Below are 288358 nucleotides of genomic sequence, written 5' to 3'. Positions count from 1 at the left end.
AAACTTACATGAAAAGCATTGTGTATTTTCCAATGAGCAGGAAGCTCAAGTCGATAAGAAACTTCATTTATTTTCTCAATCACTTTGAAGGGTCCAAAGTATCTACTGGAGAGCCTTGGAAAAGATGAATTTTGACCGGAACCTTGTTTGAGCCTGCTTTTATCAAACTTTAGCAAGGCATATTGACCTTTTTCAAAAGCCAAAGATCTTCTTCGTTTATCTGCTTGCTTCTTTTGTCGCTCTTGGGCAACTTTGATAGTGGCTCGAACTTGATCCATTGGTGTTTTTAAATCTGAAGCAAACTCATCAGCAGCAAAAATCTTATCTTTAGTGCGAATAATTGGAGGAGGAATCACTTTACCCTATACTATTTCATTTCGAGCTTTCCCTGTGGATGAGTGCACTGTATTGTTGTAAGCAAACTCCAATAATGGAAGATATTTCTTCCATTGTGACTTATGTTCACTAACATAAGCTTTCAACATATCCAAAAGAGTGAGATTCATCACCTCTATTTGGCCATCAGTTTGAGGATGAAAAGCTGAAGAGAACTATAAAGTGGTTTCCAAATTCTCAAATAAAGCACGCCAAAAGTTACTTGTGAATTTGGAGTCTCTATTTGAAATGATCTCAGAAGGCATACCATGTAATCTGAAGATATGTTGAATGAAAAGTCTTGCAGCTTGTGCGGATTTCAATATTTTATGACATGGAATAAAATGTGATTGCTTGCTGAATCGATCAATTATGACGCAAATCATATCATGACCTTGAGGTGTTCTTGGAATACTTGAGATGAAATCCATTGTGATAGATTCCCATGGATCTTTGGGCACTGGAAGAGGTTACAACAGTCCTAGAGTCTTCTGCCTATCATACTTGGATTTTTGGCATACTTGACAAGCCTCAATGAAGTTATGTGTATCTCTTCGTAATGTTGGACAATAAAAGTAGCACTCAATTGCACTTAGAGTGGCTTCCCTCCCTCTATGCCCTGCATAAGGGGTTTCATGACTTTCTTTAAGCACATTTTGTTGAACAGGAAGAGTGACACAAAGGCGATTGCTCATGAGAAGGTAACCCTGTCTTTGATGGAATAATCTGGATGAGAACCTCCTTGCTGTGAATTTGACCAAATTGAAGCAAAATCAGTATCTTCATCATAAGTATTCAAAATCAGGATGAGAACCATCTTTTGTACATGGCCGTGTAGAGTCCACCACTTGCATAGGAGGAAATATGCATGCCTCATAAAATGAATTACATTATGCCTCATGCTTTCCTTGCAAGAGTCCCCAGAAGTTCTCCCTCATCCTTGAGAGGCTCTTTCTAGAATATTTGGTGCTCTTCATCGTTCTTCGGAGCTTGCCTTCTCTTCCACTATTCCTACTTGAGTAGAATGAGCTTCTTCATTCACTTTCTAACTAGGGCTTCCTTGGTTCTCCTCTGCATCGCATGGGCTACATGGTGATATCTTATGGAACATTACCCGCTCTTAGAAAATTGCAAGTTTTGTGACACTGGCAGTTCTAAGTTGATGAAGGTTTGGTGATTGAAAAAAAAGGAGGTCGTGCAAATTGATGATGATGGGCTCTTGTGGAGATTGGTTTTGGGGGGGTTGATTAGTAAGTTGAGATGGTGGGGGTCAAGAATGTATTGCGTGGATGATGGGGCCTTGTGTGGATTTTTGTTGGTTGAGTGGATGGTGGGGCCTCTGATGTTGGCGGTTTGCAGCATCTAATCATTACCTGAAAAGAGAAGAAATGTGCTACCTAGAGGGAGTGTCTACCTTAGTGGTGCATTGCATTGGTGCTAGTGGAATTGGGAGCTAGGTCGTTTAACCAACTTGGGTGTTGTCCCACACTTCAGGACCCAGTTTGTGCATAAGGAAGGTGTGGTGCGTGTAGCTTAGGGTGACAGGTAGTGTTACCTCCCTAGGGCTGTCATGCCCTTGATGTGCCCTAAGCATGAAGTGGGGAATCAAAATGAGGCTAGGGAGTTAGGGACGGAGCTAGACGACCGAAGCCACTGATTGAAGCCACCGGATGCACCTAGCTTGAGAACCCCTAGGTGCAGTGACTGTGGCCTATGTGGGGTGAGCTGCTGTTCATTGTGATTTTTTCTCTTTTCATCCTTGCTTTCTTCTTTATTTATTTATTTCTCTTTCTCGTTCATTTTCTTTTCTTTTCTTCTTTTTTTTTTCTTTTTGATTACATAGGCAGACGAGAGCTAAGCTTCGTCATCCGAGTGGGGTGGAGAAGGGGGCCTAAGAGACTTATTTAGGAATTGCCAACTCTGCAAGTATCCTTTGAGGTTTAGGTGGACTTGCAGAGTGGTGGTAGAGAGAAATGGATGATTGAAATGTGTAAAGTGGCTATCATTCATATCTTCTAGAAGGGATTAAAAAAATGCAGCATGCATTATCAGTCAAGCCATGGTGCAGCTATCTATGGCATTGGGATCAAAGTAGAGGGGTGGAATATTGCATTCTTGTGGAGTGGGATTTTGCCTAAGTAGTATTCTAAGTAGCCTAAGGTAATTACAGGTAGTAATGAATGCAGGATCGAGGCATGAGGAGAATTTATCTAGAAAACAAACTATAGAGTCATACAGATTTTTTGGAGTGAAGATAAGGGCCTCTTTAGGCTTAGTACAATTCGCGTTGTAGATTACAAGAAAGTTGTACTAGCTGTGGACTTTGGAGTCAAAATACACTCCCATTCTTTGGGGGTGTGGCATGAATGTCAGGTTGTTGCATTCGAATGGGAGGGTGTTGCAGAAAGTCACCCAAGTGTCCATATTTACATCATAGAGATGCCTTCTCCATGTAGGCTGGCACTCATAGCCCAGCACTGATCTTGGGACCTCAAAAACCTTGTTTTTCCAAAATTCCACATCCTCTGTGCCCGAGAGGGTGGGGTTTTGTTCTCTCTCAGCCAACCATTTTCCCCCAAACCTACTTCCAATGTTGATCACTTATTCCACCACCTTGATCACAGAACCCTGCGCAAATTGGCAGGGAATTGGAAGTTCAGATCAAAGGGGTTTCTGGAAGTTTCCTTTTGTTCCCAGATTACCAAATCAGTGTGGAGGCTCACTGGGAAACTGTCTTGGCTCGGTGGAATAGGCGGGGGTGGCACTTGTATAGGTCTGGCATTCAATCTTCTCCTTGCTTACTTCACCATTTGTTTTCTTCTTTCCTTAAGTGCAGCCCTTCTTTCTTCAGATGTGTTCGGTCTTCTGGTCATGGTGGGGAAGGAGGCTGTGGGGTAGCTCTTCTTCATGGGGCCCCATCTCAAAGCTTGGGCCAGCCTCATCTCCTTATTGGGTTTTCTATTGGACCCCTTCCACAAAACCTACTGCATCTACTTCCTATGGGGTCAAGCTTGCCAATAGTAGATATCCTTGTTGCTCTTCTAGGGTCACAAGCTGATTCCCATAGGTTGCCGTGGCATCTGTAGACCCAGTCTCAAGGCCCTGCGTGCAATCTGCAACTTTTTCTTGATGGATTCAATGGCCTCCCTTTCCTCCGTGTAGGTTTCAAAGCCCACTTGGGTGGCCTCTACTTGGCTTTCGGCTAGTACTTTATCCTTTTTAACCTGAGCCAGATGGTGCGCCAAGGCTTTGACTCTTCTTTCATTATGAGTTGCCCACTCGTGTGCTCTCTTCATCATCTCCTTGAGGCTTTTCCCCTGCCTCTGAGTCAACGCTATTAGCCTATGTTCTTGATCTTCCATTTCTCTTTTCAATCTCTATTGCTCTTGTTGCTGAGGCTGTCTCCTATGTCAATTTCTCCACTTCTTTTTCGTATCTGCGTGTTCTTTCCTCCTTCAGCGCCTCTAATTCCTCTATGGCTTTACTGCTCTTCTCCATCTATGCTTCCAAGTCCTCATAAAACCCCGTGATCTCTTTGTTGTGTCTCCGCAGGCACTCTACGGCTTTAATCTCTTCGTCCAATCTTGCCTGCCATTTGGCTTTTGCTTCTTCTTTAGCCTGTAGCTGTTCTTTGAGCTCTCACTAATCTCCCTTTGGGCCATGGCTATTTGGTGGATTTTCTCCAACTAAAATGCAATCATGGCCTCTTTTTTTGCTTCTAGCTCTACCATTGCCATTTTTTTCTCTTCCTTTTCTCTAGTTGAGAGATAGGCTCCTTGACATATTCACCATGCTCCATAGATGGCATCTTTGTTGCGGGGATGGAGGTTGTAGAGGTTGCCACCTTTTGTTTCTTTGGGTCTAGACTCATTGGCATCTGCTTGCTGCTGGTCTTTTGGTTGTCGCCAGAGGGGTCCCTTCTCCTACTCCTTGGCTCATTTCCTTATTCACAAAGTATTGGACCTACGCCATTAGGTTTCTAGCATCCACCTGGGTCGTAGAGCTAGGTGTGGATATGGTGGTGGTAGTGGCGGGTGTAAGGAGAGTAGGAATGGGGTTGATTGGGGCCTCATTGGGGCCTTGCCCTTGCCTTCTTGCACTGCAGGTGGTATGAGTTTTGACACATGGGAACTTGAGCCCAGCCCTTCATCTCTAAGTGGGCTCATGGTCATCTTGCCTGGACTGTTGCTCAATGGATCTGTACATTGCAAGGGCTATATCTTCCCCCTCCTTTCTTTTCAGCTCCATCTCCTCTTCTTTTGCCTTTCTCTTTCTTTCCTCTTAGCTTCTTGGAATCCCTGCGAGCCTTTTGTAAGTTTGCTTTTTCTTTTTTCCTCCTCTTCTCTTCTTGCTTTTCTTGTGCAATTTTGTTCATTGCCTTCTTAGCCTCTCCAAGGCTAGACTGCTCTTCATGTTCCCTGTCCTCTTCATCCTCACTCATTGTCCTTTCACTAGATTGTGCCTCTTGTTCTTGGTGAGATGGCAACCTGCTCGGCATTTCATCAACTCCTCCTTCTCCTTGCCCTTGTCCCAAGGCTTCTCTAATGATGGCGGTAAGGACCCCACTGAATCCAATGGTTGAGGCCTTTGAAGATGAAGCTTTCCTTGCTGAGACTCCAAGTTTGGTATCTTGTGTGTGACTAACAGGATCTTAGTTGTGTCCAACTGTACATGATGAAGCTTTCCTTGTTGAGACTTCAAGCTCAGTATGTTGTGTGTGACTGACAATATCTTAGTTGTGTCCAACTGTACATGTGTGGGACATTTAATTAGTTGGGTTAGTTGTTGTGACCTAAGCAAAGTTAGTCATGGTTAGTGAAACCTAGTGAATGACTTACTCTTTAGTAACTGGAGGAAAAACAATGGTATAATGGAAGAAGAATGAGAGTATGACTGTGCTCTCTATTGCTCTTCTTTATTTGTGTCTCATTTTTTTGAACATGGTATTAGAGCCATGAGACATGGAATTCTTGTGAGCTTGGCTATTGTGAACTGCAATTGAAGAAGAAAGTGCTAGCAGCCATAGCTCAAGAAAAAATGAGCATTAGAGAATGTTGAGTTCTATGCTTATGGAGCTTATTGAGGCTGCTTACCTGGGTGAAATGCCACATGGAAGAGCTCAGTTTGGATGAGCATTGACAAAAAGAAGACATTAGGAAGGAGTTACTTTTATCTCTTGAATTTAGCATGAACTGGTAAGAGGATGTGCCTACACTCAACAAGCAAGAATGGGCAGCCTTGATGCTGACTATATATAGTTTATGTGTGGCATATCAAGTGCCAATTGAAAAATTTAATAAAATCACTATGCTATAGAAAAAAAAAACGAAATTAGTGGGCAATGTGATGGCAGAAATTTTGTGACTATTTTCTCATGCAATATTCACTTGTCTTTTTAGCATACAATGCTTCACAAAGGTCATGCTAAATGCCTTGGATGCTCACTAATGGACTTGAGACTCTAAGTCATACATTTGGGCATGACAATGATGCAATGGACTGTGGATCTGGATGAATTTCAATCATTGTTGTCCTGGAAATAATGATAGCTCATATTTGAAACTGTGCAACTCATTAAAGCTTGCTAATATCCAGAGATACTCTTGCCACATAAAGTGTGGATGTTAAGTAACATGTTATGAGCATTGGAACTTCAACCCTAGAGCTCTAATGCTTGCTTGGAAGCTCAGTTATGAACTATGGGATAATTGTGTAGAATAGAAATCAGATCTACTGTTGATACTGACAGGGCAACATGTATTTGGACATACCTAAAGCATTGAACGTATATGACATGCATTCTTGGCTCCATTGAAGCATACATAAATCTTGGAAGACATATGCATTAAATTTCATGCCTTTGAATTGAGATTTTGTAATCCAAATATTCAGATTTGGAAGTTCATAATAGGCTAGTTACAAATTGTAAATGCACTCTGTGACATTGGCTCTTGAAGATAGTATCTATGGATGTCGGCATGGTCATGTATTGACCCCTACACATAGTAGTACATGTATGAAGTGATTTAAGGACCTTTTGAGCTAGAATAAACCTTAGTTGAGCTGTGTATTGGCTAATTGCAACTTGCAAGTAGGACATTTGACACTTGTACTTGCTGTAAACATGAATTGACATGAACTGAATTGTGCCCATATGATTATGTATGGTCTCTAGTATGTAACAATAGATGACTTGGATGTTTTGGAGCATGTATGACATGTATACATCTCTATTTTGGCTGTGAAAGATCCACTGGTCATTTACAACTTGCAAATTTTAGACTGCATGTATATCTACTGGCAGTGAGGTTGAACATCATAGAATTTATAGCAGCTACATGATCTATGTATTGATTGATGTACCTACATCCTATGTCACATGTTTATGAATTGAAATACATTGATTTGAATAGAGGGTTGTTGAAAAGATTGTCATTGAATCGGAAGGCTAAAATTGATCAGTTAAGAGACCTTGGTTTGCAGGAAGTCATGCTGTTTTTTGCAACATGGCAAATGTAGACATAACGTATAACATAACCCTGATAGTGGGTGAGAAACTCGACAGCAATAACTATGCCATATGGAAGTTCCGCATGGAGTACTTACTGATAGGAAAAGGATATTGGGATTTGGTAACGGGTGTTGAAGGTGAACCCGAGCTCCTAGAGAGGAATCATACAGCTGATCAAATGGCACACTGAGCTTGGATGGAAAGAGCTCAAAGGGTGTTACACTGGTTATCTTTGTGTCTCTCAAATGCAATAGTGATGTAGATAATGAACTGCAAGTCACCAACTAATGCTTAGAACATTTTGGTGCACTATTATGGTACGACAACTAGTGCTCGTAATATACACTTGAAGCATAAATTCAATAATATGGACAGAAAGGGTAGGTCTATTCAGACTATGTCACTGAAATCAAGACCATTGCAAACTAGTTAGTGTCCATTGGCACATAGATGGAGGATGAAGACATGGTTGCAGTTGCATTAAATGGCTTGGGGCGGCCTGAATATAAATCCTTTGATACTTCCATATTAGTGCGGGTTGAAATGCCCGATTTTAATGAGCTTGTGGCATGGCTCATTAAAATTTATGAGGAAGTCAAACTGGGAATGGCTAATGGTTCTAGCAACTCTAAGAGTAAGGATGTTGTCTTTTACTTGAATCAATGCGAATGTGGTAGCCATGGTAGGGGATTTGCTTGTGGCGGCAGAGGAGCACCACAGAATGTGTCTTATGGTAGTAATGCCTAAGAAGGTGCAAATGCACGAGGAGGTGGCAATTTTAGAGCCAGGGGGAGCTCTAGCTCTAGAGGTAGAGGTTCCTGGCAGCCACAATGTTCTCTAACAATCCTAACAAGGATAAGGATTGTCATTATTGTGGCAAGTACATCTTCTAGGTTGAAGATATGCCAAAATTTAAACTGGTTGAAAGCCATCGTCTCCATCGAGATGCCATATTTCACATGTTCTTCTTCTGAGAAAGGAAAATTTCTAGTATTTTCTTGGCATGCCATGATGGTTTCCTGTCATGAAGCCATATTCACCATTAGTACTTTTCAAAAGAATTACTCACAAAAGGAAAGACTCCATGCTTGCTGGCTTGAGATGCTTAAGCACATTAGTAGACTTTTCCTTCAAGTAGTCCCTTCATTCCAATATTTTATGACATTTTTCCTCAATTCACAAATTAAATTTTCATCTATTTTGGACATTGATTGAGGCTTTTTAGTTTTCCTTACACATTTTATTCACATTACCTATTTGATTTCACCTTATCCCCTCCCCCCTTGAGAATGAGAAGGATCCTTCCTAGGATTAGAGGTTAAAGGGTTAAGGACATTCAATGCCTATGCATAGTGCTTCATGCCCACATGAGCCAAGCATAGAAGTTTGGATTATATTCCATTTTAGCATAGTGATCCATGTCAATAGGTTAAATGCCTATGTGAGTGATGTAGGTAAGGACATCCATTAGGAAGTAACTAGAATTGATTCGGCTAGCAATGTGTAACTCGTCCTCACTTAGAATATGATCTAAAGACGAATGGGTCAAGAGGTGCTCTTCTAGGTGTCTGTTACGAATTGTTGTTAAAACCCTATAGGAGGTTGGAGCTACATAACATGGGGGATTCACTAGTAGTAATAAGGAGACGTCACCTGCGTGCAAGAAATATATGAAAATACCCCTTATCTACCCCCTATTTATGGGGCCTTACCTTATAAAATGTACCTTCCTTCCCTTAAATAACCCCCTCCCTTACACTCACGTGGTACCATATGGTAAACCCTAGTGGATCCCCCAGGCTACATAAGTAGGGTCATACTTTGAGGTTTTGATAGCACGTCTCTGTTCATAGCATTAGTCATGGTTTGATAGCCCTCAAATTCCCATTGAAGTCGAAGAGCATACCATTTCCTCAAGAAAGAAGAGTCGTTGTCAGCAAGCTACTTCAATTCTTTGATTTCTTGGTCGGTGGCATAGGCAATGCGCTTGTCATATGATGTGATGAGGCATTCTCTACTTGCTTGCGGGAAATCTTGGTGGCAATTAACTCCTCAGTTACTTCGGTAGCCTTAACGAATAAAAATTTGGATTCTTCCCATGAGCAAGGTAGCGTACGCACCTCCATTGCTAAAGGCTCTTCCAAAAGGTCTAACTCCAAGTGGTCATAGCTTTTAGCAAGTGACTAGAAGGTGGCACCTAAGTGTCTGAGGCAAGCAACCAAGTCATCCCCCGTGTTCTCAGAAAAGTCCATGGCCAAGGTTCTAGTTGATTGTTGCGGCTACTAAACTAGAGAGTTCAGCATAGCTGATTGTTGCGGCTCTAGTTGTTTCTGAGGTTGTGGCTTGGCCTCTTGTTCAATAGGCTAGGCTACGGCTGCTAATGGTGCTTTTGAGGTTTGAGGGGGACTAGTAGGCCCAAGATGAGACACTTTGTTAGTAGTGGGCCACAATTTTTACCTATAGATTGTTTTAGATTCTACAGGGTCAGGCTTCGGAGGTTCTATATGGATTTTGCAGCCTGAGTCTCTTGTGGCATGAGTGCCTGATCTATCATGATGTTTTGTGTGGTCAAGCTTAAGGGCAGCGTTTGAGTAGGGCCTTTGGCCATTTTGGCTTTAGGTACCCAGATCCAGGTGTCACTTGCATAGTAGCCTTGCGCTTCCAAGAAGGTCTTGGGGACATAACTGTATGTTGATGTCTATAGTTTCATCTTGGCCTCCTAGGTTTCGAGTGTGGGGCCTTAGTCTTGGGGGTCGTGGGTGTCTGCCCCTAGGTGGAAGGCCTTGATGTTTAGGTATCCATTGAAACCTTGGTTCAAGGGTCTTAGTTTTGGCTTTAGAGGATTGTAGGTCTTTGGGTGGCAAGTCACAACCCCCCTCTTTAGACTTGACAATGGGTTTCTCTATCGATGACTACGCAGATCTAGGATAGTTTTCCCATGGACCACTAAAACATGCTACCAATGTTAGGTAGGCACGTGACACATGGTATGAGAGCATAATTGAAATTAAAAATATCTATGGTTTTTAAGACCAACTGTTCTAAGTAATAATCAGCTTGCTAATTGTTAAGGGATAAACTTTGGTAGAATAATGAAGCTTGGAACCAGTTCCTTGTTTTTCGAGCAATGTATACATCTGCACGCTGAACTCCACGGATGACAAGTGGAGAAGAGAAATGATGAGGATACTCGATCGCCTATATGATCCATTCCTTGTGAATCGCAAAAGAAGATGGTTTTGGGATGAACATTATTGTTATATCGAGGACAATCAATTCTTCAACATGCAGACTAATCTAAAATGCCTTGAATGGATGGAAAATTTAAAAGTAGTTGAGGCCTTTATCTTTCATCCTTCCAGAGGGAATCCACTTACGATTACCAGTAGTCGACAGATATGTCTAGACCATTATGTCTATGACAAGGTATTGAAGGTAATCCCAGCTGATAGGATTATAATCCAAGGATGTCGCAAGTATCGAAATTCCATATCCATGGTTTTCCAAATCTGCCATTTCCACAGTATAGGTTTCTAGACATCGACAGCAATTGGCCTACTTTTTTCTACATGAATGTGACTGATATCCATCCCTGAAAAAGAAAGATATAACGATATCATGTTTTGGAAATTGTACATAGCATCTAGCCTATCCTATCGATGCTGATGTATCTCCACTTGTAAACATCTACCATTTGCAAATATCCCTTGTAAAAGTTATAGCATATGGCTACTGATAATAAAATATAATAATGACTAGATTTTGTAAAAATATTGTGCTCTTTGGCTCATCATTGTTTTACAAAACTAGTAAGATATGTTAATGTGAAAATGAAGATGAAAAGTTTTAGCACTAAAGTAATTTGTGAAACTTATGCAGGAGAAGAAGTATCTCCTTAAGCACATTAAGCGACCAGAATTTGATGGCAAGGGCAAAGGTGTTGAAGCCGATGCAGAGATTTGGATTGAGACCATGGAGGATTACTTTACTACTGCGGGAACTACCCCTACTAACTAGGCTACGATCGCCAAGTTGAAATTGACCGGTGAGGCATGCCTCTGGTGGAAATAGTGGTGTAAAGACTAGGGACTTGCTGAGACAACTATTACTTGGGAAAAGCTGAAACAAGCTGTGTGTGGTTGATATTTTCCACTAGCTTATTGCACACTAAAAATGAACGAGTTGTTTAACTTAAGATAGTTGGGAATGGAGGCATATTACTCAAAGTTTATCTCACTGCTTAAATATGCACCTTCCATGACTATTGCTCAACATGTGTCTAATTTTTGTCATGGATTGAATGCTCCTGTGAACACACACCTTGAATCTATGTGCTCAACTGATCTACAAGATGCTTTGATTCATGCAACACCTCTTGTTCAGGAGATTCAGTCATATCCAATGAATAATAGGCTCTAGAATCAAAACAAAGGACTCCACAGGGCTATGCTAAGCGGGCCCAAGGTCAGCATCCACCTGGTCAAGGAAAGAGGGCCAAAACAAATGCGGTCACGAACTTCCTACCTTTGGGAAGTAATTCAAGAGTACCTAGGTGTTTCCACTATAATGGGCCAGGAGGCCACTTTAAAAAGCAGTACCCAAAGCCTAGCCAAATTCCTCGTCAAGGATAGTACGAAGGTCAAAACCAATTGCAAAAGGAAAAGCATTTGATGTAATTCTTAAAGAGCTTGAAGAAGAGGGAAACCCAACATTGGAAGTTGATATGGAGAGGGCATCAATTCAGCCACCCTCCATAAGAAATGCCCAAATCGCTAGTTTTTGATGATTCAAACACTAGCAGAATATCAGGGTAAGTCCTTTAAAATTCTGATTGACTATGGAAGCATACACTCATTCATGTCACCAAAGTGTGCCAAGAAATTAGGTATAGACACAATACCTACATCTAGGTCGCTTGTGGAACTTGCCAATGGAAAAGAAATCATGTCTACTAAGCAAACTTGCAAAGTGACATTTAGTCTGGGAATCAATCTCTCTAAAATGGGATCTAGAATCATGAATTTAGGGGTCTACAAATGTCTATTGGGTATGGAGTAGCTAATCCCCAATGACACAAAAATTCAGTGCAAGATAGGTTAGGTGACCTAAGGTGAGGTAGAAAAAACCAAGGTTCAACTAGCCAAATCATCTTGCATAATAAGGTTGAGCAAAATAATCAAGATGAGGGAGAGCCATATTGGCTAAAGGAATATGATGACATCTTCCCATAAAAGCTAATCGAATTACCACCTCGAAGAAGTCGATGAGATCGGACTTGAACTAGGAGCCACTTCAATAGCTAAGAGTTCATATAAAATGTCTATCCCTGAAGCAATTGAGCTTCAAGAGAAACTCAAGATCAAGGATACATCAGACCCAATAATTTGACATGGGGAGATCCAGTACTATTTCAAAAGAAAAAGGATAGAACTCTCCACCTTTGCATTGATTGCGGAGGTTTAAACCAGGTAACAATCAAGAATAAGTATCCAATCCCAAGAATAGACGAGCTACTTGATAGGTTGCAAGGGGCAAAAATATTTTCCAAGATTGATCCCCAATCTGGTTATTACCAAATAAGGATAAAGGAAGAAGATATCCCCAAAATTTCCTTCAATACCAGATATAGTCATTTTGAATTTCTTGTAATGTCTTTTGGTCTAACTAATGCCCTCGTTACATTTAATAGATTAATGTGGGACATTTTCAACCTTATCTTGATGAGTTTGTCCTAGTCTTCTTTGATGACATCCTAACATACTCCAAGAGAGACCAAGACCATGAGCTGCAATTGCACATTGTGCTGGAGACAATGAGGACGCATAAGCTCTATGCAAAGAAAATGAAGCATGCCTTTTTCAAACGACAAATGGAATATCTTGAATTCATAGTATCTGCTGAGGGAATCTTTGTAGACCCAGCCAAAGTTAGAGATGTTCAAGAGTGGCAACCTCCAACAACAATTAAGGAAGTGAGAAGTTTCTTAGGACTGACTGGATGGTATAGAATTTTCATAAAAAATTACACCCTTATAGTTGCACCTCTCACTGATGCAAAAAAAGCAAATTGCTATTGTGTGGACGCCCATTGAGTAAGCTAGTTTTGAGTAGCTCAAGGAAAGTTTGGTAACAACACCCATTTTAAAGCTACTTGAACTAAGTCGAGAGTTTGAAGTTGTAACAGACACAAGTTCTCTTGCACTAGGTTGTGTGCTTATGCAACAAGGTCATCTGATAGCCTATTCCTCAAGAAAACTAAAAATCCATGAGAGGAATTACGCCACCCATGATCTCAACCTGTTAGCTATGATCCATGCTCCCAAATTGTGGTGACACTATATGCTTGGAATCAAGTTTACTTTGGTCACTGACCACAAAAGTCTCAAATGGATATTTACTCAACCAGACCTCAACACGAGGTAGCGTCGATGGATTGAAGTCTTGCAAGAATTTTATTTTAAAATCAAGTTCACACCTGGAAAAGAGAATGTGATTGTTGATGCATTAAGTCGTAAATATTTTTTGAATGCACTTATCATGGAAGAGCCAGCTAAAGGATAGACTTTAGCTACCATGATATCAATGTCTAGCAATCCAATCATTGAGCTAGCCAAAGAAGAGGCAAACAAGGATCCTAAGTATCAACTAATGCTTAGAGAAATGCTAGTTAAGGACACTGATCCTAAGCTCAGAGTCAAATACCAAAATTTCATTGTGGATGATGGATTTGTTTATTTCAGGACAAGGCTCTACATTCCCCTCAATCAAATGATGAAAATGGGAAGCCCATGACTCCCCATTCTTAGGACACCCTGACTATGCAAAAACTCTTAATATAGTTAGGAAAAGTTACTTCTGGGAAAGATTGAAGCATGATGTACTCAAATATGTTATTGAATGCCTAAGTTGCCAGTGGATGAAAGTTCAACATGCGAGACAAGCTTCAGCCACTTGACATTCTACAGATGAAATGGGACTTTATCAGTATGGATTTTGTAGTTGGCTTACCTTGTGTTCAAGGAGGGTATAATTCAATCATGGTGATTGTGGATATGGTGACTAAGGTCACTCATCTTATCCCAGTCAAGATCAACTACAAATATTGTAGGACTATTTGTGAAAGAAATCTTTAGGCTTCATGGATTGCCTAAATGGATCGTTAATGATTACGACTCTCTATAAATGTCACATTTTTGGAGAAGCCTATTTGAAGCAATTGAAACCCATTACCATAGTTTACCATCCCCAAACTAATGGCCAAACAAAGCGGGCTAATTAGGTAATTGAGGATATACTGAGAGCTTATTGTTCCAGAGAACCGACAAGGTGGATATAATATTTTTCCTTAGTAGAATTTTCCTACAATGCATCATATCACCAGAGTATTCAAATGACTCCATTTCAAGTATTTTATGGGAAAGATTGTTTGACACCACTCAATTTCTATGATCTAACCCTAAAGGTTGAGGCTTCTAAGAAAATGCTAGAAGGCATGGATTATCATGTCAAAACTATTGGACAAGACGTCCAAACTGCCAAACACTGCCAAAAAGCTTATGTTGATGTTCAAAAAGCTGAGTCCAAGGTATTGTGGACCATACAAGGTTCTCAAATGCCCAGGAGCTAATGCCTACAAACTGCAACTTCCTAATCATGTGAAAGTCACAATGTATTTCATGTTAGTCTTCTGAAAGCTTATGTGGCCAATCAAGATCATATTCTTGATGACCAGCAAATTGTAATGCCTACTCAAGGAGCCCTTGAACTCCAGCTTGATAAGATTCTAAAAGTAATGCATAAGCATCAAAGTAGTGCATAGCATCAGCATGGTGCATAGGAGACATTTGAGAGCACATAGACTCTCCAAAGTCAATCATAGAAGAAGGGCCAACATCCTCGACACATGTCAGACAGGGTCTCAAGATAGTAGGTGGCCTCACTAATGCAAAAATAAAACTGGGTAGGTTTTATTCATGCTAACCTTTGGGCCTCAATTAGTGATCTATACTTGATTATTGTAACGTGCCTAACTGTCCAAGCACATTTCTGAGTGGTCCATCAAGAAATGAGTCTAAGCGTCGCTACATGGCACTCCCATGGAATGTTCTAAGGTTTGTTGCCTAGGGTTTCCCGAGTCTGCCTCTCGCAACAGAACGTTCACGACACCCACTAGGATCTTGGGTTCCTAGTGGCAAGGTCTCCTAACAACATTCTAACGTCGAATCCTGGACATCCTGCTTTACGTAGAGATACCCAAGATGAAGCATATCCATGCCACACTTGGTTCAAAGAGAATGGGAAACGAGACTGATGCGCTGCTCAACATCTTTGCCCATAGGGCACGGTCCCCTAAAATGGCATGAATCGGGTTCTAACCTAATTTTATCTAAAATTGGTATGATTGTAGGACCTTATGAGAAGCCTCCCAATTCTCTGGGACCACCCTTTTGTAGGACCCCGTTGGGGGTTCCCCCCACCTGGTTCCCTCAATAGGTGTTCTTTAGTTATCTAATTAGGTCATGCCACATTTACGTGTGACATTTAAAATCAGCTTCCTTAATTAAGCCTTTTCAGGGAATAGGGTTTATTCATGTAACTTACAACACAGACATGAAAATAGCTCAAACAGGTTCCTTGGAAGCAAACATTATATTAGCTTCTTAATTGAGATACAAATCTTATCCAAAAAGGATGGATCCCACAATCCATGAGGATGCATCTTATTTCCTCCAAGTTTCCACCCTTGTACTAGTAGCAGGGCCTCGAGAATCTATCTCGAGTCACGTAGATTGTTTGACTAGGACCCGGAGGCAGGGAATTTACAGCCAGAGTCCCCCTTGGCATCCAAGAATCCTCCTATGTACAAACTAATCTACGAAGGGACCTCTTGTGGCAGGTTCAGTCCACGTTCCAGTCACGGTTATTTGGAACCCGCATCCCTTGGCTAGGGTTGGTGGGCAGTTGGGGGTAGCTTGGCATACCCTCCATGAATTCAATCTGATTCATTAAATTTCTTTTGTGAGATTGGGTCATAAATTCCTTTCACAGACAACAATTCTATATTTACAAGAACAAACAACAATGAAAGCGAATGTTGATATAATAAAGCATAAGTCACCTTAGTCTAGAGTAGGCTAGGGCTAAGTATAAAAGGAGAAGATGTAACTTGTGAGGGATCTTTTTGCCATTTTTCAACAATACATGTTTTGAGGCTCCTTCCTCCCACCAACTAAGAGGGTGCATGATCTTAGCCACCAAGATATGGGGTGCATACTATGTCCCACCTTGACATAAGGTGAATATTCATGTTGCAACTTACATATTTGATTCTCAGCCTTCCATGGAATTATTGTCAAGATTGTGGGAGAGAAGGAAGGAGTCTCAATTGTAGATTTCTTGCTTGCACAATGGGGGAATACACACAAAGGTGGAGGCTGAAAATAGTTTTCCTCTTCTTAGTTATGTAAGCCAAAAAGAACTCACATACAAAGAAATAGAAGAACCCTATATATGGGTCTCAAACCAAACTCAACTAACTAAGGTTGCATACTAACTGAACCACAAACTAGAGTAGATAAGGATAGCTGTCATCTAGCTATTATTCATGGGCGGTGTACCAACCGCATCTATAGCTAACAAGTCGGTGACATAAATGCACAACGGTCACCCTGGCATATCACAAGTGGAGCTCGATATCTCAACACTCCCCCTCGAGCTCAATCCCAATTCCTGCACACCAAGTAGGTCTCTGAACTTGTGCAGCTTCTCTGCGTCCAATGCCTTTGTGAATATGTCAGATACCTGATCCTCTATGCTGACATAAACTAGATCAATAAGACCTACTAAAACCCTCTCCCGCACATAGTGATAATGCACCTCAATGTGCTTTGTTCTAGCATGATAGACTGGGTTATTTGCCAAGTCTATACTGCTCATGTTGTCACAGTAAATGACAATTGGTCCATTTGTAGGTTGATGCATATCATAAAGTAGCTTATGCAACCAAGCTACCTCGCATGCAGCCATTGCTGCACCCTTGTAATCAGTCTCTGTGGTCGACAAGGCAGCTGTAGGCTGTTTCTTACTACTCCAAGTGATTGCAGCACTCCCAAAACAAAATACATATCCATTGGTAGATCATCTATCAGAAATACTACCAGCCCAGTCAGCATCAGTGTATTCATACAACTGTATTTGAACCCTAGTCTCATAAAATAGTCCATACTGTAATGTGGACTTCACATATCTGAGTATGCATCTAGCCGCATCCAAATGCGGTTTCCTTGGAGCCTGCATAAACTAACTTACCAATCCAGCATCATAGCTCAAATCTGGAGTGGTAATAGTCATATAAATCAAACTTCCTACTATGCATCTGTACATAGTAGGGTCTTTGAGAAGCTCACCTGCATCTGCACTCAGCTTCACATTTTGCTCCAAAGGAACGGAAATAGGCTTACAGCCTATCATCCCATATTTGGATAGCATGTCCAATCCATACTGCCTCTGCAAGAGCCATATCCCACTTGGTGATCTTATCATCTCAATGCCCAAGAAATAACGCAGCTCTCCGAAATCCTTCATCTCAAACTTCTGTTTCAATAGCATTTTCACATGAAGGATATCTTCATCACTATCACCTGTGATAATCAAATCATCAACATAAATGACAAGCAACATAATATCTTTCTCTGTTTTTCTCACATAAAGTGAGAAATCTGCCTTGGAAATTTGAAAGCCAATAGTGACAAGATACTGTCCTATCTTGTCAGACCATGCTCTAGATGCTTGCTTCAAGCCATACAAGGCTTTCTTCAACCTGCAAACAAACACAGGATGAACAGTATGCACATAACCTGGTGGTTGCTCCATATAGACCTCTTCTTGCAAATCACCATGCAAGAAGGCATTCTTTACATCCATCTGATGTTAAGACCATCCCTTTGATGCATCCATAGCAATGACTGCTCTTACGGTTGCCATCCTTGCAACCGGACTGAATGTTTTTTCATAATCAATGCCATATGTTTGTGCATACCCCTTGACTACTAATCTTGCTTTGTATCTGTTCACAGAACCATCTGCATTGTGCTTCACCTTATAAACCCACTTACAACCAATTGCATTATTATCTTTAGGCAAAGGTACCAATTCCCATGTAGCATTTTCTTCCAAGGCATCCATTTCTTCATCCATGGCTTTCTCCCATTTTTCTTTTCCCATGGCTTACTCAAAAGAAGTGGGTTCTGGTTCCTGTATCACTTTGACTATATAGGCATAGTGAATGGCTGTAAATACATCATATTTCAGCCTATCCACAGGATACCTAGCTCTGGTAGATATGCACAAAGTAGGCTCACTTTGAGATGCTCTCAAAACATCCTTGGTCTTCCTTACTCCTGGTGTAACAACAGATGGAATACCCAACTCATCATCAATGCTCTGTTCTGAGCCACTGGATTCACCATCCACATAAGAGTGACCTGCATTCACATCAAACATGGGCTGATCTACCTTCTCTTTTCCTTTTCGTGATACCTGCATATCCATATCTACATTGCTTTGAGAAGATTCTCTTGATCTCAATCTGCCTGTCTATGGCGAAGAATGTGAACCACTGCTAGAGGACACTCCAGGTCCACTAATATCTTGTGACTGCTGCTGTGAATTCTATGCAGCATTACCATTTTGTGCATCTACATCATCAATCACATTTAGTGGTTTATACTAGCTACTCATCTCATAAAAAACAACATCTCTGCTCACTGTAAACTAATGAGTAGAAGGGTTATAGCATCTATACCCTTTCTACTGTAGAGAGTAACCAATAAAGATGCACTTCTCAGCTTTTGGATCCAACTTGGATCTCAAATCATCTGGTACATGAACATAGGCAATGCAACCAAAAATCTTCAAATGAGAAATATCTTATTTCCTACCAGTATACCTCTCCTCTAGAGTCATGCCATGTATTGCTGCAGTGGGAGTCCTGTTCATTATGTAGATTGCTGTAGCAACTGCCTCAGCCCAGTAAAAATCTAGTAGGTCTTTTTCATTGAGCATGGCACGAGATACCTCTCCAATATGCCTGTTTTTTCTTTCTGCAATTCCATTTTACTGTGGGGTATGACTACATGAATATTGCTGCTCTATGCCATGCTCCTGCAAGAACCTTGCAAACTCATTTGAGAGGTACTCTCCCCCTCCATCTGACCTTAGGCATTTCATTTGCAGGCCTGTTTCTTTTTCAACCATAGCTTTAAGAGTTTTGAAATGCCCAAAGACTTCACTTTTCTTTTTCATAAAATACACCCAAACTTTTTTGCTATAGTCATCAATAAAAGTGACAAAATAATGACAGCCTCCAATAGATGAAACTTTAGTAGTCCACACATCAGAGTGGATTAATTCCAATGGCTTCTTACTCTCTTGAACATGTCTAGGAAATGGTTTCCTTGCCTGTTTTCCAAATTGAGAGGCTTCACATACTTTATGCATTTCTGCAACCTTGAATTTAGGCAATCCTGCAACAATATTTTGGGCATGTATTGATTTATGTCGCTGTACATTAACATGACCAATGCGTTTATGCCAGATATCAATATCTGCAACTATGCCGGTCCCATGTGCAAACATTGCTGCACTCAATTCAGGCATGTCTGCATCCAGCGTAAACATTCTGCCCTTCTTCTTTCCTTTTGCTATCAAGCGACCTTTATTTTTCATATCCTCAACAAAGCATCCATGAGGATTAAATCTGACCTGCAAGCCGTACTCAACCATTTGACCAACATAAACCAGATTCTTGGTGATATTCAGGACATGAAATACATCTGACATGTATTTTTTTTTCCCATCCTGCATAGACAAAGGAATTTTTCCAATCTGCACAATAGGATGTGCAGTATCATAACCAATCTCCACAAATCCTAGTTTTTCCATTTTCCTTGCATCCTGCATCCATTCTGCATGACCTGTCATGTGGTTTGATGCACCTGAGTCAACATACCACACATCGTTGCTTTCTTCTGCACTTGTCACAAAATTGGTCATGTGCTCCACCATAAACAAATGCTTATTTCTGTCACTACCCTGTCTACTAGAAGATGCATAATTCCCTTGTTGTAATTTTCCATTCATGATGTCATTTTTCTTTTTATAGCAGTCTTTAGCCATATGACCCATTTTACCACAGTACTTTATTAAACATTGCTGTTTGCATTTTGGCCTCTTTGCCATCCACCATGACCTCTTTGGCTCCCCCTGCCTCTAGAGTTACCACGTCCTTCTCCATAGGACCGGTTTTCTTGAGTTTGCTGCATATTCTGATTTCTACCACGGCTTCCAGATCGGCCTCCTCTACCTCTGCCTCTACCTCTTCTAGCATTTGAGTAGAAGACAGTTTCTTTTGAAGTTCCTCCTGAAGAAGATGCACCACCATTTCTCTGCTCCTCAGAAATTAGAAGAGCAATCAACTCCTCAAAATTAGGAAATCTTTCACGGACGGAAATGGATGTTCGGAACTGTGCATAATCCTTTCCTAGACCGGTCATTCAAGGTCACAGAAACTAAATCATCATCTTCCACTTGGCGACCCAATGGAAGCAAGTGCATCTGCAATCTTCTTCACCTTCATGTGGTAGTCATTGATGCTCATACTTTCTCTTTGCACATTGTGCAACTCTTTCTTGAGCTGCATTTTCTTGGCTTGTGTATTTATGCTATATAGTTTTGACAAAGTATCCCATGCATTCTTTGGTGTACTTGCATCCTGAATATGCACAATCATAGAGTGTGAAATACTGATAGACAGCCAGTACATAACTTTTCTAGCTCTCTCATGCCATCCTTTAAATGCTTGCATTTGTTGTTGATTGGGAACATTAGGAAGAACTGGTTCTTCTTCATTTCCTGCAAAACAAATTCCCAATATCCTTTTTCCATAAGGAAATTCGTCATTCTAAACTTCCATGCTTGGAAGTTGTTCTTGTCAAGCTTTTCAGTGACAATTTGTGAAAGAGAATCAGACACTATTACAGAACACTGCAAAAAATTTTGTCACTGTAAAAAACACAACTTCAGCCTCACAAGGGCAAATCTGCAAAACTGACAAAAGTGGTATTTGACCATACAGTCACTTCCTAGTGACGATTTTGCATCAACAGGCAACAAGGATGATTCTGTAACTCCCAATGTCTCTGCACATGGGCATACAATGAAATTTCTATGGTAACTTTTCACCGACTTGTAGAACGGTGGTCGCACAGCATAAAGTAGGGCCTTTTCCTGAGTGCATGCATAAAACTTCCGCCTCAAAAACAGGCCCCGAAATGGCCTCAAATCAAAAAAATAGAGCAACCTAGGGCTAAAGCCTTGTCCCGCAGCATATACTGCCCTCTTGCTACACCGCGAGGGGCATCTCAATCTGAGACAATGCACTCTTGCACTTTTCGGATGTGCTACCTGCAGAGACTTGCTCCCAAAACAGAAAAATGAAAGCAACACTGGTCCTCTTACCAGAACACCGCAAACTTGGCTTGCTTTCCTGAGCTCCTTACCATGAACAAGGCTTTGATACCATGTCAAGATTGTGGGAGAGAAGGAAGGATTCTCACTTGTAGCTTTCTTGCTTGCACAATGGGGGAATACACACAAAGGTGGAGGCTGAAAACAGTTTTCCTCTTCTTAGTTGCGTAAGCCAAAAAGAACTCACGTACAAAGAAATAGAAGAACCCTATATATGGGTCTCAAACCAAACTCAACTAACTAAGGTGGCATACTAACTGAACCACGAACTAGAGTAGATAAGGATAGCTGTCATCTAGCTATTATTCATGGGCGGTGTACCAACCGCATCTACAGCTAACAAGTCGGTGACATAAATGCACAACATCACCCTGGCATATCACGAGTGGAGCTCGATATCTCAACAATTATTACTTCAAGCTTAGCTACCTTGGCTATGGCTATTTTACAAACATGGTGTATTCCTTGTATTTCTTGAAAGAATGGTATATTTCTTGAATTTCCAATTAATTGATTTGCTATGAGAATTGGTTTATTACATTGGTATCAGAGCATGGACTTTGATCCATGGGAAGAGTCATTTTCATGGAGAATTTAGTCATAGGGACAAGAACCAGTTAATTGGAGCACCAAGATTTGGTCACAAGGTTGACTAGTCAGAGATCTCTGCAACAAGTTGGGGACTAATTTTGGAGATTTCTTCAAGAAGATCTTGAGACAAATGGAGGTTCTTGGCCGAAATAGCAGGATGTGGTCAAATGGAGGTCCATTTTGAGGGTTTTTGAATCCTAGTTGGAGTCTAAGTGGGGTTACAGAGATTAAACTGAGATTACTTTTTAAGGACACTTTCTCTCTCTTCTTCCTCTCAAGATTTTCTCCAAGAATCCATGGATTCAACTGCTGCAATCTTCTTCCAATGGCCGTTTCCCACTGAGGAGACATCAAAGCTTGATTCTTGATGCCATGAGCTTCAACTAGAGTAGCCTATCACTTGGCCTTGGTGAACTGGAGTTTCCAGGACAGAAGGATCAGTTGGCACAATTTGCATTGAATTCCCAGCCTTCTTCTTCATGATTTCAACCATGTCTAGCTGAAGCCAAGCCAATGCATACCAAGATTAAGCAATCTTTACTGGAGGTCTTCAGCAAGCATACATGGTTTCTTTACAATCCTTGATCATCCTTGATCATTCTTGAGCTTTCAAAACCTTGGCTATGGAAGATTCATGACAGTAGTGACTTTTTTTGAAATTTCTTCAAAGATCAAAGGGCTTTTTTTCTAACAAGTATCCTGGAGCTTCTTCAACACTCAAGGGACCAACATTGATGCATTCTTGGACTTGAAGCTTCAAAGAATGGTGGCTATGGAGTCAAAACAGTGCATCAAGCTTTAAGAATCCAATTTTTGGATTATTTCTTTCAATTTCATGGGGCTTTTACTCTAAACCACTCCTTCTACTTCAACCATTGAAGATATTGAAGAATCCAAGCAATGTATTCAAGATTGAAGCTCAATCTTCTCTTGGATTGCAACTATGACAAGGATTGAAGAAATTTACTGAAAATCTTTATCAAATAGGCTTCAAATTTTAGGGATTATCATCTATGCTATTCAATGGAGCTACAGCCACCGTTGGAGTGGGCACAAGTAAGCTTTGGCATGAAAGGTTTGGACACATTGGATTTGCAGTATTGAAGGAGATGCACAAGTAAGATATGGTTGCTCACCTACTTGCAATGACTGAATTGAAGAAACCATGTGAAGCTTGTATGATGGTCAAGCAACAAAGAAAGGCATTTCCACAAGAAAGCAAGAATAAAGCACAAGCTTCTCTAGAGTTGGTGCATGCTGACTTGTACGGAAAGATACCTGCACAAGCCTTGGGGGGATCTTCTTATTTTATGTTGATTGTTGACGACTACAATAGGAAGATTTGGGTGTACTTCCTTGGTGATAAGGCTCAAGCTTTTGGTAAGTTTAAAGAATGGCTAACACTTGTTGAGAATGAAATAGGGAAAAGTATGAAGAAATTTAGAACAGATGGTGGTTGTGAGTTCAACTCAAAGGAGTTTGAAGACTTTTGCAAGAGCAAAGGGATCAAGCATCAATTGACGACACCTCACACACCTTAGCAAAACGGTGTTGTGGAACGTAGGAATCACACCATTGTGGAGATGGCAAGATGCATGCTAAAGGGAAAGGGATTGCCTAACCATTTTTGGGATGAAGTTTTTAATACTGTAGTCTACATTTTAAATTGGAGCTACACAAAGGCTCTCAAGGGAAAAATACCTCATGAGGCTTACATTGGTAAGAAACCATCCGTCTCACACTTCAAATTTTTTGAATGTGAATGTTATGCACATATTCCAGATGAGAAGAGAAACAAGTTACAACCAAAAAATAGAAAATGTATCTTCTTGGGTTATAGTGATGAGTAGAAGGCTCATAGATTATATGACCAAGAGGCAAAGAAGATCATCGTGAGCCGTGATGTAGTGTTCAAGGAGCAGCTACATACAGTGGAGGAGGACAAGGCAAGTTCTTCAACTTTATCATCAAGCAAAGAAGTAGTCCACTATGAGCCTGTCCCTAGAGCTATCCCTATCCTTAAGGAGGAGGAAGCATCATCTTCAGATGATGAGGAAAAAGTTCACCAACCTGACATTACCCCACCCGAAATCCATTGCCGCATTGGATGAAGTAGCTCTATGACCACAATAATCCTATGCCCACATCAGTTGAGGAGAAAGCAGACGGACCAAGGAGGTCTCAAAGAATAGAGAAGCAAAGGAGGGCTTCTGCTCACATAGTCAATATGGCCTTGATGGCTAAGATTATGAGAGAAGTAAAGGAGCCAACTGACTTAGAAGAAGCACTTGCAAATCCAGCATGGAAGTCAGCTATGCAAGCCAAGTATGATAGCATAATGAAGAATGACACTTGGGAGCTAGTGGATCGGCCAACAAAGTAGAAGGTTATAAGCACCAAGTGGATCTGGAAGGTAAAGTACAAGGCTGATGGTACCTTAGAAAAGTACAAAGCTAGATTGGTTGCATAGGGTTTTTCACAGGTTGAAGGGTTTGATTTTCAAGAGTCATTTGCCCCAACTGCTAGAATGATCACTATTTGCACAGTACTTGTAGTGGTTGCCCACAAGCAGTGGCCAGTTTACCAAATAAATGTTAAGTGAGAGTTCTTAAATGGTGACCTTAAGGAGGAGGTGTATGTGGCTCAGCCACCACTGGGGTTTGAGGCCCCCCATTCTGAGAACAAAGTGTGTAAGTTGAAGACTGGGGTTTGAGGCCCCCCATTCTGAGAACAAAGTGTGTAAGTTGAAGAAGGCATTGTATGGGCCGAAACAAGCCCCCAGAGTATGGTACCAGTGCATAGATAAGATCTTTTTAAGCTTAAACTTCAAAAGATGTGCCTCAAATGCTAACTTGTATGTTTACAGGGATGGTGAAAAGTCTGTAGTGATTGTCCTATATGTGGATGACCTTCTTATTACAGGTGACTATGAAGATATAGTCAACCAAACTCGAAAGGCTTTGAGTTTTGAGTTTGAAATGACAAGCTTGGGCTTGCTGCACTATTGTTTGGGAATTGAAGTCTGGCAAGAGCCAAGAAAGATCTTTATCTCTCAGAAGAAGTATGCATGGGAGATCTTGAAGGCATTTGGCATGACCGAGTGCAAGGAGATAGCTACACCTATGGAGGTGAATGCAAAGTTATCCATTGAGGATACATCAGCATTGGCAAACATTGGGAGGTACAAGAGGATGGTCGGCAGTCTGATCTACTTGTATAATACCAGACCAGATATTAGTTTTGTTGTTGGTGTTTTGAGCAGGTTCTCAAAACAAACCTCATGACAGTCATTGGAAGGCTAGGATGCGAGTGCTCAGATACTTGAAGGAAACTCTTGACTATGGTATCACATACAGTTCCAAAATTTCTCTTGTGGGGAATTGTGATTCAGATTGGGCAGGAGACAGTGATTCCAAGAAGTCAGTTTTTTGTTATTGTTTCTTTTTGGGTTTAGGAATTTTCTCTTAGATTAGTAAGAACGAGCCAACATTGGCATTGTCTTCTATCAAAGCAGAGTACAAGGCAACTTGTTTTGCTGCATGTAAAGCAGTATGGTTGAGAAGGATCCTATGGCATATGGGAATACAAGATGAAGAACCAACTATGCTGAGATGTGACAATCAGAGTTGCATCGCCATTGCCAAAAATCCAGTGTTTCATGCACGCACCAAACATATAGAGATCCAGTATCACTATGTGCATGATTTGATGGTGGAGGATGGGATAGTGGAACTAGTTTACTATCTAGGTTTACTGTCCAACAGAGGAGAATGGATCAGATATCTTTACCAAAGCATTTACAAAGGATCTGCTTCAAGTTCATCTTCAGAGACTTGGCGTTGGGCTGAGGAGATAGTTCACCTATGGGTGGACATTGAGGGGGGGGGTGTTAGATATGCTCAATGCCCCAGCCTCATAAGGTGCCACCAATGATCAATGGTGCTCAAAGTTGTAAGGCCCCCATTATGAGGAGAAGCCAAATGTGATCCTGGACATTGGTTGAGTCCTGACTTGTATATCAGATGAGGTCTATGTGAGCGGATGGAAAAAAGGTGACCATTGTGGGTCTAATCTTTGGGTTGGATTGAGTAGTTAAGCTGGTAGCAACTTGAGGCACATTGCATCGAGTTGTGGGGTAAGGGAGTTAAAAGAGACCCCTATTTTGGGGTCCAAAGTGGCCCCTGGCTGAGGGGTCCCAGGGGGGCCAGCGGCCCCCTGGCGGGGGTTTGAGGGTAGCGCCCCCTACCTAACAGTAGAGGGAATATTCCTTGGCTGACTAGTGGAGGCTCATATGGTAGGTCGGTCATGCCGACCTAACTGCCTTCACGGCCTATAAAAGCTAAACCTCTTCACATCCATCAATCATCTATCTTTCACCTAGTTAGAGTTGTTCCAGCTCGCCTTAAGCTCTTCACCTATCTTTTGTCTAGATCGCCATCTAAGCTTCAATGTGAAAGCGCACAGGTGGATAGAGCCATCTCTATATCAGTTGTTTGGAGCTAAAGAAATCTTCTAATTCTCCTCTTATCTATTGTGTACTCTCTATCTCTATCTCTTTCTTAGATTTTTTTCATTGTGCCGTGTAATTTTTACATTGTGAACCTTTACATTCTTAGGGAATTGAAGTTTGTAAGCATTGGGCCCTAGGCACTTGAGGATCATGTAGGGTTTGGAATACCTTGGACTCAGTTTCTTTAATTCTCCCAATGATAAGGAACTCTTCTTGGGTCGTTATACCCGAATAAAAACCATATCCCCTTCTTCGAAGAGTCGCTCTTGTCTATTTAGATATGCATAGACTTTCTGCCTATCCTTGGTGGCTCTAATGTCTTGTCTGATGGCCTTGACCTACTCATCTATCTCCTCAAGCATTTTCTTGGAAGCTTCTACCCTCAATATAGGATCTAAAAATTTCAATGGAGTACGGCAATCATGCCCATACAATGCTTGAAAAGGTGACATTTGAATGCTTTGTTGGTAGGAAGCATTATAGGTGAACTCTACCAATGGTAGATATTGGATCCATTTCCTGGGTTCACGGCATCAATATGCCCTAAGAATGTCTTTAATGACTTGGTTGTCTCTCCATTTGACCATCAATTTGAGGGTGATAGACTGTACTAAAAAAGAGTTGAGTCCCAATGGCCTCAAATATCCCTCTCTAGAATTGAGATGTGAAGAGGGAATCACGATCATTAATGATCCTTCTAGGCAACCCATGGAATCTAAATATCTCCTTGATGAATAGTCTTGGAAATATCTTAAGCTTTATAGTTTGTCTTGACTACTCAAATGAGGTGTGCAACCTTAGTGAGCATGTCTACTATAATCATAATTGAATTGTACCCCCCTTGAACTGAAGGTAACCCAACAACAAATTCCATACTGATAAATTCCCACTTCATTTGGGGGATGTCAAGAGGTTGCAACTTCCTAGGCATATTAACATGTTCTGCCTTAATGCGCTGGCAAGACAAACATTCCATGACATATTTGAGCATGTCTCCCTTAAGTCTTTCCCAAGAGTAGCTCTTCCTAACCATGTTGAGGGACTTGACATATCCAGGATGGCCTGAAAAGGGGGAGTCATGTGCTTCCCAGAGTATTCTCTGTTTGAGTTTCTTGCTTGAGGGTATGCATAACCTTGTCCTAAAATAGACAAGTCCTCATTGACATAAAATTCTTGATACTTGACCTTAAGTTTAGGGTCTTGGTCCTTTTTCAAAACCTCCTTCATCATCTTCAGATATTTTGGGTCATGGCTAGCTTCCTCCTTTTCTAATTCAAGGATAGGGTTACTAGGCATTGACACCATGGCTGCCAATGATTCTACCATCAAGGGTTCATCCATAATAAGAGAGTTGAGGAACGCTTTGCGACTTAAGGCATCGTCAAGTACAAACTCTTTGCTAGGTCGATACATGATCTCAAATTCATATTCTTGCAGAACCTCAATTCAACGATGTTGCCTCATATTGAGGTCAGTCTAGGTGAAGATCCATTTAAGGCTCTTATGGTTTGTGACCAAAGAGAACTTATTACCAAGAAAATAGTGTCACCAAAGTTTGAGAGCATGAATAACTGCTAATAGCTCCAGGTCATGGGTAGCATAATTCCTTTCATGGGTTTTTAGCTTCCTCAAGGAATAGGCTATAGGATGACCTTCTTGCATTAGTATATAGCCTAGTGCAAGTGAACTAGCATCCGTAACAACTTCAAATTCCTTGCTCAAGTCGAGGAGTTTCAAAATTGGTGTTGTCACTAAGCTATACTTAAGTTGATCAAAACTTGATTGTTCAATGGGCGTCCACATTATGGCAACCTACTTTTTCAGAAAATTTGTGAGGGGTGATGTAATTAAGGCATAGTCTTTAATGAAGATCCTATACCAACCTGCTAATCCAAGAAAGCTATGCACTTCTTTAATAGTAGTTGGTGGAGGCCACTATTGCACTTTCTTAACCTTTGTAGGATCTACAAAGATTCCTTCATTTGACACAATAAATCCAAGATATTCGATCTGCATTTTGAGAAAGGCACACTTTTTCTTCTTAGCATAGAGCTTATGAGTCCTCATGGTCTCAAGGATAATGCGAACTTGGGATTCGTGATCCTTCTCTTCCATGGAATAAACCAAGGTATCATCAAAGAAGAAAAGCACAAAACCATCAAGGTATGGTCTAAAAACGTCCTGCATTAGCCTGTTAAAGGTAGCAAGGGAATTAGTCAATCCAGAAGACATTACTATGAATTTGAAATGACCATATATTGTGTTGAATGCCATTTTAGGAATATTCTCTTTTTTGACACGGATCTGATAGTATCCTGATCTCAAACTGATCTTGGAGAAGATTTTTTCTCCCTGCAATCGATCAAGTAACTTGTCTATCCTTGGAATAGAATATTTAATTTTGATGGTTACTTGGTTGAGCCCTCTATAATCGATGCAATGGCGAAGTGTACCATCCTTCTTCTTTTGGAACAAGACTGGAGCCCCCTAAGGAGAACTGCTGGGGCATATGTATCCTTGCTCCAGTAGTTGTTTCTTTAACTCAATAGCTTCAAGAATGGACATCTTGTAGGGCCTTTTTGTCAGTGGTGCAACTCCTGGTATTAGCTTAATCTCATGATCCACTTCCCTAGGTGGTGGTAATTCAATCAATTCTTCAGGGAACACATCCACATACTTTTTTAACCATGATGGTTCTTCATTGGTGTCCTCTACATGTTCCAGTTTGTTTAGCTTGATTAGGTAGATGGGTAATTCTTTCCTTATTCCTTGAGTTATTTGCATTACCTTAGCTAGCTGGATCTTTGGTTTACCTACTTCTCCTTGAGTTATAACTAGCTCACCCTTGGGGTTTCGATAGGAGACTTGACCCTTTCCATAATGGATGTGAGCATCATTGGGGGTTAGCCAATACATCCCGAGTAGGCACTCATGGACTCCTAAATTCATTACCTGAACTTAACATAAATGGTCTCATTTTGAGTAGGAATTCCACCTTAGTAGTTTGTCTAGTGCAAGTGATTTCTTGCCCATTTGCTAGTTCGACAAGCAAAGTGGGTGCAGCTATAGTGGATATTCCTAACCTTCTTGCACAAGTTGGGGAAATAAAAGAGTGAGTGCAGCTACAGTGGATATTCCTAACCTTCTTGCACAAGTTGGGGAAATAAAAGAGCGAGTGCTGCCACAATCAATTAGGGTTTTGAATTTCTTACCTTGGTAATCTAATGGTGTTTGGATCATCGAAAATTGATGGTTCAGCCCCTTTTTATGGAGAGCGGCATGAATGGATGCCCTCTCAATCTCAGCTTCCATGGACAGGTCTTCTTCTTTGTTGATTTCTTTAGTGGAGAATTTTCCTTGGTGATGCTCACCGCCAAGTTTGGGGCGTTCCCTTTTGAAGTGCCTAGGTTCATTATAGTGAAAATATTGCATGCTTTGATCACTTCTTTGAGTGGGGACAAAGTCACTGATTACATTTGCCCTTGGCTTCTTCCGTTGGCCTTGAATCTGTCCTTGTGCCCTTTTGAATTGAGCTTTCAACATTCTTGGATTCTGGTCTTTGTAAGACCATGGTCTACTATTTCTGGCTGAACTTATTGCGCAATAGGTCCCACTCTTATCAATACATCTTGCAAGTATAGAGGACGCATTGATTCCAACCAAATGTTCATTGGTGGGTTCAGCCCATCACAAAACTTTGAGACCAGTTGGGAAGTACTCATTGTCGGGGCATATTTCAACAAGGAGACAAATCTTGAGTAGCATGCCTCCATAGATAGGCCCAACTGTTTCAACTTGAAGAACTCATTCATCTTTTAAGCTCTATATGTAGGTGGCATGTACCTTCCATGCACTGCTGCCTTCAGTTTATCCCAAGTTATTGTGCTTTTAGTGACTACTTAGTCTTTACACCATTGCTTCCACCAAAGCCTGCCACATTGGTAAGCTTGAGCCTGGCAATCATAGCCTGGTTTATAGGTGATGTTCTGGCTACACTGAGGTAATCCTCCAGAGATTCAATCCATACTTCAACGTCAGCTTCAATAGTCTTCCCTTTTCCGTCAAACTCTGATGGTTTAATTTGTTTGAGAATAAACTTCTTGTCTTGTGCCTCTGCTGGGCTTAGTGCGGAAACAAAACTCTGGTTCTGCACTTGGGGTTGTATCTAGTTTTCAATTAAAACCTTTGCATTAAGATTACATTTACACAACTCTTCACAATTTATTTCAATGCGCAGATTATTTTTTCATCAATACTATGTGGCAAATCAAACAAACATAAAATTCTTATTTATCCATAAAAAAGAATAAGCCTCAAGTATAATTATTCAAAAATAGATAGAGATTGGATGTGATGATTTTCTTTTCAAAAGATACATCAACGCCAGGTTAATAATTCCCTATTGGATTCGGCTACATGGACAGAATAGTAATATGGATTGGGAGAATGGATTCTCAAGAAGCTGTAAATCATGGAAAGTTTGGGAAGTCCTCATTTTTTATAGCCATGACGTTTGTTTCGTCCCATTACTTTAGTTTTGTAAGGTGGCAAGACTTTGACCACCTTATCATAGATATAGCGATTTTGTTCTACATGCTGGCATCCGATGTGTTGGATCGAATTTACATGAGCCTCATGGAAGATGAATAACTTGATGAGCTTCTAGTCCTCCAACCATTTTAGCCTCTTCCGGTTGTTTTGAAGATAGGTGAATTGGTTTGACATCTATGTAGCAGTATCTTGCACTCCAAGCCCAACGCCTTTCCACATACAACAGTGAAGCGTTGTAGATTCGATCCAGAATCCCCATCATGTTGGATTGTCTATGATAACTTAAAGAGTTCATTGCTATCCTAAACATGATATGAAATATGAGGAACCTGCTCCATGCCTCATAAGTCTGGAAGTGGAAACAATCCACAAATGAGTAACAATATATATATATATATATATATATATATATATTCTAGTGAAAACATCACTTTACTCTTCTTGATTTATTCCTATATTGGTTGTTTTATTCCTTGGTTGGCTCTAATACACTGTATCATGCCCGTCTAATGATGTCCAAGCACGTTTTTGAGCGGTCCATCAAGAAACGAGTCTAAGCGTCACTGCCCATCGACACTCCCATGGAATGTTCCGAGGTTTGTCACTTAGGGTTTCTCGAGTCTACCTCGCAACAGAACGTTCGCGACGGCAAAACCCACTAGGATCGACCTGAAATCTAGGTTCCTAGTGGCCAAGGTGTTCTAACATCATTCTAGCATTGGATCCTGGACATCCTACTTTATGTAGAGATACCCAAGCCAAAGCAGATCCATGCCGCGCTCAACCTCTCTACCCATAGGGCATAGTCCTATTCTGGTCCCCTAAGACGGAATGAATCGGGTTCTAACCTAATTTTATCTAAAGCTTGTACGATTGTAGAACCTTGTGAGAAGTCCCCCTAGTCCTTTGGGACCACCCTTTCGTAGGATGAACCCATCGGGGGTTTCGCCCACCTGCTTCCCTCAATAGGCATTCTTTAGTTATCTAATTAGGTCCTACCACATTTATGTGTGACATTTAAAATCAACGTTCTTAATTAAGCCTTTTTAGGAAACATGGTTTGTTCACGTAACTTACAGAACTGATATGAAAACAACTCAAACGGGTTCCTTGGAAGCAAAATTTATATTAGCTTCTTAATTGAGATACAAATCTTGTCCAAAAAGGAAGGATCCTGCAATCCATGAGGATGCGTCTTATTTCCTCCAAGTTTTCACCCTTGTACTAGTAACAAGGCCTCGAGAATCTATTTTGAGTAATGTAAATTGTTTGAGTAGGACCCAGAGGCAAAGAATTTACAGCCATAGCCCCCCCTTGGCATCCGAGCGTCCTCCTATGTACAAAGTAACAATTATTTGGAAACCCCTTGGCTAGGGTTGGTGGCCAATTGGGGGTAACTTGGCATGCCCTCCATGAATTCAACCTGGTTTATTAAATTTATTTTGTGAGCTTGGGTCATATATTCCTTTCACAGACAGTGATTCTATATTTACAAGCACAAACAACAATGAAGATGAGTGCTCATCAAGACATCTACTAAGGTGGAGTTCCCATTTTTGAACACCTAGTGTTGCCCTTCTTTTCTTGCATGGGTGTCAATTCCCATTATCTTTTGAGGGATAGAGAATACCCTCTTTCTGACCTCACTCCTATGTAATAGGGGTGAGCAATTATGTTATAGTTTTGGATGGTAGCTTCCCTAACTTACTAACCTTTGGTTCTTGTCTTAAGGTCTAGGTCTAAGACTTCAATTGGCCAGTTGGTAACCATTTTCCCACCTCAGAGTTTTTCAAGGTTCTAAGTTTACCCTAGGGTTTCCTTCCCTCGGGATAGCGGGAACTTTTGTTCATTCCTCTCACAAGTCAAGCATAAACTAAGCCCATTTATCATCCTTAAATAGTTGTGAGCATTGAATGTAACGTGGCAAATAGTCGTTCTTCTTGTGGATACGACATTTGAGTTTTCTTGTGTTAACTTTGAGATGTATCATATTTTCAAAATGATATACCCAAGAGTGTTTTGGACCCATCGCGACTGGTTATTGGGATAGAGATCAAAGAGCATGTTGACTCTAAGTCAAAATGTGGTCATAAGGACAAATTGACCTATTTGCGATTAAAATCCTAGTTGAATAAGCTCACTTATCATGTATGATTTCATTTACCAAACTGGCCCTTGCAAATTAAGCTTAGCAATTCACATGTGCATCTTAAATCTACCTTTTAAGATGCATCCCTATTATGTGGTGCAACTGAAACTATCCATGATGCCATGCAAATCTAGATGCATGTCTTTTCCTGAGTTGATGATACGATGCGGGATTCGTATTCATGAGAATTACTTCTTGTGCATTTATGCAATTCATAAGGTGTGACCTAACTATTTAAGTGCGAGTGTGCATGAGTTTATTGTAAATGCGAGCTAATTCACTCCAATGGTCTATAGGATGCAATTGAACTACACATAATATTTATGTACACTGGCAATCTACGATGCATTTGGGAAATATCAAACCTAATACTTGGTTCAAGTACTACAACAACCCATAGATGCTTGATCTATTCACAAAAATTCATGGTTATTAAACCTTTTCAACTACCTTTTGAGTTATGCAAGCTAAACGATGCGAAGTATGACTTCTTTCTAATGATGTCCATTCTTAAATGTTTGATTTCAAGTACTAGACATGGTAGCAGTACTTGGTTTTGGATTGTCAAATTAGTGTTTATGCCCCATAACCCATTCCTATTGATGGTGGCATCTTTGCCCGAGCCGATCCTCCTTCCGTAGTTGTAGATTTTCCAGTTACTTGGGAGAGTTTATGCTTTGGGGCCATTTCAGAGCTTGGAATGCATCCTTCACTCCTCTTGGAGAACTCCTAGATGCTAGAGTTCCCTACATTAGAAGTGTCTTGAATTTCACGATCTCCTTGTCAACTAGAGGCAATAGATGGAGAGATCTCAAGAAGTGTCAATGGAGAGAGTGCTCGAGGCTTCGTCCACATAAGGATTTTTCCTTGGGCCTCTTCTCTCCCTCTCTCTTCCTCTCCTACTCTGGTTCCCGTTCCCTCTCTCTCTCTCTCTCTCTCTCTCTCTCTCTCTCTCTCTCTCTCTCTCTCTCTCTCTCTCTCTCTCTCCCCTCCCTTGTCAACGCGTAGTTCAACTCCCCCTCCCTTCACCAATCGATGGCATTGACATGGGGTGGGGATGTAATAATAAAATAAGTTTTATTTTTTAAAAAATGGTTAAAAAGGGGGGGGGGGAAAGTTTGGCGATGGTAGACAATGTCAGAATGTTACACTTATTCATCTTTTAGCCTTATAATTTAAGAAAGATCAGTACCTAATTTACAACCACAAGCAGCTTACTTCAAATGCATTATACACATACTTTCCATTAATTTATTTCCAAGACAAATCCTTTTTTAGAACAATAGTATCAGGGCTAAACTTGGCATAAGTGGCAATACTTCCAAAACTCTTCTCAGGTTACTCTTTCCCCTAGGATCTAGCTTAGGATAAACTTAAACAAGAATTTGTTTTTCCTAGACTTCTATTTTTGAGAGCAACTCCCATGATTTTCTTTTTCTTTTTCTTAATGGAGTTTTGTGGGTCCTTGTCTAGTGATAATTCACTAGCTCTAAAATTCTTGGATATTTTTATTACAGAAAGTATTTTAACAATTTCTTCTCAAGACTTTTTTCATAGAATTAGCATTTGTATTTATCGATCATAGGTTTTATCTGTTCAATACAAATCAAGGTTTTAACTTATTAGAATATGTATATTATTGCAAAATTCTTAATCCCTAAATCTAGTTCTTGGAAAAATCCTATTTTGATGCAAAAAAATCATAAATTCTTTTTGAAAGTGCAGTATTTTCCTTGCATCCTATTCCTAGTACATCTCGTGTAAACCCCAATTATTCCTTAAAATTTGCAGTTAAGAATTTCTCTAGGAGTTTCTATACATGACATTTTTTAAAAAGTCCTATTTTTATAGATGTAGTTTTCATTACTAGCTCGTGAGATGATGATCTATTTGTAGTCTTTAATATTTAAAATAATAATCAAATATGGCACCTGGGGATTTATGACGATTGCTTGGTTGATGTTGGTATTTGTAACTTTGTTTATAATCCCAATACTTGCCATTGTGTTTGTAGTGGTCACACCCACAACATTATTAGCAGCTCCCACTTTTGCAACCTTCATAATTTTCTTCTTCGAGGCCATGGTCTTTGATCACAAGATTGTAGAGAAGACTTTGACAATAGAGCTTCTTGTCATCATGATGGGATTGATGGAGATAGTGATTATTAGGAATTGAGAGAACAATCAAGTAGAGTCTTGATTCTATAGGGAAGTGAAGGTAGAAAAGATGGGATTCGATTTTGAGAGTCGACGAAGTATCCTCCTTGTCTTCGCAATAAGAATTTCCTCTCCTACGCTCCTCTTGCTTGTCTCCCTCTTGCTCTTCTCTCTTGGTTTGAGAAGAGTCTCTTATCTTGGTTCAAGTTAATGAACTCAACGCTCCTCATGCCCCATATTTATAGTTAAATTGAAGGGGGACGTCTCATGGGTTGTGTCCAAGAAGAGGAGTTCTTTTATAGAGGGTATCTTTCCAATCCAGTTATCTAGAAGCTTTCAATATGCAATAATCTGATGCTAGCGGTCTGATCTTTGAGGCCCAAAGGGGTTGCCAGAGATGCCATGATTCATTCACATGGTATCGGGTGATCTTGCTTCAATCTGGACCTCTTATCAAACTAAGAAAAGGGGGAGATTGATGGAGTTTTATGCTGATATTCAGGAGGAGAATTCAAGTTTTTTTTCCTATTTCCAATTTTTATCCACTTGGGAGGAGAGAAGAAGATGGCACCATTGATGGTGAAAAGGAGGGGAGGGGGCCGCACATCAAGTCGACATCTTCTTCTCCTTCTTAAGCTTTTCTTTTTAAAGCTTAAGGCTTTTTTTTTTCTTCCTTAGTCTCCACAAGTCAAGTCTTGACTTACTCAAGTTTTAAACATGTTTGGTAAATTTGGGACTTATGGGCCATAACCACCATGCATATGATAATTTTTGTGTAGAGATGTTCACAGCCTTATCAGTCTCAGAAGGTGCCGCGGTACGAGATATAGATTATTTTATTTGTGATTCCACTTTTTGATAGTCAGAACTCTCAAATCTTAATTATGAGAAGTCTGGAAAGTCAAAACATCATAGCATTTATTTAGTCAAGACACCATGTATAAAGAGAGCACATGGTAATGTAAAGGCTCCATTGAGTGATTCAGTGGTGTGCAGGACTAGTAGGTCTGATATCCTATAAAAAGATCTAGTTCTAAAGGTTATGAAGCTCACCATTATGCTTATATGGTAAAGGTAGTTTAGGATGTTGAGCCCTCTTGTTTTGAGGCTATGGTTGGTCATGCTCATTGGGATGCAGTAATGGATGAGGAGATGGTCGTGAAAGGGAAGTGGAACCTAGGAGGAAGAAGCTTGGCAGTGAGAGTTATGGTGGATGGAGAGCAAGAACCAAGAGAGAGAGAGACTCAAAAGTGGGAACTCCAACAACCAAAATGTGTGGCCAGGACTTCCTTTATTCAAACTCTCACTAAAAGAATAAAGAATAAGTGATTGTGACGGGCGCTCGCCACTTGCAGTGTGAAATGGCAGGTACTATTAGTGTAGTAATACACGGGCGGCTAGGCGGAGGCACCTTTACCCCCAACAACCTCCCACTTAAAGGCAAATCTACCCCAGTGAGAGAGAGAAAATGAAAAGACAGGACAACATGTACACATGTACAACAGGATGAGGAAAAAGATGTCATCTCATCCAATGCCCATCAATCTCATAAGAAAGGTAAAGCACTCAATAGTGAGGCTCTTTGTGAGCAAGTCTACAGGATTCTGATTAGTCAAAATCTTGACAAGGTCAACAGACCTGTCCTCAACAACCTCATGAATAAAGTGATACCTCACCTCAATATGTTTCTTCTTTGCATGGAAGACTGGATTCTTGGCCAACTGAATGGCACTCATAGAATCCGAGTGCACTGTCGACATAGCATCTGTCATACCAAAGTCTGCAATCAAACAGCCTAACTAGATAGCCTCCTTGAAAGCCTCTGTGGCTACAATATACTCGGCCTCTGTAGTAGAAAGGGCCATACACTTCTGCACCCTGGGAGTTAAGTTTGGCGAGCATGGCTTGGTTAGCAGGTGCAGTTCCTACTACCTCAAAATAGTCCTCCATGGACTCAATCTAGATCTCGACGTCAGCTTGAACCGTCCTTCCCTTGCCATCAAACTCGGGTGGCTTAATTTATTTGAGAAGAAACTTCTTCTCTTGCATGTCAGCATTCGTGGGTGCAGAAGCTACTTGACAATCAAACCACACCACTTAGGTTATTTTAGGATATGTCTATGAACCAAACATACAATCATGTATCATTATGAAGTTTTGCTCTGATATCAACTGTAACGCGCCCGCTCCTCAAATCGCGGGACACGTATTAGCATCCCATCGAGAGATCAATCTAGAAGACGCCGCCCGGCACTCCCAAGGAATTGACATGGGGTTTGCCAACTAGGGTCTCTGGAGTCTGCCTTGCAACGGAACTTATCCGGCCGTTCCCACTAGGATTGACCTGAAGTTTAGGTTCCTAGCAGTCAAGTCTTCCTAATAGCCTTCTAGCATCGGCCGACAGCCACTCCACTTTGTGTGGATACAATTGGACCCAAGCAAACTCATACTGCACTTAGTTCAAAGAGAATGGGAAATGAGAGGGAGGCATCACTCGACCTCTCTACCCATAGGGCATAGTCCCATTCCGGTCCCCTAAAACGGTATGAATCAGGGTTTCAACTTACAAGTTCTAAGGTCCTTGTCTAATTAACGTTCACATCAAATAAATTCCATTGAGGAAATCTCTCGACTAACTGAGACCACCCTTCCATAGGATAGACCCATTGGTCACATCCACCATGCTTCCCTCAGGGGTTATTTTAGTTATCTAATTACCTAACCACATTATCTTTGACACATAAAAGCAGCTTCCTTAATTAACCCGTTAATCACAGGTTCCTTTACGTAATTTAGGGCACTGACACGAAAACAATATAAAACAAGATCAAACGCGGTAGTATGTACTGTACGCAGTTGCGCGATCAGAAAACGCCCCCCCCCGCCCCCCCCCCCCCCCCCCCCATGGATGAGATTTATGGCTGAAAAGAAGCCATAGCAATGACATCACAGGGTTGATCCACTATTTCTTCGCTCCGTATCGCCATCCTTCACACGCAAAATGGTGGACTGTAGAGAGAGAGAGAAAATCAGTCTTTCTCTCTCCTCTAAGGGCAGATTCGTGCGGTGAAGAAGAAGAAGAAGAATGGATGACGGATGCTTGTCCAATGAAGACGGGATTGCTCCGTGGTTCAAGAGGAATGAAGATTGCAGATTGTGGGTCGTCATGAGCATTAATGGCGGCTGGAAATCAGTCCCGCAATGAGGCATAAAAACCCGCAACCCGAAAATACAATTGGTAATGCGTCTTTATAAGAAATTTGATTCTTTATGCTATTTCATACATGAGACATCGTTCATATGGGCTATAAATTGATAATAATGTTGTTTGCAATGTCTTCCAACTGTTTGAAATCAGAAAACCAGAGAATCATGAGCCGTATGGCCGAAACAATAAAATAAAACATGCAAAACACGTGAAATAGGGGGAAATTGGGTGTTGTTGATATATAAATGGAAAGTATAATAAGACACACCAACTAAATTTGTGTTTTTGTTGCAAATGAACCTAAGGGCCACAGCCCACAACTCATTTTGGATTTTTAGTTATTTAATATTGCGGAAAAAATACAAGAAAAATAGGGAAAATGGAAAAAAATAAGGAAAAAATAGGTTTTGAGTGTGCGAAAAATACTAAAAAATAAGATTCATGTTTGTGTATGTATGGGGGGTCTGAAATATGAGGTTTAGCCTCAGTTCAGCCCTACCTTTATGTTTTAGTGAGTTTTTATTGCTTTTCATACAACAAAAAACATGGAAAAATATTACCCTAAACCTATGCATCATGCACAATCTAAACGGCGAGGGGGTAGAGAGAATGAGAGTGGTGTTTAAATGCTGAGAGAAAGAAAAGGCTGATTTTTTTCATCTATGCATATCAATATATAGATCGATCGTTAATTTAAAATAAGGATCTAGTAGCACGGGGTCTCCTCGGTGCTAGGTTCGTGCAACGTAGCAATTATGCGTTAGAGAAATTCATTGAAAGAATGCTTTTGCACTAAGCACAATGCTGATTTTTCTTTGTTTGAGCATATGGACATTCACAATTTGCATGAAGCATAAAATGATAAAAGGTATCAAACAATACCTCCTGGATGCATAGCACCGGTATTCTCTAGATCGTGACCAACGTTGAGTGAGTAAGGTTGTCCCAAGCTGTAGGCTAGGCGTTGGGTCTAAGGGGAAAGTAAAGTGAGGTATGGTACATCTTGGAACGAAATAATTGGTACCTTGAGAGGACTATGTGCGAAGTGTTATATATGTTTAGCAACGCATCGAGGGGCCAATCCCCAAGATGTAGGAGAGTCGCAGTGAGGTAGTGGCAGTCAGCCATGGGAGGACATCCTATGTTTGTACTTCGTGCCATTTGGCAATGTACTGAGACTCCCTCTAAGGAGTGTTAATTGGGTTAGAGTTGGACTACGAGACATGATACAAACACAAGATGTTTAGGAAGGCAATGTATGTGTCATCAACGCTCCTGGCCGCGAGGCCGTGGGGTTGTTGAGCGCATGATAGAGGTCTGGCTAGTGCATGAGCCAGTGCCGGCCCATTTTAGGTCCCATCAGGGAGGATGTTGCTTCCTGCGCAAGCTGGAGGAGGGGGCGCATTCAGTGACGAAGGGGAGAGCTTGCTGCCTATACCCCTTATAATGGGGAAGGGAGGGAGGTAGGGGGGGGGGGGAGAGGGTGCTCTCCGCCATCTAGGGGGCTACATGCCCCCCTTCTCTCACTACTCACACACTCTCTCTCTCCCCCCGCTATGCACATGGCAGGGGAAGAGAGAGGGAGGGTAATTTTTTTTTTAGAAAAATTAAAAATTTCTTTTGGGGAGGGGGGGTTCTTATGGGAACATTACATCCTCTCCCCCTTAGAGGAATCAAGATGTCCTCATCTCGAGAAGAAACTGGGGGAGACAAGCACTAATAGGGCTTATGACCTGTGGGTTAAGACCCACCATGCATCCGCTACGCTACTCTTAACGTTTCAAGTAGTGCACTCATATTATTTGAATTGAACATAGGTACAAGAGTAGGATTTATTTTTAATTGTGTTACATATCGATTAAGCTTCTAGGAATTTTAGTCCTTATAAGGTTTAGTGGGATCTAGATCTTTGTGCTCATCTGATCCGCCTATATATCCGTGGACTTCACCTATGTAGCTTCGTTTTCTTGGAGGCTCAATGTCTTCTGGACTTAGATCAGGGCAGTCTACTTGAATGTGTCGTAGCTCATTACAATGGAAGCATTGACGGTAGGGACATCTCCTACGGATGTGCCCTATCTCTCCGCACGTATGGCATCTCTTATCCTGATCTCCATAGTCATCTTTGCTACAATTGCCCAATTTAAGTTCTTGGGTGATTGGATTCACTCGGAGTAATGCGTCTTGCAAGTCCGTTGGGTGCATTGATTCCAATCGAGTGTTTATGGGTGGATTCAACCCAACACAAAATTTTGACACCTGTTGTGTCATATCCATTGGGGGTGCATACTTTAGGAGTGAAGCGAACTTCGAATAATATGCTTCAAGGGATAATCCTAGCTACTTCAAGTCATAGAATTCATTCATCTTTTGTGTGCAGTAGGCAGCTGGTAGATACCTCCCTCACACAGCTTCCTTTAGCTTATCCCAAGTGATTGTCCTCTCCAAGATCACTTAGTCTCTACACCACTATTTCCACCAAAGTATCGCTTTGCTTGTAAGCTTAAGTTTAGCGAGCATGGCCTTCCTAGCCTAAAATAGATAGGTCATTGTAATCCATGCAATACATGGTTTCCTTTGCACATACATCATATCCTATCAAACTAACCAAGATACCAAGGATAGCATACAATAAGATGGCTAGCCCCATGCTACTCATGCCACGTAGCTCAAGGGTTGATCTTGGGCTCTTTGTAAATCCATTAGCCCAAGCCTTTCTATCGATATAACCTTGATATGGCCTATCCTTCCTTGGGTACCATTCGCTAGGTGAATGACATCATTGCACTCTCATGTCCCACATTTATTGTCATCCAAATGAACCGGTCGTTCAAGCGGCTTAAAGGCTCCTTGGACAGAAAGAATCACAACTTGGTGCACATTCGAACCTTCCCTATTTGGGTTTTGGCATAAGTTAGTGTTACATCCAAAACTAGGTAGGGTTTCAATCTGAGGCCATGACTATATCCTAGAGCGGTCCATATTATCAGATGTATCATTATGGTCTTTTATCACACCTATGTGGGAATCGATCACGATATATCCGCATGGTGTTATTGACCTTTTATCTAATGTAGCAGCCACATTTTGAGAGATCCTGGGTTTCAAAACCCATCTCACATCCCTTCTTACATTCTTAGGCTGCCTCGACTGCCCACATTGGTCCAATGGACTCACTATGGATTTATCACTATTACCCTCCCTCTCTCTCCCCCTGCCATGTGCATGGTGGGGAGAGAGAGAGTGTGTGTGTATGTGTGAGTAGTGAGAGAAGGGGGGCATGTAGCCCCCTAGATGGCAGAGAGCACCGTGTCCCCCCCCATACCTCCCTCCCTCCCCCATTATAAGGGGCATAGGCAGCAAGCTCTCCCCCTTTTGGACTGCAGCACGACCCCCCCTTTGTTGAATGCGCCCCCTCCTCTAGCTTGCACAGGTAGCGGCACCCTCCCATGCTTTCCCACGGAGAGAGAGAGAGAGAGAGAGAGAGAGAGAGAGAGAGAGAGAGAGAGAGAGAGAGAGAGAGAGAGAGAGAGAGAGAGAAGGAGAAGGAGAAGGAGAAGAAGAGGAAGAGAGAGGAGAAGAAGAAGGAGAAGAGGGAGAGAGAGGAGAAGAAGAAGGAGAAGAGGGAGAGAGAGGAGAAGAGGAAGAAGGAGAAGAGGGAGAGAGAGAATGAGAAGAAGGAGAAGAAGAGGGAGAGAGGAGGAGAAGAAGAGAGAGAGAGGAGAAGAAGAAGAAGGAGAAGAGGGAGAGAGAGAAGGAGAAGAAGAGGGAGAGAGAGGAGAAGAAGAAGGAGGAGGAGAAGAAGAAGAGGAAGAGGGGAGATTGGGGGGGTGCCCCCTTTGAAGGGCACCCCTTCATACTTCAAGTGGCCACCCTTCCAAGTTTTGACTGATTTTTTGGCCCTTTGCGTGTCTGGCCTCCGAATTTAGTTCTGAAAATTTCTGTGAGCTCGTCTTGGCATCCCGCACTGACTAGCAGCTCCACGGACTGACACAAGCACATGAAAAAATTACTAAAAATTCGGAAGTGTCGCACGGGCACCTTCAAAGTACTTGACGCTTAAAATCGTCCTAGGTCGAGCCGCCGCTTTCATGGTTGAGTATTTTTCCCCGCAATTCCACATTTTTTTGCTAATTTTGAGCACATTTCGGGGCCTAAAATCCAGCTTTCATTGGCGACCACGGGATAGGGCGACTCAACCCGTCGAATCCACGAACAAATCTGCACAAAGCAACCAAGGAAAGCATCAAGATGATACAAAAAGATACATAATATAACACAACACACTGCTCACCCTACCCCTGACAAAACCCAAGGCATGAAATCCACGAGGAGTAGGCCTAGCATAATCTGCTAGAAAGCCTGAAGCTAGTCACTAACCGACTGCTCCAATACGACTAGACTAAAAAGAACTATCATAGAGGTTGCCCTAAGTGGTGGTCTGAACTACCTACCTAACTAAGGACAACACAACTAGGAGCTCCTACTAGGCGAGGACTCCTATAGCCTAATCAAGAAGTATTTTCTTTTAGCACATTTCAGCTTTTAGGTTTTTATTTTTCCATACTCGGGTGTGTAAAAAGGAGGGAGTGAGCGTAGTGACCCAAGGAGAACAGGGCATCGGTCTCAGGTCCTATCTTGGTACCCAAGAACATTCCAAGCCCTCGCAAGGCGACACTTAATCCTTTTCTGACGCTCACTTTTATTTTCACTCCAACCTTCCTTAATTTCTTTTTTCTGGCAAGATGTCACCCCAAGGAAGGGCAAGGCATCGGCCCCGGGTCTGATTCGTCCCTAGGAACCTACTAGGCCTTCGCAAGGTGATGATCAACTGCTTCTAAGATTTTTCATTTTCTTTTCTATTTATAGGGGTTAGAACCCCTTTTTACACACCTCTGTATTTATATTTTCTCTTTAGGTATTCAGGGTTTTCCTTCTTCTTATCATTATCAGTTTTCTTCTGCAGGCTTCCCTAACAGCCTCACAACTAAGCAAGAACTCCTAGAACAGCTGCCTAGCAGGCTAGCAGAACAGGGTCACTAGAACTGCCTTCTAAAAAATGTCTTAAATGCCTGACAATGCCTTTACAGGAGGCAATGACTACTCAGACCTCCCATAGACATACCTAACCTAAATCTAGGACTTCATGCCTTGGACGCCGGTCCCCAATAAAACAAAATCCCCTACAAGTACATAGACACATATATCATAAAGAACACAGTACTCAGAAAGGAAAGATATCACTTGGATAGGGCCACGAGAAGCTTCCGTGCAACAAAGGCTCCTTCTAAGCTCTTCTTTGAACCTGGCTAGAACAGGACTAAAACAAAAACCATTAACTGCACTCGTACTAAACAGGCAACTGGCTCTCTTGGCCTAATGAAATAAATCATTTCTCTACAAAAATTGATCGACCCTCTTGGCCTAACGAGATAAAAAAAATAGCACCTACACATCCCTCCCTGAAATAGTGCAGATATACAATAATACGCTCCCTTCCAAGGAGGAAAACAGGCTCATAGCCCTAAGCTAAATGCATAAGATTATGACCCATCCCTCCTGCATACATAGCAAGAGGCGTACGCATAACATGTTGTCTAATCAGCCTATGGGTCCAGGATAACAATGGTAGATGGGTCTCGGCTACTCTTTGCATCACCCATATCAACCATTGTCTGCCATATATTGCATGCTCTGATAACATACCCCACAAGAAATCGGGTCCTGTTTCATCATTGATAACAATATCCAAACTAGGACCACAATTGAAGAAGAGATCTTCCTCATAAGCAAGATTTGCTAGTGAATCCGTAAACTGATTCCAGTAACGTGGAATTAGCTGAAAAGACACTCTCTCAAACTCTTCAAGTAGGGTCATCGCAATCTGATGATACATACAGAGAATGGGATTCCGCACTGTGTATGTCCCATCTAGCTAGTTCAGGATCAACTAGGAATCCCCTTTTACTAACAACCGACGAATACCACCTTGTTTGGCAATATGCAGTCCCATAATTAAGGCTTTATACTCCGCCATATTGTTAGTGAATCCTACCCCGAGATAAGCAGCTAACTTCATCGTAACCCTACGTCGGGGATCTCGGATTACTACTCCAACCTTCCCTTTTTTATTAGGGCCCCTGGACGCTCCGTCAAAATATAATGTATACGTCCACAATGGGTTTACACAGCCTACCATCGCGGACTCCTCTATTCGTAATTATGGTAATCAAAGTTTAGCATGTTGAGAGGATGAACTGACGGCTCCATCCCACCTTCTTCATTAAACTCAATAGGGATACTCGTCAACAGTCGCAAGCAGTGATGGCAGAAGACTTTAATCTCCCACACAAAGGTTCCGTCTTCTTGCTCAATCACTTTATATCCTTTGCTCCACCAGATAATTTTCCCCTGATGGTATCTCTGCTCTAAATATGGGTGCTCCAAATAAGGGATTAACCGACCCATCAACCATCTTTTAAGCTCTTTTGCATGTCTCAAATCATCCCCAGCATGGACCTGCAATGCATCTTTGTATTAGCATACTTAGAAATAATAAGGTTTAATCTTATTAAGATTAAGCTTATTTTTAAACTCTACTCCATGTAGATCAGCTAATAGAGCTGTAGACCTATTTTTACCAAGCCGCACAATCTTGTAGGGTCCATCCCATTTAGGTTCCAGCTTCCCTGGAAACAACTCCCTACGCACATCATAATAGAGGAATAATTTCCCTTTTTTAAAGGTATATTTCTTCACTCTAAGGTCATGCAACTGCTTCATTCGACGCTTGGCTATCTCCTAGTGTAATAAGCTTTGCAACTTTAGCTCATCGAGGTGGGCTATGGTCGTGAAACGTTCACAAAGGGAATCCTTATCTCCCAAGGAATGGTTAATTGCAAACCATATGGTTGGCAACTCAATCTCAAGGGGTAACACACACTCTTCCCCATAAACCAATTTAAATGGAGTATGGCCGGTAGCTCGCTTGAACGTTGTATTATACACCCATACTACCACATACAACTTCCTGTCCCAGTCTCGTTTCTTCTCAGAGACTATCTTAGACAGGATCCCCACAAGCTGCTTATTAGTACTTTCCACCTGCCCATTTGCTTGCAGATTATAATGAGTCATTTTATTGTGTTTGATTTGCCAAGCTTCAGTCAAGCTTTTTTTATCACCTTATTCAAAAAATGGATTCCACGGTCCGACACTAATTCTTTCGGTGGACCAAAACGACAGATAATCTGATCTAACAGGAAACTTGCAGTCTCTTTTGCATTGTCCTGACTCGTCGCCCGCGCTTCTGACCATTTTGTAAAATAATCAGTGGCTACTATAATATACCTCTTTTGGGTAGTGGACGACAGGGTGATAGGACCCACAAAATCAATGCTCCACTTCTCAAATGGAAGGATAGCCATAGTAGGCATAAGTGGACGTTTCCTATTCTCTCTACTATCATGTCTTTGACAGGTATCACATCTCTTTACAAACTCAAAAGAATCTTGGAAGATGGACGGCCATCAATATCTAGCTTGTAAAGCTTTCTGCGCCGTCAACCATCCTGCGAAGTGCCCTCCACATGCAGAGTCATGACACTCCTCCAAGATAAAAGGAACCTCATCAGGCATCACACATCGGTGATAGATATCATCAACACCTTGCCGATATAGTGTCCCTGCGATTAAGGAAAACTTCAATGCATGTTGTTTGATTTTCCTCTTTTCAGACTTTGATAAACCAGCTCTCGTCTCTCCTGTTGATAGATAATGCGTAATAGCAGCATATCAAGATGGGATGGAAGCTGTATCAATTTTAAACATGTCCTCAATATCACTTCCTTTAGACAAAATCTCATTCGGTTCCCCGAAATCCACAAGGCATTCCACAATACCCTGCAACCTCGGTGGCTTACTCTTAATCTCATAATCGAACTCCTGCAAAGTGATTAACCACTTTGCCAAACGATCAAGCGGTTGCAGCTTGTTCATAAGCAATCTAAGCCCTTCCACCTTTGTATAGAACACTACCTTTTCATAGAGGATGTAGTGCCTGAATTTCTTAGTCCCAAAGACCATCGCAAGACACAACTTCTCCATGTAGATATAATTGATCTTTGAGATGCCCAATTTTCGGCTAGCAAAAGCTATCGGGTGATACCACTTTTCCTCCCAAATTTGGGCTAAACAACTGATACTATGCATGGTGGCTACTAAAAATATATATAACACCTCACCTCTTTTAGGTGCTTTTAAAATGGGTGCTCTTACTAGCTCATGTTTCACATCCTCAAAAGCTACCTTACACGGGTCGCTCCATTCAAATGAACAGCTAAAGGATAATAAATTCGTTAATGGCAACGTTCTTTCTGCCAAGGCATTTATAAACCTCCGATAGTACCCTATCGATGACAGAAAGCTATGAACCTCTTTCGGAGTGCGTGGTGGACTCATAACAACTATAACCTTGATCTTTTCAGGGTCAGTTGCTATTCCTACTGAACTGACCACATGGCCTAGCAATAGTCCATAAGGCACTCCAAAGACACACTTCCGTGGGTTAAGAGCGATACAAAATTGTCTGCAACGCTCAAAGCACTTTCTTAAAATAATCAACATCCTTTCCCTTACAGTGGCTGCCCCCAAGTCATCAATAAATACTTTCAACTCATCTGGGAAGATGTCACCAAAGGTCTTGTCTACTGTTCATTGCCAGGATCCAGGTGCATTGCATAAATCAAAGGCCATCACATGGTACGCAAAAGTACCAAAGACAGTAATAAAAGTTGTTTTCAACTTGTCCTCTTCTGCAATTGCCATCTGGTTATATCCTGCAAAGCAATCCATGAATGAATATATCTCCCTACCCACTAGTTGATCCAAAATTTGGTCAATAAATGGCAATAGGTAGTAATCCTTAACTGTCTGCTTATTCAACTCTCTAAAATCTACACATAAGCGGATCTGGTTATTTTTCTTCTTCTTGATAACAACACGTGAACACCATTCTATGTGTTGTACAGGGAAGATTAAACCAGCTTTCCTTAACTTCTGTAACTCCTCAAATAGACCGTCCCTCGATTCAAAAGGCATACGCCTTACCTTCTGACGCACAGGACGACTGCCTTCTTTTACAAAAATAGTATGAACAGCTAGGCTGGGAGGAATGCCTCTTAGCTCATCATAACTCCAAGCAAAGATATCATGGAATTCTTGAATCAAGGACACATAGTCCTCTCTTTCTGCTGAACTGAGCATGGAACCTAATTTAATTGGCCGTGAATCATTCGGCATGCCAAGGTCTAACTCAATCACATCCGCGTCTCTTATCCTATCTTGCGGCTCTATCGGCTCATTTAGAGTTATTTGATAGATATTCTCTGTAGTGGACCCCTCTTTAGATTCATCACTAGATGATGTCTCACTACTAGATGGATCGTCTGTTGTTTCTAGTTCAGTAGACGATAAAGGAGCTCTCTCACTTTGAGGAGACTCAAGATAAGCATCAACTATTACTCGATTAGCACCTCTACCTAGAACCACTCGACCGGCAGGTATATCGACTTGATAGTCTGTTCATAAGATCCAAGGCCTACCTAGAAAAACCCGATAGCTAGGACGTCTTGCAAATCTTATCACCCTAAAGTCCAAGAAACATTCTACACTTGCAACTCTAACATGGACCTTAGTAACGCAACCTTCTGGTTGTCTTAGACTATTATCAGCCATTCTCAGAAGGGTGGAGCTATCTTTCTGGATGCCTAGACCCAACCTCTCCATCAACTCTAAACTCATGATGTTGACGGAGGATCCAGTGTCTACAATGGCATGTTCCACTAATATTCCATCCACATAAGCTGGAACCCTAGGGCAGTTCTTTTCAGCATGGTCAAACCAATCTTCCCCTACTCATGCAATGCCCAAAGATTCTACAATATACTCGATACACAAGATCTTCTTAAATTCCTTATGTACTCCTGGAGATAATTTGATCAATTGCAAGAGGTTCACATCTGGTTTAACTTCGCAAAGAGAACTCATTAAATCAAAGTCATGATAAGTAGCCAAAGCTCTCTTTTCTCGCCAAACCATCCTCTCTTTTGGTCTTGGGACCAGTTTTGGTGCTTCTTTCTTAGCTCTTGCCTTCTTTCTTGGCACTTCCTCATCCTTCTTAGGTTCACCTTTCCTATCAACCGGCCTTAGCGGTCCCCCTTCTATGCTAGAATTCTCGACTTGCGTCCCCTTATCTCCTTGTTTAGGGTTTGCCTCAACTGGTTTTTCCTTATCTTTATCAACCTCTTTAGCCTTTTGGCCTCTTGTCACGGCTCTTAAGTTAGAGGTTTTAGCATCATTGACTCGTACAGCCTCAATAAGGCTGACTCCGTTGCCTTGTGGCAACTCTTCTATAGTTGTTTTTCCCCTCTGCAATATTTGCCTAGGTGCATCATTTTGCTACAAGTTATTTCCTTGCGCTCTATGATTCACTGGGCCCGGTTGTTTACTCCCTTGTTGGAGAGACTAATCTTACTCCAACAGGTAGTAGCTAAATGGCTTGACTTCCCACAAATGTCACATTTCACATTTGGATAGTTTCTGGGGAAATGCTGTCCACCACACCATTTACAACTGAATCTAGAGGGTCCACCCTCTTCAGGGCGTCGACTCCCTATCAGATTTTGTTGCTTCTTCAAGAAATTAACGTCGACAGCTATTTGTCGATATTGTTCGAAAATCATATCAGTATAATGCTTCATCATGTCCTTAACTTCACCAAGGACATTAGATGCACTCAACTCATAGCCTCGATCGTTAACTCGTCGTTCCATTGGCCTAACAATCTGATTTGGCATTGGCTGTTGACCCATAGGAACAACATTCGAAGTTGAAACTTGGCCTCCAATATTTGGTGGAGCCAACTGACTTGCCATAGGCATAGTCACACTGGGAGGAGCCGGCAATAAAGGTACATTCTGAACCACACTCCCTCTCCCAATAGGGTTAGTCATAGGCATCCCTTGACTTCCATTTGTCAATGTTGGATTGCCACTAGGTAGTAAACCCCCATTAACATTCATTCGAGAGGAGTAGGCCGTTTGTAATCGTGCTTCTACTCCCTCTGCCCGCGTAATAGCGGTATCTATATCTGCCAAGGCCACACTGCTCAATTGTACTTGGATATTAAAATCCAACCCATGCAAAAAGTATTGCAATTGGGCAGCTGGTGGAATGGGAATGTAAGTTTGCAACTTATAGAATACTTCCTTCAACTTCTTGGCATATGCTTTCGCATTCTCATGAGGATCTTGACGTGTTACAATCAAGACCCGCAACCAATATTGGCCACCTCTTTCAAGGGCATATTCCGCTCGGAAAGCTACATAGAATTGATCAATGGTGGTTATGGTTCCAGACTCTATGCTGTGATACCATACCGCAGCCCTTCCTTTTAACGTCATATTAAAGAACATCATGAGATGTCCCTCGTCTTGGATGCGATACAATCTTTGAAATTCACAAATGTGAAATTCTGCATCCTCTTCCGCTAACCCATTAAAAATGGGCAAGGGCACTCCTAAGGCTGGTAAATCCGGCGTCCTTGCACGAATCGCAATAGGCTGTGCCATGGTGACAATTGGATTAGCAGTAGGAGCTTGAAGTGACGGATTCACACCCCCACTTGAAGTGGGTAGACTTGGTGGAGGAGAGGAAGATCTTACGCTTCCTCCTGCACCTAACAGACTATGTAGAGCAGTTGGGTTACTAAGACCACTGCTTCATATACGTACTGGACTACTCCTTTGAGGAGAATAACGGCTTACAATCTCTAACCGCCGTCTAGCCCTCTCAGCACGTTCTGCTTTCTGGATTTCAGCTTGACGGTCCTTGTCAGAGGACATAAACCAACTTTCTTTTGGTCCCTAAAAACCCTAAATCTAAAAACCACCACTTATAGGCGGCTCTCGACAGACGCACCACTGATGGGACCTAAAATGGGCCGGCACTGGCTCATGCACTAGCCGGACCTCTATCATGTGCTCAACAACCCCACAGCCTCATGGCCAGGAGCATTGATGACACATACATTGCCTTCCTAAACATCTTGCGTTTGTATCACGTCTCGTAGTCCAATTCTAACCCAATTAACACTCCTCACAGGGAGTCCCAGCACATTGCCAAATGGCACAAAGTACAAACATAGGAGGTCCTCCCATGGCTAACTGCCGCTACCTCACTGCGACTCTCCTACATCTTGGGGATTGGCCCCTCGATGCGTCACTAAACATATATAACACTTCGCACATAGTCCTCTCAAGGTACCAATTATTTCGTTCCAGGATGTACCATACCTCACTTTACTTTCCCCTTAGACCCAACGCCTAGCCTACAGCTTGGGACAACCTTACTCATTCAATGTTGGTCACGATCTAGAGAATACAGGTGCTATGCATCCAGGAGGTATTGTCTGATACCTTTTATCATTTTATGCTTCATGCAAATTGTGAATGTCCATGTGCTCAAACAAAGAAAAATCAGCATTGTGCTTAGTGCAAAAACATTCTTTCAATGAATTTCTCTGACGCATAATTGCTACATTGCACGAACCTAGCACCGAGGAGACCCCGTGCTACTAGATCCTTATTTTAAATTAACGATCGATCTATATGATATGCATAGATGAAAACAATCAGCATTTTCTTTCTCTCGGCACTTAAACACCACTCTCATTCTCTCTACCCCCTCGCCGTTTAGATTGTGCATGATGCATAGGTTTAGGGTAATATTTTTCCATGTTTTTTATTGTATGAAAAGCAACAAAAACTCACTAAAACATAAAGGTAGGGCTGAACTAAGTCTAAACCTCATACTTCAGACTCCCCATACATACACAAACATGAATCTTATTTTTTAGTATTTTTTGCACACTCAAAATCTATTTTTCTCTTATTTTTTCCCATTTTTTCTATTTTTCTTGTATTTTTTTCGTAATATTAAATAACTAAAAATGAAAAATGAGTTGTGGGCTGTGGCCCTTAGGTTCATTTGTAGCAAAAACACAAATTTAGTTGGTGTGTCTTATTATATTTTCCATTTATATATCAACAACACCCAATTTTCCCCTATTTCGCGTGTTTTACATGTTTTATTTTATTGTTCTCGGCCATACAGCTCATGATTTTCTGGTTTTGTGATTTCAAACAGTTGGAAGACATTGCAAACAACATTATTATCAATTTATAGCCCATATGAACGATGTCTCATGTATCAAATAGCATAAAGAATCAAATTTTCTTATAAAAACGCATTACCAATTGTATTTTTGGGTTGCGGGTTTTTATGCCTCATTGTGGGACTGATTTCCAGCCGCCATTAATGCTCATGACGACCCACAATCTGCAATCTTCATTCCTCTTGAACCACGGAGCAATCTGATCTTCATAGGACAAGCATCCATCATCCATTCTTCTTCTTCTTCTTCACCGCACAAATCTGCCCTTAGAGGAGAGAGAGGGAGGAGAGAGAAAGAATGATTTTCTCTCTCTCTCTACAGTCCACTATTTTGTGCGCAAAGGACGGCAATACAGAGCGAAGAAATAGTGCATCAGCCCTATGATGTCATTGCTATGGCTTCTTTTCAGCCACCATAAATCTCATCCATTGGGAGGGGGGAGGGGGCATTTTCTGATCGCGCGGCTGCCTGCAGTACATACCACTGCCTATTTTTGTGAGATTGGGGGGTGCCCCCTTTGAAGGGCACCCCTTCATACCTCAAGTGGCCACCCTTCCAAGTTTTGACCGGTTTTTGGCCCTTTGCGCGTCCGGCCTCTGAATGTAGTTCTGAAAATTTCTGTGAGCTCGTCTTGGCATCCCGCACTGACTAGCAGCTCCATGGGCTGACACAGGCACACGAAAAAATTACTAAAAATTTGGAAGTGTCGCACGGACGCCTTCAAATAACTTGACGCTTAAAATCGTCCAAGATCGAGCCGCCGCTTTCGTGGTTGAGTATTTTTCCCCGCAATTCCACATTTTTCTGCTAATTTTGAGCACGTTTCGGGGCCTAAAATCCAGCTTTCACTCCTATTATTTCCTGAGAGAGAGAGAGAGAGAGAGAGAGAGAGAGAGAGAGAGAGAGAGAGAGAGAGAGAGAGAGAGAGAGAGAGAGAGAGAGAGAGAGAGAGAGAGAGAGAGAGAGAGAGAGAGAGAGAGAGAGAGAGAGAGAGAGAGAGAGAGAGAGAGAGAGAGAGAAGAGAAGGAGAAGAGAAGGAGAAGAAGGATAAGAAGAGGGAGAGAGAGGAGAAGAAGAAGAAGGAGAAGAGGGAGAGAGAGAAGGAGAAGAAGAGGGAGAGAGGAGGAGAAGAAGAAGAAGGAGAAGAAGAGAGAGAGAGGAGAAGAAGAAGAAGGAGAAGAGGGAGAGAGAGAAGGAGAAGAAGAGGGAGAGAGACGAGAAGAAGAAGAAGAAGAGGAAGGGAGAGAAAGAAGGATAAGAAGAGAAGAAGAGAAGAAGAGAGAGAGAGAAGAAGAGAAGAAGGAGGAGAAGAAGAAGAGGAAGAGGGAGAGAGAGGAGAAGAAGAAGGAGAAGAGGGAGAGAGAGAAGGAGAGGAAGAGGAAGAGAGAAGAGAAGAAGAAGAGGAAGGGAGAGAAAGAAGGAAAAAAAATTGGGGAGAGGGTGAAAGAAGAAGAAAAGTTATGCGTGTTGAAGTCACATTGTTTGGCCTTAGATTCCTTGTGAACCCGCGTACCACTTCCTTCTACCAAGGAAAGAGCAGTTGATTTACCTCAAGGGTTGCAAGACTGCAAATGCACAAGGATGGCACCCAAGAGACGAGTTACAAGGAGCACAAGTGCTGAAGTTGCAAATGGAGCTAGGAACATATCCAATGCAAGTGGAGACATGAATATCACCAACCCTCCAGCAACTATAGCTCATATCCAGGTTGTACCAAGATTTAGATTCTTCTCACACATCTTGAATTCTTAAATAGAGGTAGAATTGCATGTATTTTCCATTAAAGGGCTTAGGATGGGTTGATCTTCTACCCTAAATAGGTAGCCATGATTAATAAAGGTCAAGGTGAAATCACTTAGTTCATTTAAAGGATCTAGAAGGAATTTGTTAAATGGACCTTGCGAAGCCCTAACCCAAGGGGAAGAGTGAAATTTAGGGTGGTTGATTTATGCTAAGCATGTTGCTTGGAACTATTGAGCTGGTTCTAACAAAGGTTGATATTGTTAAAGATGGATTGTTGACCCAAGTTATGCTTGGTTATTTAAAAAGGGTATCTCCAAGTGAATGTCGACTGGTTCTGTTGGTAAGAGGAGAGAATCTTACTAAGGATAGGTGGATCATAAGCAAGGTGATTGCTTGATGTGGTTTTGGATACTAATCCAAGTTGTTTGTGATTGATGATTGCATGGACGGGTCTGAGATGACTGATTGCCATGGAAACAAAAGGGATGTTTTCCCTAGTAAATGTTATTAAGCTGGTTGCTTCAACTGTGGTTGATTTCCTAAAGGGATAATTAAGGAAGGATGGCGCTAGCTACCCCCCGCGAACTGCCAAACCCTAACCAAGGGGGTTATGAATCCGCGCCGGGAATGTGGACCGAACCCGCCGCGAGAGGTCTCTCTGTGGAAATTACTTGGCATAGGAGGACGCTTGGGTGCCACGGGGGGCTCTGGCCATAAATCCCAATGTCTCCGGACCCTACACAAGTGTTCTACGTGACTCGAGATGAGATCTCGAGGCCTTGATACTACTTACAAGGCAGAATCTTGGTAGGATAAACCTTTGGGTTTTTATTTTCAAGGTATGAAAGGATTTTTTTGCGGAGGCAGAAAGGAACACTTAATTCTCCTGTATGGGTAGGAGAAAAACATTAATTTGAAGATAAGTTAAGGAAATGTTTGATCTTGTTTTATCTTGTTTTTGTGTCAGTGCCCTAAATTACGTAAAGGAACCTATGATTAACGGGTGAAATAAGGAAGTTGCTTTTATGTGCCAAACATAATGTGGTTAGGTAATTAGATAACTAAAACAACCCCTGAGAGAAGCGTGGTGGATGTGACCAATGGGTCTATTCTATGGAAGGGTGGTCTCGGTTAGCAGAGAGCTTTCCTCAATGGAATTTATTTGATGCGAACGTTAGGTAGACAAGGACATTAGAACTTGTAAGTTGAAACCCTGATTCATACCGTTTTAGGGGACCGGAATGGGACTATGCCGTATGGGCAGAGAGGTCGAGTGATGCCTCCCTCTCTTTTCCCATTCTCTTTGAACCAAGTGTGGTATGAGTCTGCTTGGGTCCAGTTGTATCTACGCAAAGTGGAGCGGCTGTCAACCGACGCTAGAAGGCTGTTAGGAAGACTCGACTGCTAGGAACTCGGACTTCAGGTCGATCCTAGTGGGAACGGCCAGATAAGTTCCGTTGCAAGGCAGACTCGAGAGACCCTAGTTGGCAAAACCCGTGTCAATTCCTTGGGAGTGCCGGGCGGCATCTTCTAGATTGATCTCTCAATGGGCTGCTAAGACGTGTCCCGTGATTTGCGGAGCGGGCACGCTACAGTTCTTATTGATGGGAACAATATCTACTCAAAAGCATGACTCATTTAAAGATGGCAAAGGTCTCTTTAGATCCTTTCCACTGGCAAAACTAGAACCACCCATAGGATACTTATCCACACTCATATGCCCAATGGCTCTATCAATGTTACTGTCACAACTACCTCTCATGGGAGCATTGCAAGCCTTGATGGGACTTATTGGGCTTGGAATCTTTTTATCCCCAGGGGGTATATTATCCCTACTACTATTGCCATTTTCCGCTTGGAGATTTTGGCTACCAAGGTTCCCCTCATAGGATGCCTTGGTATCAACAAGTGAGATGTCTTTTTGTAGCAATGGCTGGAAGCTAGGATGCACTTGTACTAAGTGGGAAAAACTCCAAAAATTTTCCCAACATCTCTGAATATGTCTCTGATAATCAATGGCATGCATCTTTGCTTATCTTAATGACTTAGGATTCTGCATTCCCACTTTGATTTGCATGTTAAACTCTAAGCCACTTAAAAAGAGCTCACATAGCACATCACCTGGTAATGCAGTAGCTCTTCTTGGCCCCAAAGCCTAAGAATATCATCAAAGGCTCTAGTGTGTTCTTTAATAGAAGGATAGGACTCTTGCTTTATCTGCATCAGCTGCCCTAAAACTTGGGTCATAGGCACCTCCTTCTCATATTCATGTAAAATCGATCACTCAACTCCTCAAAGGATTTAATAGACCCCCTTGGGAGGCTCCAGTACCATTTTCTAGCCTCTCCCTTTAGGGTACTTGAGAATACGAGCATTCGGTGAATATCATCATACCCACTTGCAAAGCAAATTAGGCTATATTGTCATAAATGCACCATCGGATCCTCATTAACCAGCCCATGAAATAGTGGGAGATCCCTATAAGGAGGTGGACATTTAGTCCTTTCCTTGGGGATCAGCACTAGGCATTAAAATTCTCATATTCCTCTTGACCTAGTACCAACGTGTTAGGGTCTTTAATTTCTTACACTTCCACCTTTATTGGTGTTGAAAAGTCATTGGCTCCATGAACTTCCCTTTCTGCTAACTCATAAAGTGGTTTAGGGAGGCCAACACTATGCAATATGGAATCTATCCCATCATCTGCTAGTGGTGTTTTAGTGAGCCTATTCTCATCTGCCCCCACTTTGCTCGAACTTAGGATAGATCCTAATAAAGTCTTCTGTGCTAACAATGGTGTTCCACACACATAGACATCATAAAATGCTTTATGGATCTTAGCAATCACACTATGATACCCAACTACATCGGACACTAGCATCGGATGTTTCTTGAGATCATAGTCAGTCAGTCCTCGTGTGTGCATATTGACCATCATTGTCACAATCTTTTCTTCTATGACATTATCATCATGAATGATCATAGATGATTGTGCCATCTTAGGATTACTTTCACTTTCTTGTTTCTCTAATCTCCATGGACTGTTAATCTTAGAGGTGGCTCCATGGATATTTTCCCATAGTGACCCAAACTTAAGCATGGTGTCACTTTCAGGGCAAAGGCTACAATAGTCAATCACATGACGCGTCCAAGATCCCACTAGACCATTCAAGATAGACAAAGTATCTTTTGGGTTCTAGGGATTTCTTGGATTAAACATCATAATGATGACCAAAGTTTTAACTAATCTAACTTGACATGCTCTCAATTAAAGCATAAGGCTAACAGGTCCCGTATATGACCAAGATTTGGAGACCGCCACTTCTAGGCAGCTCTCGGCAAACACACCACTGATGGGACCTAAAATGGGCCTGCACTAGCTATGGCACTAGCCGGGACCTCATGCACACCACCGATAACCCCACCACATGGCCTCGTAGCCAAGAGTGTCTAAGACTCACTCTACACTAAATGCTAATGTCGATTCTGCATTTATATTAAGTCATAGTCCAACATTTACCATCCCTTCTCCTCAGAGGGAGATCCCATAACATATAGACATAGTACCTCATAGCACAACCATAAGGAAGCACCTCTCGGTTGACTATCACTGCTCCACTGTGACTCTCCTACACCTCGGGGATTAGCCCCAAGATGCGTCACTTCCACATAAAGTACACACGATACAAGCTCCACTCTTTCATTTTTAACGTATTCCAGGAGATACCACGTGTCCATACCAAAAAATTCCCAAGAAAACAATTGACTAGCCTATAGCAACTTAGGTTATCTCACACACTCAAGCATAGGTCATCATAACGGAAAACAGGTGCTATGCATCCAATTCTTCATATTCCAATACCATGGATGATATATATATACAAAAATGGATGATCCTAATGTGCTCAAATATAATGTTCAATCAGAAATGTGCCGTGCACAACCAGGCTTTCCAATGCTTATTTACTAACTCCTTGTGGCGATGTAAGGATAGAACCACTGAGACAACACTTATGCTACTATCTTCTTAATTAAAATACGATGAATCCTATATCATGATATTCATAAGCAAAATCAGCGATAACCAGCACCCAAAACGCATCATTCAAACACCCCACCCCCTACTTTTAAGTAGTGCTTTCGTTGTATAGGTGTAGGGGTTCATTTTGTCATGTTTTAATGTAGGAAAAGCGATAAATCACAAATTTTAACAAAGAGATAGAGAAAACTGAGGCTAAACCTCATGCTCCACCACTACCATACATTTACAAACTCGCTATATTTTCCTTATTTTTATGAAGGGTATTTCTATTTTCCCCTATTTTTTCTTAATTTTTAAGCATTTATTTGACAATAACCACTATTATCTTCTGATTTTCCTTATACGAATCATTTTAACATACTAAAATTCTTTTTTTTTTCCATATTGCCCCATAGGAACACATTTCACCCACCCGAAACGACAAAAACATCATTTTACCCTTAAAAACCGCATTTCGGGTTTTGCGAGATTTAAATAGTGCATGTAAATCATTATGAAATCAGAAATTTTTGATAGGCAACAATTAAACATGATGCAACCAGCACTCAAACAATTTTTCACTACATAAGATTATCATTTTCATCATAAAATATAAAAAAAGCTTCATTTTTTTCATTAAAAAATAGTCATACCATGTTTCTACGAACCCGAGATGTATTAAATGATTGTGTGACTAGCGGATGGAGCCTCCATTGTTGTTAATTCCATGTTGCACATCAATCTTCAGCATCTCCATTAATCTCCATCATCATTGCTTCAATCTTCTTCTTAATTCTTCCTTCAAGGTAATGTGCATGAATAGCCCATAAAGGAGAGAGAGAGGGAGGAGAGAGAAAAACTAGTTTCTAATCTCAGCAACTGGGTAGCCATTGGCCCATTTAATTTAAATGTTGGCCCTCTTTGGCTTTGGCATGTCTGGCCTCTCCCATTCTCGCGTCCGGCATCTAATTTTAGATCTGTAAATTTTTGCTTGACCATCTTGAGGTCCCCTACTATCGAGCATCTCCCAAAGTCCCATTCGACATCTTGGGAAATTACGGAAATTCCCCAACTATCGCTCGGTGGGTCTTTAAAGCACTTTTGGAACCCATCGACTACTTACTGCTTAAAATTGACTCGATTGCATATGCGACCTTCGACAAACTCTATTTATCCCTTGAAATTTAGATTTTTTGGAAAATTTTAAGCAATTCTCGGAGTCAAAAATCATCTCTCGGATGCCACTTTTTAATAGCATGCAATATTGCCAACATCTCTTGCTCATGAACATGTAATTGATGCTTCTTGTCATCAAGCTTTTGGCTCTTATAAGTTATGTCTCTATGGTCCTCTTCCACTTCCACTAGCATCCGCACATATGATAAACTCCTTAGAGAAATCCGGGCATACAAGGATAGGTGCTGAAATTAAGAGAGATTTCAACTTATTGAAACTTTGATCGGTGATGGAGTCCCAAAAGAAAGCCTCCTTTTTGAGTCTATCCGTCAATGGAGCTGCCACATGAGTATAATTCTTGATGAACTTCCTATAAAAGGATGATAACCCAAGGAATCCTCTCAAAGAGGTTGCATTTCTAGGGGTAGGCTGCTATTCTTTAACACATTTCACCTTGTTGCTAATGCCTTACTCTCCCACAATATGACCTAAGTATTTAACTTCATCTTCCATGAAAGAACACTTTGTCATCTAAGATGGGAACCACTATCTAACACAAAATACTTGTAGAATTGTTAGTAATATAACTTTGATAAAAACTTGAGTCCAAATCACCCCTAATGCATTTCTATATGCTACAATGGCTTTTTCTTCTTATTGCATCCTATAAGCAAAGAAAAGATACTCATACACAATTTTCTCCATGATTTTGGCAAAAGCATGTAATTAAAAAAATTAGTACAATCCAATGGAATATTGAAGATGGGCTTCTAAGTGGGATCTTTTTTATTGTGTGTGACTAAGAGCACGCGAGAGGCAAACAATGATTGACTTTGTTGAATTAAACCCATTTGCAGCAATTCTTTGACTTGTTGATCCACTTCTTCTCTTTCAAACTTGAACAAGAGATAGGGAGGTTTGTTGATGGGCTTTGTGTTGGGCAATAAATCAATAGGATGGTCAACCTCTTGCTTTGGAGGTAAAGATGATAGTGGCTGAAATAAATCCTTGTATTCCTCCAATAGCTCTTCCAATATTGGATCCCCTTTCTTTGTAGAAGAAGATGGCTGATTTGATGATTGCTCTTCATCTACTTTTGCAAGGCAAAGAGTGAAGATACATGACTTGGCATTCGTTTCCTTTCGCAATTTCTTCATGGAGATAAGTTCTATATGTTTGTGGTCTATTCCTTTCAATTCTATGTGTTTTCCTTTTTCCAATTAAATTCCATTTACATTCGCTCCAAGTCTGAAGTGAATTTTCCAAATGTCTTCTGTCAATTACATCCAATAACAATGTCAATAGACCCCATATTCAAAGTGATTAAGTCCACTTGTATTGTGCAAGAGTGAGAGCGGAATTTTGGTGCCAGAAAGTGCTTAAAAATAGCTAAAAATTATGAATATCAAGGGAAAAATATTCAATGTCAAAGGCGGCGGCTCGATCTAGGACGATTTTAAGCGTCAAAGTGCTTTAAAGGCGCCCGAGCGACACTTGTTGATTTTTCATAATTTTTCAGACAGTCGTGCGGGTTGACACGAGCTGCTGGCCAATGCGAGATGCTAAGCCGGATGCCCAGGATTTTTCAGAGCTCGATTCCGAGTCCGTACAAGGAAATGGCCAAGAAACCGGTCAAGATACGAAGAGGTGGACAAAATTTGGCCAAAATGGGCAAGTGACCCTTGGGAGCCCAATTTTAAATGTAGCATGAAAGTTTGATGTATGAGATGGGGAAAAAACGTGGAGAGAAGGCGTGGACAGGAGGCGCCGAAATTTGCGCTTGATGTTGATGGAGGCTCCCTCCTGCCTGCAAACAACCCATGCCAATCATCATTGCCCCTCATTCCCTCCTGGATGCCAATCATTTCGCCGCCCTTCGCCCGTCAAATGATTCCCTCTTTGAAGATCTCTGATTTCAGTCTTTCTCTCTCCTCCCTCTCTCTCTTCTAAAGGCAAGTTTATGTGGGAAGAAGAAGGAAGAAGAAAGAATGATGGAGGCTTGTCCGGCATGGATCGGATTGCTCCACGGGCTGGAAATGGTGATTTGTGATTGTGCTGGACATGAAGTGCTGCTGATTTTCAGATTTGCAGCCATGGACATGAAACCCGAAACACGCAAATAAGTGGTAATTCAAAATTTTCAAAGGAAATTTGAGATTTTATGGCTTTTGATTGATAAAATGTTGTTCATGTGGGCTAAAAATTGTTTATGTTGTTGTTTTCCATGAGTTCTTGCTGATCATAATCAGAAAATTAAAAAAATATGCATCTTGTGGCTTAAAATAATACACTAAAACACGTAAAATATGGAAAATCAAGGGAAAATGATGGTTTTGGGCATAAAAATGGAAAAATGAATAGGAACACCAACTAAACTTTCATTTTTGCTGCAAGAAGGAACTAAGGGCCATAGCCCATAACCTATTCTGAATTTTTAGTAATAAAGTAATGCAGAAAATAAGGGAAAATACAAGGAAAATAGAGAAAAATCACTAAAAATAGGGGAAAATGCATTTTGGGTGCGAAAAATTAATGAAAATTAAGAGCAATGTTTGTGAATGTTTGTGGGGACTGAAGCATGAGGATTTGCCTCAGTTCAACCCCACCTTCTTGTTCTAGTGTGTTTTTCCCGCTTTTTATACATAAAATGATGGCAAAATGCCCTATAAATCTATACAACAAGGCAACATTTGATCGATGGGAGGGTAGAGTGGTTAAAGTGTGTCTAAATGTGGAGTAAAATGATGAAAAGATTGCTGCATTTTATTTGCATGCCATATAGGTTGGTGAATAATTATAAAATAAGGGCCTAGTAGTACGAGGGTTCCCTGGGTGCTACGTTTGTGCAACGCCGCATAAGAACGGTAGTTGGAAGTCATTAAAAGGATGTTTTCCACATGTGCACAATATTGATTTCATAATTGTTTGAGCACTCGGCATCCATACTATGCATAAATCATGGAAATATTTAAAGGTATCAGAAATCCTGGATGCACAGCAATTGTTTTCATTAGGATATTGACCCACGTTGAGTGAGAGACAGGGCACCCTAAGCCATAGGCTATAGTCGTGGGGTCTAGGGAAAAGAGAAGTAAGGACAATGGTACATTCCTGTATAAGATTAAATGGTACCTTGAGTGGACTTTTGTGCGAAATGTTTATATGTTGAGCGACACATCGAGGGGCCAATCCCTAAGGTGTAGGAGAGTCGCAGAGGGTTGACGGCATTAAGCCGTAGGAGGAACCCCATGTGTATGTGGTTCGAGCCTTTTGGCTATGTGAAAGGGACTCCCTCTGAGGAGTAATATTGGGTTAGGATCAGTTGGACTAAAACGCATTACAAACGCAATGTTTAGGAAGGTAGAGATTTTGATAGACGCTCATGCCGCGAGGCTGAGGGGTTGTCTTGTGCGTAGTGACGAGGCCCGGCTAGTGCATGAGCCAGTGCCGGCCTGATTTTAGGTCCATCAAAGAGGATGATAGCTAAATTAAAGTACATGGACACACTTATTTACTAGACTCATATGCACCATTGGCAATGTATCGCAAGAAAGAATCCATATCAATGGATAGCAACTTCAGTCCCTTCAAAGATTTGGTGTTGACGAAGCTATGAGTGATGCCCATATCCACTAAAATATGTGCAACCTTGCCATTAATGAAACCTTTGAGTCTAAGTGTACTTTCCCCTTTGCAACCAGTCTATGCATGATGTGAGATGGTATACAAGGAAGCATGAGAATCATGAGTGCCACCTAGATCAAATGGAAATCCACCCATGGGATCTTAGAATCCTTTGTTAGTGGCATACTCTTCTTCATGAATCTCTTCAACCATTGGGTATGCATCAACATGCAGTAAATTTTCCTCTTGATCTTCTTCTTCTTCAACTTCCACATCTTTAGCGATCACCATATTGATTTTTGAGTTCTTAGCTTTACACTTCATCTTATGATATTATGATCACTTCCACATCTTGAGTGATCACCATATTGATTTTTGAGTTCTTAGCTTTACACTTTATCTTATGATATTGTGACCACTTCTCCCCACATTTGAAGCATAACCCTTTTGCATGCATTTCTCTAAGCTTATCCTGAGGAAGGAAGTTGCTATTAGAATTGTTTTGGGATAGTTTAGGAGCATTTTCAGCTCTTGAAAAAGTACTTCTTGTCTCAACCACATTTTTGTAAAGTTTTTCATTGTTTCTATGCATAATTTCCACCTTGTTTAGAGGCATAAACAGTGGAAAAGTTGGCATTTTGTTGTTATAACTATTTTGACTATTATAACCCATGTTTTCTTGCTTAAAAGAGTCTCTTGATTGACTGCCATATTTTTAGGTTCATTGGAAATATTATTGCCCATACTCCTTTGCTAGAAATCTCGTGCATCTCTCTTGTACTTCAAGGAGTATCCTTCAGCCAATTGTATAGCCTCATGTAATGTTTTTGGTTGTTGAGCTCCTCCCTCCGATGATAGGGCAGGGTCAAGACCAAAAATGTATTTATTTAGCTTAGCAAAATTTGAAATGCCTTCAACATGCATGGAGAGATTCAAGTAGGTGTTGGAATAGTCTCTAACAGACATTCCTCTTTGAGCACATGCATACCATCTTCTTTGGAGCCTTTATTTTTCCAAAGGAGAAACAAAGACATTAATCATTACTTGTTTGAATTCCTCCCAAGTGACAAAATTTTGCCCAATCTTGTGCATGTAATGCCACCAAGTATGGGTGTAACCTTCAAGATAAAGTGCCGTGAAATAAATCTTGGCTTCTTCACTTCTAGGATAAAGGGTGAAGTACAATTCAAGCTTATTAATACACTCCTCTTATTCCAAAGGTGAAGCATTATCCCCTTTGAAATTAATGATATTGATATTTTCCTTATATTTTTTTTCATTGTAAGATGTGTAGAAAATGTTAGATCTAAAGCATGGCTATGGAGGTTGAGAGGAAGAGTGAGCTCATGAGGTAACAAACATCAAGACCAAATGTCACACAAGTGAATTAGGTTCCAATATGGAAGCTTGGACTCATAAACACAATCTTGTGCAATGGACTAACAATAACACAGACACTTTGTTGGAAGTACAAAAGTACTATGACATTGCATTCAAAAAGAGAGCAAGTACAATGCTTTATAGGAATAGAGTAGGCTTCACTTTCTGCCACTGTGAATATGGGATTTTGCATCTTGAGTCCACATTGCTCCATACAAAGAGGCTAAGCTAAGTGTGATTGCCAACATCTCAACACCCCTCCTCAATCACAACCAGAGAATTACAGAGCGTGTAGAGGCTTTAGTGAACAACCACTCGAAAAGTGTGGGCACACCACAAACATGGTAAACACCAGAGGCTATCACAGAAAAGGCTAAGTGTGGGTTACCAAAGACATGGTGGACATCCACAGGCTGTAAGAGGGGCCTCATAAAGTGAACAGAGGATGTAGTACAAGGTTTACATGACGAGTTGACAAGCTTATGTTAGAAGCATTAGGGCTAGGAAATACAAGGCTAAAAAATTCTATCAGAATAGAAGGATTGATGAGGCTTGCCCTTCTCCTGGTGGTCTACTTCTTCTTCTTCTTCTTCTTTTGCTTCATGGTATTCTTCTTCTTTAATAGCAACTAGATAGGCCTTTTGGGACCTCTTCCTAGCATGACAGAATTTCTTTGTGTGCTCGATCCTTTTGCAAAAGTCACATACCAGTTGATCTTTCTTGCCCTTGTACCTAGTACCTACATATAACATTTGTTCATCTTTAGAGTTTCTTGGTTCTTCTTTGGATTTTACCTTCTTTTCTTCTTCTAGTATAGAGGCCTTAATGTCAACCAATTTAGGACTCGGCATGTTGATCAATGTAGACACATTATTATAGTTAGGAGGTAGGCTTTTTAACAACACACCAATACTAATATCTTCATCCATCTTGAGATCAATTCCTACAAGCTAAGTTAAGAGACTTTCCATGTAGTTTAAGTGAGTTGCAAGAGATGTGTTTGATTTCATATCTAGCTTGAAAAATTCAATCAGTAATCTATACTTAGATGACTTTGGTTGTGCACCAAAAAAAGTATCTAATCTCTTCCATGTATCATTAGAGGTTTCATAAGTATCCACATGGTAGATGTAGATGGCATCCAATTCCAGCTTAATGATGGCATGTGATTTGCCATCATTATTTTTCCAAGTAATTACAAGGTTTGCATCCCAAGGCTTCTTCTCCTTGCCATTGGTAATGGCCCAAAGACCCTTCTTCATCAGAATGAGCTTGATGTTGATTTACTGCCAAGTGTGAAACCTAACCCCTTTGAAACAAATAGTTTGCAGAGTCTTTCCCCATGCTAGAGCAGAAAATTAGCACAAAAAAACTCACATTTGAGTAGCGTAAGATTTAATTGTGTCAACAGACACAAGGAATGTAGTGTCCAATAACACTTGATAAGTATTAATAGATACTATACTTTCAGGAACTTGAGTTTGATGCTTTGATGCTTGGATTTCTCCCCTCCTTGTGCTAATTTGATGGAAAATGCTTGCTAGAAATAGCTTCAAAATTTCTTCACTTGATTGAGGTTGATTTTTAACCAAGTTGACTTGGAGTGTGTTGAAAAACACAAGCAATGGTAGCATAAAATTTCACTATGCTTGATGCTTGTACTTCAATGAAAGCTTCAAGTCTTAAAAATCTTTCCAATGCTTACTTATTGGATACTAAAATCTTGCTAAAATTCTTAGTGGATCAAAGTGGCAGAGGTTTGGTTTAAGTGGCAAGAGAGAGAAAATGAAGGAAAAAATGAGCTTGAAGGTAAGTGGCTATGGCTGCCAGTTACGATTTCAAGATAATAACCTAATATTTTGGTTGTAGCAGCTCACCCAGTGGACCATTTGAGTTGAAATTTTATCACAAGGTAGCTCGTATGATAAAATTCAAAAGCCCTATGGTAGCCCTTGACATTATGAGACGTGATGATGGCACCATTAGGTTGAATAGCAATAGGCTGGCTATGGCTTCCTACAGCACCACCTTTGAGTAATCTTCTAATATCTCTCTGCTGGAGTGGAATTTTCTCAAGCCCTCTTAGCTAAAGTAAGTCACCTATATGAAAAAAAAATGCCCTATGATAACTTGTGGAATAATGCTACAGTAGGGAAAGAGAATAGGTCCAATTTACCGTAGCAAAATTTGCATGAGATCTGTGTTTTTCAACAATGTTGAGCTATATGTTGCACAATGTCAAGAAATTTTGGGCTCAAAAGATGCCCCTTGACCCAAAGAAAAACTTTTGAGAGGAAATATTGAAGATATATGGCTTGGTTGAAGAGATATGGATGCTCCAACATAGGTAGGTAGGTGTTGTCTATGGGGCAGCTAAGAGAGGTAGAGTGAAGATGGAGGTGGAAGATAAAGGGTTTATGTCAAGCTGAGCTAACCAAGGATTGAGAGAAGTTGAAGGAGTGATTTGTAGAGTTGAGACATGCCTCAGTGGGCTCTGATACCATGTAGAAAATATCTGATCTAGAGCATGGCTATGGAGGCTAAAAGAGGAAGAGTGAGCTCATGAGGTAACATACATCAAGACCAAATGTCACACAAGTGAATTAGGTTCCAAGATGGAAGATTGGACTTATAAACACAATCTTGTGTATTGGATTGAAAATGATAGAAACACTTTGTTGGAAGTACAAAAGTACTATGGCATTGCATTAAAAAAGAGAGCAAGTACAATGCTTTATAGGACTAGACTAGGCTACACTTTCCACCACTCTGCATATGGGATGGTTGCCCATAAGAATTTTGCCTCCATGAATCTTTGTTCCATGAGTTTTTTCTAAAACTAGGTGGCCCAAAACCATGAGATGAGGATTGACCATTTGAAACATGCTCTTGGTTTGGGATGGCATGGACTGATCTTCACTCCATCATACCTTCCACCTTCATGAACTTGATTGTTGATTGCATTTTCTTTTTGTACATGTGAGGGCTAATGATAAAAAGTCTTGTAGAAGGGGTCACATCCATGATAATTATTATCCCATCAATTGTTGTCTTGTTTCCCTTCATGTTTATGAGTATCTTTTAGGCTGCTAAACTGGGGCCTTAGGGGTATGAATGCCATGGATTTGTGAAGGGTGATGGTTACCCCTCACTCTAGATGGTTCTCCCCTTTCAAAAGTGTGCATAGCTGGTTGAGAAATCTCTTTGTTTGGATGGGAAGGATTACCAACAAAGAGAATTACATGTGGATCTTCAATAGTTTGAGGTTCCCTTTGTGGCTTCCTCCCAATTTCCTTTATGGTTGAGATGAGTTCTTGGAATAAAGATTTGTTGCTTTGCTACAAATCAGAGATTCCCTTATTTACTTGTGCCATCTCTTGCAACAAACCTTGATTCATATGTGTTAAGCCTTCATTCAAAGTCTTCAAATCCTTAGAAAGGCCTTCATTGACATGTCTTAACTCTTTTGATAGTAAAAGGTAATCATTCACTACATGCACTTCATGTATGTCATGTCATCTCCTTGGTGTGTGTTGTAAGTAATCCCAATGCTTAAATATTCATCTAGTTGTTCAACATTATGGGCTTCATTTGTGTAATTTTGATCCTCTTGAAAGTCCCTAATACCATATTTCAATGCTTCAATAATGGGGTCTTTCTTCTTATTCTTGGCCATTAGGAGACAGTGATGTAATAATAGGTAGTTTGTCAATTAATCCTTGTTTCTCTCACAAAATAGCACTAATCCCAATGCTTAATAGATATATGGGAATCTTATTATATGGAGATATATTAGATTTCAAAATATATGGACTTGGGTTGGATACTTTGGGTGGAACAATGTCAAACAATGTCCCCTTGTATGTTGTCTGGGTGCTATCTCACTATACCAAGTGTTAGAAAATTAGCAATAACTTGAGCTACCAATATCGGATCACCAAATTTTTTTTTTCAAATTGGAGCTTAGGATCCCCTCTTAAAATGGAGCTATCAAGTTTTTAATTCGGATTAAGATAGAATTTTTCGTAATTGAATATTCAAGTCTAAACATGAGTTTCTTGCACCTTGTCCACCACTTGTAAGTACCTTTTTTTACCTTGTGGGAGTACCCTAAGTGGAAGAAACCCTTGTAAACCACTGTAGCAACCAAGAGAGGGTTATGGGGCACGTGTAGGGCTCAAGGATAACCTGTAGATTGGTATGTACATGCTGTATGACTTGTTAAAACTATGTCCACCACCACCTGTAGGTATCCTGAAAATAGGAGATGCCCTGCACCTCTTCCAATCTTGTTCTAATGGAACCTTCAACCACCTATGGTACCTTGAATAGGACTGATCACTATTGTACTATTTCCAAATTTTGATCATGGGGAATGTACCTACACCTAAATTGAAAAATTGCATGGGCTCCGAGACAGGAGGGGTGTGCAAAGTTCCACCTCAAGCCTCGGGTTGTGCACCCCTTCAGGGTCATAATCGGGAAGGGAGGGTCGCCTCTCTTTTGTCTTCTTGACTTTCTTAGCATTCACTTTTCCTCATGGGAATAAATATGGAAAGTACATTCTTCAATGAAATGCAAGTGGGTATTGTGAAATGACTAGATTGAAAGGGATATGGATAGAGCATTACCCTTTTGTAGTGACTCACTACTTTTACAACATTTCCACTTATCATTTTCATCATTATTTCAGTCCTATAGCATCCATGTTTAATCATCCAAAAAAAATCCAAGTTAAGTAGGCAATGAGTAGCATTTATGCAATCAATTTAGCATCAACATTTGAATGGGCAGGAAAGAAATTCATTAAGCAATCATAATCAGTCCTAGACTGAATTCTACATGCCCTTCAATGGGAATTAAGAGGTTCTATTACACTCAATCTCTCCTATGAACAATAGGACTACTTCAACAATTGGATGAAAAGAGAGATTAAGCTAAAATCAATAGAATTACCTCTTTAATGGTGATGAAGAGTAGTAGATGAATCCAACCAATCAATATTTATCATAAACCACCATCAATGGACCAAGATTGAAGATCATAAGGCCAGCTTCAACAAAGCTTTGTCCAAAAGGAATGATCATATATAATTTCTAGCTCCCAATCATTAAGATTACTCCAATGCAATCAAGAGAATCCACTGATTTGATAGGAGTCTACAATGGCTTGTTGGAGAATATCCTTTGAGCTTTGAAGAGTGTAAATTCTTGTTAGAATCAAAGATTCCAAGAATTTTTAGAGATTGCCATGTACAAGAGGCTGAAAATGCCTTCAATCTTGAAGAAACTCTTCAATGTAAGCCAATCTTTATAGAATACCTTCAATTAGACCTTCCCGGGGTCGTAGAGAACAAAAGCCCCATGAATTGAAGCCGCAAGGAAGTAAAATTTGATGAAGATTGATGGTTGCCTTGTTTTTCCCCAATATGAGATGAGGAAAATGCTTCAATCTTGCTTGGAAGCTCCAATGTTTGCCCAATCTTAGTTGTTGTAGATGCTTGATTTCCACTTCTTGAAGCTAAAAGATATGAAGATTGACTCAAAACTTGAAGGAATCATTGAAATCTTCATGCTGTCCATTTTTAGCCATAGCTAGGGTTGTGAAGGAAGCTTCAAGGGGGACTGAAGGAAAGTGAAATATCAGGTAAGAGATGACTACTACTTCAGTTTAGGACTGCATTTGATCATGCAAGAGAGGGCATAGCTTTAGGATGAGGTTGTGAACTTATTCAAGTGGACAACATGCTGAAAATTGACACAAACTGTCAAGCTCTTCTCATGCGTCACATGATGATAATCTTGATGAAGAACCATCAAATAGGTAGTCCATAGGTTGCCTAGGGTATCAAGAATCATCTCCAGTAGGTGGCTTGAAGAGAAATGATGATGGCAGAGAGAAATGAGAAGAGATATCCATGGCAATTTTCAGCAAGAAGCTTGAAAAGAGGAAAGAGAAGCTTGCTCCAAAAAGTAACCACGGTTTAAACTCTCTATTCAATGTTTAGGCTTCAATTAAGTCCATGATCCTTCAAAATGGTCCCAAATTGACCAAAAATCACCAAAATGACCATGAATCCACCATTATTTCTTCAAACGTTCTTCAAGACTATCAAATTTAGTCACGGCTTACTATAGAGACCTTAACTAGTCATGGTTTAACTGAGTCAAATCCTGTGACTAATTCTTGTCCTCCAATTACTTTGTGCCTAAATTGTAACCAAATTTACCATGAAAATGACCTTCCCATTGGATCAAAGATGTGCTCTGATACCAAAGTAAAGAAGCTAATTCCCATAGGAAGCCATTAAATTGAAAATACAAGAAATAGACTAGAATGCCAAGAAACCATAGCCAAGGTGACTAGGCATGAAATTATATTACCAATGTTGGCTGAGAATCAAATGATGGGTGGCTACAGCATGGTATGCACCCCAAGCTATGGTGGCAAAGAGTATTCACCCTCTTAGATGGTGGGAGGTTGAGACCTCAAATATATAATGTTGTAAAATGGAAAAAAGATCCTAGGCTAGTTATAACTTAGCCTTTTATAATTATCCCTAGTAGGCTAAATATTGGCTAAGGCATTTAGGCACTTTTACTCTATTACACCCACTATCTCACTGTGCTCTATAGTACATCTAAGTGCCTTGAATGTGGCTCAATATACAAAGTTGAGTAACTCCCACTGAAGCAAAAGTTGAATGCCAAATGAGCAAGCAAAGCTCAAAACATCATGTGAATGACATCCAAATATCCGAGATCCATAGAGCATACATATGAAAGGATAAAACCTAATATGTATTTTGCAAGCCCATAATGGCAAGGATGAAAGCAATGGATGTACAAAACCAAGGTTTCAAAGTATCAAATGTAGCTCAAAAGGGAGCCTCAAATATCACCGTAGACATATCCAAGCCCATACATAAGTGCCAAGGATGAAAAAAAACGAGAAACATATAAGCCTTCAATGCATAAAGCTTTCAAGTGAAATACTTGATGTCCATTATATATATAGCAAAGAGCCCTACTTCAAACTGGGCAAAGAAAGCTCAAATGTATCCAAAAAGCATCTCAAGACACGTACCAAGAATCCCCAAGTGTTAAGGTAACATTCATGCATCAATACCAAGCCTTGAAAGCATTAAATGATGAGGCATATGTTTTTGCAAGATAAATGACATTCAACTCTATTATTATAGGAATGAAAAGTGACACAATTGGCATTGAGTTACTATTCATTTTTTCTACCATTGTTGAGTTGAATGTGGCACAAGGGGAGCTCTAAGTGGTCACAAGGAAGCCCTGAAACAAGCCTCAAGTGATGGGAAGAAGTCGAGAGAAGATAGAGTTCAATGCATACCTTGAATGTTGAAGTTATGGTCTGCCCATGATTGTGAATTGTTGTAGGTATTCAAATGGAAACTATTGGGTTGAGCTTGAGCTTTTAGGGAATATGGCTTTGATATCAATTAAAGGGAGTGAGCCCAGAGTGAAAGCATGCAACCAGAAGCAAGAGCTATGGTGGAAGGAGTAAGATCAAGAGAGAAAGAGACACAAGATGTGGAAACTCCAATAGTCACAATGTGTGACTAGATGTTTCTTTGTTCAAATATCACTGAAAGAATAAAGAATGAAGTGAGAGTGATGGGTTCTCATCACCTGCAATGTACAGGTGTGCGAGTATTGTCAATGTAGTAATACATAGGTGGCTAAGTACAAGTGTCTTTACCCCCAACAAAGGTATCCTTTTGCCAACAAGATGCTCCTTGATTGTTTTGCATAGCTGCAATGAGGACTCCAGATAGAAGGGGTATATGCACTACTAAACTTTATATCCACCATGTCTTCTAGTAATAGTATACTAAATATGTGCAATAGTGTAGCTCAAAGATGAATCCAAACCATTGCCATCCTTGATTGATGCCTACATTTGCATTGAAGAATAGTGGCAAGAGCCCATCTTTGTAGGGTGTCATTAGCTATTGTAGTAGCTTGATCATGATCTTGAGATAATTGCATATGGTGATGGAGGGATTAGGATAGTTGGTAGTCTCTTCACAAAGTAGCTAAAAAATAGGGCACTAGGTGGATCTTATGTTGGGAATCATTGAAAATGCATATCTACCATGTTCACTCTCTTGGTACTCCTTGGCATGTCCTCATGGATAAGGGAAATAGAGAAAATCCACTTGTTCTTCTTCACGTAAGTAACAAAGACTTCCCACACCCTATTGTTATTTTCCAGGATGGGGTGTTGCCACTCTGGTAGACTTAGCCATGCTTCTCTTGGCTTTAGCTTGAGGTATCTAACTTGTTTCATTTTGGTCGTTCGATAGGATTTTTGATAGATTATGATATCAAGAAAGTTTAGCTACTTCATTTGCAATGTTTTTAGCTATTTATATGATAAGCCACACTATGTGTAAGGTAAGTGGTCTTTTGAATATGTTTTCTTCATTCACTTTGAAATTAAAAGCTATTGAGGTACTAGATTCTTTTTTCTCATGGTATCTATGCACAATTTTCTTTAGATTCTCTCCCTGTATCATGGCAATATATGCCTTCTTCTTTTTTCTTTAGGTCTTTCTCTTTTTTATTTGAGCACTATTTTGGTTTTTCTTATGTCAAACTCTTCTAACTTTGGCATATCAATAAGGGATGTCATGACTATGGGTAGCTCTAAGTTGATAAGAGAGGCTATCTAGGGTGTATCAAATTGTAGTAGATTTGCTAGGTTCAACTCAAGCTCTTCATATCCTTCATTCCTTCTTAGGTGGCATAGTAGTCTTCTCTTATTAGCTCTTCATTCATTCAATTGATCTTTTTGATCTACTCCATGCTTTCCAAGGTTCCTAAGACCAATTTAGCTCTCTAAGATCATTTTTTTGTGGGTTGTAGGGCAACAATGATGCTTCCTTATATAGTTCTTACTGTTTATCCATGACAAATTTGTGGATTTTTTTCTAATTGAACCTTATGCTATCTCTCATTGTATAATGGTGTGATAGGTCATTAGATAGTTTCATCAAGGCCATTTCATATAATCTTTTTTAAAACCTTTTAGTTAATCAACAACACTTGTCAAGCTAGTAACGTTCACTTTTTGTAGCCTTGCATATGTAAATTTTAACTTCGAATGTTGTGTTCCTCTCTCAAATCTCATAGACTTTTTCTTGAAGCTCTAAATCCTTTCCCTTAAGATGAATTTAGAGTTCTTGTGCTTAATATTCAAATTCCATGAGGAACTTCATGTATGCTTCATGGGCTTTATCCTATTTCTTTTGAAGTTTTTGTATTGCTACTATAGCTTCAGCTTTATCCCTCTTCAACTACATAGTCATTCTAGAGCTCTCATTTTACTATTATGTTTTGGACTCCTATGGGAGGTTCATGTGTGCTCTTAGATGATTCCTTTGGCCAATGCATGTTTCCCTAATTCATAGTTGTGGCCGGTTTTGCACTTGTGAGCTTGTTGATTTCCACCCTTATGCTACCTACTAACAGAGTCATTAGGTCATCGAGAGTTTTGACTTAGAGGACTATGATTTCATTCTTGTTTTTTCCTTCCCCTTGAAGGATTCTCCTTTTTTTGCCAAAATTTGTGCCATCCACTGAGAGATGAATTGATCTTTGTTGTATAGTACTTCCTCAATGGAAGCCTTAATTTCTCTTTTCTACTCGTCTTGACTTTGCTTCATCCTAGCTTCCGATTTCTTCCACTCTTTCTTATTTCTTTTTACTACCTCTCATGATCATATGCTACTCTTTTATCTCCCCCTCATCAAATTACCCTAATGATGACCTTACCTCAATAACTCTCCCTCATCGAATTCCCCTGATGACAAGCTTATCTCAATAAGTTCCCTTTGATTTATTTTTTTAATTTTTTTGAATCATGAATTTGTTGAGATATTTGCAATCACGCCTACTTCAGTCCCTTTGTGAGGAGCAGTGAGGGCTCCAGACTAGAATCCCATATGCACAGTAGAAGAAAGTACTACCACTCAATTCCTATAAAACATTGTACTTGCACTCTTTTTCTAATGCAATGATAGTATTCTTTTCTTTCTAGTAAAGTGTCATGTCACTGTCAATACACAAGATTGTGTTTATGAGTTCAAGTCTCAATCTTGGAACCTAATTCACTTCTGTAACAATTTGTCCTAGTCAGGGTCAATGTCTTTATGAGTTTCCTTTTCCTCTTTCAACCTCCATAGCTTTCGCATCTACCATGCTCTAGATCCCGTGTATTTTACATTGTATCAAAGCTCATCTGAGTATGGCTTAGCTTGTTTTAGTAGATCTTCATCTGCTCTAGATCCCACGTATTTTACAGAATTGGGTTGGGATCTCTAGTTTTCTTGTCTTTGCCTCTTCTCTTTCTCCTATGCATTGTGTTCTTCCTTGTAATCCTTTGGTGTGGTTGGGTTTGGAGCACGTATATGGAATGCATAATTTCTTGTAGAGTGGTACCCATACTAATGACTATGACACAAGTTAGTATGCTTTCATAATTGAAAAAAAAATTGCGTGCCTTTGTATTGTTTAACTATTTGGTGTCAAGAACCACATGGTGGGGGAGTCCCTTGAGTTGTTGTGCCAAACACAAATCATACACACAAGAGAAAGCTCACTCAAGAACATAAGAAGAGAGATGGAGGCCAAAATGTTTTCTTGTTAGTGTCTTCTTCTTCTTCCTCACACAACACAACGTACATAAAGTATAGATAACATACAACATAAAGGAAAGTGATCTCCTAAGTCAAACAATGCATAACTAACTATACTAATCGACTATTACTATAACTATGCCAGTTTGTAGGTGGGTGTAACAAACTAAATATAATGCATAAGTCATTCGCCATGTGAGGGTTATAATGACCACTGATGTGCTAAGTCTAGACATGTGGACCCATCTAGCCAAGTGGTCCATCATCAATGTCTGCAAGTATTGAGCTTGCCATCCAAATGCTCCCTCTGAAGCTCAACTGTATCTCTATAACTCCAGGTAAGCTTCAAAACTTTCAAAGCTACTTGGCATCCAATGCTTTTGTGAAAATGTCTACTATTTGATCCTATGTGTTGCTAACATATACCAAGTCAATCTCTCTTTCAAGTATCTTGTCTCTCACAAAGTGGTAATGTACCCCAATGTGTTTTGTCCTAGCATAGAACAATGGGCTCCTAGCTAGCTATATGCTACTTATGTTATCATAGTGAATGACAACTAGAACATCTCCTTGTACATCCAAATCACCCAATAACTTTTTCAGGCATAACACCTCACATACTACCATAGTAGCACATTTATACTCATCCTCTATACTCGATAAGGAATTGTAGGTTGCTTTTTGCTACTCCATGTAACTACTACACTACCAAGGAAAAACATGAATCCACTAGTAGATCTTCTACAAGACATCCTACTAGCCCAATCTACATCAATGTATCCAAACACTTGTATATTCTTACCTGCCTCATAAAAAAGTCCATAATGCAAAGCGGACTTCACATACCTCAATATACACCTAACTACATCCAAATGAGGCTTTGTAGGCATTGGTATAAACTGATTGACAAGGCCAACAACATAACTCAAATCTGACCTTGTGATAGTCTTGTAAATTAGACATTCTATACTATCCTCTTGAACATAGTAGGGTCTTCTATCTCATCCTCAACATCAGTACTCAACTTCACATTTTGCTCCAATGACAATGAAAGAGGCTTACATGCTGTCATACCACACTTGGACAACATATCCAAGCCATTTTGCCTTTCAGACAGCCATATACCATCATCAAATATGATCACCTTAATACAAAGAAAATACCTCAGCTCACCCAAATCCTTCATCTCAAACTTCTTCTTCAAAGGGTCCTTAACTTTAGCAATCCCACTATCCACTATCACTTGTAATAATCAAGTCATCCACATAGATGATTATGATGACCGAGCCTGCATATCTATTTCTCACATGAAGTGAGTGATCAACATCAGAAACATAAAATTCAATGTTGAGAAGATACCCTTTGATCTTGTTAGACCATGCTCTAGGTGCTTGCTTTAGCCCATAGAGCACCTTCTTTAACTTGCATACAAATGTGGGATGCTCTAAATCCTCATAACTTACCAGTTGCTCCATATATGTCTCTTATTGCAATTCATCATGCAAGAAGATATTCTTGACATCCATTTGATGCAAAATCCAACCTTTGGATGCTATCAAAGCAATTGCATATCTAATAGTGGCCATTCTAGAAATTGGACTAAATATCTCTTCATGATCTATACTATATGTTTGAGCATAGCCTTTTGTAGCTAGCCTAGTGTTATACCTATTAATAGAGCCATCTACATTAGGCTTTATTTTGTAAACCCACTTACATACACTATATCCTAAGTCATTGGCTTCTAATGCAACCTGTTGGGGGTAAAGGCACCTCTGCCTAGCCGCACGTATATTACTACACTGAAAATACCCACCATTGCACACTGTAGGTGGTGAGTGCCCATCACAGTCACTTATTCTTTATTATTTTAGTGACAGTTTGAATAAAGGAAGGCCCAGCCACACATTGTGGTCATTGGAGTTCCCACTTTTGAGTCTCTCTCTCTCTTAGCTCTTGCTCTCCATCCGCCATAGCTCTCACAGCCAAGCTTCTTCCTCCTAGGTTCCACTTTCCTTTCGACTGGTATTAGAGCAAAGGCATTGGAGCTTGCTCGACATTCTCTTCAGTCCGGATTTGAAGAGCTTCAATCCGAGCTTCAATGGCAGCCATGGCACATTCATTTGTAGGTATGTTTTGATCTCCTGCCTTCTCCTTGAGCTTCTAGACCTTCATCGGCTTCTTCCCAAGTTGCATTGGAGCCCCCTTGACATTGTCAAGTGCCCCAAGGGTTGAAGAAGATCCCCTAGCCCCCAAGAATAGCCTGTGCAATTTTTGGTGCATTTTTAGGGGGCTGGGCTGATCTGCTCCCTGGCATTTCACTGCTCCTTCTTACCTTCTCGGCACTCTTGGCAACCTTCTCAAGCATTTCTTGACTCCCTGGCATTTGTGCTTGACTCCCGGTGATCTATTCGAGTACTTCCCCTTTTAGCCCTTTGCTATATACATAGTCCCAGTATTATCAAAACAGGGTAGCACTTGATATTTACTATTTAATGCTTCTTGGCATCGCCCGTTTGCTGTGTATTGATGCCCAGTGATGCTCGGATGATATGGGATGCTATATCTATGCTTTGGAACTGATTTGGAGAAAATTTGAGCACCATTTGAGCTTCATATAACATTAAATTTCTTGCTTTAATATAGTGGGTTGAAGCTCATTTACTTGGTGTATGCATTGGTGATGGGACCTAAAATGGGCTGGCACTGGCTATGGCAATAGCCGGACCTCATGATCATAACAGACAAACACACCATCACGGCCTCGTGGACCAGGAGCGTCTATCCACTGCTAAAGGACAAGCTGTCCTAAAGGCTAATCTATGCATTTATAGTTTCATCGTTTTGTAGTCCAACGTTTCCCTTTCTATAAACTCCTCAGAGGGAGAACCCATACACATTGGCACTAAATGCCATGAGAATCACATACATGGAGGCAACCTCTTGGTAGAACCACCGTGGCCCCACTACAACTCTCCTACATTGTAGAGATTAGCCCCTTAATGCGATGCTCAACATATAAAACAAACGAACACAAACTCTACTCTTTCATTTCGAATCCAGGAGATATACCATGTGTCCTTACTTAACAGTCCCTTAGGAAACCGACCCTCTATCCTACGGCAAGGGATGACCTTACGCTCTCAATCGTGGGTCAAATTCCTAAGAAAACAAGTGCTATGTAATCTAGGAGCTTTTCCGTTGATACCATGAACTATGCATAGTGCATACTGTGAACAATTTAGTGCACAAATAGAAGAAAATCAGCATTGTGCATCGTGCGAAAACCATTCTTTTCATGATTTCCATGCTAGCGTTTATGTAATGAGAAAAGACACCGAGCCTTATGCTCATGCTGCCTTTCTCTTTATTTTAAAACAACGTCCTATAGGCATGATGCAACATATAAAATAAATTTTAGTTTATATTTTGACACTCAACCTCCCCTCTCACCCTGTCGTTTAATGTTTTGCATTTGTTGATAGGTGAAAGGGTCGTTTTATGTGTGTTTCCTTACAAAGAAAGTGATAAACATGAATAGAAACATAGAAATGAGGGTAAATCAGGGCCAACCTTGTGCTTTACTTCATTATATACTGCATAAACACACATGTAATTTTCTGGAATTTTCCTTTTACCGTTTCCTAATTTTCTCCCATTTAAAACCCATTTTTCACCATTTTTTGGTATTTTTCCTCTATTTTCTTCATTAAAAATGACTAGAAATTAAGATTGATTGTGGGCTATGGCCCTTAGGTTCCTTGATAGCAAAATTTTAGGTTTTGTAGGCATTATGTCTCATATTTCCCATTTATTTTGAAAAAACCCCATTTTTACCCCTTAAATGTGTGTTTTTCGGGTTTTATAACATTAATTGCAGCCACATCGCTTATGATCTTCTAATTTTCTAATTATTAACTGTTAAAACTCATGGAAAACAATATCATAATGAATATTCAGCCAATGGGAACAATGTTTCATCGATCAAATGGCATAAAAACTCATTTGTCTTCATAAAATTTTGAATTACCGCTTAGGTTTCGTGTTTCGAGATTTTGGTTTGCTGCGGGACTGCGGGTCAGCCCTCATTCAATGTTCAGCATCTTCACAATCAGCAATCTTCATGTCTACATTGACCCGGAATCAATTTGGTCCCAATCGGACAATCGTTCCTTCACTGTTCTTCATTTCCTCTTGCACGCAGGAACAACCCTTAGAGAAGAGAGAGAGGGAGGAGAGAGAAAGACTAGAATCATATTTCTTCATTCCCATAGCCATTTATGAGCGAAGATAGGCGATATGCTCAGCCCACAGAGAGAAATCAAGGGCCAATGTCGGTTGCAGGGGTTGTATTCAGCTTGCCATCATGATCCCCATGGATCATGGCACATTTTTTGGCACCAACAGACCACGCCATCTCCACGCTTGCATCACATTTTTTTATCTTCTTTGCATAAAATTTTTAGGGGGGGGGGGTCAAAGGCTCCAAAAGGCACACCCAATTTTGGTCACAAACTTGTCCACCTCTTCGCATCTTGATCGTTTGTTGGCCTCTTCCTCGTCCAGCATGCGAATCAAGCTCTGAAAAATCCTGGGCATTTGATTTGACATCCCGCATTGACTAGAAACTCCTGACAACCTACACGGCAGTCTGAAAAATTATAAAAAATCCACAAGTGTCGCTCGGACACCTTTTAAAAGTCGTCTTTCACTTAGTGCTTAAAATCGTCCTGAGCTCAAATTTTGGATTTTTTGGCAAATTTTAGGCACATCCTGAGCTCAAAAATCTGCTCTCAATTGGTTCATGAATACGAGGTGCTTCTTAGAGGTTTAAATGATCATACCAATGTATTTGGAGGTTGTGAAATGCTTCTTCTTGGTTTCGGAATGATTTTGAGATTGGATTAAGCTCCGACTTGGTCGTTCTTCACTGGAATTTGGCTTCAATTGGCACATTTTGGACCAGTTTATGCCTATTGTCATCACTGATTTGACATTTAGGCTTCTTGCATCTATGCTTTGGTCAAATATGGATGCCACTTGATTTGCCCATGCTTGACAGTTACTTGGAGCTTCATCTTCAGAAATATTTGAGCATTTTGGATCTACTGGGCATTACATTTGGTTGTTAGTTACATGCTCTTTGAATGCTTTCAGGCTTATGCTTTACGGGTCTGAGATAGCTTGGGATTTATGCTCCAGATGTATCCTACTGGGATTTGGCATGTTTGATGTTATGTATTTGATGTATTAGAACATTGCTTGCTCTCTTTGCATCTGACTTCACTTCCAGTGGGAGCCTCTTGGTATATTCAGATGTACATAGAGTCTTATTTACAGATAAGCTTGAGCTTGTGGGACAGTTACATGCATTTGCTCTCTTGAGAGCTTTATGTCTGTAGTTTGTCTGTAGTGGGCTGATTTGATACGCCTATTGGGGCAAACACCTATCTCTTTTCATAGGTTTGTCAGTTTTGTATGCATCTTGGATGATTATGTATTGAGCTACTTGCTCTATCAGTTGTGCTTGTGCTTGGTCTCTTCTCTTACCTCGAGACCCATTATATGCATGACTTCTAGATCTATGAGATGTCTCTTGCCTGACAGGTGATTGGTTTGACAATTCTTGGTACCTTCTTGCCCCTGGAAACTCACTATTGGATGTATCTTGCTACCCGGTAGTTGCAGTGATGTATGTATTAGTGATTGCTTAATTTTGGGACAGTTTTACATACTGCTATTATTTATTACAGCAAGCTGAAATCTGTAGATTTTGAGCACTTCTATGAGGGTAATGCTTACTATTTGATGTTATCTTGGTCATATTTGGTGGACAGTTGCTTCTCTTGGTGAAATCCACCCTTTCAGCTAGTTTTAGTAGTGATTTTAGTGCTTTTTTTGCTAATTACAGCAACATGTAATTTTACTTTTTTGCTTTGATTTGGGACAGTATGGGTGGTCATCTGAAATATATAGCTCTCTTTAACATTGTCCCAAATATGGCAGGTTTTGGTGCAGAAGTTGCATATTAAACCTTACATTTCAAGGGTGTTAAACCTGAGGATATGGATGATGATGTTTGGATGGAAGTTGATGAGCTATGCAAGTCTACCATTATTTTGTCACTCTCAGAAGAGGTCCATCATAATGTTGTTGAAGATCAAAATCATAGTGCATGGGATTTATGGGAGAAGATTCAGGAGCTTTATGGGCAGTAGAGTCCTGTGTCACAGATGTATTGGCTGAAGTAGTTAATGGACCTTCGCATGAAGGAGGGGACTTCCCTTTCATCTCATTTCAGTCAATTTCATGCTATCATGAAGAGTCTGTTGTCACAGGGTATTGAGTTCAAAGACAACTTGCACCCATTGTTTCTATTTGGCACCTTACTTGAATCATGGGATGTCTTCCGTACTGCCATATGCACGAACAAGCTTGATGGGCTGAAAATTAAAGATGTTGAGAGTGCTTTATTGACTGACGAAATCAACAGGAGAAACAATGATGCTTCCCGCTCTTCACATGCATTGATTGTTAGAGGTGGCAGAAATGGCAGACATGATAATGATAATAAGGGCAGGGACTCTTAGAAGTCCAAGTCCAAATCACATGGTTGCAGTAAGTCCCGTGGACGGAAGTCTGATCCTATCTATCATTATTGTGGGAAAGTAGGATATATTAGGCCACAGTAATGCACGATGATAAGTGCAAGGAAAAGGGAAAAGAAAAAGTGCAAGAAAAGTCTTCTGAGTGTAGTATTGTACCTGAAAAGTCCAGTGTGAAGATAGAAGAGGTTAATGTCATGCAAGCCACTGACTCAGATGATGATTACATACTTGCAGCTTCTTTGTGTGATGTCCTACAGTCTTCTGAGATACATTCTATGTATGTACAATGCTAGCTCTTGGATTCGAGTGTGTCCTTTCATGTGATACCTTGTATGGATTGGTTTCATACCTATCGTACCATGTCTGGTTCTGTGCGTCTTGGTGATAACAGGTCTCTTAACATTCTGGGCATTGAAGATGTTAGGCTGCAATTTCCTTCTGGCAGTTCTTTTGTTTTGCATGATGTATGTCATGTACCTGCGTTGAATCATAGCCTTATATCGGCTGGACAGCTTGATGATGCAAGGTATTTTGTGTCTTTTGGAGACCCTGCATGGAAGATTACTTGTGGCAGGCTTGTACTTGCAAGAGGTGCCAAATCTGGCAGCCTCTATTCCTTACTTGTATCTGGAGCTACATCAGATCAAGTTTTGTCTATGGATTCTATTTCCCATGTATCCCTTTGACATGCTCGTTTGGGGCATATGTCTCTTAAAGGAATGAAAATGCTCCGTACTTTGCAGTATCTTTCGCCTTTTGACTCTTCGCATTTTTATTATTGTGATCATTGTTTGTATGGCAGGTAGACTAGAAATACACATAAAAATTCTAGTAAGAAACGCATGGGTGAGCCCTTGGATCTTGTGCACTCAGATGTATGTGGGCCCATGTCATGTCAGTCACTTGGTGGGGCAAAGTACTTTGTTACTCTCATAGATGATTACCCACGTAAGGTTTGGGCGTATCCCATAAAGAGAAAATCCGATGTCTTAGACACATTTTAGCGTTGGCTTGCATTGACAGAGAACTAGTGTGGGAAAAGGCTAAAATGCCTAAGGTCAGATAATGGGGGTGAGTATGTATCACGTGCTTTTGAGCAGTTTTGGATGAGCGGGGTATTAAGTATCAGTTGACTGCTCCTTATACCCCACCTCAGAATGATATGGCTAAACGCATGAATAGGACCATTCAGGAAAGGGTCTGTAGCATACTTAGCCAAGATGGCTTACCGCAAAACTTTTGGGCGGCTGAGGCAGTTACTACTGTAGTGCATCTCATTATTAGGTCTCCTAGCAATGTCTTTGGATGTGAAATATTCTACCATGTGCCCAAGGACAAATGCAATAAGCTGGATCCTAAAAGTGTCAAATGCATTTTCATTGGCTATGGAGATGTAGGAGAGATGTGTTACCGTCTATGGGATCTGCAGGCGCAGAAAGTGATCCGCAGCCATGATGTCATCTTTCATGAGGACAAAATGCATATGTAGCCTGAGAAAGAGGTTGAGGTACACAGAGTTATCTTTCAGGAGAAGCCACCTGCTCCCGTTCAGCCCACTCCACAGCCAACTAGACAGCATAAGCATCAGCTGATGCTCATGGCCCAAATGTTAGACATGCTGATGTTAGACAGGATGTTAGTCAGGTAGTAGAGTCTAGATTGAGGCATTCTACTAGAGATAGACGACTCGTGACCATTTTTCACCCTCTATGGATTATGTATTGGTTACAAATGCAGGAGAGCCTCTCACTTATGATGAGGATATGTACAGGGGTGATTGTCACTCTTGGGAGAGGGCTATGTAGTCTAAGCTTGACTCATTGCATAAGAATCAGACTTGGGATTTGGTTTCCTTGCCTCAGGGTAAGAAGGCTTTGCCATGCAAGTGAGTGTACAAGCTAAAAAGTACCCCTGGACACCCCAAGCCGGCAAACAAGGCTCAATTGGTTGCTAAGGGTTTTAAGTAGGAGCATGGTGTTGACTTTGATGAATCTTTTCTCATGTGGTCAAGATGACCACCCTATGCTTAGTCTTGGCCTTGGTTGCACAACATGACCTAGACTTGTACCAGATGGATGTTAAGACGGCTATTTTACATGGAGACTTGCATGATGAGATTTACATGGAGCAGCCTAAGGGCTTTGCAGACCCTGGCAGGGAATACCTAGTGTGCAAGCTAAAGAAGATTTCTATATGGCTTGAAGCAGGTACCTAGGGAATGGTACCATAAGTTTGATGCATTCATGTAGTCACAGGGCTACAGCCGCAATGCTATGGATCAGTGCTTGTACACGAAGAAAGCCCATGATGGTTCTTTACTTATTTTGGTACTTTATGTGGATGACATGCTTTTAGCAGGGACAGCTCATGAGGAGCTAGATGCTCTTAAGGCTCAAATCAAGAAGAACTTTGAGATGAAAGATCTGAGACATGCCTCTCATATACTTGGTATGTGCATTACGCACGATCGATCTCAGGGATTACTCTATTTGTCACAGAAGGATTACATTCATAAAGTCCTTGAGCTCTTCCGCATGTAAGATGTTAAGCCTATTGGCTTTCCATTACCTTCTCATGTGAAGGTTTCACAGGCTGATTGCCCACAGACAGATGAGCAGAGAGCATAGATGGCCAAGACTCCCTATGCATTAGCTGTGGGCAATCTTAAGTATGCCATGATAGCCACCCGTCCAAATTTAAGTCCCTTGAAATAGTACTATGGTCACCCAACATTGATTCCCAAGTGATTGCTTATGTAATTCATCCCAAACTGAAGCCAACTTGTGTCACACTTGGTTCAAAGAGAGTGAGAAATGAGGGGGAACTAGTGTGTAAACCCCTCTACTCATGAGGCTAAGGTTTTCTATCCAAGATCCTTTTTAGATTTTTTTGTAAATAATCAAGTTGATTGGCATTTATGAAGTAGTAGACTCTCCTTTGCATCCATCACTACTCTCGATAAAGCAAATAAGAATTATACATATGCTCTAAGAGTCTCATGAATCATTCCCACCAATCAAAGTTTAGTTGTTCTAGGCAATGCCCTTAATTACTTAGGTAGCATGGAACCTATAGATCATATTACTTTTTGCTCGATTTTCGTAATGATAACTTTAATAGGACATGGTTGTAGTGACAACTTTAATAGAACAAGGAAAAAGGTTCCCTTCTTAGGTATGACATCCTTCAAATCCTTATCCTTGAAGAAAAACTTGATCCCACATATGCTCATTAAATTATGAGTGTAGTTCTTCTTTAATTTGTTTCTCTTCAAATGGAAATTTGGAGGTTGCCTAATCTTCCCTATACATTTATCTAAATTAGGAGATAATCTATTAGTGTGCAAAAGGAAAAAGTATTCACTTATTTTTATCCAATATTTTTTACATTTCTAACACTTACTATCTTAATCTGCAGGTCATGGATTAAGCCACCTTTATGACTTAATTTTATACCACCAAGATTTGACCCCATCATAGATAACTAGTTTCTTATAGGTTCCCCTCTAGAGTATTGTAATATATAGATCCACCCACCCCCCACTGAGTCAAAGAGCACCACAAGGCATCCTGACTTGGGGGGGTTGGAGCCCCAAGAGAAACACCAAGAAAATGAGGAATCTAATAGAAGAAATCTATTTGTATAATCAACAAGCATTTTTTTCATATTTTATATGGCCACAACAAGGAAAAGAACACCAAGGACAAGAAATCTTCACACAGCTCCCATGGCTTTAACTTGAACAAAGTGGAGTATGCTCTTCATATTCTTCATAGAATTCATCAAGATAATACAAAAACACAAGAGAATACACCACTTTGAATGAAAATCATCACATAGCATTCTTCTTCAATAGTTCCATAGCTTTCTCTCATAATCTCTCACTCAAGAGGAGTTGTTGGCCTTACGCATTAGACAATTATTATGATCAGACTACGTTAGGCCAAGAGGGCTAGTTAGTTTGCAGTAAAATGTTCTATTTCATTAGGCCAAGAGATAATGAAGGGGGAGGGGCATATTCTTGGAATTATCAAGAGGGGTGTGTGACCTCTCTTTAAGGAGGGGGAAGAAGAAGCTTCTCTCTCTCTCTCTCTCTCTCTCTCTCTCTCTCTCTCTCTCTCTCTCTCTCTCTCTCTCTCTCTCTCTCTCTCTCTCTCTCTCTCTCTCTCTCTCTCTCTCTCTCTCTCTCTCTCTCTCTCTCTGCAGTAGGACGGCATTTTTAATCACATGAGGGGTTAAGTATGGCCCTAAAGTGTAGTTCCACAAGGATGGCCGAAAACCTGCAAGTGTAGATGGTGGCTCGAATCAAGATGACACCGCAACCGTGAACGGTTCATCAGGCATCAATACCGCTGGAATCAAGACATCACTTCAAACCCAAGTTGTTCTATTATTAAAACATAGGTTATAATTATCATGGTGAAAATCATATTCACATGCATCACATTAATTGTGTGTTTGATAATTTCCTAGGTATGAACTTAGTTGTGATGTATGTAATGAGCAAGATAATTCCCGTTGTAAGATGACATCATAATAGGTGAAATTGATTAGATAATTGCATCGTAAATTACCCAAAAATGTCTTGCAAGAATTCTTGCATAAAGTGCATTGCTCCTTGGATAAGTTCTTGCTTAAAATGCATTTCAGAGGACATTGAAAGAAACAAAGTGCATGTCCATATTGCAAGATGGATTCTAAGGTACATGTAATAAGCTGCAGAAAAGATTAAAGTGTAGCTAGACTCATACAATAATTACATTAAGTTATAAAGATTAGATCATTCAAGAAGGTCATAGATCGTGTAAATAATTACATAGAGGATAATGTTAAGATTGCATGCATAGAAAGTACCTTCGCATGTGTGGCATAAAATATCGTATGGGTTATATCAAAATTGTGAGCATTGAAATGAAGGCATAGCATTACATTGCATGCATTAAAGTTGTTGGGGAAATTCAACGTTGTTTGTAATTTACCGAGATCCATGAATCCCATGACAAAGTCCTTGGTAACTTCAAAAGGGATAGGTAAAAGCTTAGTGCTTGTGAGCATTATTAAGAGGGCTTAAGAAGATCATACTTAAGTTAGAGTAGGAACTGTTCTAAACAAAACCATCTTGACCAGCCATGGTCAAGGGGATAGACAATCTTGATCAATTAAGATCAAAGATAAAGGTACATAGGTACTTTAAGGGATCTAGGAGACAACCAGCAAGTTGATCAACTGAGGACGACGGGGTTCTCCATGATCCATCTTGCAAGGAGACCTAAGGTAAGGATAATTAGGGTCAGTAGGGTACAAACCCTAGCCCAAAGGAAAAGGGGAAGCAAGCAACCTAGCTTGCCAAGCCCCTGGAATCTTGCCAAGTTGCGAACGATCCAGGATTAAATGCTGGGAGCATTCGGGAAGAAGGAATCACACCTTAGCAGTTGGTCATACAAACGACCTCCGAAATGATCGTGATTGTACACTTAGGTACATTGTTTGAACTTCCTTGCTCAAGGAACTAATTCAAGGAAAAACACTTAATGCTTCAGGTTAAAAGTGTGGAGGGAGAGGCAGGTTCAGTTACCTCCAATTACCTGCTTGGCCCTATCCAAGGGGGTTGTTAGCCGCGCCGGGTATATGGACCGAACCCGCCGTGAGGGGTCTCTCCATGGGTGCTTCTTAGAGCGGGAGGACGCTTGGGTGTTAGGGGAGACTCTGGCTGTAAATTCCTTGCCTCCGGATCCTGCACAAGAGGCCGACATGACTCGAGATGGGATCTTGAGGCCCCTGTACTAGTCCATAGGTGGAAACTTGGAGTAGCAATCCTGTTGATTGTTGGGATAGCCTTCGGGCATGATACTTGATATATTTCGGGACTATGATAAATAAAGATTAGATATTTGAAAAAGAACTTGTTTGACATTGTTTTTGTGTCAGTGCCTAAGTTACATGAAGGAACCTATGTTTAAATTGATTAATTAAGGAAGCTATTTTTTCATGTCAAACATAATGTGGTAGGTAATTAGATAACTAAGAAAATGGAAGAAAGTGCGGTGGACGTGACTTGGGTTCATCCTATGAAAGGGTGGTCCCAGTTAGCTGGAAACTTTTCTCAAAAGATGTGAAAACGATACTATGAAGACCCTAGAGTAAGTAGAGTTAAAATCCCAATTTATGATGTTTTAGGGGAGCGAAATGGGACTATGCCTTATGGGCAGAGAGGTTGAGCTTCACATTCCTCTCGTTTTCCATTCTCCATGAACCAAGTGCAACGTAAATCCGCTTCAACTCTGTTGTTCCTACATAAAGTGGTTCATGAGGAGCTCGACGCTAGCTACTGCCTAGAGACTTGGTTGATAGGAAAGAAACCCCGACTTCAGGTCGGTCCTAAGTGGGAACGGCCGGATACTTCCGCTCGGGACAGACTTGGGAAGACCTAGATCGCAAACCCTGTAACATTCCTTGCGAGTGCCAGGCGGCACTTTCTAGACTCTCTTCCCAATGGGCTACTAAGACGTGTCCCACAAGTGGACGAGCGAACACGTTACACTTGTCTCGTGCCTCTCCTTTGCAAAGTGTTTGAAGACTACAATCGGTGTAACTTCTAGTCTCAATTCCACAAGACAATAAGATGATCCATCGGGGGTAAGAACTATGTGGCGAACATTGAGGAATCACCAATGTGCACCAACAATTGGCATTCCTTTTGATGCAAACAAGCTAGGCAAAGACATCAGTGAAGGCTCCTTAGAGCAGTGTGTGGAAGCCACAATAGATAATATCGGTTATTTTCCTTCAGATTTGAAATTTTGTGCCAAAATGTACAAGGGCTCTAATAATGCCAAGTTACAACAATTTCAAGTGGGGCACGGGATGCAAAAGGTCAATGCATCGATTGTGTGATGCCTTGCTTTCACTTTTGAGCCTCCATGGGTTACGGTCTTCCCCTTATTCAATGGTGATACATTAAATTGAATAATGTATTGATGTGGGGTCCTTTCAAGGAATGCAGATATAGAAGAACAATCAAGTGCTTGCGCAAGCCATCAGTGGGATTCAGTCCTAATCCTAACAAGGTGCCCAATGCAGAGGAGAAAGCAAGGGTTATGGGCATTATCAATAATATGCCAAACATTATTCATGCACTAGTGGATGGGATGAAGGCCGTGCATAGTGCTTACATCATCCATTCAGACTTTCATGCTAAGAACATGGTACTAGACTTTACCAAAGAGAAAATCCCTAGGGTTGGCATCACAGACTAGGTTCTAATGTTCATTTTTGGCATGACAAGATCAACAATCAACTATGGTGGTCCAAATGATCCCATGCACCTCATAGATGAGTGTCTGCAGAAAGAAGAGTTGGAAAGGAGAAGAAGACATTGGATTGCATGTGAGATCTACGACCCATTGTGCCAATCTGCATATAGCTAGGAGTTAGATGTGTATGCAATTGGCTAGCTCATCATCTATCTTGTTGAGTTTTTGCACCTAGGCCAAAACTTATGGTTGTGTAGGAAGCCAAGGGATGCCCGAGATGAAGTGATTATGCATCTGATAGAGTTAAAGGCAAGTGATTGCATGGTGGTAGATGATAGGGCTGTAGGTATATCCTTTGCAGAGCTCGATGAATTTTTGAGGGTAGAGTGTGGGATTGATCCTGCAAAGGCACAGAGACCCCTTGTAGAGCTTGGTCCTATCTTAGCCCACCCATTTTGAGTAACCTGAATCTTACAATTTCTACTTGCAATTTGTAAAACAATCTATCAGCTTTTGGAGTTTCCATGACTTGTGAATCTAAACATGCCTTGAAAAGATTGGCAACTTTGTAAAACTCTATACTCCATATCGAACAGGACTCGTAATTTGTGTCTATAGATAAAGTTAGTTAAGTGCTTTTAATTTTTAGGAGTAATCATTCCAAGATTTCATGTCTATGTCTCATTCACGATTTGTTTTGTATGATTGATAGTTTTTTCAAGTTTTGAAATTCACTATTTGCATTGTGTCATATATCATGGTGAAGATTTTATATCTATAAATTATTTCTAGTTAGCAAATGTAAAACACTGGTGATTATTCTAATGCATATAGGATTTTTATGAGTGCGATCATATCTTGATATTTACATCATAGGCCACAATGCTTATCATAATGCACTTAATAAAGGTATCACTTAGAAAATTTCATAGTCACTAAAACCATTGAGAGATTTTTATGAGCATTTGATAGCTACTTTGTGATTAATTCCATGATAAATTTGGATATCAAACCATTAACCATATCACATTTTATCTCCATTGAACTAGTGCCATTAAAGTATATAAAAAAACCATTGTTGATGGGCAAGAAGTAAGTCAAGTAAGATGGAAGTCTATCTTGTCACAATTTCCTATTGATAAATTTCCACAATTGCATTGGTCATGCAGTAGTGGATGGGATTTGGCAGTGGCGTTAGATGAGGTTATCAAGCAATATTTGAGAGAAAAAAATCAAATCATCTCAATTTTTTGCTTTCTCGCTAAATGAGGCCACATCTAGAGATAATACTAGTTGGGTTTGCATGACTATTTACATTGTGGAAAATCATGTTCGTCATGTATATTTTCTTACAATAAACAAAATGCAAAAAGATGCCACAATAGAGAACCTATTCTTGTTAGTTGAAAAAAGATTGATGAGTATGTGGCAATTATCAAGGGCTAAGATTGCAAAAAACTAATTTGTGTGGGAGTTGATGGAGCAACAATTATGCAAGGCCATCACTCAGGAATTTGTGTTCGGCTACAAAGTGTTATAACACCTTTCATGTTAGGAATTCATTGTATGGCATATAGAATGAACTTGGCCTATAAAATAGTTAATGAGTTTGATAGTGTTGCAAAGGTGGAGCAGTTGGTCAACACATCTAGTAGTTTTTTTTTGTAGGAGTTCCAAATGATATTTAAAGTTCTAAGAGATGGAGAAGGGTTTAACACATGGTAGAATATTATTGAAGCATGTGAATACAAGGTGGATCAGCTTGTACTTGCTAGCTAGGAGATTATTAGATGAGTACCCATCTTTAGTAGGACTCATGGATAGATAAGCAGCTCAGAAGTCAGAGACTGACAAGGCATTAGAGCTTTTAACAACTTTGACAGATTTAGAGACATTCCTTACATTGATAGGTATTTCAATGTTTTTGGAGTCAATATATTGCTTGTACTTTTTTTCCTAATTTTGATATCTAATATTTTGTATCTTTGTTTTATAGGAATTGTTCCTCTACTTGCCGAGCTTAATGTCCTTGTGAAGCTTGATGAAAAGAGAACAATGTATATGATTGAATATAGCAATGTTCGAAAGATGGTATGCTTGGCATTAGATTCTTTTAATGCAGATATGAATCATCCTTTGCATGAGGAGAGATTCAGAAGATAGCATGAGATCATGAACTTTTAGTGAGAACCTATCAAGAGATTTTTACAGATAAGCAGAAATAGTACAGTATGCATCAAAGTACATTCAAGGTTGGTACATCTTTATGTCTCTAGGAAGTGAGTTCGAGGATGGCTTATTAGAAGACATACTGTAAAGATGGAAACTTTTAATAATGTAGTGGAGAGTGTTAAAATCACATTAGCACAAGTTGCACAGTCTGTGTCATAGGAAATAAGAGAACGGTTTCCAAGAGATGAACTATTGGAGGCAATGTCAATAGTTTATCCACAATTTTGGAACCATCAAAAAGACATGTGCTCTTCAAGTAGATTTCAAGAAAAGAGTTTATGTCCTTAAAGATCACCTTGGGAAAATGTTACAATTGTAAGGGACCTAATGCAACCTTCTCGGTAATGGATGGAGATACACTTTTGTGATAGTCACAATGCTTTGGAGAGACCATGTGGCATCAATTTATAGAACGTATAGAGCCTACAAAATCGGGTGCAATTACTCGATTATGTAACAAGTTGAGAAGTTCTCCAAGATCGTATGCTTGAATATTTTTGACTTGTTGACTTGGCTCAAACAATGAACTTAGGATCCATGGACGATGAAAGAATTTTTAGTGTTATGGCATTTTTAAAAAACAAGGTGCACAACAAGTTAAGTACAAACTTGAATACTTGTATGAGATTGTATGTTTCCCATCAATACTCAGTAGAGAACTTTCCCTATGACTGCAAGCTTTGACATATTGGATATTAGTCAATATTCGATGAAATAAATTGGATATCAACATAGGGTCAACATCAGTACCATCATCATCATCAACAAAACTACATGAAACTAATAAAGTTCCTAGTACTGATGGATGGCAAGTCTAAGATAATCAAGTTGCTCTTTGTGTAATCAACTTGAACGGTGAAGCTGTTGTATAGACAATCCAAGTGAATGTTGCATTGTGGCTCATCGATACATTATTTATAGGTATTTTCTCACAGGAAAGTTGAGCTTTAATCAATGTGTGTTGACTTGATTTACCTTGCTTTAGTTGTACTATTTTCTTTGCAATAACACGGTCATTGGTTGAAGTATCTTTCATTCAATGTTTTTTCTACGTTATTATTAGAAAACTTTACCATCTTGAGTTCAAAAATAACACGTTAAACCTTTTATTACTTTATCATTTTCATATAAAATATTCGCCAATCGATTATAGGATATATTTGGTTTAGAGAACAAATCGCCACACTTTTGAAAGTCTACAATACAAGCTTTTCCATATATTCTATAACATGAAAGTATACCTTGGCTCTTAAAATCATCTATGGTTAAGGTCTCATGCAACTGTGAAAAATGAAGTCCTATTGATCACTTACATTGAAAAGTAATCTAACCTTCGTTCCAACAAGCATAAAATTATCTGTCTTGGAGTTTCCTAATCCTTGAGCTCTCCTTGAGGCCTAGAGTTGCTATTTGCATCTAGCCCAACCCCGAATAGGATTGATAATCATAATAGCTGTCAGATGAATCTCAAGGAATCTTAGTTTTATCCCTAGGTAAATCCTTATAAGTTTAATAAGCCTCAGGACCTCGGGGCAAGCAAGCTCTCCCCCTTAAGGAGTTCTCCCATTTCAATCAAGAGAAGGAAAACAATCTACTAACAACAAAGTATATCACAATATTTTTTACATAAACCAAAGCGATTTCATTTGAATTATTTACAAGGAATGATATAGTCCCTAGCCCTTATCTCCCAAGGACTGTAATTACCTGAGGGATTAACACATAGGTTATTGGTACGTACGTGTTAGCTAACCAAAAATTCTACTTGTGAACCTACTTAGGTTGATTTGTACATTCCATACATTGAAAGGGAATTTGTAAGAAACAATATCTTAAGAATACTGAACGAACAAGCACATATGTAGGAACCGTTTTTCTCTAGGTTTCTCACAATTTCATAGTGATAGTCTTTTCATAATAACGCATCTTTATAAGGGTTCAGTAGTAACATTATATTTGGCCATCAAAAAGGGATTCATACTCAATTATCAAGTTAGAGTAAAACCCTAAGTTTGATCAACTTAAGGATTCTCACAAATTGTAGACGTTTTCCTGGGGGTTTTGGTTCTAATTTTTCTCCTTAGTGTTGATGCTAGAGTAAGTTTACCTCCCAAGATTAGGTTTGACTTATAAGGTCCTGCTGACTGACTAAGGTTGCATAGTAACTTACTTTAGAGACTTATGCTGAGTTTTACCCTTCTTGGGTCTCTTGATCCCAATGCAAATGGGTTTCTGTGACAAGGGCATAGGATTACCATATAATAACTATAATATAGGTTTACCAATTTGGTTTCAAGAAGTCCTTGCAATGTTGGCAACTTTGGAGCCCATTCTCAATGAGCTTATTAATGTGATAACCTACCTAATGATTTAGATAGTACATACATGAAAAACTTGCGGTGTGGGTGGAACAGACGTTGCACTTGCAATTGGATGCTTTGGGTCCAAAGTACTTCTCTTGGGTTCCATGCTTGTCCTTCTTCCCATGCTTTGACTTCAAGTGCTTTAATCATCAAACTCCACAAGGATGGGGGGGGGAGGGGAAAATAAGCTCACGAGAACAATGATAAGGGTACTTGTGTGTGGTCACCCTCTAAGGAGGGGAAGAGAAGGAGAAGAAGGTTCTCTCCCTCTCTGTCATGCAATGCCCTAGCCTCCTCCCTCCCTCCCTATTATTATTATTATTATCCTCCTCCTCCTCCTCCTCCTCTCTCTCTCTCTCTCTCTCTCTCTCTCTCTCTCTCTCTCTCTCTCTCTCTCTCTCTCTCTCTCTCTCTCTCTCTCTCTCTCTCTCTCTCTCTCTCTCTCTCTCTCTCTCTCTCTCTCTCTCTCTCTCTCTCTCTCTCTCTCTCTCTCTCTCTCTCTCTCTCTCTCTCTCTCTCGTCCTTAGTCCTCAGCATCAAGGGGGGAGAGTAGTGTCACGTGTTTCTTTTTATGATGTGGGGGGGGATTTAATAGGTGGGAAGAGGTGTTATTATTGGGTTCCACCTGGGCGGGCAGGAATGCCCTGCCATTTTCTACATGGCGGTGGGGCCAATTGGGCTACAGGGCATTATAGTTCAGAGAGAAATGAATGGAGACAAAGGCACAAGCATCAGGGTAGTAGTAGACATGCTCCTATCATTCCATCAACACACCGTGTCAAAATTCAACTGTGTACAATCCACACAAAAGATCAAAATGACCTAGACCTAACCATGGTTAATTCAGTGGGACTTAACCTTATTCAACTAGGAAAAACAACTGTGAGCTTGAATCTCAACACTCCCCCTCAAGCTCAAGTGGGGTACTTCACTCCAAGTAGCTCTCTGAAATGCACAAACTTATCTTTACCCAATGACTTGGTAAAGATATCTGCAACTTGGTCTTCTATCCTCACATGGACCAAATCAATGTCACCTGCAATCACTTTTTCCCTGATGAAGTGATAGTGTACCTCAATGTGCTTAGTCCTAGCATGATAGACAGGATTACTGGCTAGGAGCACACTACTCATGTTGCCACAATAGAGTGTCATAGGCCTGACTTCCTGCATGCCCAAATCATCAAGAAGCTTTGTGAGCCATGCTGCCTCACATGAAGCTAATGCAGCACCTCTATACTCTACCTCAGTACTGAGAGTGCAACTGTAGGTTGCTTCTTACTACTCCACCTGACCATACTACTACCAAGGGAAAATACATACCCATTAGTAGATCTCCTGTCATATATACTTCCTACCCAATCAACATCTGTATATCCTGTAAGCTCCAAAGACTTACCATACTCATAGAATAGACCATAAATCTGATGTAGCCTTCACATATCTCAAGATCCTCCTCATTGCATCCAAGTGCAGCTTCATAGGCTTTTGCATGAATTGGCTAATCAATCTAACTGAATAGCTAAGTTCTGGTCTAGTAATAGTAAGTTAAATTAGGCTACCCACCATTTGTCTATACACAGTGACATTCTCAATCTCATGGCCAATATCTGCAAGTAGCTTAACATTTTGTTCCAATGGAGTGCTCAATGCTTTGCAATCCAACATACCATACTTTGTCAACATGTCTTGTGCATACTGCTTCTGTAACAACCAAGTACCATGAGGTGTAGAGACAACCTCAATCCCAAGGAAATATTTTAGTTCACCCAAATCTTTGACCTAAAATTCAGCATGTAAAATTTGCTTGATCTCTCCAATTCATGTGACATCATCACATGTAACGATCAAGTCATCCACATAGATGACTAATATCACATAACTAGCCCTTGTCTTCTTTGTGAATAGACTATGATCAACCTTGCCCATAGTGAAACCAAGTTTCTGTAAGCATGCACTTATCTTAGCATTCCAAGCTCTAGGTGCTTGCTTCAGCCCATATAATGCTTTCTTCAATCTACACACATATGTAGGAAAATCTGGATGTACATAGCCCTCGGGCTGATCCATGTATACTTCCTCAACCAAATCACCATTGAGAAAATCATTCTTCACATGCTGCCAAAGCAATCACTGTCCTCACAGTTGCCATTTTAGCAATAGGGTTGAATGTCTCCTCATAATCAAGACCATATTGTTGTGCATACCCTTTTGCCACAAGTCTTGCCTTGTATCTTTCCAATGTGCCATCTAAATTGCATTTCACTTTGTATACCCATTTGCAACCAATAGCCATTTTTCCTTCAAGAAAATCAACCAAATCCCAAGTGTCATTTTCAGCCAATACTGAATATTCCTCATCCATTACCTTACACCGATGATCATCCAAAATAGCTTCAGAAAACTTTGTGGGTTCCTTGAAGCTAGTGACTTTTGCCATATGTGCATAGTGCCTCATTGTGTAGCCACTGTATGTAAGCCTATCCATAGGTTTCTTGACTCTTTTTTATCTCCTCAACTGAGGTGTAGTATGAGACTCTCCTCTCTCATGAGGTGGTACGTATCTATGTCTCACACCAGGAGTCACAACTGATGGAATACCAAACTCACTATCCAAGTTGTCAGTGCTAGATGAATTATATCACAAGTGAGTGGCCCTATAACATCATCAAGTTTGCCTTTGCATTTATCCACATTTCTCCCCCTAAGTGACATACCCGTGTCAATGGACAAAGATGATAAAGTCATCAATCTACTTATCCAAGGACTAACTAATAAAGTAGCATCTTTAGAAGGCCCAGAAATTTCTACACTTTCATTTGTACCTTCATGTACATAAGTCTCTTGACAAACATCATCATCATTGATCAAGGTGACCTTCTTCTCATGCCATGATTTTAGCTCAGCAAATACTACATCTCTTGAGATTAATGTCTCATGAGTAGAAGGATTGTAGCATTTGTACACTTTCCTATCTTATGTATACCCAATAAAGATAGCCTTTTCTGCCTTTGGATCAAGCTTCTTCCTCTTTTCATCTGGAACATATACATATGCCAAGCATCCAAAAACCTTAAGATGGCTAATGTCCGGCTTTATCCCATAAAGCCTCTCATGAGGAGTCACATCATGTATCCCTGCTATTGGTGTACAATTCATGATATACACTGTAGTTATTCCATCCTTTGCCCAATATGCATTTGGTAGGCTTTTCTCATTCAACATGGCTCTTGCCAATTCCATGATCACCCTATTTTTCCTTTCTGCCACACCATTTTCTTGTGATGTATACTTGCATGTCAAATGCATTTTAATCCCATGAGCTACCAAGAAGTGATCAAAGTCTTTAGAGACATATTCTCCACCACTATCAAATCTCAAGCATGAGATGTAGCAAGCCAATTCTTTCTCCACATGTCTCTTGAAGTCCCAAAAAGCATCCATGACATCACTTTTGTGCTTCAGCACATACAACCATGTGTACCTACTGTAGTCATCCATGAATGACACATAATAGCATGATCCCCCAAAAGATGCATTCTATGAGGGTCCCCATACATCAGAATGTACAAGTTGTAATGGTCTAGTAATAGTGCTTACATGCCTCATAAATGGAAGCCTTAATTGCTTTCCAAATTGACAAGACTGACATACATGTCCTAATTCCACATGCTTGAACTTAGGGAGTCCAAGTACAGCTTGCTTATGCTGCATATTCTTTAGCTTTTGAACATTTACATGACTGATCCTTTTATGCCATATCTGAATGTCCCTTATTGCAGCATTGTCATGTGAGTACATAGTAGCATTCAATGCTGGAATTTTCATATCCAATGTAAACATCCTGCCATTTCTTTTGCCTTTAGCAATGAGTTTGCATCCTTGACCATACTCTTCAATGTAGCATCCATCTCTATTGAATCTAACTTGTCTATTCTGTTCGGCCATTTGTCCCATAGAAAGCAAGTTTTTGGTTATGGAGGGTACATGCAACACATCATAGAGACTCTTTTTCCTATCACCATGCAACATCAAGGGAACAATACTTGTATGCATAATGTCATGCTATGTATCATCCTTTGTGCATACATATCTATGAGCACCTTCTACCAATGTGTCAAACCACTCTCCATGAGGCATCATGTGGTTAGATGCCCCTGAGTCTATATACAATACATCATCTACTTTGCCTTGTGTAGGTAACCCTTTCTTCACATGTTGCATTGCAAACAACTTGTCATCCTCTTCCATGCCACTAGAAGAAGCATAATTACCATGTTTCCTTCCTCTTGCTTTCTTATCATTTTGCTTCTTGTAGCAATCCTTAGCTACATGCCCGTATTTGCCACAATAATGACAATCCTTATTTACATTTGATGGCTGTCCATGACTCATTTGAGGCTGTTGCCAAGTGCCTCTTCTTGTAGCTGAATAACCTCCTCTTGCACGAGCATTTGAGGCACCTCTATTTGCTTGAGGCTGCCTATTTTGCCATCCAGTAGCTTGCTGTCTACGGGTTGCATATGCATTTCCAGCACCTCTTCCTATAAATTTTGATCTTCCTCTTCCACCTCTACCCCTTTGATTGGAGTATAAGATGCTGTACCTGCTACTTTTAGACCCACTGGAACTTGTATTGAGTCCAAGTTTCACTTCTTCATGCAATAGAAGTGCCACAAGTTCATCAAAGTCAGGTTGCTCCTGATGTACTGATATGGAAGTATCAAACTGCTTATATTCCTGTCCAAGTCCATGGAGGGTAGTGGCCATCAAATCATCATCCTCAACTTTAGCTCCAATTGAGCCTAGTTGTTTTGCAATGGATCTGATCTCAGTGACATAGTCTTCAATAGACCCTCCATTCTTGGATATGTGGTTGAATTTTTGCTTCAATTGTGTCTTTCTCGCATGAGTGACATGCCCATAATTCTTCATCAATAAGTCCTAAGCAGCTTTTGGGGAAGTACAGCTTGCAATTTGCATAGCCTTCGTGTCTGACACACATAATGACAGCCAATGCAAGCCCTTGCTAGCCTTTTCCAACCAAGTCCTGTGTGCCTTTAACTGATCCTATGTTGGAGGTCTATCCTCCGGTAGCTTGGGTTCATCTTCAAGACTTGTGACTAGGTCCCAATAGCCTCTTCCAATTAAAAAATTAGACATCCTAAATTTCCATAGAACGAAATTGTTGTAGTCAAGCTTCTCACCAACTATCTGAGTAATAATGTTCTTCTCTCCTGTATTTGCCATTTCAAAGTCTTAAGCTTTGCAAAACCAATCAATTTCTCAAAATGCCAGTAGGTAATATACTTCAGTGACTTGTAGTGCAACCAATTTTTACTATAAAACAGTAGCAATAACCAGTATTGCATTTTTAGACAATACATGTCTTTTGTTCCCATTTAAGTGCAGTTAAACTGTCTCCAACAACTTTCCAAAACCAGTAGATTTTAGTTCACAACAATTATCATACATTCTGAACTTATTCCAGTTCAACTCATTTCAAACATCTAGCAACTCTCAATTTTGGACATTTCATAATCCCAATTGCATAACATAAGTATCACTACTCATACATTTTCCAACCTCCACTCCAGTAAACACCATATTGGAGAATATGGGAATTTCCCATAAGTTTGGGACACATGGTCAAATCTTTGGATTTGTCATAACTTGAACACTATAACTCCAAATCGAGCGCTCTATAGCTCAATAGATTCCATTTTTCAAGCACTTTCCAATGACAGGTCACATCATATGGTTTTGAGAAACTTATGGGCATGTTATCCGGGTGCCACATTTTTAGTATTCAAAAAATGGGAATTGGGAGATTCCCTAATATTGTGTTAGTAAGACTATAAATAGTTAGCAGTCTGTCAAATCAGCCTTATAGAAGTCAAGTTTGAGCATACAATGCTCTTTCATATGCACATGTCTATCACTGACCATTTAGTGCCACATTACCTACATCTGTGATGTGAGTACCCTTGAACTCCACAAGGACATTCATTTGCTTGAGTCTATCAATCAAAAGAATGCAAAATATTGCAGACTGCAAACGCATGGTTCTCATCAATGAATAGTCCCCTCTCTTCTTGGTCTCTTCTACCCTTCTCTTAGGATCATTGCTTCCATTTTTAGTATTGCAGCTCAAGCAGAATTGGATAAATTCCTATTATTTAAGAAGCCTGGGATCAATCTTCTTTGTGATCAAACACACTCCATTTCAAGAGCATCTACCATTTTGAAGATGGTCTTTGTGTGCACAAAAATGCATCTGTGTTCACAGTGCTATATATGCTCAAGGTATCAGGAGAGAATGATATTGGAATTTGAGAGGCAATTTTGCAATAGTTTAAGAGGTAAAGCCCAGCTGTACAACAATTTTGGATCTCTGGGTAGACTTGTCCATTGCGGAGAAGCCAGCTTTTGATGCTATTCTAGCTAGCTTAAGATCCTTGAAGCTTTTATATCACACTATCCATTGGACTTCTTTCCTTCTCTCCAAATCCTATTGAAGTTAGCTCCCTTTTGAACCTGCAAGATAACACTCCAAGGAAGCCTTTTGTGGTACGCACCCATGCTTGAGAAAACAGTTGTTGTGTTGAGCACCACAGATCTCCAAGACACAAAATATTTCATTCAATTATGGCATCCTTCTTTGCCTGCAATATCCTGCTTCCAATCAATGACATAGAGGCAAAACATTCAGCCTAAAGTGAAATGGACAATCCTTTGCAAATTCTTGAAATTGCTGTCAAGATAGGTGTCTTTTGACAATGCCATGAACATGGAAGGTTATAGTAGGACTAGGAGGATGACTGTTGAGACGGCAAAGAGTTGGTGCTTAAGTATAATCGAGAGCTGTCAGCTATGGTGGTTGCAAAGATGGAAGGGGATTGCAAGACCACCATGAGAGAAGAGGCACGCTACCAGTTCAGTGGCGTGAGATTGTCAGTTCACTAGCAGCCGAGTATGGCCATGATCCAAGACCATGTGGCCAGATTTTGGGGGATGGACAACTCACACTTGGCTGAAATAATGGCAGGAATCCTGCTTTAGAATGACTGTTGCCCCAACAAAAAAAGACGCCTCCTGCAACTCTGCAGGTTGAGTTGTCCAATCGTCATCTTCGCTTGCCAACTTTAGCAAAAATCTGGTCATTTGATTTCTACAACCCTCTCCAACCTCACAGAGGTGGAGGTTCTGAGCTTATCCAACCTGAAGCCTCAAAAATCCCCATTGTTTTTGCCTACAGGCCTGAAATCTCTCCACAAGCTTACCACCTTGTCTTTGACAAATGGGGGTTTTTTCTGGCAAAATCCCAACGGAGTGGTCACGGCTCACTTCATCTTGGGTGCAGTGCAAGCATAGATATTAGCTATGAGACAAGTCAAACCGCTCTTTGCAGTAGAGGCTCTGATACCATATTACAGTTCAGAGAGAAAGGAATGGATACAAAGGCACATGAATCAGGGTAGCAAACATGCTCCCTGTCATGCCATCAACACACCGTGTCAAAAGTCAACTGTGTACAATCCACACAAAATATCAAAATGACCTAGAATTAACCATGGTTAAGTCAATGGGACTTAACCTTATTCAACTGGGAAAAACAACTATGAGGTTGAATCTCAACATAGGGTCTAGTCGAGACAGCCAATGGAGGGGTGGTAAGCCCTTGGCCTCCCCCTCAACACCATCATCATCATCATTTGTCTTCTCCCTATCGTCTTCCTCTTTACCTACTCCTTCTTGTCGACTTCGACTGCTCCTCCCGATTATCCTCCACATTATCACTATTGGTGTCATCATCTCCCTCTTCTACCTTCGTCAGCTTTGTCTTCTGCCACGTTGTCCTACTCTTTCTCCCCCCGCCACCTGTCGATGACGATAGGGGGGAAGATTATTATTATTTGAATATTTTGAAAAAGGGAGGGGCATTTCATGTGGCTGGGAATATTACATCGATCTAGTAACTTCTTGAGTTACTCTTTCGGCTCAATTGCTTCAAGGATAGACATCTTATATGAACTCTTAGTGATTGGAGTGGCTCCTGGTTCAAGTCTAATCTCGTGATCGACTTCTCTTCGAGGTGGTAATTTAGTCAGCTCTTCTAGAAAGATATCATTATTCCTTCAGCCAATATGGCTCTCCCTTGTCTTGTCTATTTTGCTCAACCTTATTTAATTTTATGAGATACACAGGTGATCCTTTTCTTAACCCTTTTATTATGTGAGATGATTTGGCTAGTTGAACCTTGGGTTTTGGTGCCTCACCTTGGGTCATCACTTTTTCTCCCTTTAGATTTTGAGAAGTCACTTGGCCTTTTCTGCACTGGTCCCGGTAAGTTGGGAGCTTCTCTCAAGAGATTGAACAAAACATTAATGAGAAAAAATTAGGTAGAGCCAAGTGTTGACTTACCTAGGGTCAAGTATTAAAACCTTGATTAGTAATTATCTTAGGGAAAACGTGCAGCAACTGTGCCAGAACTCCATTAAGGTTCCTTGAATCGTAACTAGTTGTTGGAAAAAAGTGTTGCACTCCATGAACCAAGGGTAACTATGATCGCTCGAGTCAGACGAGAAGCCCTTGTGGGACACCTCCGATGTAGCTAGTTGATGCATTGAGACCTTAGTTGTCAAATTAGGACCCTGATCTTGCAGGTTGATCCTCGTGGGGATGGCTGGTACCTTCTGTTATGAGGTGTACTCTAGGAAACCTAAACAATAGACCCCATGCATTCTCGCGATGAGTGCCAGGCAAAGCTATCTAGGATAGTTCTCTGATGGACCACTAGAACATACTGCCAGGGAATTGTTAGGTAGCCGTCTAATTACCTATCACATTATGTTATGGCATATAAAAGTAGCTTCGTTAATTAACCCGTTATCATAGGTTCCTTCACGTAATTTTATGGCACAACACACAAACATATAAAACAGTCCTTTGGCAAAACATATTTATTTATTATAATTTCACAAAGTTATTTATAATGATTTTCCCCTTCTGCCTACGCAAAAGATAGACCTCTGTTCATTGGAAAATTCTTCTATCTGCACAGAAGAAAAGAAACCCTCTAAGATCTTCATCCCTTCACTAGTGACGGGGACTCCATGATCCCATCGTGATTCGTGTGAGGCTCAGGCAGTTCTTAGGAGTGATCAAGAGATTTACGGCCAGAGCCCCCTTGGCACTCTTGCCTCCTCTTGCCTAATGGATTCCTCACCGAGTGACCTCTCGTCGAGGGTTCAAAACGACTTCATTTGGTGGTTTTTGGCCAAGTTACCTCATAACTTATCTAGTTTATAAAGTCATGTCACACTCTTTGATACTTAGCTTACTCAATATCATTCTTGTTCTTGCATGTTCTTCGTCTATCGATTAAAGCTTTTGCGATTTTTCTTGTGATTATGAAATCAATGTGATCTTTGATGCATTAAATGGAATTGAGAATGCTAAATCAAATATAAGACGGCAAAAAATATGATCAAGCCATCGTAAAATTATTTATGAGGCATCTTTGCTTTTTGTTGGTTGGGATTATTGAGGTGTCTTCTCGTGCGGAATTGATTTAATGCAAGACTCAATATTAAGAAAATTACATGTGGTCACTTATGTGATAGTGCGATGAGTAATTTTTAAAACGCCTCATGTCCACATTCATTTCTTGATATGAAGTGCTGTGGCAGGAATATTACATTCTCTCCTCCTAGGAGGAATCGAGATGTCCTCGTCTCGAAAAGGAACTGAGGAAATTGCTTTTCTAGAGTTGTCTCTTCTATCTAGGTGGCATCCTCCTCAGGATAGTCTTTTCACTGGTGGATAAGATACTCTCTAATGGCTCTGTTTCTTAGAGGTTTCTCTTTTACTTCTAGAATCTTATCAGGCTGGAGTTCAAGGGATCCTTGACTAGGCATTACAATTTGCTGGTCATCAAGAATATAATCTTGATTTTCCACTTAAGCTTTCAGAAGACTAACATGAAATACATTGTGGACTTTCACATTATCAGGAAGTTGCAGTTTGTAGGCATTAGCTTCTAGGAATTTGAGAACCTTGTATGGCTCACAATACCTTGGACTCAACTTTTTGAACTTTCCTAATGACAAAGAACTCTCTCTTCTTTGGGTGGCATACACAGATGAAAACCATGTCTCCCTCTTGGAAGATATGCTCTTTCCATCCTAGAAATCAGCATAAGCTTTCTGGCGGTCTTTGGCACCTTGGATGTTTTGTTTCATAGTTTTGACCTGATCACCCATGTCTTCTAGCATTTTCTTAGAAGCCTCAACCTTTAGGGTTGGATCAGAGAAATTCACTAGCGTCAAACAATCTTGCCCATACAATCCTTGAAATGGAGTCATTTGAATGCTCTGGTGATATGACGGGTTGTAGGAAAATTCTACTAAGGGCAAATACTGTATCCACCTTGTCGATTCTCTCTGGAATAGTAAGCTCTCAGTATATCTTCAATGACTTGATTAACCCGCTCTGTTGGACCATCATTGTTGAGATATTTGCAATCACACCTATTGTAGCCTCATCATATAGACCATATCTTTGGAAGCTTCCTTCTAGAGAAACATTTCCTTGACTCTAGGTGCTTCTCTATATCACAAAATAGTTGGACATTATTCACTCTATGGTACATCATTACATTTTTTCCTCATCACTGTCAAAACAGGCACACTCTATGGTCGTACTGATCGTTCTCTTCGTGTGTTACGTGAATCCATCTCACTAGTCATAGGCCAAATGATGCCTACCTCGTAAGCTTACTCCCCACCAAACCATTGGTGCTATATCTGCCTATACGAGCTGCACAAAATAAAAAACCAATTGGGTCAAAACCCTAACTGCAGAGAAGCCATAGCTTTTCAACTTCAAGCTTTTAGTTTACCTCATCTTTATTCTCTATCTCCTACCCAACTAAGGCCACTCTAATCCATTGATTTTCTGAAGTTTCAAGCAAGATTCACCACTCAAATCAATGAGGAGGGGAGACCTTGGAAGATTGAAAGATTTAAAGACCTTCATCAAGCAAAAGATCAACATCAAGAGTCGTCATCTTCAACTGTAGTCTCTTGATAGTACAGTGTGCCTTCACGCTACTATATTGTGTCCTTTGACATATTCAAAGATTGACTCATTACTAGTCTCACTTACTTGATGCTGATGTCAATGATAAACAATAAAATTTCTATGTGGATACACTTCATGAAGAGTAACATGTGATGGGACCAAAAATGGGTAGGCACTGACTAGCTATGGCACTAGCCACACCTCATGCACACAATAGACAACACCACCACATGGCCTCGCGGGCTAGGAGCATCTGTAATAAGTAAATGCACACTAGATACAGGAGGCACCCTATCGGCTGATTATCAAGGCCCCACTACAGCTCTCCTACATCTTGGGGATTGGCCCCTCGATGCGCTGCTTTTACATATAAACACATTTGCACAAGACTCCTCTCTTTTTCCAACGAGATCCAGGAGATACCATGTTCCCTCACCAATAATCTCCCCTAAGAAATGAATGACTAACCTATGAGAAGGGAAATCTCACCCTCTCAAGCGTGGGTCAACTATAATTCAAACAATTGCTATGCATTTCCATGAGTTGATACCACATGTATGATCAATGTGGTAGTGGATGTCTCATTGTGCACAAACAATTATGTTTCGAAATCAGCCTATGTGCTAGTATGCAAACAATCTTTTCTAGAATTCCAACTAATACATATATGCTTCGTTGCCAGAATCTAGCATCAAGGCGACCTTATGCTATTAGATCCCTCATTTCCAAATACACCATTTCCTAAATGCTATGCATAAAAGAAAAATCAAAATTTATATTATTTTAGCCCTCAAACTGTTGCACAAAGTCCTCCTCCCCTCCCCCCTCACCGTTTAAGTTTTGCTTCGTTGCATAGGTGTATAGAGGTTGTTTTGTCATGGTTTAATATATAAAAAGCAATAAATCACACATTGTAATAAAAATATAGGGCAAACTGAGGCCAAACCTCATGCTTTGCCACTATCATATATCCACAACCACTTATTATATTTTTCCATATTTTTAAAGGCGAATTCCTATTTTTCTTTTATTTTCTCTCATTTTTCTCTATTTTTATAATAAAAATATTAATATATTTTTAGAGTTGTGGCTCTTGATTCTTAGAATATTAGAAACATAGATTTTATTGGCATTTTATCCCATGTGTATTGGTTTATCCCACCCGAAAACACCAACAACCCCATTTTTCTCATAAAAACTGTGTTTTATGGGTTTCTAAAAAATATTTCTAATCTTTTGACTTTATTTTTTCTAATTTTTTCACATTTTAAGCATAGAAAAAATAGTAAATAGCATGTCTATTAATTTTCACTCCATAAGAACAACATTGGCTCAATCAAATATCAAAAATAAGAAAATTTTCTTTGTAAAATAGAATTACCGGTTTTTTCCTTCTTTGCGGGTTTTAAAATCACATGCAGGACTACAAATTAGTCCTTATTCAAGGCTCCAGCCCACCTTCGAATAACCAACTCTAGCCCTCCACCATCAATCTAGGAGTGATCCGGTACCATGCCGAACAAGCATCCTTTAACCGGTTCTCTTCTTGGTTCTTCCCACATGAATTGCCTCTTGGAAGAGAGACAGGGAGGAGAGAGAAAGACTGATTTTTGTTCTCCATCTTCATGCAACCATTCCACGAGTGAAGACAGGCAATGGGGAGCATAGATAGGAGGGAAATCATGCATCAAATCTGTTGGGGGGGGAGCCCTCATTCAAGGCTCAGCCCACCTCCGAACAGCCAACTCTAGCCCTCCATTGATATGGGAGTGATTCAATACCATGCTGGACAAGCATCCTTCAACCAGTTCTCTTCTTGGTTCTGTTCACATGAATTGCCTCTTGGAAGAGAGAGAGGGAGGAGAGAGAAAGACTGATTTTATTCTCCATATTCACGCAGCCATTCCACGGGCGAAGACAGGCGATATGGAGCATAGACGGGAGGGAAATCATGCATCAAATCTGTTGGGGGGTGCTTTGAAGCTCTCCAACCCCCCATCATGAAATCATCACCATCTTCATGGCGTCTTCTTCCTGGCAGCAAAAAACATGGCCCCCCCCCCTTTTTTTTTGCTGGGGCTCCAAGGGGAGCCCCCAAAGGTCACACCCCTTTGGCTAAAGTCTTTTCCCACTTGGCCATCTTGGTTCTTAGCCTCCCGTCCAGCCTCAGATTTGGCCACTGAAAAATTTTGCACATTTGTCTTGAAGTCCGCATTGCTGGGCATCTCTAGAAGTCTCGTCTGACATGCAGAAAAATTATGAAAATTCCCCAATCGCCGCTCGATGGGTCTTTAAAGCAATTTTGGGCATTGCCGCTTAGAATCATACTGATTGCAGCTGCCACCTTCGATGAAGTCTATTTTTTCCTTGAAATTCGGATTTTTGGCTATTTTTAAGTACTTTTTGGCATTAAAAATCATATATCAACATGACTTGTGTTGCTTATCTACAATACATAGAAGATTTTTGTGATCCACTTGCAAGAGGATATGAAGCTACCTACACCAAAGAGCAATCAATGTAATCATTTGAAGAACTTGAAGACATGCCTATTACCTTGGAGAACGTGCAAGAGTTTGAAGTCATTTCCTTTGCCTCAAAGATGATACCTTTGCTTGAGGGAGACATGAACATGAAGATTGATGCAACTATTGCAAGCAAAGTTAATGAAGAAGAAGACCGAGAGGACTTACAAGAAGATGACCAAATGATCAAAGCGGTGGACACTGAAGCTGCAAGCAAAGTGAAGAACATGTACAAGATAAAAAAGAGCAAGTTGGACTACACCAACAAGAAGACCTATAATAAATTGAAGATATATGCAAAAAGAAATATTGTAAACTGCAAGGGCCTGCCGCGGTCCTTGACCCAATTTTTACTAGACTTTTTTGCCTTGTAATGCCTAGCCCTAATGCTTCTGACATAAACTTATAAACTCCTCATGTAGCCTTGTACTACAGCCTCTGTACACTTTGTGAGGCCCCTGTTACAACCTCTGGATATCCACCATGTTTGTGGTGCCCACACTTAGCCTTTTCTGTGACAACCTCTGGTGTTTTGCCATGTTTTTGGTGTGCCCACACTTTGCAGGTGTTGCTTTCACTAAAGCCTCTACACGCTTTGTACTTTCTGGTTGTGATTGAGGAGGGGTGTTGAGATATTTGCAATCACACCTACTATAGCCTCTTTATATGAAGTAGTTCTAGGCTTAGGACATGCATGCAGACAAAATCTCATATGCATAGAGAGGGAAACTGCTACCCATCTAGCAACTATAAAGCATTGTACTTGACTACCACTTTTTCATATATGATGAATGCAATATCATGATGCTTTACCATTTCAATTAGTGTCTTGGTCATTGTCAGTCTTATAGACAAGATTGTGTTTATGAGTCCAAGTCTCAATCTTGGACCTAATTCACTTGTGTAACAGGTCAAGTCTTCAGCTCTAGATCCTGTGTCCTTTCAATAATCAATTTGAGGATGGTAAGCCATGCTAAAAGCAAAGCTGGGTTCCAATTGCTTCAAATAGGCTTCTCCAAAAATGTGACGTAAACAAAGAGTCATGTTCACTAACAATTCGTTTAGGCAATCCATGAAGCCTAAAGATTTCTTTCACAAACAGTCATGCAATATTTGAAACTTTGTAGTTGGTCTTGACTGGGATAAGATAAGTGACCTTTGTCAGCATATCCACAATCACCATGATTGAATTATACCCTCCTTGAACAGAAGGTAAGCCAACTACAAAATCCATACTGATGAACTTCCATTTCATCTATGAAATGTCAAGTGGTTGGAGCTTGCCTGGCATTTTGACACACTCAGCTTTCACTCGTTGGCAACTTAGGGATTCAGTAACATATCTGAGTACATCATGCTTCAGCCTTTCCCAGTAGTAACTTTTCCTGACCGCATTAAGAGTTTTTGCATAGCCAAGGTTTCCTCAATGAGGAGTCATGGGGTTCCCATAATATCTTATTTTTTAGCACTTAACTAAGAGGAATGTAGAACCTTGTCTTGAAATAGACAAGTCCATCATCCACAGTGAAATTTTGGTATTTGACTCTGAGCTTAGGATCAGTGTCCTTAACTAGGATTTCTCTAAGCATTAACTGATACTTAGGATCCTTATCTATCTCTTCTTTGGCTACTCAATGACTAGATTGCTAGACATTGATATCATGGTAGCTAAAGGCTCTCCTTTAGATGGCTCTTCCATGATAAGCGCATTTAGAAAAGCTTATGACTTAATGCATCAGTAATCACATTCTCTTTTCCAGGTCTAAACTTGATTTCAAAATCAAATTCTTACAAGACTTTAATCCATTGATGTTGAGTCATGTTGAGGTGGTTTGGTTGAGTAAAGATCCATTTGAGACTTTTGTGGTCATTGGACCAAAGTAAACTTGCTTCCTAGCAGATAGCATCGTCACAATTTGAGAGCATGGATCATAGCTGACAACTTGAGATCATGGGTGGCATAATTCCTCTCATGGATTTTCAGTTTCCCTAAGGAATAGGCTATTGGATGGCCTTGCTACATAAGCACACAACCTAGTGCAAGAGAACTTGCATTTGTTATGACCTCAAACTCGACTTAGGTTGACTTAGGTCAGGTAGCTTTAAAATTGGTGTTGTTACCAAACTTTTCTTGAGTTGCTCAAAACTGGCTTACTCAATGGGCGTCCACACAGTAGTAGTTTACTTTTCAGAAAATTAGTGAGAGGTGCAGCTCTTAGGGCATAATTTTTTATGAAAATTTTTTACCATCGAGTTAGCCCTAAAAAACTTGTCACTTCTTTAACTATCATTGGAGGTTGCCACTCTTAAACATATCTAGGATGGGTCTACGGAGATTCCTTAAGCATATACTATGAATCCGAGATATTCCATCTATCTTTTGAAAAAGGCACACTTCTTTTTCTTCGCGTAGAGCTTGTGCGTCCTCATTGTGTGTAGCACAATGCGTAATTGCAGCTCATGGTTTTCGTCTCTCTTGGTGTATGTTAGGATGTCATCAAAGAAGACTAGGAAAAACTCATCAAGAGAAGGTAAAAAAATGTCATGCATTAATTTGTTAAAAGTAGAAAGGGAATTAGTTAGACCAAAAGATATTACAAGAAATTCAAAATGACCATATCTGGTATTGAAGGAAATATTGGAGAGATCTTCTTCCTTGATCCTTATTTGGTAATAACCAAATCGGTGATCAATCTTAGAAAAGATTTTTTCCCCTTGCAGCCTATCAAGTAGCTCCTCTATTCTTGGGATCGGATACTTATTCTTGATTGTTACCTGGTTTAGACCTCAGTAATCAATGCAAAGGCAAAGAGTTCCGTCTTGTTTCTTTTGAAACAATACTGGGGCTCCCCATGGCAAATTACTAGGTCTGATGTATCCTTGATCTAGTAACTGCTTGAGTTGCTCTTTCAACTCAATTGCTTTTGGGATAGGTATTTTATATGCACTTTTAGCGATTGGAATAGCTTGTGGTTCAAGTCTGATCTCGTGATCGACTTCTCTTCAAGGTGGTAATTCAGTCAACTCTTCTCTGGGAAGATGTCATCATATTTCTTTAGCCAAGATGGCTCTCCCTCATCTTGATTATTCTGCTCAATCTTATTTAATTTTATGAGATACATAGGTAATCCTTTTCTTAACCCTTTTATTTATGCGAGATGATTTGGCTAGTTGGACCTTGGGTTTTCTTGCCTCACCTTGGGTCATCACTTTTTTCCCCTTTAGGTTTTGAAAAGTCACCTGGGCTTTTCTGCACTGAATATGTGCGTCATTGGGGATTAGCCAGTCCATACCCAATAGAAATTCATAGGCCCCTAAATTCACGATCCTAAATCCCATTTTAGAGAGATTTCTTCCTAGGCTAAATGTAACTTTGCAAGTTTTCTAAGTAGACAGGATTTCTTTTCCATTGGCAAGCTGCACAAGCAATCTAGATGTAGGTATTGTGTCTATACCTAATTTCTTGGCACACTTTGGTGACATGAATGAGTGTGTGCTTCCACAGTTGATTAGAATTTTAAAGGACTTACCTTGATATTTTGTTGGTATTTGAATCAACGAAAACTAGTGATGTGGGCCTTTCTTATGGAGGGTGGCGTGAAGAACTTATGCTCTCTCCATATTGACTTCCATAGTTGGGTTTCCCTCATCTTCAAGATCTTTAAGAATTAAAACAGATGCTTTTTCTTTTGCAATTGAATCTTGGTTTTGACCTCTGTACTATCCTTGACGAGGAATTTGGCTAAGCTTTGGGCACTGTCTTTTAAAGTGACCTGGCTCATTACAGTGGAAACACCTAGGTACTCGTGTATTACTTCCCATAGGTATGAAGTTTCTGACTGCTTTTTTTTTGGCCCTCTTTCCTCCTAAATTATTCTACTTACTTAACATAGCCCCGTGAAGTCCCTTTGTTTTAATTCTAGAGCCTATTATTCCTTGGCTTTGACTGAATATCCTGAACAAGAGATGCTATGCGAATCAAAGCATCTTGCAAATCAATTGGATGCATAGATTCAATGTGTGTGTTCAGAGGATGATTCAATCTGTGACAAAACTTAAACACCTGCTGAGAAATACTCATGGAAGGCGCATATTTAAGCAGTGAGACAAACTTTGAGTAATATTCCTCCAAGCTCATTCCGAGCTATCTTAAGTTAAAGAACTCATTCATTTTTAGTGTGTGATAAGCTGGTGGCAAATATCAACCACACACAACTTCTTGCAACTTTTCCCAGGTAATAGTTGTCTTAGCAAGTCCCTGGTCTTTGCACCACTATTTTAACCACTGGCGTATCTCACCAGTCAATTTCAACTTGGTGATCATAGCTTGATTAGCAGGGGTAGTTCCCGTGGCAGTAAAGTAGTCCTCCATGGTCTCAATCCAAATCTTTGCCTCTACATCAACGTCTTGGCCCTTGCCATCAAATTCCGATGTCTTAACCTGCTTAAGGATATACTTCTTCTCTTGAATTTTAGTCATACTAGCGATAGCTGTATTACCTTGGATTATCATAAGTTTCATGAATTAGTTTAGCACTTAAACTTTTCAACTTCGTTTCCACATTAACATATCTTACTAGTTTTATAAAACAATGGTGGGCCAAAGAGCATAATATTTTTACAAAACCTAGCCGCTATTGTTATATTTTATTATCAGTAGCCATACACCACGATTTTTACAAGTAAGAGATATTTACAATCGAAGATGTTTACAAGTAGAGATACATTAGTATCGATAGGATAGGTTGGATGCTATGTAGAATTTCCAAAACATGATATCATTATATCTTTCTTTTTCAGGGATGGATATCGGTTACATTCATGTAGAAGAAAGTAGGCCGATTGCTATCTATGTCCAAAAACCTATACTGTGGAAATGGCAGATTTGGAAAACCATGGATACGGTAATCTTGATACTTGTGACATCCTTGGATTATAATCTTGTCAAATGGGATTACCTTCAATACCTTGACATAGACATAACAGTCTAGACGTATCTGCCGACCACTAGTAATCATAAGTAGATTCCTTCTAGACAAGACAAAAGATAAAGGCCTCAACTATTTTTAAATTGTCCATCCATTCAAGGCATTTCAGATTATTCTGCATGTTGAAGAATTCGATCAACCTCAATGTAATAGTAATGCTTATCCTAGAACCATCTTCTTTCACGATTCACAAGGGATGAATTGTATAGGTGATCGAGTATCCTGATCATTTCTGTTCTCCACTCATCATCTGTGGAGTTTAGCACTGATGTGAAAATTGCTCGAAAAACAAAGAATTGGTTCCAGTCTTCATTATTCTTGCCAAAGTTTATCCCTTAACAAGTAGCAAGTTGATTATTACTTAGAATAGTTGGTCTTAAAAACCATAGATATTTTTAATTTCAATTATGCTATAATACTACGTGCCACATGCCTACCTATCAATTCCATGGTAGCACGTTTTAGTAGTCCATCGGGGAACTATCTTAGACGGCTTTGCTCGGCACTCGCGAGAATTCACGGGGTCTATTGTCTAGGTTTCCCAGAACCCACCCCATAACGGAAGGTACTGCCATCCCCATGAGGATCAACCTGTAAGCTCAGGGTCCTAATTTGATAAAACTGAGGTCTCAATACGTTAGCTAGCTCCATCGAAGGTGTCCCACAAGGGCTTTTTGTCCGACTGGAGTGATCATAGTTACCCTTGGTTCATGGAGTGTAACACTTTTTTCCAATACCTGGTTAGGATTCAAGGAACCTTAATAGAGTTCTGGCATAGCCACCACACCTTTCCCCTAAGATAATTTTTTATCAAGGTTTTAAGACCGCCTCCTCCTGCCTAAATATGGGTTCCTCACTGTGTGACCTCTCACCCTCAAGACCGGTTCAAAGTTCCTTGTGGGCCGTACAAAAAAATCCCCCTTGGAGCAAGGTTTTGCATCTAGCCATGGGGGAGGCATAGCACAATCTTTCCTCTTATTATCCTAATTATATATTTACAATCAAATCTAACTGTTGCAAGCATAATCGTATTTCCTATGCAACCATCAATGCGTGCACAAATAAAAAAACAAACAACATCAAGTGTTTTTAGCATAGGAAGCAACCCCACCCAAATCTAGGTTTCTCTTTTAAGGTCCCACCTTATTCTTAGGGTTTTGCTTTCTACTTGCAACTCTTTTTCGGGATCTGCAAGTTATTTCACAAATTTGATTAATTATGAGAAGTCTATTTTATCCTTATGAAAAATTTGTTATTTTCGTCCTAAAAGATAGTATGGGTATTTATGCTTATGGTAGGCAATTCATGCATGCTACCCTACCTAACCAAATTATAAAATAGTCCCTTCCCTAACAACGTCTACCATTTTTTCGTTATTTTGATCACATGCATCATATTATATTACTTAGGTTATTTTCCTAAGCGGAAATTTATATACATTTTCTTTAGAATGTGTTTATAATCATTGAAAGACAAATATAGCAATAAGCTTATAAAAATTTATTTTTTTCCAAACTGATGAGATGTTACCTCTCTCAGGTTTGTTGTAACTAGGGTTTTGCCAATTCCTACCGCGTCATTTTTTCCATTGGCCACGTTCCTTGCTTCCCTTACTCCAAATGGGCTTTTTGAATTTTTGTAACCTCGTGGAGCCATCGGATATTGGGCGAAATTGACATGGTAGTTTAGGGAGAGTTCGTGGTCGTCCAGAAAAATTTCACTAGCATTTTGCTTAGCAATATGGCTGTATGGGAGGAAGGCGTAACAGGGGGTAGAGAAAATGAAAATGAGGTAGAAGGGGGGTATTTTCCTCCTTCAAGGCTCAAGCTTCAATCGAAAAGAGAAGTAGAGAAAATTTTCTATCATTAGGAGATCTTCCTTCTTGCTTTCTTTGTGAAGGAGAGGGGGTGTATTTATAGGCATGAGGGGGAGCATGCAGTCGACTCATTCTTTTGGCTACTTGTCAAGAGCCAATTGAGCTTTATTAAAAAATTATTTTGATTGCCTACCTGTTGGATGTGGCATGGGGATGATTATTTTATGCTTTCTCTCCCTCCAAGCATTAAAAACGTCATGAATTTTGACCTTTTAAAAAAAACAAATTTTTTCTTCAAAACAACTTCGTCTGGTGATTTTTGGCCAAGTTACCTCATAACTTATCTAGCTTATAAAGTCATGTCATACTCTTTGATACCTAACTTACTCAATATCATTCTCGTTCTTGCACGTTCTTTGTCTGTTGATTAAGGCTTTTGCAATTTGTCTTGCGATTACAAAATCAATTCGATCTTTGATGCATTTAATGAAATAGGGAATGCTAAATCAAACATAATGCGGAAAAAATTATGATCAAGTAGTCATAACATTATTTACGAGACGTCTTTGCTTTTTGTTGGCTGGGATTATTGAGGCATCTTCTCATGTCGAATTGCGGAATTGATTTAATGCAAGACTCAATATCAAGAAAATTATGTGTGGTCACTTATGTGACAGCTCAACGAATAATTTTTAAAATGCCTCAAGCTCAAATTTGTTTCTTGATATGAAGTGCTATTGCGGGAATATTAATGTTTACCTTTTTGTAGTTGACGCACACTCTAATCTTCCCGTTCTTCTTTTGTACGATGACTATGGGTGCGCTCAATCTCATAGATGAATCCTACTCTCATTAGCTTATCAATTTTTTCCTTGAGAGCGTGAGCATGCTTTGGATTCATGGGATATGGTCGCTGCTTGACCGGCATTGCGTCAGGTATCATGGGTATATTGTGAGTCACTATACTCAGATCTACCCCTTTGAGTTCTTCTAGGGTCCAAGCAAAGACGTCTATATACTCTCGCAAGAGAGCAATGAGACTTTCTTCCTCTTTCTCGGTTAGGTCATTGGCTATAAAGATAGGTCAGTGTGTCTCCCCCTCCTTGGCTAAAATGACCTCCTTGACCTTGGTGGCAGGTCCTTCTATTGGTTTGCTTGCTTGCCCCTGGCATTTGGCTCCCAGCAAGATCACTACCCTATCGCCTTTCTTGAACTTAGTGAATCTCCTTGGTAGGTCTTGTGGTATTCTTTGCTCCTATCATTGCGTGTCCTTAGGCTGCTTTCTTCTTTCCTCCTTTAACCTTCGGCACCTGAGGTAGATGGGTAAGGCCCCCTTGGTACGTCTAGTCTTAGAAGGTTGAGGTATTTTGGGATCACTATCTGAGCTTACTTTTGATTTGGAATCAAACTCTTCGTCTTCACTAGAAGAGGGAGTCTCTACCGGTGGTTGTAGCTCCGATGGTGAATCTGTCCTAAGCAATGGCACAACACTTGGTTGGGCTAAGCCTACTTGCTCAAAGTCTATTGTACCTACGTGCTCCAACCATGTGTAATCTCAATCCATGCGCATGACTCCTCTTTCGATGCTTAAGGAATTTCCCTTGTGCGGTTTGGAGTCTACTCGTATTTGCTATATCACTTGTCCCTCAATGTCATATTTTATCATGTCAATTTTCCCTTCACTCTCATCACTGAAGGAACAACAGTCCTCATATTTGTCGTTAGAGCTATCTTCATCCGATTGCTCATCATCTCCTAAGTCTTGATTTGTCTCATCCTTCTCATTGATGACTAAGGCCCAATTGTACATCACGTTTTAGTTGTGTAGTTTGGTCCATTGCCACTTAGGTTCGTTCAAAAGATCTTTGAGTGGTTTAAGGTTTCCTGATGGGTTGCCAACTAACTTGTCGGTTAGGTGCTCTAAGATCTCATGGAGCTCTTGCTTGTTGTTCAATACTTGGAATATGATAAGAGTGGGTCTTCTCTGCATGCTCCTAGCCATTGTATAGATTGGCATTGTGAGGGCTCTCCTCCTTGGGTCTTTCCAATTGTCTTAGCACCTTTCTTGCATTCTTCGTTTTTTGAGAATGGCAGGCCGATTGTAGTGAGGACATGCATCCAATCCCACTTGTCCTCAGGACAAGGGATATACTTAGTCAATGGCCTGTAAGATTTTCTATTTTGGCTGTCACTCCTTAGCATAGTGGAGATGGCATGTAGGTCGACTGTGTAGTCTTCTAGGTGTCAATCTCTACTCTTATGGGCATCCATTCGATTGCCTAGGAATATTAGACCGTTGCCCCAATCTTTTATGACTCTCGCATTGTGTATCTAGCGTCAGCCTAGCATGATGTCATAGTCCACTCCCTTCATGACTATAAAATCAATCAAGAATTAGACTCCTGCAATCTTTACTAGTTAATACACCAAATGGCTTCACTTTCATCCCGAAAATCTCTACTCTTATGGGCATCCATTCGATTGCCTAGGAAGATTAGACCATTGCCCCAATCTTTTATGACTCTCGCATTATGTATCTAGGGTCATCCTAGCATGATGTCATAGTCCACTCCCTTCGTGACTATAAAATCAATCAAGAATTAGACTCCTGCAATATTTACTAGTTAATACACCAAATGGCTTCACTTTCATCCCGTTAGCTAGTGTGAAATTAAACCTAGCCATCTCGACCAATGGGTTACCCAAGGTCTGGAGCACTGCATGCTCAGCACACTGACTCCCACTCCTGTGTCTACAATTCCTTTTCTTGTGGTATTGCCTAGAGTTAAGACCGAAAAGACAGCATGCATTTCAATGCCCTCCCAAAAAGAAATGATGTGTAAGGATTTTGGCACTAAGTGTAGCATCACACTCGATATCTGTGTCTCTGTATCATGTTTGTGTGTAAGTCAGCGGCAACTTGCTCCATTAACACTTCAACCCAGTGTTTTAGCTCTTGCCACAGCGGTAAGTGCTAGCTAAGTAGATCTCCTAGGCTTAGCATCATGGAGGTGGTCACCAATGTGATGAGGAGATTGCTAGCTGCTTGCTGCTCTCCTATCCATGTGTTTCCTAGTCAATGGCCTTGACTGATTCGTTGGCCCATAGTGTTTAGGCTTTGTCTATGTGGTACTGCTTGTGGTGCAGTCGCATCTCTTAATTTTGGTCATGGATGTGACACTGATGTGCTCACGCTTGAGAGATCATCGATCTCGTCTTCCAATATGGGCTCACTATCTTTTAGGTGTTCCTAGGCTTCCTTCACCCACTCCTTCACCTTTTCAATGGCTTCAAGTTTGTGCTTTGGGTTGGGGTACTTCCCAACCTTCACACTTCCCTTCTCAACCGTCCTTGGAGTTGACGTTTTGGCTTCTACATTTATCACTTTCTTTCCAACAGGCAGCATTGTAGCACTCTCTATTTCATGGTGACCTTTGAATCACATTTCTTCTTCCTTCTCCTATGGCTTTTCTTTCCGATTGAGGCTACATCTAAGTTCCTGGGCCATGGCAATGATATACTAGCCTGCTTTGTCTGTGCGCAGGTCATGATGTGCAATGGAATAGGTGTGGCCTCCCCATCAAGTGTCTTAACACCAAATAACCCCAATAGGGCCAATGGCTTGTTTGCCGAATTAGAGGATGGCTTCCGTCTAGGGCAATCAACAAAGAGATGTGTGATTCCACATTCAACGCATCTCAGGTCATCCTTGTCTCTCGAGTGGCTTGTTCCCTTTCAGGGCAATGCAAAGAGATATGTCTTGGGTGACTGCAAGTCCATGATTGGCTCTTGGGTTTTCCCTCTTAAGCCTCTACCTCTTCCTCTACCTCAATCCATCATTGGTATTGGTCAACTGTCCATAAGGACTGCATTGCGCTCTTCATCATATGATATGTAAGGGTGCACTTAAGGCTCTTCGTCATTTAGCTCCACATAATGGACTGGAGCATCACTTGGTGGGTGGGTCATGTAGGGTCCAGGTGGTCTAGGTATGCCCGTAGGGTTTATCTCCATCCTAGGAATGACTGACTTGGCATCATTGGGTGCTACAAGAGCTAATGGGGCTCCCCTTCCCCGAAGAAGTTTGGTGTCCTATTCTCCAAGTAAGGTTGATTGTATGATTGTGATAGTACGGGAGTCTCCTCGGTCGCGGCAATATGCAATGCATGGCATCATGGCCTAATCTACCACAATTGGCGCAAGTCATGACCGAGGGTCCTGACACTCAACTGGCAAGTGGTTTCTGCCACAATATATGCATTGGATGTGAGGGCATGTGGTCGTCTCATTATGTTTTGTAATCTAGCTAGCTCCATCTTCATCTCTGTTAGCTCCCAGTGCCCTTGCCTTTATCTTGAGTACTTGGGCATGATCTTTCACTTGTTGTCAAAGCTCTCTCAAAATTCCTAGAGGTAATCTCCTCTCAATTTGAGCTCCTAGAGTTTCTCTCCTTGAGCTGGTTGTCCACTCTAATGGCCTCTTCAAAGACCCTAGCTAGCGCGTCTTGCTGGAAGCTTGAGTTGCTTGCCAAGGCCTTGTAAAGCTCTTCGCTTCGTATTCCATTAATGAATACTGTGGACACCACTCTTTTGGTTGGTTACTCACCAATTGGAATTCTCTTGGAATTTCCATGTTCAGGCATAAGCTCCTAGTATGTTGATCTTGGTTATAAGCCACTATGCCTTGCAAAGCCTTGCGTGCTAGCTTTCTTTCCTCTTCAAGATTTGCTATGACAGCCTCCACAAGTTTCCATAGTGGTCTAGTTGAGTTTGAGTGTGGATCTTCTTTTGAAAACCCCCTATATCAAGCTCCTCGTTGTGTTTTCCATCTGAGCTGGTCTCTTCTATATCTATGGTCTTGTGCTCCACCACATTGTTGATGAGATTGATTAGGTTGGGTAGATCCACTTCTTCGATGGAAACTATCCCTATTGTGCCTGGTTTCTCTGTTGCTTTTTCAACTTGGCCATACGCTTGGGGTTTCAATCCCTAGCTATGTCTCCCGGTCTTCTTCTGTTGGTGGATTCCTTTAGGTTATTATGCTTGAGTGAGTTCCTTGCTAATTGCAAGAAATTCTCAATTCATAGTCACTCTGTGTGTGTGTGTGTCTATTCTTTTTCGTGCACTATGCACAATCAGACTTTCAACTTTTCTTAAGTGTACTTCAAGTGTTGGAAAACAGTACAAGTGCAAAGATGAGATGACTATCCAGTTTCTGCACTCTTGCTTGAGTTCTTGGTCTGATAAGGCTCTAAGCTTAGTTCTTGGCCTTTCTTGCTACTTGCTAGGGTCTCCGCCATATTGTTCAATTTGTTTAGGGGTCAATTTAGGGTTTGTTGGTCAGCTTACAGCTCTAATCGTGTCAAAATTTTTGATAAGTGCATCAACACTATTCCCAGTCATTCAATTATGATTTCTAGGTCTAGAACTGCCTATAAGGTGTTCAATGAATTCTCCTGGTGCGGGTTGTGCTCTACGTTGTCCCACATGTGTTGAATTTCAAAATTTGTCCATCAATGTGTGTCCGATTGTGCAGGGTCTGATTCTAGAAATTGAGTGTTTGATTTACCTATGGTTCGATTTGGTCTAGTCCGCCGATCCAGGTATGCCAACTATCAAAATCGAATAGGGTGTGTCCAATTGTCAAAATTGGACAAGTTGTTCCGATCGGACGGGGTGGCTAGTCTGATTTGGATGTGTCCAATTTCGAGGACTGGATGGGTCAAGCCAGACAATGAGTCCGATTCTTGGAATCGGACACATGACAGGGTGGTCCGAGTAATGATGTGGTAGGGTCCGATTTTAGCAATCCGATTTTCAAAATCAGACAAGGCCTTTGGTCCAAGTATCCAATTCTGCGGAATTGGACGTCTGATTCTGGGAATGGAACACTAGTAAACCCGTTCGATTTCGACGACCAAAACACGCGTTCGATTATGATTTGGTCAAAATCTACAAGTTCAAGCTATGATTGATGGCAAGGCTTTCCAAAAATCAAATACGACTATAGGGCAAGGGCCTCATATACCTGAATCTTGCAAAAAAATCCAGCACGCTCCGATCAATTTGATGTAAGCTCTTAGCCTGCAAGCTCACACACACACACACAGACACACATAGCTAAGATTGAAAATGAGGCTTTCCCTTGCCTCCCGAGGTCTTATACCCTTGTTGGGCACAACCTTAGTCGTCCCAATCACTCCCCTTGCTATTCCAACACATCTAAGCACTCTTTTTTCCATTTTTTCCGTTTTTATGCCCTATTGTTTGGGCCTATTTTAGAGCATCAAGCCCTAAGCTTCCTCTCTGATTTCTCGATCTTAACCTACTCTAAATGCAACAAAAATCAAAAGTAAAGTACTGAAATGATTTCTCCTACTTAACCAATCATCAAAAACCAAAAATTCTTACCTGTGGCACGAATTAAAAACCCAAAATCTCCTATCTAACTCAAGATCCAGGGTTCGGGGATGAAACCCTTACTTTGATGCTCGATTTGAGGCATGCAAGTACTCAAGCTTGAATCCGTTGGTCTCGGCAACGTAATCAAAATGTAATGGGAGCTCATGCTCAACCGCCAATATCCACAGACCACTTATTCCATCAAGTGTTTCAAGTGAGCACCTATGGCTATCCCTCACCTAGTAGACGTGCCTTCGATTGGGTGTAGTGAGCTTATCTTGATGCCCAAATGAGTTGCCTCCTCCTTGAAGCACTCCGATAGCTCCACAATTCATGATGCAAGCTCAATCATCCTCAAGCCTTCTCCTCCAAGCTCCATCCTCCATAGCCACATGCAAGACGAGAGAAGAGAAGAGAAGAGAAGAAGAAGAGAGGAGATGATGGAGAGCTTCACCTCCAAGATCCCTCACCCTCACACACTCACACTCCTGTTGAGATTCAGACAATCACACCTACTAACAGCCTCTTTGTATGGAGCTTCAGGGCTAAGGACATGCAGGCTTACCTATCCCATATGCACAATGGAGCCTATTGCAGTTTACTACTTTCCTATAAAGCATTGTACTTGCTTCCTTTTCTTAATGCAATGATAGTACTCTTTTCTTTTCAGTAAAGTGTCAGTGTCATTGTCCACACACACAAGATTGTGTTTATGAGTTCAAGTCTCAATCTTGAAACCTAATTCACTTGTGTGACAGTCAGTGTCTAATTCTATGTCTACATGAGTCTTCTTCCCGTCTTTGAACCACCATAGCCATGCTCTAGATCCATGTAGTCTCACATGGTATCAAAGCCCAGTCGGGCAACTTGGCTTAGTTCTTCTATGTTCTCTCTCAGCTCGTCTTAACCTCAGGTCAACTCAAGACCAGCTCATGGTTCCATTTCTCACCTTCATCTCTACTTGACCTTCCTTGGCAATCATATCCAACCTACACCATGCTTGCTTCAAGCTCTTAGATCTCTCTCTGCAAGTCATATCTCACTGCAATTCCTTCTAGGAAAATGTTCCTCTACTTCCAGAGCTCCTCCTTGGCATCTCACACCTAAGCATTGCACACTCTGGAGCTCAGCATTGTCAATCTTCTCAACTTTTGCCTTGGGTGACCTCCATAGCCAACAAGACCCAGCTCACTTGGAGTCATTGGATCTCTCAATATAGAGCATATCAACTGATGATTCCTTCTAAAGATCTCTTCCTCTGGTTAAGGCACAGCAGCTCAGCACCATAGCCACTGACATTAGCCACCTTTGCCCTCAGCCCGATTTGCGCATGTTTGTGTTTCGTCGTCCTGCACGCTATTGCTCGACCTGATGTTGACGATGGTTATGGGGCAATGAAAGCCCATGAGATAAGCTTTCTTTCCATTAAAAAAGTTTGGAAAATGATCAATTATTCAGCCCACCCAGAGCAAAAAACCAGGCCCCTGTCTGAAATCCTAAACTGTCAGCCATAGTCATTTTTCATCAAAGCTCAAAATCTCATCATTTTCTCTCTCCTGCCAATTGGAGCAACCCACTGTCACTTTGATCTACTGCCCCAGCATCAAAACAAGGAGGAAAAGGACTTGGAAAAGACTGACAAAGGATCGAAGACCCGAACATGAAGATTCAAGCTTAATATCAAGTCGGACATAGTGTGTTTTCACACTACCATTACTTGTGTCTCTTGACACATTGTAATCTGCTCTTTCACTTGTAAAATCTGAGAATCTTGACACATTGTAATCTGCTCTTTCACTTGTAAAATCTAAGAATCTTGGAACTAATTTGCTACTGCTCCAGCTCTCCAACATGGGAAAAGACTCACCAACGGCTCGATTCAAGGGAGTTGGGTTTCACACCTGGCAAACCCGCATACAGAAAAAATAGAAAACAACTCACTAAACAAATGTTGATTTCTTTTTTATGTATTATGCAACACAAGACTTTTTCAACTTTTTGTGGAGATGAAACCAAAAAATGTCATTAAACATATGGACTACAAAATGAATAGTTACATAACTTAGTAGAACCAATACTTGCTATTCCGATTCCCAAATTTGTATTACTCGGATAGAATGAAAAGGATAGCACCCTAATTTGATTGTATTGACAATTTCCATTGAATCTGTTGTCATAATAGAGGGTAATTCAGCCCCCATCGTCTAGAGGCCTAGGACATCTCCCTTTCACGGAGGTGACGGGGATTCGAATTCCCCTGGGGGTATCCGTTCTATGAGTACTTCGCAAGTGCAATATAGAGAGGTCAATCAATCCCACTGTTTTTAATCGGGGAAAATAAATCTACTTATTAAATTCAACCAAATTAATTATAATTTTACCCTTCTAGTTCTTTTTCATAGAATTGATATCTATGGGTCGATGCTTGAGTGGTTAATGGGGACGGATTGTAAATCTGCTGGCAATGCCTACGCTAGTTCGAATCTAGCTCGGCCCAAGTCTCAATATTTAAGATCTTCCCGAGGAAGAGAGAAAAAAAGAAGAGAAGAAACCTGAGGATGCGGACCTTGCAACTACTTGGCAAAAGAATGATGACAGAGCCCATGCCATTATCAAACTGGAGCTAGACGACAGCTATATCCACCATGTGGATAACTGTGAGACCTCACAAGCTACATGGAAGAGACTTGACATCTTGTTCGGTGCACAGTCTAAATCATCAAAGTATGGTCTCCTGATTGAGTTTTTCAGGCTTGAAATGAAGTCTAGCACATCACTTGCCACACATCTAAATTACATGGAAGGACTTCTAACCCAACTTGCACGAATCAACATTAAAATGGAAGAAGATGCTTGCATTGGTGTTCTACTTAAGAGTTTGCCTCCTAAATATAATAATGTATCAACAACTTTAATCAACATGCCAAATCCTGAACTTGTTGATATCTAGGCATCACTGTTAGAAGAGGAAAAGAAGCTAAAAACTAAGGAAGAACCAAGTACCTCTAGAGATGAGCATGCATTATATGTTGGCAACAGGTACAAAGGCAAGAAGGATCAGCTCTTCTGTGACTTCTGCAAAAGGACTGGACACACCGAGAAGTTCTGCCATGCAAGAAAGAGGTCCCAAAAGGCCTATCTAGTTGCCGTCAAAGAAGAAGAAGAAAATGGAGCAAAGGAAGAAGAAGAAGAAGAAGACCACCAGGAGAAGGACGAACCTCATTAGTCCTTCTATTCAGATAGACTTTTTTAGTTTTGTATTTCCTAGCCCTAATGTCTCAAACATAAGCTTTGTAAACTCCCCATGTAACTTGGCATTACAATCCCTGTACACTTTGTGAGGCCCCTGTTACAGCCTCTGGATGTCCACCATGTTTTGATGCCCACACTTAGCTTTTTTCTGCGACAGCCTCTGGTGTCTACCATATTTGTGGTGTGCCCACACTTTGCAAGTGGTTCTCATTACAGCCTCTACACACTTTGTGCCTTTCTGGTTGTGATTGAGGAGGGGTGTTGAGATTCAGACAATCACACCTACTAACAGCCTCTTTGTATGGAGCTTCAAGGCTAAGGACATGCAGGCTTACCTATCCCATATGCACAGTGGAGCCTATTGCAGTTTACTACTTTCCTATAAAGCATTGTACTTGCTTCCTTTTCTTAATGCAATGATAGTACTCTTTTCTTTTCAGTAAAGTGTCAGTGTCATTGTCCACACACACAAGATTGTGTTTATGAGTTCAAGTCTCAATCTTGAAACCTAATTTACTTGTGTGATAGTTAGTGTCTAAGTCTATGTCTACATGAGTCTTCTTCCCGTCTTTGAACCACCATAGCCATACTCTAGATCCATGTAGTCTCACAACTCCCTCCCTCAAGCACTCACAAAAAAGCAAAGCGAGGAGAAGGAGAGAAGAAGATGAGTCCACTTTTGCCACACACCAAAGAATGAGCTCTCCATTCACTTTTTGGATTTTATACATAACCCTAAATCCCTTTTGGGTGGTCATCCCTTTTTTACATGACCACCCATTGTGCCAAGGTCCTTTTTCCATTTCCTTCTATGTGCCTTCTATTTTCCTTCTCTCTTACCTATGCCCATCTACCTTTTACAATTCGCACAGGAGGGAGCATTGCACTCTTTTACAATAGTTTTAGTGGCGCCTTGCATTTAAAAATGAGCTTTTGCCTTTGACTTGATTTTTGAGGCCGCCCTTGTGCTTTTAGTTGTTCTTCATCCTACCTCTTCCGTTGTGTCCGATTTTCCTCCGGACCACCTCTTTTAGGTCACGACTTGCACTTTTCTAAATTTTTCACTTTCTTCTTGTGCTAAGGTCAACACAATTGTCGCAACCTTTTGGCATTTCAAATATGCAAGAGCTTCATGTATATTAAGTTGTGATTATTAATAATCCAATGACTATTTTTTAAAATTCAGGCTTCTTCCTGTTGTATGCTATGCACTTCTTGTAGCAGCTTGATAGCCTATAAGAAGCTACTCATAGATTGATTAATCTCTCTTAAAGTAGGATTAATTACCAAATAAAAAGATTAAAGGTGAATTAGAAAACTTTACCATATTGATTGCTTCAATTGAAAGCTTCTATATGCTATCCCATTCATTGCAACCTTGCCACAAGCATTAATAAAAGGCAGTTGTTGAATTTGTCAAACTTTACCTTAAGCCCCACCTCACCCGAGACGTTTAGAATAAAATCCTAATGGAAGCTATTGCGAGATTTTTTAACATTCATGTTTAGCAACATGGCTTCTTAACCACCATCCACAATCAAGTCTATCACAAATATGAAGTTCAACACTTCATCTTAAATTTTCCTTCCATAGAGAAAGCCAAGCCTTTGATGATGAACCACCTTAGTAACAAGAATTAGAGCTAAGAACAAATAATACCTCATCCAAAGCAAAGGGCTGAGCAAGGGACAAGGCCACATCCACCTCCACAACATCAAATTCCATGCTAAGAAAGTCCACCACTTTCCTCTCCCACTTTGCATCACTAGTCGGCTCCGACAATCATTGAGAGATACTTCTAGAAGTTTCTAGTGATACTCCAATCACCTCCACATCTTGGACACGAGTTATAGAGTTTTTTTTTCCTTATCTTTGAGAGTATTAAAAAATAACAATTAGGTGCATTAAAAAAAGTGCAAATATACTCAATGCTCCACCCTCAAAAGGTACTGCCAATGATCCATGGTGCTTAAAGTTGTAAGTACCCCATTATGAGAGGAGAAGCCATGTGTGAGCCTTGGCCCTTGACTTACATGTCAAATGAGGTCTATGTGACTAGATGGTAAAAAGGTGACTTTTATGGGTCTATCCTTTAGGTTAGATAGAGTAGTTAAATTGGTAGCAACTTGAGGTACACAACTTTGAAAAAACTTATAATAGATTGCACTAGGATTTTATTCTAGAGGCCCTAGGTGAGATAGGTCTTAAGATAATTGCTAAGAGATGATTCTAGAAGTTTCTTGTGATATTCCAATCACAATCAGTGAAGAAAACACCCTCCACATCCTTCATAGAGGTCTTAGGTGAGATAGGGATTAAGGCAATTGCTAAGAGACAATTTTAGGATTTTCTAGTGGTATCCCAATTGCATCAGTGAAGAAAGTGCCCTCCACATCCTTCATAAAGGTTATAAAGTTTTTTGTTGCTTCTCTTTTAGAGCATTTAAAAAGAACGATCAAGTGCATCAAAAAAATAGTTAGATATGCTTAATGCTCCATCCTCAAAAGCTATCACCAATGATCCACAGTGCTCAAAGTTGTTAGTCCCCCATTATGAGGAGAAGCCATGTGTGAGCCTTGGGTCCTTACTTTTATGTTAAATGAGGTGTATATGGCTGGATATTAAAAATTTGACTTTTGGGGGTCTAACCTTTGGTTTAGGTAGAGTAGTTAAACTAGTAGCAACTCAAGGCACATAACCTTTAAAAATCTTAGAATAGAGTCCACTAGGATTTATTTTTGGAGGAGGAAATCATTGTGAGGGATACTTCTAGAAGAATCTAATGGTATCCCAATCTTATCAAGAATGAAACAATGTCATGCACATCCTTGATACAAGTTATAGAGTTTTGTGTTTCTTCTCTGTTAGAGCATTGCAAAAGGATAGCTACATGCATTCCAAAAATAGTTAGCCAATTACTAATGATCCTTGGTGCTCAAAGTTGTAAGTCCCCCGTTATGAGAAGAAGCCATGTGTGAGCCTAGTGGGTCTCGACTTGTATGTTAGATGAGATCTATGTGACCAGATAGTAAAAAGGTAACTTTTGTGGGCCTAACATTTGGGTTAGATAGAGAAATTAAACTGGTAGCAACTCGAGATAGACAACATTGGGTTACAAGGTATGGAAGTTCTTAGAGACCAATTACCTCCATGTATCACCACTATGTAATTATTGAACTTGAGCCTTAAATGATGTCAAAATTCTAGCCTTTCCCACCTCAAAAACGACTCAATCAAACCAAGTTAGTGGATGTACTTTCCAACCTAGGTGCGGTGCTATCTGACACCAAAACCTCATAATCTTAGACTAAGGTTGACCATCTCTCAGCCTCTAACTCTGTTTGTAGCATAAAACCATCCCAAAACCTTTCAAGGCACTTGAAATTAGTCTAAAGAGCTTGTTGCTAATGGATTCCAAGTTGAGTCCTCCCTCCCCTTTGGCCATTGTAGCTTGCCCTAGGCAATTGCATACTAGTGCCTTAGTTGACCTAATGACCACACAAAATTTCCAATTAGCTACTTCACTTTGGCCTAGCAAGACTTTAGGAAAGGGAGACAATGGCTCAATATAAGTATATGTGAAGAGAGCGTTGACTTTGTTATCATCAACTTAGCACTTAGCCCATAGTAGAATTTAGCACATTTTTGCAAATTTTCTAGGAATTTCTAATAGAGCCAATCAAAGCATCATTTTAGAGTGATGCCAATCCACATAGGGCATTCAAGATACTTGAATAATTATACTAGAAACAACACCTTAAGGCCATATTTGTGTGACCATTGAAAGAGTTCATTCTAGTTTAGAAACAATAATTTTGTCTTGATACATTGTAGTAAACCTACCTAGAGAGTGATAACATGATTGTGGACTTGCATAGCTCATTCAGTTCATCCCAATCCTCAAGTGAAATGTTTTTGGGTTTGGAACAACCATTTTTGAGTGGTCTAACATGCAATGTCTATACTAGAACTTGCCATATTTGGGTCTTCCAATAGCTGTAATTTGTCACATCTAATTTCTCAATATTGAAGATAGCACTCTCGCGAGAACCACTAGCCATAATGAGATTAAGAGAGTACACAAAAGGGCAAGGTATTCTACTATAATACCATAAAAATTAGCCCCAAAACCACTACTAAATCAAGCAAGAGACAAGAGAAACTACCAAAATAATGAGCTATCCACAACCTATAAGAAAAAAGCTATCAAATCCAAGTGAGTGCCCTCAAATAGAATGCATAAAATTGAATGACATGCTATTGTGATAAACTGCAACAATATGCCAACAACCAAATTATTATGAACAACCAAGAAAGAAGAAGCCAAGAATAGATGACACTGAAGATTGTCACAACTATGGTATGTCAAAAAGCATATGTGCAATAGGCATAGATGTCATGTATAAGTTAGGTCTCAAGGGTAAATGAAAAGAATTGTTAGATGTATAACCAATTAGAAATCTCAATACATAACCCAAAAGCATATAAATACCACTACTAACATCATGATAGACATAAGTACAAGGTCCAAGCTAAGTCCAAGCCAAGAGATCAAATCAGCCCATGATATAAAAACTACATCCAACAAATATCAAGAGAGCATATATAGGTCACAATGAGTCCCACTGTAAAGAAGCTAATTTCCATAGGAAGCCATTAAACCAAAAATAAAAGAAATAGACTAAAATGCCAAGAAACCATAGCGTGGCTAGGCATGAGATGATATTACTAATATTGGTTGAGAATCAAATGATGAGTGGTTGCAGCATGGTATCCACCCCAAGCTATGGTGGCCAAGAGTATTCACCCTCTTAGATGATGGGAGGTTGAGACCTCAAACATGTAATGTTGTAAAATGGCAAAAAGATCTTAAGCTAGTTACAACTTAGCCTTTTATAATTAACCCTAGTAGGCTAAATATTGGCTAAGGCATTTAGGCACTTTTACTCTATTACAAGCCATCCTAGCCTAAAAGAGCTTTGTCCTCAAAGATGAATTTGGGAACAAGATACAAGGATGAGTACATGTATAGCTTGAAATAGATGAAATCATGTTGAAATAGGAGTCTATGTTGAAGAATACCAAATAAATCAATGAAGGAAGACCATGTAAATGGAACAAATTGTTGTAGGCTGTCCAAAATAGGTTGCAATACAAATCTGGCCATATCTTGAAGTAGAAGTATCCAATTTCTGTGTGTGAGGTATAGAAATGTAGAGGACAATATGCAGTATCCAACTATGCCATCAAAATCAAGTTTTGATGAAGATAAAGCATTTAACTTTAGAATAGAAATTTATTATAGCAAGTTGATTACTATCCAATGAATGAACTATCCTCTTGAAGAAGCCATGGAAATTGTTCCAAATATGAAGCATGTTGCCAAGAAGATTCTTCCATAGGAAAACCCTTCCACTTAATAAGATACTCCACAAGAACTCGATTCCTTAGAGCTTTCTCCTACTTACTAATAATCTTTTTAGGTTCATAAATGATCAAACCATCTTCATCAAGGGAAGGTAATTCTTCAAGAACTTGGATTTCAAGGCCAACATACTTCTTGAGCTGAGATACATGAAAGACATTGTGGATGCATATAGTTGCAGGTAAATCAAGTTAATAGGCAAGATCCCCAACTCTCTTAACTATTTGGTATGGACCATAATACCTATGAATGAGTTTATTATGTCCTCCCTTAAGAGAAGCATAATGGGATTTTGGAACCTTCAAGGAAACCCATTCACCTTTATCAAACTCCACATGTCTTCTTTTCTCATATGCATAGGCCTTCACTGTCTCTTGAGCTTTTCTAACGTTGTTCTTGCATTGCTTCATAAGAGCTTCAATGTTCTCTAACTCTTCATGAGCATTAGGATTTACATAATCATGAAACAATGCGGAAGACACTTGAACTTTGTAACCATATAATGCTTTAGGAGACATTAAAATACTCATATGATGAGTATTATCATAACAAAATTATGCAAGATGAAGCCAATGGTCCCATGTGCTTTTTGTATGTCATGGCAAAAATGACGCAAATAAACTTCTAGCCATTTTTTGACCTTTCAGCTTGCCCATCCATTTGTGGATGATAAGTTGTACTAGGAGTCAAAATATTCCCCATAGAAGAGAACAAACTCCTCCAAAAGTTTCCCATAAACTTGATGTCACGATCGAACACAATCTTCATTGGCATTCCATGAAGCTTAAAGACACATTCCATAAACTGATAAGTCACTTGCTTTGCTATAAATTGAGCCTTTGTTGGAATGAAATGGGCGTCTACCACAACATAAATGCTATTCCACCTGTGCTTTGTTGTAGGAAATCTCGTTATGAAATCCATGCTAATATTAATCCACTTCCATGAGAAATAGGTAGTGGCTAAAACAAACCACCATATAGAAGTGTGGAATCCTTATTTTGTTGACACAGAAGACAACCCATGACATAGTCTTTACCATCTCTCCAAATCCCTCTCCAATAAAAGCTCTTATGAATATTATCAAATGTTTTGAACAAACCATGATGTCCCACTAAAGGTAAAGAGTGCATCTATTGCAAAATGCAATCTTTGAAAGATGATTGAGGAGTCAATAAAACATATCATTGATACCATAAAAGACCATTATGCCATTTACAATTTGGATATTCTTCTTCTTTTCCTTGCCGAAATTCCTTCATCATTTTGTATGCTTGCTCATCAAGCAAATACTCTTCTTGAATGTCATGGATCCAAACCTTATGCACAGTTGAAATGGTAGAGATAGAACATACCCACATTCTTGATAAGGCATTCGCCACCACATTATCTTTTCCAACCATATAAGATATCTCAAAGTCATATCCTTGAAGAGTAGCTAACCATCTTCATTGCTTGGGAGAGAAATTTGGTTGTGAAAGGAAGTGTTTCAGTACACGATGATTGCTTTTGACCTTGAAATCACTGCCATAGATGTAATGATGCTGATGGGACCTAATATGGGCCAGCACTAACTATGGCACTAGTGGGACCTCTTGCACACCATAGACAACCCCACCACATGGTCTCATGACCAGGAGTATCTAAGACTCACCCTACACTAAATGCTAATGTCGATTCTGCATTTGTATTAAGTCATAGTCAAATGTTTACCATCCCTTCTCCTCAGAGGGAGATCCCATAAAATATAGGCATAATACCTCGTAGCACAACCATAAGGAAGCACCTCTCGACTGATTGCCATGGCTCCACTGTGACTCTCCTACACATTGGGGATTAGCCCCAAGATGTGTCGCTTTCGTATAAATTACACATGATACAAGCTCCACTCTTTCATTTTGAACATATTCCAGGAGATACCATGTGCCCTTACCCAAAAATTCCCCAAGAAAATAATCGACTAGCCTATACTAGCTTAGGTCGTCTCACACACTCAAGCGTAGGTCGTCATAGTGGAAAACATGTGTTATGCATCTAGTTCTTTATATTTTGATACCATGGCTGATATATATATGCAAAAGTGGATAATCCTAATGTGCTCAAATATAATTTTCAATCAGAAACGTGTCATGCACAACTAGGCTTTCCAATGCTCATTTACTAACTCCTTGTAGTGATGTAAGGATAGCACCATCAAGACAGCACTCATGCTACTATCCTCTTAATTAAAATACGACAAACCCTATATCATGATATTCATAAGAAAAATCAACAATAAACAACAGCCAAAAATGCATCATTCAAACACCCTATCCCCTACTTTAAGGTAGTGCTTCTGTTGCATAGGTGTAGGGGTTCATTTTGTCATGTTTTGATGTAGGAAAAGTGATAAATCACGAACTTTGACAAAGAGATAGGGAAAATTGAGGCTAAACCTCATGCTCTGCCACTACCATACATTTACAAATACTCATTATATTTTCCTTAATTTTATGAAGTGTATTTCTATTTTTTTCCTATTTTTTTAAACTTTTAGCATTTATTTGATAATTATGACTATTATTTTCTAATTTTTCTTATATCAATCATTTCAACATACAAAAATTCAATTTTATTTTTCATATTTTCCCATAAGAACACATTTCACCCACCCGAAACGACAAAAACATCATTTTACCCTTTAAAATCGCATTTCGAGTTTTGCGGGATTTAAATAGCACATGTAAATCATTATGAAATCAGAATTTTTTTATAGACAACAATTAAACATGATGCAACGAGCACTCAAATAATTTTTCACCACATAAGATCATCATTTCCATCAATAATATGTAAAAAAAGCTTCATTTTCTTCATTAAAAAATAGTCATACCATATTTCTACGGACCCGAGATACATTAAATGATTGTGTGACCAGCAGATGGAGCCTCCATTGCTGTCAATTCCATGTTGCACATCAATCTTCAGTATCTCCATTAATCTCCATCATCATTTGCTTCAATCTTCTTCCTAATTCTTCCTTCAAGGTAATGCACATGAATAGCCCATAGAGGGGAGAGAGAGGGAGGAGAGAGAAAAACTAGTTTCTGATATTAGCAGCCATTGGCCCATTTAATTCAAATGTTGGCCCTCTTTGGCTTTGGCATGTCTGGCCTCCCCCATTCTCGCATACGACGTCTGATTTTAGATATGTAAATTTTTGCTTGGCCGTCTTGAGGTCCCCCACTATAGGGCATCTCCCGAAGTCCCATCCAACATCCTGGAAAATTATGAAAATTCCCCAACTGTCGCTCGGTGGGTCTTTAAAGCACTTTTGGAACTCGTCGACGATTGCTTATTGCTTAAAATCGACTCGATTGCCTATGCCGCCTTCGACAAAATCTATTTATCCCTTGAAATTTGGATTTTTTGGAAAATTTTAAGCACTTCTTGGAGTCAAAAATCACTCCTCATTGGTGACCACGGGAGATAGGGCGACTCGGTCCGTGGAATCCCACTGACTAGTGCCACGAGGGAGGGGGGAGCTGCCTTTTGTAGAGGGGGAGAGGAGGTGGCTTATGGTGGGGGGGGGGGGGGGGGGAGGTGCGTGCTGACCAGCGCCACGAGGGAGGGGGGGCTGCCTTTTGTAGAAGGGGGGAGGAGGTGGCTTATGGGGGGGGGGGGGGGGGGGGGGGGGGGGGGGGAGAGAAAGCACGGGGGGGCACGGGGGATATTACAACAAGTCCTTCGCCCACTTTGAACATGCCACCTCCTCTCTCCACTTTGTGTTCCACAAGGCATGATGGTGCTAACTCCCTAAGATCTTCAAGCATCTTAGGTGCATTTCTGAGCAATGTGCAACAAAGATGCAAGTTTTTCTCACAATCCATGATTGCATGAGTAACTAAGTGTGAAAGCCCTTGTTGCTCCAACAAGGCACGCATAGTTATACGTGCTCGATTGTAAAAGCTGACAAAGACAACATCGTTGCTATTAATGAATGATATTTACTCTTCTATATTGGACGATATGGCCTCTATCAAGCAAATGTGGAGTGCTTTGGCAATGGTATGAGCCATCTCACCAAGGCCAATTCCCCCCAGTATGTGACAAAGGAAAAAAAGTGTATAAGCATGGCACCCAAGACCTTGCCTCCCAATCATAAGTTAGATTGCATCACTTGAATATAAACATTTGATATGCAATCCTTGATTAAAAATGAAATTACATGATATCAATCTTGGGTTATACTAGTGTTGTATATAGACTTCAATTGAGTTAAAATTCCATGATATCATTTAGATATTGAACAATGAAGATGCAACATAGATTGCATCAAGTTGTTTTCTCATGAAAGCATAAATACACAAAAAGATTGCTAGAGTTTTAAAGATCTACACATGTGAGGACACTTTATGGTCAAGTGTACCACCTAAATGCCCATCCCATCAAGCAACACCAAACAACTAGCATGTTAGGACATTACTTAGTCGAAAACACAACCAAATTCCCATCATGTATTTATTCATTTATAGCCCATCATGACACTATCTAGCCGAATTCACGACCAAGTGCCCATCCATACCCAAGGGGAAAGGGAGGGTGTCACAATCAAAATGACACATCTATGCCGAGTTCACGATACAATGCCAAGTCAATTGTGGCATACTTGTCAAAAGACACTCACTTGCCGACTTCACAACTAAATGCCTACTTGACAAGCACCTTTCAGCCATACACACACACACACACACCCATCACGAGATAAGTATCATGACATGTATACATTGAATACACAACACATGCCAATCCACGTATCTCACAAGTGACTACAAAATACATACGGACAAAGACTCAAAGATACAAATAATGCATGGTAAGAGACCCATCTCATGACACACATACATGCCAAAATAGACTTTTCATAGAATAAATGCACATCAAAATCATTATTTTCCATGATTTTCACTAGCTATTGTTACAAGAACTTTTACTCTCCTATTTGCTTCATTATAAAATATCTTACCCATTCTCAAGTTGAGAATTGTGAAAATTAACCCTTAATATGAAATGTTGTAAAAGTCAAACCCCTCTTTCCACAAGGAAAGCACACTTGGTTAAAAAACAAAAAGACTTTGAAAAGGGACATTTTAAAGAGGACTTCATTTGATACCTTTTGGAGAAACATTAAAACCATACCTTGTAGGGGGGGCTTTATCAAATAGGTCAAATCTTGAGCATCACTAGTTTCTTTTCTTTCTTTTTGTAATGCGTACAAAAGCTTATAGGCATCCCAAGTGAACAAAAGTCTACAAGAAGGCCTCTTCCTTTTAGATAGGAATGGCTTCTTCTTTTGTCCTATCCATCTTTTCTTATGTAAGCGACCTCTTTATTTTGTGCTTCTCCAAAGGCAAGTTGCCACTTGAAAGATTTGATGGGCTCAAATGAAAAAGAGAAGTGGATACCCATATCTTTCTAGCTAACTTTTTCCTCATAGATAAGGTGAGGTTCATAATTATATGGCTTTGGGCTTGCTAAAAAATATCACAATGCACAATTTAAAGATTGGTGCATCCTCACTTGTGCAACTACTTGATTTAGACATTAGGTGTATGGTCTTTGTATACATGCATTGAAGCAACCAATTGTTCCTTTTATAAATCTATATTGAATTCATGCTTCCATTGACATATCACACTTTCATGGGATGCCTTTGGAGTTGGTGGGTGTAGCTATTTTATTCTTTGGCATCTAGTCTCTTTACTAAGATTTCTCATACATGTTGAAGAAAAGGAAGAAACCATCAAAAGTAGGAAGAGAAGATCATTAAGTGTTCCATGCAACCTTGAAAAAGTTACCAAACAAGTGTGACAAGCAGAGAATCTAACATTCATCTAGATCATCAAAAAAAGACACTCACAAGAGCCAAATGTCAAAACCACCATTATTTCATGGGGGAAATAAGGGGCCTATCACATTGTCATTCACTATTTTCAATTAAAAATTCTAACCTTAGGAGCCATTCACACATACAAAGCTTACATGGTGGTGTAACTAACACGTTGCACTCTACTGTTGCAAAACCAACATTGGCATGGACAAAAAGATGTATAGCTATGAATTAACAAGTACAGAAGATTAGCCAAAGGCGAACAACTTTTCCCCATGTGCATCTAAAATTAGCCATAGAAGAATAACTTAGCCCTCTATGTGTAAATGTGATAAAATCATGCTGCTAATTGTGTATAGCATCGTTTCAATGCCATGTTACGGGGGAAAAGGCCTAACATGATAAGTGCATGTGATACATTATTGTTTCACAAGCAATTTCACTACATCTTACTAACAGTAGTTTAGTTAATCTTAATATCAAGTCAAGGAAACATGCATGACTGCTGTGTTGCTAGCGAGTGCTTACAAATGAAACATCCTCAAAATAAATAATGCACCGTAAAGTACTGGACATTGAATGCTTTGTGGAATCTTATATGATAGGTTGTTATTTCACATGCAATTTCACAACAGATTACTAACAGTAGTATAGTTAATCTTAATGTTAGGTCAAGGAGAAATGGATAGATGCTACATTGCTACTGTTGAGTGCTAGCAAATGCAACATCTCAAAGAGGGAAAACCACGTTAAAGTACTGGCCATTGAACACTCTATGGAAAGGAGAATGCAATTGGGCAACACGCCTACACAAGAAAGAATGCATTATCACATAGGGAAGCTAGGAAAATTATTTAGACCACATCAATATAGAAGTCATACCTCTTTTGAGAAAGAAGGCAACATGGCTGCTTCTTTCCATAGAAGGAACCCCATGGAAATGTGAGGTACATTGAGAAGCTTTGCAAGCGTGCTGGCATAGGTCATCTTCCCGACCCTGGGACTTCCAAGGAAAACCCATTGAAGGCCCCTCCAAGATATGAAAATCCTATGCAAGTGGCAAGAGGCAGCCTCCATTGTGTGAATGGATCACTAGACGGCAATGTGGGGAGGACGAATAAATCAAGATGCGAGGGGAGAGGAGTTAACAATAGGAATGGAAGAGACCGACACAGAAGTGTGGAGCGATCGGAGAAGGGAGGGGAGCTTGATGAAGCGAATTGTAGCAGACGGGGAGAGAGAGAGAGAGAGAGAGACTGAGATACACACACACACACACACACACAGAGATGGTGGTGCTCGGAGCTGTGAAAAAGAGAAGAGAGGAGGAATTTTAGGACACATAGACCTTTGTGATGGGTCTGCTTTTTTGAGAAATCATTATTATATCCAAGTAGGATATTCATAGGTGGAGTAGAACCCGACACCAATATCTTTGGCCTCTTTCCACTGATCATGCCATAAAGGGAAGGTATAAGACATCCTACTTTTCATTAGCAAGCCACGTAGGCTAAGTTTAAGACATCCTATAGGCTATTTTTCGTCTACACATGCACGATAGTTTCCAAGTACCATAGGTAAACGGTCGATGCTAACAAAAAAATACAAAGTCTCCAAGATGCCTAGTAGAAACAAATCTTCATCTTCCTTGAGGAATCATTAGAAAAATTTTCATTCTCGAGCAAAACACACAAAGGGTGAAGGAGGGGTTGATCCCAAAATTTCTATTGGTAATTGCATGGGAGATGCGATAGTCTTACCTCTATTTTTAGAACCTACATTTAAACAAAATCACAATATAAATACGTGGAACAACTAAAAAAGACAATTTTATTTCAAAAATAATAATAATACATCATTGAACATGTGTGAACCATTCGATAGGTACCAACCCACATCCTTGAACCCATACTTAAACAAAGGTCTCTGTATCTTATTAGTATGAGAGCATTGAAACCTCTTCTTGTGGTCAACCTCGTACATATGCACCCGAAAACATTGTGTGTATCTACAATGTACAACTTCTATAAAAAGTTAGTGCTTAATGTCAATATTAACATCATCATGTAAACACTCAACAACTCTTGCGAGCGTCCTTCTTATGATATCATCACTCATTACTGCATGCAACATGTATTGTAGCTCCTTTTGATAGCAATAATAGTGCCACTGTAGGGTAGGCATTTGTGAAAGTCAAATAAATTGTGAAACATGAAAAATAATCCACTTCCAAAAGAGTATATGCTAACCAAATATGGCATGAAGAGCAATTCACATATATACCAAACTAGTGACCCTATATGGTCGTTAATAACTACATCTCTACAAAAAAATCAATGCACATCACTGCATCTTCTAAAGTACATCCTTGTATACAATGTTTGTGGTCAGATCCCCATCCTTTTCACCCAATAGGACTTTCACACCATAGGAAGAATTTACCTTTTCTAAGCCTGAGTTCTTAATCTCAATATGTATTTCCTAGCCTACTCTCTTAATGCCCCCAAGGTCACACAAGCTTTCAAATACATGACAAATGTAATAGCATCTGCACATATGCTTTGCAACTACATCATTTTGTAACATCTCAATGCTTCTTCACAAGTCCCATGTTCTGCATACCTAGCAAGCATGGCATTCCATGTGACCACATTTGAAACTAGTAAATTGTCAAACACCAATTGTGCTTCTGCAAGGGAGTAGCGTTTGTAATACATGTCCACAAATTTACTAGCCACATACAAATCCCCTTCCAAGCCCCTCAAAATAATATTCTCATAGTTAGAAGCCTTTGTAGGATTAAACAATGATGGCATACTGCCTTGGTAGGCTACAGTTTTCATTATAATAAAAATGATAGAAACATGATAGCCAATTTTCAAAGTGAATTGCTATTTATACTGCAATAGAAAAGCTTATCAGTAAAGGCATATAGTCCAAGTTTGTTGAAATCTTACCTTGCTTGGTTTGATCAGTGAAGTTGTTCAATGCTAGATGTGGGGACACATTGTTCAATGCAGGACATGGGGGGACACGTTGGGTGGTTGTGGCATGCTCGAGGTGGACAAGGCAAGTCATCCACGTGGCTTTATCCTAAAGAACTAGCTGAGAAGGACCACACACTGGACTACACAATAGGGAGGGTAGCCGAAAATGACCCGAACATGACGTATTGGAAGGCCTTAAGAAAATGACATGGTGAATACTGAGTCAGTGTGAAGACCACCCTTGCAGCACATCAGAAGAAGTAATGCATGACTAGGCAGGGGAGAGAGAGAGAGAGAGGGGGAGAGAGAGAGAGAGAGAGAGAGAGAGATTAGTTTTGAGAAAAGGGGGGAAAGACTTTACAAAAAAAAAGAAGGAAGAAGAGAGGGGTGTGTATGTTTGTATATGAGAGAGAGATTTTAATTCATGTTTTTTACTTTTGAGAGAGGGAGTGTATGGGTTGATTATTGTATAGAGAGAGGGGGTATTTGTTACGAATCATAATGAAGCAAGATGATATTATGGCACCCATGTAGTGGGTTGTGGATAAATACACGCATGGGTCCCCCTATGTGTGTTGGTCGTTGCTGGTTAATGGGCTTATGTTGGCTTTGAGATGGAAAAAGGTAATGCCACATCTTATCAAAGCATTTTAGAGCTTCATCACCATGACCATTTTGTGCATTTCCTACAATCAGTGCAGTCCAAGAGAATCCATCATGAACAATATGTTTGTCAAGCACTTGTTGTGCTTTTGCAAGAGCACCACATTTAGCATACATAGTTATTAAAGTGCTTGCAACATAGGGGCTTCTTTCAAGTAACCTTTGTTTGCAAATGTCCTCATGTAGCCTTGTGCCCTTGAATAGATCCTTTTGCTTTGCACAAGCCTTCATCAATCCCACAACATGAGTAGTCTCCTTTGAAGACAACTCCTCCTCTTGAGGCTCCCCTTCGCTCAATTTAAGTGTGGACATTGATTCAATTTTTTTGACCTCTTCAAAAACCTAAGTTGGATTGTACAAGCAATCCAACCACAAGGCATCTACTGTCACTTTATGCTTGAAAACTAGAGACCTTGCACTAGCCAGTGGTTAAAGTGGGACGAAATAAAAAGCCATGTTTCTATGAGAGCTCACAATATTTCATGTTTTACAGATGTGGAATGCATCATGACTCATAATAAAATATATTGGGTCAAACTGACCTTGTTGTTGCGATTGTTCCCCACAGTTGTGAGGGATCTTTGAACTTGATGTTGTCAGCTTTGGGATGGTATTGTTGGATATTATCATTGGGTGGCAACTGATTGATGAATCTTTGTTAAGATTCTTCCAAAGATTGGAGAACTGCAGAGGAGCACCTAATTTTCATGTTGCACACTATCTTGGTATTCATACTCAATAGCCTTAGGGCCACCATCACAACTTGCAAGAATGGGTAGCTGACTTCTCCACCTTTGTCGAGATTTAAAATTTTCCTCATACATACACACACACACACACACACTCTCTCTCTCTCTCTCTCTCTCTCTCTCTCTCTCTCTCTCTCTCTCTCTCTCTCTCTCTCTCTCTCTCTCTCTCTCTCTCTCTCTCTCTCTCTCTCTCTCTCTCTCTCTCTCTCTCTCTCTCTCTCTCTCTCTCTCTCTCTCTCTCTCTCTCTCTCTCTCTCTCTCTCTCTCTCTCTCTCTCTCTCTCTCTCTCTCTCTCTCTCTCTCTTTACACACACACACGTGGACAAGTTCAATATACACACTTTCAAATTTCCTAGATCTATCTTTCTCTTTCTCTATCTTCCCTTGCATTTCCTGCACTTCTTGAACATTAATTTAGACAACGTGTGCTTATATTCATTGTTTCATAGACTTATCTCTCATATCTATCTATCTATCTATCTATCTATCTCCCCTTGCATTTCCTGCTTTTGAGAACTAGTTTAGACAAATTGTGTTTACGTTAACTCATAGACCTAGACACATGTAAGTGCATAAACCTACACAATAGCATTTAGAGAGAGACCTTCATCTTGGATGTGCCTAGAGCATTTCAAAGCTTTATTATGATGTCCATGTCTAGATATCGAGCACTTAGAGCAATCCAAAAGACTACATGTAGTGCTATAAGCTTTTTTTGAACACTTCTTGCACTTTTAAAAGCGTAGCACACTTAGCATACATGCTCTCTAATGCAGTGCCTAGCACAAAATCACTGTTTTTCTATTAGCCCCAACCAATGAACCTTAGCTTATATCGCACTTATCTCATATCCACATCAAGCCTTATCAACTCACACTTAGATAAAAGTATGGTAGCAACACTACATGGGAATATTCATTATCTCAAGAGAAATGCATAAAAAATTGTGGTGATATAATCCAAAAACAGCAATCTAGCTCATAAATGCTTATTTTGTCTCTTATGAAGCTTTGAACTCACCCACATTCTCTTTCCTATCATTGTTTCCATTTGTATAGTCAAAATATAAATAAACATTCTCTTGCTTATCATCATTTCCATTTGTATAATCAAAATCTACATAAACATTACTCTTTGGAAAATAAGATGCAATGTTGCTTTGGAGTAACTACACAACATTTCAAATGCCATTTTTGCTATTGTTGTCGTTCCTTATATCCAACAAGAGGCACTTTTGAGAGTACACCATGTTTCAAGATGATTAGCAAATGGCATCACCATGATCATTGCTTTTGCCATGTATAAGTATTACTCACTTGGAAATGAGCTCCTACACTCCAAGGCCCATAGGAAGCATATGTAGAAGATATTTTTGCCTTTGATCACAAAGAAGCCATGGAGTTATTATCATTAGGAGAACATTATGGGTGTAGACACCTATTAATCAATAGTCACACATGGTTTTTTCACATAAAGATTACACTTGTAAATGCTTTTACTCAGCTCTATGCGCCCAGGTTGGTGCTTTGCATCTAAAGTACAACTTCTAGCCCTCTACCCGCATTGCTAGCTCTAAAAGTCTTCAATATCTCTTGCTAGACTTATCACCTACAAGCCTTTTTCTTTTGTGTCAAATTTCTCCTTCCCTCATCCACAAGTGACTTATAATAAAAAAGTAATACCACCACGTATACAAATGTCATTGAAAAAGGTAATACCGCAATATCTCTATCTTGTTGAGCTGCTTGGAAAACTAGCTACATCTATTTTAGTCCCTAGACCATGTAGTGACTCGTGAGTTTCACTTGCACCATGTACTACAAATGCTTGTGTTCACACAACTATCACCCGAGCATAGAGCATGAATCTCAATCCTACTAAGGTGTTACTCAACTTAGCTTGAAGTATGTGCATAAGAAGGCAGTTTCCTAGTACTCCACAAAATTTTATCTCGATCCAAATGGCCAAGGTGGAAAAAATGATGGACATCCTTCCTAAAAATCAAGGCCTCATGCGCTTTCTTGTGAACCACATGCCTATACATATTGAAGGATGCCCCATGCAACTGCTAGTCATGAGATGAGTCGTACTAAAGATGCTGCCCAAGAAGAACACTAGAGCACTTAGTCTTATCCCTGGTTGTGCACTTGCCACAAAAATTCAGGATCAATCCCAAGGTCAACGAAATCAAATAAAAATGCAACTCTCAATGCCCGTTTTAGAAGAAATCATATATGCATCGAGTTGACATTGCCTGTAGGGATTGTCAAATCATGAGCAATGTAGAGTAGCAATGTACCACCAAAACAATTCAATCGAATCCGACTCACTACAAGAACATCTCTCTTCTCGCCATCATTCTCTCATGTAACCTGGTCTACACCCAGAATTAGAGCTTCACCCCCTCTTATATAAAATCCTACTCAAGAAGGAGTTGCACATAGCTAACCACCTTGAGGGTCCCAACCTCTTGATTGACATTGTTACTTATCATTGTGTGTTAGTAGCTCGAACATTTGATTTGGATCCTCTTGCTAAGTTAGGTGTGGGACCTCTTGAGAGATGCTCCATATCAATTTTACTTCAATTCTCTCAAAGGTAAGCATCAAAGAGAGACTATCACATTTATTTAGGACAAAATAGATGCATCTTTACTGCTTACTGGGATATGCTAATGTTTTTCACAATCATCCCTCAGTGCTAGCTGAAGAGTTGAGCCCAAGAGTGTTGCTGATTGATCCTAGTGTATTGCTAAAATCTTGGATTTTCACTCTAGGACCAATCAACAACACTCTTGGGCTCAACCTTGGCTAGCACTGAGAGATACTTATGGGAAACATTAGCATATCATTTATTTAGGACAAAAATAGATTCACCTTTACTGATTAATGGGATATGCTAATGTTTTTCACAAGCATCTCTCTATGCTAGCTGAAGAGTTGAGCCCAAGAGTGTTGTTGATTGGTCCTAGTGTGTTGCTAAAATCTTGGATTTTCACTCTAGGACCAATCAACAACACTCTTGGGCTCAACTTTGGCTAGCACTGAGAGATGCTTGTGGAAAAAATTAGCATATCCTAGTCATCAGTAAAGGTGCATCTATTTTCTTCCTAAATAAATGTGATAGATCCTTGTTGAGCGTATCACATTTATTTAGAATGAAAATAGATGCACCTTTACTGATGACTAGGTTACGCTAATGTTTTCCACAAGCATCTCTCAGTGCTAGCCAAAGTTGAGCCTAGGAGTGTTGTTGATTGGTCCTAATGTGTTGCTAAAATCTTGGATGTGGAAATGGAGAGAGTCCTTGGCACCTTACTAAAATTAGCTTGCTCTTGGATAAACCATTCATTGAAGGGAGGTATTATTTGTGCTCAAGTCTATGAAGAGGGGAAGTCCCTTAGCATTTATGGGTTTTAGGTGGAGCTATGTCTTGCTTTGCAACTTTCAAGATGCATGCTTCAAAGATCTAACTAGCTCAAGTTATTGGACCATGAGTACCTCAAACCTTTTGGTTCTAAGAATTGTGTATATGTATGTATGAATACAAGAGTAGATGTAATGCTGAGTAATGTGTATGTGTGGAGGGGTGTGTGTGAGTCATGTGTATGAGTATGTAAAGAAGGAGCAAGGATAAGTACAGTGTGACATGTGTTTATGTATGTGCTATGTGTATGAGTACATATGTATATATGGTGAATGTTTTTATATATATTCCATAGCTTATAAATACTCTAGCGAATTTAATATATATCTTTCAATATTTGTTTCGCATGAATGGCAAAAGAGACTTCAAAATCTCGATATACCTTAGAAATGTTGGCAAATAAAAAAATTTGGAGTTATAACTCAACCTACTTGAGTTTCGAAAAAAAAAACAAAAAAATAAAAGTGTAGCCATTCGTGACATATAGCCACTAAAATCATCTATGACCTTAACATATGCCTTAGGCAAGAAAGGAATTGTTAAGTAAATTTTACATAGAATTGCTCTTCGACCCCAAGGGGGAGAGCGAATGTGCAATGGAAATATTAACGTGTCTACTCTTGCATTGTTTTGGAGAATACAATTTGTTTGGTTGGATTGATCAAACAATGTCTTAAATGCTCTTACATTCAACTAATTGCTTGATTGTTGTGTGGATGGCTATTCCAAGTGCTTGTGTTTGTTGGAAAATTCATGACAGGGGTCAATGACGACAAGTTGTCATGGGAAATAAAGGAATGTTTTCTTGGAAGATGATATTAGGTTGATTTCCTTGATTGTGTTTAATTGGATCAATTAAGAAAGGATATTTTTCGTGGGTGGATAATCTCCAAGGTCACATCGCATTTCAACCCGAGAGGGCACTGCTCGATTCACAAGTCGAAGGTCAAGTGGTGAAAAGGCCAACCACGAAAGTTGTGTCTCACTCCCAGGTCACTTGGGGTCAATGGAGCTCTGGACACCCCTTGCCTAGTCCGGAATGTAGACTACCGTTGAAAGATCCTATTCTAGATAATAGGTGGAAATTATGGTGACATGTGATTTTCTTACAATTCGTCATATCACCAAAGTATTCAAATGACTCCATTTCAAGCATTGTATAGGCAAGATCATTTGAGGCCATTAAATTTCTCTCATCCAACCCTAAAGGTTGAAGCTTCTAAGAAAATGCTAGAAGACATGGACGATTAGGTCAAAACTATCAGACAAACATGCAAGCTACCAAAGACCTCCAAAAATGTTATGTTTATCTAGGACGGCAAGAGCGTATCTTCCAAGAGGGAGATGTGGTTTTCATCCATGTACGCCCAAAGAAGAGTTCTCTATCATTGGGGAAGTTCAAAAAGTTGAGTCCAAGGTATTGTGGACGATACAAGGTTCTCAAATGCCTAGGGGCTAATGTCTACAAATTGCAACTTCCTAATCATATGAAAGTTCACAATGTATTTCAGGTTAGTCTTCTCAAAGCTTATGTGGCCAATCAAGATCATATTCTTCATGAACATCAATTTGTAATGTCTAGTCAAGGAGCCCTTGAACTCCAACCTGATAAAATTCTAGAAGTGAAGGAGAAACCTCTGAGAAACAGAGCCATTAGAGTGTATCTTATCCAATGGAAAGACTATCCTAAGGAATGCATATCCTGAGAAATGCATTTTTCTTAGCGATATGGTTGTATGGGAGGAAGGCATATAGGGGGTAGAGAGAATAGAAATGAGATAGAGGGGGGGGGGGGGGGGGGGGGGGGGGGATATTTTCCTCTTTCAAGGCTCAAGCTACAATGGAAAAGAGAAATAGAGAAAATTTTACATCATCAGGAGGTCTTCCTTCTTCCTTTAAAATGCAGTGACTCATTCTTTTGAATGAGAGGGATTGTATTTATAGGCATGAGGGGGAGCATGCAGTGACTCATTCTTTTGGTTACTTGTCAAGAGCTAAGCAATATTCATAAAAAATGCATTTTGATTGCCTACTTGTTGGATGGTGGCATGGGGATGATTTTAAAATGCTTTCTCTCCCTCAAGTGTTAAAAACGTCATGATTTTTTACCTATTTTTTCAAAAACGTCTTTTTTTCTTCAAAATGACTTCACGTGGTGGTTTTTGGCCAAGTTACCTCATGACTTATCTAGTTTATAAAGTCATGCCATACTCTTTGATACTTAACCTACTCAATATCATTCTCATTCTTGTATGTTCTATGTCTATATGGACCAATCACGGCATAAAAGGTCCTCTCATAGGGAGTTCTAATTGGCAGGAGGAGGTGAGGATACTAAGGAGGCTCTAGTCATAAACTCCTTAGACTCTTACAAACTATCAGTTATGCTTTGAACCCAGATAGTACTTTGGAAGTTCCAATACTAGTATAGGAATTGAACTTGGTAAGAATAATATTTTCAGGTTGAGTCAGGATAGAAAACATTGTAAAAATATATTTTTCTTAAAGGAACTATTGAGAAAAAATAGTTTTACACTATTTTTGTGTCTTGAGATAAAGATGTGTAACAAATCTGTGTTAGGAGATAATCAAGAAAGTTGTTTTTATACATCAAACCTAAAGTGGTAGGTAATCAAAAACACTTTATCAAGGAAAGCAAGTACCTACGGATGGGTGGTCTTGGTAAGCCGATAGCTTTTCTCAAAAGGAAAATTTATGTTTATAAATAGGTAAATGAAATACCACTATTAGAAAACCAGACTTGCATCATTTTAGGGGGCTAGAATGGGATTTTGTCGCATTGGAAGAAGGGTCAATGTGGCTCCCCTTCATCTCTCATTCTTTTTGAATTGAGTGCAATGCAAGTCCACTTCAATTCGAGTAATCCTATAAGAAGTAGGAAATCAAATTACCAATGCTAATTGACTATTAGGTGACTTGACCAATAATAGGAACCTAATACTCAAGTCAATTGTTGTGGGGACGGTCAAAAGTTCCACTGCGAGGTAGACTCAAGCAAACCTAGATAGCAAACTCTGAGATATTCCACAAAATCCTGAATTGTATTATCTAGGATATCTCTTGATGGGCTACTAAGAATGTGCTAGCGAGGAAGTGGCTTAGGCAGGCATGTCACATTTGGTATCAAAGTCTACATTAATATAGGATATAATGCAAAGTATAAAAACTAGTAAAGATTTGTAACTACAACATAAGATATCTTTTCCTTAAGTTACAAATTCTTCTCTTGTTAATATTTGTTCTTAATTTTTGGCAAAGGGACAAACCTTGGGAATGATTCTTAATTTTCCAAGTCATGTTTATGTCAGCTATGCACTCATCTAATTTCAGCTGGAGAAACAAGATGATGGAAATATTAGATCAAATATACAATCCTTCACCCTTATATTATGAAAGACAATGGATGTTAAGCGAAGAGGGTATTGTTACATTGACATAAACCATCTCGCTTACCTCCAAAATAATTTAAAGAGGCTAAGATGGATGGAAACCCTTAAGGTTGCCAAGATTTATCTATTCTATGAAGCTAGAGTAAACTTGAACATGTTCACAAGAGGGCGATAAGTCAAATTAAATTGGTACATCTATGAAGAGGTCACAAAGGTTATACTGGCTAATTGAGTGATGGTTGTAGGTCACTACAATTGTTGCCGCCATTACAAAAAAGATGAAACACATGATCTTTCCCTAAAATATAGATTTCTAAATATCCATTCCCAGAATCCTAATTACTACTTAATTGATGTATCACAATGCCATGCCTAGATTGTAGTAAGGAATCCTCTTCCAAGAATAATATAAGCCTCTAAGCTACTCGAATAATGTACTCCCTTCCTATTGACATTGTAAATTATTTTTTCTATTATAATCAAAATTGGTTGTCACCTTAGCAACTGAGAATAATGGAAAAATATTGTCTGTTTTGTTGAAATTAAAAAAAGAAGTATGGATTGGTTAAACCCTAGTGGAAGGGTTAACTTATAGAAAGTTATTTCAAGGTAACAAAGTTGGAAGAAATTCCTTGCATTTCAAGCCCTATATATATCTTCCATGCATTCATTGAATTACAAATGGTGAAATAATTCTATAACTATCTTACAGAGAATGAATGGTCCTTTTCCCTCCTATCCAGAATCGTCATATGGGACAGATTGATACACAGAGGCTGATCACCCCCTGACTAAATCAAGATCAACCTTAGGCAAATCCAATGGATGGAGAACTCAAAATCTCATTGAACTATTCCTCCTTGATGACCCTACATAGGATCCCATTCTTCATATTAATAATTGACTAGATCATCCTAAAAATCATTACGTATGTAAAGAACCATCGTCTCGATCAATAGAATTGCTATTCTAGGGAGTAACTTTCATCATAGCAACTATAAAGAATGACATCTAGACCTTCCCACTAAATACCAAAGTATGGATTTACATGCCGCAACTTCAGCCAGTAGGATCTACTAAGTTACCCGAGACCCATGGGTAAGTCAAAAGATAGAAGTAAATTTTTGCTGAAATTAAAACTCTATTTTAATGTATAAACCCTAATGATTATCAAGAAAACTAAATATTATGTACTTCCCTTCCAAAATTAATGAGATCAATTAAACAAGTTAACATCTTTCTTGAATATTATGACCAGAGACAATTTTGATCATGAAATTGTTTGAATTCCCAAGCTATTACTTCGAACCTCAATATCACATAAGCTCAAGAGAAGAAATTTATTCTAAAGTAGTACAAGCCTTTGGAATTGGATGTTAAAGGAAATGATATTTCAACCGAGGAGGCGGAAACATGGATAGAATCTATGGAAGATTATTTCATTGTTGTAAAGACTCCACCATCAAATCAAGCAATGATTGCAAAACTAAAAATGATAGGAGATGCCCGTCTTTGGTGGAAAAAATGGTGCAAGGACCAAGGAATGTCTGAAACCACTATCACCTGGGAAGGACGAGCTTAAGGACGCAGTGCATGGGAGATACCTTCCACCCAGGTATCAAGCCTAGAAGATGAATGAATTTTTCAACTTAAATCAGTTAGGCCTAAGCCTAGAAGCTTACTACTTCAAATTTGTAGCGCTTCTAAAATATGTACCTACAATGGATATTTCACAGCAAGTATCCAAAATTTGCAATGGTCTAAATCCACCCTAAATATGTGCCTTGAGTCAATGAGACCATCAGATTTATAGGATCCATTGATTTGAGTAGCCCCAATAGTTCAAGATATGGAACATAGGCCAAGAAATGATAAAGTTTGGAATAAAAACCATCAAAATAAGGAAAACTTCCAAGGATATGCAAAAAGAGCCCAAGGATAGTATCAACCACATAAGACAAAGAGAGCCAAGTCAAATGCAATAGGAAACTTTATACCCATAAGAAAAGACAATGAGACTCCAAGGTGCTTTTATTGCAAGGAACCAAGTCATTTCAAGAGGCAAAGTTGTTGGAGTAACCCCGAAAGAGATTAGGAATGGATAAAGATCCTATGATGGAAACTAATATGGGAAGAGTAAGAGTACAAGCCACTCTCAATAAGAAGGGTCCAAATCACCAATTCTCCATGATCCAGACACCACAAAATTATCAAGGTAAACCCTTCCAAATTTTAATTGATTGTGGGAGTACCCATTCTTTAATATCACCAAGATATGTGAAAAAGCTAGGCATAAAAACTATTCATGTGCATAGGTTGCTTGTGGACCTAGCAAATGGTAAAGAAATTATTTCAAAACAACAAAATAACAGGGTAGAATTTAGTATGGGTGGCAAGTCTTCCAAAATGAGTTTTCAGATTATGAATCTCAGGGCTTATGAATGCTTGCTAGATATGGATTGGTTAATTCCAAATAACACCCATATCCATTGCGGAAAGGGTCAAATTACTTTTCAAAACTTAAAAGGTGAACAAGTAACCACTTAAGGGGAAGTAGGGAAACCTAAGTTCAGCTGGCTAAAGCTTCTCAAGAATAGTAAATGGATTGAAGAAATGATTACCCATCTATCTAATTAAGCTCAACAAGACCGAATTGGATAGAGAAACCAAGGACCAAAAATCTTGGCTAAAAGATTATTTGGATGTTTTTCTAGAAGACCCGATAGAGCTTCCACCGACCAGAGATATAGATCATGAGATCCAAATCATTTTAGGCACTGCTCCCGTAGCCAAGCAACCTTACCAGATGTCAATTCCTAAAGTCATCAAGCTAAAAGAACAACTCAAATAGCTAATAGACCAAGGATACATCTAGCTAAGTAATTCACCATGGGGAGCCTTGGTGCTATTTCATAAAAAGAAAGATGGAACACTCTGCCTTTGTATTGATTACCGTGGATTGAACCAAGTAACACGAAAAATAAATATCCAATCCTTAGGATAGATGAGTTGCTTAATTGACTCTAGGCAGCAGCAAAGATATTTTCAAAGTTTCAGGCTACTATCACATAAGAATCAAGGAAGAAGATATTCCTAAGACTGCCTTTAACACAAGGTATGGTCATTATGAAATTTTTATGATGTCATTCAGATTAACAAATGCCCTTGCCACCTTCAAGAGATTGATGTGAGAAATTTTCAGACCCTATCTTGATGACTTTGTCCATGTCTTCTTCAATGATATCTTAATATATTCCAAGAATGGAAAAGACCATGAACCACAACTATGAATAGTTCTTGAAACAATAAGAACCCACAAGTTGTGTGCTAAAAAGAAGAAATGCTATTTCTTCAAAAGGCATATTGAATATCGAAGGTTCATAGTGTCAGAAGATGGCATCTCAATGAATCCAACCAAGGTCAAAGACGTACAATATTGGCCACCCCCAACAATGGTCAAAGAAGTGCAAAGATTTCTAGTGCTGATATGTTGGTATAGATTTTTCATTAAAGACTATGCCTCAATCGCTATGCCTCTAATTGACCTTCTCAAGAACAAGGTCTCCATTATATGGACATTCACTAACAATCCAGCTTTGAAAAGCTTAAGCATAGTTTGGTAACCGCCCCTATTTTAAGGCTACCTGACCTAAGTAAGGAGTTTGAATTCATAACTAATGCAAGCTCTCTTACATTGGGATGTGTGCTCATGCAAGAAGAACATCCCAATAGACTATGCTTCAAGGAAATTAAAGATCCATGAAAGAAACTATGCCACACATGATCTAGAACTACTTGTCGTAATTCTTCGCTTCAAATTATGGAGACATTATTTGCTTGGTAACAAGTTTTTCTTAGTCACTAATCACAAAAGCTTGAAGTGGATTTTTACTCAGCCAGGGCCTCAACATGGGACAACGTCAATGGATTGAGATTTTGCATGAATTTGACTTTGGAATCAAGCATAAACTAGGCAAAGAGAATGTGATTGCATATGCTTTCAGCCAAAAATCATTTCTTAATACTCTAATCCTAGAGGAACCCTCCAGATTAGGAACTCTTGCTACAATGATTTCAATGCCTAGTAACCCTATCATAGAAATGGCCAAAGATGAAGCAATAAGGGATCCAACCTATCAGAGAATGCTAAGAGAAATCCCCATTAAGGATACTAGTCCAAAACTCATCTAAGTATAAGGGCTTTTCCATAATTGAGGAGCTTATCGATTTCCAAACAAGGCTATGTGTTCTTGCAAGTCAGGAACTCAAGAAGAAAATACTCTGGGAAGCTCATAGAAAATACTCTGGGAAGCTCATGATTCTCCATTTTTGGGTCACCTTGGATATGCTAAGACTCTTAACGCAGTCAAGAAAAGCTTCTACTAGGAAAGACTCAAGGGTGACGTACTTAAGTATGTTACTAAATGCCTAAACTACTAGCGAATTAAGGTTGAACGTGTCAAGTTGCCAGGCAAGCTCTAGCCACTTGACATCCCTCAAATGAAATGGGAATATATCAGCATGGACTTCATAGTTTGATTACTACCGATACAAGGAGGATATAACTCAATTATGGTAGTCATTGATATGCTAACAAAATTTACACAGCTTATTCCTATAAAAAATAATTACAAGACTTTTGATATCACCATACTTTTCATTAAGGAAATTTTTAGATTACATGGATTACCCCAAAGAATCATCATTGACCATAATTCTCTCTTCACATCAAAATTTTGGAAGAGTTTGTTTGAAGCTCTAGGAACCCTCAACACTGCTTACCATCCCCAAACTGATGGTTAGACAGAGCAGGTCAATCAAGTCATTGAGGATATACTTAGAGCTTATTGCAACAGGGAGCCTAAGTGATGGATCCAATACCTTCTCTTAGTTGAATTTGCCTACAATGCATCATACCATCAAAGCATTCAAATGACTCCTTTTTAGGCATTGTATGGACAAGGTTGTCTTACATCACTAAATTTTTTTAATCCTACCCTATGGGTAGAAGCATCTAAGCAAATGTTGGAAGAAATGGATTAGTAAGTATAGGCTATAAGGCAAGATATTCAAGCTGCCAAAGATTGACAAAAAGTGTATGCCAATCAACGAAGATAGGAATGCATTTTCAAAGAAGGAGACATGGTTTTTATTCGAGTTCGCTCAAAGAAAAGTTCCTTATCTCTAGGAATTCAAGAAGCTAAGTCCCAGATATTGTGGGCCATCTAAGGTGCTAAAGTGTCTGGGACCTGATGCTTACAAGCTGCAACTCCCTAACACCTTGAAAGTGCATAATTTATTCCATGTCATTCTATTGAAAGCCTATGTTCCCAACCATGATCGTGTACTTAACGATGACCAAAAAATTGTGATGCCAAGTCAAGGAATCCTCAAACTTCAACTAGATAAGATACTTGCTTGATAGAGAGTGTAGTTGAGGTAAATAGTGTAGTAGCAAGACTTTCATGAAGCATTGGGTGGTTTTCTAAGCTCACAAGTAGGTACCTTAGGAAGAACTAAGGGGTTGATGGTGGTGGGCTTGGATTGATAAACTATGATGGGCTTAGGGTCCTTACCCAAGGGGATCCACCTATAAGAGATCATCTATATAATGTGCATTCAAAGGATATTAGAAAATGCCCTTTCTTTGCATGCTATAAGGCCTTGAAATGATCCCTTTTACTTTATAAACTTATAGATTTTTTAAAAATTGTAATAAAACATCCCTTTTGTAAATATAATCTTGTAAATTTTACTAAATATAATACCATTTCTTTTGAACTCACATGGTATCTTACATCTTCTATAAGGTGGAACCCTTGGGATTCCTTATGAGGGTCAATAGTGGTGGATGCTCTTTGTAGCATCTAGTGGGATGTGCTCTATATTTTTGAAGTCCGACTTCGTTTTCCTATGAGTATTTGTTAAATGAAGCAATAGCACAAGACTACTACTACTATGGTTCATGGCTTTGAGTATTCATGTGGACTACTGTAGAGCAAGGAAATGGCTCATGATGATGCAAGTGTACTAGTATGGTTTGCTTAGGAAGCTAAAGGTATTTATAGCCTTGATGGTACCCTTGGGTGTGTAGGAGAGACTTGGATACCCATTATGGTGTTATTCATGGCATGTGTTGGTTAAGGTGACATTCATGGATTGTGTTCATTGAGAAGTGGTAGTGATTTGAATAGATTTGGATCCTGCGCAAGTTTGGGATTTGGATCTCCAATGGATTTCAGGTAGTGGAGTGTTGGTGCTCAAAAGTTGTTGATAATGAGTGTAAGTGGTTAGAAGATACAATAGGAGAGTTTTGTCAATTGTGGGAATGGTGTGCTAGGGTGGTGGGTGGAAGTAGTGGGTGGCATGGGCTGAGAAGGTAAAATCCCATGTCAAAGAATGAAATAACCCTTGCACTAGAGAAATTTAAGTTAACGTGTTTGTCAATGTAGTTGACATGGCAATTTATGAGGAATCTAAATGGATGGCCCATTAGGATTTTAGTTTCTACTCCTTCTCTCCTTGTTAGAACATAGAAGAAGATTGGAATTGTTTTAGAGTCTACAGTAATTGTACTCTACACTTGCCCAACAATGAATATGGTTGGCCTCCATAGGGGTGTAGTTTGGTTTGTAGTAATGTGGCTAACCCAAGTCTTACCAATAGTAGTAAGGAAGGGTGTTGAAGTTAGTACCTAGTGCATCAGTGGTGGTCGTACTACCCTTGGTTATGATTAACTCAATGAGAAGGTAAGAGGGTGGTATTATTAGTCATCCTTTGAGCCTAGGTTATTCACAATTCACTGCTCTAATGTTGAATGTTTTGTAGAGAAGGCTAGCTGAAGATTTATGTTTGAAAATTCATTACTCTAATGTTGAATTTTTTGGGGAGAAGGCTAGTTAAAGATTTATTGTTGTGTTGCATGTGTTGCTCCATTTGTTTATACTAGACTTTCTCAATCACCATAATGGATCATACAAGAGCATCACAATCCTTTATGGGTGGCTCATGTAAGTATGCCCTACAAGGTAGTAGCATTTACTTGAATGCTATTGGAGCTTCATTTGGGCTTGACTTGGGATATTTTGGAGCTTTTTTTGGGCTTTCTTTGGCTTGTCAGAGATTGATTGGGATTGTCTTCATGACATTGGATGCTATCATTGGATACTTGACTGCTCATATGCTCTAGATGTCTTACTGATGTATGATCTTAGATACTCCATCACTGGTGCTATTACATGCTTTGGTTGAGCTTATTTTCTTGACACTTATAGCTTTTTTGCTAGTGGGAATGTCTTTGTATGCTTATCGGGACATTGAGTAGTGCAGGTTATGCATATTGATCTTTTGGATTTTGAGACTCGGATCTCCTCATGGATGATGTATGGTTGATATACCTTGGTTCGTGTAGATGTGCTTGGTCTAATTCGGCTTTGTATCCACTGAGTAGACACTAACTTTGTCAAGTCTTGGTAGTGGTATGTACATTTTGCCCTATTGATCAGGGGGTGTACTAACTTTACTAACGGACTTCATCTGACATGCTTGGGTGTTGGCTCATGTCAGGTTGACTATTACATGTTTGTTTATGCCTACTTGATGTTAGTTTTGCATTGAAAATCAGTGATTGACTTTGAATATTGGGTTTTACGTACTGTCAGCTCTCATTGTACAATGATGTCATAAATTACAACAAGCATATGTCTCCAGACTGTCATGTATTTTTCATGCTGAATCATCATAGTTTGATATAATTTTTATGGTACTTGGTGGGCAGCATCATTAAATACTCGTTTCTTGCCATTTTTCCTTGGTTTTGGTGGTTTTTTGGTCATTTTCTACAGTTTACAACAAGCAATTTTGAATTGTTGGTACGAATTATGCCTATTGCAAGAGCCAATTTTGGTAGGTATTGGTGTAGAAATTGCAGATAAAGCCACTAAGGTTGAGTTTAGGGCAGCCTAAAACTATGATTAATGATGAATGGATGGAGCTTGATGAGTTATGCAAGTCCACCCTCATCTTGTCTCTCACTGAACAAGTCGATTTTAGTGTGGTTGAGGAAGCATAGAGTGCTTGGTAGCTTTGGGATAAGATCAAGAACCTCTATGACAAGAAAATTCCTACAAGTCAATTTTTTGGCTGAAACAACGTATGGATCTCTGCATGAAAGAGAATGTGACCATGTCAGCTCATCTGAGCCAATTTCATGCTATTCTTAAGAACTTGGTTTCACAGGGCATTGATTTCAAAGCTTGGAACTCTTAATGAGTCTTGGGATGTATTCTACACTACCTTATGTGCTTTTGCCACTACTATGAAGCTATCTAATTTTGAGAGCTCTCTTCTACAGGAAGAGATAACTTGTAAGAATTTGGATGCCTCTCATGTGTCTCATGCTTTGACAATTAGAGGCCAACATGATGGAAATGCAAAGAATGGCCATGGACAGGATTCGCAGGAAATCTTGATCCAAGTTGCATGGCAAGTCGCGTAATAAGTCTCGAGAAATGCAAATCTGAATTGTCATCATTGTGGAAAGAAAGGCCACATAAGGCTAAGTGTCATGAATTGCGCAATGAAAGGCGCAAAGACAAGGGGAAAGAGAAAGTGTAGGAAAAGTCTTCTGACCGCAGCATAGTACCTGCTAAGTCAAGTGTTAAAATTGAAGAGATCAATGTTATGCAGCCCAAGGATAGTAATGGGGATTACATCCTTACAGTAGCTTCATCTAATGCTTTGCAGATGATAGAGATACACTTTATGTATGCACAGTGTTGGCTCTTGGACTCAGGTGTGTCCTTTCATGTGATAGGTTGCCGAGAGTGGTTCCATCCATACCGTTCTATTTCGGGTTTTGTGTGCTTGGGTGATGATAGGTCTCTTGAGATTGTCAACATTGGTGATGTTAGGCTGCAGTTTTCTTCTGGCAGCAGTTTTTATATGCACGATGTACGTCATATACTTGCATTGACAGGTAGTCTCATGTCCACGCTAGATAGCTTGATGATGCAAGATATCATGTATCTTTTGGAGACTCTGCATGGAAGATTACTCGTGGCAGGCTTATGCTTGTGAGAGGTGCCAAGGCTAGCAGCCTCTACCCCTTAGTTGTTTCCAGATCTATAGTTGATCATGCTTTGTCTATGGGGTCTTTACCTCATGTATCTCTTTGGCATGCCCATTTGGGGCATATGTCCATTAAGGGAATGAAAATGCTTTCTGGTTTGTAGTACTTACAACCCCTTGACTATTCTAATTTTGATTCTTGTGATCATTGTCTTTATGGCAGGTAGACTAGGTCTACACATAAGAAGTTTGGTATGTTACGCATGAGTGAGCCCTTGGCTTTGGTACATTCTGATGTCTGTGGGCCCATGCCGTGTCAGTCTTTGGGTGGTGTGAAGTATTTTGTTACCTTCATAGATGATTTTTCACGTAAGGTATGGGCTTATCCCATAAAAGCAGAAGTCCAATGTTTTGAGAGTTGGCTTGCTTTAGCAAAAAACCAGTATGAGCATAGTCTGAAATGCCTTAGGACAGATAATGGGGGTGAATATGTATCACGTGCTTTTGAGCAATTATCTGATGAAAGGGGTATTAAACGTCAATCGACTGCCCCTTACACCCCTCCCCAAAATGGTATGACTGAGTCGATGAATAGGACCGTCTAGGAAAGGGTTCGCAATATGCTTAGCCATGCAAGCATACCCCAACACTTTTGGGCTAAGACAATTATGCTTGCCATGCATATCATTAATAGATCGCCTTGTAGTGGCACTGATTTTCAGGTTGCACATAGGTATGGACAAGAAAGCCTCCCTCGCATTTACGTACCTTTGGATGTGAGGCATTCTACCATGTGCCCAAGGACAAGCGTAACAAGTTGGATACTAAGAGTGTTAAATGCATATTCCTTGGTTATGGAGTTGCAGGAGAGATGGGTTGCCATCTATGGGATCTACAGGCGCAGAAAGTCATCCGTATCCATGATGGAGTCTTCCATGAAGATAAGATGCATAGGCAATCTGAGAGAGTTGTGGAGATACACATGGTTATATTTTAGGAGGAGCCGCATGATCCCATATAGCCAGCTAGACAGCCTGCAACAACAGTAGATGCTCATGGTCAGGGTGTTGGACAGAATGTTGGGCAGGCAGTAGAGCAGAGCCTGCAATGCGGCATTCTACTAGAGATAGATGCCCACCTAACAGATTTGAGCTCTCCATGCACTATGTCTTGGTTACAGATGCAAGAGAGCCTCTCACCTATGATGAGGCTATGCACAGGGGTGGCAGTCACTCCTAGGAGAGGGCTATGCAGTCTGAGATAGACTCCTTGCATAAGAATATGACTTGGGATTTGGTTTCCTTGCCTGGTGGCAAGAAGGCTCTGCCATGCAAGTGGGTGTATAAGCTGAAAAGTACCCCTAGACATCCCAAGCCGGCATATAAGGCTAGATTGGTAGCAAAGACTTTTAAGTAGGAGCATGGTGCTGACTTTGATGAGGTCTTTTCTCCTATGGTTAAGATAACCACCCTACGCTTAGTCTTGGCTTTGGCTACATAGCTTAACTTTGACTTGTACTAGATGGATGTCAAGACGGGTTTCTTACATGGGGACTTGCATGATGAGATTTACATGGAGTAGCCTAAGGGCTTTGCAGAGCCTGGCAAGAAGCACCTAGTGTGCACGTTGAAGAAAAGTCTTTATGGCTTGAAGCAGGCACCTAGGGAATGGTGCCATAAGTTTGATGCTTTTATGTAGTCACAAGGATACAGTCGTAGTGCTATGGATCTATCCTTGTACACGAAGAAATCCCGTGATGGATCTTTGCTTATTTCGATACTCTATGTGGATGACATGCTATTAGCAGGGAAAGCTCATGATGAGCTAGATGCTCTTAAGGCTCATCTCAAGAAGAGCTTTGAGACGAAGGATATGGGATAGGCCTCTCACATACTTGTATGTGCATTAGACATGATAGGCATCAAGGACTCCTTTACTTGTCACAAAGGGAGTACATTCATTAAGTCCTTGAGCGCTTCCGCATACAGGACATGAAGCCTATTGGCTATCCATTGCCTTCTTATGTGAAGGTATCACAGGTCGATTGTCCATAGATAGATGAGCAAAGGGCTGAGATGGCCAAGATTCCCTATGCATCTGGAGTGGTGGGCAATCTTACGTATGCCATGATAGCCACTCGTCCAAATATTGCCTTTGTAGTTGGTGTTGTGGAACACTATATGTCTACACCTGGCAAGAAGCATTGGGATGCCGTGAAGGGTATCATGAGGTACATGAAGGGCTGTAGATATATGCATATGCTATGGCAGCTAGGATATAGGAATCGTGGGGTACACTGACTCTGATTATGCAGGACATGTAGATAGTAGAAAGTCCACTTCTGGCTATGTGTTCACATATGCTGGAGATGTTGTCTCTTGGATGTCCAAGGTGCAAAAGTGTACAACTCTTTCCACCACTGAGGTTGAGTATATTGTAGCCACTAAGGCTTGCAAAGGAGGCCATATGATTAGGATGTTTGGTTCATCACCTTGGTATTGATGTTCTCCCTACACTGCATTCAGATTCTATGAGTGATATTCAGTCCGATCTTCCATGCGAAGACAAAACACATTGAGGTGAGAAATCACTTCATACGTGGGTCATTGAGGACAAGTTTATTGACCTTGTCTAGATCTCGACTGACCAAAATCCTACAGATCTGCTCACCAAAAGCCTCTCTATGGAGCGCTTTGCCTTCCTCAAGAGATTGATGGGCATGGAATGAGATGGCGTCTTTCCTCATCCTGTTGTACATGTGTACATGTTGTATTCTCTTTTCTTTTTCTTTTTCACTCCTCACTGGGGCACATTTTCCTTTAAATGGGAGGTTGTTGGGGTAAAGACACCTCTGCCTAGCCGCCCATGTATTACTACACTGATAGTAACCACGCCTGCACACTGTAGGCGGAAGGCGCCCGTCACCATCACTTTATTCTTTATTCTTTTAGTGACAGATAAATAAAGGGAAGGTCGGGTGATTGTTGGAGTTCCCACATTGTGAGTCTCTCTCTCTCTCTTGCTCTTGCTCTCTCGCAATAGCTCTCTCGTGCAACCTTCAATCCTTCTCACCTTTCATGATAGAGTTGATTTTGGTAATCGTCTAATAGGATTGGGTCTTGATCAAGAGGTAGGTGAGTCACATCATTTCAATATGTCTCTTCAATGTGCCATTTTTCAAGATATTAATAAAAATATACTTTGCCCAATGGGATGTGAGGCCTATCTTAAATAGTTGGGCTTCTCACTAAATGCAAAACAAAGACCAAATAGGCAGTGCTTAATGGTCTACAAAAAATGTGAACTTCCTCTAGAACTTTTGTAATGAGATTTGATAGATGGTAGGAAACTTTAAAGAGAGAATATCGAATCTTTTGTTCTAACTAACACACTCTTAGTGAATTTGGGAATTTTCCACAAGTTTAGGACTCATGGTCAAAACTTTCTCTTCGCTATAACTCTCACACTATTGCTTCAAATTTATTTTTCAAAGCTCAATAGATTCCATTTTTCATAAGGTTTCCAATGATGTGTCATGTGATAGCGTTGGGAAACTTAATTATGTCTTTTTGGAGTCCCAATATATTCTAAATAATGAATAATGGTACTTGAAATATTCCAAATTTCACTAAAGTTGTTTAAACTTATTAAAGAGAAACTATAGCTAATAGTAACAGTAAACTTCTAGAAGGAATATAAAGACAAAGGCCATATCCATGTAGTTGCATAACAATATTCACAACCTTTGTATCACATGCATCCTATCACCTCTAGACAATTCCTCCATGATAAGTTTCCACATGAGTGCATTGTGCCACACGAATCAAGTGTTGACATAGATAATTGAGGAACAATAAGCTCACACAATGGAGAGAGACTAGAAGTCCAAGCTATATATTTCACAAATAGTAAAGTGTACCTATTTGAACCACAAATTTTACAACAATATCAATTTTCTCACCTATACTATTCTCCATTGGGTGATGAAGTGTCAAGCATGGTTTGAGTAGTAAAAGTGGGAAATGAAGGATTTTTTATGGAGGTATATGTTGCAAAGTACTTTCAAAATAAAAATGGACCTTTTCAAGTAGGATGTAAGCTAAGTTAGTTTCATCATCATTGCATCACATTGTTTAGGATTTACCATGTGTGGTTATGAGGGGTATTTGATACTTGTATCTCATGTTTGGGATGGATTAAGTCTCCAATATTGGATAGATATAGCTACTTCAAAGATATTTCTACATGAATTATATATCAAGAACAACATGTTGTGCTTTGTCGAAACATAAAGGAGAGTGTTTATAGGGATCATTGTTTGGGGCATGGAGAAAAGGATTTTGACATGTAAGTTACATATCCTCCTCAAGCAATGAGTGAACAAGTGCATAAAACAATATATTTGTCCAATCTTCACAAGCATGTATATGGAAATCATTCTCACCAAATCTCCCTTCATTTAATGTGATCTTAGAATGGATGTGCAACCTTAGTGAGTGCGAGAATTGTATCCAAAGTGGTTTGTAAGAGAAGAATTTTTAAGAAATCAAGAAATTTCAAAGATACATCACTTGATAAAGTTTCTATATTGTTAGAATATTGACTTGTCATGTGCTCTTCTCACATGTTTTATCAAAGTTGGGAAGGCAATGCCAAATAACAAGCATGTGTGTGTGTGTATATATAAACTATACATGCATGAAATATTAAAGGAAAAACTACATTGAGCAAAGAAGCCCTTCAATGTAGGCATTGACTTGAAAAGAGCTACTATGAGGGTTATTGTATGAAGAAAGAAACTACACTCATGCACATTGTACTAATCATAATATTACAAGAGCAACTGGATCCCTTCCAAAATTAAAGGAATACTTTAAAAGAGCTTATGGAAGACCTCAAAGGATGTTATTGAGCATCATTGAGAAAGAGATGAAGTATGACAGAATGTTATTGAATTGATAGAAGAGCTTGTGAATACTTGAGGAGAATTGACAAAAAAACAACGAACTAATGAGTGGGAGCCAATTGAGGAGTTCCTTATTAGGAGCTCATCCAAGACTTTCATGACAAGAAGATAATTGAAATAAGGGGAGCCCTTCAAACACTCACAAGAAATACATATGAGTATAGCCTCTTTATTACAATATTTTCGGAAATAAAACATTTATCTAATCTTTAATCTAGTTACCTTACACACACACACAAACATATATTGTACTTTGAAGTTGCCTCAATCAATATTTATTTATGTGTCTAAAAGTGTTAGCTTGAATGAGGTCTAGAGAACATATTAATTGATTAATCTTTGCATCTCAATCACATGTTGCTCAAAACATGAATCATATACTTTGTCTAACAATGGTACACAATATAATTCCTTCATTGTGTAAATTATATCTCAATCACATATAAGGTAAATACTCAATCACATACTTTGTCTCAATCATATATGAATTGATTGTTTTGTCATGGATTCTGTGACTCAATCATATCATGTATGAGTTAATTATGAAACTATTTTCTTTATGCTCCTATTATGTAGAAGTAAATTACATATTTATTTACTTTGCACTGTAAAGAGTTGGAAATATTAATATTTTAGAAATATTTGGAAAAATTAATACCAAGTCACACTAACATTAGTAAAAGATGTAAGCAACTTGTTTTTTTCCCCCCACCATTTAGAAATAATAAAATCAATCTCTTCATCTCTCCAACTCTTGTAAGATTTGATTGATTTTCTCTCTTTCTTTCTCTCATTCTAGTATTTCTCTCTCCTCATCATCATTCTTTCTTTCTCCTCTTTTCTCTCTCTCTTGCACACTTCTCTCTCATCTCTAGTATCATTCATGATAATTGGTATCTGGCCCATTTAGTCACATTTCAACCAATCTTTTCCTATTTTCTAGTTAGATAGTACATGGCCACTCAAGTACAAGAGGTAGAGATCTTGAAGAGAGTTGTGCACTAGACAAATGGTCCTTCAAGTGGAGAAAACAACCTATTTGAAGATTCTTCTAGGATCCTTTTGTTCTTTTTTTTCTATTTTTAGAGGGGTTAAAACCCCTTTTTACACACCTCTGTATATTTTTATTCTTTCAAATATACAAGATTTTTCTTCTTTGCATATATTTTTTCTAGAAAGCTTTTCTAATTGCCTCACAAATTAAAAAAACTCCTAGAACAGCCACCTAGCAGGTCAGTAGAACAAGGTCACATGGATTGCCTTCTAAATTAGGTCTTTCAGTGCTTGACAATGCCTTTACAAGAGGCAACGAATACTTAGATGTCCCTCAAACATACCTGACGTATACCGAGGACTTCATGCCTTGATTGCTGGTCCCCAACAAAAGAAATCCCTCACAAGTACATAGACATATGCAATATAAAAATAAGGTACTCATAAAGGAAAGATATCACCTATGGATTGGGCCACGAGAAGCTCTAGTGCAGCAAAGGCTCCCCCCAGGTTCTCGGTAACCTGTCTAGCACAGCACTAAAACAAACCCGTAAAATGCATCCGCACTAAGTAGACAAATGACCCTCTTGACCTAATGAAATAGAACATTTTACTGCAAACTAACTAGCCCTCTTGGCCTAACAAAAAAAGCTCATTTGGCTGCATCTAATGGATGTTCTTTTTGGCATATATATTGCATCTTATCTGGCTAGTCAAGACCAAAGATATCATGAGATGTAAGGACTAACCACATACTACTTATGCGAGTCATTGATCTTGGGCTTTTGTAGATCCACTAGCCCAAGCCTTTCTACTGATATCTCAGTATAATAAGGGCCATCTCTTCTTGGGTACTATGAGCTAAATGAATGACCTCATTGGGCTCATGAATCACAGCTTTGTGCTCATTCGAACCTTCCCTATTTGGATCTTGGCATAGGTCAATGTTGCAGCCCAAACTAGGTAGAACTTCAACCCTAGGCCCATCACCTAGATGCAACTTAGGGTTGTGCATATTGTCAGATGTGTCATTATGGCCGTTGATCTCATCCACTTGGGAAATCGTCAAGGCATATCCACATGGAATTCCTGGCCTTTCATTTGGCACACCAAACACACATTTAGAAATTTTGGGTCTCAAAACCCATCTCATATTCCTTTTTATATTCTTATACTACCTCATTTTTCCACATTGGTCTAATGGACTCAAAGCAGACTTATTGCTATAGCTAGATGGCCTCACATCCTTATAACTTCCATCGAGCATAAGTGGACCTTGGGTATGCTGCATCTTCTTCATATGAGATGTCTTTACTTGCCTTTGTCCACTTTGCAATTGCTTATTCATAGAAACCATGCTTTTACTAAAATGTATAACATCTACTCAAAAGCATGATTCATCCATAAATTCAAAAGGTCACTCAAGAGCCTTACTAAGAGAAAATCTGGAACCACGTATTAGACATGCATCCACACTGGTAGGCCCATTGGTTCTATTAATGTGGCCATCACAACTACCTCTCATGGAATCATTGCAAGCCTTGATGGGACTTGCATGATGGCTTTATCTAAGAGCTTCTGCCCCTCATCAAAAGCAAACTTATCCTTAGCACTTAGGAACTAGGGACCATGCCTTTTAAGCAACAATTTTCCCTTTACAAAAACTAGGGCTTCTAACATCCTTGTGATACCTAAAATTTTGACACGATGGAGGCATGATGCCCCACCACATGGGATGTTTCATCCATAACTGCACTCCACTATATGTCGAATTTTTCCCATGGCACTACGGCTTTAGCATAATCACTTGTTGATGCCATGACCGCCATAGCTTCCAACATACTTGTTCCATGCCCTCTAGGTTGATGGATGGTTATACATTATTTCTCTTGGGTAGAGACCACACCAAGGCAAACCTCGGCCCATGCCATCGCATTAGAGGATGGGGTAACCACTAACTGGCTACTCTTCTCATCACCTAAATTATCTTTTGTAGAGGACTCGTGCTCTAGATAACTAACTAAGTCCATTAGTAAGTTTTGAATAGGGAAAGTCAAGGTTTTCCATCCTTGAACGAACCCCATTTTATGGGAAACTTAGCACACTCCTAATGGAAATTATAAACTTAGATCCCTTTACAACCTAGATTCGAAAAACCGCCACTTATAGACAACTTCTGGCAAACGCACCACTTGTCGGGACCAAAAACGGGCGACACTAGCTCTCTAGCACTAGCCAGACCTCTAAGACACACAAGACACCCCACACAGCCTCGGCGCCACCGGAGTGTCTAAGGCACACGACGCTACACTAAACTCTAATATCGATTTTGCATTTGTAATAGGACACAGTCCAATGTTTGCCTTCCCCTACTCCTCAAAGGGAGATCCCATACACATTGGTATAATATACCACATATCACATACACAGGAGGCAACCTCTCGGCTAAAACACCATGGCCTCACTGCAACTCTTCTCCATCTTGGGTATTGGCCCCTTAATGTGCAACTCCAACATAAAGAACAAGCATACAAGCTCCACTCTTTGATTTATCAAACGATCCAGGAGTTGATATTTCCTCATTGAACTTGCCCCAAGGAACCGCTTCTCTATCTATAGTAAGGCCTTCCTCACACTCTCAGCATTGGTCAATGTTTGGCATACAAGTGCTATGCATCCAGGGTTTTATACCATGGCATGAAAAATGCAAATGTGGATGCCTATTGTGCACAAATATTTTATTCTAAAACAAATCAGTAAAGTGGAGTGTAAAATCAGCCCTTTAATGATTTTCAATCTATGTGTTGTGGCCGCATTGCTAGAGACTAGCACCGAACTTAATCGTGCTACTAGTCTCTTTAAACTTAAATGATTATCTCCCTATATGACATGCACAAACAAAAGATCATACTTTGCATCATTTTTAACACTTAAACGCTTCCACAACCCCTCTTTTCCCCCTACCGTTTATGTGTTGCATTGTTGCATAGGTGTAGAGTTCATTTTTATACCATTTTTCATGTATAAAGCAATAAAACTACACTCTAATATTAAAAAAAGGCTAACCTAAGGCTTAATCCTCATGCCTCATCCTTGCTAAATATTCACAAATATTAATCATATTTTTCCTTATTAGTTATCACAAAAAAACTATTTTTTCCTTTATCTCTATTTATTTCTTCAAAAAAGTATTAAAAATCAGAATTGTGAACTATCACTGATAAGAAATACTCATACCCATTTTTATATTCATTTTTTATTCCATGGAAACTCAAAACACTTACTAAAACCCCCAATTTTCATGATTTCTTCAAAAATCACACTTTGTGGGTTTTACGTGTTTTGAGGAAAAAATCACTATGCTATCAAAATTTCTAGTTTTTTCTTTCATTTCAGAGATAATTCAGCATATGCAACCAAGATCAATCATCATTAATCATTTCCTTCAATTATCATTCATAAAACAAAGAAAAAGAACACTTACTCATAGAAACCCCCGTGTTCAAGGTGCATATCCCGAGATGGAGAGGCCGCTGATGCTTCCGTCTTGCTATTGACTTGCTCTCCATCCCCACATCAACATCATTTGCTTCAAAATCGTCATCACTCCCCCCATCCCCTTCTCTCTTTCATTGATGCATATGAACAACCCACAAGAGGAGAGAAGAGAGAGGAGAGAGAAATACTGAAAAATCAGATTTTTAAATCCTCCATTAAAATAGGCAACAAGCTTACAACCATCTCATTCCTCTCATTGTCCTGATTGAGAATCTCTCCTCTCTCTCCAAACGGGTATGTATCAGAGAGGCACGGATCTGATTTTGAGATGGTGCTGACACTTCCCTCTCTGTTCTACAATTTTTGCATTAATTTGAGGCTCCTTATTAAGCCTAGGGTCTAAAACATTAAAATAATCTGTTCAATCTTTTGTGTTCACACTATTCCACAAGTGGCATATGTGTGGGCCCTATGGGCGAAGACCATCACTAGTGAAAATAGATGGGATTGATAGAATGCAAGATGTATACACAAATGTATATGAGGTATGTAGATTCTTGGGTGCATGTGTGATATGGATCACTCACTTTGCACATGTAGCTGATGCTCTATATCAACTCTTGAGGAAAGGTCAGAGGTTTCATTGGGAAAAGAAGCATAAGAAAGTAATGAAGAAATTGAAGAAACTCTTGAAATCTGCTCCTACATTGAGAAAGGTCGATTATTCACATGGAAAGCCTATCATTATTACTATTTATATGAGCCCAATCGGGATTGGATGGGCAATTGGGCAAGATAATGAGGAAGGGAAAAGATACGCAATTTGGTTTTGTGCTAAAGTATTGGCCAAACGATGACAGAGAAGGTATCCACATGTAAAAAGAGAATTATGGGAAATTGTGATAAGCAGTATCTTATGGGTGCTCGTGTAGTCATTGAGACTAATTGTTTGTTGGTATTGGGTATGATTACTAGTTGTGCTACCCCAGACATTGTTATGCTCCAATGGATTGCATAAATCAAATCTTGAACCCTGAATTTTAGCATATTGTAGAAAGAGATAATCCAATGGCATGTTATCTCGGGCATGCTATGAGAATGAAGATGGGATGATGGATGAGGAGGAAGATGATGACTTTCTTGCAATTGAAAATGATGTTTTGATTGGTGAAACTAAATTGGCAGTCGTTGTAACTATAGCTACAGCTCTCATGAATGTAGGACAACATTAAATGCAGTAAATACAGCAATTGGCTTATCAAGTACAAGTGCTATAAGAGTGAATTTAGCAATGCAAGAGTTGCTATAGCACTAACAGAAGCTTGGATAGTAAAGAGAAAACAATTTAGATGTTATATATCTTGTGTAGAAGTGTTTCTAGAAGACAAATATGTAGGACAATGGCTGAGAATTGGTCAATACCTTAGTACATTAACAAAGAGAGACAAGTGGTCATATGAGGAGTTTAAAAATATCAAGAGGAAATCCTATGGGTTTTTTTTTAAAGATGGATACTTGTGGAAACATGCTAAGAAGAAACAGGGTATGACATTGTGAGTTTTGAGTAACAGAGATTCACAAGTAAACGTTATGCAAGAATTTCATGAAAGCTTATGGGCTAGCCATAGAGGTGTTTGGGGTACTTTTGCAAAGATCAAAGAAAGATATTGGTGGCATGGTATATATAAGAATGTTGCTCAATTTGTGGAAACATGTACAACATGTCAAATGTATTCATTTGTGAGACATCGGGATGGATTGTAGTCCACATATCCGTTGTCTCTTCATTTTAAGTGGGTGGTGGATTTAGTCACGATGCATATACAGGTCTTTAGCAAATGAGATATCTCATACTTGCCTGTGACGACTTGACTAATCAAGTGGATTTAGTCACCTTGAAAGAAATGGGAAAATTGAAAGAGGTCATCCACCTATTATGAAGGCATTGTCAAAAGCATGTGGAGAGAAGGTAAAAAAGTGGACACGATTGCTCCCTTATGCTTTATGGTTTGATAGAACAACTCATAGTGTTGTTACATGATATATGCCTGTTGAATTGATGTATGGTCAAAAACCTATCATGCTTATAGAAAAGATGATAGTCATATGGAGTGTGCTACCTTGGGAAGAGGAGTTGAATCGAGAGGAGTGGTTGGCCTTATGTATTAGATAGTTGGAGAGAAAGTCAAAAGACATAGAGGCAGCAGTTGCAAAGTAAAGGGTAGCAAGGATACAAAACAAGAAACAGTTTGACAAAAGACATAGATTGAAGCCAAGAACCATACAAGATGGGGATTGGGTACTAGTTTATGATAGTAGTATAGACAACCAGCATAGTGCCATGCATAAAGTCTCCAAACAATGGTTCGAACCCTATGTGGTAAGACATGTGTTTGATAATGCTACTTATGCATTAAATGAGTTGGATGGGACAGCCACAAAACTTTTGGTAGCAAGGAAAAGAATCAAATTATTCAAGAGGCAAGAATCTACTGCCTATGAGTTGCCAGAAGTGGAAGAAAATAGTGGCCATGATACAAGGGCTAGCTAGGAAGATATGAAGCAAAGGATATGGTTGTAGAGGATGAGAAGGACTTAGAATCTTCTAACAACTAGGACTTTGGCACATACCAAAGGATGTGCAAAATCAGAGGGGGTGGATATCATGTCATGACGTGGACATAGTGTGAGAAAACCTAGAGTGCATTATGATCAAGCTTTCTTATTAATCTAGAGAGTCAATGTCATCTTACTCATTAGTTCTAGTATCCATAGTATGGTTAGTTCCAAATTACAGGATTTTTGGACAAGTTTAGCCTATTCTTGGTCTTTTTTTTAATTTCTTGTAAATATAAAAAAATGTGTAGAAGACTTCTAGAATAGGGTGACATCCAAAAAGCAAGTTGCTTTTCAACCAGTTTTGGGAGATCTCATGCAAAAAGAAGGGCTTCCGAAATTGCGTGGTGCACAATCGCAATTTACAAGCAGCAAACAACACTCAAGAATGGGGAGAAGAAGAAGGAGTGATTTGGGAGAATAATGATCAGATGTCCCAGGGGTTTTACCCCCCCTTTCGAAGCCAATGGAACCATCAGATTTGTGGTTTGAGAGCAACAAAGAAGAAGCTAGTGGTTGGTGTGTGTTTTTGGTCTATCAAGGAGCTCCATGAGATCTAATGCTTGGAGATTGCTTCCAAGTAGTCCCAAACAAGGATTTTGTTTATCTTCTCAGGTTCTATCAATACATAGTGCTTTGATTCATTGTGCTTTGTCCTTATCTTGTATACCTCTTGTCTATTCTTTTTCTTCTCTTCTATCTCCTATTCTCTACTTCCTTCTCTCTTTGATCCCCGATAGATACGACCTTTCGACTAAAACCCCTCTGACAGTGCGATGGCTACACAGGCATGGATGGCGACAAACAATGGCAAGCGACAGCAAAATCGACAATGGTAACAACCACCAAGCGCGGTAGTGAAGTTCGCGACGATAGTGGCTACATCAATCAGGCACAGTTCGAAGAGGAAGAAGAACAAGAATTAGAAAGAGAAGAAGAGGGTGGGTGGAGAGGGAGGCAAGCAGGGTGGGAGCTACAAGGAGGGGGGAGAGAGAAAGAGGGGGAAGAGAGAGGAGAGAGGGGAGGGGGGAACGGGACAGTTGAGGGGGGATGTTTTTTTAAATGGGATTTTTTCTTGTGTTAAAAAAATTATTGTGTACTTTTTTTTAAATCATGCCCCCTGGTCCCACATACCAACACAAGCAGGGGTTAAAAAATTTTATGTGGGCGAAAAAAAATGGGAGAGGTGGAGAACCCAGGGTGGCGAAACATGACACTGCAAATGCTTGGCATGCGTTACAAGACGAAGATCGAACGTCCATACGATAAGCAAGAGGCAAGGAATCAAAATTTTGACAGAAAATTTAATTCGAAAATATCCAAGCATCGGATGAACACACCATGAAAATAAAAACTAGGCAAGACAATGGGAGGAAGGACATGGACAATGCGTCTAGCGTGGTCGACAGTAAATGGAGGGATTCACATGGAAAAATATGAAAAATCGATCACTAAAAATCACACAAAAATTGATTCCACAAAGTCTATCACTTGGTACAAAATGTAAAAAGAAGGAAAATTGTCCATAATGACAAGTTGGACAGCTTGTTACGTCAAAACATAGTTTTGATGAGAATAGAACCCATTTGCATGGAAAAAATAGAAAAATAAAACCCAAAACGTAATAAAAATTAAATAACAAAAATTTGAGAAGTCGAAATGGAATGCAGCAAGAAGGAAAAATGTGTGTGTTGACAAGTTGCAGAGGGCTATCTAGTCAAAACATGGTTCCAATGACAAAGGGGGAGGTTCGCATGGAAAAAATTATATAAACACCCTTGAAAATTCGAACAAAAAATAATTCCAAACAATTTGTAAGCTGAAAAAAGGGACAACAAAAAGAAAAAAATGTTTAATAAAGGGTAATCAATAGGATGTCAAATCAAAACGTGATTTCTGGCAAAAGAAAGATGTGTTCACGTGGAAAAAAGAGCAAAAATGCATAAGAAAACACAATTAAAATTTAATAACAAAAAATCAAGAAGTCAAAATGAGAGGGAGAAAAAAGGAAACATGTTTGGGGGAACTAATAACCTCAAGGCTAGCCAAACAGAATGCCATTCTAATGAGAAAAGATTGTGTTCATATGGAAAAAATAGAAAAATCACTTATAAATAAACCCGCAAACATGCCAAAATAAATAATGGCCAATCTGTTCATCGAAAAGAGGGAAGGATCAACACCATCACATCAAACTATAGTTCTAGTGCAAAAGTGTTTGAGAAGAGGGAGGATCAAGGCCATCACATCAAACTATAGTTCCAGTGCAAAAAAAGTTTGTTTGCATAAAAACATGTCGAATTCGCGTAAAATTCTTCAAAAATTAATAACTCGTGAACAGTTGCTTGGAATCGAGGGCCATAAAAAGAAAAAGTGGCCAATTCAAAGGGACACACAATATTGTAAAGGAAAATTACAATTTTGGTGAATATAATGTGCATTCACATGGAGGATAAGCCAAATAATGAACAACCAGAAGGATAGAAGAAAACCACGGGAACATGGTAAAATAGACTGGGTTGGTGAGGAAGGGACCTCAACAAGGCATAAGGAAAATAGAGTATTGTGTAAGGATCAATTAACACGGCGTTCACAAATGTATGCAACCAAGATGTACATGGACTCATCCCTACACTTAAAACATGAATAGATCAAGTTGACTAATCAACAAGGGCCTAACATTGGACCATGACCCATATCCATATGTCCCCACACTTAAAACATGACATACACATAAATAAAAGTAAGAGGTAGGGTTAGAAACACTTGGCCCATTCATTTGGTTGATGTAGATCATCGACATGCGCTGGGGAGTCGAAGTCATCACTCACCCCACCCTTTGTCTATATCACACTCGTCTGATAAATATAGAGGATAGCCCATAATCGCATCCCCATCTAGTTAGGGTAAAACCTCACATCACTCAAGGGATTGTCAATGAAGATCGACTTCGTGTGATTGATGATGTCAACTTGTGTCAGTGGTGATGAAGAGGCGTACCTAGGGAGATAGCCAAAAGATCTGAACTTTCGATTGCAGGTGAAAGATGTCGCCTACTATAGGAGTCAGATCCACTAATGGAGTTGTAGGGGATACAATGTACCAAGGGAGATGGCTTTGAAACTGCGTCATGGAAGGTCATCTGAAGAATCAATTGATCTATACCTTACTTTTTTAGCTTGACGGGGAGAGGGTGCTTCCCTCTTACTTTCCCTTCCAGTTTGAGAGGGGGCGACCTTTTCCATAGTCAGCTTCACGTCCAAGGATGTTTGCCACATTTTCTTAGGATGAGGCTTATTATGACAAGGGATTTCTTCCTTTTCTTCCATAACAGTTTTAATTTTATTTTTTTCTTATGGTTTTCCTACTCCGAGGATGTTTTCACATTTTCTTGAAGAATAGAAGAATAGTAAAAACACCATGATCGATATATATTAATATTTTTAAAAAATTTAATTTTTATTTCTAAGAGAAGAATAGTAGAAACACCATGTAGCAGAACCATCATTGCCACCTCTACTGCATCAAACGAGAAGGGAGAAAAGTAGGGGTGGGAGGTGGCTATGAGGGGCTAGAAAAATGAGGCCACCTCATCAAAATGAGCATGAGGACTATCAGGAGAAATAGGCAAAGCCATACCAATCGATGCGCAAAGGGATGAAGGTGCTATTAATGTTAATTGTCGGGATCCCAGGGAGGATAATACTTCTTTAGGCGATAGCCATTAATTAGGAAGGGATCATCAAAGGCATGTCCATACCCTGCCCTTGGACAGAGCCATTAGAGTTAACAACAAGTACCTTATAGGAGGCCATCCAACACTATTTGTAGTTTTCTTAGAAACTTGCCAAATCTCGAGTCATAGGCCAAGACTAAGTCACCTTCCTTAAATTCCTTATGCTTGATGAAGTTGTTGCGCCTATGCGGCTTCCATATACTATAGGGCCCTCTTGCGAATCTCCTCTAAACATTCCAAGTGTAGGAGATGGCATTGTAGGGACTCATTATCACCCAGGTATTTTGTGACAGCCAAGCACAGAGAGGGTATCTCTAACTCAACAGGGAAAATGGCTTCTATTTCTGCTATCTGCACTTCATCATATCCATTGAATCCATTCAAGAGGGAATAGAGCTCATGTCCATCCACTATGTCCAATAGTTGGTTTGTGAAAGGAATAGGAAAATGAACCTTCTTAGTCTTGGAATTTAACTTGCGAAAGTCCACACATATTCGTAACTTACCATTCTTGTTGGGTACTACCACGATGGGCAAAACCCATTCACTATTGGCCATTAGATAGATAAAATTGACTTCAAGGAGCTTCAATAATTCAGTTTCACTAGGACAAAGTAATTTGGATTCATGCACCTTTATCTTTGCGTCACAGGCTTAGCAACATCAATTTTTAGTTTAATGTGATGTTGACACATCATGGATCAATTCCCTTTAGATCCTTACATGACCATGCAAACATGCCCAAGTTCTCCTTCAGAAGGTCATGTAGGATCGACAACTCCTCTTCTGGGAGGTTGGTACCCACCTTCAGGTGATGTTTAATACCATCAGCATCCGTAAAAGTTAATTGCTTTTCACCTTCCACTTTGTGGATGAAGGTCCCATGGATTGCTTAAGGGTACAGATCCAACTCCTTCAAGGGAGTGGCCTCCTCCTCTAATTTTCCACTAGAACCAACTTCCTCTTTCAATGAGGACTCAGCTTGCTCCTTGGGATGCTGAAATGATATCAGGGTTGTTTCAGGTTTGGTTTGGGAATTAGTTACATCTAGGCTCCAGGACTCATCCTGTGAGGATGCCCCCAAGAATGTCACACAATACGAACCATTTGAGTTCTATTTGGGGTGTAGGATTGGCGGTTGTTGGCAAGGTGTGTCATCATCATCCTCTCTTGAGAAGGGTAGATTAGGGCGACAAGAGCCACTACTAAAGGAAGGCTTATTTTGCTTAATGCATTTCTTATGGATATTTTGCATATGATGTGACTCATTAGCCAGTCCGAAGCGTACCAGAGTCATTTTGTCTAACAACATGGGATCTTTAGCATCTGGAACCTCTGGGACTTCACACTCATTTGTATCCTCTTCAAGCTCGAGAGATCCTTCCAATTTGCTTCCATAATCTTCTTATGTATTATCATCATCATCCTCTTCAGACTCTGTCTTTGCCACTGTAGGGGCTCTGTGAGAGACAGTATAGCACTGATAGGGTGCACATGAGTGGTTCATGTAAATGTGCATCTTCAATATTAAAGATGGATCATAAGGGTGCTCACCTTGAGGGACAATCTTATGTCATTTGCTATACAAGAGCACTCTAACTCTTAGGTTCTATGCCTTTTTTAAAAAAATTGAACAATATTCATTCATTTAATAGTTTCCTTTCTTCTATTTATGTTGTGTGTTTTTGCACGTATTGTATATTTGTTTGAGATATTATGTTTTTTAGTTGTATTTATACATTTTGTGTTTCTTTTCAAGCTCCTTCTTTCTCAACTTTCATTGATCAATTCAAGAAACCTAACTTTAATGTATGTGAACATACCATGCATTATTTTATCTATATCATAGTAAGAGATTACTTTCACACAAGCCTTCCTTATGGCTCCAACATGTCTCAAATTGTTGCTCCAACTATGTGAGTACAAACTTCTTTGACATGGTATCTTGATCTCCATATTTCATTTCAAACAAAGTTCTCTTAAGAATTAGATTCATGTTATATAAATAAGCTTGGATTTGTACTTACACTCACTCTGAATAGGCGTGTGTTATATATATATTGATTATGTTGCATATCCATTAAAAAAAATCAAGTCTCCTATATAGGTGGTGTAACCTGGAGTATAAAGGAATTCAAACACATAGAGAAGAGAATTCCAAAACATGTACATAATTAAAATAAATTATACTCAATAAGCTAAAAGAATGTATCTAGGAGGTAGAGGCTTCTGCACCTCAAGCCACTATTACAAGAGGCACAACTGATGGAGGTGTAGTCTTGACAATAATAACTCATGCTACTAAAGATTGAGAAGTCTCAATCCTCCAATTGCACATTGAATGCTCATTGCTACACATGGACAAAGGACATATTAATGTAAAGAGTATCTTTAAGTATAATATACAATTCAATTTGCAAACAACGTCTTTAATATATTTTGAGAATCCATACCTTGTTTCCTCAACTTGAGTGATATGACCCAAACTCTACATGGGAAAGCAAGGTCTTACTACATATAATAATCAACAATAGTGAATGCAACACATTGTTAAGCCCATTTCCAATGTTACTTTTTAAAAAAATATTACCTCATAATTGTAGGGGATCTCTCAAGTTGCCCTCTCCTAGATGGTGTGGCAACATCAAGGTGAACAACCTATTAACAATATCATCTAGTACCTTGCAATGAGCATCATGTAGCTCTATGTTTCCTTGTCCATCTTCTCACATATCAATCCTACCTACCTAGTAGTCTCCATAGATCAACAATCTATCTCTACCAAAAGGATGGCAAGGTGCTAGTCTATAAAATGAACCATAGAAAAATTGTAATCAATTGAGCATTATAGCAAGCGTATCTTCATTTAGTGAGTTGAAATTAAGCCATGATGATAACTTTCAATTTGGAAATTCACATTAAGGGAAATGCAATTCTTAATCTTGGACAAGTCATTGGTCATGGGCAACAAATAGTCGATATTGGTTTAGACAAAAATGAGGATTCTTTTAGGCCTCTTGAAGTTGATATGACTAGCAAGTCTAGATGACACCTAGTAGCTAGATCCTACTTTGTAAGGATGGTTTGATTGCTAATCTAAGCACATTTGATATTTTGACTAGGTTTATAAGTTGTTTTTGTAGATTAGCCAACACGGTTTGCTTTTAGATATAACAACTCATCCTAGTTGCATTGTATCTATGTTTGGGCATATTGTCACTTGTATCTATGTTTGGGTGTCGATATCTATCTAAGAACAAGTATTGAACTATGTGTGGGCATATTGTCACTTGTATGTGGAGGCTCTTTCTTAAGCAATAATATCAACTTGCCTATTTCGAGACTTTTGCTGAGGTTCATACTAGTCCCACCAACCATGGTTGTGGGTATGTTCATCAATGCTTTTCATAGAGATAATTTAGTTTGGCTTTTCATAGACTCAATCATAACCAGGCTATCATGGGTTTTACCATTTTGTTGCCAACAAATCATCTCTTAGATTGTGCCATAAAGCTAGCATTAATGAAGGTTTTGTTGATGATAATGCAAACAATGTTCATAATGTCACAAGTGAATTGGTGGTTCTTGCAAACATCTTTTACATGGTTAGCACTAATTGTCACATGAAGGTTTGTACTAGTGTGTTATTTGGACCTGATTTCTCAACAAACGATCACTTTTTCTTGTAGTAGCAATAGCATGAGCTGCTCCTTGACATCTAAAAGCATTTATGGCCACTATATTTATGATATCCTGTCTTATGATAGCTACTGATAATCAAATAACTATTACATTAATGAGGGTTTAAATCAATTGTGGAGGACATTATTGTTTCTAACATTGTGGTGGGTTGTTGCTCAAAATCTAGATTATGACATGTAAAAATGTATAACAAGTGTAAGTCAAATGTGTTGAAGATGGCTAAGCAATTGAGCATTAGATAATTGAAATTTGTGATATTCCATGGACAAGTCAAGATTCTCAAAATGCATCCAACACTAGACCCTAGTAAAATTCCAATTGATTGTAACAATCAAGTGTTGGGGTAAAAGGCCCTTGGGCCTGCCCGTGTACACTGACCGCATATATTCTTTATTCATATATATGAGATAGTGCAATAAGGCTGTCATATCATTCTTGGCAGCACCTACATTGTGTGTGCTCTTCTCTCCCGCATCTTCCTCTTCTCCTTCTCCACTACCATTTCATCCCCTTCAACTGGTATCAGATCTTTGGATCAGATCTTGATAGTGGAGCTTGGCCTGGCATTACTTCAACGCCTGGGTTGAAGACCTAGAGCTTGGAGCTTCAATGCCAGCCATGGCTTCTTCCCCCCGAGATAAGATTTCATCCCCCGCCTCTCCCCGGCCCTCATAGGCTCTTTGCAGGTGTTGGCTTCATTGGGCACCTTGTATGCCCCCATTTTCCCCCTTATCCTCAGGATAACCAGTAGGTCCCACAACAGTAGCTCACGTTTTTTTGCGCTTGTTTCAAAATCTTGCTCAAAATTCCCATTTTGTCTCATATCTTGGGTATCCGGAATCCGATTTAGGCAATGTAAGAGTCTAACTTGGGGTTTTGGCATGCTCCAACTGTAATGACAATGTCAAATCTGCCAAATTTTGATCATATAATATTCTACAATAGATCTGAGTTGATTTACAGCAAGAAAATGTTATGCTCTTGGCTTATGTGATGCTCACAAGGCTTGGTATTTGATGCCCAGATTCTTTGGGGATGTTTGCCCAATGTTTTGAGATGCTTTTGGGGCTGAAATTGCTCAACCATTGACTATTTTATACAGTTTACAGGCAGCCCAAGACAGTGCTTATGCTACATGGTCATTTGATGCCCGATTATGCCCGGTTGGTGCCTACACATATGGGAATGTATGCCTATGCTTTGCCTATCAATTTGAGCTTGTTTTGAGCATTGATTTGCTTAGCTTACAGAGGTTATTTGCTGTTGGAATATTTAGGGTTGAAGCTATTCATGCTACAATTGGGTTATGCCTATTGGTCACCTGGTGCTCCCGACTATTTGAGGTTATGTACTAATGTATTTGGATGATGCCACGGTTCTTTTTGCTCCCAAAATTCTTTTGAGCAAGAACTAGAGCTCAATTATATGGTTCACTATCAATTTTTATTTGCAGTTGCCATTCCACTTATGAGTGCTTATGCCTAGGCTACCCATGTGGGTTTATGTCTTCGTGGATGCTTTTGGGTTCGACTACAGTATAGCAGATGTTTGGGCTTGACAAGACTTGCATTTGAGGACTTTTGTGGAGCAGTTGGACATTGATTTGGCTTTTTCAGTTAGGGCCTTGGATGCTACTTGGCCGTACGCTCTGATGTTATGGATCCTTCGATGTTTGGTTAGCTTTGTATGCTCATTGGTGCTTGGATTTATTGCAGGTTATTTTGGTTGATTAGTGGACTTTACATTGCTTGGGTTGTAGTTATGGCTTTCTTGCTCCTCTGTTGTCTAGCTTCTATGCTAGTTGGGCTACTGTTGCCGTCCATGTTAGAGAGCAAATGCTATGTATGCTTACTCGTCTATGCACATGGTCTACTGTTGTATACCTTACATAGCCACTTATTTGGATGTTGTTGTATAGATGTTTGGGCTTCTCCTGGAGCTTGATTATTGTAGGATGCTTTGCCACTTGTCGGTCTTTACTTGACTTGGATGTTCCTAGGTGGCATGATGTACTATAGAGCTATGCATATGCGTATGGTTATGGGATGATTTCATGGCTGAATACCGTATGCTCTTATGATAGATGTCTTATGCTTTATCATACTGTGGTTGGTTATGTCATGTAGTTGGCTACGACTCTTCTTCATGTGGGAGCTTTTGCATCCTTGGTTGATGCCTTTATGTCCTCTCATTCGTTGAGGTTTCATGAGCCTTTGCAACATGCTTCTACCATTGATGTACTTGCAAACGATGGTCCTCATGAGTAGGTTCCCTCCATTGGGACAGCCCTCGACTCCTTGAGCTCTGTGGATGCTATGGATAGCCCTATTCATGATGAATTAGATTCCTTGTCATCTTGTACAGGTTCTTCACTTACAGATGTTGTATGCTTCCATTGTGGAAAGCTTGGGCATGTTAAAAGAAAATGTTTTAGACGGATTAGAGAGCAGTAAAGACAGAGACGGGAGAAGAGAGTTAGCGATGCAGCAGGTGTTACCACTCTTTCTAGTGGTGATGTAAATGTAGTTATCCATGATGGTGCAATTGAGCATTTCCTCCTGTCATCTAGTTTCCCTACAACTTACTTGCTCAATGATTAGGCCTATGACTTTGATTGGCTGTTGGATTCTTTAGCCTCTTGTCATGTTACCCCTCATAGAGCATGGTTCTCTTCTTATAGGGAGGTTGACAAATGTATTGATTTGGGCCTTGAGCAGACTTATGCTATTGTTGGTACAAGGGACATACACCTAGCTTTGCCTGATGAGACTTCTCTTGTGCTCCATGATGTATTACATGTTCCTATGCTTAGTAAGAGCTTGATTTCTGTTAGTTAGTTGCATGATGCAAGTTACTCTAATTCTCTTTAGGATAGGTGATGGAAGATTTGTCGTGGTTGCTTGGTTTTGGCCAGAGGTTTTAGAGTTGGTTCTCATTGGCCAGTGCATGTCTCTCATGTAAGAGATTCTATGGTTGCAATTATCCGAATACCATATGCATTTTTATGGCATTATCACCTAGGCCATATGCACCATAGAGAGATGGAGATCTTATCTAGTTCAGACTCCATGCTGCCTCCTTTGTCACATGCAGATCTGGATGATTTCCCTAATTGTACTTATGGTCCTTGCAGAGCCCTTTTGGCTCATGGCGATCGTGAGAGGCATGATCCTCTAGATCTTGTCCATTGTGCAGTATACGGACCTATGCCTTCCCAGTCACTTGGTGGAGCATCATACTTTATGACCTTCGTGGATCATGCTACCCACCGTGCTTGGGCTTTTCCCTTGGTACGGATTGAGGATGTCGTAGTTATGCTTGACAAGTTTATGGATTTTGTTGGTTGCAGGCCTAAGTGCTTGTTGCAGATGGATTGTGAGAGCATGCTATCTCTCCCACCTTTTAGTCCTATTGTTAGCATTCTGGCATTGATTTCCTATGCCCATGGTATTACAGGATTGCTCATGGCATGTGCCTGACTCTACAGGCAAAGGTTGCTTCTATGCTTACCACAGCTAGGTTATCTTATGGCTTTTGGGCTGAGGCCCTTATGACATCAGTCTACTTGCTTAATAGGATGTTGTGTCTGACTTTGGATGGTATTACACCACACGAGGCATGGAGTGGCATGAGACCTTCCTATGATTACTTGAGGATGTTTGGCTGCCAGGCATTTGTATGTATGCCAGATATGCCTATGTCACACAGATGTATCCTCCTTGGTTATGGAGATGGTGACTTTCAGGCTTACAGATTATGGGATTTGGATGCCCAGTAGGTTATACGCAATTGTCATGCTATCTTTTGTGAGACACAGACATCTCTCAAGCCTCTTGATGCGCGTTCAATGCGCTTTATGGTTGATGCTACACCCATATGTCAGTCTTTCGCTTTGTTGAGGCCGCATACTATCTTGAGACCCTATTTGACATGTGTATAGGATGCTGGCCCATCTTCTATGATTGACTTTGGAGAGTCTATGTGCTCTCAGTTGTCTCCTATGCGCCACGCTGATGCTATGCGCTACTCTGATGCTTATGCATTTCAGCCTTGCACTCATGAGTTGTGCGTGCTTCATGAGAAGCATTCTTGGATTGCTCCGCTGTATGGAGCTGCGGGATCACTTATATCCTGGATGTCATGGACTCGAGGATGCTTGACTCTTCTTTCATAGAGGTTCTCGCTTATTGCACAGCTCGCTTTCCGATTGGGCGTTGGGTGAGATGTCATAATTCCTCACCTTGTCTCTTTTCCTTTTTTCTTTGTTTTTTCACTCCTTGGCCCATTGGCCTTTTAGTGGGGAAGTTGTTGGAGTAAAAGGCCCTTGGGCCTGCCCATGTACACTGACCGCCCATATTCTTTATTCATATATATGAGATAGTGCAAAAAGGCTATCATATCATTCTTGACAGCACCTACATTGTGTGTGCTCTTCTCTCCCGCATCTTCCTCTTCTCCTTCTCCACTGCCATTGCATCCCCCTCATTAAGTTATTGTATTGGATTGGAATGTTCATATGGTATTTTGAGCTAATGGCCCACAATCCAGTAGAGCCAATGGTTGTGCTCCATGGCCATTCCATTCCTACATGAAGTCCATGGGCCTCTCTTGAATCTCTCTCACCAAGTGCAAGAAAGTCATACAAAAGTGACACTACACACACACACATAGCGTGTGTGTGCGCACGCGTGCATGCGCATGCGTATGCGCATGGGCGTGCGCATGTGCGTGAGCGTGAAGGTAGAGAAACTTTTGACATCTCAAATGTTGAATCATAGTTTAATGAGCTTAGTTATCCATCATAAATAATTGGTCTAGCTAACCTTTGGAATATCCCTACTGGTAGAAATCAGATGCTCAACATATACAATAGATTTGACTACTAAAATTATGAAGAATTATAGTTGCAACATAGGACAAAATCTACCAAATAATTGCCAACCAAACTATTAGAAGCCAAAAACCAAACTCACCAACTAGAAATGTGCTCTATTCCTATTGAAAGCCAATGGTTGCCTTTGAAGCATACCCTCATATATAAAGGGATGCATTGAAATTAGTCCAAATTAGTTTTGAATTAAGGGATGCATTGTAGTCCCTCCAGATTAGTTTTGAATTAAGTGCTTCATTCAGTCCAGATTAGTTTTGAATTAAGGGATTCTCCTCATTGTACACACACACACACACACACACACACTCTCTCTCTCTCTCTCTCTCTCTCTCTCTCTCTCTCTCTCTCTCTCTCTCTCTCTCTCTCTCTCTCTCTCTCTCTCTCTCTCTCTCTCTCTCTCTCTCTCTCTCTCTCTCTACTCTTCTATTAAGATGCTTAGCTTATATTAAATTATGGAATATTGTGATGGTTCTTAGGGGCTTGTTATCTCCCTAACATGTTATGCTTCATTGTAAGATCATAAAAATTGTGGAAGAGCCAGGCTGGATCCAATAAATCAGTTTTTGTGTGGGAGAAATACCTTGCTACTTCCATTGTAACATCTCTTTACTTGTATTGTAAATTTTTTGTTTGAGCAAGCAATATAAGGTTGTATATTTTAGGAAAGCATTATCTTTGTGTACATCTCTATTTAAAGCTAACACTTGTTTAGAACGAGATTTGTTAGTAGAATGAAGAGAAGTATTAATTTTCCCTTAACCAAGGTACCCTCAACTTTGAATGACACTAGCTCTCTTGGAATGTGGCTTTCTTACTTTTCAATTGTTTTACTATGTGCTTTTCTTTCCACTGCACATTTCTTAGCTACAACAACCATTGATCAAAGGTTCTAAGTACAACACGTACACACATTTAACATTTTGAGCTTATATTTCTTGGTACTTATGCAACCATGATTGATCAAAGGTTCCAAGCATAATACACACATTTAACCTTTTGAGGGTATATTTCTCGGTACCTGTGTCACCATCACGATTTCCAAAATCAACTAAAGTATCAACTAATTTTTTTTCTACATATATTAATTCAATATTAACACAAACAATATGTTTTGATCTTAGATTAGTTTACCAACAACAAAGACGATTAATAAGTGTATTTTAGGGTGGCTTTGTTAATGGCTAGTTAAGGAAATGTTGATTCTATGAGTATAGATAGGTTTGCCACCATTAAGCAGTAATCATCATAAGAACTGCAAAATCCTTTGGACAAATATGCATACTCCATTGATTGGTATAGTGTTTTTCTTTGATTAATGTGAATATAGCTTATGTGACTGACAATGGGTTAGTAAGCTTAACGTTGTGAAATTTATGTAGTAATTTTAAGTAAAAAATTTCATTGGGAACTAACTTAATTTAGATTACAAAATCTTGAATTAATAATATTAATTATTTTTGAAATAATATATAATATATCTAAAATTTTTAAATTTTTACTAAAATACAAATCAAGAAAATAAAATTTTAAAAATAATATAATATGATATTTACAATAATAATGAGTTGACTAAAATAAACTTAAAGTCTTTAACCAAAAGTAAACAAAAATTAAAATTTAAAAATCTTAAATAACTTTACTTGATGAATTCATTCTTTGAATAGGTATATTTAGGAGTAAGAGAAAACTTAGAGAATAGTTATTGCTTTACTTGATGACTTTATTCTTCAACCAAACATGTTTAGGAGTAGGGAAAAACTCACAAGGATAGGACTCAAAATGTTTGGTAAGGGAAAACTCAAAAGAATAGAGCTCAACATTATGATCACAAAATTAGGAGGCCTTGGCCACGAAATACAATGATGCACCAATCAATGGAGTATGCATAATTGCCCACCACAATCATGCAATTCTTGTGATTGTTGTGGATTAATGACTGACTTATCTATATACACAAAATTGACATTTTCTTAACCATGAAGCTACCCCAAAATAAACCTATAAATATTTTTTGGTAGACTAATTAGAGATTGAGATATCTTGTTGTGTTGAAATTGGATTAAGATATGTAGAAAATGGTTCGCTATTGATACTTTAGTTGATTTTGGCCATCATAGTAGCATAAGCATTGAGAAACGTAGGCGTGTTTAGTATTTGTAACCTTTGATCAATGGATATTGTAGTTGAGAAATGCAAAGTGGAAAGATAATCACACATCAAACCAAAAGAAAAGTGAGAAAGCCACACCCCAATTGTGCAATCAAGGAGAGGTAGTCTTATTCAAAATCAAGGGCACGTGGCACCTTGATTAAGGAAGAGTTAATATTTCTCTTTATTAGTCTACTAATGAATCTCATTCTAAATAGATGTAAATTTTATTATTTATTCTATTATGTTTAAAAATTAAACACAAGCAATATTTGTTGAATCATGTAAAGATAGGTTTGCTGATATTACTAGAGGTTGCAATGCTATAAGCTTAAATTATAATTATTTCAATTCTTTCTTTCATAGAAATTTTGAACTATGGATTCCAGCTTACATAGGGGTAGTATATCTTTCACATGAAATATTCTTAAATAATTCTTTCATAGAAAAAATATTATTTCATACAAAAGATTAGTGATTATACAATAATTAGGGTATTATGCAAATTACACAAGGGCACTAAATATATAATATGTATTCTTCAATATATGGAAGTATAAATGCAACCTAGTCTCTATAGGCTTCTCTGTTTAGGATGTCTCTATAGCCTTCTTTATTTGGGGCTAATATTAACATCCTCTCTATATGAGTGCCAATCCTTTGGCACATTGGATTGAGGTAGAATTGTGGTAGTAACATTGAAGACTTTAACTTAAAGCCCTAAAAGATGAAGAGAGGCAATAATTTGGATGGGAGTTACTAAAGGTAGAGGTGGATGTTAATGGTTTAGAGTCTCGAGGGGTCCACTAGGGTTTACCATATGGTACCACGTGAGTGTAAGGGAGGGGAGTTATTTAAGGGAAGGAAGGTACATTTTATAAGGTAAGGGCCCATAAATAGGGGGTAGATAAGGGGTATTTTCATATATTTCTTGTAGGCAGGTGACGTCTCCTTATTATTGCTAGTGAATCCCCCGTGTTTAGAGTGTGTCTTCAAGGTGTACCTACAAGGAAACCTTGTGTCACCTGAGAATAGTATATAGACCTACACATACTAAAGGTATGTGCTTGTGTAGTATGATTGGCAGTTGGGTCTAATGCTAGATAGGTCGAAACCTCCTAGATATGCCCTAGACTAGAGGAACCAATTAGTGAGGTGGTGGTTGTGTGTTGGAATTCAAGATGATTAGTCTATTGAGCAAGCTTGGAGGGGGGGGGGGGGGGGGGGGGGGGGGGGGGGGGGGGTGTCATGCCCTTAATGGAGCCTTAATGTGCCTTGAATTTGTGTTATGGGGGAAGATGGGCTAGGGGTTAGAGATGGAGCCAATCAATAGAGCCCATCAAACATATCTAGCTTTAGGACCCCTAGGTGCAATGTTAACAATATTCCACCTATCTACATGTGGAGCTTTCACTCTCTTTTATTGAGCATGTTTTTTCACATTTATCATATTTTTCTTTTTTATATTTTGTTAATTTCTTAGATAGTGGTCATCAGGTTTGAGTAAGGCAAGTCTCGTTTATCAGGTATTCATTGACAGGCTAACTACATCTAAATGAGAGATTGTAGAAGGAAGGGATGAGAGTAATGTGTGAACTAACTCTGGAGTCTGTCTTCCAACAACTCCAAGAAGTATGCATGTAAAAGTATTGCATGAAGAATGAGCCTAGCCATGGTATCTTGGTCAATCCCAACATCAACAAATAAATTAAGTAAAGCTCTTTAAGTTTCCCTCTACTCTTAAATAGGTCTACTTGAAGAATAAATTTATTACCTAGAGTTATTTCTATTCTCAAAGTCTTCCTTGAAACATATTTCAAATTCTTTAATTCAAATAAAAAATTCTTTCACTTAAAGTTTATTTTACATGCATTTAATATTTAAACTAGATTTAATTAATTTAAATAAATTTTAATTTAAAAATATTTTATTTAATTATTTAAATTTAGCTTAATAATAATTTAATATTTTTATTTATTTTACATATTGATTTTCTTAAATTATTTAATATTCAAATACCTTTAATAATATTTATTAATATATTAGTTTTATAAGATTATTAACACCATATGAGACCATTAAGCTAAAATTTATACTTAAATAGCTCATTGCAAAAAAAAAAAAAAAAAGACTTTTGACTTTATAATCCCTTGGATTACAAAGCCTAGTCAGGTATGATTAAGTATAATACAAACCGCATTATTATAGGGAAATAATCTTTTGTACTAAAAAATAATCCATATTCTTTCTATGAAAGAATTTTTTCACTAATCAATTTCTTAATCCAATACAATAATTACTATATTAGTGATGTGTCCGCATGTCATACCCCACATTTTTTGGGATCATTGTATGATAGTCATATATTTTTTAGATTGTACTAACCCTATATCTTAATACAACCTAGGCTACAGAAGGATATACAATTTTTGGAAAAAATTAAAAGTGAAGGGGTAGTTGAAGGGGTCAAAGTAGTGTTAACCTTAGACTTAGAATGTTGCAAAAGGGCACAACCCTATGGAAAAAGTCAACCCTTTGCAAAAGGGCACAACCCTTTGGAAAAAGTCAAAAGTCAAGGGTTGGTTAGAATAATCAAAGGCCACTCAAAGGAAGAGGTCTAGATGGTGAATCAAGAGAAGGAACCAAGGTTGCTTGTGGATAAAAAGAGTGAGAGATATAAAGATTGAACATTTTGAGAAATAAATAAAGTTACAATACACGCATTAAAAGTTTCACAAGTAGTGAGAAATTTAATTCAAACATCTAGTTCTCATTTAATCTGACTACACAAGTGAGAGGCAAGATCACTCTCGTGCAAATTGTAATATCTCTCAATGCCATGTTTTATGTTTTTATTTTCTATGCATTGTGTGCACATAAAGACCCACAAGAATCAATGTAGACATGTAGGCAAGTCCATTTTTTAAAAAAAGAGCCACATATGTGCCAAAATGAGGTGATTGAACTTGAAATGGAGCCAAGGGTTGAGGCTATGTGCTTGGGGAACCCTATGTAATTCATGTGTGAAATGAATAGAATGCATTTTTTGGTGTGCATTTTTGGAACAAGCTTTCTCTTCATCTTCTTGCTTCTACCATAGCTTATGCTTGAGAGAGAGAGAGAGAGAGAGAGAGAGAGAGAGAGAGAGAGAGAGAGAGAGAGAGAGAGAGAGAGAGAGAGAGAGAGAGAGAGAGAGAGAGAGAGAGAGAGAGAGAGAGAGAGAGAGAGAGAGAGAGAGAGAGAGAGAGAGAGAGAGAGAGAGAGAGAGAGAGAGAGAGAGAGAGAGAGATTGATTGATTGATTGATTGATTGAAGCCTCTTTTGATTCTATTCATGTTCTTCTCTTTCTTCCCCTCTTTGCATACCACATGGGTAGTAAGTGCAAACCAATTCTTGAAGGTGATTGATCTTATACTTTAGAGAGGAGATCTCCATGGTCTCTCAGCTTGATGACAATTATATGTGTGCATAATTGTTTGCAAATGATAATCCCAATATATTGGAGACTAATAGGAATGTGGAAAAACTCCTTAAATGTCCACTTTGCACTTATCTCACAACTTGTGGTGAGTAAGGCTAAGACAGAAATTTTATATATAGGGTTTGATGTCCCTTTATCATGGATTCTCCAAGTTGGATTCAAAATACTACAAATTGGGGTGATGTTTATAAATCTAGTTAGTCTACTAGGACTAGAGTGTCACTCATTAGAAGCTTTTGTGGATCCTCAAAAATTTGCAAGAGATTCAACCATTAATCCACTAAGCTTTAAAGGTAAACTCTTACTCATTGATAAACTACTAATTGTTGCTATAACATTTGTTGCAACTTGTCCATTTGCCAAGATGTAGACCTTAATATGCATTTTGTGGATATTTGAAGGGTAGCCCAAATGTCCCTCTACATCCCAAAAGGTGATTACTATTGCCAAAAGGGGTGGATGTTTTTGGCTTAAACCACTAAGCTATAGAGCTAGAAGATTGATTTTAAAAAAATTCTAGTGCACTTAGAGTCACTCCAACTTGGGGGAGTCTTAACTAAACATTGTATCAACATGGCTAAACTCCTAGAAAACTTTTAGATAGATCTTACTTGGGAGGATAAAATGGCAACAATTGGCTACAAGCTCAAGATATTTGGTTTACCAATGGTCCAAGTCCTCTACAAGCAATGGAGTGAGCTTATCATGGAAATGGGATGGATGCATGAAACAAGTCACAAAGGAGACATTGCCTTGCTTCAAGTCATATGGCTTCTCCCAATAGCCTTCAAAGACCAATTTGCACTAGTAGCATAGGAACCAAGTCTCTCTAAACTACTACTTGATACATGCATTACAAGGTGGTGAGAACTTTGAATGTAGAAAAGTAGTACCATTGTTGGAGATGGATGAGATTAAGAATAGATTCAAATTGAAGGCAAAAGAGGAGTGGTTGGAAGTCATTTTGTAAAGGAAGAGGTAAGACAAGCCACCCTCGAATGAAATGGGCTTAGATGGTATTTGGAAGTGTTTGGTCAACCATAAAGGGAAGCCAACATGAAAAATGAAGGGAAGAGATGAGTCTGACAAGCCATTCAAACTATTGCTTCTTAGGCTCTTTCCACTCACTTTTGTACACAAATGGAAATATAGATTGATGGAGTGCAACCCCATTTAGCAATTAAACCTTATGCTCTGGAAGATAACAATAGGAAAGTCCCAACTAAAGATAGAGTAGCTAGGTTCATGAAGGTTTCTAGGTTTTGTTCAATCTCTCAAAGCCAAATTGAGATTAAGTCTTTTCTTTTTTGGCATTGCAAGGATGCTAGAGCTTTGTGGGTCAAGGTCAAAGATCGCTTTCATCAATCTGGTCTACGGGATGCTAGAGCTCTATGAGCCAAGGTCAAATGTAGGTTTCGCCAATCAAGTCTTACTGGCATCATGAAGATTTGGACTACAATCTTTACAAATAAGGGGAGTTTAGATGAGGAGAGCCTCAAGTTGTGGAATGTTGCAAGGGTAATAATACAAACATTTAGGGGCTGCTACAAGAATGGAGTTCCTATAACTCTCTAAAATGTCTATAGAGATTTTGTACACTTTGTGTGATGTTGATGTAGTAGCGATGTTTCAAGCTCTATGTGTGAATAATTATGCTCATAACGTGCCTTTAAACCCCTTGTCAAGGGGTGATTTTAAGGGATTTTGGCTTGCCCTCCCTCTTTTATAAGAGGACATAAACATCGCCCATGTAAGATTATGGTATTTTGATGAATGAAACAAATACTATTTCTAAGGTAAAACATTGATTGCATAGCTGAGCACTTGTGTTGGTGCCCATTTGAGTGACTCAATGGAAACTAGCAAGAGTAAGGTAGCCAAGAATTAGGTGGGCAGTTTGCAAAGTCGCTAGTGTGGGGAACCATGCATATGTGGGCAGGCGAATTATTGGGACGACATGGTGGTGACCCAGCATAGACAAGTGAGAAATTCTCAATCATCTTTAACCTATTCGAGACCATAGCGAGCCACCGTAGCATGTGCTCAGTCGTTGGCGATGCAATCAGCAATCTGAAAACTGCTGTATGAATGCTTGTTCACAAGGCGTCAGCTCCAGAAGAGTGTTCAATACTTGTGTGCAACAGCCATTGCAAGGCAGAGCTGTGTTGCACAGAGGAGCATGAACTAGGGGTCATGATGAGCATGATCAGGAGTAATGCGCATGATCAAGACTGATGGTGCTGCAGCGTCAGGGCCCCAAGATATGTATGTTCTCAATCTCGGATCCCAAGATAGAAGGATCAGAGATCATTTGTTGCTGCAGCAATTAGGGCATCGCAAATATAAAAGAATGGATGCACCCATTGCTTATTGTCACACACATCCATTAACGTGGAGTCCGTCCTTGACAGCTGTGCAGCTCTGAGCATGAAATCGCTCCTGCCATTGGGCCTCACTGTTACAGGGTCTGCTGGTCTCTGTTGTATTCCTCTAGTTTGAAGACATGCAGGGGACATGATGGAGAGGCTGTTTGGTTGCTTTTTCACGTGGCATATTTAACAGGATATTGTGTGCAAAACCTGTCTGATCCCTCGCCTCTCATTGCAATGTATCACTTTTGCTCTTATTGCAGCACATCACAGGAGGTCTTCGACATATTCCCATTTGGGAAAAGGGTCTATTTTCCCTTGTTTTTCTCTATAGTGTTCAACATCATGAGCTTTTCCTCGGGAAGCACCGCATTACCTAGCTAGGTGATGCAGTCCCTCCCTCGAGGAAGCTCATGATGTTATTGTGTTTCACACTATGGGAATTATAATGGGATATTGTCTTAAACATGTGTATTATCATCGATTATCTTTGATTCTCCATAGGTAAGCCTTGTCATCTCCACCCCCAGTTGCCACCAGGTTGAGCTGCTAGCTTATGAACAATGTTTGGAAGGCATGGAAAAAGCTTAAATTACCTGTGCAGGTTGTTGTGGCTATCCATTAAAGCAGGAAGCAGTACTGGGGATTTCTTTTTATGGGCTATGCGGTCCATAGAAAAACTAATTGATCAGTCCTGAAGCTTAAGCATCTCATGCCTGCATATTTGAGAAACTTAAATTTACCATGGATTAGGCTGACAGATGATGCTTATGCGGTAGTTTAGTAGTCAATTGTGCACATCACAAACTTAAATTTACCCTGGGTTAGACTGAGAGACAATGGTTGTGCAGTAGTTGAGTAGTCAATTGTGCTAAGCACTATGATGAACATGGACAACAGTAGATTTTCTTTAACGAATAGGGATTACAAGGATTTGGACCAACAGTTTGAACTCAAGCATCTCATGTCTGCACATTTGAGAACTTAAAACTATCCTGGGTTAGCGTGACAGTTGATGGTTGTGCATTAGTGTAGCAGTGAATTGTGTTCAGACTAGCACTATGATAAACATGGACAACAGTAGGCTTTCTTTAGTAAACAGGGATTAGAAGGAATTGGACCAACAGGTTGTCCATGATAGATTTTAGGTCTGTCAGTGCTTGGGCACATTGTATCATGTAGTTCCCTTTACCAGTCATGTATTTTCAGGGTATTGAGTGTTTGGACCATTAAAGTGTCATGCACTCCACTAAATCTGAAGATTTTGCACAACAGCTTCTCTATATAAAAATGTAATCTCCAGGTTCATGGGTGTATACAAATGCAATGGTTAAATCAGAGGAGATAATTTCCTTGATGGACCCGGTGGTACTACAGGTTGGATTGGGAGTTGGACCAGTTAGCCATCAAGTGGTCTTTCCAGTTGTTATCAGAGCCAGCATTTTAACCTAGGCTTGTCACTTTTCCTTTGCATCCTATTGCCACAGTGGTGAAGTAGAGAGTTACTCCATCTTGGAGCCGCATTAAGGTTTGTTGGGAAGAGGACTTCTCATGGCTGTTTGTGACTGTTGTTTGTTGACTGAATGAGGTTGCTGCTACTTTTTGTGGCAGTTGTTTGTGGACTGAGCGAGGCTGCTACTACTTTTTATACTGATTTTGGAGCTGTTCGTGGCTACTCTGGACTGCAAAGAGACCTTCCCCTTACTGCTTTTGTGTTGCCAAGAAGAGCATAGGATTAGGTCATGACGAGGGAGAGTATCAGTTGTGAGATGAAAATTATTGAATGCCTGTCTTGGGAATGAACAAAAGAGATTATAGCAGTGTTGGCTCTTGAGGGCAACCATCTTGCACCTTTTTAATGGTGGAACATCTGCTACAAAAAGATATGTGATGAAAAACTGAGAAGTTCTTAGATCAAAGGTGTTTCATCAGGCCTGCACCAGCTACTACCAACTATAGTTGAAGAGAAGAGAAGGAAGCCTCTTTTCTTCAATTTTGCAAGTGAGTCGGGGCCATACTCATGGACAGAGGACTTCCTTATCCTAGGGGAGGTTCTCTATACAGGTTACTGCTTCTGTAGGAGACTAATTTGCATTTCAAGAGTTGCCGCAGATGATTCAAATGTGGAGGCTACAGGGTCTCAGGGGCACTAGAGCTATGATTAATGTTGTGATAGAGGGAGTACCTCCTAATTGGAGGATGCATGCAGACACTTCTGAGATCTGGTTCGGTCTTTTCTCTCTAGAGGGGTTTCTCCAAAGGGGACATCCTCCTTGTGATCATTGTGCCTAGTAGAGACATGATGTTCACTTTTATGGTGGAGGATAGCTGTCTTCAGTGTGAGGACTCGGACTAGATAGATTTCATAAGATGTTCTAGGCAGAGGATCAGAGTAATGGCACACTGTGACAGGAAGTGGTACATCTATCTTCACCCAAACACCTACCTGTTAGATGGATGCAGACACTGGTCTTACCAGAGAGACTCCTCCAGAGATCACAGTGGGATCTAGGAGAGTTGGTATGGAGGGATTCATTTCTTGATAGGCCATGTGATGTGGCCTTCTTTGACTCCACTACCAAGTTGGGGAGGGGGATTTAGATGAAAAGGGTCAGAGCACGACGAGTAGCCACCTTCCAACCATTGGCATAGATGGGGCATTGCAGATCATTTCCTTTTAGATGTTTGGAGGAGGCTAGATGATAGCTTTAGGCCTAGGAAGATATCCCTCTTTCTATGGCTGTTAGCTTGTAAGAGCTTTGTAATTATTTCCTATTAGATGTTTGGAGGAGGCTAGATGATAGCTTTAGGCCTAGGAAGATATCCCTCTTTCTATGGCTGTTAGTCCTTGTTGTGGATATGCCAGAGACCCGATGGCATGTGCAAGATGTGGTGAGCTAGAGGGGATGCAGAGACACTGCTTATGGGACTGCTCCGGAGTCCAAAAGGTATAGAGGAGAGTCCTCAAGATGATGTTTCACAGCACAACAGAGACCATAGTTGTGACTTGGGGGGCTGTAGCTTGGGTCATAGATAGAGGCCCAGCATGTGGATATGAGGATGTTCTGGGGAGCCTGTCTTTTCTCATTGCTGGATAACATTTGACCAAGATCCCCACTCCAGATTACTTGCAAACAAAGTGGACCCAGGGACACTGTCATAGATGGGTGTTGATTGCTATTATTATTGCTTGGTACATTTGGACTGTGAGATGCAGCCATGCTGTAGACCTTTCCACAGTAGAGACTTTTTCAAGGATTTGGATGGAGGTCATCCACACTTTCCGAGGGAAATGGGAGAGGATGTAGGGTTGCTTTGAGAGGATTGGAGGAGGAGAGATGCCTTCTTGCAGACGTGGGACTCCAGCACCTTTTCCTATATTGCCCCTTAGATGATCTAAGCCTTGTAGCCCACCAGGTTGGTTGTTTACACAACCTTTGTATTTGTGATGTACTTAATTGCTCTTTACAGGGTTTTTTGTACTTTGTATTTTACTTCAAGGGGATTTTCTCCAAGCTGTTATTGATAGAATTTTCTTTTTCTTGCAAAAAAGGAAAACAAAGAAGTAATCAAATTTTGCAAGCCATCGTCTCCATGACTGGTTTGCTCAGGACCCCTGTGCATGTGTTACACTACCTCATGCATACCAATTCACGCACCCCTAATATCAAGCATAAGCTTACCTAGGAGCTTCTGTGGATCAACTGCATGGAAACTCCTCCATGGGTTCGGAATGTAGCATTGATTGGACACATTAGCAACTGAGGAAGGGATGAACATCTACAAACTGAAAAGGTGAAAGCACAGCACCCCACAAGATTTTTTTTTTCTACTGAAAACTTGTGCTAAGAACAGAGATTTGCAAACAGGCAGTAAGATACATTCTGAGATTATCAGCATGAATTCAATGCTGGAAAGTGATATCTTAGCTGATACAACATTGGTCAATATGCATGCTAAATGTGGCTGCCTTTCCAAAGCACTAGAAGCCTTTGGCAAACTTCAAGCTTGATATGTGGTTTCTTAGTGGGACACCACTTGCAAAAGCTATGCACATCAGGGTCATGCTAAGGAGGCACTGAATTGGTTTGGACATATGCAATGTGAGGGAGTCCCTTGAGATGCTGTTGCATTTATTTGCATTTTGAAAGCTGGTGCCAGTTTAGAAGCCATAGAGATAGGTCAAGAAATACATGCAGAGATTGCTAGAAAAGGCTCAATGCAGAATGATCTGTTCATTTTCTCAGCACTTGTAAATATGTATGCCAACTGCGCTTACTTGAGGAAGTACAGGAAGTGATTTGCAAGCTTTGGTCAAACACACAGTTGTTGGGACTGCTCTAATTGCAGGATCTACATAGCATGGATGTGCTAAGGAGGCATTGGACAGTTTCTGGATCATGCAACTCGAGTTATCTCTCAAAATGCAATCACCTTTACTTGGAGCTTGAAAGCCTGTGAAAGCATATGTGAGAAATACATGTTCAGATTGCCAGAAATGGACTTTCAGAAAGAGAACTAAAGGTTGGCAATGCACTGGTTTTGTATATAAGATGTTTGCTTATGCATGCACAGGAAGCATTTGACAAGCTACCAGTCCGAAATCTTATTTACTGGACTACTATGATTACGGATGCTCCCAGGTTGGAACGGCTGAAAGCCCCAACCTACTTACACTTGAGTGTGCTAGATGCATGCAGTCATGTAGATTTAGTGGAGAAGGGTCTGATGTACATTGAGAGTATGACCAAAGGCCAAGACATCATGCCTGCTTATGAGCATCAACATTGCATAATTGATCTCCTTGGTCCAGCAAGCCAAATAGAGAAGGCAGTAGCAGTGATCAAGAAGATGCTATTGCGTGCTAATATTTGTGGTGTGGCTTACACTGTTGGGTGCCTGTCAAAAATGGGGTAATCTTGAGCTTGAAATAGGCTTTTCAACAAGCAGTGTGCTGGATGAGAAAGATCCCATCTTATGTCACTATGTCTAATATTTATTTGGATGCTGGTGTGCACATAATATTGACACCATGAGAGTGGAATCTGAAGCATGGATTGAGGAAGAAGCAGGAACAAAGTTTTGTTGGCTGATACTTCTGATGGTGCCATCTAATTAACGTTTTTCGCATCAATATTCTTACTACCCAGTATGGTTTCTTCATTAAATTATTTTGTATGAATTCTTGCATTTTCTTGAGGTTCTTTTTGGTATTATCAATTTCAATTTTAAAAATCAACAAGACCCGATTCGTGGTTTTGGGTTTTCTTTTTGATATTTGTAGTTCCATCCATTTCTACGCTTTACTTATTAGCCTTTTTGGTGTCTCATGTTGGGTTCTGAGGTGCATCTGATTAAAGTGAGCCACACATGAGAGCTTTATTGGGCTGGTTTCCCTTGCCAGCTGGCATGATCAGGAGGGAGAGGATGCACACATAAGCTGTTGAAACAAGGATTGAATTGTGAAGCTCTGCAGGATTTATGGATGCCATGGTTGGAGGACATGAAAACTTGTACAAGGCATGATGAAAGGGGGATGAATTAAGCTGTTAACTAGTACCATGAGTAGTGCCAATCAAAATAGTGATTCTCATCATTGTATTGATAACTTAAATAAAATGTTGGATGTACAATGTGTGTGCTCAAGAATGCAAAAAGTTTTCCTGATATTTTGAAGAAGGTTTAAGCAACCTTCCTCTCATTATTGTATCGATAGCTTAGATAAAATGTTGGATGTACAATGTATGTGCTCAAGAATGTAAATTTTTTTTTTGATTTTTCAAATAAGGTTCAAGCAACCTTAATTACTGGATTCAATATTTGAAGTAAAGGCATCATTGTTTGATTATGAGCATAACAAAGTACATGTGAGTTTAGTTCACCACTCCACAAACATGGTGAGTGTTGGTGTGCAGTACATCTGAGCTACAGCCCAGTCTACTCTACCCCTCCTTTTGAACATCACTACAGTACCTCCCTCTATTGCTACTACATACTAGGTGGAGCTACTTTCAAAACCCTAATGGTATCTTACTCGTGATTTCCTTTACCAAAACCTGGACTTTAGCCTATGTGCCTTCCCAAATTCTGTGATCCAGATAGTCATCAACCAATCCACTGATCACTGCATCATTGACTTACCTGCTTGAATCACATCTATGATTAAAAAGCATCTAATAGAAAATAAGCTAAAAAATTGGCAGTCTCATCCCTGTATTGAATGTGTTGACTCAATTGACCATACCACTGAAGGTGTATTGCAGCCAATCTAAGCAACCACTGGCTTGCCAATCTTCACACACACTACTTCTTGGACCACTTCAGATGGTGTAAGAGTTTCTTCTAGTTCCTTGATCTTCCACTTATTTTTAGAACTTCCATCTGTGATTGCAATAGCCATGTCATTTGGGAACAGAGTAGAGCAGAAGATGATGCGGAGGGTGGTGAAAAAAAATAATGACAGGACAGTGACTGATGAGATTAAGGAAAGTAAGACCGCCAGACCCTGTGTTATGGGGTGTTTCACTTTCAGAGAGTAATGGATAGTAGCAATAGCTGATGCAGTCATTGGAAAGGTGTATGCCCACCATGTGACTGAGAACCTGGCGAAAAGATCAAATCAGATAACCAACCTTTAGTTGACAGCAAGTGTGTACACCAAGTCCCATGGATCAATTGTCCTTATAATGCATAGACTAGTTCACCATGTAATTTGTCACAGATCTGGACTTAGGTGATTGCTCATATCTAGATAAAAAGTCAACAATGATGTCACTTACTAGAAAACTGATTATTGAATGAAGCTGCAAACTGCTGCTTTCTCTAAAATTTGATGGTAAACCATGGCAAGTGATGTGCAGGGTGAACTACCCACTGCACTTGAGAGCATCAGCTTTCAACCAGTGTTCACAAAAAACCAAGGTTTAATGTTGAACCAATTGCAAAAATTTAAGAAAAAACCCTCTAGACTTCCATTTAGTTTATGTACTTCTGGAATGCCATCACAGCCTATGAAAATACCTACAAATCTTCAAGTTGAGGGTTTTTGTATTGGTTCTCAAAATGATTTTGGAGAGCACTGTTTCCAACCATGCAACAATCACAGGAGGTCGGTTAAAAGTATGGAGTCTTTAACAGAATCTTTAAGCAAACTCTTTGAGGTCATCTAAATCTGACAGTATTTTAGCAGCATAAGACAGCCATGAAAGTCTAAATCAAATTTATGCATATTTCTATGTGAAACCATACAAACCAGCATGTTAAAAAGTCTAGCAGTTTGAAGCTAGAGCTGAAGCTGACCTGAAGCCCCGAAAGAAGTTGATGCGCACCAGCTGTAGCAAACAAGCACACCCATGAATCTGTGTGTAAGCTTTGCATTAAATCTGTTTTTTCCATGTGTTTAATTTTCTTGCATTAATAGACAATTTCGTGCACATGTGCATGCGTGCCTGTGTGCGTGTGCAGGCAGTGCATGTGCACATGTTCAATGTGTGCTTTGTGCATATGAATCCCAATCACATATGTAAAAACAATAGACACAAGCGCGCACAATCATTTCAACTGAGAGAAAAATGCTTCCTTACCAGAGATAAATACAGAAACAACCCCATGAAGAATGCTATCCTTGCAACCAAGTCAAAGTCACCCACAATTTAATTTGTGTATAAACAATAGGCTCTAGCACACAGTCATTTTTACTGAGAGAAAAATGATTCCTTACCAGAGATAAATACAGAAACAAGCCCATGAAGAATGTTATCCTTGCAACCAAGTCAAAGTCACCCACAATTTAATAAATGTCTAAACAATAGGCTCAAGTGCATTCTACTGAGAGAGAAACGATTCCTTACCAGAGATAAATACAGAAATAAGCCCATGAAGTATGTTATCCTTGCAACCAAGTCAAAGTCACCTACAATTTTTGACCAAGCTACACTGGCAGTGCTTGGCACTGCTATGAACATGAAAAATACTGGGTGAAGTTCCTTGGGAAGTATGGCGGCAGTTGGTAACCTCTGGTAGAGTGTCACAAAAAGCACCAAGTAATGTGCAAGGCCCACAGCCCAAAAGAAGATGGCAAACTCTCTCCATCCAACAGTTACAGCAAGAAGAGCCCCTACAAAATTTCCCACCAATGACAAATGTGTTGATGGGTTTGCAATTCTGGACAACCTCTTTTCTCCTCCAAATAACCATATCCCATATATCTTAAGCTCCAGAATGAATATGGGTAGCATGAAACATATCCACAGCACGGGGTTTATAGACACACTAATTGCAGGAGGGACTCCTAGAGTCAAGAACATGCCAGTTATCCATGGAGTGAAGAAGAAGTTCATGCGGACCGGATGGTGAAACTCACGCCGCACAGCTTCAAAATAGAAGACACATTTCATCATGTATGTTGCAAACACTGTCAGAAGTGCCATCAAAGCCAAACACCAGAGTGTGAAACTGATCTTCTCAGAGATGAAGAGGAACCGCATGGTAGCTGCAGTTGACAATGTTTTCCACAGGACGGTCTGGCTGCCCAGGCCCATGCATATACCAAAGCACCCAATTGGGAAACGGAGAAGAAATGGCCATTTTGTGTCAACTGGGAGGACAGTTTCTTCTGCATCCTGTCAATTAAAAGAAAATTTGACGTTATAATATAAGTTAGTGCAGATGCTTCCTGCCAGCCTCCAAACCATGAGAGATTGCTTCACAACCAAGTTTTTATGAGTCTTGCACAAATAGCAAGCTTGTTGAGATGCGTCCACAATCTATTACTTCCCCATTGGAGGACTATCTAATTCCAAAGGTGAAGCATAAAGCATAGCATTCATCCAAGTAGGATGTAAATCTGTTTCATTCAGACATATCCAGTGTATGGTGGATTTCTAAGTATATGCTATGTCCTAGATCATGATGGAGGTGAGGAGAGGTACTAGCAGAAAGAAATGTTGAGGCTGCTGAAAAAAACAAATAAGGGGGAGTGGCATTGGCATACCTTCAAAAACTCCAACTCCGGCCCGTCCAGAGCGTTCAGGTATTGCCCTGCTGTGAGTTCGGGCACAGACCTAGCTTGCTGTTGTGGATGAGATTTTGACCTTCCAACATGAGTCTTGAAAAGTGAGTAACTTTCTTCATCTGGTTTCGAGTTGTGTCCTATGAGAGGACCTGAATAGCTTTGGCGATGGGCTGGCTGACCTTGTAAAACAGCGGGGCTACTGGTAATATGTGAGATGGGTTGTGAATGAGTCAACTTGTGAGTTGGCTCTTGCTGATTTTGATGAATACCCATCTTGTAATGAGAGATAGGTTGTGAATTAGTCAACTTGTGAATGGAGTCTTGCTGATTTTGATGAATACCCATCTTGTAAACAGGTCCTTCATTGACAGGCACATCCCCTGACACACAAGGGACAGTTCCACTTGATACAAGCCTGAGCACATGGCGCATGGCTTGCTCGTCGTATGAGCCTGATTTGCATCCATCCAACACATCAAAGAGAAACTGCTGGTGGCTGACAGTACTACTTTCGGTTTTGGGAATGTTTGCTACCTTCATCTCATATATCTGCAGTGCAAAACCACCTCTCGGAATCAGAATGATCACCCTTATCATGGTTTGGAGGATATCAATACGGCTTACAGACTTTCCCCTTATATTATGTGGAAGTAACGTGTACACTTCATCTCATACCTTTCTGCACTCCAAAACCATCTATATGAATCAGAGTAATCAACCTTATCATGCTTAGGAGGATGTCATATAAGGCTTATAGACTTGATCTTATCATGGTTTGGAGGAAATCATAGAAGGTTTATAGACTTCCCCTCATATCAGTAGTAGCATATTCAAGCATGGCAAAAAATTGGCACACACATATATATCTAGGGCATCAGGTTTTGCTCAGTGCCCAAGTTCAGATAAACGTTTTAAAACATAGCCATTGGCCATGTCTATATTTGTTAGTGTTGTCATGCTCACAAGAAGCTTACAATTGAGATATATGTAGCATTTAGCTTTTGCTATTGGCCAAGCTTAACTATAATTAAGTAGAAGCCTTGGCAGTTTAGAGGGTACAGAAAGGGCAGCAATTAGCAGATTGAGATTGATGAAAATTTTACCTTCGGAAATGGCAAAACAGAAAGAGAATCTTCAATGTTGTTGGGCTATGGGGGCACCTTCGCTCAGGCACAAGATTAAGCAGCTGGACTAGGTGTTGTGAAAGAGCAGAGCATGAATTGTCCAAGCATGGATTCAGGCTGCTCTCTGTGTGCCTCTGTGTCTCTGTGTGTCCATATATATACATGTATATATGAATCAATATAACATATATATATATTCATGTTTTATGTTTATATATTTTTATTAATATTTTACACAGATCCACCAGCTGTGGAGCTTCAAACTCTGAGACATGTATATAGTTATGAATAAATCCGATCATTTGAAGTGGGTCTCCCTTCACGCGATCAGTTGCCAGTTGAAAGAAGAAGCTTAGCCTTTTTTAAGGGCATAGCTTGTTCATTTATTTATTCATTTATATTAATCATCAGTATTATTATTAGCATGCTACTGTTACAGTTGTTCACTTCCAAATCCTTCCTTTTCTCAGCCAGTGAAAAAAGTCAGAAAACTCATATTTTATGCAGTTTTGTTTTCTTTTGTTTGGGAAGGCACTCGAGTTTGCAATTGGGATTGGGGGAAGGACTAAAACAAGGAGTTGAGCTATCTCATCCTTATGTGAGCCTCACATTTAAAGCAAGGAAGCCTTCCCTTGCAATTTGTCATGGCATGAACATATTTTCTAATAAACATTTTCTACATCATTTGTCATTCCATAGCTTACGCAACCACAGCAACAAGCAACTCCTTGCAATGCTCGATGATAGCTTTTGCCTTAAGCATGGTGGATGATATATTTTACATTAAGCACTTGTTGAGTTTTAAAAGATTCAATTCACCTGTGAAATGCCCATTTGGTTGTTCTAGTCATAAGAAGGCACCATTCGTGCAAAAGTGATTGCCACGTAAGTTTTTGGGTTAGGATGGTATCCCATCCGGGTGGCCTATGATAAATTCCACCCAAGTTCTTGTTGGCTTGCCTTTGGCAATGTATAATATCTTCGTTAAGGCTCAACAATTTCGCTGGCAATAAAATCTAGAGAATGTAGTCTCCTTGGTTTGTAAGTATGATGGTATTGATTGTAGAGGCAAAGGGGTGGCCGTGTTAATTGTTAAGGAGGAGCTTGAGCCTATTGCTTTGGAAGGATGAATTTGGAAATGTAATTGCAGTTCGGGTTGTTTGCAATGATGAGGAGGGTACTTTGGTTTCAGTCTATGCTCCTAATAATTTAGTAGTAAGGGCAATAATAAGCCAATTGGAGTTCATCAAAAGACAACTTGGTTGTAGGAATGCCTATTTTTAAAAGAGTGGAAAAAGGGAATTAGCTATTGAGGACATGTCCAATAGAAGGGGTTGTATGATATATAATAAGAGAATTAGTTCGGGCAATATTGTACTCAAGCATTAATTGATGGATGCTTTGATTGGATTGGATGGCTCTAAGTGGTTGTTGAAGTGGTTTCACTTGTCACAATAAGCACAACCACCTGATGTGGACAAATACTAGGTTGGATCACATATGTGCATCTCATGGAGGATGGTGGATTGCCCCAAACTATAGCTCAATATGCTAGGGCATGTATGAGATAATTCCGATCTTGCTTCAATAGTTCTTCCCTTCAAACCTTTGTTGTTGTTGAATGGCCCTCCCCCTCTAAGTTAAACCTTAAAAGAGAACTACTTGCAAGGAAGCTTGAAATAGAGCCACATATTTCTTGGAGATATTGTCTTGAATTGAGAAGTTTGCTATTAAGGTCTAAGCTTATGACAAGAGAAAGCCTTTAGATAGAAGGATAATATCAAGTAAAGCTACATACTTTTGAGGTGTAGTGTTACGTGCTATTAATATTTCTCATTTTGACATGTGATTCTCTGGCTCAAGAGAATCAAAATCGTGAAGGTCTTAAGGTCTAATTAAGGGCAAATAGGGACACGGTGGGAGATGCAAGCTAGATGGGGTCTAACTTTGATCCTTTGAGAGGTAAGCAAAAGAAGAAAATAAAATTTTCACTAGAAGATTATAACGTTATCATACATGAGTTTGACTAGGAAGATTATAATGTTATCATACACGAGTTTGACTAGGTGGGTGGGAGTAGTCATATGGATAGGCTTCACCTAGAATTCTTGCAACATGTTTTTAACTTTGAGTCAATGATATCTAAAGGAACTAGAACCAAGTTTCTTACGTTTTGATACTGTGTCTAACAGATATGGAGCAATGGAAGCAACGCAATGAAGCTATTATATGCATAGAGAATTGAACGAAAAGAAAACAAAATCAATTGGTACTATTATCTCAAATTTTGTAAGATATACATTAATATGCTTGATTTCAACATTCATTTGACATTTATCTTTTTTTACAGTTGGAGATTGAAGATTTGGATAACTTCTTGGGACGGGGTAAAGGGACGAGAGCTGGTATTAGTTCACTTAAAGATGTTGTACTTGGCCATTACTTAGCAAGGATTGATCTGCATGTTTTCTTGGTATTTCATAACATCTTCTCAGAGGAAGCAACATGGCCTATACTATGTATCAAGGCACTTACAAGGCCACTTGGTTTCTCTAGGTTACAGTACAATGCATACAAAGTGATGTTTTTGGAGAAGACTGCGGCAGGATTTTTTGGTTATGGTCATGGTTTCTTTGCTTCTAGAGGAGGATACTTTCTGGCCCTCTCATCTTATGTAAGTATGAGAAGTGACATAATTCATAATAAAATATTTAAAGATACGAAAAAAGTATACATGTCTTTATTGAAACTCTTTGTTTTTATGGGGTATTCTTTTGCTTGAAAGATGAGTGAAAATATGGTAAATAAAGACAATTGTCTCATATGAAATAGTATTATATAATGGTCAGTAATAATAAATAGAAATTCTTTATTATCGATCAACATATGTTAATTGTTAAAAATAATAAAAATATGTATTGATTATCATTAAGAAGTAAGACTATGATAATTAAGGTAGTGTGTGCTTGATATGGTTGTATTGAATGTATCACAGATATTTTGGCATAATATGATAGCAAAAATGCAACTTAGGTAGGAGTTTATGGCCTTTATAGCAAGGTTGAGATGTTGTGCCTCTCTTGGCTTGGAAGAAACATGGATGATTAACCATGGGCTCATATACTTAGGTTATTTATGGAGTGTGCTTGAATTGGTGTTGGGGGGAGTCTATAATATTCCCCCCCACCGCAGCCTATAGAACCCCCCTCCTAAAATTAAACGAAATATCCCCCCTCCTGTCGTTGCCGACGACAGGTGGTGAGGGGGGGAAAGGGAAAGGCGACGACGATGATGCCACGAACGATGTGGGAGAAGAAGAAATGGCTGATGACAAGGGAGGGGGAATGAGTTAACGAGGAGGGAGGAAGCCATTGATGATGATGTCAACTGCATCACCGCCATGCAAAATGGACGAGAGGTGGAGGCTTTACCACCACTCCACCTTCTCTTCACATTTCCTGTTAGAATATCAAGCTCATATTATTCTCCTGTTAGTATGTATGACCGACATTAGCTATGTCCAGCTGTATCAGCAAGTGTGGGGCATTAAATAAGTCGATGGTTTTAGACCCAGTGTGAATGGTCCTACGGACCTTAGTACTATTGTATACACTTATGCTATGTGTGTGGTCATGTGATAATGAATGGAAGAAGAAGAGAGCACATTTTCTCTTCACTCTATCTCTGTCTCTCTCAATCTCTACATGGTATCAGAGCACCCATGACTGGGCTATGTGGAAAGCATTTTGTGAAGAAGGCTGGAAAATTGAAGCTTTAAGGTTCTTGAGAAGAAGGGTTAACTGCTCCTGCTCCTATAGAGGTATGCATCCACTCATTGTGAGGTCTATGGTTGATATAAGTACTTGAGGCCTGTATGGAGCCTAAGGGGAGCTCTATTGAGCATGACTAAAGTGCTCATTACCATCATTATCACCAGTATAGGCTACTAAATGCATCAACAGATCTGCGTGAACTGCGCTTGTCCAGAATGTGGACTCAGATGCTTGCAAATCATGATTGTGATCAGTCACTGATTGGCAAAGAGATTGTGTGAACCCTTTGAAGGGTGATTGAAGGCCTGGAACTATTCTTGTTTGCTGTGAGCTCATCTGGGAGCTGAAATCACTGATTCTCTGGAGCTTTCAAACATGTCCAAAACAACCACTGGAGCATGGGTACATGCAAAGAAGACATATAAACTAGATGTTATGCATTGAAGCTGAAATTTCTTACTGAAAATACACAGATCTGGAAGTCTAAACCAAGCTGAAAAACTGTCAAAAAGTGTGGGTAGCAAGCATTGGCCTTCTTGAAGCATTACATGTCTTTGGCTGACTCTTGTGGTGAGAGGAATGACTTGACATATATGTGTCAAATGTTTTGAGCATTGAGAAGGGAGTTGGATGCAAATGTTTGGAGCTAAAGCAAGTGGCTTGACACGGTTTTGACTGTGGATGAACTGTGGATGAACTGTGAATGTCTTGGTTGCTACTGTGTCTTGAAGACGGGAGAATCTTGGAAACTTTCAGGTTCATGTATTGGTTCCCATGTATGGTGGCATATGTTAGTGACATTTTGAGAGGTTTGGTGGAGTGAAATATATTGTCATTCACTATTTTGCTTGGCTGGAATTTACAGCAAGTGTACCTTGCTCTTATACTTGCAGTTCATGATGTATTCAGTGTCAGATTGATATGTTTGGAACCCCATATGCAAAGATAAAACTCTGAACTGTTGTAAGTGTTCTTGGGGCATGTATCCTCTGTGTTGAGCTCAAAGAAGAGCTGCTAGCTATTATCAGTTTCAGCCTATAGACTGCTTGTCTGTACATGAACAGGTTTCCCAAATACATGTTGGTTTTGCATTGAATGCAGTCCGTACATGCAAGCTACAATACCTAGGTGATTGTCAAGTGTCAGGAGGTGAATGTACCATTGTTTTCAGGCTGAAATATTGATTGTTTGAGCACAGGGGTTGCTGAAAACTGTCATAAACAATTGCAGGCTGAAACTGAATTGTCAGGAAGATTTTGGCTTGCAGGTAGTCAGAAGAGCATACGACATGGCTAATGCAGAGAGGACTGACAACATAACCCAGATAGTGGGGGAAAAGCTTGACAGTAACAATTATGCCATATGGAAGTTTCGCATGGAGAACTTCTTAATAGGGAAAGGTTATTGGGAGTTGGTGATAACTGGAGTGGAATCTGAATCTGAGCTCCTAGATCGACCTACGGCTGATTAGAGACGATTACACCAAGCTTGGACAGAAAGAGCTCCTAGAGTCTTGCACTGGCTCTCTTTATGTATCTCAGATGCCATGGTAATGCAGATAATGAACTGCAGCTCTCCTAAGAATGCATGGGACATTTTGGTCAAGTATTATGGCACAACCACAAGTGCCAAGAAGATACAGTTGAAGCAGAAGCTCAACAACATGGAGAGGAAGAGCAGATCTATACAGGATTATATCACGGAGGTTAAGACCATTGCGGATCAGTTGGCATCTGTTGGTTCATAGGTTGAAGATGAAGACATGGTTGCTATGACTTTGAATGGCTTGGGGCCTGAGTATAAGTCTTTTGACACTTTTGTGTCTGTGCAGGCTAAAATGCCTGATTTCAATGAGCTGGTTGCATTGCTTATCCATGAAGAGGTTAAGCTTGGCTTGGCTATGGGATCTAGCAGTTCTAAAAACAAGGATGTAGTTTTCTATTCCAATCAACGCGGACGTGGAAACCGTGGTAGAGGCTATGGATCTAGCAGAGGAGGCCAGCAAAATGCATCCTATGGAAATAACAACCAGCAGGTATCAAATGCAAGAGGTGGTGGAAACTTTAGAGGCAGGGAGAGATCTAGCCCTAGAGGTAGAGGCTCCTGGAAACAACAACGTCCATCTGACAATCCGAACAAGGATAAGGATTGCCATTACTGCGGGAAGTATGGGCATATTGCCAAGGACTGCTGGAAGAAGCAGGGCAATCAGAAAGGCAAACAACATGGACATTTTGCTATGTCTAGTCAGGCAGATGATACTTCAGGAGATAGATTGTTTGCCATGCAGTATGTAAAAGATAGAGTTGCTAAAAAATGCACTGATGATGCAATTTGGTACATTGATTCAGGGGCATCGAACCACATGACTCCTCACGGTGATTGGTTCACTGATATGGTGGTTGAAAAACATGGCTATGTCTGTATAGGTGATGACATGCAACATAGCATTGAGCATAAAGGCAAAGTGCCTCTTGTGGTTCATGATGGCAGAAAGAAAAATTTGCATGATGTATTACACGTTCCTTCGATTACGAAGAACCTATTGTCTGTTGGTTAGATGACGGAGCAGAACTTGCAGGTTAGATTCAACAAGCATGGTTGCTTTATTGAAGAGTTTGGCAATGGATGCAAGTTGATAGCTCATGGCCACAGGAATGGCAGAACATTTACTCTTGATGCTACCTTGCCAGAGTTGAATTCAGCTATGTTTTCCCATGGTTCTGGCACTATCAGAGACTTGGAAATTTGGCACAAGAGAGTGGGGCATGTAAATTTGCAAAGGCTGCAAATTATGCAAAAAAAAAAATCTTGTTCCAGGTTTACCCAAGTTCCAATATTCAGATATTGGTCATGTATGCGATGCTTGCCAGTTTGGTAAGCAGTCAAGGTTGCCATTTGTCAGGCATGTAATGCAGAGTACACGTCCGTTGCAGTTAGGGCACTCTGATGTTTGGGGGCTAGCCCATAATGCATCCATGGGAGGCTCAAAGTATTATGTGACATTCGTTGATGATTACAATCGCTATACTTGGGTTTACATTCTGAAGACAAAGGATGAGGTGTTTGTTGTTTTTTAGCAGGTTGAAAAGGAATTTGACTGCTATATCTCTTGCTTGAGATCAGATGGTGGTGGGGAGTATGTGTCAAATGAGTTTGACAACTTTCTGGCTGAAAATGGCATACATAGGTAGCTTACCTGCAGCTACACTCCTCAGTAGAATGGGGTAGCTGAAAGAAAGAACAGGGTCTTGATGGAAGCTGCTCGTGCCATGATGAATGAGAAGAAGATGCCGCTCTATTATTGGGCTGAGGCTATTATGACAGCCATGTATATCTTGAATCGGACTCCCACTGTAAGTATTCATGAGATGACACCGTTTGAGAAGCTGTATGGCTATAAGTCGGATGTAAGTCACATGAAAGTCTTTGGCTGTCTTGCTTATGTGCATATTCTAGATGAAAAAAGGAAGAAGCTGGATCCAAAAGCGCATAAGTGTGTTTTCATTGGATATTCTCAGGAGAAGAAGGCATACAAATGATATGTATCACATGCTACAGTGCCATCGGATATGCCTTCCACTCATGTATCTACAGTTGATATGCAGCAGAGCACTGCTATGATAGGACCTAGTAGTCAGGCAGTATCCCCATGGATAGGGAGATCGAGGAGCTCACCGTCCACTGACACCAGTATGTCAGTGAGGGGGAGATATGATGTTGTGGATAGCAAAGGAAAAGAGAAAGTTATTGAGGATGTATCTGGGATGATGATACCTGGTAGAATGACTTCTGGATATGAGTCTGCTGACACTTTAGACAGTGAACTTGGTATTCCGACTGTCTATACGCCTAGCGCAAGGCAGAGCAAGTACATTCCGCCCCATGAGAGAGGGGAATCGAGCAGTGCACCACAGCCTAGACTCTCACAGAGGGTCAGATTAGGCTGAAGCAGTGGAAGATGAGAACTAGTGTGCAGCCATGGATGAAGAAATGAATGCCTTGGGTGAAAATGAGACATGGGATCTTGTGCCATTGCCTGAAGGAAAAAAGACCATTGGCTGCAAATGGGTCTACAAATTCAAATGCAAGTCAGATGGCAGTGTGGAAAGGTACAAAGCCAGGCTGGTTGCTAAGGGGTATGCCCAACAGTATGGACTTGATTATGAGGAAACATTCAGCCCTGTTGCCAAGATGGCAACCATATGCACTGTGATTGCTTTGGCTGCTGCTAGAGGCTGGAAATTACAGCAGATGGATGTGAAGAATGCCTTTTTTAATGGTAACTTAGCAGAGGATGTCTATATGGTTCAGCCAGAAGGGTATGTTCACCCTGATTTTCAGCATTATGTATGCAAGCTGAAAAAGGCACTGTATGGGCTGAAGCAGGCTCCGAGAGCTTGGCATGCTAGGATCAGTAACTACTTGCAAAGGTTGGGATTTATTGTTGGTAGGGCTGATCACAGCCTATTTACAAAGAAGACAGTGTCTTGGTAGTGCTGGTCATATATGTTGATGATTTGATAATCACTGGTAATGATGACTTGGGCATATAGCATGTAATGAAGATACTGAAATCTAAATTTGACATGAAAGATCTAGGTGAATTGAAGTACTTTTTGGGTATTGAGGTAATCAAGGCTGAAAATGGTTTATGGCTGATGCATAAACATTATGCCAAGGAAATGCTGAAAAAGTATGGCATGGCTGAATGCAAACCATTGGATACATCCCTTGATCAGAATGTCAAGTTGGACATTAGCACTGGAGCTGAAATTCAGGATGTGACTATGTACAGGCAGATGGTTGGAAGTCTGATCTACTTGACCATCACTAGGCCAAATTTGAGTTCTGCAGTTGGGCTCATAAGTCAGTTTATGCAGAAGCCCAGGAAGCCACATTTGGATGCTGTTAGGCAGATTATGAGATATGTTAAGTCCACTGTAGATTATGGGCTATTCTATATGAGAGCGCCCTTGAAACTGGTTGGATACACAGATGCGGATTGGGCAGGATGCTCATATGATTGCAGATCTACGAGTGGTTATGCTTTTGGTTTTGGAAGTGGCATGATCAGCTGGAGCAGCAAGAACCAACCAACGGTTGCATTGTCTAGTACTGAGGCAGAGTACAGGGGTGTTGCATTGGCAGCATGTGAGATTTCATGGCTACTCAAGCTTATGGCTGATTTGGATATTCACGTGGATGCTCCAGTGACCTTATTATGTGACAATCTTAGTAGTGTACTCGTGGCAACGAATCCAGTATACCATGCCAGGAAAAAACACATAGAGGTACACTATCATTTTATCAGAGAGATGGTTCTTGCAGGGAGAGTAGATCTTATGCATGTGAAGACTGATGAACAAGTTGCAGATATCTTTACCAAGTCTTCGGGAAAAGATAAGTTTAGTAGTTTTAGATAGCTACTTGGAGTTCAACAGATGATTTGAGCTTGAGGGGGAGTGTTAGAATATCAAGCTCATATTATTCTCCTGTTAGTATGTATGACCGACATTAGCTATGTCCACCTATATCAACAAGTGTGGGACATTAAATAAGTCGGTGGTCTTAGACCCAGTGTGAATGGTCCTACGGACCTTAGTACTATTGTATACACTTATGCTATGTGTGTGGTCATGTGATAATGAATGGAAGAAGAAGAGAGCACATTTGCTCTTCACTTTGTCTCTGTCTCTCTCAATCTCTACATTCCCCCCCCCTCCCCCCCGGCGAGTTTTAACCCTCATCTCCCCGCGAGTTTAGCCCCCATCATAATCGAGAAGAGTCACCTTGGCACACCATCTCTTCAACGAGAGAAGGAGAGAGACAGATTTATACGTTGAAAGTATGGCCCCAAAACAAAGGGAGACGCGCACCAACGGCAATCCCCCATCAAACAGTGGAGCCACTAGTCAGGGCATTACCGTTAATGCGAATGCAATGTTGGGTACGGATATTTCATCTCTAAATACCGAGGTATTAATTGCCATTTTCTCTATTAGTGAGTCATGGGCTATATCGCTTCATTATGCGCATGAATTCATGTAAGGGAGTAGCTTGAATTTATTCCTATTGTTATGATTTGGCATTTTGATTGTTACTTTCAACTCAACTTAGTTGCATACATTGTATTTGATGATAGGGCAATTACAAGGAAGAATTAGTCAAGGATTGCAAGTAGCATAATTGCAAAAAAAATGATGTCATTAAGAATCATGAATAGGAAAGCCCCAATTTAAAGTTTGGATACTTCAAAAGTACTTAGCCTAAGAGCCCAAATATTAAGACATCCTATATTCTAGCTCAATGCAAGGCCTGTTAGAGTCTAGTCTACCTAAGATTACCTAACACTTATCTTATCAAGTGTTTACACATTATGCCTATAATATGTTCGATACATGGGAGTAATTTTTAGTTGCTTCTTGGCTTGACTAGGGGCTAGTACAAGAAATTAATCATAAGGATTGAAACTGAGATGTCTTAAGATATGTCTATTAACTTTCAGGGTTGGATCATCGATCAATGGGGTTGGATTATTGATCAATGTAAGTGACCTATAGAACCTATGTCGCGTACAATGTTTGAACCCTTAACCTATGCCTTAGCCGAGGGAAGGAAGTGTTAAGAAACATTTTGCATATTATCGCTCTTTGATCCCAAGGGAGAGAGAAAATGTGCAAAGGAAATGTTTATCACGTCTATTCTTGCAATGTTTGGAAAAGAATACCATTGTTATATTGGCTAATCAAACAACTCGCTAAATGCTTTTACAAACAACTGATTGTTGGATTGTGGTTTCGATGATTAATCCAAGTACTTGTGTTTGATGGTAAATGCATGGCAGGGGTTAGTAATGACAAGTTGCCATGGGGAATAGAAGAATGTTTTCCTAGTAGATGATATTAGGTTGATTTCCTTGATTGTACTTGATTCTTAATTGGATTAATTAAGAAAGGATATTTTGTGTGAGTGGATCATCTCCAAGGTCACGTCATGTTTCAACCCGAGAGGGCACTGCTCAATTCATGGGCCGAAGGTCGAGTGGTGAAAAGGTCAAACACAGAAGTTGTGTCTTACTCCTAGGTTTCTTGGGGTTAGTGGAGCTCTGGACACCCCTTGCCTAGTCCGGAATGGAGTTTTAGACTATTGTGAGCCCAACATCTAGGGCATTGGAAGATCCTATTCTAGATACTGGATGGAATTTATGGTGCCATGTGATTTGGATTGGGTACTTATGTTGGACAGAAGGGAATATATAATTTCTCCTGTACGGGCAAGAGACAAAGATTAACTTGAAGATAAGTTAAGGAACTTGTTTGACAAAAGGACTACTTGCTTTGTTTTTGTGTCAGTGTTGTAAATTACGTGAACGAACCCTGTTCCCTAAAAGACTTAATTAAGGAAGCTGATTTTTTAAATGTCGCACATAAATGTAATATGACCTAATTATAAAACTAAAGCTATCAAGGGAAGTGGGTGGGTAGAACCCCAATAGGTTTGTCCTATAGCAAGGTGGTCCTAGAGAACTGGGAGGATTCTCACAAGGTTTTACCACCGTTCCGACCTTTAGGTAGTGCTAAGTTAGAACCCGATTCATGTCATTTTAGGGGACCGGAATGGGACAAATGCCCTACGGGTAGAGAGGTTGAGCGGCGCATCCCTCTCATTTCCCATTCTCTTTGAACCAAGTGCGGCATGGATCTACTTCAGCTTGGGTATCTCTGCATGAAGTAGGATGTCCAAAACCCAATGCTAGAATGCTATTAGGAGACCTTGACCACTAGGAGCCCAAATTTCAAGTCGATCCTAGTGGGTTCTTGGCCGCAAATGTTGCGTTGCAAGGCGGACTCGGAAAGCCCTGGGCGACAAACCCCATGACATTCCATGGGAGTTCCCAAGCGGCGTCGCTTAGACTCGTTTCTCAATGGACCTCTAAAACATGCTTGGACAACCGATAGGCGGGCACGTTAGAGAGTCTAAAGTGAATTGGGTTGGAACAATAGTTTTAGATAATCATGTGATTTAGGATTATGGAGACCCTTGAGATAATCATGTGATTTAGGATTATGGAGACCCTTGAGCAAGCTACTTTAGGCTCCCATGCATGCAAGACAATGCTAGCTTCTTGTTCATCTCACATCACATTTTACATGTGAGTGACTAGGAGCTGTTAATCATCCATTTAGCCAGCTTATGCACTCTTGGGTGTGCATGTATAATACATATGCTTGATTGGATGCATGGTAATGATGGGGTTGCCCCTTACATCACACGAGTGTGGATAAGGTTAGAGCTTCCTATCTTTGGTTAGTAATTGTGATGAGAGACTTCATCAGCGCCACATATGTGATCACTAATGTATGCATTGATAATGTATTGGTTGACTAACATGATATTGATTAAGCCTTTGAGTGACCTTAGCATCCATTAGGCCTATCACTAACTATTATCACACATCTCTCAATATCAACCCATGGCCGATACCTCACATGACCCATTTACATGATCAAAGTGCATCAACAGAAGCAACCGTGGACTCCATAATCTAACTCCCTTAGAGTAAATGTAAAGCAATAGATAATTGACATTTGCATGGGCATTGCTTGACATTCAATATGCTCTCATGACCATATATCTCGTCAAAGTGCATTACTAGAAGCAAACTTGGACTTAATAGTCTAACTACCTTAGAGTAAATGTTGTAGCGGTAGTAATTAAATGAGTGCGTATGGTCTTTGCTTGCATGCATATCTGAGCAATGAGTATTGACGGATCTTATAAAAATACAATACACTCTACATTAAGCAGGCAAAGCATTGAGAAAATGTTTCAACATGTATAATAGACTTTTAATATTTTGAAGTCCTGTATGGATTCCATTTGGATGGCTAATTTTGTATTCCCATCGGTTTGAACACATTGGAAGCTTATGACTATTCATTAGATATCAATTCTGATTGACATGTACACATTATTGAAATATGATTGCCAAAGACATATTGTATATGTATTAATGGGGCTAAAAGACCTAGTCCATCCATTAACATTTTAGCCAATATTATGTAGCTTTTTATTAGCCCCTAGGCTAGCTCTTAAGATAAATTGGATGCTAATTGGTGACCTTTTCTTAAGCCAATGTTATGTATGGTCTACAAAGTTATTTGATCTTACTCTCTCCTAAGCATAAGGAGTGTTAATTAGTTTTCCTAGAGGAGACAATATAGAAACCTAAGAGACAATTTAGATATCTAAGGAGTATCCCAGGCATATACTACTTGCCTTGGTTTGATTACCTTGCACTCTCCTAAGGCATATGATACTTATATTGGTTCAATTACCTTGCACTCTCCTAGTAAGGGTAGGGATTTGTCTAGCATATATTTTTTGCCACACTAATGGTTAATCTTTGAACATTTGGACTTGTAGTTTGTGGTCAATGCTATCTTAAGAACCTTCTTTTTGCTATAATATTGATTTGGCACTTAGGCTTTTTTAATATGACTCATATTTGCTTGGTGGCATACCTCTCAAATAGTGGCTATTATTGCAAGTATATGAAATCTCTAACTCCTCCTCAATGCTAGGACTTGTTTTAGATCCCAATTAAGGTCTAAATTTGGGAATTGAGCACATGTGTTTTTTTAATAGTTATGGTTGAGCAAGAATCAATTTTGGGGCACTGCACAATGATATAATGCTTGTACTTTGGTGCTTTATTGTTGCTAGCACCCGCTTTGTAATGATCTAGACATATATCATAGCAGTTTAGCTAGACTAACCTTCTCACATACGGTACTAAAGGAAACTTAAAATAATTCACTTTGTGAAGACCTTGTGCAAATAAATTACTCAAGTAGACCTACGAAATGTTTCAACTTAGCCTTTATATTTCTTCACTTTGTGATGTCTTAGGAAGATGATTGCAAGTTTTTAATTTTGGATGTTTAGGTATCTTGGCTTTGATGAGTGTAAAACAAACTATGCTTATGAATAACTATCAATATGGTGTTGAATTCAACGAAATGATTAATGCTTGGATGTAGATTAGATGCTTTGATATTTTAAATTCATGCTTGTGTTAATAAATGCGTATTTATTAAAATGAGGTATTGTTAAAGAAATTTATGTTAATTAGAGATGACATCTTTCAAGTAGAAGATAATATTGTATGAGTTTTCATAGTCCTCTTTGTAGGCTTTTGTATAACTTAAAAGACTATATTGTATGTCCTTTTGATCTTCTAGATCCTTGGTACGTTGGACATTGATAACAACTAGGTTTTTGCATTGACACTTGCAATACGCATTAGATGCAACGTTCTATTGTTCTCCTTTTGTATGTATGCAAGTAACAAGTAGACCCTTCATTTTTTGAGGCCTAGACAAGGAGTTCCTAGGGATTTCTATGAAGGAAAAAACCCTTAATTTTTATTTTTTGAGTGATTTTTAAAACCCCATATAATAAATTGATTTCCCTTCATTTGTTGAGGCCTAGACAAGGTGCTTCCTAGGGATTTCTATGAAGAAAAAACCCCTTAATTTTTATTTGAGTGACTTTGAAGTACCATATAATAAATTGATTTTCCTAATGGCTCATTCCATTCTCCTAACCACTACTCTAACTTTAGTATATTATCTTCAAGAAATACAATAGTGTGCCAACATCTTTTGGTAGTTTATCATTTTTCGTTGACTCATTTGATGTGGGAGAAGCCACTAATTCTTAGCAATATGAAGGTGTTCTTTACTAAGGTTTTCAGTCACTAGCTTTTTTGCGTGCTTATGCAAGCTTTCCTTTTAGTTGAATAAACATGATCTCACCCAACCTTCCATGGCATTGTCTAGACCACTATTGAAAAGGACCCTAATGGCTGTCTAGTTGGTCCATGCCTAATCACCCATAAAACTAGCAAAAATTTTTAGATAATGGACACTTTGGATCATCACATTAGTCAAGTTCTCTTAGAATATAATTTGTGTTTTTGTATCCAGTTCCTTTATGTCACATATAGCTATCACCATGAACCCTTTTATATATGAAACAAGAGATTGCATCACAACCCTAAATTTTGTGAACATCATTAAAGTGAACCCATGCTCCACAAATATCTTGTTCACTAGATCATTGTATGTGATAAATTGAGTCAACAATTGACTAATACACCTTGGTGAGTATTTTTCCTTAGGGACACCTTGCCTTAGGAAGTGGCTTCCATGGATAAAAATATAATGTTTTTCCTTAGGGACACCTTGCCCTAGGAAGTGGCTTCCATGGATAAATGGGAATTTTCTTCTTCTTCAATTCAAGGATATTGCCATAAACATCACCCACAATGGCAACCTCCTCTCTATTCTTAGATGCAACTATGCTCTTAAACCTAGTGCAACATAAAACAAACAACATGTCATTGTGAAAGGTGCATTATGGGTTTCTCAACCCTTTCACTTATCTGAATCCTATTTCCCCCTTTTGCAAAGTATACCTCTGATTTTAGATCAAATGCATGAACTCTTCAAGAAAGTTCTTGAGATTACTTTAATGACATCTCTAATATCTTGACTTGTGAGAGATGATGATAATATGCCTTGCATTTCACAACCCTTTCACTTACTTGAAATTGTTTGCCCCTTGTGCAAAGTATACCTTTGATTCTAGACCAAATGCATGAACTCTTCAAGAAAGTTGTTGAGACCACTTTTAATGACATTACTACTATCTTGACTTCTGAGAGATGCAATCTTAGTCATCTTTTCAATTCCAACCATAAGGTGCCAAGCTTCCTTACCTTTTTAATTATACCCATCGAGACGCCAAGCTACATGTGTGGGCATGAAAGCCATCATGAACCATCAAACTTTGATTATTGTTGTCCCATGCCACATTGTAAACCTTTCAATCACATGAATCCATGCATTTGACAACTTTCTTGTAGTAGTAACAAGTAATGTACACTTTGCCTTCTTGACAAGGAAAGTCCTTTCATACTCTACTATCCAAGTAGCCATGGAAGTACATATCATTTTTCTTTTGTTGCCAACAAAGCATGTCATGTGATAGAATTTAAAGCCATGTTGGTGAGAATAATTTTTGTCCACATGCGTCTATCGAATTGTTGCTACATTTTGTTAATGTTAGAATAACCAACAAAACTTGGTGGCAAAAAGAATGGCATGCTTCCATTATACTCATGTGGACTTTCAATTACATGGAAAGTTCCTTGTCTATGCTACAAGTAGTCTTCAATCTTGTTGGACCCATGCTTTGCAAAATTGAAGGGGCAATTTTTGTCCTTTTAGCATCTAGAAAAAGATTGCTCTCCACCAATGAGGAGAAGGATTCCATTACAAAATCTTTTTAAAAGAATTTATTTTAGCATTTTTGAACTTCTTAGTTTCATTGAGATGGCTAGAGTGATTATCACTTTCTAATACTAAAGTTTTTCCATCATTTTTAAGTCCTTCCATTGTTGAGGAAAAAAGTGTGGAAATATCTTCTCCTTGTTTGAAAAGTTTGAGTTTTCATTTCCTCCTCTCTTCCCTCCACTCTATATCCTTTGGAGTTCCTCTTTGTTTTTCCTCCAATCCACCACATGTTTTTACTTAGCATCTTCCTATGCCATGGAGGTGCCTTCTCAATCCAGAAGACCTAATTCTTCCATTAAGTTCATAATGTCTTACCACACACTTGATGAGTAAGACAAGTGTGTTTTCTAGAGCATAGCAAGGGGAAGTTATATAATCATGTAGTAAAGAAAATAGAACATATCCTTGACATCAAACTCTTTCTTATCATGCTAAAAAGGTAGACTAGTAGATTTCAGGTTAGGTGGTTGCATGAAGAGAAGAAAAGAAGTGTGTATGTGACATGTTTTCATGCATAAGGAGCTTCATCTTGAGCCAAAGGACTCTAATCTCTCTCTCTATAGACCCAACTATTAGTACATTTTGGTTGTGTATACTTTTTAGTACGAATAAAGGTTTGTATTTCTTATTCATCATGCAAGTAATAAGACTCATTGATGTTTAACAAACTTGTATCCATCAAGAGTCAAGTAGTGGTAGCTAGTGGAATGTTTGGAAGATGTCCTAGGCACACACCTCTGTTGTTAGTGAGGAGCTTTAAAAGGGGAGAACTCAAGGGGCATTGGTTGAGAGAGGCATCTTCTTTTATGATCATTTTTACATATCACCTTCCTCTAGTAAAGCAATGGGAAACCTTATATAGTACTCCCCTTCTAGATTTCACGTGTAAAGAATAGTTGTTTGCCTGATTCAAGAACAAGTGAGGGTGACATGTGCAAATTTTTTTATGAGGTGTACAAATGACTAAAGCCCAATATTTCAAGTAAGCAAAACAAAATGTCTCTTTTTATTCCCATAGCCATCTTTGTGGACTTCTTCTTCACCACTCAAGTCTATAGTTCAAGGACCATATCTCTAGTAAAGTGTCCTAATACAAATAGTATACTAGAGCTTATGAATACAAATAGGATACAAAGGTGAAATATGGAATCACATGCAAGGTGCAACTAGATTTTGTTGTTTGCAAGTATATGATTTCCACTAAAAACTTCATCATGATATTTTGGTATAGAAGATTGCATCATGTCTATGGGAAGTTAATTCCACTAGACTAAGACATGAGGGAATTTTCTTTGGATTCAATACAAGATATTGATATTTGGTTGCATGGTGATCTTTTGATCATTATGAATCTAACGTCACTATGCACATTACAAAAATTGAGAATGGACTTACACGAAGACGTCCAACTTCCTACTTCTTTTACTTTCTATGTTGATGATAAAAAGGCACATTATTGTTTTCTTTGTTTAATTTTCTTAAAATTTGCATGATCAAAAGATTTGTACACATTATCTCTAATTTCTCTCATTTGATGTCTTCCGAGTCCAAATAAGAAAAAAAATACATCCAAAGACATAAGAAACAATACAATGTATTTGTGTTAGAAATCAATTTCTTAGACTTTCATACTTCTATTTATAGAGGCCATTATACAAGCCCTTTCTACATAAGAAAGATAAACATTTCATGAGCCTTTTGTTCACAAGAAAAGTACTACCAAATAAATGTAATCAACAAGTTTTGTAATATGAGAACATGTTTTCATTTCTTTTTGTGTTTCCATTTCATCATGTGTTGTGTAAAAAGTGATAAGCCTTTACAAAAATACATAGTTTAAGGCCTTGAAGATTGGGGTTGATGATTTTTTTGAGGGCAAGGGTGGCTACATGTGTGGTAGATGAGTTTGGATAAGATGTTGTGGGTGGTGGTAAGGTTGCAATTGGGAGGATTGGTGTGCCTTCTCCATATCATGCCACAATGTGTCCATCAGTGTGACTCCCTCATCGCTACTTATGAACCCCCCTCTATTGCTTATCACCCATTCTCCAATCCCACCCTTGATTGCAACCATTGCACATAACCTCTACCTAATTGATGTTAAATTTTTGCATGTTTTATTCCTGCACTCACACAATCTTTAATTGGTCTTCTTGAACTTGGTGCCTCCTCTCTCTCTCTCTCTCCACACACACACACACACACACACACACACACACACACACACACACACACACACACACACACACACACACACACACACACACACACACACACACACACACACACACACACACACACACACACACACACACACACACACACACACACACACACACACACACACACACACACACACACACACACACACACACACACACACACACACACACACACACACACACACACACACACACACACACACACACACACACACACACACACACACACACACACACACACACACACACACACACACACACACACACACACACACACACACACACACACACACACACACACACACACACACACACACACACACACACACACACACACACACACACACACACACACACACACACACACACACACACACACACACACACACACACACACACACACACACACACACACACACACACACACACAATTCATCTCATTGCTACATCTCCTCCTTTGAAAATTGTAGATACAAAATGCTAAATGGCAGTGATATTGAATTGTTTTACAATAGAATTAGAGTATGTTTGCACATCTATATCTTGGATGAAAGACATTGTTACAAAATACAAGATTTGATTGGAAAAAAAAGCTTGCATTACAAGATCCACTCACATTTGGAAGTTGAAATATGTGGTTCATAAGAATAAAGGAATTAAGCAACATTCTCCATCCACAACTGACATCATCAAAAAATTCTTAGAAAATAAAAAACACAATCTAGTACTTTCATTGTCAACCATTGATGTTGAGAGAGTGACATGCAAATGTCACCTTCCATGCCTCACTACTCCTCATAATCTTTCATTCAATGTCTCTCTCAAAATCTTCCCTCTTGATTTTCAGATTTGATGATGAAAGGTGTGGCATGCAAATGTCACCTTTCATGCTCACCACCACTCATAATCTTTCCTTCAATGTCTCTCTCAAGAACTTCCCTCTTGATTTTCACACTTTTGTTTTGGTGGACTCTAAACCATCTTCATATTGCAAGCATGGGTTACTTCTTGGTAACTCTATTGTAAGCACGGATCTCCTCTTGGTAACTCTATTGCATCCATCGATGACCACACAAAATATCTATACTATCTTCATATTGATTTGGAAGATGAGTATGAATTTATCTGTAAAAGAAACAAGGTTACTATGAATACAACGATTGCAACAGAGACATTGAGATTAGAGGATAGAAAGAAAATTGATCCGTGGATCGATGGAATGTTATATGTTGTTGATCCTAGAACAAAATTCACCCCTCCATTCTCTAATTTTTTCTCATTTTGCTAAGGCTTGTTGGAGGGAGATGTCAAGGGCTTCTAGCTTATACATAGAATCTAGAAGCCCATTCAAATATTTTAAAGATGGAGAACTAGTGGACTACATCGAGAAAGAGATACAATGAGGAAACACTTAGAGGAGAGAGAATGAAAAATAAGGAGTCTTCAAACCCAAGTGTTGTAGCCAGATATAGAAGGAAATTATGCTTGGGTTGCATGAAACATAGAGAAGTCTAAATAATATCGAGACCCTTAAGCCTAGAAGTAGAGATTATAGCAAAATAATAAGAGTAATACAATAAGAGTTCTCACTCAAAACTAGTTTTATGTTCTTTTATTGTGTTTTTGGAGCATCAATTCCCAAGTGTTGATTGTGTGATTACATTATGAATCTATTAATAGGGCCCTTCTCCATCTAGATAAAGCAAAGTGGAACGTGGAGAGAGCATTGCAAGCCTATAGTAACATCATTTCTCCTAAAGTTGCAAGGAACATGTTGGTTGAAAAGAGGTTGAAGAAGGCCAACAAAGAATGTGTTGAAAAGGTCCTACAAAGGTCTTTCTTGGACAATGAGAATATCCAAAGCATCTTGCACAAAGTGGAAATCAATAGACAAAGCTACACTCAACTCTTCAAAGTCATGAAATAGACCTTGAAGAAGAAAAGGTCAAAGGGCCTTTTCTTTTAAAATCATCTTAAGTTCAACAAAAAAAAAATGGATTGCACTTTCTCTTCCCACAATTTTTTACAGTGCAAAAAAATGACCTCAAATCTCCCTTAATACCTCCATATGACTATTACTTTTCTAGCACAAAGCACATACCCTTGGTGTTAAGAGTGATATAACATACCCGACTTTATTACATGACGAGTTTAGTAGTCTCCTAGAGTTTACCTTCCAGCCGTCGCCATATGTGTACTCTAACCAGAATGATTGGATTTTGTCAGGCTCAATAACTCTAGGTCTACCCTACAGGGGAAGCATATTGTTGTTACCCATGGACCTAATTGACCTAACAGTTACCTATCAACAACTAGCTCACATCTGGAGGTGTCCTTTGAGAGGCTTTTTGTCCGAAAGGAGCGACTGTCGTTACCCTTGGTTCATGGAGTACAATGCTTTTTTCCAGTAGCAGACTAAGGATTTATGAAATCCCTCGCATTGCTCTAGCACAGCCACCATACCTTTCTCCTAAGATAATTTACAGTTCAGGTTCTAAGACCAAACCCTAGGTAAGTCACAAATTGGCCCTTCCTAGATTTTTTTCCTACGTTTGTTTTTGGGGAAACCTCTCGGCTAATTGAGACCACCCTGCCATAGGACTAGGTTCGTCGAGAATCCATCCACCTGCTTCCCTCTATGGAAGTTCTTAGTTATCTAATTACCTACCACATTACGTGAAACATATAAAAATAGCTTCATTAATTAAAAAGAATATTTTTATGCACAGTTGTTTTTTTGCGTAATTTACTCACAGATATACAATCACAATAAAAAAAATTCATTGATTATGCTCCATAATGTGTGTTCTGCTACCCATACAAGAGAAAAATTACACTTTCATGTGCTACCTCATCCGGTGCATCTACACATCACCAAGATCAAATCCACCTATAGCTAGCGTTTTTAGGTGTCCCAAGTAGAACTTGGGCCATACAGGGGACCAAGTAGTTCCTAGGTGCATAAAGGATTTACTAGCCAGAGCCCCCTGGCATCTTAACCACCTCCTACTTAATACGATCCCTGTTAGGAGACCTCTCGCCATCAGAGTCGAGATCCATGCTTCCATGGCAGTAAAAACATCCCCTCTTGGTTCGGGGATTCAGCATCTATCCTTGGGGGAGGTATAGGGCTCCTCAATTTATATCTGTGCCAATACTTAATTCAAGTAGGATCTAATCTAGAAAATCACAAACAAGATTGATGTCTTCAAGCAGTTATGACTTCAATCAATCATGCAACCTTCAAGTGATGATTAATCTAGTAGCAATCGGTACTTGAATTTCACATAATAAACTCTTTCCCTTGGAATTTTACTAAGGGTATTGAGATTTTGGGGTCTCTAGCTTCCCAGTTTAAGGTTTATTCTTGTAACCAAGTTTCTTGGCCTTAAGTCAGTTTCTTTAACTTAGAAACCAAGAGTTGCACTATCAAAGTTGTAGAAAATAGCTTTAGTTGGACAATAATTTGAGCCATTATCTCAATAAGTTCTGTTACATATACTTCGCTAGCATTGTCATTGGCTTTCCTTGTGCAATATAATACTTTGTTGCTAATGTAATAAGAGGGATTGTGATGCACAATTCAATAAGTAATAGAGAAGCATCCAAAAGGTAATGCGTATTCCCATCCATGTTAAATTATATGGGGGATTTTACCTTGCATTCTCCAGTTGAGGTCTCAACAAATACATTCAAATCCGCACAACTTCAATTGAGCATGACACATTTGGAAAGTGACCACCCTAGGTCTCTTTTTGAAACATAGTCACGTATTGTAATAGACCTCCTAGAGTCTACACTCCTCACAAAATCAACATCTACATATCCAGAAATAGATGCATCATTCCTTCAGAATCATATGCATGCTCTAGTTCCATTCAAGTATCTCATCATATTCTCTATTGTCTCCCAATGCTTCTTACTAGGGTTTTGCCATGTACTCGCTACTCACTCCCACTACATAGGCAATGTATGGATGTTTAGCAACCATGATGTATATCAAGCCACCAATTATGGTTGTATAAGGAACCTTGGCCATTTTAGATGTTTGCACATTAGACTTGGGGATATCCTCTTGGCTAAGTTTCAAATATAGAGGAAATGGAGCACTGATTGCCTTCCCTTTCCATATAAAAATGCTCTATTATCTTCCCAATGTAGTATTACCTCAAAAATACAAGAGCTTCACATTGTAACATTGCTAAGCGGGTTTATTTACAATATCATTTTGTCTTTGTCCCACATAATGTGAATGCCAAGAATGTGAAGTCATTCATGTAAACTTTTCTTTCATGCATCCATATCCATGACTAACTTTCCAACAATCAACATGTTATCCACAAAGAGAATCAAAGTCATAAGGCTGTCATCCCTAGCCTTCTTATTTTTGGGATTATTTAATCTCACTTCTAGTGTCTCTCTAAGAGCACATAAAGGCATCCAACTTATGATACCATTCCCTAGGAGCTTGTTTCACACCATATGAGCTCTAATTTAGCTTACACACCAATTGTTCTTGCCTTCCACAACAAACCCTTTAAGTAGCTTACACAACAATTGTTCCTTGCCTTCCACAACAAACCCTTTATGCTCCTACACATAAATGTCCTCGTGCAAATCTCCATGTAAATTTTGTTCACATCCATCTGAGAAACTTCCATGTTTTCATTGGCAAGCAATCGATGAAAGTACCATATGAAGGTTGCTCATCTTGACTAGTGGTGGTGAGAACATCTTATCAAAGTGAATTCCCTTCACTTGCTCGAATTCCTTAGCCACCAGTCTTGCCTTGTACTTAGGCAATGCCTCATATGGAGGCACCTTCAACTTATAGAGCCACTTGCATGGCATTGCATGCTTGCCCTTGGGCAAATGAACTAAATCCCAAGTAGCGTTTTTCACTAAAGAATCCATTTTTGATTGCATGACCTTCTTCCACTTGATTGTCATCCCCAATTATAGCATTATACATAACAAGAAGGCTCACCATAATCTATAACTATGACATAGTCTAGAGATAGAGCATATCTATATGGTACTTTAGAAACCCTCGTAGATCATCATAAAATTGGGTCAACAGGAGTATGTGGTTGTCCCACCTATAAATCTTATAAAAGATGAAGCTATCCACCTACCTACAATACTACCACCTAAGCATTAGCTATCAATGCCCTACATCATGCGGAATAGGCCATACATGCTATTGATGTGATGGATGTCCCCATCCTCCTAGAATATTGACTTGTGGATCTTAAGTGTTTTAATAGGCTTCTTATGCATCTTATCTTCACTAAAAATGGCATCACGGTTGTGCACTACCTCCTTAGACTCAGGATTCCATAAGCAATAGCCTATTTCTCTTGAGTCTCCATATCCAAGAAATATACACTTCTTGGACTTAGGATCAATCTTACATGCTTGTCCTTAGATACAAGCATAAATTCTTAATAGTCAAAGATATGCAAGTGACCATAATTAGGTCTCTTTTTAGACCATAACTCCTTTGGAAATTTTCCATAAAATGTCTTACTGTAAGAAATCTTAAGCAAGTGCATTTCTATCTTTATAGCTTCAACCCAAAACCCATTAGGGATATTAGAAAGCATACCACAAACTCTTTCAATAATTCTTGGGTGAGGGGGAATGTCACTCATAAATATATAAGCATATCATGTGGGTTTAAAAGAAGGGATTCCCCAAATTTTATTTTTGTACTTTAACATACAAGAAATACAACATAAAGGGGTTATTCATAGGTTTAATATAAGAGATATGTTTTCTTTGGAAGAAATTCATATGTAATGATGCTTTAAAATAGGCCTTCAACACACATGGTATAGAGGATTTATATATGGTGAATCCCCAAGGGAAGGAGTTGAATGGTCTTGTTCATTTTTTTAGCCATACTTCTAGTAGGATTTTCAAGAGAGTTAATTAACTCTCTTTTGATACCACATCTTGCACAAAATTTTGTAAAGGTATATGAGAAGTGTATTCACCACCATTGTTAGTTCTTAAGCACTTAAGGTTTTTGCTAGACTTTCTCTACAAATACTAAGAACTTTTGAAATGCATCTAGCACATGACTCTTCTTATAAAGAGAGTAAGCCCAAACCTTCTTGCTAGCATCATCCCGATGAGATCATAGGTATAGATCCACTCAAATTTATTCTAACCAATCCAAGTAAAATCTTCAGTACAATGATTTCTCTTATGCAACAATTTAGTTTCTTTACCAAAAAGACAATGCTCATAGAAACCAAGATTAAAAATGTTTAAATACAAAAGGAATTCAAACAACATCAATCTTTCATTCTAGTAATTAACATGTGCCGCAAATAGTATGGCCTAAAGAAATTGATATATTTGGTTGATAGGTATACCCTTTAATGACAATGAGAGGCCCTTTACAAATTTTCAATACAAAGATCATCCTCTAGTCACAATCCTCAAGCAGTTTATTAGTACTAATCAAATTCCTTATCAAGTCAATAATATGCCATACATTCCATAAGACAAAATAAAATCCATTAGGTAGTGACAAATGCATATCCGATATACCAACAATGCCATGTACATAATTACTACCAAGATGGATGCATCCTTGTTGTCTCTTAGCATCATAAGTAATGAACCATTACATGCATTAATCTTTTTTATCTTTGTCTTGCCTTTCTCCTCCTTTTTGCCCTCATTCTCATTATGATTTTTTCCCTTTTTCTTTTCTTACACTTGTACCAACCCTTCTTTATATGTCACTTCTTATTTCAAAAGAAGCATTGCACATCCTTATTGTTGCGACACTTACTCCTTGACCTGCCTCTCTCTCATGAGAGTTCCCTTTGGCATTCAACCTTCCTCCCATGTGAGTGCAATAGAGTTCTTTGAACCTGCATTGTTGTTTCTATTCACTTCCTTGGCAAACAAGCTACTATCAACATTAGAACTTGTAAGACCACTCCAAGGTGTTAAGTTGCTAATGGCTATCCTAAAAGTGTCCCAACTCTCTAGAGGAGGTGATCTAGAATATTATAATGTTAATTGATTAATGAAAAGTGATCTTATATGATGTCAAGTGGCTAAAAATGGTACTAAACTCATTGAGAAGTTTGAACATAGAAGTCCCCTTCTCCGTACAGGTCAATGAGTTTCATCAACTAGTAATACATGTGAAACATCAATTTCTTTCTTGTAAAAATCACGTAGCTTCTTCCACACACCATATGCACCACCTCTCTGTCTTTTAGATTAAAGTTAAACAAAATTTGAGAGTGTCAATATGATAGTAGAATGTGGCAACTCATCCATTTCTTCCCATACATATATATCCATACCCTTAGCCCTAATACCATTGAGTTTGATTTGATGTAATTTCTTCTTCTCAACCAATACATTATATATTTACTCTTTTCAATAAGGAAAATTGTTAGCATCCATATTTTAAGTATTAAATAATGCATTTTCAAAAGTAGATGAGGAACCCATATGACAGCAATATGTTTTGTATACCAAAGCACTAAGATATGCCCAATCGTAAGCTCAAAAGAGACCAACATCTTAGTGCCTTACAAAGCTAAAAAATGGCTAAAATAGAATCAAACCGCCCAAAATTGATGCAAATTTGATGTTCTAGCATTCCCAAAGACATATAGATTGTTTGTAATTATTGATTTTTTTTCAACTTTTTCAAAGCATTAAATAACCGCCTGAGATCAAATGCATTTAAAGCACTTTTTTATATTTCTGATGTAACACTACAATATGAGTATATGACACAAAAAAATGTATCTCCAAGATGACAAGTTTTTTAAAGCCGATTTTAATATGAAAGTCAACATATAGTGTGAACGAGGCTTAATTAGGTTAAGGTTTAAACCTTAGATAAGTTTTAATAGTAGAAGGGGGAGCTTAAGCTCAAATATGGGGCCAATTTTTTGTACAAGCCCAAAGCATGTCCAAGATGAGGTCAATTTGCTCTAAAATATGCCTAATTATCGGATGACTGCATCTAGAATGCTTTTGGATCCTCAGTGAGCATGAAAATGAAAAAACCCCCTACTTAAAGGCCTTTCTTGAGCCCCTTGCTTAAACCCCCAGCTTACAACAAGTAGCAAGTAGGCCCCCTACCTACAAATGACAAGGTGCCCCCTACTTAAGTAAGCCATCTGCTTGCATGCATCAAAAGCATGTACCAAAACAACATTCCAAGCATCCAAAACCCAAGCTATTCTACTTAAATTCTAGCCACCAATGGCTACCCAAATGCAACAAAATTGAGCCTCAATGAAAGCCGTCGACTCAAACCTCAATGGCTCCTCAAGTTAGAACACCTATATTTGACTTAGATGTAGAGCTCAATAATGAGAATAGTGCCTCTTTTAAGATGCAAATATCAAGTATGAAAGTCATAAGAGAAACTTGAATCCTCAACTTTGCAACAAAGCTTAACCCCTCTCGCTCCTCGCTCTAAGGCATGAGCTCACAAAAATGCCACTTTAATAAAAATTGAGAATGAAGCAATGGTGGAATGTGACATAGGAGATATGGAGTGCAATAGAATTGAGAGAGGGAAAACTACACAAGAGGGTTTAATGGGAATAATGAATGGTATCATTATTATTTGTTATGTTCACTTATGTATGACTATAAAGTATGCACTTATACAAGGGTGTGCCCACATAGCTATTGGCCATTTCCTTTTCCTCAATATAAGCTTTACATAAGGTGATAGTAAGCTGAAGATGAGGAGAAGAAGAAAGAATCTAATATGAATAAGGAGCCTCTCTAGCTTGATCCCTCATCCTCTCCTTGCCTCATTCACTCACTCATTCACACACACTTTCTCTCACTCATTCACACCTATTCTCTCTTGAGCTTTGGCTATAGTGGAAGCAAGAAGAGAGAAGAATGATGAAAGCCTTTCAAGTTTACACACAAAAGAATGAGAGGTTCTATTTATATTATACATTGCATACATAGAAATTCTCATATGGGTAGCCTCAACCATTCTCCTCTCTCAAGTCCAATCATCTAGCCAATTACATGCTCAATGGCCTTTGTGTTTGCCCATAATAGATGAGTATTGTGGCACAAAATTTAGATGAATGATTGACTTGCCTATGGATTTATATTGCTTCTCAGTATTTTTGTGCATATATGAATAAAATAAATAAAATGAGTGTTTTTTTCTCCAAGAGTTATCACAATTTTTACAAAATTAAACCTATATTTCACTTTTTGAGAATCAATAATCTAGGGAGATGTGGTATATTGTAATTGAGATAGATGTCATGCTTATGGATTTTGGTGCCTAAGATTTCTCATTTTACTCCAAGCCTTCTTCTCCTTGATAGGCTACTCTCTATTGATTCCTTTGATCTTTGACATTGATTGTAACCTCTTTTCCCATAACTATTTTGGGTTAACATTAGCCCCTTGGTAGATGAGTGCTAGTCCCATGGCATGCCTAGTTGAGGTAGCATGTTAGAGATAAAGATGGGAAATGCCTAGGAATTTATTTGATGGAGTGGTAATGGATAATGAATGGAGCTACTAAAGAGGAGAAGTGGTGTGGGTTGTAAGTTATTGATGGTTCTCTTGGTCCTCCAAGATGTATCTGCAAGAAAACTTTTTCTCTCCCTAGTAGGTGTGCTTGACTAACTATGCTAGATGATGGTTAATCATTGGTGTGCGATTGCGAGAGGGGTCAAGCTAAGATGTTTGATAGCTTGAGGACCCAAACAGTGGAAGGGGTGGGTGTGGTGCATTGAAATTCAAGGTGACAAGTCTATTAAGCAAGCCGCCCAAGGTGTCCTACCCTTGATATAACCTAAATTGGGATGTGGAGGATATGCTAAGGGGTTAGAGATGGAGTTGATTAGTCTACACCACTACGCATCTCTAACTTGAGGATGCCTAGGTGCAATGATAACACATGCAACTATTCTACCATGTACCATTTTCTCTCTTTATTTTCTCATTGTTTTAAACTTTTATCCCAAAAGGAGTGGACATAAGATTTGAGGTTGACAAGTCTTGCTCATCAAATACTCCTTGAATCCCATCTGCATATGGATTGGATATTGGGGAAGGAAAGTATGAGAGCAATGGAAAAATTGACTCTTGGTAATATCCTTTGCTCATTTCAAGCAATACATAGGCAAAATGCTTGCACAAAGAGTGAGCCAAGTCATGACATGGTGGTCAATTCTACTATTGAAATCAAAGAACATGCATAGACTGTGGGCTTTTGTTGAAGTAGAAATTGAGCAACCTTAAGTAATTGCATATGATCAAGAAAGATAGTTATCAAAAGCCTTCATGAGAGCACCAAAGTATTGTACCAAGTTTCTTGGTTAAAATAAGTAAGTGATTTCTAGGGTGAATGCTTTGGTGCTTTTATGGTTGTTGGCATTGATGTTGAGGATATCATTGAAGTTATACCATCCATATTTCTTGCATTATGCCACCTAGGATAAATGTAGCATGTTAAATCAACTCTCTCTTTTGTAGTGGTCTTGCAAAAGGCCAACAAAGCATAATCATTTGTCTTAAGATGTTGTGGCTCCACACCAATTTTTCTCCATGCATCCTAGGTTTCAAAGCATATTCAGCATGCCAAGCCTTGTTATCTTTGTAGACTTGGTCAAAAGCATCTTTGCCAACTAGGTCAAATCATCTTCTAGTACTAATGGCACTCTTAGCAATGAGTCAGCTAATTTTGGAGGTGAGTAGTACCCTCTTAGGATTTTGAGGTATATTGAAGTCTAACACCATGAACATTGGGATTGACTTGCATTCTTTAGAACTCCTAAACTAGAATTTTCAAACTCCTCTTGCTCTTTAGTTGCTAGCACATCAAATGTAATGCTAAATACATGTTGGGCAGAATGTTTGAATATGTTAATCAATCAATTGGAATTTTTAATTGGGTCTAGTTGTGAAAGTTGTTGCTCTTGGATGGGTTCTCTCTATGCATGCTTTAGGGAGCACTTGGGATTTCTTCTCATAAGGTGACTTCATGTTCCACTCTAGAGAGGACACTCTAGAGGCTCTACTATAACAATTATCCTTCCTTTGATGCTTATGGTCTAAACTTAGAAAATGATGAATCTCTTGAAGTGATAGGAGTTGTGAAGCCCATCTCTTTTCTAGTGTGGCCAATTGCTCTATAAGTGCATACAGAATCTTCTTTGGTATGATCATACTCCTCTTATGGTAGTGTGATGTCAAAGTTGTATTGGAGAGCTTCTTTTGTTGTGGCCACAACTAGTGTTTTGATTTTGGTGGAGGCCACTAACATTTTATCTATTGACTTCTTCTTTAGAAGCTCCACATTGTTGAATAATTTCTTCATAATCAATTATTTTTGTGAGTACATTGTTGCAAGAAGATGATGTCTCCTCTCATGCCTTTTATTTTCCCTTACCTATTTACGAGCCTTCTATAGCCTTTCCTTAAACTCTTGTTGCAACAAGGCTCTTTCTTTTCTCATTTTATCCGTAAAGGAGATCCTACCTTCTTGTTTTTCACCTAATTATTCAAGTGTTTCTCTTAGCTATAAATATTCTTGATGGTATGTTCTAGTTATTTTTCTCCTAGATGTCTTAGATTTACCATGTTCTATCCTTCTTGTTTGTTCTTCTCTCTATATTGTACTGGTTTCCTCTTTTGTGCTTCCCTTATTGTCTCTCTTGTAAGCTATTTCTATGTTTTTTCCTTGCTCTAATCCTTGCTTTAAAGAGAATGGATTTTATTCAATTGGAAAGGGAGCATGCGAGTCTCTTAGGGCATCCTAGGTTTTCTCTATTAATGCATTGCCAAAGTTAATCATGGTTGCTTTGGCCTCCACAACATTCTCCTTTGTGGTGAGGAACTCTGAGAGGCTATAATCAACTCTTGTACCTTACAATTTGTCTCATGGATCATCTCAAAACAATTATTATAGAGATATTTCCCCATCATAATTTTAGAAACTAGATCCTTCATAAGATAATAGGATTCAATCTTTAGTGTCTCCTTGCTGCTCCATAATAAGGAAGGAATATAGCAACCATCGATAGCAAAAGTCGTGATGATCATGGGGCCTTGGAAGTGATGGAAAAATGGCACAAAGTGGAGATAAAGAAGGAAAATGAAGGTTTCTTTCTATAAGTTTCATGGAATCTTGAAAGGTAATAAGAAGAAGGGGTTCTCAAAATGTAAGTGATATTTTAGTCTTCTTTAAGTCCTCCACCTCTTCTTTGACCAAAGGACCTTCAAAATGGCCTCAAATTGATGCACGATGTGACATTTCAGCCAGAATGTTTCCAAATTCATCCAAGCCTCTTCTCAAAGCTCCCAAAATAGTGCTTGCTTCATGTAGATGGCTTGCAAGTACCTGTCATGTGTCTCCTATACCTACTACCTTGGATTTTATGAGGTAAAATAGGGAAAATGTGTGTGGAAAATGAAGAAACAAAATAAAATAAGAGCCTAAGATCTAATATCACTTGTAAAGAAGGAGACAGGGAGGAGATAGAAATTCTATACAGAGAAGAGAGAACGTTTGTAGAGGAGAGAGAAATATTGGAAGTAGAGAGAGATAAAAAGAAGAAAGCCAAAAGAGAGGAAGACATAGAAGTTGGACAAGAAGCTTGGAGATGAAGAGGATTTGTATTATTGCTTGAATGAATGAATGAAAATGAAAGAGTATTTTTGTCACTAAAAATAATTATTTATTTTCTCTTCATTACAAGTAGTCAAGCAACCATTTCATAACAAAAGGGAAGTAGGAGGGCTTGACAGATTTGTCCTACCATAGGGTGTCTTTGCTTGTAAGCCAGAGATTTCCCTCAAAATAATAGACTAGGAATAAGTAGAAAGAGTCAAAACATTGACCATCATGGGAATATTATCTTAGGATCAAACCTCACATTATTTTAGGGGACCCGGGTGAGACTTTGTCTTAAGGGCAACGGGATTGACAAATTAGCTCCCTCTCATTTCTCACTCTCTTTGAACCAAGTACGGCACATGTTCGCTTCAGTTTGGGTTAAATTGCACAAGTGGTTTCCCATGATCAACAATGGATAAAACTATTACGTGACCTTAGCATTATTTAGGAATCTTATTTTCATGTTGATCCTCATGAGAATGGGGTAGACCTTCCCCTGCGAGGTAGACTCAAGTGATCCCAGGCAACAACAATGTCTTTAATATTCCAAGGGAGTTCTAGATGACATTGCCTAGGTCTATCTCTTGATGGATTACTAAAATTGTGCCATCAAGGGAGCTTTAGATAGGCACATTAGAAGAATGTGTTACAAAAATAGATTCTATTTTATTTCTATTATAGGATAGATTGGCAAGCATACAAGATTATGGATATTATGTGCTAAGAAATATAAGGGTATTCACTCAATATCACACTTTTTTGTATTTATAATTTTATAAATGAAAATGAGAAAATGTCACACTTTCACTAATCCAAGGTTCATACCCCTTGAAAACAACTTGTATGTTTTCTTGTTCATAGTAATACACAATGTGAAGTTGTTGATTTATGTATAAGAAGGATCCCATTAATATTGTTATACCCTATTGAGAAAAATCAAGAAAAGAGATTCTAAAATTAGGTCAAGCTGCTCCTTTTGCACACATGTCAAATGAGAAGGAACCTTTCCTAGGTCAAGAGACCTCCATGGCTTCTATAAATATATAACCTTCTTCAAACTTATAGAAGCCTTTCAAAAAAACTTGTAGATCCCATTTTCAATGTATAGTACATGTGCACATGCTCTTATCACATAGCCATTCATGGAGAATACAAATTCAATAAGTCCATGTTAGATATAACAAGGTAGTCATGTCATGTAAGTTGCTACTAATGTGACAAATTTTTTTGCCATATGAGCTACTTACCACATTTATTGAAACATTTAGTCAGAGCTTTTACACTTATCTTTTTAACCTTCTCTCACTACTCTTAGAATCTATAGACTATATTACCACTTAGTAAAATCCCCTATTATTAATAAACAATCACTACTTAAACTTAACAAGTAGGAAAATGTAATAGTCATAAAATATTGGCATACATTTTCTTGAACTAGCTTAAGAATCTTGAAAGTACTATACAAGTGCTTCTTTATAAATTAAAAGCATTAAAAAAGAATGGATGGGATTCTTGCACAATGACCTCTAAGTAACTAGTGTGCATCTATCAAAATCAAAGGAAGTATGAAGTATTTATCAAACTCAAAGGCAATTAGCATCTACTAGGTACAAAGCATATATCAAACTCAAAGGCAACTAGCATCTACTAAGCCAAAAATAGTCAAGGTTGGTGTGAAATTAAAGGTTATCACATGTTAGACCTTAAACACTTATTGCATTATTATAGGAAGGGTTATGAGGCTCAACATGGAAAAGTTTAATGAACCTTTTTATCATATTTTAGAGAGTGTCTTCAGAGTTTCTCCCTTAGAGAAGATTGTGAGGAAAATGGGATTAACATGGAGTTGTAATAAATATCAAGTTTTAAAGGTTTAATGGGGATTTTATCTCATTGGACTAGCTCATAAGAGTTGTGTTGCTTGTGCATTGCCTAATGGTGAGGAATGCTATTTACATTTACCTTCTTATGTTTCAATGTTTCCAGATTCCATTTCCAAGGTTCAAGTATATAAAAAGAAATTAACAAAGGTGAAGAATCTTCTCATATTTTTGTCTATTATTTTGAGAAATATTGTACAAGATGTTAAAAAATAGGATCAAGTAACCATTGTAATTAATCTTATCAAAGTTTACAAGATGTACATATATAACATTATGTGTCCCTTTCTGAAGTTCTCAAGTGTGCCTCAAGGATTTTTTAGTAATTTCATAAGGATGATATTGAAATGTTGTTATCACGCTTTCTAAATGCATGTTCTTGTAGTTGTATATGAATGGATAATTAGATATCTAGAAGCTTATATTTCTTATGAATGTATTTCAAGTAACAAAATTTTAATGTGAATAAGTTAACCTCAAAGCTTGATTAAGTCTTCAAAAGGAATTCCTAAGTTTCCTGAGTAGCCTCAAATCTTACAAAAAGGATACTCTTTTGTTTATGTATTGCTTAGATACTTGGAAAATAGACTTTCATAGCCCCTTCCTTTCATTGATAAGAAGTAATATGCTTGTAGCATCTACACCACTAAAGAAAAAATAATGCTCTGTTAGGTCTAAACTACTAGGTGGTGGTGTCATAAAGAGCTTCATGTGACTACCCTTTTTCTCTTTTACCTTAATACATTGTTAGCTAACCTAATTGACATTGTTGCCCAAGCTTGCTAGCTACATATGGCTAAGAAGAAAAGAAAATATGTTACACTTTTGAAGAGTAAATGACACAAACACCTCTTTTTAAAGATAAGCCTTAAATACATTAATAAATGTAGTTTGTTGACATGAGCCACTTGAACCTCATTGGAGTCAAAAATTCCAAAGCTTCTTTTAATCATGTTGTTTTCTCACATGTGCATGATTAAGATATCATCGAATACCTTTTTTTTTCGGGGGGGGGGGGGATAAGAGGCATGCATTTGACTAACCATGGAAAGAGAGTCAATGACCATCTTTTGTGTCTACCAATGCCTAAAATATAAACTTGGCAACACTTTGAGTATCTAATCAGGGTTTAAAATTGTTGACTTGTTCGGTCAAAGAATGCCTAAAGTATAAAGTTGGCAATATTTTCACTATCTAATCGAGGTTTAAAATTGTTGAATTGTTCAGGCAAAGAATGCCTAAACTATAAAATTGGCAACACTTTATCTAATCGGGGTTTAAAATTGTTGACTTATTAGAGCAAAGAAGAAGCTAAGGATGTCATTCTTAAACTTACCAGTGCTCCCAGCTTGTAGATAGACTATAATGTGATTACCTTACATTTTAATTTATTAAGACCACATTAGAAAAACACAAATTGAGTATCCAATACAAATTATTTCAACTTGGTTTAATTTAATACTTGCATACCATTTTTAAATACCAAAAGTGAGACTATATTTTAAGGCTTAGGTAGATTTATAAAATTAAGGAGCTGAAAGTGCATACAAGTCTTAAACTTTATATAACCATGAAAAAGGGTTTGTGTAATTTATTTTCGGGACTATAAAAAACACATGCATTACACAAACACCTTACAAGTAAGCTAGGTGAGATATTATAGCTAGATAGAGTGTTAGTTCATGGTTTAAGGGGTTATAAGTCCTCTCAAGTATTTTGATTATTGAGATCCCATGCTTGCTAGCTACACTTCACTTGGCTTTTCATCATTGCAAGATTGTGAAGATTGTGTGTCACTACAAATTTTCTATGGCTAAGGGGAAGCAATCATGTGGTAACATGGGATTGGTTTACTTTGCTTATAAAAAATCAAGGGGCCACTCTTCACAGTACATGATGGCATGCTTTGCATTTGCATGTTGTGTATCTTGTGTACATGTGTAGGAGATTGAGTGCGGTTGCACATGCATCTAGATGTTTGGATATGAGAATGTGTGTCATGTCTGGATATGATTGTGCATTTTGTAAATGTATACATGTGCATCGCATGCATGCATGTGTGCACACCATCCAAGTAACCTTTAGTTAAATGTATCTTTAATCAATGATGAGATTATTGCTAAAACATAGAGAAAGAGGACACACAAATACCATGTGTACCAACCTTTGCAAGGCTACATCTAAGATAACTACCTTGTGAATATTCAAAGTCACAAGTATAACCATCCTCTCACACACACAAAATCATGACCTAAAAACGGTTGGCATAAAGCATACTTACTGAATGAAACTCCTTTATTCATTTTATAGACATGATTTTTTGCACAAACTAACATACATTACTCTCTTTGCTAGTGTAATAACACATTTCTTATGTACAAACATCTTACATGAGGAAAAAAATCCCCTCTTGCACTCTTTGTCAAACGACATATTATGTAACACTATATCTTGTAATCTCTCTTCCTCCCCTCTCAATATGTATGAGCTTCGCTTTCTTGTAAAGGACTTTTGATTTCAGGAAGCATTGCATTTTAATCCTTCTATATTTTGATCCTTCTTCCAAGATTTTCACAAACCTATTAGATTTATGTGGAAACATGTTTGAATACATTGCATTTTAATCCTATATTTTGATCTTTCTTCCAAGATTTTCACAAACCTATTAGATTTATGTGGAAGCATGCTTGAATACATATCTCTGATGATATTGTACTCTTGTGGTCTTTATATAAACTTAAGCCACCTTTATAGGAAGGAAGTGCAAAGGTATCACAATTCAATCTGGCCAAGATAATTGGTACATTGCTTGAAATTATTTAAAGCACAACTTATAGGACATGACATATCAAACTTTTCACAAGTCTCTCAACACCAAAACCTCCATGTGGATATGCAAAAGACTACTCTAGCCATAGTGCTCAAACATTGGCACCATCTAAGAAAACCAAAGTAATTCAAAACAAGATAGTTTCTTCAAGTGTCTAAATAGCCTCAAGGTGCACTTATGCAAGCTACCATCTAAATCCACTTGGAAAACTATAAGGTATTGTATCAATGTCTACCCTGGACTCCAACTCTCAGTTAATGGTAAATGCATTTTTGTCAAAGGTTGCAAGGTGAAACTGTACTACAAGTGAGACAAAGGCTAGCAATTCTATCCAGGAGACTACACTTCTCACAACATTTCCAAATCCATAGGATCTAGCACAAGAAAAGAACCAATCACTCCTTAGAATTTACTAGAATCTTGTGGTTTCCGTAGTTTAATAAGAGGAGCCTACCTTTATAAGAGGGCAAAACCTGACAAATACCCCTGTCAAGGAGCTCATTTTGGAGCACAAGTGTAGTTGAGAGTGTACAATAAGGAAAATTGTATTAGCAAGTATTGAGCAAACTAGATTAGAGCACATATTTTAAAAACCCAAAGAAAGAGGAATCTATTACCAGGTAACAAGTTCAAGTTTGTTGTAAGATATAGAAGTGAGATATCAACAACGTGGTGAACATTCACAACCTCATAAGTTTGGGCACTCAAATTTGGGGGAAGAATTGAAATGAATGTGATCAAGTCTTGCAAGGTGCATCACTTTAGCAAAGAGTAGCACTCTAGAAATCTATTTTTTCATCTACCAACTAAACATGCCAACCAAAGAAGGGAAGCTCAATCAAGACCTTGAGAGTCACAATTTTTGGAATACATGTGCAACCACCATATGACCTAGGGACACAACTAATTACATTGGAAAGGGTATCACCTACACAACTTCAAGAGGACCCTAGAGTTCTACTTAGAACCGACCAACATACGATAAAAGGGAATGCCCAAAGATTGCTTGAGAAAGTTTGAAATAGATGTAACACTTCACCTAATCAAACATTGTGGCCACCATGAGACCAATTGTGAGGAACTTGAGCTAAGAGTGAAACAACAGAATTTGTGTGGAAACATGCAATGAACTTCAAAACGATCACACAAGGTGCAAGTTTGGCCATTTAAGTTCACAAGGAGTTAACACATTAAATCAAGTGACTGTTTCAAGTGCCTAAATGATTAAAAGTTGAGTCACATACCTAAAGAATGCATGTACCTATGAATTTTAATGATCATATGTGTTCATTGAAAAAGTTTAATTGAGCACATTGCCATAGAGAGTTGCATTGTATTCATTCACAAATGTTCGAGAAAAACTAAAAGCTTGGTTGTGCACCATGCACTAGCATTTACACCAAGTGGAAAAGATCATTTGTTTTCAAAAAGGAATGCATAACTAAATTGAAAGGGACAACAAAAGAAACTACAATCAATCAAGAAAGACCAAGCAAGAAAAACAAGACCACAAAACTACACAATTTACCCAACAAACTATATTGCCATGAGGAAAGGAAAACACACAAAGAGCAAAGGGGATTATTGAACAAACATGAGAGAGACTAGTGAGATAGAGATACTAGCATCAATATGCCTTGCCAGCTCGATGGGAGCTACTTTGGTGGGTGGCAAGTGTCTCAACCCGAAGTGAACTTATCATTTGGTGAATCCTACAAGCAAAGAAAGCTATCTTTGGCAGGGCCACCTACTACTCTACTCAATCTCATTTCCATCATCAAAACCTTAGTTGCATAAGAAGAAAATGTGGCCATGTCAGCTTCCTTGGCCTCAAATGCCGATAACCTAGGGTTTTATCCTAGAGAATTCCAACTAAAAGCCAAAAATTGCTAACATAATATGAGAAAAAAACACAAATTGTGCATTTGGATAGACCATCACATGAGATCACAAACAAATTAGAAGAAGAGAGAAGGCTAGGAAAAGACCTACTGCAATAGGTTGCTAGGTTTGCATAAGCACAAAGAGTGGATATAGGAAGAGTGAAGAGGCCAAGCTTAACCAAGTCTAGTGCATCTTTGAATATACTAGACTAGGAGTTAATGCAGATAGAGAGGGTGCTCAAAGCTGAGCTCACTCCAATTGAACTCTTGACCAAGTGGTTATTGGATAATTTAGCCAATGAGTGGAGTACTGCAGCATTAATTGCCCCAATCCTAGCTAGATTAGGGATAGCATCCAACACCATGTGCCAAATAAAAATCTGGACAATGAAAAAATAAATTGAAGCATACAAGGCAAGAGATGAATTTATAGCTTCATAGAGCAATCTAAGCATGTCTCTGGGACAACAACCTCTAAGATATTTGCAAATCTGCATAATCTTTTAAGTTGTGTATAGGAGAAAAAGGATGCACTAGATTCACTAGTCTCAATGATGTTGAACGCAATGACTTTGATATGCTTAAGGACCTTTTTATCAAGAGATTCTCCAAGCTAGGATACACATACAATTTTATTGTTAAACTAATAAATGTCTATTAGAAACGCAAAGAGAAGATCCATGAATACATTGCCCACATCCAAAGCTTCTACAAGTCCAATGGCTGAATGGCGTACTCAGATAGGACTCTCCACTATATTCATCAATGAAATCAAGAATGAGGATCTCTAAAAAGTGATAGCAAGAAATTTTAACTTGCAAAGGGACATGCTAGCAAGGATCTTCACAATGAAGTGGTCCATGTGGATGATCTATTAAAGGAGAGAAATGCACAACCTACACACAACATTACTATCCATAGCGAGAGATCCACAATCCACAGTGATCAGCCTCTTATAGATATACAAAATAAGGGAAATAATGTAGACATTATGCAAGAAATGGCAAGGCTTTAGTTGGAGCTTGCAAAATTCAAGATGCATTACGACGGCCCATGAGACCGCATGTTCAATGTATCCACTATGTTAGCAAACATCATCCTTCAAAATATTCAAGCCCGTGAATAATAGAAGGGTTGGCCATAGGACCATGCATTACCTATGGCCAAGGAGGCTACCATATCCTCAAACTTATCCACAACCATACTATCCCAAGAATAGATAGTTCAACTATTGAAGCAAAGCTCCACTCCCTCTTTCGATGCCTAATGAAGAACAACCTATAGCTCCTAGGACAAACATCAATCTAACAAGAATACCCATACCACCCACACCCATTGTCACCCATCCACCAAGTGATGCTCATGTGTAGTTTGTGGAAGAGCCACTAGAGGAAGAATCATACATGAACCCTTAGAGGTCACTTCTGACAAAGAGGGATACCCAACCTTAATGGATTTGAAACTAGTTCTAGTCATGTGTTTTGGTATGAGACAAGATCAAGGGATGGGGGAAACCCACCACAAGGATCTCTAACCTATTCGATGTGTAGTCACCTACTAGGACACATAACATCTACATGCCCAGAAAGAGAACAAGAAAATAAAGAAAAGAGTGTGTGCGAGAAGCGAGCCTTCGGAGTGAGCTTTTGAGCGAGGTTTTTTTTGCCAACCTCAAGTTTTATTCCACATAGTCCACTTGGTCCTCTTTTTCTTTTGGGCATATATCAAGCACCAATGCTACTCCTCCATTGCCACCGCCGCCACACCACCACCTCTAGCACTGGCACCACATCTTACTCTCCCCCTCCTCATTAGAGCCACAACCGATTCTCCTCTCTCTCTCCTCATATGTTGGGGACTCCAACCAATGACATCTCACTCCCCTTCAATAACATTACCACCACTAGCACTACCACATCTTACTCTCCTCATCCTCATCAGAACCACAATTCATTCTCCTCTCTCTCTCTCTCTCTTTCTCTCTCTCTCTCTCTCTCTCTCTCTCTAACAACACATTAGTAGTTCTCTCTCCTTCATTGCTTTACATCACTACATTAAGCTTGTGTGATTATTTCTTATAATATCATCACAATGTTAGTGGTTGAATTACACATACACGAGCGATATCACACTCCGTATACATTCACATCTTCCCTCTCTCAATTATTTATCATGTTATAATTACATCATGATGTATTAGTACTTCTATTGTGCACACATAAGCAAAACCAAATACACTTACACATTCCTCTCTCTCTCTCTCTCTCTCTCTTTCTCTCTCTCTCTCTCTCTCTAATAATGAATAAGTAGTACTCTCTCAACTTATTTACATCACTAGATTAATCTTATGTGCTTATCTTTGATAATATTATCACAATGTTAATAGTTAAATTACACATGCATATGAGATATCACACTACATATACATTCACATCTCCCCTCTCTTCTTTGCACATATTTTATAATTACATCTTGATATGTTAGTACTTTAGTTATACACACATGAGAAAACTATAGACACATCCACTTATACTTGCACATTGCTCTCTCTCTTCCTCATTTGATTAGGCTTACATATAGATTGAAGTTATGCATTCATTTACAATAGACCATTACAAACAATTGCTTCACAATCTCTGTGAAATATAGCTCTGTATTACTTCATTAGTTGTAGTTGTTATTCCTTTCAAGAATTCTTCATTTTAAACTCCAAACTTCAACAATCAAATATTTTAATATACTGATATATTTCACATTATACTGCATGAACTTACTAGAAAAACTACCAAAAAAAAAAATCTAAATCCACAAATGCATTTGCAGGTTAGTGAACTACTATATGTAAAGCAAATGAACATATTTTTTGCAAACATTAAATATCAATCCAGCTCCATCGCAGGAGGGTGAAATGGATGTTCTCTAACAAACTCCTAGACTCCCCTGTGAAAACTTACTAGCTCACTCAAACATGGAAGCATGTATTTCAAGAGGATGGTATTCAAGGGATTTTCCTCAATCAAATAGGGAAGCATCTATTTGAAGAGGATGGTATCCATGGGATTTCTTGAAATGTAAATGGATATGTAAAGGAGTTAGGTGGGTTACATTGCATCTTCTTTATACTATCATCCATAAATAGTATCATTGTAGGACTAAAGTGTGGCCAATCAATATCATCAAAACATTTTAGAAATTGTGGCTTCATCCTAACTCCTTACTGAAGAATGAGTTACGAGAACAAATGCACTGCATGTATCACTTTCCTATGATCAGCTATATTCTCTTTTGAAGAAGACATAAAAGTGTGACAGATTCTAAAGAATACATGTGGAATTACTTACCAAGAATCTGGATCCTTATGTCTCTTGCACCTTTTTTTCTTGAGTATTTTGGTATATGTAATGAAGGAGACAAGAGAGAGAGAGAGAAGGAGAGGAGAGAGAGAGTGCAGAAGAGGAGAGAGAAAGAGAGAGAAAGAGGGTGACGAGGAGAGAGAAATACTAGGAGTAGAGAGAGAAAGACAAGAAGAGGAGAGAGAAATGGCTGGCAGCCATGGAAGGACAGGGAAGAAGGTGAAGAAGGTGAAAGGACAAATGTATATTTATCAAATGGTACCATGCTAGTGTGAATCACACCTTTTATACCTAGGTCGGTGTGACAATAGGTAGTTCCCTCCATTACAATCCGTCCCTACTTGGATGTTTTTGTCCCAAAAACAAAGAAAGGAGGGACTTACTACATGGGTAAGAAAATTGTAGTGGACAGGATATGGGACTCTATGCAGGTGTACAAAGATATTACAATCTCCAAATCTTCATATGGTAGGTTATGTATATGGATGCAAGCATACTATTAGATGCATACATCAATTGTGGAACCATAGGACGATGACTTGATGCATTCTTCTGCAATCATGAATTGCAACGTGATAGAATAACCATGCTGTCCTGCAGACCCTGATGTAGAAAAACTACCATAAGTTTGGGTAGGCTGAACCAAACCAAGCGTTTAGTAGCTCTGTAGAAAGCTCTTTTAGTGTACTATCAGGTAATGTAAGTGGTACATATCTGTAAGCAATTTAGAATTTTAAAGAGCTCAAAACAAAGATCTGGCAGGAAGCAGACTGCAGTGAGACAGGGCACTTAACTTGCATCCTTTGCATCCAAAGATCATCATGAAGATATGAGGATTAGCCAAGATGCTTACTGACCTACATAGAGTTTTTAACAACCTTTTGTCCACCCGGATCAAAGGGAAAAGTGATTTCCCTGCCATGCATTGAATCAACTTCCATAAGGTCAAAGTCAAGTATAGCTGGAAGCATGATCAGCATGGTGGTATTCACTAGCTCTTCCATAAGATTCTCAGGCATCACCATGCTCTATATGACTGAAGCATATGAGGCTGTAATCACCATTGCATGGACCGCATTGATGGAACCTAAAACGGGCCGGCACTGGCTCGTGCACTAGCCGGACCTCTATCTCACACGCTCAACAACCCCACGGCCTCGCGGCCAGGAGCGTTGATGACACATACATTGCCTTCCTAAATGTCTTGCGTTTGTATTACGTCGTTTGTAGTCCACTCTTCTCCCACCCACTACTCCTCAGAGGGAGTTCCTTACACATTGCCTAACGGCACGAAGCACAGACATAGGGGGTCCTCCAACGGCTGAGTGCCGCCACCCCTCTGTGACTCTCCTACACCTTGGGGATTGGCCCCTCGATGCGTCGCCCCACATATAAACATTTCGCACAAAATCCACTCGAGGTACCATTTAATCGTATATAGGAATGTACCATTGTTCTTACTTCTCTTTCCCCTAGACCCCACGACTAGCCTATGGCTTAGGGTGTCCTGTCTCTCACTCAACGTGGGTCAAGGTCCTAATGAAAACAATTGGTGTGTATCCAGGATTTCTGATACCTTTAAATATTTCCATGATTTATGCATATTGTGGATGCTAAGTGCTCAAACAGTTATGAAATCAATATTATGCACATGTGCAAAACAATCTTTCAATGATTTTCAACTACCGATCTTATGTGGCGTTGCACGAACCTAGCACCAAGGAAACCCTCGTGCTACTAGGCTCTTATTTTATAATTATTCACCGACCTATATGGCATGCAAACAAGGCAGCAATCTTTTCATCATTTGACTCCACATTTAGACACATTCTAACCACTCTACCCTTCCATCGATCAAATGTTGCATTGTTGTATAGATTTATTGGGCATTTTGCCATCATTTTATGTGTAAAAAGCAGGAAAAGACGCACTAGAACAAGAAGATGGGGTTGAATTGAGGCAAATCCTCATGATTCAGTCCCCACAAACATTCACAAACATTGTTCTTAATTTTCATTAATTTTCCGCACCCAAAATGCATTTTTCCCCTATTTTTAGTGATTTTCCTCTATTTTCCTTGTATTTTTCCTTATTTTTTGCATTATTTAATAACTAAAAATTCAAGATAGGTTATGGGATGTGGCCCTTAGTTCCTTCTTGCAGCAAAAATGAAAATTTAGTTGGTGTTCCTATTCATTTTTTCCATTTTTATGCCCAAAAACATCATTTTTCCTTGATTTTCAATATTTTACGTGTTTTAGTGTATTATTTTGAGTCACAAGATGCATATTTTTCTGATTTTCTGATTATGATTAGCAAGTACTCATGGAAAACAGCAACATAAACAATTTTTAGCCCACATGAACAACATTTTATCAATCAAAAGCCATGAAATGTCAAATTTCCTTTGAAACAATTGAATTACCGCTTATTTGCGTGTTTCGGGTTTCATGTCCATGGCTGCAAATCTGAAAATCAGCAGCACTTCATGCTCAGCATGATCACAAATCACCATTTCCAGCCCGTGGAGCAATCCGATCCATGCCGGACAAGCCTCCACCATTCTTTCTTCTTCTTTCCTCTTCCCACATGAACTTGCCTTTAGAAGAGAGAGGGGGAGGAGAGAGAAAGACTAGAATCAGAGATCTTCAAAGAGACCATCATTGCGTGAGTGAAGGGCGGCGAAATGACCAGCATACAGAGGGGAAGCAAGGGCCATGATCATTGTGATGGGTTGTATTGAGGTTGTATGATGCCTCCATCTCCATCAAGCGCATTTTTCGGTGCCTGATGGCGCCCTCTTCTTCCACGTTTTTTGCCTCCTCAAAAATGCCACGATTTGATGCCACATTCAAATGCTACATGCCCCCTCCCAAAGGTCATAACCACTTGGCCAAACTTTGGTCCACCTTTTCAAATCTTGTCCACTTTGTGGCTATTTCCCCGTCCGGACTCGGAATTGAGCTCTGAAAAATCCTGGGCGTCCGGCTTAGGATCCCGCATTGGTCAGTAGCTCGTGTCAACTTGCACGATTATCTGAAAAATTATGGAAATTCAACAAGTGTCGCTCGGGCACCTTTAAAGCACTTTGGTGCTTAAAATCGTCCTAGATCGAGCCGTCGCCTTCGACGTTGAATATTTTTCCCTTGATATTCATAATTTTTAGCTATTTTTAAGCACTTCTCGGCACCTAAATTTTTCTCTCATTGGCGACCACGGGATAGGGCGACTCAGCCCGTTGAATCCACAAACATATCTGCACATAAACAACCAAAGAAGCATCAAGCTGATACAAAACAAATATATAATAAAACTCAGCACCAGGCTCCCCCTACCCCTGGACAGAACCAAGGCATGACATCCACAAGGAGTAGGCCTAGCATCATCTAATAGAAGATCCAAAGTGAGGCGCTAACCAACTGCTCCAACACAGCTAAACTAAAAAGAATTGTCAAAGAGGTTGCCCTAAGTGGTAGTTTGAACTACTTACCAACTAAAGACAACACAACTAGGAGCTCTTACAAGGCGAGGACTCCTATAGCCTGATCAAGGAGTATTTTCTTTCAGTACATTTCTTCTTTTAGGGGTTTTATTTTATTAACATACTTGGGCATGTAAAAAGGAGGGAGCTGAGCGTAGTGACCCAAGGAGAACAGGGCATCGGCCTCATGACCTGTCTCGGCACCCAAGAACCTACCAAGCCCTCACAAGGCGACACTTAATCCTTTTCTAATGCTTACTTTTATTTTCGCTCCAACCTTCCTTGTTTTGTCATTCATTCTTCAGCAAGAAGCCACCCCTAGGAAGACAAGGCATCGGCCCCGGGTCTGATTCGTCCCTAGGAACCTACCAAGCCCTCGCAAGGCAATGATCAACTGCCTATACATTTTCATTCCTTTTCTTTTCTTTGATAGGGGTTAGAACCCCTTTTTACACACCTTCGTATTTATATTCATCTTTTAGGATGTTCAGGGTTTCTTGGCATCATCATTAGTATCTTCTAGCAGGCTTCTCTAACTGCCTCACTACTAACAAGAACTCCTAGAACCGCTGCCTAGCAGGCTAGCAGAACAGGACCACTAAGACTTCCTTCTAAAACAGGCCTCGATGCCTAACAATGTCTTTACAGGAGGCAATGACTACTCCGACCTCGCTCAAACATACTTAGTTGAAACCTAGGACTTCATGCCTTGGTTGCCGGTCCCCAACAAAAATATATCCCCTCGACAAGTACAAATACACATACAACAGGAAAGAAAGGTACTCGTAAAGGAGAGATATCACCTAGATTGGCCACAAGAAGCTTCCATCTTAGCAAAGGCTCCTCCAGGCTCCATCAACATTCCATGAATCACGAAACCTGTCCAGCACAACACTTAAAACAAAAACCCGATTAAACGCACCCGCACTAGACAGGGGAATGGCCCTCTTGGCCTAATGAAATCAAACACTTCACTACAAAACTGAATCGGCCCTCTTGGCCTAATGAAATCAAACATGACTTTGCATAACATCCTCCTGGAAACAACTATGATAGACATCAAAGCATACCATTCCCAGGGGAACAGAGCTCGTAGCCCTAAACTAGGTGCATTAAATTATGACCCATCCCTCCTACGTATATCGCAAGAGGTGTTCGCATCACATGTCGTCTAATCAGTTTGTGGGTCCAAGATAATAAAGGCAGATGAGTCTCGTTTACCCTCTGCATCACCCAGATCAACCATCGTCTGCCAAAGAGGGCATGTTCAGAAAGCATACCCCACAAACGATCAGGTCCTGTCTCACCGTCAATAGTTTATTGGGACAAGGGCCACAATTAAAGAAGAGGTCTTCTTCATACGCAAAATTAGCCAATGAATCGGCAAACTGATTCCAGTTTCATGGAATCAGCTGAAAAGACACTCTATCAAATTCGTCTAGCAGGGCTATTGCAGTATGATGGTACATGCAAAGGATGGGGTTTCGCACCATGTACGTCCCATTGAGTTGATTTAAAACCAACTGAGAGTCCCCTTTCACCAATAAGTAGCGGATACCACCCTTCTTTGCAATATTCAAACCCATAATCAGGGCTTTGTATTCTGCCATATTATTGGTAAAATTCACCCCGAGATAAGCAGCTAACTTCATGACAATGCGTCATCGGGGGTCTCGGATGACAACTCCTACACTTCCTTTTTTGCATGCACCCCCGGACGCCCCATCAAAGTACAAGGTGTACGTCCATAAAGGGTTTACATGTCCCGCCATCCTGAACTCTACTTGTAATTATGGTAATCGAAATTCAACATATTCAACGGGTGGATTGTAGGCTCCATCCCTCCATCATCATTGAATTCAACATGGATGCTCGTCAAAATTTGTAGGCAGTGATGGCAGAAGACCTTGATCTCCCAAATAAATGTCCCGCCTTCTTGCTCAATCACCTTATATCATTTACTCCACCAAATGAGCTTTCCCTGATGATATCTCTGTTCTAAATATGGGTGTTCTAAATAAGGGATCAGACGACCCATCAACCTCTATCACGATTTCCTTGCAGATATTTGATCGATCTCTCCTAGACCTGCAAGGCAGTCATAGTATTAGTGCAATCAGAAATAATAAGGTTTAATCTTATTAAGATTAACCTTATTTTTAAATTCTATCCCCTCAAGGTCGGCTAACAAAACTGTGGACTTATTCTTTCCTATTCTAACGATCCTATAGGGCCCATCCCATTTGGGCTCTAGCTTGCCTGGAAATAATTCACGTCATGCGTCATAATACAAAACAAGATGTCCTTTCTTGAAGGTGTATTTCTTGGCTTTGAGGTCGTGTAACTGCTTCATTTGGCACTTTGCCACTTCTTGGTGCAATAAGCTCTGTAGTTTAAGCTCATCTAAATGTGCCAGTGTCGTCAAGCGCTCAAAAAGTGCGTCTTCATCACTCAAAGAATGATTGATGGCAAACCGAATAGTCGGCAGCTCAATTTCTAAAGGCAAGACACACTCCTCCCCATATACTAACTTGAACAGGGTATGGCCAGTGGCTCATTTGAAAGTCATATTATAGGCCCACACCACCACGTATAACTTTTTATCCCAATCCCGTTTCTTTTTCGATACAATTTTGGACAGGATGCCCACAAGCTGCTTGTTGGTGCTTTCAACTTGCCTATTGGCTTGCGGGTTATATGGGGTTGTCTTGTTATGCTTGATTTGCCACATCTCTGTCAAACCTTTAATCACCTTATTCAGGAAATGGGTTCCGCGGTCCGACACTAATTCTTTCGGCGGACCAAAATGGCATATTATCTGCTCTAAAAGGAAACTGGGAATTTCTTTAGCATCATCTTTCCTTGTTGCACGTGCTTCTGACCACTTTGTGAAGTAGTCAGTTGCTACAATGATATACCTCTTTTGCGTAGTCGACGACGGAATAATAGGACCCACAAAGTCTATTCCCCACTTCTCAAATGGAAGTATCGCCATAATAGGGGTGAGTGGTCGTTTCCTATTCTCTCGACTATCATGTCGTTGACAAATATGGCATCTCTTAACATACGCAACCGCATCCTGGAAGATGGTAGGCCACCAATAACCTGCTCTTAAAGCCTTTTGTGCTGTAAGCCGTCCAGCAAAATGGCCCCCACAAGCGGAATCATGGCACTCTTCCAAAATGAATGGCACCTCGTCAGACATCACACATCGGCGGTAGATGTCATCAACCCCTTGCCGATATAATGTACCTGCAATCAAGGCAAACTTTAACGCTTGCTGCCTAATTTTCCTTCTCTCAGCTTTAGATAATTCGGATCCCGCCTCTCTCGTGGATAAATAATGCGTTATTGCAGTATACCAGGAGGGAATAGATGCCGTATCTATTTTAAATAACCACTCCATGTCACTACCTTCAGCCACAGATTCTTTCGGCTCCCCAAAGTCCACTAGACATTCCACGATGCCTTGCAACCTTGGTGGCTTACTCCTGATTTCATAATCAAATTCCTGCAAAGTGATCAACCACTTTGCTAGACGATCAGGCGGCTGTAGCTTATTCATCAATAATCGAAGTCCCTTCGCCTTCGTATAAAGCACGACTTTCTCATAGAGAATGTAATGCTTGAATTTCTTGGTCCCAAAGACCATCGCTAGACACAACTTCTCCATGTAAGTATAATTGATTTCGGATACCCCCAGCTTCCGACTAGCAAAAGCAATCAGGTGGTACCACTTCTCTTCCCAAATTTGGGCTAAACAGCACAGCTGATACTATACATGGTGGCTGCCAAAAATATATAGAACACCTCACCTCTTTTAGGTGCTTTTAAAACGGGCGCTCTTGCTAGCTCCTGTTTCACATCCTCAAATGCTATCTTACAAGGGTCGCCCCATACAAACGAACAGCTAAAGGACAATAAATTTGTAAGCGGCAACGTTCTTTCTGCCAAGGCGTTTATGAATCTATGGTAATAACCAACCGAAGACAGAAAGCTATGAACTTCTTTCGGAGTGCGTGGTGGACCCATGGCAACTATAACTTTGACCTTCTCGGGGTCTGTCGCAATTCCTACCGAACTGACCACATGACCCAGCAATAGCCCATAAGGTACTCCAAAAACACACTTCCGTGGGTTTAGGGCGATGCAGAATTGTCTACAACGCTCAAAGCATTCTCTTAAAATGATCAACTGCCTTTCTCTCACGGTGGCGGCCCCTAAGTCATCAATAAACACCTTCAACTCTTCAGGGGATATGTCACCGAATGTCTTATCTACTGTTCGTTGCCACGAACTAGGCGCATTGCATAAACCAAAGGCCATCACATGGTACGCAAAAGTACCAAATACGGTAATAAAAGTTGTTTTCAACTTGTCCTCTTCTGCAATTGCCATCTGGTTATATCCTGCAAAGCAATCCATGAACGAATATATTTCCCTACCCGCTAATTGATCCAAAATCTGGTCAATAAATGGCAACTAGTAGTAGTCCTTAACTGTCTGCTTATTCAGCTCCCTAAAGTCTACACATAATCAAATTTGATTATTATTCTTCTTTCTGATCACGACTGGCAAACACCATTCCGTGTGTTGCACAGGAAAAATCAAACCTGCTTTCCGAAGCTTCTGTAACTCTTCAAACAACTCGTCCCTCAGTTCGAAAGGCATACGCCTTACTTTCTATCGTACAAGATGACTGCCCTCTTTCAACGGAATTGTATGAACAGCAAGACTAGGAGGAATGCCTCTCAACTCATCATAACTCCAGGTAAAGATATCACGAAATTCCTGGATCAAGGCCATATAGTCCTCCCTTTCTGCTGTGCTGAGCATAGAACCTAATTTGATTGGCCGCGAATCATCAGGCGTACCAAGGTCTAGCTCGATAACATCCGCATCTCTTATACGATCTTGGCCCTCTATCAGCTCGTTCAAAGTGATCTGATAGATGTCTTCCGTGGTGGATCCCTCTTTGGACTCATCACTCGATGATGTCTCACTGGCAGATAAATCTTCTAATGTCTCCAATTCTGTAGAAGATAGAGGAGCTCTCTCACTTTGCGGGGACTCAGGACCACCACACGCTGGGCACCTCTACCAAATATTAGTCGACCGGTGAGTGTATCCACTTGGTAGCCCGCTTGCAAGATCCAAGGTCATCCGAGTAATACTTGGTAACTTGGACGGCCTGCAAAACGAATCACCCTAAAGTCCAACAGGCATTCTACATTTGCAACAGTGACATGGACCTTAGTAATGCAGCCTTCCGGCTGTCTCAAACTATCATCTGCCATTCTGAGAATTGTGGAGGTATCTTTCTGGATCGCAAGACCCAACCTTTCCATCAGTTCAGAACTCATAATGTTAACAGATGATCCTGTGTCGACAATGGCATAATCTACTAATATCCCATCGACATAGGCTGCAACCTTTGGGCAATGCTTCTCAGCATGCTCGAACCAGCCATCACCAACTCGCGCAATACCCAAAGGTTCTACAATTTACCCGGTACATAGGATCTTTCTAAATTCCTTGCGTACTCTTGGGGAAAGCTTAATAAGCTGTAAGAGATTCACATCCGGCTTGACTTCGCAAAGAGAGCTCGCCAAATCGAATTCATGATAGTTCGATAGAGCTCGCTTTTCACGCCAAACCATCCGCTCTTTAGGTCGCTGAACCGACTTTATTGCCTCTTTCTTAACTTTCACCTTCTTCTTTGGTGGTTCCTTATTGGCTTTGCTTCCCACGGGCTTCAAAGGTCCCCCTTCCATGGCAGGATCCAAAACTTGAGTTCCTTTGTCGCCTTGTTTAGGGTTTCCGTCGACAGGCTTATCCTTGTCAGCTTCTCTTCCCTTTTGACCTCTTGTAAGGACAGCTCGCAAATTAGAGGTTTTAGCATCATTAACGCGTATAGCCTCAATCAAACTAACGCCATTACCACTAGGTAGCTCCTCCACTGTAGTCTTTGGTCGTTGAAGTATTTGTTTAGGCCCATCTTCTCACTGGGAATCATTTCCTTGCGCACGATGATTAACAGGCCCTGGTTGCCGACTTCCTCGCTGGAGGGAACTGATCTTACTCCAGCAAGTAGCTGCTCAATGGCCGGATTTTCCACAAATGTCGCACTTAACATTTGGGCAATTTCTTGGATAGTGCTGCCCACCACACCATTTGCAACTAAACCTCGAAGATGCACCCTCATCTGGGTATCTACTTCCTATCAAATTTTGTTGTTTTTTAAGGAAGTTGACATCAACGGCTATTTGTCGATACTACTTCATAATCATGTCGGTATAATGCTTCATCATGTCCTTAACCTCGCCAAGAACATTGGAAGTGCTTGACTCATAGCCTTGGTCATTACCATGTCGTTCCATAGGCCTAACAATTCGATTAGGCACTGGTTGTTGAGCCACAGGCATGGTATTAGAAGTGACCGCCTGGCCTCCACCATTTGGAGTCATTTGACTGCCCGTAGGCATCGACATGCTAGGGGGAGCTGGTAATAAAGGGACATTATGCATCATGTTCCCTCTCCCATTAGGGTTAGCCATCGCTATCCCTTGGCCACTACTGCCATTGGCCATTGCCACATTATTTCCCAATACTAAACCCATATTCGAATTGCCTCGAGAAGCATAGGCTACTTGTAGTCGGGATTTCACTTCTTGTGCTCGTGTAATGGCAGTATCTATATCCCCCAAAGGGACACTACTCAACTGCAATTGGATATTGAAGTCCAAACCATGTAGGAAATATTGCAATTGGGCAGCTGCGGGGATAGGAATAGAGGTGTCCAACTTACCGAAAACCTCTTTTATTTTCTTCGCATAAGCACGAATATCCTCGTGTGGTTCTTGGCGGGTCACGTTAAGTACACGCAACCAATATTGCCCACCCCTTTCAGGGAAAAACTCCCTTCGAAAAACTCCATAAAATGACTCAATATTCAATATGGTTCCGGCTTCTAAACCATGATACCATATGGCAGCTCTTCCTTTGAAAGTCATATTAAAGAACATCATCAAATGTCCTTCTTGAATGCGATAGTTAAACATCAGCTTTTGAAACTCCCTAATATAGAGTTCCGCATCTTCCTCAACTAACCCATTAAAAATGGGTAGCGGGTAACCTAGAGCCGGCAAATCCGTCGTTCCTGCTGGAATTACAATAGGCTGCGCCATGACGAGGATTGGATTGCACTAGGAATAGGGGACGGTGGGGTTACACCTCCCGCACTTAATATAGGCTGACTTATGGAAGAAAGGGAAGCACTAGAGCTTCCACCTTCTCCTAACTTACTGCTTGTGGCCCCAAGACCACTAGATCCACTCCCTCGTAAGGGTTCAGCACCGCTACGCTTAGGGGAATATCTCCTAAAAATTTCAGCACGTCGCCTAGCTCTTTCGTCTCTCTTTTGCTTTTGGATTTCTGCTAGACGATGCTTATCAATAAATAACGAATCAATCTCAGTATCCTTTGGCATAAACTGCTAGTTGGTCCCTAGACAACCAGGATTTGAGGACCGTCACTTTTAAGAGACTCCCAATAGACGCACCACTGATGGAACCTAAAACGGGCTGGCACTGGCTCGTGCACTAGCCGGACCTCTATCTCACGCGCTCAACAACCCCACGGCCTTGCGGCCAGGAGCATTGATGACACATACATTGCCTTCCTAAATGTCTTGTGTTTGTATTACGTCGTTTGTAGTCCACTCTTCTCCCACCCACTACTCCTCAAAGGGAGTTCCTTACACATTGCCTAACGGCACAAAGCACAGACATAGGGGGTCCTCCAACGGCTGAGTGCCACCACCCCTCTGTGACTCTCCTACACATTGGGGATTGGCCCCTCGATGGGTCGCTCCACATATAAACATTTCGCACAAAATCCACTCGAGGTACCATTTAATCGTATATAGGAATGTACCATTGTCCTTACTTCTCTTTCCCCTAGACCCCACGACTAGCCTATGACTTAGGGTGTCCTGTCTCTCACTCAACGTGGGTCAAGGTCCTAATGAAAACAATTGATGTGCATCCAGGATTTCTGATACCTTTAAATATTTCCATGATTTATGCATATTGTGGATGCTAAGTGCTCAAACAGTTATGAAATCAATATTGTGCACATGTGCAAAACAACCTTTCAATGATTTTCAACTACCGATCTTATGCGGCGTTGCACGAACCTAGCACCAAGGAAACCCTCATGCTACTAGGCTCTTATTTTATAATTATTCACCGACCTATATGGCATGCAAATAAGGCAGCAATCTTTTCATCATTTGACTCCACATTTAGACACATTCTAACCACTCTACTCTTCCATCGATCAAATGTTGCATTGTTGTATAGATTTATAGGGCATTTTGCTATCATTTTATGTGTAAAAAGCGGGAAAAGACGCACTAGAACAAGAAGGTGGGGTTGAACTCAGGCAAATCCTCATGCTTCAGTCCCCACAAACATTCACAGACATTGTTCTTAATTTTCATTAATTTTCCGCACCCAAAATGCATTTTCCCCCTATTTTTAGTGATTTTTCTCTATTTTCCTTGTATTTTCCCTTATTTTTTGCATTATTTAATTACTGAAAATTCAAGATAGATTATGGGCTGTGGCCCTTAGTTCCTTCTTGCAGCAAAAATGAAAATTTAGTTGGTGTTCCTATTCATTTTTTCCATTTTTATGCCCAAAAACATCATTTTTCCTTGATTTTCCATATTTACGTGTTTTAGTGTATTATTTTGAGTCACAAGAAGCATATTTTTCTGATTTTCTAATTATAATCAGTAAGTACTCATGGAAAACAGCAACATAAACAATCTTTAGCCCACATGAACAACATTTTATCAATCAAAAGCCATGAAATGTCAAATTTCCTTTGAAAAAATTGAATTATCGCTTATTTGCGTGTTTCGGGTTTCATGTCCATGGCTGCAAATCAGCAGCACTTCATGCTCAGCACGATCACAAATCACCATTTCCAGCCCGTGGAGCAATCCGGACAAGCCTCCACCATTCTTTCTTCTTCTTTCCTCTTCCCACATGAACTTGCCTTTAGAAGAGAGAGGGGGAGGAGAGAGAAAGACTAGAATCAGAGATCTTCAAAGAGACCATCATTGCGTGAGTGAAGGGCGGCGAAATGACCAGCATACAGAGGGGAAGCAAGGGCCATGATCATTGTGATGGGTTGTATTGAGGTTGCATGATGCCTCCATCTCCATCAAGCGCATTTTTCGGCGCCTGATGGCGCCCTCTTCTTCCATGTTTTTTGCCTCCTCAAAAATGCCATGATTTGATGCCACATTCAAATGCTACATGCCCCCCCGCAAAGGTCATAACCACTTGGCCAACCTTTTCAAATCTTGCCCACTTTGTGGCTAGTTCCCCGTCCGGACTCGGAATTGAGCTCTGAAAAATCCTGGGCGTCCAGCTTAGCATCCCGCATTGGCCAGTAGCTCGTGTCGACCCGCATGACTGTCTGAAAAATTATGAAAAATCAACAAGTGCTGCTCGGGCACCTTTAAAGCACTTTGGTGCTTAAAATCGTCCTAGATCGAGCCGCCGCCTTCGACGTTTAATATTTTTTCCTTCATATTCATAATTTTTAGCTATTTTTAAGCACTTCCCGGCACCTAAATTCCGCTCTCACGCATCAACCTCTAAGTGCTGCATATTCATGGACCCTACATTTTTAGTGATGTCCAAGCATTTAAACTGCAGGTCTATGGACTGAAGGGCCTCCCGCATGGGGTCATGATCATCCAAATCCACATGCTACCCATGATCTTCTTTCTTGAACTAAAGGTCTTGTTTTTTCCCCGCCCCAAAATGGTCCTCAGCAAGATCTTCTCCATCCTTTGGATCATAATATTCTAATACCAAGAGTATTTTTGCCGTCTTTGCCCTGCATGTGGCTTGATGATCACAAGATATCGGCTTAGCACATCGATAGCATAAGCCCGCAGCATGCAATTTCCATATCATATCACTAGTAAGGTGTCTAATGTGTTTAGCCTTAGATAGCAATTTACACACATGCTCATCACCATCGGTCAGCTCAGTAATAGTTCTCACATGCTGCTCATGTACAACAAATGGCTGTCCATGCTCATGACCATAATGCTCATGCTGTCCATATGGATGGTCATACCAATGTGGCTGCTGCTCATAATGATATTCATGATGTCCATACTGCATGTGGTGATAATAGCCCTGCTGCTCATATACATCTATTTGTTGCTACTGACTATTACCAAAAATTTGGCCATATTGTTGCCCATACCAGGCTGCCCAAGATTGCATGATGACTGTCCAACATGACTACAATGGTGTCCTTGCATCCTAGGCTGACCATAAGTATGATAAGTGGCAAGTCCATGAGCATAGGTAACGACATGATGCTGGTCATAATCACTGGCTTGTTGCCCCTGCATTGCATAAGAATCTCCATATGCATGTTGTTGATCCTTAAAGTCATAGGGTTCTCGATGATTTCCATAGTAATACTTCCCAGCATATCTATGAGAAGGCTCAGGCTTCTGCCCATAATAATCAGGCTGTCCATATCCATGGCAAGGTATACAACATGTATGACCAAATTTAGCATAAGCATAATCATTATGTTGATGTCCAGACTCTTGATACAACTATTGTTGCTTGTAATGTGCTAATGGTTGTTTTAAGCTGTTGTGTAAAAGGCTGCCATTGCACCTCAAAAGGCTGGTGTGATTGCATTGACTGTTTGCTAAATTATCTCAGAAACTTCCTCCATCTTATGCATGTTAGGCATGGTGTCACCTCAACCTAGCATAACTCTTGCTTCTGCTTTAGCCTCAGAACTGCTGCTCTGCTGAATTTGCTACTGCTGCTAGTACGTCTACAGCTAGTGTTGATGGAACCAAGACTGAAATCTAGAGTATTCCACTGCTACCACTTGCATTCCACTGCATTCTCTACCACTTGTGCTGCTGCTATTGCCCTTGTATGATAGGTAAGCTATGACTTGGCAAATAACCTGAAATCTGCCAAGCTAATGAGCTTCCCAATGTTCGTAAACAGTACCACAAGCATCTCCTCTGGAAGATACTATGGCAGATCAAGCAAATAAAGAAGGAACTCCAGTTCACAGCCCAGTAAGTCCTGGAAAGGAGCCTGAAATCAGTTCTCACACTCTGGAACAATATTGCTATGATCAAGCCCTGAATTCAGTTGAGAGCAAGGCATTTGTCTCAATACAATCATCCAAATCCCAACCTTCTAGACCAGTCACAGAATGTTTCTATAAACGCTCCCTACCAAAAGGGGTCTGAAATCAACTCTTTATTCCAGTCTGCACTTTACAATGCACTGAACTAAAGTCTGCACCTTGGCTTGAGGCAACTGGCAAGTATCATGATATGAAGTTCATGTCGCAAAAGCTCCTCTACTGGTCCATTGTCTTCAAGCAAAGAAGGCTGAGGACGATGTCAACATCATCGGTGCACGGGAGACCACCTAGTGATGGATCAAGAAGTAGGTATGGCACAGTCTCAGGGTGCAGTTGATGTTGTTGCTGGGCCACTCAAGCCACACGTAATATCTCGAAGAGGTCAAGCAACTGATCCCCATAGTATTGCTGAGCGGCTCCGGCAAGAAAGGATAGCAGAACGAATGAGGGCGCTTCAAGAGTTGGTTCCGAATCCTAATAAGACTGACAAGGCATCAATGCTTAATGAAATTATCGAGTATGTCAAGTTTCTAAAACTGCAAGTGAAGGTCCTTAGTATGAGCAGGAGGTGCTAGAGTAGTTGCACCACTTGTTGTAGATCTACCTGTTGAGGGAAAGAACACATTGGTAGCGGTAGCATTGGGCCAAAACTCAGGGTCTTCTCAAGATGCCATGGCAATTTCAACTTGGAAAGCCCCTCACGGTGCCATCGCTAACGCAACAGATTGTGGATCAAGATGCAACAGTTTTCAATGGTGGTTCTGTACCATCATCATTCTTGTCTACAACTTTGGAGCGAGCTTTGAAGAAAGAGTTGGCTTCTATAGGCCCTTCTGTTGCTCGTTTGGTGGCACCAAACCTAGAAAAGGGTATCTCTACAGCTGTAAATGATGCTTTTCATAGGGGTATTGGTGAGAAAGGTGTTGCCCAACTTGAAAAAAGTGTTGGTGCTAAAATAGAGGCCTCATTGTCCAGGCAGTTGCAGGCTCAATTCCAAACTACTGGTAAACAGACTTTGTAGGAAGCACTGCGGTCTTGTCTTGAGGCATCAGTGATTCCTGCCTTTGAGAGGGCATGCCAAGCTATGTTTGGGAAAGTGGATGCAGCATTTTAGAAGGGCATGTCTAAGCATCACACTCATGCACAACAACAGTTAGCTCCTTCTCATAGCTCTCTCACCTCAACACTCTAGGAGGCATTGGCGTCAGCATCTTCTCTGGCTGCATCCTTAAAGGGAGATTTGGCAGATGGGCAAAGGAAGCAGCTTGCACTTGTTGAAAGCAAGGGTGCTGCCCGTGGGACCTATAAACCTTAAAATGGCAGTCTTCCTGACAAGGTTATGACTATGCAACGGTTAGAAGAGTCTTTGGATCCAACTAAAGAATTAATAAGATTAATATTGGAGTGAAAGTTGGAGGAGGCTTTCAACAAGGCACTCTCACTTGAGAATGTTGGAGTAGTATCTTGGTTATGTAATCAGGTAGACTCTGGAACACTCTTATGAACATTCCAATTCCTTTGAGCCAAGGAGTGATTCTGTCTCTAGTGCAGCAGCTTGGCTGTGACCTGTCAAATGACACAGGCAAGAAACTGATGTGCATCAAGGATACTTGCTTGGCTTTGAATCCTAATGACCCCACTCTTGCTCCTCACATGCGGCATTTTTTTGGAAATTCTCTATACTAATTTGCATGCACAAGTGTTCCGGACACAGACTTCAAACATATTAGAACCGAGTAGCATTTTGGCTGTCTCAATTTCCTGCCCCTTCTCCTCTACCCAGATCTTTGAGTGGTCCTCTTACCAGTGAACAGATTGATGAGATGGACAAGTTTGAGTTGTGAAGGGCACTAACAACCTTGGGCCTTCCCACCTCAAGAAAGCTGGAGACACTCCGAGGGAGACTGAAAGAAGCACAGCAGAGGAAATGATCATTGAGCAAACATTGGTGTGCCACCCACTACAGCGGCATATGGAATTAATGCCTCAAATGTGCATGTGGCCATGATACCCAAAATGGGGACATACTCCATTTGCCAGCCATACTCCAGAATCTGTCTCAAAAGAAAATGGCCCAGAAACATACTTGTCCTCTACATGCGACCTCTTGGCGAGGAACTGTGGTGAAGATGTTCACCGACACAGAAAGCCTGCGACAACCAGGCAACATCCCCCCAGCTAAAGGCCCAAGAATCATAGCCACATGGGATTTGGGTCTTGTTCCATGAGCAGTCCCGTTCTTAAGCACCTCTGCTGGAAATGGTCCACATAAAGCTTCAAATGCTGCAAGCCCAAATTTGTCTCTAACACCAAAAACAACACATCCTGAGAAGAGGTTATGTGATAGGGAGAGGTACTGCAGACGCGACAGACGCCATAGCTCGGGGGGTAGAGGACCTTGAAGGGAGTTGTTGAAGAGGTTGAGGTGCGACAGGAAGGGGATGTTCCATGGCAACGACAATGAGACAGGGAAAAGTGTTGTGAGTCAGGTTCAGACGAGCTTGATGTGAAGAAAGGTGGAGAATTGTATTTCCCAAAGTTGAGAGGGCTCGTCGTCTCATCAAAGATGATACACTGTTAGATTGTGGAAAACAGGGCTCGTCCCTTCAAAATAGCATGTGAATGAAAACGACATGTTAATTTTAGTGATCGGCCTCCATTTTACCTCCAACTTCTAAGAATGCCTTCAATGCAGCCTGTCTTCTCCTTGGGAATGTCCACTGGTTAATGCACCACTACATTTAAGTCTATACCCCTAGTTCTTGTCTGCCACCATAGATGACTTGATTAAAGAAATAGGAAAAATTAGTTGAAATATAACCAAACTGGGATCAAGAAGCCTAGGCTCTGATACCACTATAATGAAGGAGATAGGAGAGAGAGAGAAGGAGAGGAGAGAGAGAGTGCAGAAGAGGAGAGAGAAAGAGGGTGATGAGGAGAGAGAAAGACTAGGAGTAGAGAGAGAAAGACAAGAAGAGGAGAGAGAAATGGCTGGCAACCATGGAAGGACATGGAAGAAGGTGAAGAAGGTGAAAGGATAGATGTATATTTATCAAATGGTACCATGCCAGTGTCCTTCACACCTTTTATACCTAGATCAGTGTGACACTAGATATTTCCCTCCATTACAGTATAATGCATTCTCATTGGAGGAAAATTCACCTTTACATAGTCAAGGAAGATAGGACATCTCCAGTACATCTCCTTGTTCCACTGCTGCTCAATCTGGTGATCCTTATATATGAGCTACTCCTTCTTCAAGTGCACCTAATCCCTATATTTCCTTGGCAAAGTTTGTAGCATCCCCTTCTCTAATTGCCTATACATAAACCTACCATTCATAGTTGTATTACATATAGAGAACACATTGACAAGATACCATTGTAAATATACTTCTATAGAAGGATACAGAGTTATGCTTGTAGAGAAGTCTCCATGCTACTAACTTACATGACTTCTAAGACTCAATATCATCATTTGGTTTGAAATTCTCTTTATCTCCTATGTGAACTAGAAGAAAAAAACTTTGTCCACTTGAATATTGTAGTAGTTTCCTCATTGAGAAAGAGAGAGAGACAGAGACAGAGACAGAGATTATGTGACTTTATCATCATCTCTCTAAGGGGACATGAATTTTTTTTGCCGAACAGGGGTTGCTAGCAACCTTGTGTGTGTGTGTGTGTGTGTGTGTGTGTGTGTGTGTGTGTGTGTGTGTGTGTGTGTGTGTGTGTGTGTGTGTGTGTGTGTGTGTGTGTGTGTGTGAGAGAGAGAGAGAGAGAGAGAGAGCTTTGAATCATAACTCTCCTACATCATCTCTCTAAGGGGACATGAATTTTTTTGTTGCCAAACAGTGGTTGTCGGCAATCCCTTCTTGGTGAAAACAATTTAGAAGTTGCCTCCATCTCTCTAAGGAGACTTATGAAAATTTTTTTGGCTAGGAAGGTTGTTGATAGCTCCATGTTTAGTGAAAAAAAAATTAAAGAGGACTTGTGAAAAAAAAAATTCACCAAGAAGGGGTTGCCGGCAACCCCGTGTTCGGCAAAAAAAAAATCACAAGTCCCCTCAAAGAAATGGAGGAGACTTGAACACTATATTAGAGAATTTGAGAATTTTCATATGTTTTGAGAATTTCTAATATAGTTATTATTTGGCCATATGATCTTTCCAAGTTCCACTTTGAAGCATGGATTAAAATTTAGCCACATGGCCAAATCTTTGCCCCTTATTTGAAAATGGAACTTGGAAGATTTTTAAATTCTCTAATATGGTATTCTAGTGGAAAAAAAAATCATCTTAAAAAGGGGTTGCCAGTAATCCTCTTCTCGACAAGTTGCTAGCAACCCCCTTCTCGACAAAAAAAAAAAGTCAAAGCAAGTCACATAATCTCTCTCTCTCTCTCTCTCTCTCTCTCTCTAGAGTCATTAGGACTAAATAGATTCAAGAGAGAATATATATATATATATATATATATATATATATATATATATATAATGTGAGAGAAGAGATAAAAAAGTAATTACTAGCTAGGAAAATCAAATTATATGTATATTTATGATATGTTTTAATTTGAGACATAGTAAATTGAGACTTTTTGAATGAACTATATTGAAAAGTTTGGACCTTATGAACAAAAAACAATCCTTTCTCCTAACATAGAAAACTAATAATTAACATAACGTACAATGGCTATTGTCTTTTGCATTGTGTATTTGGAAAAATAAAGACATTATCAAAGATTTAAAAAAGTTTTATACTATTGAAATTATAATCGAAATGTGACTTCTTAGTCTAATTGTACTTGGGCTAAAAAAAATTAAATAGATGAATTTGATCTAAGTTGGAGAGAGAGAGAGAGAGAGAGAGAGAGAGAGAATGTGTATGTATATTTTGATAAAGGTCCAAAGTTATTAATGTAAGTGAAGCCCAAAGGTAGTATTATATTATTATGGGAGAGAGTTACTATAATTGTTTTAAGCCACGCACAGAGAGAGAGAGAGAGAGAGAGAGAGAGAGAGAGAGTGTGTGTGTGTGTGTGTGTGTTGAAAATCCAAAGTTATTAATGTATAGGAAAGGCCCAAATGTAGTATTGTAAGAGAAAGTTAAAAATATTTTTTTGGAGCCACACACACACACAGAGTGTGTGTGTGTTTTGATAAAGATCCAAGAGCTATTAATATAGGAGAAGCTAAAAGGTAGTATCGTGGTGTTATAGGAGAGAGTTGCTAGAATTTTTTTAAGCCACATGGGAGAGAGAGAGAGAGAGATTATGTGTGTGTGTGTGTGTTTTGATAAAAATTCAAAGCTATTAATATGTAAGAAAAGTCCAAAGATACTATTGTAGTATTGAGAGAGAGAGAGAGAGAGAGAGTGTGTGTGTGTGTGTATGTAGGTGTGTAAAGATCCAAGGCTATTAATGTAGGAGAGGGTCTAAGGTAGTATTATAGAGAGAGTGCTAGAAAAATTTGAAGCCAAAGAAAGTGGCGTCAGCACCCCCTTCTTTGGCTTCAAATTTTTCTAGCACTCTCTCCTACAATACTAGAATACTACTTTTCTGTCTCTCCTACATTAATTTGAAAAGGGTACCCCTCTATCCAAACTACTTTTCATATTTCTTTCTCTTCTCTCTTATCAATGATTTTAAAAAGACACATCTTTATTGTCTCTCATCAATAATTATTTTTATCTCCTCTCTTTCTCTCATCCAAAAGCTATTTTATCTCTCACTCCTCCCTCTCTTCTCCATTGAGTCCTAAAACTCTTCCATTGAAATTTCTTTCATTCAAAGTATATAGAATATATTTTTCATTTTAAAGACTAGGCAAACCATTGATGAATTACTTAGTTAAGATGGATTAGAGTTTATATGAGCAATAATCTTTAAAGCTATGTCTTTCGTTCTCTAATATACACTAGACAAACCTACCTTGATTGTTCTCTTCTCTATATGTATGTGTGTGTGTGTGCATGCACGCGTGTATGTGTGTGTGTCTCATTAAGAACTTGTTTCTATATCTCTCATTAATATATATACATATGTATGTGTGCATGTAGTTATGTGTATATATTAGAAGTCTAAACACATGCACACACACATACATACACATGTGATTAGTTCAAAGAAAGGTAGCTATATTTTATAGCCTATGAATATTAATATTTCAACAACATGATGTCAACTTAGCAAAGACATGCACAATGGAAGACCAAGATGATGCTCTCTCTCTCTCTCTCTCTCTCTCTCTCTCTCTCTCTCTAAGCATATTAACTAAGCATCGAATTTATATTTGTTTTCACCAATCAATATTCCTTCTTGCCACTATAATAAATAATCTAAAAATATGCAAGCTTTAATAATGAGTGTTTATTTTTTAACTAACGTTTAATAAGGTTGCTAGAGCCATGTATAAAGAAAAATGTTTAGTGAGTATTTGGAATGGATACAAATGAAGATATGTTTGTACATCAACCCATGCTTACCAAAGAGAACTTACATCTCATATTTGGAAAGAGAAGAACTTTTCCAACGTCGCCCATAGTGTGACTAACAAAGCAAAGACTTTGCTAATTATTAGAGTAAATGCATTTTATTTTGTTGAGAAAATACAAACATATCTCACTTTGGTTAGCTATGATTAAATTTATGATAATCTTTTGCTATCATTATCTATCAATTTGTGAAACAATAGTACACTTACCAGAGATCAACATAATATGAATCCAGATCTGGATTACTTGTAGAAATTGTTTTGTATAGTAAATATGAGAGAGAGAGAGAGAGACAGAGAGAGAGAGAGAAAGAGAGAGAGAGAGAGAGAGAACTATATACAAGTAAAAAACGAACTATTTGTTATGACACATGTCATAATCCAATGTAAAACAAGTTCTATCAAACCTAGAGTACTCGATGAAAACTTTTGTATTGCAAACGAGAGAGAGAGAGAGAGAGAGAGAGAGAGAGAGAGAGAGAGAGAGAGAGAGAGAGAGAGAGAGAGAGAGAGAGAGAGAGAGAGAGAGAGAGAGAGCTATATATCGGTAAAGAGAGAATTGTTCGTTGGAACACATGTCACAATCCAATAATGTAATACAAGTTCTATCGATTTGGAGTGCTTGCACTAATGTTTCTAGATTTCAAACATGAGAGAGAGAGGGGGAGGGAGGGAGGGAGGTAGTGGTGATTGATGCCAGGAGGCATATTTCACGATGGATTCCGTGCCACGGTGGATTCCGTGAGGTTTTACCGTGAATTTCGTAAACTTTGTTGACCACGGCTGATACACAAAGTGGATTCTTTGTGCGAAAAGTTGATGGGGACGCCTATCCTTTTTAGACGTTTCATTAATTTAGTGTGTACATGGGTAATTCCATAGCGGGTGATTCCGCAAAATATATATTAAATTAATAAACGTTTATGAGTTTAGAGTGTGCACTCGTGATAAATTAAGGTTAGGATTGATTTCTAACCAGTTGATTTATTTATGTAGCTGAAGACTGCTAGGTATTCACTTTTGTCGGTTTAATTGTATTATTTTACTAACGATTGTGAATGCTTCAGTTGATGTGTAGAGATAGCAACAGTGGCGGAGGAAGCATTGGAGGATAGCGTGTATTCGAGTTATCACTTATATTTTGATGGGCGCATACCTTAGGCATGGTCCCTATATTTTGTCCCGCCTATTTATTAAGGCATTGGATATTTATTTATTATTTTGTATGCGTATGGGCGCACGATTATGATATTTGTATTTGCACATTGTATTGGGTATGCTTGACTCTTTGGGTGCACGCCCATTAGCTTTATTTCTATTTTGTGCTAAAGCAAACTCAAAAGCCAAAAGCGTGCTATTTTGTAATTTGGGCTATTATTTGAGCTTAAGATGATTAATACATAAAATATATGCTTTATGGAGTGCTCACACAAGGCATGGGGGGAGATTGCACCCAATTGGTCTCTTGTTCATGTCGTGCATGCTTTCTACCTTGAGTTTTGTGCAAAAATTTAATGGCTGAAGGCAATCTTCCTGAACCTATGATGGAACAAAAATTGGATTTAATTATGATGCAATTGGATGAAGAACGAAGAGCCCCGGCAAGCCTTGCAAGTTCAATTGGCCAATTTACAACGATCGATTATCGACAAAGATGGACCACAACCTGAAGATCTTATCCGATGAACCATCGATGCGACTCTCGAAGCTCAATCCATCCGCAAAGAAACAAAGATAAGTAAAAGAAATTTCAAATTCCGTACTTTCAATGGAACTCGAGATGGAAAGACTGTTCTTGCATTCATTAGTCAGTTTGATGATTACTTTCATGAAGAGACATACGCTGAAAAAGATAAAATTAAGTGTGTCACTAATCATTTAGTGGATCAAGCATCTCTTTGGTGGACAATGATTCGTAAGAGCATAGATTGTCCCACTACCTGGGAGAGTTTCGAAAAGAAGTTTATGCAGAATTTCCTTCCTCCACAATTCCATGAAAAAGCCATAAAGCAATGGGACCTTCTTCAGCAAAGAGATCGTGAGCCTATTTCCAGTACACCGAACACTTTTGGAATGCCTTACTTCAACTACGCATGCTTGAAGACGTACCTGAAGCGACTCACAAGCACAAGTATATGTCTGGATTACTTGGGCATTACGCTGCAATTTCTTTAGCTCATGACACTAAAGACAAGCTTCAAGGAAGAGACAAGCGTCCACAACAATTTCAGGCAAATGGTAATTATGGTTCTAAGCAATTCAAATTTTAGAAGATTCAATCAAGGTCAATTTCCTTCATCATCTTTCCGTAAGTCATGGACAAAACCACCTCCTTTGCTATCAAATACTAATCAAAACCCTAAGACATCTTCACAGCCAAATCCTAATATTCCTAGACTTCCTGCCATTGCAAACAATGTATCTAAAGCCAAACCTATAGTGTGTTACAAATGCCATCAACCTGGACATCTAGCAGCCAATTGCCAATCGAAGAAGCCACCTGTCCATATCAACTATCTTGGAGCAATGGAAGATGAAGAACATGAGGAAATGCCTGACTTTACGAAAGATGAGGATGACATTGCTACTCCTTCGGATATTTTACCAGGTATGCCAACTCCACATTCTTTGTTGATAATGAAATGCTTAGTGCATGGAAAAGAAAAGATTATTTTGCATGATGATGGTAGTACACATGATTTTATTTTTGCAAAGTTAGTGAAAGAATTGAAATTACAAACTGTTCCTATGCATTATCGCATTAAAGCAGCATTCTTAGGCACAAGGTATAATGGAACACAAGAGGTGCATGAGTTAGAAATTCAAATTAGTGAATACACTGAAAGAAGGAATTTTCTAGTTATATCATTACAGTCCTGTGATATTATCCTAGGTATGCCTTGGCATCATCAGCATAATCCTGACATAGATTATTCCAAGCATTCAATTAAAATTCATTTTCAAGGAAAACACATTACATTGTATGGTATGCACGCATCTAATAATTTTCCACTGCTTACTTATACTCAAGCTAAATGTGCATTACGCAAAAGTAGTAAATCTTATCTAATTTCGGTGTGAATGAACTTCAAGCTAAAGAAAACCATATGCACCCTAGGCTTAAAGAATTCCTTGCACAATTTAAAGATTGTTTTGTTGAAGATTTACCACCTGGACTACCTCCTTCACGTCCTGAAGACCATAAAATAGATTTAATTCCTAGTACACAACCACCCTGTAAAGCACCATATAGGCATAACCAGATTGAACATAAAGAAATTCAAAATCAAGTTGAGGAATTATTAAACTGAGGATTAATTAGACCTAGTAGTTCTCCATTTGGCGCACCTGTTTTGTTGGTAAAGAAGAAGAATAATACTTATCACATGTGCATTGATTATCGTGCCCTAAATAAGATTACTATAAAGAATAGATATCCAATTCCTAAGGTATATGATCTTATGGATAAACTACAAGGTTCTGCCATATTAATAAAATAGATCTTAAATCTGGTTATCATCAGGTGAGATTAGATAAATCTAATATATTTAAGACTGCATTTAGAACACAATTTGGTCATTATGAATTTTTAGTGATGCCTTTTGGATTGACTAATGCACCTGCTACATTTAGTACAATGATGAATCGCATATTTTTTAAATATCAACATTGTGTTATAGTATTCTTTGATGATATCCTGGTATTCAGTAAAAATGAGAAAGAGCATTATGAACATCTGTCTTTCGTTTTCAAGTTGTTGAAAGATAATCAATTGTATGCTAATCCGAAAAAGAGTGAGTTCTTTCAAGCAGAAATTGAATAGCAAGGTCATATTGTGTCATCAGAAGGTATTAAGGTTGTACCTAAGAAGATAGAAGCAATATTGAACTGGCCTATATCTAAAAATGTGCATAAGTTATGTTCTTTTCTAGGTCTTGCTAGTCTTTACAGGAAGTTTGTGCGAAATTTTTCATTACTTGCTTTGCCTTTGACTAAACTTTTAAAGAAAGGTATTGTTTATCATTGGTCTGATAATCAATAGAAATCTTTTGATTTATTGAAACATGCATTAACCCATGCTCCTGTATTACAACTACTTGATTTCAATAGACCATTCTTTTTAGTAGTTACTGATGCTAGCGGATCTGGAATAGGAGCCATACTTATGCAAGATAATCATCCCATAGCCTATTCTAGCTGTAAACTCAAACCATTTGAACTTAAATATTCCAATTATGATAAAGAATTGTTAGCTGTTATACAAGCTTTACGACAATGGAAACATTACTTAATGGGTTCTGAGTTTATGATTAAGAACGACCAACAAAGCATTAGACATCTACTTAGTCAACCCCAAATATCTTACCAACATATCAAATGGGCAGCTTTTATTCAGAGTTTTCATCCCCTTATCCAATATCAACCAGGTAAAGAAAATGTAGTAGCTGATGCTTCAAGTAGAAGACCGACCATTCATAATATCTCTGTCATATCATTTGATTCTCTAACTCCTATGAAAGATACTTATCATCAGGACGTTATTTTTCATGCTGATTGGAATAATTTAGTTGGAAATATCTGGATTCCTATTGATTCACTATCTTACAATGATGGATTCATGTTTTATGAAAAGAGATTATGTGTTACAATTCCATTTAGATCTTTTATTTTGAATGAGATTCATTGTCCTCCATATCAAGGTCATAGAGGTATTATATCTACTTTGTGTACATTGGCTGAAGATTTTTATTGGCCACATATGGACACTGATGTATCTAACTTTGTTTCTGAATGTTTGGTTTGTCAAAGAGTTAAGAGACATCATGGTAAACAGTGTGGTTTACTAATGACTTTATCTATTCCATCAAGACCATGGGAACAGATTTCTATGGACTTTATTACTGGTTTACCTAATACTAAAGCTAACCATGATATGATTTGGACTATTGTAGACAGGTTTAGTAAACAAGCATATTTTATTCCATGCAAGAAAACATTAACAGCATCTCAGGCAGCACAATTGTTTTTGAAAACTGTTTTCACTAATCATGAATTACCAAAAGTTATTATTTCTGACCGTGATTCTAGATTTTGTAATAACTTTTGGATTACTTTGTTTGCTAACCTAGGAACAAAAATTGATTTCTCATTTGCATTTCATCCTGAAACTAATGGACAAACAGAAGCCATTAACAATACTATTTTAGATCTTTTACGTGCTTACACTATTTCTAAACCATACACATGGGATACACATTTACATTTACTACAATTTGCATATAACAATACACCACACACAGCCACAAAGAAAGCACCGTTTGAAGTGATTTATGGTTATAGATTATCTACATCTATTACATCTTTATCAAATAGAATTCAGAGTGCTGATGATATTGCTAACATGCACGCTACTGTTTTTGATGAGGTTAAAGACATGATTGCCAAAGCCCAGCAATCATATACAAAACAAGCCAATAAGAAAAAACTGGCCATGAATTTCAAAGTTAATGACTATGTTTGGTTAAGAATAGAAAAACGTAGATTACAAAGTGTAGATAATCACCAAGTTGTGAAATTAGCACCTAGATTCTATGGACCATTCAAGATCATTCACAAAATCAATGACAATGCATTTAAGTTAGAACTACCACCACACTGGAAAATTCACAACACCTTTCACATTAGTTTATTATGACTCTTTAAAGGACGATTACCTATACACCCTGTTTATGAAAACCCACCTTTGTTAGATGAAGAGACTGAAATCATTGAGCCTGAAGCTATCATAGATACTGACTTTATGACCACTAGAACTGGCCGTAGATATTCTAGATATTTGGTCAAGTTTAAAAACCATCCTGTTGAAGAGGCCCAATGGATGCACGCTAAAGACTTAAATGCTTTCCCCACTCTATTAGCTCCACATTGAGCTAATAGCAATTGAGGACAATTGCTATCCCACCCCGGGGGTATGATGCAAGGAGGCATATTTCACGGTGGATTCCATGAGGTTTTACGGTGGATTCCGTAAACTTTGTTGACCAGGGCTCATACACAAAGTGGATTCTTTGTGCGAGAAGTTGATGGGGACGCCTATCCTTTTCGGGAGTTTCATTAATTTAGTGTGTACATGGGTGATTCCATAGCGGGTGATTCCATAAAAATACATATTAAATTAATAAACATTTATGAGTTTAGAGTGCGCACTCGTGATAAATTAAGGTTAGGATTGATTTCTAACCAGTTGATTTATTTATGTAGCTGAAGATTGCTAGGTATTCACCTTTGTCGATTTAATTGTATTATTTTACTAACGATTGTGAATGCTTCAGTTGATGTGTAGAGATAGCAGCAGTGGCGGAGGAAAGCATTGGAGGATATCATGTATTCGAGTTATCACTTATATTTTGATGGGCGCATACCTTAGGCATGGCGCCTATATTTTGTCGCTCCTATTTATTAAAGCATTGGATATTTATTTATTATTTTGTATACGCATGGGAACACGATTATGATATTTGTATTTGGACATTGTATTGGGTATGCCTGACTCTTTGGGCGCCCGCCCATTAGCTTTATTTCTATTTTGTGCTAAAGCAAACTCAAAAGCCAAAAGCATGCTATTTTGTAATTTGGGCTATTATTTGAGCTTGAAGATGATTAATATATAAAATACATGCTTTGTGGAGCGCTCACACAAGGCATGGGAGGAGATTGCACCCAATTGGTCTCTTGTTCATGTCGTGCATGCTTTCTACCTTGAGTTTTGTGCAAAAAGTAGAGTTCTTTTGTTCTTGGGGACCTTCCGGCGCTCACTACGCGAGCATACAACATCCGATCTATGCACCAGTGATGGTGAGATAGGTAGCATAATTTGAGAGAGAGAGAGAGAGAGAGAGAGAATCTGTGTTGTGTGAGAGGAGAGAAAGAGAGAGAGAGAGAAACAGAATGAACTACTTACATGTAGAGAGAGAGAGAGAGAGAGTATGTATGTATATGTGTGTGAGTGAGTGAGTGAGTGAGTGAGTGAAGGTGGTGGCGAAGGCAGTGATGGTGGTAGAGCTAGCGGCGGCGGCAGGGCAGTGGTGACGATGGCAGTGACGACGATGGTGGTGGTGGTGGAAGTGGAAGTGGAGGTGGATACATCTAAGGCTAGAATAAGTGAACTATGTGGAATAAGAATAGAGGGGTTGCCCAAAAAAACTCGCTCAAAAGCTCGCTTAAAAAACTTGCTTCTTGCCTTTCCCCAAAAATAAAGAAAAAGTTGACTTGAGATGTCTAGAATATGGTGTCATACATCTATACATTGATTGCCCTAGGTGGAGATCCTCCACTAGCACATCAATTGTGCCATCAATACCATGTGGATTTTTCAGTGTTAAGACTCCTAATGATGATGCTACTCCAATTCCCTCAAATAATTCCCTTAAATTTGAGTAGGCTAGCATCTTAGTGCTAGGTCCTAACAACCTTGATGCATTATCCATAATTGGAAAAAAGAATCAAAACAAGAGAGTTGAAGCAAAACTCACCCGAAAAGTAGACTTCGCTACAATGCTAAGTAAAGGGAAACAAGTCCATGACATGGAAGTAGAAACATCTACTCTAAAGACAAAGAGAATGGAAGCACCAAAGTAGAGAGTGCCCTAATCCAAATCAATAGTTGGAGATGGCAAATAGAGTAAGATGTTGGATGAGAGAGGTGCATGTGCATCTCCAAGATGTTGAACCAACATTGGGTAATGAATTGAATGAATTAACAAACATAATCCCATGAACCTCTCGCATCTTTATAGGTTCAAGGGGAAATCAATTACCAAATGTACCAAAACGAGAAGCAAGCAAACATAGAGTTGCACAATCATTGAACCATGAATATGGGAGGTATGGAGTTAGAATACACAAACAAAGGATGGATGCACATCTATTAGCGACTATAAACTCTACTCCAGTTACTCTACCACTTGGATAGGTGTTAAGAGAAAGCCCAATGCTTTGGGAACTACTCAAAGAGTAGATGGAAGTGTATACACAACTTGAAGTGGAAATCATGTAGGAGCACAAAGCTAAAAAACACATACCAGACTTGACACCTAGCCCACTACTCGAAACCTTGCAAGTCAATGCTTTCTAGGAACGAACAAAAATGCATGTAGTCTTATTGGTAGTGGTATTTGAGACATAACTTGATGCAAAATCATCAATATTAGAGTAGATGTTAATGCCCTTAGCCATACAATTCTACAAACATGGAGTAGCCTGCCTATTGAGACTGCTTGCTTCAATGTAACATTGGCCAATGGCACTAAACTTAGACCTTTTGGAGTCTTGAAAGATTAGCCACTCACGATTGTAGGTGTCCAATTCTCGATAAACTTGATTGCCATGAAGGGAGTCAACTATGAGGCAAACTGTGGATGAGAAATGCTTGAGTGATTGAAGATTGGGGCAATGGACTAATATTCCTTGGAAATAAAATTGAAATAGTTTTCATAGAAGTGGACACATGGAAGATGTCATCTGTTAACCTCAATCCCATTTCTACACTAAAATGAGATTTGCAATGCATGCCTAATTATGCACCACTAACAAAATATACACATTGTCCAAAGGCCAAGCACAATTGGATGCATGTTCTCATAACCATTGATTTGCCATTCTCAAGTGCTGAGGAAGAGCACAAGGAGTGGTTGAGAAAGCAAGCAAACTGGGCAAGGCTGCAATTGTGAATCATGTTTCGAGGGAATCCCCACCCATTTTACCCTTGTACATGGTTAGCACAAATAATGGAACAACTCCTCAATTAGATTTCCAAGTGCCCACTTGTAAGTTAGAGCTAATTAAGATTCTAGAGTTACTTGGGGAAGCTCTAACGAACAATTACATGGTAGCATTGAAACCCCTAGAATAACTCATGAAAACCCACAAATGGAAATGGAGGATGGTGCATGACATAATCCTCAGATACAATAATGCACTTTTTTGAACAAATATGAATCTCTACATGATGGACAATCCATTGATACTGAGTCATTTGCAAAAGAGAGATTCTAATAATGAGCTTGACAATAACAAATCTAAGGAAGAAACCCCAATTATAGAAGAAAACTCTTCAAGTCTAGATATCAATGTTGATCTTGATGTGCTTAGAATGACACTCATTGAGCAAGCAACCACAGAATCCAACCCAAAAGAAGAAAGACTAGTACCACCTTCCTACCTTTGGGTCATGATAAACAAATGCAAAAATAGACCCTTAATGAACTCATTGACAAGCAATCTAAGTGTAGCATTCTAATGCATGATGCTTGGATGAAAATCAAATAGCCTCAAGTGATTCCAAACCTAACCAATCTCACATGATGAAACATGCAACTTATTGGGAAAATGTGAGGTAATGCTAGAACACCATATTAGAGAATTTGGGGATCTCCCCAAGTTCCATTTTCAAATAAGGGGTAAAGATTTGGCCACGTGGCTAAATCTTAACCCATGCTTCAAAGTGGGACTTGAAAAGACAACCTATATAGTATTTAGGGTAGACTCCATTTTCAAGGGGACAATATTTGATCATGTGGCCAGATATTAACTATATTGGGATTTTCCAAACTATATGACAATTCCCAAATTCCCTAATATAATATTCTAGGCATTGAGAAATTATAAAATTCCCTATGATTTTTAACTACTAAAGCACATGGAGACAGGACTTGGTAAGGAAATCTTATTGTTGGGAAAAGCATTTTAAAAACAAGCCAAGTGTCATGTCGACTATGATAGTGAATATATACACTAAGCCCCTCCCAAGTTCCATGTTGACTATGATAGTCAATGCATACACTTAACTCTTCCTAGTGTGAAAATAATCATGGATTTCAGCAAGGGTGATCTTGCAACTGCCATGTAGAGCAAGCCACTGATGTCTTCATCAAAATAGAGTGATGCCTCTAGGAAATCCATGATCTGCAAAAGAAAAAAGGGGCTAAGAAAAAACTATTAAGATAACAAACCCTGGAAATGACATGAATAAATGGATCCCAATGGTAAAAAATGCCAATAAATTATTTACTACACCTACACCTCAATCACTAGGATCTACTACCCGTAATTCTAGACCAAGGCACTATCGATATAGAAGAAGAATCACTTCAATGTTGCAATGGGTTCCCAAGGCCTTACTACATGTTCAAAGTTATTATGCCAAGAATAGGTGGATTTGGCTTCCTAGGCTCCAAGATCATTTTATACCATGCAAACTTCCAAAATATCTTACACATAGTGACCCATCCATCCCTACACAATTAGAAACCCACTCAATCACTTGCATAGATTCAAGCTACAATGACAACCATGGTAAAGAAACAACCAAAACATATGACTATCTACATGAAGAAAGAGCTTGTTGTGCCTCCAACCTCAACGCGGAAACTTGCTACTTCAAGACCTTAACAAAAGCAACTAAGCTAAACACATATATCGACCACAGAGGACTCAATGCTACAATGACCTCCTAAGGATGACAAGGTATTGACTATGTAAAATAAGTCTTTACACTAGCCATGAACTATTTCCACTACACAATCTCATGACAATATACAAAAGGAAAAGAACCAAAAATACTCATTAATAACTAGTCCTTCCTACTCTTCATTGAGGCAACAACAATTAACAGTCACCCTAGTAGCAACAACAACAACCATTGAGTGACAACCACCAACTACCATTAGAGACAACTATAGCCACCATTGATGAAAACACAAAGTCAATTGTGAGTTCATCATCCACATCAAAGCTACCAAATAATCATAATCACCAAGTGCCTAGCACTAGACCTGAGCCACCTCAGAGAGTGTGCTCTCCATATAATAGACCATTGATCTTAACTTTGGCTACCAACATGGCAACAAGCATGGGTGATGATATTGTCACTTGCATTAGATGATTGAATAATACTTTCACCTTATTCTCTTATAGCTATGAATGATTGGATGTAGGTCTCCTAGATGATGCAATAACTGAAGAAATTATGACCCATGTTCTTGGAAGGAGTATGAAATCATTTTCACCAAGCACACCACCACAGTAGAGGATTTGGTAGCAAATGAGATATCAATTGAATAGGCACTACGAGAGCACTTGATCACCTCCTTCAAAAAGAGTTGCCAAGAGGCGACATAGAATACCTAGATGAATTGGACCATGTAGCACAAACAGAATCACCTTTTCTCCAAAAGTGGTTTACTCAATGTGCTCAGTGGGAATGCATAGGATGTTAAATAATGACAAACATTGAACAACAACAAGAAATCAAGACAAGTGAGTATGATCTGACATATGTTGCTCCTATATCCTTGAGAGTACTTGCATCAATTCGCAATAGATCTTTTGGAGGACCACGTTATCCTACACCCATACTTGGACAAAATCCTAAGTGAGGAAGACTTGCATGTAGGCCCACATTGGAATATGCCCTTATGACATGGATCACTTGACGCTTGAGTATAATCCCCACTTTTTCAAATGGTTGCTTTAGGGTTTTCCAACTATAAATAAACACATTTTGACTCCTTGTAAGTAAATAAAATATCTTCCTTGTGCTATTTAGTTGGTAATATTCTTTGATTTTATTTATTTCTTTCAAAAAATATGTAGCATTGAGTGTACAATTGACTACCTTCTCAATCATCTTACAGCACTCAACAATACTCATGTAGCAAATGGGGAAACCCTAAATATAAATCCATTGTTGCATGCAAGGTAACTTCAAATTTTCCACACTTTCTACTAGAGTCAGCCATATGCACTCTCACATTTTTATTAAGTAAATGTAGGAAAATATAGGTGATTAAGCTTGTGATTCAAATGTTCCAAGCCACCGAGGATTACCATTCCCTTAAAGAATTACCAAGAGCAACACCAAGTGGTAAAAGCATGCATAGAATGCTTCAATGGAAAATAATTTCATGGCCATATTTGCAAAGATAATCCTCGGCATGCAAATGTGCCTCCACAAACATTCTCTTGGCTATTCTCTTTCTCCACAAACAAAGCATAATATCAATAAGAAGATAAGCTTCTATCAATGGCAATAGTTTCTTCACTTACTAAGCCTCAATCTCAGGAATACCCTACCTTGAGTTCCACAAGGCACTCTATTATCACTTCTTTGACATTGACCAGGTTATCCCTCATCCTCAAGAGCCTCCTTGAGACTCTTGATCCTACCATCACATTCCCCTCACCAATGCTATAAAGTCCTTCTATACTATATTGTATTTCAAGAGAAAGAAAAGAGGAAACACACACACACACACACAACCATGGCACCACACCTAGTGTTCTCAACTTAGGTATGTTCGATGGGCTTGATTGGCCAGCACCATCCCTAAACCCTAGCCTAGTTTCCTATTCACTCGTGTAAACATAGGGCACATCAAGGGCATGACACACCTAGGGAGTCTCATCTTTGCCTATGGTTAGCATGTCTCCTTGCATCACTCACACAAGTTCCTCCAATATTTTTCAATCTCGTACTGCTACAAAAACAATTCATGAAGTACACCAATTAGCAAGTCAAATGGGAATCATTCAAGGCTCCAATCCCCCTCAAGATTGTAGTCTCTATTTAGTGTAAATTGTAAAAGAACCTCCATCATCACACCCATGATTGTGAGCCCCATGGACCTCACAACACTTCAAGGTTCTTCTCATGATTTCCCATTGGCTCCCTTATCTCTTAGCAATGACAATAGTTCTCATCATTCACCCATCAACTAATGGCCTACTTCATCGATGATCAATAAACATAAGACATCATGTTAGTGTCTTCATGCTATCTTCTAAGAGCCTATGTAAGGATGTGTACTCAAATAGTAAGTGCACCATAATCTATACACAAATTGGGTCCTCAAGTGTGAGACAACACTGTGGCTTTTGCCTTGAGTTTGATGCATTTCCCAATCCATCCATACATCATGTACAAGAAAAATAAACTAGAATTTCCTTAGGGGAAATCTCGAAATGTTTTTCCTTACAACAGGTACATGCAAATCCGATAGCTTGCAATTTATAACTCTAGCTAACAATCTCCATGGTGACTAGCTTCAACCATTCCATTTAATGTCAAATAGTCTGCCCCACTAAGGATCATAACCTTATGAGCTACCTTGCTATCCAATACACAAAACAACATTGAGCCCCCAACAACTTCAACATTAATAATAGTCACTACTCTCCTCCTAATGACCCCACAACTATTTCCAACATTCATCATTCTACCACCTTATGTTCTATGGCTAGTAGTTAGTGAGAGAAATAGAATCTACCCACCAAAATAGAAAAATACTTACTAGAAATAACAACCCCCCTCATTAAAAAAACCAACACAAAAAACAAATACACCAAAATATCCTTCGTTACAACAGTATGCTATATGGCCTAATCGCTAAAGCCTTAAACTCATCTCATCACCAAAATACTAACTTTGGGGAAGGAAGGATTGAACATGATCTTGTCCTTAAGATCTGGGGTTTTAACTATTTTGTCTATGCCTTGTACCATTGTAACGAAAGGTATTTTCCCCCTTTTTATTCCTTTGTGCTAGCTTTTACTATACTCTTGTTCCCCTAGTTGTCCTAGTTTATGTGTGTGTTCTTGCTCACCAACATGTCCTAGTTTACTTGCAAGATGGGATGTTTTGATGAACAACCATGATTCAGCGAAAACCATACCATTGTTGATCTCTACTCTTGGCTTTCTTAAATGCATGTGGGATAAAGTCATGAGAAACACCCCCCCCCCCCAAAAAAAAAAAAAAAACACATGGTATTACTCTGTTAATACCACCCCCCCCCCCCCCCCCAATTTTGATGAATGACCACGATTCATCCCAAAACCATACCATTCTTAATCCCTACTCTTGGATTTCTTAAATGCATGTAGGATATAGTCATGAGGACCCCCCCCCCCCCCCCCCCGCCCCCCCAAAAAAAAAAAAGAGGCAAACAAGCATATGGTCTTACCTTAATCATGAATTTTCAACATTTCCTATTCTCAATCCCAATTATACTTCAACTCCCTCAATATCATCCTCCTCCCAGCCCCTTCCCCTCCCAAAAAAAAGTTGCCATTGTAGTTTCCCCTCTCCTATTCTCATTGCTTTTCCCACCTCTCCCCCAATAATATGACATGTTCCTCCCTCTCATTAATCATCAATGATACATTACCTCTCTTGTACCAATCATATCCCTAACCCCTTCATCATTTTGTGAATGAATCCTACCCCCTTCCCTTACTTAGCAGTTAACAATTGTCAATTGTTAAGTATTTATAGACATTTGACAATCCATAAGATTAGAGAACAATGAGATTCTATGGCATATTTAAGACAACCACCTTTAGGCTATGTCATCTATGCAAATGCATAACATACCATGGATGCTAGAACTCATAGGCTTACCAAATTCTTTTGACAATCTACATTCAAAGATAGTTCTTTCAATATTTCTCGATTCCTTTTTGAGGTATTCAAATACAAATTATGAGTAGATCTTGATTGCTTATCCCTCAAGCCTATCCATAATGATGCTAATTATGTCCTTAATAGGTGGAAAGACTCAATGAAATGGAGTTCTGCTTTATGCAAGGTTCACTAAGTCTAGTAGGTCAACCAACCCCCTACATCTCTCTATGATATCACCTTTGCCGTTATTGAGCACATGATCATGCATGTTAGGGTAAAAATTAAGGGACCCCCATGATTTTTAGTTCGTAGATAGGTGAGCAACTATTTGGTTGATCAATGGTGGAGTTTAGAAAATAGGGTGAATATTATGAGAAAACCCTTATTGTAAGCTATTTTTGGGCAAATTTTGGGCCAAAATATGCAAAATTTTGTACATATAGGCTATTTTTTCAATTATCAAGCCTTAAAAATTAGCCCAATGGCCAAGAAAACCTCTGAAAAATAGCCTTTTGCTGAAATTCACCCCTAATTTTTACCCTAATGCATGTCCATCTTTTGCATATTAGTGACATCACTTTCTTAAATTCTACTCATTTTCCAAAGGTCACATGATCCAATCACTTCTCCCAAAGAAGTAGAGCTTCAATTAGATATTCATGGGCCCCTTTTAATATTGCAATTAATGAGAATATGATTTTTTAATTCTTCAAAATTAGCAACGATTAAATTGGATATTCATGGGTGCTTTTTACCCTTAAAATTGAGGTGGTTGTGTTAGACGTATTAAACAAGAAGATAATTTGTTTGAGATTTAGAAATTATATAAGATCTAGCCTTTCAACTAAATCTTATGAGATTTCAAGAGACATATGTGTAATTTATCATGTTGGCTTTTTTTCATATGTTTTTATGGATTCTCAGTATATAAAACTATACTTTTGTGCCATTACTTGCATGTAGAGCTAGAGACCTACCTCAAACATTCTTCACCAAACAACTTTTGTGAAAGTCTCTACTCAATGTCTAGAATCAATGTTTCAATATGTCAAATAACCCCTATGCTTCTCTATGACATGGCATATGCCCATATGAAAAGATGGTAATGTGTGGCATCTTGCATATGATCTCTATATACTATTTCTTTTTCCATGTATCACATATCTTTATCTAAATTTATGCTTTTCTATTTCTTTGAAGAAGAAAGACTTCAAATGAATCTCATGGGCCTAATTTCACCTTCATATTGCTTATATATCTTCACAAAGCCGCATATGTCATACATCCATCTCTTTATATATATCTTTATGGTAAAATATATCCTAATTAAAAAATTTACTAATACTTTAGTGGATCTTGTTCAATTGGCACAAGAATGACTTGTTGCAAATTTTTGTTGTAACAATCAAAGTTGATGTGTTAAGAATCAAACATGCACTTGCAACGTGCTTTCTATGAAGAAACACAACAAATTTCCCTAGCATAAATATAGACTATGCATTAAGAAAGCTGTTGTCTATCATGCCCCTCTTAACATGTGTAATACAATTTTTGGATGTAATGACTACAACTTGTTAGTGCTAGGGATGGCAAATTGCATTTTCCCTCCCTTATCTTAATGGATGTAACTGCCCATACAATGCTCATGTATAGTTTGGTGATCCACATGACCTGTGAGGCAAAACCACAAGCTTGGGCAATGGGCATGTCCAATGTGGTGCTCCATAGGATAATACATGTTAGAAGCACTTGATTGGGAAATGGTTGTCTTTTCCAACTTTGATGGGGGGATGTTGTGACCATTGGATTTCAATCAGTTTGGAGTCCTTATAAAAAGTTAAAATGAGAAAGTACTTGGGGAATCATCAAGCCATTGAGGTCACCTAGAACAATGGACCATTGGGGCAAAATTGTTGGATTCTAATATTTTAGGATAGTTTATACTTAGGCAATGACGTATATACTCTCTAAGATCTGAGTTGTACATCTCATTACATATTTTGGATTGACAAGTGATCCCACAATACTCACAACTTTGTTGAGCCAAGGAGGTCACTTGGAACAATTGACCTTTGGGATAAAGATTGTAGACATGTGAAAGCATGAGTCAAGGTATTCCGATTTAGTGAGCATTTACACAACATATTATAAGCTCTATGTATATATTTTGATGAAATCCAACAATTGAAACTACATATTGTAGTGATTTCAAACCCAAAAGCCTACCTAAGATTGACCAATATAATATTGTGAAAGTTTTGAAATCAAGATTTTCAATAAGTCCACTAGCACCATGCATCTCTTTAATATTTCCTTTGAGCTTAATTTTCAAAATTTTCATTTTGAATATGGTAACTAGCACTTGTAAGATTAAGAAATATAGCAGTTCTAAAATAGTAATTACCAAGTAATCCACAACAGTGAAGCAAGCTACCAAGGGTATCAATAATTATTAAAAGCACCATTTTGCGAGCTTCCATAAATAGCTATGAAAAATAATAAGTATTAAAAAGAATCAATGATGATTGAGCTAAAAATAGTAAAAAGAATAGACCAAGGTGAGAAGTAAAAAAGAATATACTAATTTCTAAATATATTTAAGGTAATTGTGACACAAGCTTTAAGGAATAAAGTGGTCTTATAAAATATAAAGATCTTTTCCTCAAACTAAAAGTATTTTTCTAGTATTAAACTAAAGGTGTCCTTTATGATACATGGTTTTTTTTTAAGATACATATTTTTTATTATCTAGCTATCAATTTAGACATAGTACTGAACAACATGTTCACATTAGCATAACATTATACAATACGAAATCACATAGCCATGTCCATGTAACACTGAATCTCCTTTTATCCTTAACTTTAGGCTAGTGGATGTGTTTTGTCACAAGCTAAATGTCTTCGATAGTTCTTTAAACTAAAAATTTGGGCATGGACCACCATTTGATTATAGGGGCAATTCTCCATGGAATTTAGACATTTAGATGTGTCACATCTCATCTTTGGAACAAACTAAGATTCAAAATCAATCTTCTTATGCAACGATTGGTCAAAGTACTTATAGGCTTAATGAGAATAAGCTTACATGTTATCATTTCATGTATGTTACTAGTAATAGGATTATGGAAATAAAATAGATGTTGCACAACATCAAGAACATGAGTAGTGTCATTTAATTGCCTCTTTACCCTAGCCTAGGGTGATATTCATATACTTCTAGATTTTGTGTTTTTTAAGGCATGAAGTGCCCTTGCTAGTGCATGCTTATGTTGCATACTCAACCTATTTAGTTGTACTCAAGACAAATTTTTCTCAAGGTACTACAAATGTAAAGAAAAGATATTTGCTAAGGAATAACATTGACACAAGCTATTAAAAAAAAGTTACATCTTGAGGTACCTTGTGTAACCACTATGTAGGGCCTGAAAGCAATCATCAAGGCTTTGTCCTCTTCTAACAAAAGTGTATCTCCATTGCAAGGCAAATAGCTACAACAATCATGCCTAGATATGCTTTCTTTCAAGTTCCACTTTAGTACTTCAAATACAATTAGTGCTTCCAAGAGCAATGTCTTACCTTGAGGAGGATCAACAAGATGCAAGGGTTATTTCCATCACGCCTTTTTGAAATCCAATAAGTTATGGTCTTTGTTGTTGCATAAAAGCACGTAATCTTTAGTGACACAATTGATAAACACAACATACATACACAAGAAAGTGTTAAAGATGTTGGAGATAGATCATGCTCATGATGCTAAACTCTACTCGCTAACTTCTCAAGGTGGAAGCAATTATTGCACATCAATTGGATCTATCCAATGTACTAGTGTATATACAAATTGCTCGTTTATAAGCTTGTAGAATAAGCAAGAAGAATATAGAAAATATGAGTATGAAGTGTTGCTTGGAAAATGGGATTGAATTTATGTTACGGTGATGACAGTGCCCATGGACTTGCTATAAGTAGCACCTATAGCCATAGTCAAAGTGCATGCATTCCAAATGCTCTCGACATTCTTTTCTTTCCTCTTATTGGAACTATCTACACATGTTAGTGAAAACTATATTAGTCGTTACACCAAACCGAGCATATTTTCTTCACACCAATTATACAAGCCATGTATCGACACTCTTGATCCCAATGTTTATGCTTTTCTAAACAAGCAAGCACATGACAATGTTTTAATATTTTTGCACTACTACAACTTTAGCTCTGAAGGCCTCCTCAAGGGAAGTGTTTGCCTATTTGGTCCTATTGACCGATTTTGCAAAGGCCCCTTAGAAGATGGTCACACCCCTATCTCATGTGATCAAACCCTAAGACTCCTAGCTTGAGTAGTAGCGCCGCCCCTCCCCCCCCCCCAATGCTTTGACTCCTTGACACGAAGAGTGGGGCCTTATAACACCCCTATCTCATGTGATCAAACCCTAAGACTCCTAGCCTGAGTAGTAGCGCCGCCGCGCCCCCCCCCCCCCCCCCCCCCCCCCCCCCCAATGCTTTGACTCCTTGACATGAAGAGTGGAGCCTTATAACACCCCTATCTCATGTGATCAAACCCTAAGACTCCTAGCATGAGTATAGTAGTCCCCCCCCCCCCCCCCCCCCCAACCCCAGAATGAGTATAGTAGCCCCCCCCCCCTCCCCCCACCCCAATGCTTTGACTCCTTGACATGAAGAGTGGGGCCTTATAAGCCAACAAGCCCCTACCATACCTTTGTAAAGGTTCTTGAAGATCCTTAGAAATGGAGAAAGGTGGATTGACAAGAGGGCGCTCCTAGGCTTAGTACATTGGCAAAAAGATGGGCAGTGGGGTGGTACCACGCCATCCACTAATTGGCAAAGGCAGAGGTAGTGACGAGAGAAGGTGATCGATGACATTAGGCTTTTGGCATGGTGCATGCGCGTGGAGTGGGTTCCTGATCTTCAGGAAAGATGGACGACGCGGCTGTCATTCACTTTGTCTTTTCGCTTGTGAGCTTTCGCGCAGCAGGCGAAGCAGAACCGTCCCCTCCTCTTCCGTGGTGTGGTGTGTTTTGTTGCGCTTAGGGAGATAAGGTTTTCATGATGTTTGCGGTTTTTGCTAATCTTGGTTTATCACTTTTTAGAAGTCATCCATCCATTTAAAACACTTTGTCTATGTTCTATGGCTTCATTTTTAGGGATTTCGATTTTTTTATGCTATTTATTTGGAAGCAAATAATAATAATTCCTTGTACTAAACTAATCAACAGTCGAAATTCTTACCTCTCCCATCTTTCTCTATAAGGTGAGGAGCATCTTTCTCAATCATGTTCTCTTGCAAATTGTAACTAGTTTTATAATGATGAAGGTTTCTGATACTCATTGAATGCTCAAATATTGGCATGCCTTGGTTTCACCGTCTGATTCATTATGATTCTTTATAAGGCACTCTACGTATTCTGGTCTATTATCTAAGAAGCTAGGTATTACTTTCAAAAACTAAGTCTACAGGGCAGTCGAGATTACATATATTACAATTGCTCTCGTTTTGGAAAGGGGGAATGCTTAAATTGCTTTTTCCTTTCGATCATAATACACACTTAAAACTAATAAAGGATACTTTTTAGTTTAGAAGCTTTAATCCTGCACCAAAGTGCCATTCAAGTAGGGTTGCAATAGTTTGCTCCTTAGAGAGAGAGAGAGAGAGAGAGAGAGAGAGAGAGAGAGAGGCATTGTTAAGGTCATTGGCCCCAAAATTTTTCTCTATGTGTTTCCTCTTTTTGAGCAACTTTACACATTACGTTATTGGACCTTCTTCATTGTTGATACACACCAAATACTATTTCAACCCCAAGTTGGTGCATGTTCATGAAGTTTCTCTCCTCTTTTTGAAGTTCCTAGGGATGCCTCTTAAGCCTTGTGGTCTTTGACATTGCAAAGTTCACCTTTCTAGAAAGAGAGGTGACATTGGACATGTTGAGAGACTATGGTTCGTAGTACTTATAGTTAGGGACATGCTTTTTAAAAAGCCTTTTTGCATGCTACATGCTACAAAAGTCAACTTGGGGAAAGCTATATGCATTTTTCAAATTCCTCTCTAGTCTCGAGCATCACCATTAATTGAAAAAAGCATCTTTGAAATAAATCCAATCTTTGAAATGGAGGGGTAAGTGGATCCATCAAAGGCAATATCTCCACAATACTATGGTACTACTTGGAATGGGCATGTGAGATTTTTAAATGGAAGTTAGTGCATGAGACAAACTAGCATGCTAATGTGATAATTCGAGTAGTTATATTGTCTTTGCAATTAAGTTTTCTCTATGATCTAGATTGGAAAAAGACTCGCTTGAAAGAAAATATATTTGTTTTCATTAGTCTCCTTTAGGCTTTAAAAAAAGTGTTTCTTAGTTTTTGTCTACTTTATTTATATGTTTCCACTCTCATAGTTCTTTACATCTTTAGCAACAACTAATGAGAGAACACCTTCTCTTTATGCTACAATTGGTAAACCATCTAACTAATATATTTCATCTCTTTTTCTACTAGGTCTAATGGTAGTTCATATTGAAATATTGGAGTTCATTTAATGAAGTTATTTCCTCTCTTGTTGCTCACTATGATCCAATGCTAGTTCATGTGGAATGGTGGCATTTATCTAATGACTCCATTTCCTCTCTTATTCCTTAGAATCTACTCTAGTCTAAAACTAGTTCATGTTAATGGTAAATTCTAGGGACTCATAAGGACTTGAAACTTTCTTTGAATATGAGTCTCTCAAAGACAAGGTGGATGGGTTAAATAGGACTTATACATATAGTGGGGAAGGAGTCCATCTTTTTGTGTATGCAAAAACTGCTAAAATGCACAGGATCTAGAGCATGGCAGATGCGGAAGCTATGGAGGTTGAAAGAGAAAAAGGAAACTCATGAAGACATTGACCCTGACAAGGACAAATTGTTACACAAGTGAATTAGGTTCCAAGATTGAGACTTGGACGCATAAACACAATCTTGTGCATTGACAGTGACATGACACTTTACTGGAAAGAAAAGAGTGCTACCATTGCATTAGAAAAAGAGTGCATTACTACATATATGGTAATATTAGTGCATAATACAATTTTCTATATATAGTGATACTAAAGTACTATAAAAAAATTTAGTGCATAATACAATTTTCTATATCTCAACCATACAAAAATGAATAAAGCATTGTTTACATTTTGGGTAAGGTAAATTCATTGTCCCATGTCAATTATTGGAAAAATGGATTTATCTTCCAAAATATAGTTTTACCTTTTGATTACCTTTCAATTACAATTGATAATCTCTTGACTTCAATATCTAGGAGAAATCAACAACATTGTTCACATTTCTCACATAAATTTGGCTTACACATATAATAATGCTAAAGTACAATAAACATATTAATGTATAATACAATTTTGTGTATATGAACCTTACGAAAAGATGATTGAAATGCATAGAGTTGTAAGTATGATTATAGTATCCCAACCATAAGAAAAGCTGCATGAATAAAAAATTATGCATATTTTGAGTAATAAAGATCCATTCTCCTAAATCCATTATTGGAAAGATAGCTTCTACTTTCTACTTGAATTATTCAATGTTCACGTCGACAGACATTATTTTGGGATACCATTCGATCTGGAGTGAGAATGACAATCGTTGGATGAGCGATGACTTTTATGATGGCATTCCTTTTGATCCAACTGAATATTTTGGATGATTCATGATGTCATAGAACAAGGTACAACTTGTTGTAATCATTTTCTATACTAAAGATAATTAGCTTGCCTTCATGAGAGTTTAACTTTTATGACATCCATGGATACCCTATCATGCCTACTTTGTTTCTATACCTTGTACGCCTCAATCGAATATCTCCATACAAAGTTGTCGTTGATTTTTTATAGCTACCCTATTTAGGATGACATGCAGGTCACTAGGTTTATGATTCATCCTTGTACTCTTTGTAATTTTCAATTTTGAGGATAAAACTTGTCCATGCAATGATGGATTGTAATGGAGGAAATTTTAACCCTGTAATAAAGTAAGAGCCTAGGATAGGAGTAGCAGTATAAAAGGCTGAAATGTAACATGTCTCGTATCTTTTTTACCATTAATCAAATCATCTTCTTTAAGACTCCTATTCATGGGCCTCCCACCATAGCTAAGGGATGAGTACCTTGCTCTGTCACCATTGCAAGACATGGGTATCTTGCTATCATTGTTGTATTTCTTCTTCACTATAATGTGAACATTAGCTATGGTTTCCTTGATCATGGTTTTTGTCATATTTCTTAGTTCAGCTTGATATATTTCTTGTTAGAAAGAAACTGTCTTTTTTACAAAGCTATTGAAGAATATTCTTTAAAAAAGGTAGAATTTTATCTAAGAATCTAGAAGAAACCAAAGGATCACTTGAAGTGTTTCACAAAGCTCAAGAAGGGAGATCATGTTATCATAATGCTTGCTAAAGAGATGAATTAACTATAGTGAATCAATCAAGGGACATGCCAAAGTGAAAGATGTAAACCTTGAAAAAGAGGGATGAAAAACCAATTTTATGTGCATAGTTGATGATCCCACTATGGACAATGAGTACAAACTCATAACTACTGACTCACACTATCCTAACAAAACCCCATAATCAGGCCCGCAAAGTAAAGATCATACATCATGAACATGAGATACGTGCATCACAATCGAGAAGAGTAGAAAAAACTTTTAAAAGTTAGATTCATCTACGAAGTTGATCATAAGAACTATGTATCACCTATTCTAGTGATCCTCAAGAAAAATAATAAAATCAAATAATGTGTAAATTGTAAAAAAGTAAATGTAGCCACCATTAGGAGAGACCATTTCCCACTACCATACATGAGATACATGATTAAACATGTGGCTATGATCAACTACAAGTCCAAAAGAACATTAAGTGTAAGATAGTCTTGGGTATTTGCACACATAGCCATCCCTTTTGGTTTAAATAATGTATCAACCACCTTTCAATGCTTAACTTGTGCAATATCCAAAGATATGCTAAGGAAATGACTCAAATTGTTCATCAATGACCTCTACGTCAAATCGAGTCAATAATAACACTTGGAAAAATTAAGATTTGCCTTTGATCACTATGGACAATATCTGTAATATCAACTCTTGTTTGATGCCTGGAAATACAAATTTTGAGAGAAGCATAAACTCATCCTAGTTATCCAAGAATGACATTGCAACTGATATAGGCAAAAATCATATATTATCTCCACTAACAAAATCCAACGAGAGTTCAATACTTTCTAGGCACACTAGTACTATAGGTGCTTTGTACTTAACTACACTTCTATAACAAGACCACTATACAAGCCCTTGATTATCACGGAGTGGATTGAAGAATGCCATGCTACATAAAAATCTCTTATAATAGCACCCATCCTATGAGCCTCAGATTGACAAATATGTTTCACATGCACATCAATGCATCTAAAGTAGCCATTAGAGCAATATTGCACCACCAACTTGGTGAACAAAATATGGCTTTTCCAAGGAGATTTGCTAATAGATAACAACTCATTAAAGAATTAATGAATTATTCTACCATAGAATGAGAGGAATCGAAAATTGTATATGTGGTTCAAATGTTTCAATGTCACTCTATTAGCCAGGTCTACTTTAATTGGTGAAATAACCATGTGATAGATGCATAGCTAGATATTTCCACTACTACTATAATTTGACTTCACAATGATTGCGTACAAAGGAAAACAAAATTATATGGCTGATCACATGTCCAGAATAACAAGTGCCAAATAACTTATCACAATGGCGACAATAGCCTAGGTGCATACTTATTTAGCCTTAATTAAAAGACAAAGCTCTTTTAAGCTAACATCACACCTTATTGGGAAGACAACATTGTGCATACCTTGGAGAAAGGATTAATTAAAGGACCCTTAGAAAAGGTAAGACTCGTCAACCTTCTCACTAAGACTTGATCCTATCAAATGATTGTTGTCTGATAACCCCATCAAAATGATTGTTGGCAAAATGTATAGATTGGGGCAAGAGGTTTTTTGAGAATATGTGTGTGAGAGCATGCAATGGAGTATGTTATTTATAAGAATCATGTGAAGGGATAAAAAGGGTCATTTGTACACCAATACTATGGCTAGAAAAGTGTTGCAATCATAGGTATGGTGACTTGCCTTGTCTTGAGACATGACATGCTTCCTCAAGCTCTATGAGAAAATAAAAAATGGAAGTAACTCCAATCATTTCTTGCCAACCCTTTAAGAAATGGGATATAGAATTTATAGGACCCATTAGACTAGTAGCTCACTGCTTGCAATCATGGTACATCATTGTTGCTATAGGCTATATAAATAAATGGGCTAAGGATAGGGCCACTTGAAAGGACTATGTTGGGGCCATGGCTAAGTCACTTTGGGCACAAGTCATCATCTCTAAAGTGTTTTGTCCAATCAAGATAATGACTGACCAAGGAATGCATTTATTAATCAAGTTATTGAGCACCTATTGTTTATGTCCCTGGTCATTCATAGAAATTCAACTCCATCCCCAATCTAACGGCAAGTAGAAACCACAAATAAAACATTGATTAATGTTCTCACAAAAAAGTGTTTGTCTCCAAGCCTAACTAGGGTATTAAGTTTGTAGCATCTCTTTGGGGTTATTGAGTGACCTACAAGATAGAGACTCCATTTTAACTCATGTATGAACATTTGCAATTATGCCTATGGAATTTCTAATATCCATCCTATGAAAAGTAGTGCAAGAGTGGTGGAAAGGTATAGAGTTTGGGTCAACTACCTTACTAGACTAGAAAAATTAATAAAAGACATCCCTTAGAAACTCATGTCTTGATTGCTAAAAAGGCTAGATGAAAGGCTTGGTTCAATAAGCATATGCAACAAAGAAACTTCAAAAGAAAAACAAGTAAGTTGTGCATGATTAAGTGTTGCATCTTTTGGAGGAAAACTTATGAGATATGAAAAGGGTTCATGATGTCTTATCTAGACTTGCAACCTAAGAGTGAAAGGGACTATTATATATTACTTCTCAACTAGTTGCATTCTTTGAAATATTATGTTGAGTAAAGTTGCTTGTCCCTTGTGGAATTGTGAAAGGGATTGTTTAGTTCCTAGCTTGGAAAGGGATTGATTTCCTAAATTGAGTAGGCTTGATTTCCTTGATTTTACTTTCATCAAAGAAATGTCTAATCCATGTGGACCAGTGATATGAGAGAGGTGAGCTAATGAATCCTAAGTCTCTCACAAAGATCCCCTCATCAAGGATCAACTTCCATCTTGGAAGCTAGGACTAATTCTAGTGGCATGAGATCCCTCCATAACGGTTGACTCTACTCTTGAGGTACATGGGAACTAGTGGGGCGCTAGTTATAATTCCCATTGCATGTTTGATAAGAAACTGAGATAGAGTAGAAACCATGTGATCCCAAAAAGTTATTTCTAGAAGACCTAGATACTAGCTAAGGTGAGATTGGTGGATTCTATCCATGGGACTTGATAGGGTATCCATATGTTTTGGATACAAGTCTTGATGTAAGGGACGGAACATTGGATTGGCATTACACCTTGGAGAAGGTATAGATAAATATACTACTATCTTCCAAATATTGTTTGGCTTTGTCTTTGTGTTTCTACCTAAATTACATGAACAAACCTTGTATTAACATGCTAATTAAACAAGTTGTTTTTATATGTCAAATTAAATAGGCCGATTCCTAATGGTTTGAGATATAAATATCACTAAATAGAGGCATTCCTGGCATCAATATCAATCTATTCTCTTTGTACCTCATCAAGAAACACTACCTCCTAGATGATGCTTCTAAAAAAAGAACTTTTTGATTGCCAATATCAACCCTTGAAAATCAATACCATAGTATATTAGTCATTATTAATTAGATTATTCTATTTTAGAGGAAGAAAACGTTTATGACCATGTTTTGGCACAAAATAGTATAGATTTTGGAAGTAAAGATTTTTAATAAAGTCAAGAACCCAGTTGAAGGATTGGGTGGTCTTGGTGAACCAAGAGTTTTCCTTCAAAACTGCTAAATTTAGGAGCCTTTAAGAAAAATTTGGATGATGAATATCTTAGGAATTATTAGAGAGCTTAGGGGAATAGGATGAGACTTTGCCTTTTGGGCAAAGGGGTTGACACATTAGCTCCCCCTCATTTCTCACCCTCTTTGAATCAAGTATGACACATGTCCACTTCAATTTGCACAAGTAGCTACTCATGACCAACACTACATAAATTGTTAGGTGACTTTAATATTAATTAGGAACCTTACTTTTAGGTCAATCTTAATGGGAATGGGGTGGAGTTTCCCCTATGAGGCAAGCTCAAGTGATCCTAAGCAACGAAGTTCATGATATTGCAAGGAAGTTTCAAACAGGTCATCTAGATCTTGGGCTACCAAAATTGTGATGCCAAGGGATCCTTTGACGAGGACAGGCACGTTACATGCACTATTAAAGTTTTGAATGGTGATCTAGATCTTTGGCTACCAAAATTGTGCCATCAAGGGATCCTTTGAGAGGCATGTTGGATGTGGTATTAGAGGGAAACAATACAAAAAAGGTAGCAAAAATCTATGCATGTGTTTACTTAGTAGAGTAGCATAATGCAAACATGTGGTGGGTCCTAACCCACAGGTTCTACAATACAACTTACCCTAGGAAACAATACTTCCTAGTTCTTCTCAATATGAGGACATCTCAATTCCTCTAAGGGGGAGAGGATATAATATCCCCAACCCATGTGTAACGAGGAGCTTGCACTTGATGAGGGGGCCTTGTGAAAGAACTAGACTAAATTTAAAATAACTAAAAGCATAACAATTAAGCTTTATTTCTTCTTCTCTCTTGATGTCATCATCTATACAAGCCGAGCTACCATTGTAACAACCAATATCCATCATCTATACAAGTTGAGCTACCACTACAACCAATATCTATCATCTCCCTCGTTCTCATCACTACCCTTCAAATTTCATTAGTGTGCACTGCTACACTTGATCATCATCAATGATAACAACTCAATGTCATTGTTGGTATGCCTTTTGGACATCGACATCCTTGATACTACTACCATCAAGCATTCTATTGCAACATCAAGCCATCCATAGATGATGATCGTGAGACTAATCGAGCAGTTTCACAACCATACACCAAACATAATGAGGGCCAAGAGAAAGGGTGATCAATGGGAATACCAAGGTTAAGGCTATACAATCAAGTTAGACCTTTTAGATAAGGTCTCCTTTTGTTTTTAGACCATTTAGTAAGTCCCTTGATTAGACATATTGCGAAGTGAGAGATAGGGGTGATGGAATTCAAATAGACTATAGATAGGATAATGAGGAGGGAGATTATATTTAAGGCTATATAAGCCTTAGAACTGAAGGATTTTTTTCTTCCTTTTTGGAAACATCATTTGTGTGTGTGTGCGTGTGTGTATGTGTGTGTGTGTGTGTGTGTGTGTGTGTGTGTGCACGCGCGCGTGCGTGCGCGTGTGTGTGCGTGTGCGTGTGTGTGTGCATGTGTGTGCGCACACGTGCACGTGCATGCGTGCATGTGTGTGTGTGGAATAGAGAAACACACACACACACACAAAGGGAGGGAGGTCCCAACAAATCAATCTCACATAGGAGGAGAGAAAAAGAGAAATAGGAAGAACTCGGTTGAGCCACCTCAAGCTTTCACAAGTATCAAATCCTCCAAGTGATATCTTGCTAGAAACTTTGTAGAGCAAAGCTTGGATGGGGAGATTCTACACGAAGGCTTGAAAGAAATATAATCATCAAAGAGGGGCATTATCATGGCTCTCAAGAGGAATGCCACTAAAGTCGGACAGGAAGTTGCAAGGACAAGCAGAGACTTTCCACCCACACCAACTTCTGTCTAGGTGCCTTTGCATTAAATTGAAGAAAATTGTGTGTGTGTGTGTGTGTGTGTGTGTGTGTGTGTGTGTGTGTGTGTGTGTGTGTGTGTGTGTGTGTGTGTGTGTGTGTGTGTGTGTGTGTGTGTGTGTGTGTGTGTGTGTGTGTGTGTGTGTGTGTGTGTGTGTGTGTGTGTGTGTGTGTGTGTGTGTGTGTGTGTGTGTGTGTGTGTGTGTGTGTGTGTGTGTGTGTGTGTGTGTTTGCTTATGTGGTTATTGAAAGCCTTGTACTTAACATGATATTCGAGAAACTCAACATGCAATAGTAATACTCCTGTAAATTGTTTATCTTCTTGAAGAGGGAAAAATGGAAAAAATTAGGGTCAAACAAAAGAAGAAGATAGAGCTTCTAAACTCAATAAATCCATTTCTATGATTACCTAAGGGATCAAAGTCCTTTAAGACAAGGGTTTGTTTTTGTAACATTGTTAGATTAACTTATTCAAAGTACAAGTCAACATTTTTAGAATCGCCACTTCAACTATGCCCTCAAGGGTAACCCTAAAGACTTTAAGTATTGAATCTAGTAAAAATGTTCCCCTCTTAAAAAAAGATTTATGGTGCGAAATACCTAGAAGCATGGTTGGATTTCTCAACAAATGATTAAAGCCATTAAGATTATGTCCAAGAATATAAGATGAGTCTATGAGGAGCCTAATAATCCCTAGGTTGAACTAGCTACAAAAC

The 288358-nt window shown here is 39.3% G+C and overlaps 1 protein-coding gene across 6 annotated transcripts; it reads right to left on the bottom strand.

Annotated features, from left to right (window-relative positions):
• Positions 1-192759: 192759 nt before the first annotated feature.
• On the bottom strand, positions 192760-197397 carry LOC148019794 (S-type anion channel SLAH2-like). 6 transcript variants are annotated; one of them, XM_087699965.1, is made up of 8 exons: positions 197065-197397; positions 195941-196510; positions 194799-195569; positions 194669-194708; positions 194532-194566; positions 194248-194279; positions 193193-193550; positions 192760-193089 (listed from the first exon to the last, which is right to left on the bottom strand). In XM_087699965.1, the coding sequence occupies exons 2-7, from the start codon at positions 196499-196501 to the stop codon at positions 193217-193219; spliced, it is 1773 nt and encodes a 590-aa protein (XP_087556091.1). In that variant the 5' UTR covers positions 196502-196510; positions 197065-197397; the 3' UTR covers positions 192760-193089; positions 193193-193216. The 6 variants fall into 6 exon arrangements, with proteins under 6 accessions (XP_087556091.1, XP_087556093.1, XP_087556090.1 ...); XM_087699967.1 differs by having other exon boundaries at positions 192760-193329; positions 193453-193550; XM_087699964.1 differs by having other exon boundaries at positions 192760-193550.
• Positions 197398-288358: the final 90961 nt, after the last annotated feature.

This window comes from Lygodium microphyllum, chromosome 19 (assembly GCF_053477565.2).
Source record: "Lygodium microphyllum isolate KBCC chromosome 19, Lygodium_microphyllum_v1.1.10, whole genome shotgun sequence".
NCBI lineage: Eukaryota > Viridiplantae > Streptophyta > Polypodiopsida > Schizaeales > Lygodiaceae > Lygodium > Lygodium microphyllum.
The sequence above is the reverse complement of the archived record's forward strand: the minus strand, read 5'-3'. Positions and strand labels throughout refer to the sequence as shown.

Bases quoted from the DNA above. Each gene is read 5' to 3' on its own strand.
- LOC148019794 (XM_087699964.1), bottom strand. From the start codon at position 196,501: ATGAAGGTAGCAAACATTCCCAAAACCGAAAGTAGTACTGTCAGCCAC. The intron at 194,709-194,798 runs GTAAGGAATCGT...CTTGGTTGCAAG, and splicing joins TATTTCTGTATTTATCTCTG to GATAACATTCTTCATGGGCT. The intron at 194,280-194,531 runs GTAAGGAAGCAT...TGTTTGCTACAG, and splicing joins TGTTTCTGTATTTATCTCTG to CTGGTGCGCATCAACTTCTT.